Genomic DNA, 288358 nt, shown 5'->3' on the forward strand with positions numbered 1-288358 from the left:
TACATAAAATACTATTGACAACTGATACATCACATAATAGTGGAAGCTTTTGGAAGCACATTCTGCCACAAAAAAAAAATATATAGAAATATAGAAGCAGTACTAGTGTTTTTTTTTGTGCCAGATTGCGCTTCCAAAAGCTACCACTAGCCTTATTATGTGAAGGTCTCCAAAGGTGTTCACTGCCCATCAAAAAGGTTAACACTCATTGTTTTGGATTATTACTATACAGTATGTTTTCAATTAACTGAGCATTTCCTCCCCAAATTGTGCACAATTTGGCCATTTTTTATTTTGGACATTATTAGTGCTGATTTATTATTTTGAGGACACAGTAAATTTACACTTATATACTGGAGCTGTACACTGATGACAATATCAAGTGTCATATCTTTAGTGTTGTCACATTAAAAGATATAATACAATATTTACAAACATGAATATTATAAACACCCTGAAACTGAGCTGTAGCACAGTGGAAAAGATCATCCAGCGTTTTAAAAGAACCGACCTCACGTTGGTCGCCCAAAGAAGCCAAAAGAGTGCAAATGCTCAGCGTTACATCCAAATCCAAAGATGCTGTTACCCCACAAGGCAGCCTCTTCTGAAGTCTGTACACAAGAAAGCCTGCAAACAGTTTCCTGAAGACATGTCAATAAAGGACACGGATTACTGGAACCATGTCCTTTGATCTGACGAGACCAAGATTCATTTGTTTTGTTCAGATGGTCTCAAGCTTGTGTGCTGGCAATCAGATGGAGAGTAAAAGATAAGCATGTCAAGCATGGTGTTGGGAATGCCATGGTCTGGGACTGCATGGGTGCAGCAGGTGTTGGGGAGTTACTGACACATGAGCTCTAATATGTACTGTGTGAAATACTGAGGCAGAGCATGATGCCTCTCTCAGGAAACTGGGTCTCAGGGGCAGTGTTTCAGCATGATAATGACCCCAAACACACCTCTAAGACGAGCACTGCTTCACCGAAGAAGCTGAGGGTAAAGGTGATGGAATGGCCGAGCATGTCTCCAAATCTAAACCCAGTAGGACATCTTTGGGGCATCCTCAAGTGGAAGGTGGAGGAGCTCAAAGTCTGGAATATCCACAGCTCTGTAATGTCTTTTTAAACAATTGGAAAACCATTCCATTGGAACCAGTGAAGCTCTGGTAAACTCCATGCCCAGGAGAGGAGAGGACCGACTACTTTTCATCATGTCAAAGTGTAATTTTGTCAGTGTTTTCCTATGAAAAGATATACTTAAATATATATTATATAAATATATATAATAAAGTGATTTGCAGCAAATGAGAGGTAAAATGAGGTCTATAACATTAGCTGATTGGGAGGAGGGGCGAGAGACTGAGACACACAGTGAGACACAGAGAAAGAGAGAGAGAGAGACAGGCGTGATGTTCAGCCCAGCTGTGTATTTATAAAACAGCCGCAGGTGAGACAGGGAGAGAGAGCAGGCGAGCTGCAGAGCTGGGGGTCGGCCAGGTCGAGGAAGCGACACTGAAAAAACTACTGGTAGGAAGTACAGCGTGGTGGAGAACACGGCGTGACCGGGCGGCCGCGCTACAGGGCTAGGCTAACTCAGCGGAAGGTCAGAGCAGGACTGAGAAACACGGCCTAAATAAGAGAAAAGCACTTGCAGGGGGATGATCTCTGCTCTCCTTCAGCTTGTTATTCAGAGACAGATCTGCTCAGCGTATCGCGCTGCTATAGGGCACAGCTTAGCAAATATGAATTTAATAGAGAGCTGAGTAACTTAGAGGAGTTATTGCTGAGAGCTCAGCTCCCGCCGCATCGCTCCGGCTGCTGGAAGACCTTTGGAGAAACGGATGTATAAAAAACAGCCCGAGCACACGCCGGTCGAACCCTCGGAGACATGGGAGCTGTCCAGTGCGCTGTCCTTTAGAGAAATCACACATATAATAATCAGGATGTGGCCTAAGCCGCCGGTAATGCAGTGAAACACGAGATGTTTGTGGTGTGACTTAAATCCTATCTGGATGGGATTAGTTTCTCAGGGGGTTCTGGGGTAATTTTCTCTTTTATGGTGGATCCTCTGTGATTTTATTCCCGTCAAGAACGGCCATGTTCATGTTTTTTTAACTCAGACATCCTCTGAGAAAATTACAGGCTGAAATTTTTCTCTGTTTTCTCTGAACTCTTTTCGTGGTCCTCGGGTAATTTTAGTCCCGTCCGGACGCACATCTCATTGTTCACATTGTTCACTGCCACACATCGTAATTACTGTACACTTTTCCACGGAGATCCACGTAAACACAACAGCGAGTGGAAATGGAGGAGCTGCTGAACGTGATGTCATACTAGCAATTCTGAACCTGAGAATTTTAGCTTATTATGATCCAATCCAATAAAATTTCAGAGTGTATTGGTGTATATTGTGGTGTGTTCACTTTTATTTTTTTTTGCTTCAGAGTTTGGTTCATGTGTACAGTACCATACAAACATTATGATGGAACTGGCTCTCATCAGGACCGCCCCTGTAAAGGAATATGTCTCTTCACACCATCACTCATCATCAGTAAATTTTACATTTCATTTGTAAATCAAGGGAGCAGAGTCTGGAGGAAGAGTGGAGAGACACACAGTCCAAACTGCTCGAGGTCTAGTGTGAAGTTTCCACCAATCAGTGATGGTTTGGAGATACATGTCATCTGCTGGTGTTGATCCACTGTGTTTTATTATCAAGTCTAAAGTCAGTGCAGTTTTGTTTTCCCAAAAAAATCTTACAGCACTTCATATCTTACAGCTTTCCTCTGCTACTGACAACTTTTATAGAGATGTAGATTTCATTTTCCAGCAGGACTTGACACACTGCCCACACTACCAAAAGTACCAATTGGTCTTATATAATATTCTAATTTTCTGATATCCTGAAAATTGCTGTAAGCCATGGTTATCAACAATAAAAGAAATAAACAATTAAAATAGATCACTCTGTGTTTAATACATCTATATAATATATGAGTTTTGCATTTTGAAATGAATTACTGAAATAAAGTAGCTTTTAATTATATTATTCTATTTTTTGAGATGCACTAGTATATGGTTCCTACATTAATGTTCTTAAAATGTTCTCTGTAAGCTGGATTACTGCTTCACTACTTAAGAGTGAAGTAAAACTCTCACAGATGTAGAAGGTTGCCATGTACTCTATATATACCACTCAATCAGGTAGAAATCAGTCGGGTTTGATTTTATTGGGAAGGTGATGGATGGCAATTCCTTTGGGTCAAAAAAAGAGAAAAGTCATATTTCTTGTAAAACTAAAAACTGAATAAAACTGCAATGTCGTCTTTTTATTCTCTCTGGATTCATACTGTTATGACTGCTATGATATTTCTAGACATTTCAATGAATAAATAAATATTAAACAGCCGTAGCCTAAATGTTAGAAACAGGAGCAGGCGTGCGACTGAAAGGTCACCGGTTCAAGCCCCTGGGCATACAGGAAGTGGGGGCTGGGTGAGTGAAGGAACAGAGCTTTCTACTTCCTCATCCTTCATGGATGACTTACTCTTGAGGAAGCCACCTTAAGAGGTACTGTAAAAGGTGAGACACTGTAAAAAATCTAGGTGATGCTGGATTTAAAATATTGAGGAAAGTGAGGAAACCCCAATCTGTCTGCCTGATAAAACTACTAAACTACATCTTTGAATGCATCCCCAGCTAAAATAGAACGTCATAATGATGTTTAGCCATTTTTTGAAAAGCTTCCAGGATGGTTAGCATGTAATATTATAGAAATAATGTTCCAGGAACGCTCTATAAATGTGTGACATACAGTGGTTTGAAAAAGTTTGGGCACCGCTGATAATTTTCATGATTTTCCTTTATAAATCATTGTTTAAATCTTTGAAAATCACAGCAATTTCAGTTAAATACTGTATATCATATAGCAGATGAACACAGTGATATTTAAAAAGTAAAATGAAGTTTATAGGATTTACAGAAAGTGTGCAATAATTCTTTAATCAAAATTAGGTAGGTGCATAAATTTGGGCACCCAACAAAAAAATGACATCAATATTTATCAGATCCTCCTTTTGCAGAAAAAACAGCCTCTAAACTCTTCCTGTAGCTTCCAATGAGAGTGTGGCTTCTGGTTGAAGTTATTTTGTACCATTTTTATTACAAAACATTAAAATCATCTCTAGTTCAGTCAGGTTTGTTGGTTTCTGAGCATGGACAGCCCTGTTTAAAGAATTATTTCACACTTTCTCTGAATCCTATAAACTTTATTTCACAGTCCAAAAACATGGACGGTTGTTTCCGGTTGAGAGTAGGCTGTGCGTGATTGGCTGCTGCTTCTCACTGCTGTGTGTGGATGGGTGCAGAGTGTAGATGGTTGTGTGTAAAATGTGATTGAATTGGGTGAGTTTAAAGCACCAATGTTTCAATATTATGTCAATTTTTGACATCAACTATCGATAATATATCAATCAATCAGTCAACCTTTAGTTTGAATTTTATTTTTACCTTTTTAATTCAGCCGAGCATTTACAAAAACAGGGATTGACACAACAAAGAAAACAATGACTACATAAAAATAGATACAAATAAAACTTAAGGTTTAATTGATAAGAAATAAGATTTAAAGAGATGAGATTAATAAAATAAAAAGCAGTAACAATTAAGCTAAAACCAACTTACATAGTACAAGAAAAAAATATTAAAAGGTAATAATATAAAACTATTAATAAATAAATAAATAAATAAATAAAATAATGAACATAATAAAATAAAAAGCTAAGAGTAGAAATAAAACAAAAAATAAAAGCTAAGAATAAAAACAGGTACAAGCTTTCTGAAGATGGTAGGATATTAAAAGTTTAAAATGACTGAGTGACACGAGTGAGCTGAGTTTTAGTTTAGTTTCCTGTAGCTAAAATCAGATTTTCCCAGTTCAGTAAAACATCTTGGTACCTGACATTTGATTCAGTTACTAGAGCGAGTCTGATAATTACTGTTATTTATATAAATCAATAAAGTGATGTATTGTGGTATTCTGGCATATATTACAAATGAAAAGTGAAAAAAATAAAAGATTTATTGCGATATCAATATTTTGTCCTAATTCTAGTCCCTCGCTTTAGGTCCTACCTGAACCCAGTCTTAGTATTTAGCCACACAACACAAACTACTGTACAATACCCTGTATTAACAGGGAAGTAACACCTTTTTATAACAGCTGCCCACCCTGAAGACAGAGGCATTTCTATTAAGAGCATACTGTGGATATAAAGCTTAATAACAGGCGTATTTATCTGCATCAGCAGCAGCAGGGAGTCTGTTCTATCTCAGTTATTATGCTCCTATCATAAACAACCAGCAGCAGCAGCACTATCAACACTAAACATGAGGCCCAGTGGAACAATTACCCTCTTACCTCAGTGTTTGTCAAAGCATTAACCCAGTCTGTGGCACTAATGTGTCATTAAGTGGCTGCAGCTTCCTGTTTACCGAGAAAAGACTTGTCACCCTGTGAGTATCCCGCAATTAATATGGTTAATTAATACTACTACGTTAACTAGATACAGTATTTTGTTGGATGGTTGTTGTAGTTTTAGTTGTAATTGTGATGTTAACCATTTAACATTTTTGTCAATATTCTGCCTGATATTACTCACCTACAGCGGCGTGAGCAAATTTTATACCACAGTTAGTTCCGACCCTGCAATGTGATTGGCTGAGAGGCTGCGTTTTATGAGTGACGTTATCAGCTGGTAATGCACTGTAACCGAAGCTCTCTATGTATTACTCCACCACACACAGGTAACCTATAGCAATGATGCAGCGCTTACAAACCAAATACAAGCCAAATGCGATATCATTATACACCACTCTGTCACGTGGTCCCTGTCTGTTCTCGTGTTTCTGTGTTTATTTACCTTTTTCTGTGCCTGTCTCTGCTTGTGCCTGTGAGTGTGTCTCCCACGTGATCCGTGCTCCTCAGTGTTTCTTGCCCTCACCTGTGTATCATTTGTAACTCCGCCCCTTAGCCCCAGGTGTTCTCTGTTTCCCGTGTGTGTGTTACACTATTTATAGTCCGTGCTCCCTTTCCCTCGTGTCGGTTCTTGTGCTTTGTTAGCCTGTTGTGGTTGCGTCTCCGTGTCTCATGTTTCTTGTTTTCAGTTTAGTTTCCGTTTATTTGTTTATTTTTGTCTTTTGTTATCTGTATAATAAATACACTCGCATTTGCATCCGCTCTCCTCGTCCCTCCCTCACGCACCCTGACAGAAGAACCGACCGAACAATGGATGCAGCGAGTGGCGTCTACCTGGGATCCAGATTGGCGATCCGCCGCTCCTCCCTTTCTCGCGGCGTGCTGGAGGAGCAGCCCTCTCTTAACTCCTCCGCTGGCCGGCGCCGGAGGAGGAAAAGACGGCAGCGGCGTTCTCAGCGCTCCCGCTCGCCTGAGGAGGACCCTCTCAAGGGGGGAGCATTTTTTGGGGGGGCGCACCGTGTTGGCAGGGAAGCAGGTTGTGAGGAGTCTTATTTCTGGGACTATGTAGACTTCCTCACACCTGCGTCCAGCTCGGAGGAGGAGGAGGGAGATTACCTCCCAACACCAGCCCGTCGGCCGTTGCCTCCAGGGGCAGTTTTGCCTCCCGCATGCCTCTGTCCGCCCTGGTTCCTGACCGGCGACCCAGCGCCCTCCGAGCCGATCTTCACCGGCGACCCAGCGCCCTCCGAGCCGATCTTCACCGGCGACCCAGCGCCCTCCGAGCCGGACGTCAGCGGCGACCCAGCGCTCTCCGAGCCGGACGTCAGCGGCGACCCAGCGCTCTCCGAGCCGGACGTCAGCGGCGACCCAGCGCTCTCCGAGCCGGACGTCAGCGGCGACCCAGCGCTCTCCGAGCCGGACGTCAGCGGCGACCCAGCGCTCTCCGAGCCGGACGTCAGCGGCGACCCAGCGCTCTCCGAGCCGGACGTCAGCGGCGACCCAGCGCTCTCCGAGCCGGACGTCAGCGGCGACCCAGCGCTCTCCGAGCCGGACGTCAGCGGCGACCCAGCGCTCTCCGAGCCGGACTTCACCGGCGATCCAGCGCTCTCCGAGCCGGACTTCACCGGCGATCCAGCGCTCTCCGAGCCGGACTTCACCGGCAGACCTACGGTCAACTCACCTACTCCTGTGGCCGTGGCTCCCGTTACCACGCCCACTCCCAGGCCCCGCCTTTCCAGGCCTGCTCCGAGGCCACCTGAACTATTTTCAGGAGCTGTGCCCAGGCTGGTCCCACAGACATTTCCACAGACTTTTGCCAGTCCTGGGCACCCATCTATGTTTCTCGTGCCCCTGTCTCTTCCCGTTATGGTTCCTGTCTCTGTCTATGTTCCAGTCTCTGTCCCTGGTGGTTTTTCTGTTCCAGTCCCTGTCACCGTGTATGTTTCTGTCCCTCTTACTGTTTTCATCCCGGTCCCTTTGCCCAGTAATGTCCAGTCCCCGTTTTCTGTTCAGTCTCCTCTCAGGTGTCCTCTGTTCTAGTCTTGTGTTTTGTTTTGTTTTTCGGTTTCCACCCTCTCCTGACCGGCTCCTGGGGGTTTGTTTTTTCGCGCCCCAGGAGTTGCGCGTTAAGGGGTGGGTTCTGTCACGTGGTCCCTGTCTGTTCTCGTGTTTCTGTGTTTATTTACCTTTTTCTGTGCCTGTCTCTGCTTGTGCCTGTGAGTGTGTCTCCCACGTGATCCGTGCTCCTCAGTGTTTCTTGCCCTCACCTGTGTATCATTTGTAACTCCGCCCCTTAGCCCCAGGTGTTCTCTGTTTCCCGTGTGTGTGTTACACTATTTATAGTCCGTGCTCCCTTTCCCTCGTGTCGGTTCTTGTGCTTTGTTAGCCTGTTGTGGTTGCGTCTCCGTGTCTCATGTTTCTTGTTTTCAGTTTAGTTTCCGTTTATTTGTTTATTTTTGTCTTTTGTTATCTGTATAATAAATACACTCGCATTTGCATCCGCTCTCCTCGTCCCTCCCTCACGCACCCTGACACACTCGGAGCCGCTTGATCCCATAGAGGCACAGTTCCAAAACACCATGTCCCCAATAAGCATCGCAGGCAAAGTAGCATTCCCAACAAAAAAATGATTTAAAAATACACACATATTACACACATTATCAGCCACCATTATCAGTTTAAGAGTATATTGTACAGTTATTTTATGCTGAATAGAAGGTGGACTCTTGTAAAGGCTTAGTCATTTCTTCACCTACCTTTCCTATTTTTTTGCACAGATTGAAAAGTGAGAAATTAAACAATAATTTAATTAGTATGCCAATTTTCTGTTTTTTTGGAATGTTTGAATAGTGATAATAATGTTGTATCTGGTGTTATAATGTTAATTTACTGGTTTAGAAACAGAAATAGATGTTATTTAAGTAAATTATAATTTTTTTAACTTTCCTTTTGTATTTTATAACTATTTTGTGGGGCTATATGGTGGGCACAGTTGGGGAATAATAGGAAAAGTTTAAGAATCACTGTATTAAGGGGTTGAATAAATTAATATAAATTCTGCTTCAAGTTGGCTACTACACACTCTACACTGAAAAAATGATGAGTAAAATTTACTTTAAAAAAGTTTCGCAACTTTCTGCATTTGCTTTTTTTAAGTAAATTTAATTTCAGATCAATTTAAGTAACTTCAACTCGGTTTCAGGATTTAAATGTTACACAGAGTAAATAAGTGAACTGAACTTCAGTCAATCCTTTCTTTTAGTAAACTTCAATTAATTTCTGCATACAATATTACCTAATTACAATTACTACATTTATACAATATTACTCAAATAATTTATAATACATAATATATTATAATTTCTGAAATATAAATATATATTTCAAGTTAAAACACACATATTACACTGTCTCAACACATGGATGGCATGTAACGCATTCTTTATACTAGTCACATAAAAAGAATGTGTTACATGCCGTCCATGTGTTAAGACTGTGACACTTGGTCTGTCTCACAGTCTTTGAGATTATGTAAATCTTTGAGATTATGTTAATATTTGAATGTATGTTTTAACTAAAATTATATATATTTAATATTCTATAAATGAAGTAATTGTAATTAGGTAATATTGTATGCAGAAATTAAGCTTAAGTTTAACTAAGTAACTTGAACCGAGTTTGTCACGGAGACCCAGGCAGGGAGACGAGGAGGCGGACACAAGTGCAGGTAAGAACAAAAGGAAATATTTAATAAATAAATAACAAAGATAAACAAAGAAACAAGTAAACACGTAACAAAGATAATAAACCAAAATAAACGAGGGAGACTAGAGAACATAAACAAACTAGAAAATAAACACAAAGCAGGGTATATACAAGAGAATAACAAGGGAAACTAGAAATAAACAGGACTAGGAAGACTAAACTGAGCAGGGCAATAAACAGGGAAAATAACAAGGAACAGAGGCTATGAAAAACGGAGAAACTACGAAACACGGAGAGACAAAACAACAGGGGTTAGTGCAAAGACCGACAGAGACAAAGTGGTAGACGAGGGCTATTTAAAGAAACAGGAAACACTATAATTAGAAACACCTGGGGAAGGGGCGGAGCTACAAATGAGACACAGGTGGAAAAGTACTGAGACAGGAGACACAGGGGAGCACAGGTCACGTGGGGAAGACACACAGATACAAGACGAGACCAGGATGTGACAGAGTTCAAGTTACTTCTGAAATTAAATTTACTTATAAAAGCAAATGCAGAAAGTTGAATTTTTTTACGCATAGTACATTTTACGCATATTTTTTTTTTCAGTGTAGACTGAGAAGTTTATAGTGGGCTTCTCCCCCAAATCAATCCTGATTCACACTGACACCCAGATCTTCACCCAGAGAGAGGCAGGAGTCAGTGATTTTAATAATATTATTATAATTATTTTTATTATTTTTAATAATATTATTGCTTTTTAACTTATTTTGATTTTCTTTTATTGTAATTACTATTATTTTTATTATTAATATTGCTTTTTAGTTCATTTATTTATTTGTATTTTTATTGTATTATGTAAAAGTTATAGCTAATAAGCTAATAATAAATCATTTTATTCATTTCATTCATTAAATCGTTTTGTTGTATTAGTCTTATTTTCTATTGATCTTAATCTTTTATCAATTAAACCATTCTTTGTTGTAATCATTATTTTGTTTCTATTTTATTCTAATTCTATTTTAATTGTTTATCTATTTTTATATTTTATTTACTGCTTTTTTAGAACAATTAAATTTAGCTATTATTTTCTCTGTCATGTCAATCCCTGTATTTGTAAATGCTCAGCTACATTGGAAATGAGGGTTGCCTTCAATGTACATCCGAGTCAAAATAAAGGTGGATTGATTGATTGATTGATAGATTGATTAATTTTTGTATAACCCCTATAGACATCGGCTCAAGGCTTAACAAGCTGCCTGTAATAAATAACCGTGAACTGGGACTGAGGGACGTTGAAGATGCTGAAACTCTGGACCCTCTGAGCGGTTTGAATATTAACTCAGTTCAGCAGGGCAGCTGTGGAAAGCTGATTTGAGAATGGCCTGATTTCTTGACCTCCTCCGGGTTAATGTTCCACTTCTCCACTCGCTCTCAGGATACTCAGAATGCCTGATCACACTCGCTGCTCCATTCTGCAGAGTTACTCACTGATTCCAGAACAGCTGGAGAAACTTAAAGCTGTGTTTTTCTCATTTACATGCAGAACTTAAATCTTAAGCTTTCCCTCTTTCCCTCAGTTAACCCTTTAACTTTCACTCCACTGTTTAATAGAGCACATTTATTAATTATATCTAATTGATTGTGTCGTCTCTACCAATCAGCAGAGGATGGTAGTCAAATATTTGGACACACCCTCTCATGCAATGTTTTTTACTTTTGTATTTTTTTCTACATCGTAAAAGTACAGGGGTTGGACAATGAAACTGAAACACCTGTCATCATTTTAGTGTGGGATTTTAGGTTTTATGGCTAAATTGGAGCAGCCTGGTGGCCAATCTTCATTAATTGCACATTAATGCACCAGTAAGAGCAGAGTGTAAAGGTTCAATTAGCAGGGTAAGAGCACAGTTCTGCTCTAAATATCGCAATGCACACAACTTTATGGGAGACATACCAGAGTTCAAAAGAGGACAAATTGTTGGTGCACGTCTTGCTGGAGCATCTGTGACCAAGACAGCAAGTCTTTGTGATGCATCAAGAGCCACGGTATCCAGGGTAATGTCAGCATACCACCAAGAAGGACCAACCACATCCAACAGGATTAACTGTGGACGCTGTAAGAGGAAGCTGTCTGAAAGGGATGTTCGGGTGCTAACCCGGATTGTATCCAAAAAACATAAAACCACGGCTGATCAAATCACGCGGAATTCAATGTGCACCTCAACTCTCCTGTTTCCACCAGAACTGTCCGTCACCACAATCAATTATTTCAATTTCAATGTCCAACCCCTGTATACTAAATTGATCCAGGCTACACAGTAAAATCCTATTAAAAACTATTAGTATTTCTTTGGGGTTATTATGCAAGTGTGTGTGTGTGTGTGTGTGTGTGTGTGCCTTATATATATGTGTAGGTAAATGGGATTTAGTTGTGGTGGTTTTCCCTGATGAAGCGTTATTCACCTTCTTGGTGTTGGGTTGGATGGTGGATAGAGGGTCTCTTACTAGTCTCTCTTGTTCTAAATAAAGCTTAGATAGGATAAAAATGTAATTTATTTTGTGGTATATCTAACATTTTATAATGTTTTATAGATACACTGGTATACAGTTTCTGGTAAAGAATTTAACAATTAATTAACAATTTTGTACAGTTACATAGAGTTAATATATGACTCTAAATATAATACTCTAAAATTTTAATTTTTGTGAAAGAGTTATTTTAACACTATAATGAGTGGTTAAATTCAACTCTTAAATAGTTAATTTTGCTATGTATGAACGAACACATAAGGATTCAACTTCATTCTATCTATCTATCTATCTATCTATCTATCTATCTATCTATCTATCTAGCAATATAATCAAGAGTATAATGGATGATCACAAACCATCAAACCACCAAACTGAACTGCTTGAATTTTTGCACCAGGAGTAAAGCGGCATAAAGTTATCCAAAAGCAGTGTGTAAGACTGGTGGAGGAGAGAACATGATGCCAAGATGCATGAAAAAAACTGTGATTAAAAACCATCAGGGTTATTCCACCAAATATTGATTTCTGAACTCTTAAAACTCTTAAAAGCATCTTTTTCTACCTAACCTACCTGTTTTTATTCATATTTTGCATGACTTTAGTATTAAGTCGTATTCTGTCCAAAACCTTGACTGGTAACGTATTTTGTCAGGAACTCTCTACACACTTTACACAATGATCATTATTGCAGAAATGACAGAAAATACAGTATAAAAAAGCTACGTTTGTCTCTGTGGTGATGGTTATGGTCGCAGTTCCTCTGTTCCAGGTCTCTCATGTCACCCTGCTAAAAACAGGCCAGGCAATCAATTTCCGATCATAGCCCAGGAGTTGGTGTACGCAAGAACTCCTGAATTATTCATGCAGAGGAAGAGGGCGAGCAAGGAAAGTGGCCCCTAGGCACAAATCATGAATATTTAACACTGGTCCTCTCTCTCTCTCTTTCTCTCTCTTTCTCTCTCTCTCTCTCTCCGTTTCTGTATATCTGACCGTGATGATGAAACTAAATGCCGGGACTAAAGTCTCAGTCTTTCCAGAACCGAGTCCAGGCCAGGCCGGGCGTCTGCACTCCCACAGCGTGAGTGTGAACGAAGGGAAACGTGTAATCTTTTAGTTTTGCTTTGCACGGGTCAGCAGTGCGCCGGAGAAGAGACGTCAAGGCCTGCGCTTCGTCACTCGCTACCTGGGAGTGGATCAATAATAACAGAGCGGGTCTGAGTAATGCAGATGATTCTCCTCAGCCAGCTCATCTTCAGGGTGCTGGATTCAGACACACAAAAAACACACACACACACACACACACAAACACATTCTCTTCAATAAAACAGCTCACCTGCCTCCTCTTCACTCATCAAGTATTGATTTTCTTCACTTTTCTTTCAGTAATTGTGGAGTAAGAGTCGTTTTCTGATGAATACGCCTTTAAAAAAGAGAGAGAGAGCCTGGGTTACGACTGTATAACACACTGCTTGTTGACTTGTTATTGTCAACCGTGACGCTTTTAATACAGAGTCGTCACAAAATTAGGCTTAAAACAGAGCAATGAACAATTTTAGCACTTTACCAGCCCTAGTGAAAAAAGTAGATTAAAGTATACAAAGCATTATCATGCTATAGTGCACTAAAGTATATTTAAAGAGTCTTTTTTATACTTTTTTTGTACAAAAGTCTTAATTAAATTGTGCTAACTGTACTAAAACTATTTTAAATATACTTAAGTAACATTTAAACCTTTAAACTACTTCATGTACAGTATGTAACCCCATATATTTTAAATATGCTTACAGTAAAATTCTAATACATTTAATGAATATTACAATTGTATTACTATTACTATTATACACCAGGTATATTAGAAATGTACTAAGAATTGATGTTAAATATATGGGATCTATATTTACATTAGAGTGCAAATATATATGCTTCTTGTTCCTGTCTTTAGTAAGTAGCACATTTCTATATACTGTATTTTGCTGTGTATAAAAATATATTTTTAATATACCGTACTACAATTACTTTTTAGTGTGTCACACATTGATTTTACTTTTTTTTTTAATTAGTAGCAGTAATTTAATTTACTTTGTAAAAACTTACATGATACATTGTACTTTAAGTGAACTACTGTAGCATCTGTTTTTTACACACTTTGCTAAAAATGCACAAAAGTTTATTTGCAAATAAGAATTTTAGAAGTAAATTCCCTAGTAAAAAAAAGTAGATTAAAGTATACTAAGCATCATTATGCTATAGTGCACTAAAGTGTTCTTGTAGCCACTTTATTATTAATCAGTATATTTAAAGAGTGATAAAACAGAACAACTTTTTTTGTACTTATTATACTTTAATTATAGTATAAAAATAGTACAAAAGTCTTAATTAAATTGTGCTAAGTGTAATTAACTGTTCTAAAATGGAACTATTTTAAATATACTTAAGTAACATTTAAACATTTAAACTACTTCATGTATGTAACCCATATTTTAAATATGCTTACAGTAAAACTATAATACATTTAATTAATATTACAACTGTATCACTATTTATTATACACCAGGTATATTGGAAATATACTAAGAATTGATGTTAAATATATGTGATCTATATTTACATTAGAGTACAAATATATATGCTTCTTGTTCCTGTCTTTTGTAAGTAGCACACTCTAGTATACTGTATTTTGCTGTGTATAAAAATATATATTTTAATATACCGTACTACAATTTTTAGCATGTTACAAATTTACTTTTTTTATTGATAGTAGTAATTTTATTTAGTTTCTAAAAAGCTACATGATACATTGTACTTTAAGTGAACTACTGTAACAGCTGTTTTTAACACATTTTGCTATAAATGTACAAATGTATATTCGTAAATAAGTATTTTAGACATATTAAATACACTATATTGTACTTTTTAAAAGTATGATTAAACTTTACTTTCAAACATTTGATGAAAGCATAATATTAATGTACTTTTAATATATTTTAAGTAAGTATATAAGTCTGTTAGTATATTATCAGCATACTTAGACATTACTAAATAAGTTTTTAGTAGAATTAGGTATATTTTTTTTCACCAGGAAGGTCATGGAGTGCCACATGAGCACAGTGACCTTCCACAGATGTTCCTGACAGGTTCTGTAAAGGCTCTGGGGAATCACAGCCCTCAACAATCTGGAATTTTTTTAAATAATATTTTGTCAAACCCATGCAGACTTTAGACTTTAGACTTTAGATGTTAGATCTTAATTCACTAATTTGTTTTAAATAATATTAAACAAAGTGTCATAATTGAGCAGGTTTCAGACAAATAAAAGGATACTTTATTAAATAAAGTATAAGATAAAGGCGGGGTCAATAAAAAAGCAAGGTCAACACAGGTAAACAGCAGCAAAAAAGAGATAACATACCAAGGTTGATAAATAGTCCAGAAGTCAAAACATGGCAAGGCAATACAAAAAGAGGGCTGGCAAAAATCAAGATCAGTAATACAAAAGCAAAGTCAAAAACGAGAGACAAACAAAGGCAATAGGAAAATGCTTTGTATGAGGATAAACCATCAATACTCAGTAAAGACTAATGAGTCCCTTTTATAGGGCTAAACCATGTGGCTATAACTCAGGTGATCTGCTTCCTGGTCTGATGTCAGTGTGTTGTGCATCCTGGGCAATGTAGTCCGGAGGCAATGTAGATTCTTCAAAGTAGCACCTCATGCTTAGATGACAGTTTTGCACATCTCTGCTCTATTTTCTCAGTCAGTTTTATGAGGTAGAGTCACCTGGAATTCAGGCGTTCAGTTAACAGCTGTGCTGATCTCATCAAGAGTTAATTACTTGAATTTCTTGCCTCTTAATAATGTGTTTGAGAGCATCAGTTAAAGTAAAGTAGTGAAGAGGTAGAGTTACAGGTATACAGTGAATAGTGAACATTTGAGTAATGTTCTAATAAATATTGTAGTAAGAACTACTTGACTAAATAAAGAAAAAAATACTTTAAAAAGAAGTGAAGGTCAGTCTGTCCGAAGCATTTCAAGAACCAAACATTTTGAAAAGACCATACTGCAAAAACTAGACAAAATATATGTAAATTAAGTCGTATATGCTTGTATTAAGCATAAAAATCTGCCATTGGGTGAATAAACTTTACTTAAACTTTACTTAACTTTACATACACATTTTAAATGAGTGAACTAAAACTTTAATTAAGCAAAAATCACTGTTTTTTTTTTTTTTTTTGCTTAAATTCTGAAAACAGGAACCATAATAATTAAGATCCTATTTTTCTAAGTAAGACTGATTAAGATCATTGTTTTCTAAAATAAGCAAAAAAATTGCATGCATATAATGCTTAAAAAATGAAGAAAAAAAGATTTAACACCTTGATGAATGTCTTTATTGTCATTGTATAAAACAAGGAAATTGAAGTGATTTTTTTTTAAAGTGCAGAGTGCGAATACAATTAACACAAACTCTAGACACAACAATTATAGACACAAACACGTATGAAACATTATACACTACAGTACTTGACGCATTTAAATTGCATTGTTAAGTGCAGATATGGCTCTTGCATAGAAACGTTTTTGAGTTTTTGAGTTTCTCTTGCTAAGATTTTCATTTTGGCAGTGCACCAAAAATGTTATGATGATGAAACTGGCACTCATCAGAACCAATGAGCCAAACAAGCATTTCCTCTGTTGTACATGATAAGTTCATCAGAGTTACCAGCTTCAGAAACCACCAAGTTAACAAACAGCTCCCCAGATAAGAGCTCCTAAATGCTTCTTTACAGAGTATTTTTTACTTAACACTTTTTAAGTTACTACTATTTATGATTCCTTATGTGTTCCTCCATAGATCCCTTTATTATTCATTTATAATGTAGGAAAATAAATAAAACAATAAAAATATTGAATAAAAAGGTTCAAATGTTCAAACTTTTGGCTTCACATATTCAGCACATTTTTCTATGTAGAAGACTAATATACTCGAATATACTCTAACAGGATATTATGAATCCTCTGCTTTAATACAGTGGAAGATCAGGTGAGGTGTGTGAGGCGGTGAATATATTCAGTTTCTCATCTCTGCTGCTGAAACACTCCATCACCTTGACAACTCATTCTCTTGTGTACATTAATATTCATAAGCAGTTTTATTAAATATTAATCTATGATCACCTGTTTGCCTTGATTAATCGTGACTCTTCCTGCATCACCGCCTCTTTAGTCCCCCGCTGATTGATTTCCACAGTTTCCACACTGATGAGCCAAACATGTCATTATGTGTTATATCACTGTTATTATACACTCATATACACGACACAAACTGGAGAGTTACAGTTTTAGAGTTGATTTTTACTCTCAAAGTGTAATTTTTACTCATTTAGATTACATATTTCAGTGTTAACCAGTGATGGTATAGTCACTTTGAAAAAGTAATCCGATTACTGATTACTGATTACTCCTTTAAAAAGTAACTTAGTTACTTCATGGATTACTTGATTTTAAAAGTAATTAAGTTACTTTACAAGTTACTTTATTAGTTACTTTCAGCAGCTGCAGACACCACCTCCCGCCGCCTTAACATAAACATTATAACCAGTTTTACCAATACTCCCTTTATTGGAAAATATATATTTTTAACAGCAATGTATCTCTATTAAGTTAAACTATTTCCTAAAAAAAAATATTTTTTTTTTATAAAAAAAAAATGCTTAACATAAATATTTTTTTTTCATAAAAAAATAAAATATGGTCTTTCTTGATTTTACTTAATATAAATACTTGTTTTTATAAAAAATATATAAAATAAAGAAAGTCTTTCTTGACCTGACATATTTAACACTGTAAAACTGAACATTGAACTTGTTGTTCTCTGCAGGGCAGCAAGGAGTGGTTTTATAAAACAGAACCGTGTATATGGTCTAGACCAGGGATCACATATATGCGGACTGCGGTCCGGGTCCGGACCCAGACGTTGTCCAATCCGGACCCAAACTGATAAACTACTGAAAAGGGTTTAATTTTGACAGCGTTCATTTAAAGCGTCAGAAATTTTCTTATCTTTACGGTATACGCGCTCTGCGGCACAGGAAACTCACAGACCAATCACGTGTGGTGTAAAATCTTCAAACGCTCTCCTCAGCCAATCAGATCTGTGCAGACCGCTGCCCTGGCTAGTGAATTGGGACGCGGCCGGGAAAAAACTCCTTTATAAAGAGATAGGGAGCCCGAGAACTGGCGGAAAAACGAGAACGGGCGGAAACTAAAGACACGTCGAGCGCGAGAGAGAGAGACAGGGGAGAAAGCGAGACGCGTGTGTTTGGGGGAGAGCGGAGGGGGGTGGGGAAGGGAGCGCGGTGTGTGTGTGTGTGTGAGTGAGGTGGAGAGAGAGAGAGAGAGTAACGCACAGTGACTTGGATAAGTAACTTTAATCTGATTACTGGATTGGAAATAGTAACGTGTTAGATTACTCGTTACTGAAAAAAAGGGTCAGATTAGAGTTACTGACATCACTGGTGTTAACCCAAATAAACTCAATAAATACTGTCCAACTCCACACAGAGATTTCCTTAAACTCCGCCCAGTTAAACTCACTATTTGCATTATGGGCATGCCCCCTTATCCTAACTTACCATCAGTGTGTAGGTTTTCCCACCAGGGCGACCTTCCATTGGGTATTACATCATACAGTGGCTTGCAAAAGTATTAATACCCCTTGAACATTTCCATATTTTGTCACACTGCAAAAAACGAAATCTTAACAAGTGAAATGATCTAGTTTAAAAGCAATAAACCTTATTTCTTGCTCTGATAAGATAAATTTTTAGTCTTACTAGGCATTTTAAATGTAAGATTGTTTTAGGAACAATTATCTAATTTAGTATAATTTACTTAGTATTTTCGCCTTGTTTTAAGTCATTTTAATTCAAAATAAACACAAAAAGTCACCAGTCAAGTTATTCTGATACTAGTGTAAAGCTAGTGTTAAGCTAGAAAAAATATATATTTTTGCTTGATTTGAGTCGTACTTCACTCATTTTGAGGCTTTGTCTATTTCTTATTTTAAGAATACTTTATAATAAAATTTTGGCTGATTTTTTTTTGCTTAATTTAAGCATTTATGTCTTAATTTAAATAGATTTGATCTAGTTTTTGCTAGTGAATTTTTTTGTGAAGTGGAACAGAAATGATGCATGTTTTTTTTAAATGTTTATCAAATAAAAATCTGGAAAAAAGGGTGATGTGCAAAAGTATTCAGCTCAGTATATATCAATACTTAGTAGAGCCACCATTCACTGTAATTACAGCTGTAAGTGGTTTGGGCTTTGTCTCTACCAGATTTGCGCATCTAGAGACTGTAGAGATTTTTGCTCATTCTTCTTTACAAAACAGCTCAAGTTCAAACAGGTTTTCTTACAGGATTGCCCTTAATTTATCTCCGTCCATCTTTTTATCAACTCTCTCTCTAACAAGCTTACAAGCTTCCCTGTCTCTGCTGAAGAAAGGCATCCACACATCATGATGCTGCCACCACCATGTTTCACAGTGGGCATTATTTTTCTTCCCATATAGCGCTTTTCATTTAGGCCAGAAAGTTCAACATTGGTGTTTTCTGACCACAGAACCTTCTTTCCCATGTTTGCTGCATCTGAAAAAAGCTATTCATATGTTTTTTTAACAATGGATTTCTTCTTGACACTCTTCCATAAAGGCCATATTTGTAGAGCGCATGACTTGTGATAGTTTTCCTGTACATAGATTCTCCCACCTGAGCTGTGGATTTCTGCAGCTCCTCCAGAGTGACCATGGGCCTCTTGGCTGCTTCTCTGACCAATGCTCTCCTTGCTGGATCTGTCAGTTTGAGTGAACAGCCATGACTTGGTAGGGATGCTCAAAGCTCTGGCCTGTCTGGTGAGTTTCTTGGTCTTCGTGATGCTGTTTGTTCACTAGTGTTCACTAACAAACCACTGAGGCTGATACAGAACAGCTGTATTTATATTGAGACTAAATTACACACGGCTGGATTAACTCGATTAACTAATTGAGTGACTTCTGAAGGCAGTTAATTGCACTGAATTTTATTTAGGGGTTTTACAGTACTGAATACTTTTGCACGTCACACTTTTCAGATTTTTATTAGGTTTTTTCATTCCTCTTTACACTTATGCATTAGTTTTGTGTTTGTCTATCACTTAAAATCTCAATAAGATACATTTAGGTTTGTTTTAAGGTGACAAAATGTGGAAAAGATCAAAGGGTATGAATAATTTTGCAAGCTACTGTATATTATATAATAGCTGTTTGCCTAGCCAATGTGTTGTAGGCTATAAGAGCAAGTTACTTTTAATAAAACACATGAACTTTTTCAACTAACCTGGACCGTTTAAACCGTAAAAGTGTTGTAAGATAATGTGTTTTTATCAATGTAATTTCCCTTGTGAAAAAGAAGTATACTTAAATTATGCTGAAATAGGTCTGTACTTAAGTTATGTCAGGGATGGGCAACTTCCATGATGGAGAGGGCCACATTTTTTTCAGCATGACCATTGGAGGGCCACATGACCTCGCACTTCAAATAATTGAATATGAAAAACGCTACAAATGATTTTCAATAAGAACAAATTTTATATGAATTTATATCTGTATGTTTACAGCACCAACATTTATCAACAACTATTTTCTGCATATTAATGCATTTTAATACGGCAAAAGACAAACCGTTTGCTTAAAAAAAGTGCAAAAAGGAAGTCCTTCATATCAAAGAACAAAAAGTTTGCTTAAAAAACTGATTGCAAATACAGTAGTTCCTCTGTGTAAAATAAGTTCATTATAACAAGTCCTTCATAAGCAACAAGGACAAAACATTTGCTTATAAAAGAGCAAAAGGCATTTGAACTCATTTATAACAAAGAACAAAAAAGATTTAAAAACTGATTGCAAATAGCTCATTCAATAATAGCAGAAAACTAGACCACAGAGGCCCAACATTTATTGAAGCTAATGAGAGAGCTGTGGTTTGGCCTGCTGGCTCACAATGGACTGGATGTCAATGTCAATTTTCGTGGTTGTTTGGCAGCGCCAGTGGTTGTTTTTTTTTTTTTTGTTTTTTTTAATTATGAAATTATGAAATTATTTTTGATCTATTCGCGGGCCGCACTGAGTGATGACGAGGGCCGTGTGCGGCCCCCGGGCCGCCAGTTGCCCATCCCTGAGTTATGTTATTTTGGAACCAATAATTTGTACTTAATTACTACTTATTAGTAATTAAAATAATATATATTTGCACTAAATTCATATTGAGTATACTAGCCGTATGTTATTTTCGCCACTATTTAATATAATTTAAGTATATTTGTGTGAGCTGTCCGACTGAACATTAAAAATCTAATAAAAATGTGATTAAAATATAATAGATTTAACATCACATTCATTTTGAGGAGTGTACTGTATAAAAACTGGGAAAAACAAAAGCAATATATCTAATTGCTACAAGTTTTTTGTTAAGTTCTTTTACCGACACTAAAGTAACTAAAGTAAACTTTTTTTTAAGGTATAAATTTAACACATGAAAGTTCACTATAACAGTTTTAAATTTTTAAACACAGAATTATTGTTTTGTAGCAAATTTGACTGAAGTAGAGTTTTAATGCAGAAATATCGACTCCTTTAGACTCATTTAGTAAAAGTATAGTTTTATGATAAAAAGCACATATAAGCATATATTTTTACTAAGTACATCACCAGTATAATAAAATCAGCGCAGCCAAATAAAGTATACTTTTTTAAAGTGGACTGAAATACAGATTAAGTAGGTAAAATGTAAGTTTAAGTAGAAAAAAGTATACTTGAATTATTGCACTTATAGTTCAACTACACTATTATTGTATTTAAATACATAACTTTTTTACAGTGTTATTTTAAAAAATATATTTTAAATGTTTTAAAATATATATTTTTGCCCACCCCTGGTCGTTCTCAAAGTTCTCAAAGTGCAAAATAAAGTTGTGGGACGTGTTGTTGTGAACGCCGCTGCACTTTTTTCCATTACAGCCTACAGCAGAGGCATGACTAGCCCAATCAATGGCTATAAAATCAATGACCCACATAAGCTGTTATGTAAACAGGAAGCAGGTCACCCAAACCACAGCTGAGAGTAACACAGCAGTCATTTTCCAGGGCCATTTCATTTGAAGTGACAAATGGGGGGCATGCGTTTCATATAAGTCACTTCAGGGACAGAGTAATAAGCAGGAACCCGAAAAAATCAATACGGAGCAATAGACTCCAAAAATAAAGGCCTCCTCTGAAGCTCAGAGCACAGATTTATCAGAGAAAAACTCCATACTGAAGTAATCACCCGCAAAGCCTGCGGTGCACTGCAACAAAACTAAATATTAGCAAGTAAAATTATTTAATTTAAGGGAAATAAATCTTATTTTTTCTCTGATAAGACTTTGTGTCTTACTAAGCATTGTAAGTATATGATTGATTTACTTATTTTGGGAATAATGCTCTTATTAAGTCTTATTTAATGAATTTGAACTAATAATAAGCACAAAAAATCACCAGTCAAGTTATTCTGATTCTTGTGTACAAAGTTAAAGCACAAAACAAGGGATTTTTGCTTGATTTAAGTCTTACTTCACTAATTTCGAGACTTTGTGATTGCTTATTTTAAGAAATCTTACAAAGAAAAACTTGCTCACCTCATTGGCAGATTTGTTTGCTTAATTTAAACATTTACATCTCAGTGAGTAGGCATCCATAGATATTATTTTCTTTAATAAAAATGTTGATAACCATTATTGCATTCTCTTAGATTAATGTAGTATTTAACGTGCGTTAGTACTGTATTTAATACTGTGGCTATTTGCTAGCTAAATTTCCTGGTCCACCTTAAATAGTACAGCAACAGTTACTGAGGCAGCTGGATGATTTAAGGTGGAATGAAATGTTTTTACAAGAAGCTAGATACAATAGGTATTGTATATAACTTTAAATCAACTACTTTATTGGCAATAAGAATCTTTTTTTTTTTGCATTGATGTTTATTTAGTGTACAACAACCTTAGTTCACCAATTTAGTTTTCCTACGTATTTTTTTTTATTAATTTATTTTTCTATTTATGTATCTTCTTTTTTTTACACTTAATCTGTTCATTACAGCATTCATTCATGATTCCTGGTGAAATGTTGTGTAGAATTGCCCCATCTAGTGGCGGGAACATATTAAGCCTTTAAAGTATTTTATTGTGAGTGTTTCTCTCAAAAAACAGAGAAAAAGATTAGGTAGTTATCTGTGTTTTACATTTAACATTTCTTTTTATTTGTCATATTTCTTAATTTATTTTTTTCCCTTTTGCCTTTTTATATTTTTATTTTATTGTTATTTTACTTTTTAAAAAATAAATGTTTGTATTGTTTTAAGTTATTTGCTTATTATTATTATTATTTACAATACGGGTCAACGCGATAGTTTAGAAGTCTAGAAGCAGTGCTGTATGACCCAGACAAGCTTATTACTTTTTATGTAAAAGTAAAAAAGTACTGTTTTTTTAATTTTTAAAGTATAAAAGTGAGTTACAGAGTTGTCTGTGTTTCTGTGTCTTTTTTGTCATGATAAAAAAGTTTTTGCATTTCCAAAGGTCAGTTTAACTACAGACCAGCTCAAAATTTTTAACCAGTTATTTTAATAAATATTTTTTCCAGCTTTTAGTTCATTTTTCTTAAAAGCCCTTTTATACCATTTAAGTTCAATGGATGTTGTACCATTTCAGGTAAAAAAAAAATATATATATATATATATATATATATATATATATATATATTTAAACTACTTTAAAACTTACCTACTTATTATTTTATGATATTAAATTCCTTTAAATAATTTTGGTTTAATTTATCATACAAAAAAATGCACTATAAAACACTATACTGATAGGCCAGCTAAATCTTTCAGTTTTAGAGGATTGGCTAAAAAATGCTTTAAATGTATTGGATTTTAGGCCAGCAGGTGTAGCTCATTACCTCATTATTAAACTCTGAGATACAACACCTGAGCTAAACACGCCGTTTTAAAAGCCCATTTTCCTGCTGCGAAAGACCATTTTATATGCTTATCTCTAACGTGAAATTTAGCGTGAAATAACTCCATCAGAAAGTTGGAAATTGTGGCGGATTATGCGCTTTATTAGGCGCTATGTTGGTTCGTTATGCTTTTTTATTTGTATTATTATGAAAACCTGTTCATTCAAACAAACGCCTAATCAACCACCAATGCCGGAAAACAGGCGGAATGAAGAAAAGCAGCCGGAAACAGGTAGATTTATTGTATAATAATATATATTTTGTATATTATCTAGTCTGTATATTTTAAAGAGCTGGTTTATAGAGAGACTGTCCACTTCCTCTTATCTTTTCGTATTATATCAGAATATTATTGCACACCGCTAAAGGGAGTGATAAATGAATAGAGAGGTGAAAGGAGCTAAATGCTAAAAACACAAATTAAAAATAGTAATTAACAGCTAAAATAACAGCAGCAGCACAGCTCTGTGAAAGTTTATTTACTGTATTATCAGGGAAAAATGTTAAAACTGGAGAATGTGTGTTTTTATGGCTGTCCCTATTATATATTATATAGAGAGGACAAGAAGCTAATTGTGCTAATGCTGTTTTTAACTTTACTTTGGAGTTCTGATAAAATATATGTGAATCTTTTACATCTTTTACACTCTAAATGATAATTCCATCAATATCGTTATTTTATTGTAGGGCCATATCACCCTGACTTGACATCTATAGTGCTACATTTAAAAGTTTGGACAAAGTTGTTTTAAAATATTGATATTTTTTAATACATAGTAAATTAAAATTGAAGTGATTCAGACTATGAAGGAACACATAAGGAATCATGTAGTAACTTTAAAAGTGTTAAACAAACCAAAGTACATAATACAAAATAAGGGCTGGTAACTGAGGAAACTATTGCGCTTCCTTTCCTGGGGCGCTCCTAATAAGTGCCAGTTCCATCAGAACATTTTTGATTGTCTTTGCGACTAAACCTGAGGCAATTTTTTTAAAGTTCTTGAAATTTAGTTGAGTAGTTGTTGCTTTTCATAATCTGGAATCAAACATCACTTAAATATTCACTATTCACTGTACACCTGTAACTCTACCTCTTCACTACTTTACTTTAACTGATGCTCTCAAACACTTTATTAAGAGGCAAGAAATTCAAGTAATTAACTCTTGATGAGTTCAGCACAGCTGTTAACTGAAAGCCTGAATTCCAGGTGACTCTATCTCATATAGCTGACTGAGAAAACAGCTCAGAACCGTTTAAAATACTGAGAAATGAGAAAACACTGAATTTAAGGTGTGCACAAACTGTCAATGTTGTATCTGAATAGCTGTGAACTGTTCTCAGTTTCTGGTGATCTGGTGCAGTAAAGCCTATTACAGGCTTTTTGCATGTTTTGCAGTTCTGCACATTATTTGTTAGATTAGTCATTGTTCCTTATTCACCGCCAAGGTCTTTAATTCCTTTTGCAAAAGCTCAAAGTGCAGCTTTTTAAAGCCAAAGTTTCTCATAGACTCGGAATCCAAACCACGCACACATGTTGTCTCGCTCCTGTTCCTTTCAGATTTACACTGATTAATCACTATTAATAGCGTATCTGAAAGAATGCTGCTCTGGATGTTTCTGTTTATAGCAATTCAGAGTGTAAAAGAACTCAGAAGTACTCGAAAACATGTCAGATATTGATATTAATGGATATTTATAGCTATAACAATCCATTAATTTGTATATTTCTGTAAATTATAGCTCCGTTTTTAACATTTTTCTTAAAAATACTAATTATGAACTTCAAAAAACTGTTACTTATCTGTGTTCCTAAGGAGGGAAAGCACCGGCCACCCAGCTTTTATAGCTTCGAGAGGGCTGGGGGAAATCGATGGTATAGATGGGATCCAGTGGACTCGTAAATAAGACAATTTTGATTATTGCATTTTATTATGTAATTCTTTGTTTTTACATACCTGTGATAATATCTGTGAAAAGAAGGAAGAAAAAAATATATATATATAAAAAAAAAAAAAATATATATATATATATATATATATATATATATATATATATATATATATATATATATATATATATTAAATTTAAAATTTTGGTTTAATGAATATTGCACATTTTCTGTACAATAAACCTCATTTCAATCCTGAAATATTACTGTGTCCATCAGTTATTAGATATATCAAACTGAAATGTCTGTTGCAAACACCCAAATATTTACAACTAAAAATGATTAAGATTAATAGGGGTGCCCAAACTTTTTCATATGACTGTAACTGTGACTCCTATATATTTCACAATCTAGGCTAGGCTAATTTTTAGGCTATTCTATTATCATTATGTCAGTGGTATTTCATGGTCTTAAAATATTATTTATATCATTTATTGCAATAATATATTTGACGCTATATATTGTCCCAAAAAAGGCCTATAAACACTGCCTGGCCAAAAAAATAAAAGTCTCCACCTGGATGTAAGTAAGTAAATGATGTGTTGGTTGGTTGATGCTGCAATTGGTCTGCAGGTTTAGGTTCAGCAACAGTATGTGCTGAAAGAATGAGGTCAGCTGACTACCTGAATATACTGAATATAGACCAGGTTATTCCATCAATGGATTTTATATTTCTTTTCTAATGACTAGGGGTGGGCAATATTATATCGTATACAATATCGTGACACAGAAATATCATGATATTAAAAATCCATATGGTGATAATAGGGCTGTTCAGTCTTAAAAGTAGTCTATTATTTACTGTGAAGCTTTAGGTGTATTTATTGTATAATTGTTTTAGTTTGCAGTTTATATGCATGCACTAAATATTCTGCAATATTTTTTGCTGCATTATATTATTTTATGCTGTATTATTTATATTATTATTCTGTTATACTATTATACTATATTCCTGAAATGAATAAATTATTTTAGTTTTCCTATATCTCCAAGTATATCGTTATCGAAAAATACCCTGAAATATCATGATATTATTTTAGACCAATATCGCCCACAGCTACTGATGAACACGACCATATTCTAAGATTACAATGTCAGGATTCATGTTGCTGGAATTGTGAAAGAGTTCAGGGTTCAGGGAGCATGAGATCATCATTTAAACACATGATGGAGTCCAGATCTTAACCTCTCTATTCCTCTCTATACCATCATCAATGCTGCTGCAAGACCTTGGTGAAAAATTAATAAATTAATGCAACACTGGATTGAAATAAATATAGTGACGTTGCAGAAGCTTATTGAAACAATGCTACAGTAAATTAATATATTATTTTTTTATAAATAATGGAACTCCATGCATGTTTTCAGCTTCAGTATGAAACATTGGGTGGCACTGTTGTTCCAGGATGGATCAGATCCAGTCAGAAGGCGCTCCTCATGCGAAGTGTAAACAGGAGAGAGCAGGAGTGTGTATGTGTGTGTGTGTGTGTGTGTGCACCTTACACTCCAGCAGAGCTGCACCTCACTCCTGGCTAAACCGCTCGGACAGCACACACACTCGTCACCTGACTTCAGACCTGTGGAAGAATGGATTATGATAGTTTACAGAATCAGACAGCGCTGGATGAAGACTCTGAGTTTAGGGATGAGGATTACTGAGACACAGAGTGACGCTGGGTGAGTAAAATCATCAGATATCTGTAAAACACTTTATATAAGGGGTTATAATTAACAGTAATTACAGCTTTAATAAACAGTATTACATTCTTAAGTGATATCTCAACTAATTATCAATTAAAATGCTTAAATTTTAAACCTTACTACATTTAAATGCTTAATTTAATGTAACGTAATGATTAATAATATAGTCTTAGCTAGTGACATTATATTGTAAGCACTGTTAATTAATGTACCCTTATTTTAGAGTGTTAACATATTGTTTCTGTTACTACTTTACTACTTTTACAGGCTTAAGAATAACTGTGTAACTAAGGCAAAACTACTTTAATGCATTTGTCTATTAACTTTAATACACAGTGAGCAGCAATTCAATTCAAAGTGCTTTTTATGTGCAAGAGATTACAATATAAAGACATGAATGCAAAATGTTTGTGGAAAAATGCATACGGCAAATAGGCAAATGTAATATATGCACATATATGAGATGGTCATAACAAAATATATGTTCATATAAAGTAAAAACATAGTGTATGCACATTTATTTGAACACTAAAATACTCTTTAAATGAATTATTGACTTTATATATTTATATACCTGTTTAAAAAATATATATTGAGATATATGTCTGACCCATAAAAAATATGCATGGTTATAGATGTGAAAAACTATATGCTATAAAAAGATATGCTATAAAAAGATATACATGGCTATGGGTTTAAGGATAATATATAAACATGTGTGTCTATATAATTTGGATTAAATTATATATGTTCAATGTATGCAAGTGCAATATATATATATATATATATATAATTTAATAACATTTATAACATACAATATTGATATTTATAATTTATGTTTTAATATAGGTATTACTTTCATCTATATTATGAACTTATATCTATATATTCAGATCTATATATTCAGAGGATGTACAGTATAGAAAAAAAAATCTACATGTATGTATATTCCATTTCTGTGTAGTAAGATATATATAAAACACTAAAGGCAAAAAAGCATTTCAAAGTCAATAAAAAAAAACATTTAAAATGTCAGTCTAAAGAATAAGGATTAAGAAATTTGAATGATTTAAGAATGATTTAACTATTCCATACCTATTCTTTTTATTAAATAGGAAAATACATTATTATAATATTATATCATTATTATATTACTGTGATCTGTGATGAGTGCACTTGGACTACAGTCTAAATCAGGGCTTCTTTTCCATATATGTCCTGGGGTGAATAAGCCTTAAATAGTTGTTAAATTAATTTTTATTTCTAAATACTTCCAAAAAGTAGCCTTTTAGAACTTTTGCATAGGGCAGAGGAGGATGCATTTTTATATCATATTATGGTAAAACTGAGGGCCCTGTTTTAGTGAGCTATAGGCGAGCCATCAATGGTGTAGCTTGATTTAGGGCAGGGGTGTCCAAACTTTTTGTTGGGGGCCAGAAGGAGAAATATATTTGAAGTCACGGGCCAAAGACTCTGTAATAAAACAAATAATGAAATATACCACTTTAAATAATACTTTTCTCCTGATTATTTCATTTACACACCATTTTACTTGACTTACTATCTTTATCTTTGACAGTGTTGTGTAAACTAAGATTTTTCAAATTGATGTTTCATTTCATGATGTCTCTTAATATTAAACTCCTTAATTACGGCAACTTTTAGACTCTTTGGTCCGTTTTTCTGCGATAGAAATGCGCACCCTCTCCGCTTTTAGAATTTTGGCCCGATTTTCTGCGCTAGAAATGCGCACCCTCTCCGCTTTTAGACTCTTTGGCCTGTTTTTCTGCGCTAGAAATGTGCACCCTCTCCGCTTTTAGACACTTTGGCCTGTTTTTCTGCGCTAGAAATGCGCACCCTCTCCGCTTTTAAACTCTTTGGCCTGTTTTTCTGCGCTAGAAATGTGCACTCTCTCCGCTTTTAGACTCTTTTGCCCCGTTTTTCTGCGCTAGAAATGCGCACCCTCTCCGCTTTTAGACTCTTTGGCCCGTTTCTGACACCTAGCGTTCAAACTTTGAATCTCACATTATAAAAACCTGCTTAACAGCGGGCCAACTTTCATTGTATTTCTAAAATACCTTGCGGGCCGCTCCAAAAAAGGGAACGGGCCGCAAATGGCCCACGGGCCGTAGTTTGGACACCCCTGATATAGGGCGTTAGTGTGTCTTTGCTATCGTAACACTTTGTGCGCCTGGAAACTCACAAATGGCTGTGGGTAATTTTGGGCGTAACGTGAAATAAACCAATCAGAGTGTCACTTGCTCATCATTCCTTTTATTAAGAGTCAGGTGAGCTCTGACTTTGGTAGATTGCTATTTTAATGGCGCAGCTAACTCGACGTGTCCAACAAACACTTCTCAGCAGAGGAAACTGATCTGCTGGTTCACGCTGTGAAGATGCGTAAGTGGCTTGTTTACGGGAACAGCAATGAGTGGAGTGGAGTGGAGTTGTATGAGTGGTACACATGTGTTGCCAAGATAGCAATAAACATCTGACAGTCGATTTTTTTTGTCAGGGTTTAAACCAGTCAGTGGAACACCTGTGTTTTCTGTTGCCAAGAGATAGCAATAGGCCAGAAATTAACCTGAACACACCTCATTTCAGACCACCACGTCCATCAGTGTAGATTTATTCAGAAGCACTGTTGCTATTTAAATGATGCGGGGTGTAAGATTGCAATGAACATCGTCACAATTAGGTGTCTAATCAGAGTTTTGCTATGTTTTGCCAATTAATTCAAAATGAGCCCTAATAGTTAAGGAAACTAGTCTTTTTATCTGTATGTTTCTGTTAAAACTATTGTGAAAAATACTCCTACACAGCCGAATTAATCTGGTCAACATGGTTCAGAAAAGGTGTGTCCTGAGGTGAGATTTTATGAGATAAGGTTTTTCCAGTCAAGTCCCACAAGCCTTCCTCACTCCAGCCCTTTGAAAAGTGGATTTTATGTTTTTCCACACTCTACAGCACATTGCAAAATAGAACTTTTGAAGATGAGACGAAAGGGAACAGGCCCTCACCACAGGCTTATGGTCCATTTTTCTTTCATTTTTAGGAAGTGTGCTGTTTCTGACGTGGATTATTTGTTCCACGATTGGTCACAGTTAAAGGAGAACAACAAAAGAATATTATTTATCAAAAAAGTACATGTTTGGTGTCTGATATTGTTTTAAATAAATAAATATTGTTTTTTGGTGTCTGTGCTTGTTTTAGCCCACAGTTGAAGATGCCAGGCTTAGTATTGCTAATAAACACTGGAATTAAAACCGCCTCCAGTTTAATCCCAAAATATATATTTTTTCTCCTGTTATATTTGAAAGTTTGAAGATCTAGGAAAAATAGTTAAAAGTTTTTTTTAGTATGAAACTTCTGCCTGCCTAAATTAGAGTAATCAACATATAATATGAAAAAGGTTCATCTCAAATATTTGCAACCACTCCCTGCAAAAAACTAAAACTAAAACTAAATTGCAATGTTATGTTTCAATGTTATGTAAAACTATTGTTTTATGATATGTTGGTCTTTCAAAAGTAAAGTAATGAAACATTAAAAAAGTTGGAACATGTATTTTTTTTATGAAAAACGAGTGATTTATCCTAATTGAAGCTTTACCTGTTAGAGGTAATGAACACCATTGCACTAAATATTGAAATAATAATAAGCAATAGAGTTAGTAATAAAATATTTACACTGCTTGTTAGGATTTTTTGGGTTTTTAGACATATTTTAGATAATTAAACATGCACAGAGTCAAATTAACCCCGGAAACACCATTGCTGTTCCTGACAAATGAACCTAACAGGAGGGTTAATTCATTTCCTTTAGAAAACAATCAATTAAAAGGTTAAAACAAGTAAATTAAGGGGCCCTATGGTACACCCTGCACATGGTGCGTCTCAATGCTCATTGCTATCTTACACTCTCAGTCAATAGTCTATTTCCTTCAGCAGGACTAGGTTCTGTCTCTTCAAGGTTAGCTACAATCATTAGCCGCTGGACGATGTTAATTTCAGAAGTTTCTGAAGTCAAAATCATTATCATTGTGGGCGGAGTCTCTCTCTATACTTCATATAATAAAACCTTGTTTGCAAAATGTTAGATATTTTAGAGTTTGGCTGGTTGCATTGTTTTTTCAGGTGTTGTGCTGAATTCTAGCTATTTGTCAAAATCCCACTCAGCTGCCAGAGCCCCGAGAGAGCACCTTGCTCTCTCTGGGTGTGTACAGTAGATGGCACTCTTTCCCCTCATCACTCCTAGGGTGATGTGGATCAGCACAAGGCTGCGCCTGCGAGCTGATGTATCAGAACCGAGTCGTTGCGCTTTCCTCCAAGCGTTAGCACTGTGCTGCTACTCGGAAATGCTACAGCATCAGCAGCAGCTTAAAAAGAGGCGGAGTCTGACTTCACATGTATCAGAGGAGGCATGTGCTAGTCTTCACCCTCCTGGTGTGTTGGGGCATCACTAGTGATAGGGGAAGTCCTAATGAGTGGGTTGGGTAATTGGCCGTGTAAATTGGGGAGAAAATGTCAAGCTTCCTGTAATTATTAATCAGTATATTTAAAGAGTTTTAAGACTTTTTTTTCTACTTATTATACTTTTATTGTATAAAAATAGTACAAAAGTCGTACTTAAATTGTGCTAAGTGTATTTAACTGTACTAAAATGGAACTATTTGAAATATACTTAAGTAACATTTAAACATTTAAACTACTTCATGTATGTAACCCATATTTTAAATATGCTTACAGTAAAATTATAATACATTTAATTAATATTACAACTGTATCACTATTTATTATACACCAGGTATATTAGCAATGTACTAAGAATTGATGTCAAATATATGTGATCTATATTTACATTAGAGTACAAATATATATGCTTCTTGTTCCTGTCTTTTGTAAGTAGCACACTCTAGTATACTTCATTGGGTATAAAAATATATTTTAATATACTGTACTACAACTTTTAGCGTGTTACAAATTTACTTACATTTTAAAATTAGTAGTAGCAATTTAATTTACTTTCTGAAAAGTTACATGATACATTTCGCTTTAAAAGTTGTTTTTAACACACTTTGCCTAAAATGTACAAAAGTATATTTAAAAATAAGTTTTTTAGAAGTACATTGAATTATATTAAATTAAAAGTGTACTTTACAGTAATCTATTTTTTTATAAAAAAAAACACTATATTGTACTTTTTAAAAAGTATGATAAGTTTACTTATATTTATTTACATATATTTATGTACTTTTAATATATTTTAAGTAAGTACATATATCTATTCGTATATTTAGAGCATACTTAAACATTTCTCAATATGTTTTAAGTACAATTAAGTATATATTTTTTTCACCAGGGCTGGACCAAACAAGGCAGGTGTGAAAGCAGCCTAAATCCCAGCGTCTGATTAACTGTATTTTAATAAAGTGTTATTTTATTCACTGTGTTATTTCTTTTAACCTGTCATTTCTATAGCATATAATTTTATCTACATTAATTGATGCATATTATCCATATATGATAGTGGTGTTGAGTGCTGATATCAATGAGCCAAAATAGCATAGATTAATTGTCCTGCAAAAAAGCAGTTTTTTTTTTGTATTATAAAAAGTTGGAGATGTTTTGAGGAATTTTAGCAGGCAACACCCTCAGTGAGGAAGGCCGTTTCCGTGATAAGCTGATTGCTGCTTTTGTGTTCACTTTGTTTTAATTTCACTGTTACTTTATCTTATTTTTCTTCAGAAGTTGAGTTTAGATCTTAAGTGGTTCAGTGGAATTGTGTTGTGCACTTAGTGTCTTGTTTGTGTTTGTTTGCTGTATTAAAAATAGAACATCTCAACTTAGTGTACGATATTGTGCATCATCTCTGCATTTTAGAGTCAGAAATGCTATAAAATTACAAATTTTGGTTTCTCAACATATACAGTCCCATCTAAAAGTATTGGAACAATGAATTCAATCCATTCAATCCAATTTATTTCTACTGTACATTGAAAATATTTGGGTTTGATATTAAAAGATGAAAATATCAACATTTCAGCTTTTATTTACAGGTATTTGCATCAAGAGCTGATATACAGATGAGAAGATAGTTCTTTCTGTCTGAATCCACCCTTTTTTATTTAGTGAGCAAAAGTATTGGTTGATGCGACTTCTACATTAATTATTCCAACATATAAATAAATAGCGCTGAATGTCTATGCTCAGTTTCAGATTTGGGTTTTATCTTTACCTATGGCTAAAAAACAAGCAACTGTGGATCTGAGAAAAGATGAAAAATCAATCAGAGACATTAGAGCACAAATATTCATTCATAGCCAGTACAACTGATGGAATGTCCTGAAGAAGAAAGTCGTCACTGGTGTACTAAGTAACAAATGTCGAAGAAAGCCACAGCAGTTGATGAGCAAAAACCTTTAGTGGGCAAGAGTGAAGGTATCACAATCTACTGCTCATAGAAGACTTCATGAATAAAAGTAAAGTATAGTGGCTTCAGCAGAAAATGCAACAAGAATAGCAAGACCTCTAGAATTTTTTACATGAAGTTTTCTCATCAAAAAACTGATGAGACAAAGATTAACCTTTACCAGTGTGATGGAAATGCTGCAGTTTGGAGAAAGAAAGGATCTGCTCATGATCTAAAACATACCAGCTCATCTGTGAAACACAGTGGAGGTAGTGTCATGGGTTAAGCTACCTGCATGGCTTCTTCTGGAATGGGCTGCAACTAGATTCTTTCAGAGATTATTTTATTATCTGAGTCTCATCTATGTCCAGTTCCGCAAACATTGTTCATGTCATTATTTGCATGAGCCAGGTCTTAAGACTTACAAAAATGATTCTGACATGTCTTAAACGTATTCCCTCTTTTAGATGCATTGCTGGCTGTTTTCTCCTGTTGCGCTGTTGCTGAAGAACACCTGCACCGGTTCCAGACTGGACCACTTAAAAGGATGGGATGGTCTTGTTTAAAGGTAAAACACACACATACAGATTATGATCTATGCCAGGGGTCAGCAATTGGCGGCAGTAATGAATGATGATGAAAAAATGAAATAAATAAAATGCTTCTCTGGTGAGCTTTTGTTTACATTCCTCCCCTGTCTCTCTCTGTTGTGCTCTTTAGCGACTTTGGTTTCCGCCCGTTCTCATTTTTCCACAGTTTTCAGGCTCCCTATCTCCTTATAAATGTTTTTTTTTCCTGGCTGTGTCCCAATTCACTAGCTGGGGTGTGTAGCGATAATGTATTGAACCGCAACCCTGGCGACACGGCTTTGATCTCGCGTGAGGAGCAGTGTGTTTATTTATTTATGTTTTCCTTTTTTCTTGGGTTTACCTGCTTTAAGATCAACTGTTCTGCAATTGGGTTCAACAACCCTCTGGGCTGGAGAGCTACTAGTCTGTAGCACTCCATCCCATTACACTTCATTACATTTCATATTTTGTGGTCCGCCACGTAAGGGCTTGGAAAATATCCGACCCGCGGCCAAACTTAATTCCTGACCCCAGATCTATTCTTTTAAATATAAGCGTTCACCTGTGGCCTATACTACTCTAAGAGCAGAAGAGCATCCATAGATGGCCACTAAAGTAAAGTCCATGTAAAGACCTGGGGCCATATTTAAGCTATCTGCTATCTGCTTGATTTAGGGCACGTCAGTGTGTCTTTGCTATCATAACGTCGGGAAAAGTACACCTTGCATCGGCTCGAAATGAGCAAAAGGCATGTACTTATTCACTTAATTAATCATCTGTGTTGTTTTATGCGTAACATAAAATAGAAAAGAGCCAGGTGCACCAGGTGCACTCTGCTTTGGCGAATTGCTATTTTACTGGCGCAGCTACCTGGACGTGTCCAATGCATCTCAGCAGAGGAAACTGACCTGCTCCTTTACACTGTGTAGGTGTAGGTGAACAGCAATGTAATTTTATTTTATGTTGTGCTGTTGCTAAAGAACACCTTTACAGGATCCATGTGGTCTTGTTTAAAGGTAAAACACAAACATGCTGTTCCGCATGTTTCCTCCGTACTGTACAGATTGTGATATATGCCTTTAAATGTAACCGCAGCTGAAAACACTCAGTTAGTCTGATGGAGCGGAATTAAAAAAAGGCTTGTGTGGGAAGGTGTTGAAATTGATTATCAGAGCGTTTGTCACTGCAGGTTTTTTCCCTCCTGTGTTTGCATCACGTTAGCTGTGTATATTAGAGACAGCCGTGAAAAAATGATGGTTCTGCCCGTCTATATTGACGTGAGAGTGAAATCTGATGATTGGTGGTGGATTTATTGTTTTTTATCGAGCGTCCCTCAGCTAAAGAGTTCTGGGAGCCTGACTTTAGACTTGATCCCCTTAATTAGTTCCTTAAACAAATTGTGCAAGTATGTTATTTCTCACAACCAGCACTAGCGAGCTATTTTCCCATGAGGACGTTTGTTCTGGGGTCTGGAGTTTTTGGCGGAGCCTCCTCCTCTTTGACGGCACGGACGTGCCAGATTCTTATTAACTTGTCCCTCATTCTGGTGCTGATAAGTACAGCACGTAAAATAAAGATGCTTTAAAGGGTTCTTAACATGAAACATGAAAAAAATACATGAAGATACCTATAAAAGTTTGTTCCAATCCACACTTCTGTAGTACAGTCATGCTTTTTAGAGTGCAAAATTGTTTTTTCTGAGGCATTGCTAAAAGCAGTGTTTCACACTCTTGGTTCTGGAGGCCCTCTGTCCTGTACATTTGCCTTCCTGGACACTTTACACTTTACTGTACACCCTGTACATTTACACTCCTGGACACTTTACACTTTACTGCACTATACTGTACATCCTGTACATTTGCCCTCCTGGACACTTTATTGCACTTTACTGTACATCCTGTACATTCGCATTCCTGGATACTTTAAATTTTACTGTACATCCTGTACATTTGCACTCCTGGACACTTTACTGCACTTTACTGTACATCCTGTACATTTGCATTTACATAATCTGTAACAATGTGTACTTCATCAGTAGTTACACTGTAGTTACATGGATTGTTACCGTGTAACTACATAGTACTTAGGGACACTTATTATAAAGTGGGACCCTTTAAATTTTACTGTACTTCCTGTATATTTGCATTCCTGGATACTTTAAATTTTACTGTTTATCCTGTACATTTGCACTCCTGGACACTTTACACTCTACTGTACATCCTGTACATTTGCATTCCTGGACACTTTACACTTTACTGTACATCCTGTACTCCTGGGCACTACTCACACATAATTTAAATAATACAATTTCAACAATTAGTATTTGTCGTATCTGCTGATACCTGCTATTTCGTATATATACTATATACTCATTAATATACTTAATTTATTCTGTATTACTGCACCACTTCATATCTACGGCTGGTTACTTCCACACTTTGTATAGTTTTTGTGTTTATATATTCATTATTCATGCATATATTATGCTTTCAGCGTTTTGTTTATATTAATATTAAATATAATTGAAATATTAATATTTCAAATGTAAGATTAGAATATTCTATAGTCATATATTCTTTCTTTTGGGATCAATAAAGTATCTGTCTGTCTGTCTGTCTATCTATCTATCTATCTATCTAACAGATCTAACTATCTGTTAACACACTTTTGCAAAGGTGTGTAAAGTATCTCCATTCATTACTCAGTAGTTAGAAGTATAGATACTAGGGTTTAATTAAATTACTTTTGTAGTAGTTGAAGTATCAACTCAAGCTTTTAACTCTTTAAGTAAAAGTGTAAAAGTACTGTTTTTAGTATAAAAGTAAAGTAATGTAAGTGGAAATAAATTAAGCCATGAAGAACAAAAGCTTAGGTGGAGCTGGAATTGTGAAAGAGTTCAGGGTTCAGGGAGCATAAGATCAATCTACTTCCGGCGCCGACGCGAGTGGCTGCCTGTTCCAGTAGCTCCGTCTCTTTGTGTGTTTTTCTGAGTTTTTTTACGTTTATTTATCGTCTCTGTGCTACTACACACGTCTAGTGTGCATCTTATTTATATCCTAAGGATATTTTTAGTGTAAATATGCGGGGCAGCGAGGAATACCGTGTTTATTCCCGGGAAGAACTGCTAGCCCTCCGACCCGCGGGACGTGGGGGCATTGTCCACACAATACCGGATGATCTGAGAAGGAGGTACCGAGGTTGCAGGGCCGGCGCTATGCTAAAGGCTAAGCTAAAGGCTAATAAGTCGGAGCAGCGCTGGAGGTACAAACCCTCAGTTCCGTCGGTGGTTATGGGGAATGTTAACTCACTGACCAACAAAACCGACGAGCTAGCCTGTCTGGTGAAGAATCAGAAGCTCTACAGGGAGTGTAGCATGCTGTGTTTCACCGAGACCTGGCTCACCCCCGACACGCCGGATGCTAACGTGCAGCTACCCGGCTTTTCTTCAGTGAGGGCGGATCGGGACCCGGTGCTTTGCGGGAAGCGGAAAGGTGGAGGAATCGCGCTGTTTATTAACAACAGATGGTGCAACCCTGGACATGTGTACGTGAAGGAGGTGATCTGCTGTCGGGATATTGAACTGTTAGCGGTGAGTCTCCGACCTTATTACATGCCGCGGGAGCTCTCTCACGCGATCCTCGTGTGTGTTTACATCCAGCCGAGAGCGGACGTGCAGGCGGCGTGTGACGTCATCCACTCCACCGTCGCAGCGCTGCAGACACAGCACCCTGACGCCTTCTATGTGATCACTGGTGACTTTAATCACGTAACGCTGGACTCTACCCTGCCTGCCTTTTTCCAGTTTGTGGACTGTCCCACCAGGAAAAACAGGACCATAGACTTGCTGTATGCTAATGTGAAGGATGCATACAGGGCTATTCCACTACCACCGCTGGGGAAATCAGATCACAATCTGCTGTTCCTGCAGCCTCAGTACAAACCACTGGTACTGAGGCAGCCCACTACCACACGCTCATTCAGAGTCTGGTCTCCTGAAGCAGAAGAAGCCCTCAGGGACTGCTATGACACCACTGACTGGAGCGTGCTGCTGCACCCACATGGTGAGGACATTGAGGGGGTGACTCACTGTGTTACGGACTACTTGAATTTCTGTATGGATGTTGCTGTTCCCACAAAGACTGTACGCTGCTTTCCAAACAACAAACCCTGGATTACCAGCTCCGTCAAGGACCTCCTCAACCAAAAGAAGAGGGCGTTCAAAGACGGAAACTTGGTAGAGCCGAAGCGCGTACAGGGGGAACTCAAGGTACGTCTTAAAGAGACCAAGGAGTCTTACAGGAAGAAGGTGGAAAGAAAGCTGCAAGACAACAACATGAAGGAAGTCTGGGGTGCAATGAAAACCATCACTGGGTGCAAGAACAACAACGGCAACCCAGTAGATGGCGGTGTGGACAGAGCAAACCAGTTCAACAACTTTTACAACAGGTTTGACTGTCCTGCTCCTGCTGCCCCCTCCTCCTACCCTCCTGCAGCATCACCAACATCTTCTCCATCTCTACCATCATCACCACCACCATTACCTTCAACTCCAACTCCACCATCTTCATCACCACCACCATTACCCTCACCTCCATCTTCATCAACATCACCGTCATCATCATCACCACCACCACCACCACCCTCACCTCCATCATCATCTTCATCACCATCAGCACAATCACCCTCACCTCCACCATCTTCATCAGCACCATCATCACCCTCACCTCCACCATCTTCATCATCACCACCATCAAAACTATCAACTGGCAGACAAATCATCTCCTCCAGTCCACCAACCTTTACTGCTGACCAGGTCAGGAGACAGCTGAGGAGACTTCACCCCAGGAAGGCAGCTGGCCCGGACAGAGTGTGCCCCAGAATGCTCAAGGCATGTGCTGTTCAACTGGGTGAGCCCCTCCAACATGTTTTTAACCTGAGTCTGCGTATAGGGAGAGTTCCTGCCACGTGGAAGACAACCTGTCTCATTCCTGTTCCCAAGAAGGCACACCCGAAGGAGCTGAATGACCACAGGCCTGTTGCTTTGACATCTCATGTGATGAAGACCATGGAGCGACTGCTGCTGGACCAACTCAGACCTCAGGTCCACCATGCTGAGGACCCACTGCAGTTTGCGTACCGGGAAAAGGTGGGAGTGGAAGATGCCATCCTCTATCTCCTGCACAGAGCTCACTTTCATCTGGACAAGGGGGGAGGTGCTGTGAGGGTCATGTTCTTCGACTTCTCCAGTGCCTTCAACACCATCCAGCCCCTACTACTGAGAGACAAGCTGATGGAGATGGAGGTGGATATGCACCTGGTCACCTGGATCACTGACTACCTTACTGGGAGACCACAACATGTCAGGATCAGGGACTGCTCCTCTGATACAGTGATCAGCAGCACAGGAGCACCACAGGGGACTGTTCTCTCTCCAGTCCTGTTCACACTGTACACATCAGACTTCAAATACCACTCGGAGTCATGCCACATGCAGAAGTTCTCTGACGACACTGCAATCGTGGGGTGTGTGCGTAATGGTGATGAGAGGGAGTACAGAAGCCTGGTTGAGGAATTTGTGATGTGGTGCAAGATGAACCATCTGCAGCTGAACATCTCCAAAACCAAGGAGATGTGCATAGACTTCAGGAGGTCCAGGCCCTCTGCTCAGCGGCCAATCTCCATCGAGGGGGTCGACGTGGAGGTGGTCAAATCCTACAAATACCTTGGTGTGCACCTGGACGACAGGCTGGACTGGTCAGTGAACACTGACTCCCTCTACAGGAAGGCTCAGAGCAGACTGTACTTCCTCAGAAGGCTCAGGGCTTTCAACATCTGCCAGAAACTCCTCCTGATGTTCTACCAGTCTGTGGTAGCCAGCGTCCTCTTTTACACTATTGTGTGTTGGGGAGGCAGCATCAGCAAGAGGGATGCTGGACGACTGGACAGGCTGGTGAGGAAAGCTGGTTCTGTGCTGGGATTAGAGCTGGAGTCCTTAACACCACTGGCAGAGAGGAGAGCCCTCAGTAAGCTGCTGAACATCATGGACAATGTTCACCACCCTCTGCACCCACAGCACCATCACCAGGCAGAGGAGCTCATTCAGCGGCAGACTGCTGTCCCAGTCCTGCTCCACAGACAGACTCCGAAAGTCTTTTGTTCCTCAGGCCATAAGACTGTTCAACTCCTCTCAGCACAGCAAACTAAAGACTCTGTGAAACTTTTTCATTCCGGCCACTCTGGCCACACCATGGACACACCCCCAGCTATGGACACACTCTCAGACTTGCTGATGCCTAGAACACTTTTTATAGTTCTACCATATTTTGCACTAGTAGTTCATTCACTAGTTAATTCATCTACTGTTTACGTATCTTTTGCACTGTTTACGTATCTTTTGCACTGCTTAATTTAATTTAAGTTATTATATAACTGTGTATTTGCACTTTCTGTTTGGCTGACATCAGTTATCCTCACATTATGCACATCAACTGGTGTTCACTGTCTATTGTGTTCAACTGCACTACCTCCATTCTCCATCTCCATTACACACACACACACGAAGACTGTACATTTACACTGTATATTCTATTTCTTATTTGATTGTATTTATATGTATCTTTATATTTTATATTTTATCTTTTTAAACTTTGTGTATTGTGTAACCTGCTGCTGGATGCCAAGAATTTCCCCCCGGGGATCAATAAAGTATCTATCTATATCTATCTATCTATCTATCTATCTATCTATCTATCTATCTATCTATCTATCTATCTATCTATCTATCTATCTATCTATCTATCTATCTATCTATCTATCTATCTATCTATCTATCTATCTATCTATCTATCTATCTATCTATCTATCTATCTATCTATCTATCTATCTATCTATCTATCTATCTATCTATCTATCATTTTCACACATGGATTGAGAGAGTTCGCCACAGAGTTCAGATCTTAACCTCATTGAGAATCTTTGGGATGTGCTGGATGGAGAAGAGCTGCTTTGTGCAGTGGTCAGACTCTACCATCATCAATGCTGCTGCAAGATCTTGGTGAAAAATTAATGAATTACAGCAACACTGGATTGAAATAAATCTTGTAACATTGCAGAAGCTTATTGAAACAATACCACAGTGAATGTGTGCCCTTTTATTTTTGGTGGTGACTTTTTTTTGGTTCACAATAACATCCTGTTTACATTGAGAGATCATTAGTAACTAATTTGTAGTTTCTGTGGGAGTAATTTTCTCCCATTTGTTATGCAGTATAATAATATTCAGCTGATTAAACAAACCATGAACAGAACGTTCTGAAATCAGTTCGTTTTTTTACGGCCTGCCCAAGTTCTTGTGCTTTTAATCCAGTCTAAATCGTGTACTTTGGGTGTGCGCTCGGCTCTACACCTCCCAATAAAGTATTTTTACACCTGCGTGTGTTCTCCGATAGGTGGAAATGAAATGGTGGTTCGCTGCGGTTTGATGGATGCGTGCAGATTTGCACTTCGCCTCATGTGAGAAAGAAAAGGTCAGGGAGTAAAGTCGTGCTCGGAATTGGCAGCCTCGCTCCCGTCGCGTTTCTAAGGACAATTGATCTGGTTCCAGCAGCCCTGCAATTCTCCTCAAGTAGGACACATCTCTCTGCTTAAACCTCACCCTGTTATCCACGCTTCCAGTTCTGAGTGAACAGAGCGTCTGGGAAACGGTGGCCCCCTTTAAAACCCAGCTAACTGAGAACGTTAGAAGAATGTCTAGCAATGTTTTTAACAGGTTCCAGGAAGGTTAACCTGTAACATTTATAGAAATAATGCATTACCAGTCAAACCTTTGAACAAACCTTCTTATTTAATGTTTTTATAGTCATTCAGACTATGAAGGAGCACATAAGGAATCATATAGTAATTTAAAAGTGTTAAACAAACCTAAACAATACCATGCATTAAGCATTTAGGTGCTCTTATCTGTGGAGCTGTTAACTCATTGCCTTTCATTTCTGGGGCGGTCCTGATGAGAGCCAGTTTCATCATAATATAATGAGGATGCTTTTAAATTTTTGAAATGTTTTAGATTGACTAACTTTCAGTACTTAGTTCAGTAGTTCTTCCCATAAAAAGGATTAAAACACTCAAATACTCACATTCTGTTAATCCGTTTTTTTTTTCAGCTGGGTAGTGGTAGCCCAGCTAACGATTTTTGGTCAGTAGAACATTTTCTAAATGTTACAGTTAGGTTTCTTAAAATGTTAAGTATGTCAAGTTTTCTGCATGTTTTTTTTTAAGTTTTTAGTCTTTTTTTATTTAATTTTAATTAATTTTTAAATAATTTGTATTTTAAACTTAATACAGCACCAGGAGCCTCCTCCGATACATGTGAAGTCAGTCTCCGCCTCTTTTTTGAACTCTTTTTGAATACCGAGTAGCATCACAGCGCTAACGCTCGGAGGAAAGCGCAACGACTCGGTTCTGATACATCAGCTCACAGACGCAGCCTTGTGCTGATCCACATCACCCTAGGAGTGATGAGGGGAAAGAGCACCATCTACTGTACCCACCCAGAGAGAGCAAGACCAGTTGTGCTCTCTCAGGGCTCCAGCAGCTGATGGCAAGCTGAATGGCTGGGATTCAAACCAGTGATCTCCCGATCATAGTGGAATGTCTTAGCCCGCTGAACCAAGTTTAAAAGCAACGTCACTTGCATCAATGTTTCAATTTGTAGCTTTTGAGGAATGTTAGCTACTTTTAACATTTCTATAACATTGGTATTCGTCTAGCTGGGAACATTGTAATAATGATGTGATGCATTTGGATGTTTTCAAAGTGTTTCTGGAACATTTTTTCTCTATTGTGACAGGCTAACCTTCCTGAACCTTTTCAAAACGTTGCTAAACATTTTTAGAAAGTTAAAACTGTCAAGTTTTCTGGATGTTCTTAGATCGTTTTTATCGTTTTTAAAAGTGTAAAAGCAATGTCCTTGTATCAATATCTTCATTTTTAGTTTTTTAGGAATATTAGCTACCTTTAATGTTTTCATAATATTAGTATTAGTTTACCTGGGGACGTCCAGTTATGAGAGAAACTTTCTAAAAATGTTTTCAAAACGTTTCTGGAACATTATTTCTGTAATGTTACAGGTTAACCTTCCTGGAACCTTTTAAAAACATTGCTAAACATTCTTAGAAAGTTAATGTCAAGTTTAAAAGCAACATCACTTTAATCATTATTAGCTACTTTTAACATTTCTGTAATGTTAGTATTTGCTAGCTGGGAACATCCAGTTATGTCAGAAAGGTTCTAACAACATTGTGATGCAGTTAAATGTTTTCAAAACATTTCTGGAACATTATTTTTGTAATGTTACAGGCTAACTTTCCTGAAAGCAGGAAGTTTTTTGGATGTTCTTAGAACGTTTTTATTTATCGTTTTTAAAAGTTAATTAAAAATTTGTTTAGGAATATCAGCTACTTTTAACGTTTATGTAACGTTAAAAGTATGTAAGAAACGTTCTAATACATTTTTGATGCAAATAAACATTATTATGTCACATGTTTTGAGGACGTTCCTGGAAAATTGCTAAACATTCTTAGAACGTTCTCCATTAGCTGGGAGGACGCAGGCCACAGTTTTCACACTCAGCGGCGCTTCATTTAAACATCTTTCACGAGTGCGTTTAGAAAAGTGAAGAGTTTGAGGCGGTTGTGAAAATTTGCAATCTCCTGAGAGTGACCAGGCTCTTGGCAGTGAAGGCTTCGGTACAGCCGTGTAATCTCAGGGCTTATTTGAGAGAAGATGACAAGAAAATAGCCTCGATCAGGAAAAAGGAGGAGAAGAAGAAGAAGAAGAAGACGCAGAGCTGTTTGAGTAGCCACTTGAGTTTACCAGCTGGAAAAACACATTACACTTCTCTTCTGTTTACCCAGCAGGACCTCACTCCAGTCCTGAAGGACGCACCTCCAGAGTGCTTTCAGATCGGGGTGTGATCCGGCCGCTGTGGCCTGGACACAGTCACACATCATCACACAATAGTGTGATGATGAAGTGTCCCTGCTGTCTTGTCGTGTGCTTGAGCTTCGGGAACGATGTGGAATCTTCACTGCACATCCAGCTCGTGCTGTGTGATATGACGATAAATATCGTCCCTATCGTTTCTACAGTAATTTCATCAATTATTCATGCAAATATTTAAAGTAGGCTACGATGAAATGTATGGGCGTGGTCACTTTGCATAAACTCGGTTTATATAAGTGATAATAAAGTAATCTTCACAAAAAAAGCTTCATAATGTGGTTTTGCGACGTGGCGCTGCTTTACGTTATTTGACGGACACTTTAAAAAATGTTAATTGAGATTATTTTGAAAACTCAATTTAAATACCTGTATAATTTTGAACAAAAATTAGCTACTGCATCTACCTCATCTGTTTTCCTTTGATACATATATATGTGTATATATATATATATATATATATTGCTGCACTAAAAGGTAGTAATTCTCATTCGTGAAAGTTTGGTTTAATGTCACTTTGAAATAAAGTTGGAAAAAAGTAAGCAATGATTATTATTATTTTGTCATATTCTTCAAAGAATAACTGAAAACATACTCAAGTGTGGTATATCATGATATATATCGTTATCGTGATATAAAAAATTCGGTACCACTTTAAAAAAAGACTACCTTTATAAAGGGTTTATAAATGGTTTACAATTAGTTTATTAATGGTTAATAATTAGGTTGTAAATGCCTTAAAAAAAGCATTAATAATCAGTTATAACACATATAGATGGCTGTGGGTTCACTATTTAACAAGCAACAGGTCATTTTTGCCCTTTCTACATATGTGTTATAACTGATTATTAATGATTTTTAAGGCATTTACAACCTAATTAGTAACCCTTAATAAACTAATTGTAAACCATTTATAAACCCTTTATAAAGGTAGACTTATTTTAAAGTGGTACCAAAAATTCCATATCATGATATATGATTTTTCCCATATCGCCCAGCACTACATCCAGGCATGTGTTATAAATAGGGATCTGTGTGTTTAGAAATTTAATTAAATGCGATTTTGAGTCATTTTATGCCTTTAATCATATTTTAGAAGGTACGGTCTAAGACCTCCAGCCAATTCTGATTTTTGGCATATCTAGATATGAGAAACCAATCTAGATTCAGATTAAAGATAAAGATAAATCAAATTAAAATTAAATTCAATTTCTTTAAAATTTTTCCCAATTTTCTCCCAATTTATTTGGCCTATTGTCCCACCCATTCAGCTCCCACTCAGCTGTATGTTGATGTACTTTGTCGATACTATGCATTGTCGAGTAGCATCACAGCGCTAACGCTCGGAGGAAAGTGCAGCGACTCGGTTCTGACACATCAGCTCACAGACGCAGGCTTGTGCTGATCCACGTCACCCTAGGAGTGATGAGGGGAAAGAGCGTCATTTACTGTACTCACTCAGAGAGAGCAAGGACAATTGTGCTCTCTCAGGGCTCTGGCAGCTGATGGCAAGCTGCATGACTTGATCATTTCTGTGCATAACGAACAGAAGGAAAAAAGCGAATACTTTTACACTTTTATTTAAAAAGTAAAAAGCTTAAATTGATACCCTAGTATCTATACTTCTACCTATAGAGTAATAAATATAAATACTTTCACACCTTTGATCCAGAGTCACCGAAGTGCTGTCCAGAAACAGCATCAAAACTCAAGGATGCACACCTCAATACCACAGCAGCCCATACAAGAGGATAATATCGGATTTTGCTGCATTTTGAACACAGGCTAATATTTTGGAATAATTAAAGATAATTAAATTAAAGGAAGGAGAATGATCATATAAACTGAAATAAACGTAGGATAAAAGATGTGAAACGTAAGATATGGGTTTCTTAAGTATAATGAGCTGTAAAGTTTGTGGGTCTGGTTCTTGAATGCTTGTCGTCTCTGTTTTGTTTGAGAATGTAAGAGAATTTAAAGGGTCAGGGACATGTAAATATGGGTCACAGTCGTGTTTTTGTTCTCTTCTAAATGTGGATTTCTGTAAGAGACTCTTCAGTCATCGCCTCTTCATGTCTGTCTAGAGACGAGCAGTATTATATGCATCTGTTTAATTTACATAAATGCTCATATGGAGTTATTGATGGGTATTCAACTATATCTACATGTATATAGACACAGCAGGTCCCTTAATCCTGTAGCCAGTGTTATTTGTTATTGATAATTTATTGGCTGATTCCTATAAATATGTTTTATACCTTTTAATAATCTATTTGTGTTATTCTCTCTATCTACCTACCCATTTATACACCCACATACCTACCTACTCACCCACTTCTATTACCTATCTAAAAACCCACCCATTTATACACCCACCTATTTATACAAACACCAGTCTATACACACACCCATCTATACACCCAGCCATCGATACACACACCCATTTATCAATATATACCCATCTATACACACACACATTTATCAATATACACCCATCTATAAACACACCCACCCATCTATACACTTACCCATTTATCAATATACACCCACCCATCTATACACACACCCATCTATACACTTACCCACCCATCTATACACACACCCATCTATACACACACCCATTTATCAATATACACCCATGTATACACACACTCATCTACACGTACACCCATGTATACACACTCATTTATCAATATACGTACGCTCATCTATACACCCACCCATCTATACACACACCCATTAATACACACCTATTTATCTATATAAACTCATCTATAAACACACCTGTCTTTACACAATCCCATCGGGACACCATCTATATACTCACCCATCTATACACACACTCATCTATAAACACACCTATCTATACAAACACCCATCTATATAAACACCCATCTATATAAACACCCATCTAGACACACACCCATCTATACACACACTGACCTATACACACACCCATTTATCAATATACACCCATCTATAAACCCACCTATCTATACAAACACTGATCTATACACACCCATTTATCAATGTACACTATCTATCTATCCACCCACCCATTAATAAGTGTACACCCATCTATACACACACCCATTTTATCTATATACACTATCTATCTATCCACCCATCTTCCAATCTGTATACCCAGCCATCTATACACCTACCTAATAATCAGTATTCACGCATCTATACACCCACCCATTAATCAGTATACACACATCTATACACACACTGATCTATTCACCCACCCATCTCTACACACACATTTATCAATATACACCCATCAATACACTCGTCCATCTATACACACACACATTTATCAGTATACACCCATCTATTCTCTATCTGTCTGTCCGTCCATCCAAATGACTTTCTTCGTCTCTCTGTTAGTGTTATATAAGGAACCCGAGAGAGGTCGTATCTTTTCTGAAGGCCTGATGACAGACTCATCATTTATTTGGCAGATAAGATTTGGTCACACAGGAGTCGATGCTGCAGAAATATGATCGAGTTTGAGACGTGAGAAACTGAGCTGCTTATTTCTCTCCTGGCAGAGACGCTGCTGTGTCTAGTGTGGAGGAATCCCATCTGACCGTCTCCATGCAGATGACCAGTGATGGCCACAACATCAGACCCAACAGAAGAGTAAGGATATTACACTGACATGCCAAAAGTTATGGGATAATTCCATTTTAGTACAGTTAAGCACAATGAGTTATGAGATTAGATTTGATTTAAAGGAGAATTTGGTGTGAAATGGATATAAATTGTAGTGAAACATGATAACTAGCACATACAGCACTTTTACACGATGCTCTCAACAGGCTTACAATGCAAGTAATAGGGGCAAAGAGTTACCCATGCAAAAAATGGCTATTTTTACATCATTCCCTAGTGAAAAAAAAGTAGATTAAAGTATACTAAGTATTATTATGCTACAGTGCACTAAAGTGTTCTTGTAGCCACATTATTATTAATCAGTATATTTAAAGAGTGATAAAATAGAACAACTTTTTTGTACTTATTATACTTTAATTATAGTATAAAAATAGTACAAAAGTCTTATTTAAATTGTGCTAAGTGTATTTAACTGTACTAAAATGGAACTATTTTAAATATACTTAAGTAACATTTAAACATTTAAACTACTTCATGTATGTAACCCATATTTTAAATATGCTTACAGTAAAACTATAATACATTTAATTAATATTACAACTGTATCACTATTTATTATACACCAGGTATATTAGCAATGTACTCAGAATTGATGTTAAATATATGTGATCTATATTTACATTAGAGTACAAATATATATGCTTCTTGTTCCTGTCTTTTGTAAGTAGCACACTTCTAGTATACTTCCTTGGGTATAAAAATATATATATTTAATGTACTGTAATTTTTAGCGTGTTACAAGTTTACTTAATTTTTTTAATTAGTAGCAGTAATTTAATTAACTGTCTAAAAAGTTACATGACACATTGAATTTTAAGTGAACTTCTTTAACAGTTTGCTGAAATGTATAAAAGTATATTTGTAAATAAGTATTTTAGAAGTATATTGAATTACATTAAACTGAAAGTGTACTTTTTTAAAAACACTATATTGTACTTTTTTTTAAAAAAGTATGATTAAAGTTTACATTCAAACTTTTGATGAAAGCATAATATTAATGTTCTATTAATATGTTTTATATAAATACATAAATCTGTTAGTATATTTACAGCATACTTACACATTTTTATCTATATTTTTTAAGTACAATTAAGTATATATTTTATCACCAGAGTTAAAAAAGCTCAAAGTAGCTCCACACTTCATTGGTAGAATTCTGAGAGACTTGACATTTAAAACGAGGCACTGAAAACTTTAAAAATGAGTTTATCAAAAACAGTTTATACACACAGTATATTGGGTATTTGGGTAAGTGTGTATTATGTATTAACCCTTAGGACCCTACAGATGGAATTTCCATCCAAAATCGCACCTTGTGTTCTCAGCTTAATTACTCAGGTATTCCTTTACACATAATGTAACATGGAGGAGGCAGGATGTAAGCGTCAGGTTTATTCTCCATATTTACAAAATAAACTAACAAAACACTAAGGAAGAACTATAAAGAAAAAGGTTACTGAAACAAACACTATAAACCAGAAGATAAACTAAAAGACTGAAACAAACAGGCCAAAATAACAAAGAAACTATCTACATAAAGCAAACCTGGAAAACTGAAGACAAAAAACACAACAGGTCTGAGGCTAAACAAAACATTAAAACACGATCTGGAAAGATTAACAGGACACGGTCAAACAAAAAGCGCGACAGAGAACAATGGATCACATGAGGTATTTATACACAGGCACACACTAGGGAGACCTGTGGAAGTAATGAGGGGGCGGAGTTACAAATGAGACACAAGGTGACAACACTAATGGCTTGGGCAGGGCTAGGGCGGAGACAGAACAATAACAAAACAATGCCATGTGCTCAAAAATGCACATGGCTGGAAACACAAGACAGGAAAACAGGGCAGGAGCACAGAAAACCAAAAGAGGGAAAAACACAGGACAGACACAGGCTAATATGTGACACATAAACATAATCCATATATGGTTAGAAAGGGCGGAGCTTACTCTTATATATTACTCTTAAATAGTGATCACATCCCAGTGCGGTAAAGCTAAATCTACAAAAAACCACTGAGAAAACACCTAAAAAAGTGAAAAAATCTCCTTCCTCAACCGATATTATTATTTACCTTTAGTGCTTCAAACATATTTATATGATGTTTCAAACCAAATAATATCAGTAAATATCAGACTCAAAAGTGTCCCACAGAAAAAGTGTGAAACTACCTGCTTTACTCAAACTAAAGCTAGGTATGGTGTGCGCACTACTTTATATAGTTTTTATTATTTTACTTGCACATTTTTACTAAGTAGTTATTTTGCACTAAACATTTGTATTTATTTAGACTAAAAAGTTTACATTTTTGTATATTTTTGTATATAGTTTTCTTTGTGTGTCCTGATTAAAATACTGAAAGGTATAGGCTGCTCTGAGCGTCAGGTTTTTAGTATCTACATGTATCCTAGAGGTGTGATTATTGATTATCAAGAAAAATAAAAAATAAATCCACCTGATGCTGTTTTTCCATGTATTTTGTCAAAGTATTAATTAATAGACCATGTAATGAACTCAAATCATCAATATTCTTATGCTTTTTTGAAAAGATATTTTAGGTGTGAATATATTTAAAGTCTATACATTCAAAAATAAGTTAAAAAAAACAGGCGCTTGGTAAAATTTTGAGCAAAACATGATCAGTTCCAGGAAAATATAACAATTCTGCTTCCTTTTACATTTTAAATGATGATATTTTTGAGCAGCCGTATGTCTTCTGGAGTAAAAGAGATCAGGGCATGCGTCTGTCTGATATAATTACTGTGTTATAAGACCTGAAAGAGGAAAAAACACACCAAAACAACCTAGGGTTTAAAGGGTTAATTGAGACAATGAGACATTAATAAAACTCTTCCTGTGTAACTACTGCTCTTGTATTTGTTTCCAGTTCGGTTGATGAATTGGTGGCCGAGCACATCTTTAACCCCCTGGAGAGGATCGTTCTTACTTTTTTCTTGGCCACCATTATTATTATGACTGTTCTTGGTAACCTGCTGGTGATGGTGGCTCTATGTAAAGACAGACAACTAAGGTAAGACCCTTCCTGTATCAGATATCACCTAAAATAACACTAAAAAAGGGATCCAGACTATGACGGAACACATAAAGAATCATGTAGAAACTTAAAAATAACTCTGATTAACTCTTGCACTTCCTTTTCTGGAATGGTCCTGATGAGGGCCAGTTCCATCATCATAACATTTGTGCTAGAGCTATTCACTGTATACCTGTAACTCTACCTCTTCACAACTTTACAACTGATGCTCTCAAACACTTTATTAAGAGACAATAAATTAAAGTAATTAACTCTTGATGAGTTCAGCACAGCTGTTAACTGAAAGCCTGAAATCTTAGATGACTGTACCTCATAAAGCTGCCTTAGAAAATCCAGCAGAGATGTGCAAAACTGTCTAATCTTTTTAACTATTCACAGGTCCTGTACTACTCTCCCTCTGTTTTACAAAAACAGTGAATTTAACATCTATAATTGGACTGTATAGACTCTTAACAGTGTTTATAAATGCTATAAATACTATAAATTATACAATTCCTGAATGTTAAAAATATATATTGTCCCTGAAACAGGCCCTTTAATGCATCTATAATGCAAGAATGCATTTTTAAGCTCTTAGATTTCTTGTTTTCTAATTCATATTCAAGCTCAAATTTGTATTATTATTATTATGATTTTATTAGACATCATGTATTAAAAGCCCTTTTATAAATCTACTGTTTTAATGTTGTGTTTTTACAGTTTAGTGTTTTTGTGCATCATCCCAGGCTGACCTGAAATAGGCTTATAAATAAAACTCTATTTTTATTATCGTATCATTGTAATTAAGTCATGCTGAAGGGTGGAATTTCCCAGCACAAATTTACTAAAGCATAAATCACAGCTGTTTCAGGGGATCAGGGGATTTGGTGGAGCAGAGGTTGTTAAGCCAGTGGATTGAATAATGGTGTAACTGAGAAGTAATATGTCAGCTGGCTCAGCTGGGAATTTTTGTCTCATGAGTTCATCCTAATAATCATAAAATATCTGAAGTCTGGTTGCACAATTCAATTAAACATACGGTGCACAGGAGATAGAAGCTTCATGTTCAGATATAGGGCAGCTACATTATTGGCAGCAGTTCAGAATGTGAATGATGTGTCATGTTTACGGATATGGAGGACTTGATCTGACAAAATGAAAAAAAAATATATATATATATATTTCTCTCTGATGAAATACTGAGGATGAAATATATAAATAAATATATAAATGAATAAGTATAAATATATAAATATATTATATATAATATATAAAAAATATATAAATAAATAAATAAATAGGCATTATTAAAATAGTAAATAATAATGAATTAACTCAATAATGGAATATATAATGCATTAATAAAAAGTGTAAAATAAATAGTGTTAAAAAAAGTGTTAAAAATACAGTAGTTGTTTTATTTGTTAATTTAAGATTTATGTCCCGTATATATTCATTTATTTATTTATTTATTAGCAATTTTTTGTACTTTTTTTTAGGCATTATAATAACACAATATAGGTTTTTTTTTCAATAATTTTATTATTTGTATTGTTTTTTATTCACTTTATAAAAATAATATTGCAATAAAATAAATCTTGAAATTCTTCAGTTTCAAACATTCAGTAGCAACAAAAAAAACTGTTTTTGCAAAAAATTATAATAACAAAATAACACAGAAAATAATGTAATAATAATGATTTCATTTAACATTTTTAGATGTTCTGGTAATGGCCCCGCAATATCAATTGTGTTAATGTTTAATTTATATTATTTATTAATTAGCTGGAATTGTTATGTGAGAACGTTATAATAACATTGTGATGCAAACTATAATTATGTAACTTGTTTTTAGAACGTTCCTGAAAAATTATATCTGTAACCTTCTTGGAACCTTTTCAAAATGTATCCTAACGTTCTTATACACTGTAAAAATTACAAAGTTAAAAAAATTACTGCATTAGATTTTTTGAGTTTTGAGGCCAACTCAAACTTTTAGGTTTTAAAGAAAAACACAGCCAGTTATGCCAACTAGAAATCTTTAGTTCAGAAAATTCATTTTTTTATATAAATAAAAACTTCTAATCTTAGGTATCACCAATTTAAAATTTAAATTCATGTTTTAAGTTTTTAATTAAAGTTTTATGAAATGTATATTTTAAAAGTATGTTGTGTCTACAGCATGTTTTACATTAGTCATTAATTTATGTAGATGACCAAACACTATATATATATATATATATATATATAATTTAATTGAATCAATTAATAACCCTTATTTTCAGTGCAGCTGAGCCTTCGCAAAATTAAAGGGACTGAAAAATAAGTTTAAATTATAAATACAAGCAAAGCAATATACGATTTAATTAAGTATATTAAATAATATAACTGAATAAATAATAAAAATAAGTTTGAAAAAGGATAAAAAATAAAAGGAAAAAAATAAATGAAATAAAAAGGTAAAAGTAAAGACCAATAGTAAAACCAGTAGTAAAATAAATAAAAGGATGAAATGTTAGTTTCATAGTCATAAATCTATGACTATTCAGTAAGTGTTTTATTGTCAATCATAAGCGAATGTTAAATTTGACCAGCTGAAATTGGCCAGTGTACAGTCACACTCAGCAACACAGAACATCGTAACTTGCTCTTATAGCCTTCAACACTGAGGCCAGGTTCACTGTTATATAACACATGTATAAATCCCAACAGAAGGCAGCAGCAGCCTGTGGGGAATGACCACACACTGATGGTGAGTGAGAGGTGGGAGGACACGCCCAATATGCAAATAGTGTTACCAACATCAGGTGAAAACCCCTGCATAATCGCTCAGTAGACCCTGAAATTAAATACCTAGAAACTAAATAATGTAAGTTAAGGTAGTTTGTTAGTTTGCCACAGTTTACTGACTTAAAAACATATTAAGGAGAAAGTTTTAAGGTTTGTTTTTTACAGTGTAGCTTTCTCTGTTAGCAGGAATGGTACTCTAGTCATGTATAAATATAATGTTGCTAATGCTGACTTTAATGTTCCTCTTATGTTCTTTGTTACTGAACTGCAGGAAGAAGAAGACCAACTACTTCATAGTGTCTCTGGCCTTCGCTGATCTCCTGGTGGCTCTGTTAGTGATGCCGTTTGCAGCCATAGAGCTCACCACCGGCCACTGGAGTTACGGAGAGACATTCTGCCTGGTCCGAACTTCACTGGACGTTCTGCTGACCACCGCATCCATACTGCACCTGTGCTGTATCGCCCTGGACAGGTACAAGTAGGACTGAGCAATAATTTGATATCGATAATTATAACAATACAAAATGCACTACAAGCTTGGACAAACCTTCTTATTCAATATTTTTCTTTCTTTATATCTTTATTTATTTGTTTTTTTTTAATTCAACCTAAAAAATTGTAGGCAGCAAGCAATTTTACTAGATTTATTCTATTGAAATAGACTCAAACTCAAAACATATGTACTTTTATATGTACTGTATTTTCCACAATAGAAGGCGCACAGGATTATAATGCGTGTTATGCGACACTAGTAAGGAACAGGGGTGTCGTCATGTTTTCCTTCTAATTCAGCAGGTCTCACCGCTGGGTTGCTTGTAAAGCTAAGCTAAGTAAACAAAACTGTAATGCTTAAAACAAGCGCTGGATGTTAATTCACACAGATTTCTCTCCTGAAAACTGTTTATTCGGGTAAGTAAAGAACTTCCGTTTATTTACAATAAGCTTAGATTCCCAGATTTCCACTAAGGCTGGGTGCAGCAACATTAGCATTAATGGTTAGCAGCTAATGCTAATAATGCTCCAGCAGTGCCAGCTGGGTAGTAGCAGGATACAGGCTGATAATAATCACCTCTGAACAGCAAAAGAGCTAGCATTTAACGCTGTTAACGGCTAATGCTAATGCTGCTCCAGCAGTGCTAGCTAAGGTTAGTAGCAGTATACAGGCCAAAAATAATAACCTCTGTACGGCAAAAGAGCAAGCATTTAGCACAGTTGACAGCTCATCTATAGATTATCAAAATAGGGCTCTTTACCTTTACTCCTGAAAAGAGTTAAAAGATTAAATTTAACTAATATTTCTTCGTACTTTATAAAAAATACATAATTCATATTGGCTCTTGGCATGAATTATTTACACAATGGGTGTTTCCCTCCAACCGAAACGCACCATCAGTGTGTAGTCATTCCCACTTGGTTCCTTTAGACTCATCAGAAAGTTGATATCAGCTGTTCTAATAGTTTATTTATTAATAGTTTTATTTTATTTTAGCATTCGTTTTTTATAATGGTTCCAGAAATTAGTTGCGTAAAAGTTCATAAATATTACATAATTAGCTTGTTAGCCAAACCAGATCGTGCCGTTATTACCTGTGGCCTCATTATAGAGGCGGCGGAGAGCCCACTTTAGAGAGTTATTGAATTTAATGGGAGTGAGTAACACAATGGACCAAGGTTGCTGTATTTCAGTTTATTAATCAGTCATGGTTTATTTATGAAATATTCATACATATTCACTTTATGTTTTGTGCTGGACATTAGCATTTTTATTAAACCGGTTTCGGCATTGGGTTTATGTTGTATTGAGCACTGCTAGTACACTCGAGGAGGGGGCAGGGGGGGGCAACTGCCTCCTAAGTGCCTTCTAAAGTGGCAAAAAAGAGACATTGTGCCTTAATTGCTGCCCTTTTTGGGGAACAAAAAAGATTTCTGCACTTGCAGTAGTAAAGAGTGCTGTTATGAAGTGCCTTTGATGCCAACAGTAATAGATAGTGTCCCAAAAGGTGCTCTTTCCAGTAAAGTAAAGATGATATTATCACGATACTGAGATTCTGCGATACTCGATATATCGTAAGACAATTCTCTATGATACTTCACGGCATCTGTGCTACTGAAGAGGATAAAACAATCCTTAAAAAGCAAATATTAGGAATTATGGATTTATTGGTGTAAAGTTCACAGAATTTAAAACCAATATTCTTTACCGCATATTCTTTACTCCACCATGATTAAAAAAGCAGCGACTTTAGTCCTAATTTATGATAAGTGTGTGTAATAACTGTGTAGTTACACATTAACAACCATGTAATAGGAACTATTAGTGAAGTTTGCATTGTTACAGATTAATTACACACAAAAAAAGTCAAATTTGATGCTGATTTGATGCCCACAATAAGCTATATCGCATCGCATAATTGACATTTTGTCCCACCCTGAATCAGAATGTACAATTATTAATTCTTTTTCTGTCATGTTTTTTCTATCTACTGAGTCATACAGCTCTGAAAAAAATTAAAAAACCCATTCAAAATACTCAGTTGATTTGATTTAATTATTTATAGGGATATGTTTGAGTAAAATTACATTTCTCCCAAATTTCAAAATAATTTAGAGCATTTATTTGCAGAAAATGTGAAATGGTCAAATTAACAAAAAAGATGCAGAGCTTTCAGACCTCAAATAATGCAAAGAAAACTAATTTATATTCATTTAGAAACAACAACAATACTAATGTTTTATCTAAGGAAGAGTTCAGAATTAATAATTGTTAGAATAACCCAGCTTTTTAATCACAGCTTTTATGTGTCTCGGCATGCTCTCCACCAGTCTTTCACACTGCTTTTGGGTGACCTGATGCATGAAAGCAAATATTAATTTCTGAACTCTTAAAACATCAGAATTGTTGTCTCTAAATGAATATGAACTTGGTTTCTTTGAATTATTTAAGATTTTAAAAGCTCTAGACTTTTTTGTAATTTTAGCCATTTCTCATTTTCTACAAAAAAAAAATACTCTACATCAGGCGTCGGCAATTAAGTTTGGCTGCGAGCCTGACATTTTCCAAGCCATATAAATCTGTTTTTGGAAAATGAAGTGTAATGGGATGGAGCGCTACAGATTAGTAAAAGCTCTTCAGCCCAGAGGGTCGTTGAACCCAATTGCAGAACAGTTGATCTCAAAGCAGGTAAACCCAAGAAGAAAGAAAAAATACATCAATAATTAAATAAACACACTGCTCCAATACACTACCGCTACACGCCATGGCTAGTGAATTGGGACACAGCCATGAAAAAACACCCTTATAAGGAGATAGGGAGACCAAGAACTGGTGGAAAAACGAGAACTTGCGGAAACTAAAGTCACGGCAAGCGCGACAGAGAGAGAGACAGGGGAGTAATGTAAACAAAAGCTCACCAGAGAAGCATTTTATTCATTTATTTTTATTATTAATTTTTTTTTCATTATCGTTCATCATAGTTCAAACAAGCTCAGGGGCCAGATGTTTCATGCTTTTTGCCTATTGCTTATTGTCGACTCCTGCTCTAAATGACAATATTTTTATTTGCAATTTGGGAGAAATGTTGTCTGTAGTTTATAGAATAAATCAACAATATTCATTTTACTCAAACATAAACCTATAAATAGCAAAATCAGAGAAACTGATTCAGAAACTGTACATTTAGAAACATTTTCTCCAATTCTCTGCCATGTCCTGTATTTTTCAGCATGTACGATCGATACGATACTGAGCTGCTGAATAGAGGCTGGCGTATTCCGTATGTCCGACGGTCGTGTACTGTATATCTTCATTGGGGCGCGGGTTTTGTCAGGCTAATGATGTCTAATTTGCAGTGTTTCGCATGCACGATCTATTAGGATGATGCCACCTCCCATGGCTTTAGAGAGAGAGCAGCTGTGTCTCTTGTGCTGCACCTGGTCCATATGGCAACAACACTCATGCTTTTCTCTTTTTTTCTCTCTCTTTCTCTCTAACTAACACACACACACACTAACACACACTCACACAGATGCATGCACATTGTCGAGTTCTCGCCTCCTCCCCCTTCATAATTTTATTCATCCCACGATGTCATTCATTCTTCCCTGCACCCCGCAGAGCCATGACTCATGTTTTTTGCCTCCTGCAGGTCAAAAAAAAAGAAAGAAAAATCTGATTTCTGAAGTCACATCCTGCCCAAATCTGCTCAGATTTTATCTGGGTAAAATCAGCACGAAGTAAAGACGAAAAGACGTATCGGCGTGCGGTCGAGCCGTTTTTAGGGACGCGCTGGTTATGTAACGCGCCCCAGTTGCCCAACAGCGTCCATGAATCACACTCTCGAGATATATTCACTTCGGTTATCATTCACAGTTCTCCTCTTTGGCAGGTACTATGCAATCTGCTGCCAGCCGCTGGTCTACAGGAACAAGATGACACCCATCAGAGTGTCTCTGATGCTCGGGGGGTGTTGGGTTATCCCCTCATTCATCTCCTTCCTTCCCATCATGCAGAACTGGAACGCCATCGGCATAGAGGACATCGTAAGTACAGGACAGAACACTGACGCACAATAAATACGTGGTCAAAAGTAGTGTGACCCCTTATCATCAGTTATCCAAAAGCAGTGTGTAAGACTGGTGGAGGAGAACATGATGCCAACATGCATGAAAACTGTGATTAAAAACCAGAGTTATTCCACCAAATATTGACTTCTGAACTCTTAAAACTTTATTCTCATTTTCTGTAAATAAATGCTCTAAATGAAAATATTTTTATTTGGAATTTGGGAGAAATGTTGTCTGTAGTTTATAGAATAAAACAACAACGTTCATTTTACTCAAACATAAAACTATAAATAGCAAAATCAGAGAAACTGATTCAGAAACTGAAGTGCTTTCAATTTTTTTTCTAAAGCTGTATATGATCATATGAAGTAGAAAAAAAACTATATTTTAAGTTATATTGCAAAGTATAATTTAAGTTAGAAACGTATTAGTCTACATATATAACTGTCTCTACTGTCAAGAAAAGCATTTACTACTACTAGATTCTGGAGCATTGCTGTAAATATCTGATTGAATTCAGTTACACAGTGAGGCTTTAGTGATGTTGCTAATGCTCTTGATGCTGAAAGCAATTAAATAGATGCTGGATGATCACCAGCCCACCTCATCCACAACTAATCCATGGATGGAGGATGGTTGGATGGATGGAGCACCACCATTGTTCCCAAGAACACAGTTCCACAGTTCTCAGTTCTCAGTCATTATGAAGTCTTAATTTTCAGTTCAGGAAATGGTAACTTGCTCTTATGACCTACAACACTGGGGCCAGTGATGGTGAGTTTCGGTTGGAGGAATACCCCCATTGTGCAAATAATTGATGCCTGAAGCCAATATGAAAGTACTATCAAATATTAGGTCAACTTTTTACCTTTACACCTGAAAAGAGTTAAAAGTCTAAGGGCCCTATTTAGCAATCTATAGGTAAGCCGTCTATCAACCGTGCATCATGCAGCTTGATTTAGGGTGTGTCAGTGCGTCTTTGCTATCGTAACATCGGGAAAAGTATGCCTTGCGTGTCTTAAAACGTGCAAAAGGCATGCACTAATTGTCTTAATTAATCATAGGTGTGTTTAAATTTGGGCATAACATGAAATAAACCAATCAGAATGTCACTTGCTCATCAATCACTTTAAGAGCCAGACGTGCTCTGACTTTGATTGTTGGATTGCTATTTTAATGGCGCAGCTACATGGATGTGTCCAAAACTTCTCAGCGGAGGAAACTGACCTCATTTAACAATAGCTAAATTAATATGACAATTACCTATATTTTGCGTTTAGGTAGAATAATTGTATTTTATTTTGTATTCTGGCATGGACATTGTGCACGCAATTCACTGCCAAGATAGCAATGAACGTCTGACTGTTTTTGGCTGTCTAGGTTGTATTCAGTTAGTGGAGCAATACACCAGAAATGTATCTGAAAACACACATGAGTGAAAATTGACTGTTGGCGGGGTGTAAGATAGCAATGAGCATCAAAATGCGTGAATACAGAATACAGGCTCCTCTGGAGCTAAGCTGCTAAGCTGTGCTAGTTCCTACCATGGGCTAATATTTACTTAAGCGAAGGAGCTCTGTAAGTAATAAAATTGACCATGTTATAAAACAATTCCCTGCTGTGGAAAAGGCGATTAAAAATCACTCTTGTAGTGATTTTTTTAGTTTAAAATGTAATTTTTCTAAATGTTTGTAAAAGCTATATTAGATTGGCTAAGCTACATTAAATTGGCTAGTTATTGTGTTTTAACGTCTTTAGCATTTACCTGTTTAGAGTCTAAAGATCACAGGGTTTTATATGATTCCTGTAGTTTAGACTGAGTGCAATAAGATCTGGCTGTTACTGTAAATGGATATATATATATAGCAGCACTTGAATGAAAGAGTTTACTGTTCAGGTTTATTTACACAATCTAACAGATACCTGTGATTTCCTGTTGTTACACTAAACAATACAGAGCAATTTAACCATTTAACACTTTAACCCACCCTAAAGAGCAGCAGGGATAGCTATGCTTTGATACCTCACACAGAAATGCAATATATGACACATAATGTACAGTATGTCCCTACATCAAGAGCGAGAGTTCCATATATATGTTAAATAAAAAGTGATATACTATCATCACATACATACATTCTCTGGATATATGTAGATATAAGTTTATAACTATATACTAGTGCACTAGTGCATGAATATCATTAAAAAGTTACTTCTGTATTGATGTATTAAACACAGAGTGATCTATTTTAAGCATTTTTTTCTTTTATTGTTGATGATTGTGGCTAACAGCCAATGAAAAACACAAAAATCAGTGTCTCAGAAAATTATAATATTATATAAGACCAATCGGTACTTTTGGTAGCGTGGGCAATGTGCCAAGTCCTGCTGGAAAAGGAAATCCACATCTCCATAAAAGTTGTCAGTAGCAGAGGGAAGCTGTAAGATATGAAGTGCTGTAAGATTTTGTGGGAAAACAAAACTGCACTGACTTTAGACTTGATAATAAAACACAGTGGATCAACACCAGCAGATGACATGTCTCTCCAAACCATCACTGATTGGTGGAAACTTCCCACTAGACCTCGAGCAGTTTGGACTGTGTGTCTCTCCACTCTTCCTCCAGACTCTGATCCCTTGATTTACAAATGAAATGTAAAATTTACTGATGATCAGTGATGGTTTGGAGAGACATGTCTGTCATCTGCTGGTGTTGGTCCCGGAAAATCTTACAGCACTTCATGCTTCCCTCTGCTGCTGATAACTTTTATGGAGATGCGTATTTCATTTTCCAGCAGGACTTGGTGCACTGCCCACACTGCCAAAAGTACCAAATGGTCTTATATAATATTCTAATTTTCTAAGACACTTTTTTTTTATTTTTGGGTTTTCATTGGCTGTAAGCCATAATCAATAAATCTTTGAATGATTGAAACGATTAAAATGCTTGAAATAAATCTTGTTACAGAAGCTTATCGAAACAATGCCACAGTGAATGCATGCCACAGTCAAAGCTAAAGGAGGGCTAATGAAATATTAGAGTGTGTGACCTTTTTATAAACTATTTGTTTAACAAGTGGTACCTTTTATTTTCTAGATTTGCTTGATTTGTTTTAGTTTTTTGATGATATTTTGTAATATTTGTGTGATTTTTCAGATCGAGGAGAGGAAATTCAGCCACGGCTCCAACAAGACGTCCTGCGTGTTCCTGGTGAACCGTCCCTACGCCCTTATTTGCTCAGCGGTGGCCTTCTACGTTCCCCTGGGTCTGATGATTCTCGCCTACCAGCGCATCTACGTGACCGCCATGGAGCACGCCCGCCAGATCGGAACGCTGCAGCGGGCCGGATCCGCCCCGGCGTCCTACTACAGCCACGTCCACCAGAGCTCCAGCCGCATGAAGATCGAGACCAAGGCCGCCAAGACGCTGGCCGTCATCATGGGCTGCTTCTGCCTGTGCTGGGCTCCGTTCTTCATCACCAACATCGTGGACCCCTTCATCCAGTACAGCGTGCCCTGGCAGATGTGGACGACGTGGCTGTGGCTGGGCTACGTTAACTCGGGCCTGAATCCGTTCCTCTATGCCTTTCTGAACAGGGCTTTCCGCAGAGCCTTCCTCATGATCCTGTGTTGTGGGGATGAGCGCTATGCCCGGCAGGAGAGCTTTAGCCCCAGCAGACCTTACTCAGCGTCTGTCAACGGCACCTCCATCGCGCTCAGGTACAGTAAGCCCCCCCCTGAACACACTGTTCTTCCTGAAATGAGTTCTGAGAGAGAGGAGATGAAAGATTATCTGACATATGAAAGACATATCTAGGGTTAGGAGGGTCATCTTCACACACTGGCGGTCTCGGGGGAAGGAGGCAGGAGGGGGCCTACCTTGGCTGTGGTTGAAAAAACGTTGCTTAAATTCCCTATAGAGTGGCAAAAACGAGACAACGTGCCATCTATGGGGCACTTCCTTGAAATAAATTAAGATGAAGTGCCTTATAAAACAAGATTATTTAATATTGTGACTTAATGATATAGTAGGGCTTGGACAAAATATTGATATTGCGATATATTGTATGGTTTTCATTTGCAATATATTATCGATATGTGACATCAAATATAAATATTTTTATTGAAACACAGGCCCTCTAAACTCCCAAATCCCCACCCCTCATTTTGACTTACTAAAGTTTCTGCTTCAATCTTTCTTGTGGTGCCTTTATATGGTGGATTTTTCAAGTCAATAGAAAAGGCTGTTATATAAAGTGCCCTATTTTGCATCCCTTCCAGGGGTGGGACAATATATCGATATATTGTTTCGATCATATTGTTTTGTATTTATAAGCAGCATCAAATATAGATAGATGCATTACAACACAGGCACTCTAAGACTTGTAATGTGATATATTGATAATATATGTGTGTAACAGAATCACAGTATCGTGGTATCCTCATTATTGTGGGCAATGTATCATGATAATATATCGTATCGTAAGATACCTGTGATTCACTGTTACTTTCTACTGATTTTTCAGTAGAAAATGGTGTGTCCTAAAGTGTTCTATATTGTATCCCTTCTACGGGTTGGACGGTATATCGTTATTGCAGTATATCGTATCGTTCGATATATTGTTTCGATCATATTGTTTGTATCGGTACATAGCATCAAATTTACATAGATTTATCGAAACACAGGCACTCTAAGACTCGCCCCACCCCCCCAATCTGACTTACTAAAATTGCTGCCTCCTTTCTCCACATGGTGGCGCTACAATCAAATGAAGAGGGTTAATAAACCTGCGGTGAAGAATATTGGTTGGTAAATTCTGTGAAACTGACACCAATAAGTCCATAAATCCTGATATTTGATTATTTAGGAGTATTTTGTCTTCTTTAGTAACAGAGATGCTGTGAAGTATCATAGAGAATTGTCTTGTGACATATGAGTATATATGAGTATATGTGAGTATCGCAGAAACGCAGTATTGTGATATCACCATTATTGTGGACAATGTATTGTGATATATTAATATTGTATATCGTAAGATGCCTGTGATTCCGACCCCTATTAATGAGTGCCCTTATATGGTTAACTCTTCAGTAGAAAAGGGTGTATTATAAAGTGCCCTATATTACATCCCTTCTAGGGGTGGGACAGTATACCGATATTGCGATATATTGTATGGTTTTATTCAAACCACAACATAAAAAATACTGGTTGTTAAATTATGTGAAACTGACAGTGATAAATCCATAATTCCTGGTATTTGCTTATTTAGTAGTATTTTATCTCCCTCAGTAACATAATAATATTGTATCATGAAATGCCCTGTGATTCCTACCCCTATTAATGAATTCCCTTACAGTAAGAATATTGTGGATTTTTTGGCAAGAAAGAGAGCTATAGTAAACAGTCTTTGAGAGAATGCCCTTTCCCATAGAATAAATAGGATTCAGTGCTTTATATAGATTTATCCTACAGATGTAAATAATTAAATAGCTAGTTAGGTGTTCCTTTAATGGAGACGTGCCCTGGCAGTGGTTATAATGTGATGTATTGCTGTAAATGATGTTCCTACATGTATGGGAATGTTGGGATTCCTAATAGAAGCTCATACAGTAGAATAAATGTGATGTGGTGCCCTGTAGGTGCCCTCACAATCGGATAACATGGCATGACACGCCCTGTACAGACCATTTCTGATTAAAAAACGTCTTGGATGCCCTTGCAGTGCCCGTCTTGGGTATTTCTTTGGCTTTCCCAAGGCTGGTGCATTGTGGAACATATGTTAATAGTTTTGCTGGTGTGTGTAAAGTCAACATTTTAAAGGCATATAGATCCATTGGTAGTCAAGATTGCCTAAAGATGTAGTCTTAATCTTAAAGGAAAGTAAAGGATGCATCATAGGTCGTGTTTTAGATGCATTTTTGTATTTTTTTGGGGCTCCCGCTGTCGTCACATACCCCTGCGTTCGTTATGTATGACAGATACTAGCTCATTGTGGACAGTTTGCACTTCAAAGCCAAAAGTCAAAGTCAAAGTGTTTTTTATTGTTTATTATTATATACAGAGTACACAGTGAAACGAAACAACGTTCCTCCAGGGACCATGGTGCACATAAACACAGTGTAGACAGAACAATAGTGCAACAGTACAAAAGTGCAGACAGACAATACAACACAATACAGACAAAGAATAATAAATAACAAGACAGTGTGCAAATTATGCAGTGTAGTAACACAAAAGCACCATTTAATGGACCCGGAGCGGCCGCTGCGTGTTAACGCGCCGCCATCTTGGGTGGGTACCAAGCCACTTTTATTCATGTTCATTTCAACTTAGCCTATGGCAGTGCAGAATAAATGAATTTCCCTCTATTGCCCTGCTTTATGATAAGAGCCTCAAGATGCCTGAGATGTTTGTGCAGACCGACCGCCTGGCATGTAGAGAAATACTCCAAAAACTTCAAAAACTTCTAAATCATGGGGCAGAACAGGGCCAAAGCTAACATAAAAAAGTTTTAAAAAAATGCACAAACATAGGTACCAAAAGTCAAACGTTTGGACAGACCCTAAATTAAGTATTTCTTTATTTTTTTTTAATATGTCTGCATTGTAGATTAATACTAAAGCCATCAAATCTATGAAGAAAAACAAGGAATAAACAAACCAGAATGTGTTTTATATTTTAGATTCTTCAAAGTAGCACCTCTTGTTTAGCTGATCAGTTTTTCTCATCTCTGTTGGATTTTCTCAGTCAGCTTTATGAGGTAGAGTCACCTGGAATTCAGGCTTTCAGTTAACAGCTGTGCTGAACTCATCAAGAGTTAATTACTTGAATTTCTTGCCTCTTAATAATGTGTTTGAGAGCATCAGTTAAAGTAAAGTAGTGAAGAGGTAGAGTTACAGGTATACAGTGAATAGTGAATATTTGAATAATGTTCTAATCCAGATTATGAGAAGCAACAACTACTCAACTAAATAAAGAAAAAAAATACTTAAAGTTAAGGCCAGTTAATTTGAAAAGAACAATTTCAAGAGCTTTAAAAGTATCCTCAAGTGCAGTCAGTGCAACGACCATCAAAAACATTATAATGAAGAAACTGGCACTCATCAGTTCTCAACTCTGTTCCACAGGAATTCATCAGACAATCGTTTGCGATTATGAGTTATTGAGCATAGTATCGGGCAGATACCCCATACCAGTATTGGTATTCATGCATCTCTAGTTTTAACATACCTTATATACAGTAATTCACACAAAGTTGCTATTTAACTACCAGTTTAACTAAAGTACCTATTTACTACTTTAATTAAAATTGTGTACTGTTACGTTTCACCTCACAATTTTTTTTCTCTCTAAAAAAGAGAAAAATAGAGAGATAGATTTCCATTAATTTGACATGGCTCAAGTCTCTGTAGGTCACAGAACAGATCTCATAATTGTCCTGGATGAATCTGGGAATATTATCTGGGAATATTTTTTAAGGCGGGCACGGCTGCCTCAGAGGGACGGTGTCCTGAAACTAGTTTCCACAGTTTCCACATACCCAGCTCTGCCTTTTTCTACTCAGTGGTGTCATGAAACATTACTACAAGGCTTTGGAGAAGGAGAACTGGGCTAGATGACATCATGGCGGCTGGATTGTGATGGGTGGGACCGCGGAGCGTTCCTCAGCGCAGGACTTTATGTGCTGTGTAAAACGGCGCAGACGCTTTAAAAGCACGGCTGCTTATTTTCTCGCCTTTTTTATTTGCGAGTTTATTTTAGTTGTGTGTGGATTTTCCCTTCTAAACAAATGAATCTCTTGATTGATGTTGTGACCTTTAATTCTGCCGCGATTAGTCCCTCTGCTGCTGCAGCTGCGCCTCCCTCGCGGTTTCAGGCCTCCTCCTGACGGGTGGGTTTATGCGCCGCTGCAGTGGGTGGGTCTTTATGGATTGTTTTTGTATAATTATGGTCTGTGGGCATTCCCCACATTTTATTGCAATTAGGCAGTTCTTCAGATTCCGTTTGTCCTCTTTGTTTTTCCTTTTTTTTATGTTTATTGCGAAGGCTTTAAATCACGGCTGGCGAGTTTTTGCTGCATGTTGGTATTTATTGGGTACAGCGCAACTCTTAGAAGAGCGTAATTCAGGAAGTACAAAACAAATAATATAAAAAAACACCCTGTTGGCTGAGAGTGTAAGTGTGTTTAAAAGTATATAGAAACACAAAGCAGATGTGCTTATTTTTGGTAATTAAATATATAATCATTAAAACATTGAAACAAAAATACAAGAATAATAGTTAAATTGTTAGTACATCTGGAATGACGCTATTAATGTTTTTAACAGGAGAACAGCACTAATTTTACTCTGTTATTAATTTATAAATGAATATTGAAGTCACCCAGACTATGAAGGAACACAAAAGGAATCATGTAGTAACTTAAAAGTCTTAAAGAAACCAAAATACTCTGTAAAGAAGCATTTAGATTAACGTAAGCCCTATCTAGATGGGATTAGTTTCTCAGGTGGACGTCTCTGAAAAATATTTTACACTTCTGTTTAGTGATATTTTAGTGATAAAACTCTTGTATCCAGACTGCAGTTGAAAAAACAGGAGGACCCCTGAGTTTTGGGCTTTCCTGGTCACATGACATCTCATTCAGTAGCTCCTCCATTTCCACTCACTGTTGTGTTTATTACATAGATCTCCGTGGTAACGTGCGCCCATAGTGTAATTACGATGCGTGGCAGTAGATAAATAGCTATTTTATTAAAGGCGAGGAGATCAAACTCAGAGATGTGCGTCCGGACAGGACTAAAATTACCGGAGGACCACGAAAAAAGTTCAGCAATAAACAGTAGATAATTAACCCTGTAATTTTCTCAGAGGATGTCTGAGAAAAACATGTAAATGGTCATTCCAGATGTTAAATAAAATAACAGAGGACCCCTATAAAAGATAAAATTACCACAGAACCCCCTTAGAAACTAATTCTATCTGGATAGGGACATTTTTCAGTTTGACCGGAACTGAATTTTGTTTATTTAGTTGAGCAGATCTTGCTTCTCATAGTCTGGATTCGAACATTACTCAAATATTCACTATTCACTGTATACCTGTAACTCTACCTCTTCACTACTTTACTTTAACTGATGCTCTCAAACACTTTATTAAGAGACACGAAATTCAAGTAATTAACTCTTGATGAGTTCAGCACAGCTGTTAACTGAAAGCCTGAATTCCAGGTGACTCTACCTCATAAAGCTGACTGAGAAAATGTAAAATATAAAACATATTCTTGTTTATTTTTGTTTAGTTTAACTTTTTTGTGTGCTAATTAATTCCATATTTCCAATTTTAGTATTAATCTACGATGCAGAAGATTAATTGAATTTAAGGTGTGTCCAAACTTTTTTGACTGGTACTGTATGTTTAATGGTGATTTAATCATTTGATCTAATGTTGAAGTATATCTGTTCTTTGAAGCTCGCTGGGGAGAGTAGAGCGCTCACCAGAGAGCCAGTCTTCTCTTGAAATACATCACCTGGCATAATTATCATAATTAGCATTGATAAAATCTCTTGTCATTTGAATGAGAAATAGGCCAGCTTATAGTTAAAGGTGAATAATTATAATGGCGAGGACAGCAGACAGCATGTTCTTTTGTGTGGGTTTATATCAGATAATGCAGATTTGTTAATATAGTGATTAAAAAATGTCAGTATTCTCTTTTTGTTAAATTTTTTTTTCGGTGGCTAAACTACGAACACTTCAGATATGCATTTTAATGACTACACAACAACATACTTTGTGCAACAACCCAATGATTTTTTATATCCATTCAGATTTTTGGCAATGAACATAAGCATTGTTAGCATCTGTAGCTTCTTTATAGTAGTTTATGCTTCGTTCCATTTAAACTTGGATGTCATGTAGGAAATTTCAACTAGATCATTCCCATCCAAGTCTGATTACCTTTTAAGAGCATTTTTTTACACCTGTAGTTGGTTTCTATGGTCCGAATCAGTTGATAAGTTTGGTTACTTAGAGCATTTCCCTCTCGGTTTGGTTTGTTTTCACACAGGCACAAACCTAAACGTAGCAACAAAAAAACACATGAGCATGTTGTCTCCTCTGATTGGTCAGAGTCGTCACGTGTGGGAGCTAGAAAGTAAATACAAAAAGAAGGTTCTGTGTTCCAGATCAGCACATATACCCTGCCTGGCCGAAAAAAAAGATCACACACTCTAATATTTGGTTGGATGGCCTTTAGCTTTGATTGCAGCACAAATTCACTCTGGCATTGTTTTAATAAGCTACAGGATTTATTTTAATCCAGTGTTGCATATATTTTTCACCAAGATCTTGCAGCAGCATTGATGATGGTAGAGTCTGAACACTGCACAAAGCAGCTCTTCTCCATCCAGCACATCCCAAAGATTCTCAATGAGGTTAAGATCTGGACTCTGTGGTGAACTCTCTCTCAATCCATGTGTGAAAATGATGATCTCGTGCTCCCTGAACCCTGAACTCTTTCACAATTCCAGACCCATGAATCCTGGAATTATTCATCTTGGAATATGTCCGTGTTCATCAGGGAAGAATAAATCCATTGATGGAATAACCTGGTCTATATTCAGTATATTCAGTTAGAGTCAGCTGATCTCATTCTTTCAGCACTTACTGTTGCTGAACCCAAACCTGCAGACCAACTGCAGCATCAACCAACCCCACATCATTTACTTACTTAAATCCAGGTGGAGACTTTGTTATTTTGGTCAGACAGTGTATGTGTGCATTGTGAAGCTGCTTTAACACTGAATGCAGAAAATATTTCTGCTGCGCTTTCAAACACAATGTGTTTAATGGGATGTATTATATCCACCCAGGTGCGTTGGTAATTATCTGGGTAATAAACCAGGTTAAACTGCACCTGAACAGCAGTTTAGCTTAAACCTGGGAAGTATATTTGATAGTTTGGTCGGCTCGAGATCAAATCACTTTCTCACCACAAACAAACTGCTTTAGAGTTGGTTTGGGACCAAACCAAGACCACCTCCTCTCGCAGGTCAATAGATAATGCTAACAATGATAACCTGGGACATAAAGAGAGAGGGAAAAGTTTGGATTAGATTTGGCATTAAACATTGCTAAATAGTTGTCAAACCAGTGGAAAAGAGTGGGAAACTTGATAAAAGTCTTAAGCTAACTTAGTGCTGGGCGATTTTCACGATTAATTAGTTCATTTGAATTACAGTTTTAATGTGATTTTTAAAATGCAGTAATCATGATATTACATTTAATCTTTTTAATGTAAAATATCTAAAACCGCTCCTCATTTCTGAGGTGTTTATCCATTTTACCTTGGTTACCAGCGCCTCCAACAGACTAACCCGCGCATATTTTCTAAACATTGAGCTCAGTCCGAGGACTATATATAATAGTTTTTTTTACAGGTAAAACTACTTTTTAACCATTTCTTTGTCACCTGTAGCTTGATTGTTAGTAGGGGGGGGAAATCGATTAAAATCTGAGTTTATTTGAAAAAAAATCGAAGATTGTTTTTTTTTTGCCCGTAGTCGCCCAACACTAAGCTTACTGTTTTTTTGGGGTTGTTTTTGGAATTTTTTGTGCAGAAGTAGACATTTATCTGAACCAATTCCTAGCTCCTATATCCATTGTCCAAAGTAAAGGTTCTGCAGTATTAGAATTTGACCTGTAACAATTACAGTAGCTGCTGTGAGAATGTGAGTGTGAGTATATGAGTAATAATCTTCCATGAGTCTATCAGTCACTACCTGTGTTATAATTGTGTTACGTTCTATAGAGGGATAGAAAATCAAATAATGCTTCTTTAATGCTCCTGTAACCAGTCTACAGAATAAATACTGAATAATACACGTGTGAGAGGTTAAGTGTTTTTCTACTAAAGTGTTTTATACTGTTGCTGCTTCAGTCTTTAACAAAGTGTAGAAGAAGAGTAGCCCTTTGTACTGAGATGTACTGAAACAGTGCTGGTGAAACAGATGCAGAACCAAAGACAGAGGAAAGAGAGGAGGGCTCAGCCTTGATTAAAAAAATAAATAAATAAAAAGCTCCAGCAGGCCTTTTTCTCACCAGCTTTATTATCAGTGTGATGTGTGATGATTAAAGTGCTGCAGAGGTGGAATTAAAATACCCTCATGTGCCGCTTTACATGTCTGCTTCCATGCTGCAACCTTAGCCACCCACAACCCACCTTTTGTGTCAATCACAGGGCTTTTTTTAGAGAGAAAGTCTGTAGTTATGCATTATATGAGGGTTCATAAAGCATGTATGGAATACTATGGTATAGAACATTGGTGGCATGTTATATTTAATAGGTAATTATGCAGAAAATACTAAATAAAATAATGTCCAGTACAGTGAATGATAGAGATGCAGTTTTCCCACAATCCCACAGTCCAGTCTTCAGTATCCCATTGAGATAGATAGATAGATAGATAGATAGATAGATAGATAGATAGATAGATAGATAGATAGATAGATAGATAGATAGATAGGAAAGCACACTAAGAAATATAAAACTATAGAAGATGCTAACTGAGGCTATATAAGGCTTATAAGATATAAATGAAACAAAAAATGCTGCAACTTACATATCCTACCTACTAGAGTGGTCAAAAATATATAAATACAAACATAAAAAATATAAATACAACAAATACAACAATACTGAATATAAACCTAGGCAAGTATTGTATTTAGGTTAAGTGTAAGTAGGGTGAATGTACAGGAGGTACCGTAAAGTGTCAATTGTATCCAGGAGTGCAGATGTACATGTTTTAGCGAGTGATTATAGTACTGATGAAAATAGGCTGTGATTTAAAAAACATATGAGACTCGTTCCTCATCTTTCCTCCTCCCTCTTCCGGCTCCACTAGGAGGAGTTGAGGAGTCTGATGGCGCTGGGGACAAAAGATCTCCTGAGTCTGTCTGTAGAGCAGCTCTGTGACAGGAAACTGCCATAGAAACTGCTCCTATGATCCATAAAAATGGTGTGCTGTGGGTGACCATCATCATCCATAATGGAGAGCACTTTGTGCACCAACCATGCACCCCGCATGCCTGACCAGCTGAGGTCTGACCAATATCGATTTAATAAAAAAGTAGATAGAAGTATACTAAGCATTATTATGCTATAGTGCACTAAAGTGTTCTTGTAGCCACATTATTATTAATCAGTATATTTAAAGAGTGCTAAAACAAAACAACTTTTTTGTACTTATTATACTTTAATTGTATAAAAAAGTCTTATTTAAATTGTGCTAAGTGTACTTAACTGTACTAAATGGAACTATTTTAAATATACTTTAGTAACATTTAAACTACTTCATGTTTTTAACCCCATATTTTAAATATTTTTACAGTAAAATTATAATACATTTAAAGAGTATTACAACTGTATCACTACACTCTAAAAAACAGAGGTACGATACGAGTACTTTTTTGTACTCGAAGGTACACTCTTTATAATTGTACCCTCAAAGGTACAATATTGGTCTTTACAGGGTCAGATTTGTTCCCTCTGAAGTACAAAGTCATTTCTAACAGCAATAAGTACAAATTTGTACTATTTAACCAGACAAAGGGTACATTCAGTATTCTGCATCACTGTACTAATGAACAATATATATTTAAATTGCACATTTTTTTATTTGAAAGCCAGACAATTTTGTATCATCAAGTTTTTGAGCCATATTTAGTTGATGATAATGTTTATAATCTTTATGATCTTTACTGCCACAAAAACCATGGGTACTGTTACACCTTAGCCCATGTCTGTGTTATGTTTCTCCCTCATTTGTTCCCTAGTGCTCCTCCCCTCTGTTTTCCTGTCATGTGTTCACAGCCACGTGTTTCTGTTGTGTATCTGTCACGTCTTAGCCCTGCCCTAACCATCAGTGTTCTCACCTGTGTCTTATCTGTAGCCCTGCCCCCTCATCAGCCCTGCCCAGGTGTTCCTCCTGTATTTAAGCCCCTCTGTTTGTACGTGCTGTGTCGAGTCTTTTGTGTTTTCTAGTCTGTAAGCCTAACCGTGTTTCCCGTTTATAGTGTTTAGCCTCAGTATCCTAGCCTTGTATCCTAGTGTTTGTATCCCAGTCTTTACCCTAGTCTTCGCCTTAGTTTATGTATTCCGTTTTCGTTTCTGTGTTTGTTTTGTTTGTTTAATAAATAATTATCTTTGCACTTACGTCCTCCTCCTCCTTCACACCCCTCCGTCCCCATCGTGACATAAGACTCGACCTAGATATGGACGTAGCAAAGTGGAATGCCACGAGGAAGGCGGACCTGGAGTATCTCCGGTTCCTCGCGGAGCTAATTCGGGGGGATGAACCGCTCCCGGCGCCTCTCCGCGGGGTGGAGAGTGTCGGCCCAGCTCCAGCTAAGCTAACTAGCATGTTAGCTCCACCGCACTCTCCAGCCCGGCCGACTTCCAGCACTCCAGCGCGGCCGACTTCCAGCACTCCAGCGCGGCCGGCTTCCAGCTCTCCAGCGCGGCCGACTTCCAGCACTCCAGCGCGGCCGGCTTCCAGCTCTCCAGCGCGGCCGACTTCCAGCACTCCAGCGCGGCCGGCTTCCAACTCTCCAGCGCGGCCGACTTCCAGCACTCTAGCCCGACCGGCTTCCAGCTCACCAGCCCGGCTGGCTTCCAGATCTTCGACTCCGGCTCCGGAAGCAAGCTCCGGTCCGGTGTTGACAACCACGCCCACTGCTGAATCTGCAGCTCCTGTCCGGATCTTGGCGGCAGCCGCACTCTCGGCTCCCGCTGAAGCGGCTTCTTCGCCAGCGGTGCCAGCCGCCTCCAAGCTCGCGGTGGCAGCCGCCTTCACGTCAGCGGTGCCTGCCGCGCTCACGCCAGCAGGACCCACCGTCTCTGTTTCAGCGCTGCCCGCGGCTCCGGCCGCCTCTGGATCAGCGCTGCCCGCGGCTCCGGCCGCCTCTGACTCTGTGCCCGCGGCTCCGGCCGCCTCTGACTCTGTGCCCGCGGCTCCGGCCGCCTCTGACTCTGTGCCCGCGGCTCCGGCCGCCTCTGACTCTGTGCCCGCGGCTCCGGCCGCCTCTGACCCAGTTCCCGCGGCCCCGGCCGCCTCTGACCCAGTTCCCGCGGCCCCGGCCGCCTCTGACCCAGTTCCCGCGGCCCCGGCCGCCTCTGACCCTGTGCCCGCTGTTACCCCAGTTCATGTGCTTGGGGGTCCAGCCTCTGCTCCTGTGCCTACTCCCAGGTCACGAGCTCCTAGACCCGCCGCGCCTGCTCAAGCTGCACCCGCCGCGCCTGCTCAAGCTGCACCCGCCGCGCCTGCTCAAGCTGCACCCGCCGCGCCTGCTCAAGCTGCACCCGCCGCGCCTGCTCAAGCTGCACCCGCCGCGCCTGCTCAAGCACCAGCAGCACCCACTGCTCCAGCCTCAGCTCCAGCTCAAGCACCAGCAGCACCCACTGCTCCAGCCTCAGCTCCAGCTCAAGCACCAGCAGCAACCGCTGCTCCAGCCCCAGCTCCAGCTCAAGCACCAGCAGCTTCCGCTGCCACAGCTCCAGCTCCAGCACCTGCTGCCACAGCTCCAGCTCCAGCACCTGCTGCCACAGCTCCAGCTCCAGCACCTGCTGCCACAGCTCCAGCTCCAGCACCTGCTGCCACAGCTCCAGCTCCAGCACCTGCTGCCACAGCTCCAGCTCCAGCACCTGCTGCCACAGCTCCAGCTCCAGCACCTGCTGCCACAGCTCCAGCTCCAGCACCTGCTGCTACAGCTCCAGCTCCAGCACCTGCTGCCACAGCTCCAGCTCCAGCACCTGCTGCCACAGCTCCAGCTCCAGCACCAGCAGCACCCGCTGCTACAGCCTCAGCTCCAGCACCAGCAGCTCCCGCTGCTACAGCCTCAGCTCCAGCACCAGCAGCTCCCGCTGCTACAGCCTCAGCTCCAGCACCAGCAGCTCCCGCTGCTACAGCCTCAGCTCCAGCACCAGCAGCTCTCGCTGCTACAGCCTCAGCTCAAGCACCAGCAGTGCCTGCCACCCATGTGGTACCCACTGCCCCTGACCCGGTACCTGCTCCCAGAACTTTGTACACCCCCAAGCCTACTCCCAGAACAATGCTTGGTCCCAAGCCCCGTGATTCCCGGCCTGCCCCGAGGCCTTCTGACTTTGCCCCCAGTGCTGTGTTTGTACCCATGTCTCTCCCTGTCCTGGTCCCCGTGTCTGTGTTTGTTCCCGTTCCTGTCCCCGGTGGTTTTCCTGTTCCCGTCCCTGTCACTGTGTTTGTGTCTGTCCCTGTCCATGTATTTGTCCCAGTTCCCCTGCCCAGTCTTGTCCAGTCCCAGTTCCCGGCCACTGTCCAGTCTGTGTTTCAACCCTCTGTCCAGTCTAAGCCCCCTGTCCAGTCCTTGTCCCCTGTCCAGTCGTTTGTTCAGTCTGAGCCCCCTGTCCAGTCCCAGTCTCCGTCCCTGTCTATTGTCCAGCCCCCTGTCCAGTCTCTGTCTCCTGTCCAGTCCCCTGTTCAGCCATGTGTCCTGTCCCCGTCCCAGTCTACATTCCAGTCTCCGTCCCATGTCAAGTTCCCTGCCCGGTCTACGTCTCCTGTCCAGTTTCCATTCCCTGTCCAGTCCTCTGTCCAGTCTCCGTTCGTGTCCCCTGTCCAGTCCCTGTTCCCTCTCTCTCGGCGCCTCTGGAAGTGGCGCCGTTGAGGGGGGGTTATGTTACACCTTAGCCCATGTCTGTGTTATGTTTCTCCCTCATTTGTTCCCTAGTGCTCCTCCCCTCTGTTTTCCTGTCATGTGTTCACAGCCACGTGTTTCTGTTGTGTATCTGTCACGTCTTAGCCCTGCCCTAACCATCAGTGTTCTCACCTGTGTCTTATCTGTAGCCCTGCCCCCTCATCAGCCCTGCCCAGGTGTTCCTCCTGTATTTAAGCCCCTCTGTTTGTACGTGCTGTGTCGAGTCTTTTGTGTTTTCTAGTCTGTAAGCCTAACCGTGTTTCCCGTTTATAGTGTTTAGCCTCAGTATCCTAGCCTTGTATCCTAGTGTTTGTATCCCAGTCTTTACCCTAGTCTTTGCCTTAGTTTATGTATTCCGTTTTCGTTTCTGTGTTTGTTTTGTTTGTTTAATAAATAATTATCTTTGCACTTACGTCCTCCTCCTCCTTCACACCCCTCCGTCCCCATCGTGACAGGTACAAAAAAGGACTTTCACTGAAAGGTACTTTTTTGTGCCTCAATATAAGGTACAGCCCCAGCGACAAGCTTTGTACTCTTTTAAGTACAAATCTGTACTTATATTTCTTAGAGTGTATTATACATCAGGTTTATTAGAAATGTACTAAGAATTGATGATAGATATATGTAATCTATTTACATTAGATCATATATTGCTTTTTTCCTGTCTTTTGTAAGTAGCACACTTCTAGTGTACTTCAGTTCGGTATAAAAATATATTTTAATATACTGTACTACACTTTTTAGTGTGTTTAATTTTACTTTATTTTTTTAAATTACTAATAATTTTATTTACTTTCTAAAAAGTTACATGATACATTGTACTTTTACTGTAACAGTTGTTTTTAACACACTTTGTTTAAAATGTACAAAAGTATATATGGAAATAAGTATTTTAGAAGTATATTGAATTACATTAAACTAAAAGTGTACTGTACTGTACTGAAAGCCTGAATTCCAGGTGACTCTACCTCATAAAGCTGACTGAGAAAATCCAGCAAACATGTGCTAAGCTGTCTCTATCTAAGAGTGTGAGAGTGATCTTTTTTTGACTAGGCAGTGAATATTCAGAAATATGTTGCGTAATCTAATCTATTTCCAAGTTGAGTCCCCTTGGACAAGTAGGATGACCCCCTAACACTGGGGTAGAACATCTCCAAAACAGGGGGGGATTTTCTGGTATGCAGTGGTCAGTACCTGCCAAAAGTGCTCAGAGAAAGGGCAACCAGTGAACCGGCTGCAGGTTCATAAGTAGCGAGAGACTTAAAGGATCTGCTGCTAATATTAGTGTTGATGCCAGATACCATGTCTCCATGTCTCAAATGGTAAGACCTGTTGTGACGTCAAAAGGGGGACCTATGCAAAAATAAACTACAGATAACATTTCTTCTAAATTTCAAATTTTCAAAAAAAGAGCATTTATTTGCAGAAAATGAGAAATGGCTGAAATAACAAAAAAGATGCAGAGCTTTCAGACCTCAAATAATGCAGAGAAAACAAGTTCATAATTATAAAGTTTAAAGAGTTCAGAAATAATCAATATTTGGTGGAATAACCCTGGTTTTTAATTACAGTTTTCATGCATCTTGGCATCACGTTCTCCTCCACCAGTCTTACACGCTGCTTTTGGATAACTTTATGCTGATTTACTCCTGGTGCAAAAGTTCAAGCAGTTCAGTTTGGTGGTTTGATGGCTTGTGATCATCCATCTTCCTCTTGATTATATTCCAGAGGTTTTCAATTTGGTAAAATCAAGAAAAAACATCATCATTAAGTGGTCTCTTATTTTTTTCCTGATCTGTATACAGTAGAGCTTGGCAATATGGTAAAAATATTTGTAAAATATATTATAATTACTATACTATTATATATTCATATATATTAATATAACCTTTTTTTTTGTAATTAAATGTACAGTTGGGTTAGTGTTATTTAAGCACTGATTAAATCTTCAGTATGATTAAGAAAGCATATTGTGAATACAATAAGAAGATTTATGACAATACACTCATAAATTATCATCATATTGCCCAGCTCTACTTTATGGTCTTCTTCTTATCTCTTGTAGTTATAGCTCCTTATATTACACCCTGACAACAGGCTATTTTCACGCCTTCAACCTTCAAGCCTTGTTTAAATAGCAGCAGAGCTTCTAAATATATCTACACGTGGTGGTCGGCAAATAAAGTGTGTTCAGGTAAATTTCTGGTGTTTTGCTATCTTAGCAACAGAAAACACAGGAGCACCACTGACTGAATACAACCTAGACAGACATCAACAGTCAGATGTTCAATCAATCAATCTTTATTCTGTCTCGGAAGTACAGTACGGATAGACATGACAAAGAAAATAATAACTACATTTAATAATTTTAAAATAACAGTGAATAAAAGATACAAATAGATAACAATAAAAAGAAGAATAAAAATACTAAAAAAAATATAATAAAACATTGTTTAGTTAATCAGAAATAAAGATCAAAAGAAGATAAGTTTAATACAACAACAATTGTTAATATTAAGCTTAAACTAACTTTTACATAGTACAATAAAAAATAATACAAATAAATACGTAAAAAAATAAGGAGAATAAAAAATGATAAAGAATAAAAGAATAAAAATAATAAAAATCAAAGAAATAATACTGTAAGGTCCTGGCCCTGTTTCCTGTCTGTCATCGTGCCTGTGTTGTCCCACGTGACCCGTGCCCCTGTGTTCTGCCTGTGTTTTTCCACTTACCTGTGTTCTTTTGTAACTCCGCCCCTTCGTCCCAGGTGTTTCATGTTTCCTGTGTGTGTGCACCTCTATTTAAGGTCCGTGTTCCATTTCCCCGGTGTCGATCCTTGTACGTTCATCGTCTGTCAGTGCTCCGTGTTTTCCCGAGTTTCCCCAGTCCTGTTTGCAGTTAAATCCCTGTGTATTGTGTATCCTGTTTTCGTTAAATAAATCCCCTTTTTGTTTGCAATTGCGTCCGCCTCCTCGTCTCCCTGCACCCACCCTGACAAATACAAAGCTATTTAAAAAATAAAATAATAAAAAAAATAAAATGGAAATAGTTAACTAAGTGAAGAACTTAAATTAGAAATAATAGATTAAATAATATTAAATAAGATTAAGTAAAACTGGTACAGGCTGTCTGAAGGTGGTTAGATGTTAAAATGAATTAGATGTTTAGAATGATTTAGTGATATTGCGTTCATTGCTATCTTGGCAACATGCCTATATCCCCCACAATTAACTATTACACTAACAATTAAACAGAATATAAAATAAAATTTAATTGCTATTCCCATATGAGCAGGTCAGTTTCCTCTGCTGAGAAGCGTTTGTTGGACATGTCCAGGTAGCTGCACCGTTAAAATAGCAATCTGCCAAAGTCAGAGCTCAACTGGCTCTTAAAGGGAATGATGAGTAAGTGGCACTCCGATTGGTTTATTTCTCGCTAAGCCCAAAACTAACCGCAGCCATGATTATTTAAGACAATTCATACATTCCTTTTGTGTGTTTAGAGTCCTGCAAGGTGTACTTTTCCTGTCGTTACGACAGCAAAGACACACTGACACCCCCTAAATCAAGCTGCACAGTGCACGGTTAAGAGCTTGCTTAAATAGGGCCCATTAGTGTGTAGTTTTTTAAAAGTTTCTCAGATAGAAAAGGCTTTACTCGAGATTTGTGTGTGTGAATATTAGTGTGAGTTGATGGGATTAGTGAAAGTGAACGTGTGTTCACGTTTAGGTAGATGTGCCTGGCAAAGCTGTACATCAGCGAGAGGAACTTTGGACTTGGATCCACGTACAACCAGTATTCTTATTGGTTTAAGCAGAAGGCTGTGGGCTTTGTTTTTGCCAAGAATGAGTAATGAAAGACTGAGGCCAAATACTGTTGTTCTTGAGTTTGCTGAGGCTTTTTGTTTTGGTAAGATGAAAGATAGCGTTCAAGATCAAGATAACTTGTGGCAAAGCTGTAACTACATGAAACAGAGGCAGAACTGGACAATACACAGCAGATTCGCCAGTCTTAAATCAAACGTTTTAGTAACAATGTGACAATAGTGTTCATTTAACACTAATACACTTTTTAAATTTAACACTGCAGTGTAAAGAAATTGTCCTGTAAAATTACAGTAATTTGCAGCCGTTTCGCCATAATTTTACAGTTTTTGTGCAGTACATTTAATTTCAGCACTACTTATATATACTGTATATTAGATTTCAGCACATTACAGATATTTTTACAGTGCATCTACTGTATATTATACTGCAATTAACTGTTTTGTAGAATGCTGTAGAAACAACATATATGATCTAATAATAAATTTGAGGTAACAATTGACACTAACTTTATTAGGGGAAGAGTTCACCCCATATTGCGAGTAAATATATATATATATACATTTCAGAAAATAGAATATGATCAATTACTTTATTTTATTCATTCAGTTCAAAATGTGATACTCATATATTATAACGATGTATTAAACACAGAGTGATCTATTTTAAGCGTTTATTTATTTTATTGTTGATGATTATGAAGCTTAAAACCCCCAAAAATCAGTGTCTCAGAAAATTAGAATATTATATAAGACCAATTGGTACTTTTGGCAGCATGGGCAGTGTGCCAAGTCCTGCTGGAAAATGAAATCTGCATCTCTATAAAAGTTGTCAGTAGCAGAGGGAAGCTGTAAGAGATGAAGTGCTGTAAGATTTTGTGGGAAAACAAAACTGCACTGACTTTAGACTTGATAATAAAACACAGTGGATCAACACCAGCAGATGACATGTCTCTCCAAACCATCACTGATTGGTGGAAACTTCACACTAGACCTCGAGCAGTTTGGACTGTGCGTATCTCCACTCTTCCTCCAGACTCTGCTCCCTCGATTTACTTTAAATGAAATGTAAAATGTACTGATGATCAGTGATGGTTTGGAGAGACATGTCATCTGCTGGTGTTGATCCACTGTGTTTTATTATCAAGTCTAAAGTCAGTGCAGTGTTTTTCTTTTATGGAGATGCAGATTTCATTTTCCAGCAGGACTTCCAAACGTACCAATTGGTCTTCTAATATTCTATTTTTTGTGTTTTCATTGGCTTAAAACGCTTAAAATAGATCACTCTGTGTGTAATACATCTATATAACATATGAGTTTTAGTGTTTTTAACTAAATTACTAAAATTAAGTAACTTTTCAATGTTTCAAAGGTTTTTAGATGCACAAGTATAACAGAAACCCAAGGGAAGATACACACTGATGGTAAGTGAGCATTGGGGGAAAAATGCCTATTATGCAAACAATAATTGATACTTTGAGTCAATAGGAAAGATGGATTTTTTGTGGAGTAAAGTGATTTTAAATGAAAAATGACATCATTTTTTTACAGTGTGGCACATTTGCTGTGTAAGACGAGACCAGATCAGAGACTCTGCTTTATGTAGTCTTCGGTATGTCAAATATTCATGCAGATACTGATGTAGCTTAGCGAGAAGTGTACATAAAAATGATTGCATGACTCCAGCTATGGAGGCAGGTTGTGTGTGACATCATGTTGACATATGGCACCTCAAACAGGACACGGCCAAGTGCTAAAGTGTTTTACGATGCTCTTTAAGATTAGGGATGTTGTTATTATCGCTCCCATAAAGATGTCCTGTTAGGGCTGGTTTGTCCGGTTAATGGTTGAACTGCTGGAAGGTTATCTTGATTACAGAGCTTCCGCTTGGCTGCTGCGCCTTCAGCCTTCAGTCTTCAGCTTTACATTAATGTACAGCAGAATATGACCTTGAGTAAGATTTTTCCATGTTCAGTGTATTTTCTTTGATTTGACCAAATTTAAAACCTCTGAAATATAATTAAGAGGAAGATGGATGATCACAAGCCATCAAATCAAGCTGAACTGCTTGAATATTTGCACCAGAAGTAAAGGCATAAAGTTATCCAAAAGCAGTGTGTAAGACTGGTGGAGGAGAACATGATGCCAAGATGCAGGAAAACTGTAATTAAAAACGAGCGTGAGACAGCACAAATAAGAGCGAGAGAGAGAGAACTTAATGTAAATTAAGTTCGGAGGACAATTAATACTGTATCGTTTATTCATTTATTTGTTTAAGTAAATATTTAAGCATATACAGTTGGGAGGATTCAGAGTTGGATGGTCTGGGGAGTGAGATGCAAAAGGGGGTACAAGGAGAGAAAAAAAATAGGAAAGAAACAGAAACATATACATATATATATATACATATATACCAAAATATAGCTAAACAGAGAGCAGAATCCTGAACTTGTTTGCAATTTTACGTAATGATTTTGCTATGGTTTGCCTTGTGTTGGATTATTAAGTGATTTACTGTAATGTTTGAATTAGATGTGTCCAAACTGGGTCTGAATCTGTTTTTTATTTGGTGGGTTCTGAGTGTTTAGAGGGAGATATTCTGTTAATAGATTTATAGATTTTTCCAGTGGTTGATGTTATTTAATATTATTTTTTGTTTTCCAGTTCATGAGGATGATTTTCTTGGCAATGACCAGCAAGTCATCTAGCACCATCTAGAGTATTCTATTGTTTTGTGGTGTTGTATAAGTGGTTGATGTGTGTTCTAGTAGGCATGTTGGGTGATGCTGTTGGGTGGATGTGGGTGGCGGTAGCATGAAATATGAGGGTGATAACTTTTTTCCAGAACTGGTTAAATAGCTATAATTTAATGCGTAGACCATTTTAAAGTTTTGAGAGCTGATGATGATTTTTAATTGCAGAATTATGGGCTAGGTGTGATGGGCAGAGGCTCTGCTCAGTTAAAAAGGCGTGTAGGTGAGAACAGTGGAAGAGTGGAATGTGTGTAAAAGTGAGGGGAGCTTTAGATAACGGTCTGATCAGGTTTACTATAAACATTTTGTGAAGGAACTGAGGACGTCCAGTAGAGTTTGGACAGACTGTAAATACATTCCTCAGCAGTCTGACAATGTGAGACATTTAGAATGTGTTAACAGGGTCGTGAGAGTTGTGTAATATCGATTTTACAATGTGCTTTTACAAGCTGTCACTGCTGCTTGATGCAGTTATTACAGCTAAGACTGAACCAGGCCTCGGCAGTGTCTTGGCAGTCAGCGGCGGTACTCACAGAAACAGGACTGGAATCTTCAGTATCTCGATTAGAATTGAGTGGTGAAAAACATGATGAAAGGTATTTATGGGTAAGAGATTACTGTGAGAGAGAGAATGTCGCAGAACGACAGAATGAATATCTGAATGATTAATTGACTTGTAGCAGTACAGTTAGAGTGTTCTGCCTCTTAGAAAATTGTTTGTGGCATAAAGAACTAGGTTTCTTGGTTTCTTATGGAGTTATGGAATTTTCTCATTTTCCCCAGATCCTCAGAGACACAAGGACCACTGACCAAATCCAAACACTGGGGTGACTCCCAGTTTTAAATTGAGGTAAAATAAATAAATAAAATCCCAGACACAAACACATAAACACACAGACGGTCAAACTTGGCAGAACCAGACAAAATCAAAATCCAAGTTTCAGCAGGGGGCAGGATATTTCCCTAACAGTGAATTATGGATATTAAATAGTGAGAGAGACTGCAGCAGCTTGTTGTAATCCAGTTTAAAACTAATGTATGTGGTCACTGATAATGTTCCACATCATGTGTCTGTGTGGATATGATGTTATTCAGGGATTTGACTTGAATAGCAGACTCCAAGATAGGGATCCAAAAGGGCCAAACACAAAACACTAGACTCATTTCTATTTAAATAATAAAAAAAAAATATGAACTATTATAAAATTACAGAATAAACGTGCAAACACACTAGACAGTTCTGGGAAAGTGTACATACTTCAATATTTCAGATAAGAATTGGCAACTGATGAGAGAATCTCCATTGCTTTATACATATGGAAGTGAAGTATGTGGGAGTATGTGGTAAGAGTATATGGTAGTGTGGTGAGTATAGAATAATGTAGGTATGTATAGGTGAGTATAGGATAGTACAGCATAGTATAGGGTGTATAGGGTACTATCACATGATATAAGTAGTAAAGAAGAGTATAAGGTAGTGGTGGGGATTATGGAAGTGTATAGGATAGTATAGGAAGTAGAGGGTTGTATAAGGGATTATATGGACTATAGGGTTGTATAGTGTAGTATAGGACTATAGAGAAGTATAGAGATGTGTAGGGTAGTATAAAGACACATTTTCAAAATTCGCAAAAAAATATTGGATTGAAAACCTGCTTTATAACCTGTTTTTTTTTTTTTGAAAGGTTAACTGGGACGTGTTATGACACACATACTCACAGCATTATTTTGAGCTAGTCAGTTCGTGGCTCAGTCACAGGTTGTGATTTGTCAGCAGTGACTCTCTACCTTTGGCCTCTTTTGACTCAGCAGTGGGTCAAGCTTTAACTTTTAGCTTTTTTTTGACCACCACTCCTGGATAGATTCATTTATTCATTTTGGAGAAATGTATTGTATAATGTTCTGTTATTATATTATATTATATTCACCAGAATCCTGTCATCATATATGTCTTAAAGATTTATTTTTCTTATTTTTCTTATATAATTTAAATCGTTTTTTGTAGCAGTCAGTGTTTAACTCTTTATTGAATAAAAAGCTGTTCTTTTTTATTGTTATCCATTTTTCAGGACATGCTCTCTGCTTCCGAGAGGCATTACACGTGCAGTTGTACATTTTCATTAGCCGTTCCTCTAATTCTCTAACAGAACTCGCGGTAGGGAGTCTCAGGCGTAGCAGATGAACAGAATGAAGTGTCCCGGTGTGAGTATTGGCCTGATATGAAGCTTACAAGCACAATTGACTCATTTCTAAGCACATTTAATATGCCTTTACTTTTCTGAACCATGGGAACAGTTTCGGCTTTATGTGTTCACTTGGCAGCCATACAACATCCATCTCAGACAGGAATATTGTAATATTATATTAACATAGCTAGATCAATATTGTACACAGTTAGGCTGTATTTATTAATAATTTCTCCAGCGTTAGTGTTTTAAGCTCCTTCTGAAATGAACATATATGAGTTTTATTAACTTGGCTAGACTAGCAGGTATATCTACATATCTACCCTAACCTAATAAGATATTGTTACAGTTCACAAACAACAGAGCAAATCCTGATTAAAGTTATGATTTCTACACCAGTTTAGCGATGTTATATGACCATACTAGTGATATAAATCCCATATTTTCAGCTGAAAGTTTGAAAATGAATCAGCTCACCTGCTGCAGACCGGAGGGACTTCATTCGTACTCATAAGGAGAGAGACGTTGTATTCTCACAAAACACACACAACAATACAAATTCATGTTTCATGTGTGAAAACAAACTTTTGCATACACCCAAAATGTTTACACACGAAATTAGATGAGCATTTACAAGTTATTTCGACAGTGATCTTACTCCATATATATATTTATCTGTAATAGCACAGGCATGTGCAGCAAACAGGATCATTTAAAGCAGCGCTGCTATCACACGTTAACACGTTCACTGTAAGGGTGCAGTCGTAGGTTGGTGGGGGAGTGGGTGAGTGTGTGTGTGTGTGTGTGAAAGTGACACCATGCAGTGGGAGCTCGGAGCTCAGGCGGTCTGGACTAGTAGATAATGGACTGAGCTTAATAGCTTTGGTGTGAAAATAAACATCTGAATGAGCGTTTTGTTCTCTTGTTTGAGAACTCGAAGACTCTGTTATCAGTCCTTTATCAGTAACGTGATCGTTACTCTGTTCTAGTGATATTCATACCAAGATTCTCTTCTTTCGGCTCCATTCTGCTGCTTAAAAAAAAAAAAAATGACGAGTTTCTTTGATTTTACCAAATTGAAAACCTTTGGGATATAATCAAGAGGAAGATGGATGGTCACAAGTCATTAAACCACCAAACTGAACTGCTTGAATTTTTGCACCATGAGTGAAAGGCATAAAGTTATCCAAAAGCAATGTGTAAGACTGGTGGAGGAGAACATGATGCCAAAATGCATGAAAACTGTGATTAAAAAGCAGGGGTTATTCCACCAAATATTGATTTCTGAACTCTGCATCTTTTTTTTTATTTCAGACATTACTCATTTTCTGCAAATAAATGCTCTAAATGACAATATGTTTATTTGGAGAAATGTTGTCCCTAGTTTAAAGAAAAAAAACAGCAAAATCAGAGAAACTGAAGTGGTATTTATTTTTTTATAGAATATGTATGTATGTACTTATATAGAATAAGTTCATAACATATATGAAATACCAATAATAGCCATAATAAATTTGAATCCCGGTCATGCAGCGTGCTATCAGCTGCCAGAGCCCCGAGAGAGCACAATTGGCCTTGGTTGTTTAACAAATGAGAAGCTACTCACTGCATCAGTCAGTCAAAAGTCAAAAATGGTTGCCAGCTGAAATTATCCAATGGTTGGCTCTTATCTACAGTATGTGCTTAGTTAAATCCAGGTGGTGGCCTTTTTACGGTAATTCTGAATGTATTTCATATAAATACGTTTTTATATATATTTCTGGGACCGACATATACGTCAGTAAATGAATGTTTTTACTTTATATAGGCATATATTTCATATATTATACATATTTCATGACAATCTTATATTAAAATTGAGAAATTGATGTTATCTACTTCTTCAGGCTGCTCTGAAGGTCTGAATTTGATGAACTGTAGATATGAGAGATAGCTGAGCTTGGCAGCAGCATTGGAAAGGTATCCTCTTTAATCCACTGCTAAAGATGATGTTTCCATTTTTGGGCATAACTGGGACAGGTTTAATCTCTGGAGCAATAAATCCTGCTTTTCCAGGTTAATGCCATATCGAATAAATTCTGGTCATAACGTTAATTGATAGCGCTCAGAGTGAATGCCTCTTTTATCGGTTCCTTTGAGCGAACATGATTAGCATGTTTCGGGAAATTAGCGCTCGTTTTGATCGGATCAGAAGGAAACTTGACTCATCCTGTTTGGAATCTCTGTGATTTTTTTTATTACACACTCTGACACATTTTCAGCTCTTCAGTGTAATTTGTTCAAATTGACGCTATAATAGGAATCAGAGTTTTATAAACCGAGAACACAGAGCTGTAGCAGCGCTTCTTTACTGCGCAAATAGAGATTAGCCGAATGCCTTCACCTTTCTATGAACCACCTGAGCTCCATCAGTGTCTTTTACAAAATATAACCTAACACATGCTAATGATTCTGCTTGGGTTAATTACTCGGCTAAATTAAATTGCAATTGAGGAAAACTCTACTTTACGTATCAGTTCTGAACTGTGGATACAGATTTATTTAACAAACACCAAGCAACACTTTAACAACTAACAGCAATACCATAGTAACACCTTAGCAACCACCTTGCAATGCTGTGGTATCCAACATGTAAACCATAGCAAAACGTTAGCATCACTTTAGCAACTGACAGCTATACCATATCAACACCTATACTATAGCGATCACATGGCACCACCTTAGCAACTAACAGCTATACTATATCAACACCTAAGCAAACAACATCTGTACCATAGCAACCACAGAGCAACAGCTGTATAAGAACAACACATTAGCAACCACTTTGAAGCTCTAAACTAACAGCTATACCATATCAACAACTTAGCAAACTAAGAATAACTTAAGCAAATGACAGCTATACAAGAGCAACACATTAGCCACCACCTAGAAACACTTTAACAACGAATAACTATACCATAATAACACCTTAGCAACCACCTAGCAACACTTTAGCAACTACTATACTATAGCAACTGACAGCTAAACAAGAGAAACTAACAGCTATACCATATCAACAACTTAGCAAACAAAAGCTATAAAATAGCAATAGCAACCAACAGCTGTACCATAACAAAACATTAGCAAACACCTTGCAGTGCTGTAATATCCAATATGTAAACCTTAGCAATCACTTAGCAACACTTTAGCAACTACTATACTATAGCGTCACTTTAGCAACCACTGAACATCACTGTAGAAACTGATAACTATATAAGAACAACACATTAGCAACCACTTAGAAACACCTTAGCAACTACTATATTATAGCATCACTTTAGCAACTGACAGCTATACCATATCAACAGCGTAGCAAACAACACGTATAAAACAGCAATAGCAACCAACAGCTGTACCATAGCAAAACCTTAGCAACCACCTTGCAATGCTGTAACATCCAACTTGTAAACCTTAGCAACCACTTAGCAACACTTTAGCAACTACTATACTATAGCATCACTTTAGCAACCACTGAGCATCACTTTAAAAACTAACAACTATATAAGAGCAACACATTAGCAACCACCAAAAGCACTTTAGAGACTAACAGCTATACCATATCAACAACTTAGCAAACAACATATATACCATAGCAACCACAGATCAACACTTTAGCATCTAACAGCTATACAAGAGCAACACATTAGCAGCCACCAAAAGCACTTTAGAGACTAACAGCTATATCATATCAACAACTTAGCAAACAACATCACAACACTTTTGCATCTAGAGCAACGCATCAGCAAGCCCACAATAACACCTTAGCAACCATCTAGACAAGACAAGTGCAACACATTAACAACCACCTTGAAACACTTTAGTAACTAACATCTATACCATATCAGCACCTTAGCAACCAACACTTATACCATTGCAACCACCTTGCAACAATTTATCAACCAACACGTATACCATTTTAACACCCTTGCAACTACCTGGAAACACACTGGCAACCAACTCATATACCAAAGCAAGACATTAGCAATATGCTATGGTATTTGAATGGGTAAGCGAATACTTTTGGGAATATAAATGAACACGCAAAGCTTTGCAAGAACCCACTGCTGGTTCTGAGGAGTTTAAGAGGTTAATAAAGGTTCTTTATGTTTAATAATGATTTGCAATGAGATGACATATTGTTTTTTATTTAAAACTCTCAGATTTCTCCTACGTAGCTCAATAATCTGCGCTTTACTGCACTGCAAGCAAACGCAGACCTACGTATACCTGCCGTTTCCAATAGCACAGGGATTGAGCTGATCCCTGGTGCCGGGATGCATATGGATCCAATGTAAAAGCTCTGCCAAACCTGTCCGAGGCGATTATTAGAACATTTGGGTGCAGGAGGGATTTGGCTGAGCTGAACCGAGGCGCGGGCCAGTATTCCTTTCTGCTGTTCTATCACTACTTGTGTAATTCACAGTGCCAGTGGCTGAGAATGGGCCATTTTTGGTGCTGTTCTCGAGTGTGCACAGAATGTGTGCAGATTACACAAGCATGTGAGAACTCAGAAAAGGGTTCAGAAAGGGAATCCATATCCTCTGGAGATTAGATCTATTTAACACAGATGTTTGGGATGTTTTTAAATGGTCAAGCTATTTGACAGCGGCTTGATTTGATCTGTGCATCAAAATCAGATTTGCAATGGTTTATTTTGGTTTGATCTATCTGTGCAAATTTGTAAGGCCCCTGCATATTTTCAGCCACCCCTCTTCCCTGGTTCACACATTTATACGTCTTCGGGTCTGGAAAGCCTCGGCCTGTGTGGCCAAAAAAGTTGCCAAAGGATTCGTGATGCTAAAAATATTTTGTACGAATTCGCCAAGTTAACATTTTGTACAATTTTGTACGATTATACACGCTTTAAAAATTAGCCATCCCTCGACTAAGAGGCGTTGGAGGCTCCAGTTCCAGTAGCTGAACAGTAGGAGGCGCTGTATTGGCTTGTCTTTGCTGGATGTGTTGATTGGCATGGGGGCATATAAGACATGCAATGAACCAAGTTTTCCATAGACAGTGGAAAAACACACACACACACACACACACACACACACACACACACACACACACACAGCCCAACGTCTGCCAGCGTACAGGCCAGAGCACAGGGTAATGATTGTCGTCAATAGGAATAGTATTATTATAGTATGTTTATAATACGTTTACACTGATTAAACTTATTAATCTGATTAAACGTATTAAAATGCTTGTATACAGTATTGTCACGATCATCAAAAACTTGAATGTCAACCTGCTTCTTTTGCAGCATTTAAACTTTATGCTGATAATAAGTGACCTGACTAATAGAATTTTTTTGGGTCCTATCTTATAGCATGCACAAGAACTGTCACCATGGTCATTGATATCTAACACCCCGCCAACAGTCTATTTTCATGCCTTCAACCTGCATCAGTTAAAAAGCAAAAACGCTTGTGAATATATCTACGCTGATGGATGTGGTGGTCTGGAAATGAGGTGTGTTTAGGTATATTTCTGACGCATTGCTATCTTGGCAGCAGAAAACATAGGTGCGCCCCTGACTGATTAGAACTTAGGCAACAGTCAACCTTCAGACATTCGTTGCTATCTTGGCAACACAGGTACTTCACATGTGCTCAACTCACGTCCATCCCAGCTTATTACTCACTGATGAACACACAGCAGTGCACAAACCCAAATTTCACATCAACAATAAACAGAATACTAAATAAAATAACATTTCTGTTCCCGTAAATGAGCTGCTGGAGCTCCTTCACAGCGTCAACCAGCAGCTCAGTTTCCTCTGCTGAGAAGCGCTGAAGTGCTGCGCCATTAAGATAACAATACCAAAGTCAGAGCGCATATGGCTCTGAATGATGGGAATGATGAGCAAGTGACAGGCTGATTGGTTTGTTTCACATTGCGCTCAAAACCCATGATCAATTAAGAGAATATAAGTTCATGCTTTTTGCACATTTCGATTACAAGGTCTACTTTTCCCGTCGTTATGATAGCAAAGACACGTTGACGTGCCCTAAATCAAACTGCATTGTGCATAGTTTACGAATCATCTTTAGATTGCTTAGATAGAGCCCTTGCTGTGCTTAAGATGATAGTGTTTTTTGAGTAAACTCAACTTAGGGTGTTTCAACACTAGCAATATTTTAGCTCAGTGAAAATGGAATCTGGTTTGTTTGCACACTTGGTTCGGTTCACGTCAACAGGTGTTAAAACAATACACACTTGGGTGCGGACCAAAATAACCATGCTGGGAACTGTGAGATGAGGTAGTCTCGGTCTGGTCTCTAACAAACTCTGGAGACGTTAGTTTAAACTAATTTGTGATGAGCTAAACATTTTAGCTAAACGGCTGTTCAGGTGCAGTTTAACCTGATTTATTACCCAGATAATAATTACTACAGCTGTTAACTAATGCATCTCTGCTGCTGCTTCATGTTAAAATACACTAAAATGAAATTTGTGCAAGTCTGGAACAAAAAACCTACTTCCTGTATTTACTTTATTAACCCCACCCCAGACAGCTCTGACCAATAAGAGCAGAGAATGTGATCACGTGGTTTGTTGTGATGTATTTTGTTGCACTTGCGTTTTTTCTAACCAAACTAAACCAAACCAAAAGGGAAAACAGCTTAATTTAACAAATTTGTGATTTAATTTGAACCCAAAGAAACGAATTACAGGTTTTAAGCCAAAAGTTCGACAGACTCGCATTTTCAGTACTGCATCTCAGTTTGTTCAACAGTAAATATTAATGGAAGCTAATGAGTTGCAAGTAAAATATTCTGTAGGGTTTTTGTTCTGTGTTACATCAGTTAGCTTATTTATCTGTTTAACAAACTGCAGTAAGAACTCATCATATAAGGGCTTCCTTTTATCAGACTCACAAAATGAATGGGATACTACTAGTTTAATAGGATGAATTGCAGCATATTTTGAATAAAAATCACTATACCCAGTATGGAAAAGTAAGAAAATAGTGTTTAATTGATGTGTATCAAGATAAATATAGTGTATTTAAATAATGTGATATAATATTGAACCATATCTCCCAGTTCTAGTTTGATTTAAGTCATACTTCAACTCATTCTGAGCCAATCAGAAATAAATATTGCAAATATTGTCTCATTCCTTTCTCAATGTAAAAAAATAAGAAGCTATTTAAGGCACAGATTGTCTTTAAAATAAAAAGGATCTACGGGGAAGGTGACGAGTGTCACTTTTGTCAATGATACACAGACATGTATGGCTCTTAGAGACTAATTGCAGCTCTTAAGCCTAATGGTTTTAAAAGCCAGAGCTGGTCCTGATGTCAGCAGATGTTCGAGTCTCTGCTGGAGGCGGTACCTGTGGGAAGGCTAATTGATGGGAGGCCAGTCTGTAGTGGAGACACACGGACTTAGAAGTGCATTCAAGTGCTGCGCTGAAGTCATTAGACCTGTCTCCTGCTTCTCCACTCTGTACCTTTCTAGTCATCATTTCACACAGTGAGACATTTAAATTCCAATCAATATCCAATTCAGTTCCTGCTGTAATTAGAAATATTGTTGCTGTCGTGCAAAGTGTGAGAAAATCCAATTTAACAGGAATTAAATAACCTCTCTTACAATGGAAAATGTCATTTCAAGAAATTTTGGAGCATTTCTATTGGTCGATTCATCATGAAATGTTGACACAGTGTAAAGCACAACTGCCAGACTCACATTATGTAAAATTAGTATTGGTAACATTTTACTTTGATGGCCTATTTGATGGCCTCTTTGATGCTCAACTGACATTAAATTGACATTCAACTACATGTCTATTAAATGCAAATGAACTAAAAGGGTAAAGTAAATGATTTTCTATTAAATATAACTCTACATTCAACTCTAACCCAAACGCTTATCTTAACATTTTAGGATTGGGTTTAGGGTTAGATTTTAAGCTTAGGTTAGGGTTAGGTTTAGGTGTAGGGTTTGATTTTATGGTTGATTAAGGGTTAAGGTTAGGGTTAGGTGTAGGGTTTGATTTTAGGGTTGATTAAGGGTTAAGGTTAGGGTTAGGTGTAGGGTTTGATTTTATGGTTGATTAAGGGTTAAGGTTAGGGTTAGGTGTAGGGTTAGATTTTAGGGTTGATTAAGGGTTAAGGTTAGGTGTAGGGTTAGATTTTATGGTTGATTAAGGGTTAAGGTTAGGGTTAGGTGTAGGGTTTGATTTTAGGGTTGATTATGGGTTAAGGTTAGGGTTAGGTGTAGGGTTTGATTTTAAGCTTAGGTTAAGGTTAGGGTTAGGTGTAGGGTTAGATTTTATGGTTGATTAAGGGTTAAGGTTAGGGTTAGGTGTAGGGTTCAATTTTAAGCTTAGGTTAAGGTTAGGGTTAGGTGTAGGGTTAGATTTTATGGTTGATTATGGGTTAAGGTTAGGGTTAGGTGTAGGGTTAGATTTTAGGGTTGATTAAGGGTTAAGGTTAGGGTTAGGTGTAGGGTTAGATTTTATGGTTGATTATGGGTTAAGGTTAGGGTTAGGTGTAGGGTTAGATTTTAGGGTTGATTAAGGGTTAAGGTTAGGGTTAGGTGTAGGGTTAGATTTTAGGGTTGATTAAGGGTTAAGGTTAGGGTTAGGTGTAGGGTTTGATTTTATGGTTGATTAAGGGTTAAGGTTAGGGTTAGGTGTAGGGTTAGATTTTATGGTTGATTAAGGGTTAAGGTTAGGGTTAGGTGTAGGGTTAGATTTTAGGGTTGATTATGGGTTAAGGTTAGGGTTAGGTGTAGGGTTAGATTTTATGGTTGATTAAGGGTTAAGGTTAGGGTTAGGTGTAGGGTTTGATTTTAGGGTTGATTATGGGTTAAGGTTAGGGTTAGGTGTAGGGTTAGATTTTATGGTTGATTAAGGGTTAAGGTTAGGGTTAGGTGTAGGGTTAGATTTTAGGGTTGATTAAGGGTTAAGGTTAGGGTTAGGTGTAGGGTTAGATTTTAGGGTTGATTAAGGGTTAAGGTTAGGGTTAGGTGTAGGGTTAGATTTTATGGTTGATTAAGGGTTAAGGTTAGGGTTAGGTGTAGGGTTAGATTTTAGGGTTGATTAATGGTTAAGGTTAGGGTTAGGTGTAGGGTTTGATTTTATGGTTGATTAAGGGTTAAGGTTAGGGTTAGGTGTAGGGTTAGATTTTAGGGTTGATTAAGGGTTAAGGTTAGGGTTAGGTGTAGGGTTTGATTTTATGGTTGATTAAGGGTTAAGGTTAGGGTTAGGTGTAGGGTTTGATTCTATTTTGAATCATTTACATTCAACAACGTTAATTTAAATTTAATGGACATTCAATTCAGTGTTAGTTGAATGTCAGTTGAGCATCAACAAGGCCATAAACTGGACCATCCAAGTAAAGTGTTACCTTAGTAAATAAAAAAAATGGAAAAATAAGGAAATTCAAGTAATAATCTCTTTTTTTGTGTTTTTTACACAAAACACACTTAAACAACAGAGGGGTGGGGAGCAGAAAAAGTGTCCATATTCAATGCATACCTTGCAGAAAATCCAAAATACACAAAAGTCTGCCATGTTTCAACAGTTATAAGCTTAGCATGGTGAAGTCGAGCAGCGGTACATTCAAGCTTTGATATATTGAGTAAATTAACCTCTCAAAATGATTCCATGTGAAGTACAGATGTCATTTTCTTTACTTAGTTGAGTAGTTTTTTGCCATAACCTGGATTAGAACATTACTCAAATATTCACTATTCACTGTATACCTGTAACTCTACCTCTTCACTACTTTACTTTAACTGATGCTCTCAAACACTTTATTAAGAGGCAAGAAATTCAAGTAATTAACTCTTGATGAGTTCAGCACAGCTGTTAACTGAAAGCCTGAATTCCAGGTGACTCTACCTCATAAAACTGACTGAGAAAATCCAAAAAGCCAAGATCTGCAAAACTGTCTCTATCTAAGCAAGAGGCGCTACTTTTACTGAAGAATCTAAAATATTAAACCTATTCTTGTTCGTTTAACACTTTTTATATTTAATAAATATTTCATATGCTTTTTCTCAAAGTTTGGATGAGTTTAGTATTAATCTACAATACAGAACATTAGAATTTCAGGTGTTGCCAAACTTTTGACTGGTACTGTATTTGTTGCCAATATTTCAAGTTACATACATGAACAGTACTCTATAATATATCATGAATGTCCCTATATCCACTTAAAAAAATTGAGTTTCTTTGATTTTACCAAATTGAAAACCTCTGGAATATAATCAAGAGGAAGATGGATGATCACAAGCCATCAAACCACCAAACTGAACTGCTTGAATTTTTGCACCAGGAGTAAAGCAGCATAAAGTTATCCAAAAGCAGTGTGTAAGACTGGTGGAGGAGAACATGAAGCCAAGATGCATGAAGAAAATTGTGACTAAAAACCACCAGGGTTATTCCACCAAATATTGATTTCTGAACATGAAAAACTTTATGAATATGAACTTGTTTTCTTTGCATTATTTGAGGTCTGAAAGATTTGCGTATTTTTTGTTATTTCAGCCATTTCTCATTTTCTGTGAATAAATGCTCTAAAGTACAATATTTTTATTTGGAATTTGGGAGAAATGTTGTCTGTAGTTTATAGAATAAAACAACAATGTTCATTTTACTCAAACATAAACCTATAAATAGCAAAATCAGAGAAACTGATTCAGAAACTGAAATGCTCTCTTTATTTTTTTCAGAGCTGTATATCACCTCATAGGATCATGTATGGAAACACCACTCGCTCTATAGGGACACATTTGTAATATAAATGCTGCATTTCCTTCTGGGTTGTTTTTATAGTTTTATTAATAATACAGTGTTCTCATGAAGGGTGCTAAAGTTTGTTTTTAGATATTATATTTCTTTCTGCCGTCACAACTGGCTAATCAGACATGAAATCAGGACACATGACCCGGTTGTTGAAACACTTTGTTGGTATCAGGCGCAGGACAGGAGGCCTGAGACGAGCCGAGAGACGGCCTGTCTTTCTTATGGTATATTCATCTCACAACACACGAGCCGTGAGAATCTGTTTGGACATATGGGGAGTATTACTGGACATTATGAGTATAATGTACCTCATAAAAGAGGGAACGGAGCTGAACAGGATTACTGATCTTATCACACACAGTCTTATTATAGTAAAGGTTCATGTGAACGGCTTTTATAAATGCCTGCTGACCCGAGGGTTCCTCCAAAGTCTTTCATTTCTCTGCGACAGTTAAACTGAGCACTAAGCTATAATCTCTACATTCTTCTACTGCAGTTTGTTTTTTGCCTGTTCATGTATGTAGTATTTTAAATGACTGGTAATATGTCCTATAAATCCTTTTTTCATATGGCATTATGTGAGAAATATATACACAGCTCTGGAAAAAATGAAGAGAGCACTTCAGTTTCTGAATCAGTTTCTCTAATTTTCCAATTTATAGGTTTCTGTTTGAGTGAAATGAACATTGTTGTTTTATTCTATAAACTACAGACAACATTTCTCCCAAATTCCTAATAAAAATATTGTCTTAAGCTTTCAGACCTCAATTAATGCAAAGAAACAAGTTAATATTTATAAGGTTTTAAGAGTTCAGAAATCAATATTTGGTGGAATAACCCTGGTTTTTAATCACAGTTTTTTTCATGCATCTTGGCATCATGTTCTCCTCCACCAGTCTTACACACTGCTTTTGGATAACTTTATGCTGCTTTACTCCTGGTGCAAAAAATTCAAGCAGTTCAGTTTGGTGGTTTGATGGCTTGTGATCATCTCTTGATTATATTCCAGAGGTTTTCAAGTTGGTAAAATCAAAGAAACTCAATATATTTAAGTGGTATATTATTTATAATGTATTATAACTGTTTTATAACTCACAAATACATACAGGAACATTTATGATATATTATAGAATACTGTTCATGTATGTATTTTTAAATACTGGCAACGCCTACACTACCAGTTAAAGGTTTGGACACACCTTAAATTCAGTTTTCTGCATTGTAGATTAATACTAAACTCATAAGACATATGGAATTACTTAGTAAACAAAAAAAATGTTAAACTACAATATGTTTTATATTTTAGATTCTACAAAGTAGCTCCTTTTGCTTAGACAAACAATTTTGCACATCTCTGCTGGATTTTCTCAGTCAGTTTTATGAGGTAGAGTCACCTGAAATTCAGACTTTCAGTTAACAGCTGTGCTGAACTCATCAAGAGTTAATTACTTGAATTTCTTGCCTCTTAATAAAGTATTTGAGAGCTTCAGTTAAAGTAAAGTAGTGAAGAGGTAGAGTTACAGGTATACAGTGAATAGTGAATATTTGAGTAATGTTCGAATCCAGATTATGAGAAGCAACAACTACTCAACTAAGCAAAGAAAAAAATACTTAAAGAAAAAAAAAATCTACTTTAAAAGTATCGTCAAGTGCAGGCGCCTCAAAGACCATCAAAAAGGTTATGATGATGAAACTGGCCCTCATCAGGACCGCACCAGCATCAGAGTTAGTTCATTAGAGTTACCAGTGCTCTAGAGTCAACATATGCTTAACTATATGTTACATAATTATGATATAATTTAATATATACTATATATTATTATTACAACTTGTCTCTATACAGTCACATACATTTACTTTATTATATATTGTTTATATAATGGCTTATTTATAATGCATTATGAATACAGTATTGATTGTAAAAATGTTTTTAATATTTTACATACTTATTTTTCCTTTTCTTTACTATCAAGGTCTACACATCTACTGTAACTGTGTTTTTTAGATGAGATATTTCACGTATATCTTTTCTAAATCATATAAACTCCTGAACATCTGGTTTGTTAACTTTGTATTATAGAACACCTACTGCAGTATCTTTCATCTGGTGCCAGAAAGCAGCTCCTCTCTGAGCTCTAAACTTCACTGAGGAGATTTGTTCTGTCCGGGCTGTGCTAACTTAATCTGAGAACCCATAATTCCATTCCCCATACACTTCTGAGAATGTACACTATTAATATTCACTACACTTGACTGGGTGTGCCTATTGTGATACCATATACAGTATGTTACCTATAACGTGGTTGTTATCTCATATCCAGCAGATGTAAAATGTAACATTATGTAAAATGGCATGAAAAAGTAGTTTTTAAGCAATTTAGAGGTGGAGTGAGACCTGCAGTTCTTTAAACGATGTTCTTGGGTTCCTTGTGACCTCCTGGATGAGTTGTTCATGCCCTTTTGGAGTAATTTATTTACGTTGGCCGGTCACTCCTGGGAAGGTTCACCAGTGTTCCATCATGTTTTCCATCATGTTTTCCATTGTGTTCCACAATGTGCTGCTTTTTGAGATCTTTTATCTGTTTTATGTTGTTAAACAGGTTTAATTTAAAGGATTTCTTGATTCTGCAGGTCTGGCAGTAATCGGGCCTGGTTGTGTGATTAATCACAGTTAATTTATGCGGGCAAACACTTTTTTACACAGGGTTAAATTGGATATTTTATATTTTTTTCTCTTAATAAATGAAATCATCATTTAAAAAGTGCTTTTTATAGTTACTCAGGTTATATTTGTCTGATATTAAAATTTAGTTTGATAATCTGAAAAATATAATTATGACAAAAATGCAAAAACAAAAGAAATCTGTAGGGGGGCAAACCGTTTTTCACACCATTGTATATAATAGATATGATTTTATAACATATGTAAAATAAAAAGAATAAAAATTGTATATTTACATAAACTACCAGTCAAAAGTATTAGAACACCCCTTTTGTTTAGTAGTCCAGTAGCTGCAGTGCTGTATGAGCCAGACAAGCTGCTTTATTATTTTATCTTTATCTTATCAATGACTTTATTACTGCAGTTCTTTACCTGTCAGATTAACTCTAATTCTCTAATTATTCTCTTCTCTGCTGAAACTGAGACTCAGTCCTTAATCATGTTAATCTGAGCTAAAGGCTAAAGCTGCTGTTTCCATGTGGGTCAGCCAGACGTCTTCCTGTAGCAGTTTTTTTTCTCCAGTTTCTAAGAGTCTTTATTTGAAGGTGTAGGAAACAGTACTCACCGCTCTCTGACTTCATCTGTAATTTCTCTAAAGAAAAGAAAGACTTCTACTTTTAATAGTTACAGAGTTCTCTGTGTTTCTGTGTCTTTTTCTAGTTATTATGATGATGAAAGTGTGAATGTGCTGTGTGTAAGTGTGTAAATGCTGCAGTATTAACAGTTCCAGCACTGCTTTACTACAGACTAAGACTTTGTAACTTCTGATTTAAAAAAAAGTAAAATTCATTTCCAAAGCTCAGTTTATTTCCATTGCTATTTTCATCTGTTTTTTAGACGGATTTCAAGGCTTTTAGGCTGCGTAGAACCTAATTTAGCTGATGCTAAAACATCCCTGGCTGCAGCAAACTGTTGTTCTGCTATTGTTCTATACCTGGCAACACAGGGGGTGGAAATGGGACTAGGGAATAATGGCAGTGGGCACAGTTTAAGGCTAAAACCTGATAGTTTATCATTCCATAGCAGACAATTCAAATAAAAGATGTCAGTCTTTTAACTCAGCATTTTTTTTAATATCTGATGATATACCCTGATCATTTTATGAGTTTTAAAAGCTTAAAAAGTAAAATAAAATCATAAGTACTACTGCTTAAACAGGTGCAGGCCACTCTATAGATGGATTTTCCACTTATTATTCAAGCCTCCATCTGTCAGATTAGTCTGAGCTCTGTTTTGATGAGAATTTGATTCAGATCTTTCGAAGCTTCAGGCGCTGTCATCAGTGATTGATCGGAGTTGTATTTTGGAAAGCAGAAGAAGCATTTGGAAACAGATTCCAAAGCCGGCTTTTAACTACAGATTTAAGTCAAGGAGAACTTTCCCTGGCCTGTATTCAAATTACCGTTCTCTCATGAGAAAAGAGCGATAGCAGAGAGGATGATAAATAGCCGTGTTGTATCTGACATTGGCATGAGCTCTGATCCATGGAGAAAACTTCGGAGAGGCCTATTGCTCTTAAATCTTACAGAGTTTAATTTAACACTCTCCCAGTCCCAGATATTGAAGGGTCCCACTAGCTATCGCGTTTAAAAAATATATATATATATATTTCCAGGACCCCATTGGCTGTAGGGAGTCACTGCTATTGACTCCTAGTCACAGACTGGTCCAGATAATTATTAATCAATCAACCTTTATTTTAACTCAGATGTACATTGAGGGCAGGCCTCATTTTCAATGTAGCCGCGCATTTACAGAAACAGGGATTGACATGACAGAAAAAAATAAAAGCTAAATTTAAATATTGTAAAATAGCAGTAAATAAAATATAAAAATAGATAAAAAAAATAAAAGTAGAATTAGAATAGAAAAAAAAAATAATGATTATAATTAAGTATGGTTTAATTAACAAAACATTAAGATAAAAAGTAAGACTAATACAACAACAATGAGTTAAAATTAGCTCTAACTAACTTGTACATAATGCAATAAAAATTCAAATAAATAAACTAACAAAAAAAGCTATAATAATAATAAAAATAATAGTCATAATAAAAGAAAATTAAAATAAGTTAAAAAGCAATAATAAAAAACTATAAAAAAAAATAAATAACTATAAAATAATATATAAAATGAAAATAAAATAAGGAAACAAAATAAAAAAGGAAATAATAAAACTAAATGAAGAACTAAAATAAAAGTTAAGAATAAATAAGATTAAGTAAAACAGGTACAGGCTGTCTGAAGGTGGTTAGATATTAAATGTTTAAAATGATTTAGTGACACCAGTGAGCTTTAGTGAGTTTTAAAGTGTCCTGTAGTGAATTCCAGCTCACTGGTGCTGCTCTGTAGCTAAAAGCAGATTTTCCCGGTTCACTAAAAACTTTTGGAACCTGGCAGCTGATCCAATCACTAGAGAGAGTCTGATAATTACTGTTTTTTACATTTATCAATAAAGTGAGGTATTCTGGCAAATGACCGGAGAGTGTCTTATAAATAAAAATCATCCAGTGTGTTTCCCTTTGTACAGTTAAAGATGGCCAACCAGCTTTTGCTGCTAGAGGTCTGTGACTTGGAGAGTGTCATGCCTTCCAGTTCCTCTACAGACTTTTCCACCTTCACAAACTCTAGTTCCTGAGAGTGAGTCATGTGTCTCAGCCAGCCAATCGGCACTCGATTGGTAGATCAGCCTCACCTGAGTTTTGATTGCTTTCAGCTGTTTCCCCATGTATTTATACAGGTCTGTATGTTCTGCCTTTCGCAAAGTATTGGTCCTGTTGTTTTAGCTGCACACTGATCGCTATTTCTTTGATTGTCTATTTCTGTATATGACCTACTTTTGGCTTTTGTTTCTGATTTTGACTGGCCCCCTTTGCTAGTTTACCTTGGTATTTTTGCTCTTTTTCTCTACCTTTTATCCATTTTGGACAGTGCATTTGGCTCTGATGTTTTGGTTAGGCTTTTTGTGAATGTTTTTTAAAAAAGATGCTCTCTGAGACACAGTTTTTTTTAATTGTTGCTCCTAATTTTTACTGCCAGCATCTTACTTACTCCAGTCTGTGGCATCACAGAAAGCATCTTTTTTAAAAAACATTCACAAAAAATGGGTAAGATCGTTCATTGTGAGCTACACTTCAACAATATATAGCACTAATAATATATAGCATAAATGTATTTCAAACCGCCTCCTGCATGTCAGATTTGTGTCTGTTTTAGATATACAGAAGATACACAAAAACTCTGTGCTGTGAAGAAGTTAATGTTGAATATAACTAAAAAAAGATTTGTAATTTACTGTGAATTTCTTAGGTCCAATCCTATTTCACCCCTTGGTCTTACCACTTAACCCTACCCTTCTGTTTTGCATGTTCATGCCTAGGGGTAGATGTATGTTAGGGCTTTCTCTGATTTTGCTATTTATAGGTTTATGTTTGAGTAAAATGAACATTGTTGTTTTATTCTATAAACTACAGACAACATTTCTCCCAAATTCCAAATAAAAATATTGTACTTTAGAGCATTTATTTACAGAAAATGAGAAATGGCTGAAAAAAATAAAACAGATGCAGAGCTTTCAGACCTCAAATAATGCAAAGAAAACAAGTTCATATTCATAAAGTTTTAAGAGCTCAGAAATAATCAATATTTGGTGGAATAAACCTGGTTCTTAATCTCTAGGGTTAGTTTTTATGCATCTTGGCATCATGTTCTCCTCCACCAGTCTTACACACTGCTTTTGGATAACTTTATGCTGCTTTACTCCTGGTGCAAAAATTCAAGCAGTTCAGTTTGGTTTGATGCTTGTAATCATCCATCTACCTCTTGATTATATTCCAGATGTTTTTAATTTGGTAAAATCAACTTTCAAGAAACTCAGTTTTTAAGTGATCTCTTTTTTCCAGAGCTGTATACAAGAAAAACGAGTTGATTTAAACTCACAGGAAGTTTATTCCAGAAGTAGAATAGTATGCCGCCGCCACTTTTCTCTGAACGTTTGTAACAGGAAGGCGTTTAGGGACTTGGAGGGTTTGCACAGCAGAAAGAGAGGAAGAAGAGAAAGCGAGGATGAGAAATGTGAATGTCAGAGATGAACTCTTGCGGCTTCTTTAGCAGCCAGGCTGAAAATTCCACAGCCATGCACTACCAAAACTTAGCAAAGCTTTCTACAAGACAAATTCACACGAGTCAATCACTTCATACTCCTCCTGCCACAAGTACACTTCAGTCTATTAAACATTCACTACAGATTTAACACGGCCAGAGTGACATTATGGGGTCCTCTAATGAAACACAGTACCGAGCATGCAGGGAGGAGCTAAGGCATGCACTAATAACTGTTAATAACTGTTAATTTCATATAAGAGAGAAAGAGAGGACATTTCATGATGTGGGAAAAGCCAATGAAAGTATTCAACATATTTTTAAAAACACAAGTCCTGTGTACTGAGTGTTCCAGTTGTCGCTGGTTCGAATCCAGGTCATGCAGCTTGCCATCAGCTGCCGGATCCCTGAGAGAGCACAATTGGCCTTGCTCTCTCTGGGTGGGTACAGTAGATGGTGCTGTTTCCCCTCATTACTCCTAGGGTGATGTGGATCAGCACAAGGCTGCGTCTGTGAGCTGATGTATCAGAACCAAGTCGGGAGAAAATTAGAAATAAATAATATAAAAAAACGCTGGTTCTGGCTAAAACATGTATACTAGAAGTGTAAAAAAATATATTATATTCATTGTATCATATTGTAATACTTTGTTCTACAACACTGTATCGCTTTTTTAAAACACAAAAAAGTAACACGGGATCACCAATTACACACATTTTCACAGCTGGAAATGATCAACACATCAAGAACACGTTTTATTAAGAGGACATGTAATTCTTTCTCTCCTCAACCCCATTGGTTGGAGGTAGTTGCTAGGTAGTCGTGGACACACCTTAAATTCAGTGTTTTTTCATTATTTTCATCCATGAATTTATCCAAACTATGAAGAAAAACATGCAATTATTTGGTAAACAAAAGAAAAGTGTTAAACAAACCAGAATATTTTTTTTATATTTTAGATTCTTAGATGATTAGTTTTGCACATCTCTGCTGGATTTTCTCAGTCAGTTTTATGAGATGGAGTCACCTGGAATTCAGGCTTTCAGTTAACAGCTGTGCTGAACTCATCAAGAGTTAATTACTTGAATTTCTTGTCTCTTAATAAAGTGTTTGAGAGCATCAGTTAAAGTAAAGTAGTGAAGAGGTAGAGTTACAGGTATACAGTGAATAGTGAATATTTGAGTAATGCTATAATCCATATTATGAGAAGCAAGAACTACTCAACTAAGCAAAGAAAAACATAATTACTATCCTCAAGTACAGTCGCAGCAAAGACCCTCAAAAAAGTTATGATGATGGAACTGGCACTCATCAGGACCGGTGTTGTTTTTATAATGCTTTATGTGTTAAATGTAACACTAGGGATGCACTGATGTGGGAATTCTGTGCTGATGCCGATATATATATGTATAATTGTGTTTATGTATTAAAAAGAATATTCTTTCATATGTAATAGCATTACTAAAACACACTTCAAATCCAGTAAAGCGCACTTATAATGCTCTATAAGGCATTTTATAATACATTGAACTACTCAATTCTCAAGTTTAGTAGCAAAGACCCTCAAAAATGTTATTATGATGGAACTGGCACTCATCAGGCAACACAGTAAAGGAAGAGGAAGAGTTACCAGCCTCAGAAACCTAATCCTAGATAAGCTCACCTAAATGCTTCTTTACAGAGTATTTTTGGTTTGTTTAACACTTTAAAGTTACTACATGATTCCTTATGTGTTCCTTCATAGTCTGGATCACTTTACTATTTATTTAATATGCAGGTCTTGGTTTGGTCTTTTTGGATCCATTAATAAAGTATTGATACTATATATTTAGGACACATTAAGTGACCATGTTTTTTTTTTTTTTTTTTGTAGACGTTTATTGTGACTTTGTTGCATATTGTTGAGGTTTTTTTTTACATTTTGAAATATCTACACTCTCGTCTGCATTCTTACAGACGTGTTTTTCTTCTTATTCTTCCCAACAAAGCCTTTTCTGCACCTGCGCGTTAACGTGTTTTATGAGTGTAGCGTGGATAAACAGGGACGAGCTGTGGAGTGAGCTGAGATGAAGTTATTATAAGTTATTATAAGAACGAACGGAGCCAGGTTTGACCGGCTGAAGCTCTGCAGAGTGTGTCAAAGGTCTGCTGAGGTTCAGCAGCCGGGGCTGAGCTATTGCACACCAAGTGATACTTTTAGAGTTTCTGCAACACATTCTGCTGCTCTGTGACTGATGATGTTTTAGTATCGGGTTCCTTCAGTAATTCAACCGGGCTTAACTTCCAGACTGCCGAATGAAATTTAAGTCCATCATAAAGCTGTTACAATACTATAACTCTAAAGAAAGGCCCTGGAATTAACCTCGGCCTGCGAGGAGATAAAGCCAGAGCGGATCAAAAGCAGTGGAGAGAAGATTACTTTCAGGTGGAACGAAGAAATGATGAACTCCTGCTCAGAAGTTACGTAGTTTCATTGTTAATAATCCTGTAGAGATGTTGTGTAGACATGTAGATCTTATACAGTTGTGGTCAAAAGTTTACATACACTTGTAAAAAAACATAATGTTATGGCTGTCTTGAGTTTTCAATAAGTTCTACAACTCTTATTTTTCTGTGATAGAGTGATCGGAACACATACATGTTTGTCACAAAAAACAGTCATAAAATTTGGTTCTTTCATAAATTTATTATGGGTCTGCTGAAAATGTCACCAAATCTGCTGGGTCAAAAATATACATACAGCAACAAAATTTGTCAATTTTGGTGATGTAGCGAGTTGTGTCAATCAAATTAGCTTCATGTCATGGCCTCTTCACTTCTTGTAAGTGATTCTGATTGACTACAGCTGTTGACTTCTCATGAGCCCATTTAAATAGGGCTCATTTGACCCAGTGATTAGACTCAGCTACAAAAGCTACAATGGGAAAGTCAAAGGAACTCAGTGTGGATCTGAAAAAGCGAATTATTGACTTGAACAAGTCAGGGAAGTCACTTGGAGCCATTTCAAAGCAGCTACAGGTCCCAAGAGCAACTGTGCAGACAATTATACGCAAGTATAAAGTGCATGGAACAGTTGTGTCACTGCCACGATCAGGAAGAAAACGCAAGCTATCACATGCTGCCGAGAGGAGATTGGTCAGGATGGTCAAGAGTCAACCAAGAATCACCAAGAAGCAGGTCTGCAAGGATTTGGAAGCTGATGGAACACAGGTGTCAGTCTCCACAGTCAAGCGTGTTTTACATCGCCATGGACTGAGAGGCTGCCGTGCAAGAAAGAAGCCCTTGCTCCAGAAAAGGCACCTTAAGACTCGGCTGAAGTTTGCTGCTGATCACATGGACAAAGATAAAACCTTCTGGAGGAAAGTTCTCTGGTCAGACGAAACAAAAATTGAGCTGTTTGGCCACAACACCCAGCAATATGTTTGGAGGAGAAAAGGTGAGGCCTTTAATCCCAGGAACACCATGCCTACTGTCAAGCATGGTGGTGGTAGTATTATGCTCTGGGGATGTTTTGCTGCCAGTGGAACTGGTTCTTTGCAGAAAGTAAATGGGATAATGAAGAAGGAGGATTACCTCCAAATTCTGCAGGAAAACTTAAAACCATCAGCCCGAAGGTTGGGTCTTGGGCGCAGTTGGGTGTTCCAACAAGACAATGACCCAAAACACACATCAAAAGTGGTAAAGGAATGGCTAAACCAGGCTAGAATTAAGGTTTTAGTATGGCCTTCCCAAAGTCCTGACTTAAACCCCATTGAGAACATGTGGACAGTGCTAAAGAAACGGGTTCATGCAAGAAAACCATCACATTTAGCTGAACTGCACCAATTCTGTCAAGAAGAGTGGTCAAACATTCGACCTGAAGCTTGCCAGGAGCTTGTGGATGGCTACCAAAAGCGCCTAGTTGCCGTGAAAATGGCCAAGGGACATGTAACCAAATACTAATGTTGCTGTATGTATATTTTTGACCCAGCAGATTTGGTGACATTTTCAGCAGACCCATAATAAATTTATGAAAGAACCAAATTTTATGACTGTTTTTTGTGACAAACATGTATGTGTTCCGATCACTCTATCACAGAAAAATAAGAGTTGTAGAACTTATTGAAAACTCAAGACAGCCATAACATTATGTTTTTTTACAAGTGTATGTAAACTTTTGACCACAACTGTACTTTATAGATAGATAGATGGATGGATGGATAGATGGATGGGTGGATGAATAGATGGATATGTAGGTAGGTAGGTGGATAGATAGATAGATAGATAGATAGATAGATAGATAGATAGATAGATAGATAGATAGATAGATAGATAGATAGATAGATAGATGTGTGGATGGATGGATGGATGGATGGATGGATGGGTGGGTGGATGAATAGATGGATATGTAGGTAGGTAGGTGGATAGATAGATGGGTGGATGGATGGATGGATAGGTAGGTAGGTAGGTGGATAAATAGATGGATGGATGGATGGATGGATGGGTGGATGGATAGGTAGGTAGGTGGATAGATAGATGGGTGTGTGGATGGATGAATGGATAGGTGGATGGATGGATAGGTAGGTATGTACGTAGGTAGGTAGGTAGGTGGATGGATGGATGGATGGATGGATAAGTGAATGGATAGGTAGGTAGGTAGGTGGATAGACATAGATGGGTGGTTCGATGGATGGATGGATGGATGGATAAATAGGTAGGTAGGCGGGTAGGAAGGTATGTAGATAGATAGATGGGTGGATGGATGGATGGATGGATGGATAGGTAGGTAGGTAGGTGGATAAATAGATGGATGGATGGATGGATGGGTGGATGGATAGTTAGGTAGGTAGGTGGATAGATAGATGGGTGTGTGGATGGATGAATGGATAGGTGGATGGATGGATAGGTAGGTATGTACATAGGTAGGTAGGTAGGTGGATGGATGGATGGATGGATGGATGGATAAGTGAATGGATAGGTAGGTAGGTAGGTGGATAGACAGATAGATGGGTGTTTCGATGGATGGATGGATGGATGGATGGATGAATAGGTAGGTAGGCGGGTAGGAAGGTATGTAGATAGATGGATGGATGGATGGATGGGTAGGTAGGTAGGTGGATAGATAGACAGATGGGTGGATGGATGGATGGATCGGTAGGTAGGTATGTAGGTAGGTAGGTAGGTGGATAGATGGATGGATGGGTAGGTAAGTAGGTAGGTGGATAGATAGGTAGATGGGTGGGTGGATGGATGGATGGACGGGTGGATGGATGGATAGGTAGGTAGGTGGATAGATGGATGGATGGATGGATGGGTAGGTAGGCAGGTAGGTAGGTAGGTAGGTGCATAGATAGATGGGTGGGTTTGGATGGATGGATGGATGGATGTATGGATCGGTAGGTAGGTATGTAGGTAGGTAGGTAGGTGGATAGATGGATGGATGGGTAGGTAAGTAGGTAGGTGGATAGATAGGTAGATGGGTGGATGGATGGATGGTTGGATGGATGAATAGGTAGATACCAGAGCTCAAAAGAGGACAAATTGTTGGTGCACGTCTTGCTGGAGCATCTGTGACCAAGACAGCAAGTCTTTGTGATGCATCAAGAGCCACGGTATCCAGGGTAATGTCAGCATACCACCAAGAAGAACCAACCACATCCAACAGGATTAACTGTGGACGCTGTAAGAGGAAGCTGTCTGAAAGGGATGTTAGGGTGCTAACCCGGATTGTATCCAAAAAACATAAAACCACGGCTGATCAAATCACGCAGAATTCAATGTGCACCTCAACTCTCCTGCTTCCACCAGAACTGTCCGTCACCACAATCAATTATTGTGCTCTAAAACCAGGTGTTTCAGTTTCATTCTCCAACCCCTGTAGGTCACATTTTGGGCAAATTTAGGCATGTAGGAAGTGAAATAGAGTGAAATAGATGGAATATCAACGTAGCCAATAGAAAAAAGGAAAAATAGTAGTAATAATAACAATAATAATAATAAAAAGGAGCTTCCTTCGTGCGAGTCTGTGAACAGTCTTGCATAATGTTTTTCCTGAACAAGGATAAACTGTGTTTAATAGTTTTGGATCAAAGTCGTGAGCTGCAGTGGAGATGATTCCCTCTCGGAATGTTATCTCTCGCCGATCTGTTTTGATGTCTGCGTAACTTTATTACATATAGATACATTCAAATTAATTTGGTTTCCTTAAAAAACAAGGGAGAAGAGAGAAAGTTGAACTCGCTCCACACGAGGACACTGAATAAACCAGATCTATTTTCATAATCTGGCAGCTCTTTTCAGCTGCTGTCGGGTTACTGAGGGGAAAAAAAGGTTTCCATCCAAAAAGGCAGAGAAGTGGAGTAGAGCAAAGAAAAGCAGATGTGCTGATTGAACTGATAAGGAGCAGCGCATGCACCTCTCCGGCCAAATTTAGATGCCTCCTGCCTACAGTTCCTACTATTCATCCTTGTGTGTTTTTATGCTTTTTTCGAGCCAGATTAACACCTTCACCCTCAGTGTTTTTGTCTGCAGTAGATAAGACACAGCTGACGCATGTAGACTCATCGTCATCTTTAAAAAAAATGGAGATACTAGTGTTTAAAATACTTCTGTAGAAGTTGAAGTACCAACTCAAGCTTTTTACTATTTAACCCTTAGAACCCTAACTTAGAATCACCTTGAGTTCTCAGCTTAGTTACTCAGGAATCCCTTCACACATAAACATAATCCATATATGGTTAGAAAGGGCGGAGCTTACTCTTTCTAAAAATAGTGATCATCCCAGTGCGATAAAGCTAAATCTACAAGAAACCCATTGAGAAAAAAACACCCTAAAAAGTGAAAAATATCCTTCCCCAAACCAATATTATTTATTTCTGTGTCCACAGAAAAAAGTGTTAAACTACCTGCTTTACTCTAACTAAAGCTAGTTATGGTGTGCGCACTACTTTATATAGTTTTTATTTTAAGTGGTTATTTTGCACTAAACATTTTTATTTATTTAGACTAAAAAAAGTTTTTATTTTTGTATTTAGTTTTCTTTGTGTGTTCTGATTAAAATACTGAAAGGCATAGGCTGCTCTGAGTGTCAGGTTTTTAGTATCTACATGTATCCTAGAGGTGTGATTATTGATTATCAAGAAAAATCCAATAAATCCACCTGATGCTGTTTCTCCATGTATTTTATCAAAGTAATAATTAATAATCCATGTAATGAACTCAAATCATCAATATTCTTATGCTTTCTTATAACTCATAAACACTCTAGTCTAACCATTTTTAAAAATATATTTTAGGTGTGAATATTTAAAGTCTATACATTCAAAAATGAATAAAAAAAAAGGCTCTTGGTAAAATTTTGACCAAAACATGATCAGTTCCAGTAAAATATAACAATTCTGCTTCCTTTTACATTTTAAATGATTATATATTTGAGCAGCCGTATGTCTTCTGGAGTAAAAGAGATCAGGGCATGTGTCTGTCTGATATAATTACTGTGTTATACTGTTATACTGACAAAAACTGAGAAAAAACACACCAAAACAGAGTTCAAAGGGTTAATCCTTTCAGACCCTGCATCCATTACAATGGACATCATGTATTTTCTTTATTTTTAAATGTTTTGTTGCAGATAACACAATTTAAATAATTGAATAAACCATGAACCAGCCAATGAACTAGTTTATAAATCAATAAAACAGTAGCTTGGCCTCCAGCTGCCCACTGCAAAAACACTTGAAAAACAGTAGTACCAGAGCCATTGAGTCAAAGTAACAGCTAATTTTTACTCATTTAAGATAGATTCACTCTATCTGGATGGAGAGATTTATCTGGTTTTATTGAACGATGAGAAGCTGGAGTGAAAACGAGCTGAAATGAAATAGGAGTAAAAAGGAGTAAAAAGTTCAGATAATTGTGTGGAAATGTAAAATTAATTACTCCAGTTAAGTATACAGCTCTGGAAGAAAATAAGAGAGCACTTAAAAATGATGAGTTTCTTTGATTTTACTGAGGAGAAAAGCTCTGAAATATAATCAAGAGGAAGATGGATGATCACAAGCCATCAAACCACCAAACTGAACTGCTTGAATTTTTGCACCAGGAGTAAAGCAGCATAAAGTTATCCAAAAGCAGTGTGTAAGACTGGTGGAGGAGAACATGATGCCAAGATGCATGAAAAAAACTGTGATTTAAAACCACCAGGGTTATTCCACCAAATATTGATTTCTGAACTCTTAAAATGATTTGAGGTCTGACAGCTCTGCATCTTTTTTGTTATTCTGCAAATAAATGCTCTAAATGACGATATTTTAAATTGGGATTGGGGGAAATGTTGTCTGTAGTTCATAGAATAAAACAACAATGTTAATTTTACTCAAACATAAACCTATAAATAGCAAAATCAGAGAAACTGATTCAGAAACTGAAGTGATCTCTTATTTTTTCCAGAGCTGTATAATATAACTGGGCTTATCTGTTGTATTTCATGTTGTCGATCATCAGGAGCACTTGTATTGAGGTTCCCTCACCGGCTCTACAGGAGCTCCTGAGCCACAGATTCAATGGACAGGCCCATCAACCTAGGTACTGTGCAGAATAAACCACCATGCCTCGTCCATGTCGTAGTTATAGTCCACCATCCTGCTGATGTTCGATGTTTGTGATGTGTTTTATTAGCTGAAGAACAGACGAATGAATGAATGGACGTTCTGAGGAATCTTGCTTCATGAAAAGCCCCTCAAAGCCCCTCCCCCACCTTCCATTGACCACGTTGACCCTGTTTGAGCATGTTGACATTCCATAGAATGAGAGGTGACGTATTGTTATGTGGTAAAGGGGCCATATCTATCATACAACGTTCTTATATTTCATTTTTCCCCATCAAAATATATTTATATCAGCTGATTCACGTTTCGTGTGCACCAAAAAGGTCATAATTAATTTCTGAATGGCTGAGGTTAGGGTTTCCAAACTCCCTTTACTCCCTTAAGACGTTAGATAGATATCTGTGCAGTATAAATGGCCTTTCTTCTAATTGGCTAGCCTGTGTTGTGCCTCATTCTAAAAGCAGATATTTTCGAGACTAGTGCATCTCAAATATAAGAATATAATTTAAAAGTCACTTTATTTTAGTAATTCAGTTCAAAATGTGAAACTCATATATTTATATAGATGTATTTAACACTGAGTGAACCATGATTATGGTTCATAGCCAATGAAAGCACAAAAATTAGTGTCCCAGAAAATTCTATATTATATTATATAAGACCAATTGGTACTTTCAGCAGTGTGGGCAGTGTGCCAAGTCCTGCTGGAAAATGAAATCCACATCTCCATAAAAGTTGTCAGTAGCAGAGGGAAGCTGTAAGATATGAAGTGCTGTAAGATTTTGTGGGAAAACAAAACTGCACTGACTTTAGACTTGATAATAAAACACAGTGGATCAACACCAGCAGATGACAGACATGTCTCTCCAAACCATCACTGATCATCAGTAAATTTTACATTTCATTTAAAGTAAATCAAGGGAGCAGAGTCTGGAGGAAGAGTGGAGAGACACACAGTCCAAACTGCTCGAGGTCTAGTGTGAAGTTTCCACCAATCAGTGATGGTTTGGAGATGCGGATTTCATTTTCCAGCATTATTTTTTTATTTTATTTAAAATTATTCTAATTTTCTCAGACACTGATTTTTGGCTTTTCATTGGCTGTAAGTCATAAACACCAACAGTAATAAAATAAATAAAAGCTTAAAATAGATCACTCTGTATTTAATACATCTATATAATATATGAGTTTCACATTTTGAACTGAATTAGTGATATCAAGTAACTTTTTAAACGACATTTTAATTTTTTGAGATGCACTAGTATGTCTAGTATATCCTGGCGTGAGTTGAAAATAGACAGTTTTGCTGTACATTTCCATATATGGAGTGAGAAAGATGATTTAACAATGCTTACAATACATTAAATATAATTTATTGCAATGTCAGAAAATGGAGTTTTTCTGTGATATGGGCCCTTAAAAAGTTTTGTTCTGTAATATGTCTGTTATACTGTATGTTATGTCAGTTCACTGTCTGTGCATTTTACATTTTACAGGTTTCTTGCAAAACCCTGGTGTGCAAAAGCTTACAGTGCTTTGTGTGTCATTTTATCATTTTACCATGTTTACTGTATATCAGCTGTTTATCAAAAAAAGTCTGTTGAAGATATGGATTCTTCACATCATGTGTTTAATCATTTGTTCTCTATTATACAGTACCAGTTTGGACACACCTACTTTTTAAGTTTTAAAAATGTTCCTACATTATAACTAAGTATTGAATTCATCTAGACTACAAAGGAACACATAATGAATCAAGTAGTAACTTAAAAGTGTTAAACAAACCACAATACTGATGAGGGCCAGTTTCATCATAACGTTTTTGATTATCTTTATTTAGTTAAGTAGTTCCTGCTTTTTATAATCTGGATTAGAACATTCCTCAAATATTCACTATTCACTGTATACCTGTAACTCTACCTCTTCACTACTTTACTTTAACTGATGCTCTCAAACACTTTATTAAGAGGCAAGAAATTCAAGTAATTAACTCTTGATGAGTTCAGCACAGCTGTTAACTGAAATCCTGAATTCCAGGTGACTCTACCTCATAAAACTGACTGAGAAAACCCAGCAGAAATGAGCAAAAGCATCTAATGAAGAATGTTAACATATAGAGTAAAACATATTCTGGTTTGTTTAACATGTTTTTAGTTTGGGTGACTTTAGTATTAATCTACAGTGCAGATTAGTGCTGGGCGATATGGGAAAAATCATATATCACAATATGGATTTTTTTATATCACGATAACGATATATATCATGATATACCACATTTGAGTATGTTTTTAAATATTCTTCAAAAAATTTGACAAAATAATATCATTGCTTACTTTTTTCCAAACTTCATTTCAAAGTGACATTAAACCAAACTTTCACAAATGAGAATTACTACCTTTTAGTGCAGCAATATATATATATATATGTATCAAATGAAAACAGATGAGGTAGATGCAGAAGCAATTTTTTTTTTCAAAATTATACAGGTATTTAAATTGAGTTATCAAAATAAACTCAATTAACATTTTTTAAAGTGTCCGTCAAATAACGTAAAGCATCCTCATGTCGCAAAAAAAAATATATATATATATATTTTTTTTTTTTGGCGAAGATGACTTTATTATCACTCATATAAACCGAGTTTATGCAAAGTGACCACACCCATACATTTCATCATAGCCTACTTTATATATTTGCATGAATAATTGATTAAATTACTGTAGAAACGATAGAGACAATAGAAGTTAAGTAGCACGATAGACACTTTTCTGTCATCCTCACGATATTTATCGTCATATCGCACAGCACTAGTGCAGAACATTTTAAAAGAATGAAAAAAGACTGAATTTAAGGTGTGACCAAGCTTTTTACTGGTACTACTGTCTAGGAGTTTCACTTTTTGAACTGAATTATAGAAATTAATGAACTTTTCAATGATATTTAATCATTTTTTTACGTGTTCATGTGCATGCAGTTCACTAAATAGACAGTAAGAAGGTATTTGTAGAAAAGTTGGCCATGGAGCCCAGTGTTTTACACCTGCATTGTAACCTAGTTAACACTTTAAAATAAGACTACCTTTATAAAGGGTTTATGAATGGTTTATAAAGGAGTTGCAAATACTAATTATTACATAACATAAATAGAAATGGCAACAGTGAGCTAAAAAAAAAACAAAGTAGTGATTCCAAACTCATTTATACTGTCAAACCTCAGATAGTGATTTTAATTTGATAAATAATTAGATAAATTGCCACTGTTGCTTTTTTAATTAATGTGTTGTAACTGCTTATCGATGGTTTTTAAGGCATTTACAACCTAATCAATAATAAGTAAAAATCTAATTTACAAGCCATTTATAAACCCTTTATAAAGGTAGTCTTATTTTAAAGTGGTACCGTAACCTGTAATCTCTAATCCTGATGAAATGTCTGTTCTTTTTTCTGCACAGATTGTCGTTTCTTCCCAACCGAAGCTACAGCGACAACGGAAAGCGAATTCTATCCAGCGAACAGGAATCTCAAGAGTCCGCCGGCGTTTTATAGCAAAGAGAGGACAGACCTACAGACTTGCAGATAGCAACGAGCTGTTACAACCAATGAGCATCAAGCCATGGGAGGTATTCAGATGAGACACAAATGAATGCTGTAATGATGGTGTGGATTTCACCCATCGCTACAGTGAACCCTGTGAAGAGGCATTTCTCAGGCCTGCTGTACAGATGCAAAGGGCAGGCCAGGCACAATAGAGTGCGGGATGTAATTAGCCTCCAGGAACGCAGGTTAAGCTCGAAGCGGAGAGGAACAAAACCAAGTGGACAATGGAGTGAAGGCTCTAAAGAAACCTCTCTCGACAGAACAGATTTTCAAGAGGCCATGAGGTGCTTTCACCTCCTCATTTCTCATTTATATACAATATGTTGCCAAGTATTCACTCATCTACCTTTGCACACATATGTGAATTAATTTATCTTAACTTATAGAGTTTAATGTGATCTCAGCCCACCCTTTACAGCTATAACAGCTTCAAATCTTCTGGGAAGGGTTTTCAGCTTTACACGAGGTTTAGTAATGTGTTTATGGTCATTTCTAAATTCATCCTAAAGGTGTTCTATCAGGTTGAGGTCAGGACTCTGTGCAGGCCAGTCAAGTTCTTCCACACCAAAGTCACACAGTCATGTTGGAACAGGAAGGGGTCATCCCCAAACCTCTTGGTATAATGATCCCCGCTCTACCAAACTTTACAGTTGGTACAATACAGTGAGACAATTACAGTCCTCCTGGCAACCGCCAAATACAGACTTGTCTATTGGGTTGCCAGACAGAGAAGTGTGATTTGTCACTCAAGGATCTACACTGAAGTTCATGCTCTAGAGTCCATTGGCGCCATGCTTTACATCACTGCATCAGGAGCTTTGCATTGCATTGCTTGGTGATGAAAGGCTTGGATGCAGCTGCTCGGCCATAAAAACCCATTCACTGTTATTAAAGGAGAACTGCAGTGTAGAGCAGGCTTTGGGTGTAGTAAAACATGATAAAAAGTATTCATCTTTGATGAATAGCACACCTCTGCTCTCCTGCAGCGTTCTAAGATACAGTAATTTTGTGCTTTTTGCAAAGCACTCAGTGCAATGGCTACTTAAATCGCTTTTTACATAGTTATCCAGGCTCAAAGTAGCTTAATACTAGTATTACACAAAGTATTTCAGCATGAAAGCACATCTTTTTTATGTGCGACAGTGTCCTGAATCGTTACTACATCTCTACCCTTTGTAACAAACCAAACCGTGTGAAAATCAGGTAAAAATTTGATAGTGTTGTGATTATTATAGGTGTATTAAACACCTTCCTCAGTGTCAATAAATAAACGCACTGGGTGCCGGCTGCTACGCCAGGAGGCAGGCTATGCTGAGTCTATGTATATATATGTCTATGTCATTATCAGTACAGTGATGGTGGCGCCCGGAGCTGAAAGCTAACACTACGGGATGTAAACAGTGGTTTTTAACGAGCTTCTTGTGCACTTTTTTATTTTATAGTTATTAAAGGAGAACTCTGGTGTAAAATGGGCTTTTGTTGTAGTAAAACATGATAAAAAGTTCTAACCTTTGATGAATAGCACACCTCCGTTCTTCCACAGCATTCTGAGATCCAGATATTTGAACATTTAAAATCCAGACATTTAAAACGAGGCATTTATAACTTTAAAAGTGCACAAAAAGCTTATTAAAAAACACTGTTCACATTCTATAACGCTAGCTTCAGCTCCGAGCGCCGCCATCACTGTACTGATAATGACATAGACATATAACACATAGACACCGCAAAGTGTAGCAGCCGGTGCCTTTGAGGCAGGCTATGCTGAGTCTATGTATATGTGTGTATTAGAGGTGGGCAATACCAAGTAAATACAGGGCAAATATTGCGATATACTTTTTAATATTTAAGCTTCAAAAGACCTAGGACAGAATTTCGCCAATATATTTTATTATCAAAAGCAACAGTTTAGTTTAGAAACAATGGAAAAGTAACAAAAAGTTTGCCTTAACATTAGGAAAATAAAACTTTTTTGGCAATGCAAAAATTAAATAAAATTTCTCCCCTCACTAGACATTTTTTCTAATTCTTTTTTCTTTATTTCTTTTTCCAAATAGAATCATACTGAGGAAAAACAATAAAAAAAAAGATTTTTCTTCTCTTCCTTTTAGTGCAATTTTGTTTTTTTCTTAAATTATCATAGTGTAAAAAAGGAGAGCGCTGAGTGGGCGAGCCAGGCTGAGCCTACCTGCATGTCTGATTGGCTGAGGGGGGGTGCGTAGCGCAGTACTACTCTTTCAAAGAGTAGATTTGGATGAATCCGCGTGCGCAGCAGTCAGTGCGTCCGGAGAGAAAAAAAGCTTGAGTATCGATCTTATTACACGAGTATTGCTCAATATCAATACCAGCGTTGGTATCGATATTATCAATATTTGGATCGATCCGGCAACCTCTAATGTCTATGTCATTATCAGTACAGTAATGGCGGCGCTCGGAGCTAAAGCTGTAGAGTTATAGGATGTAAACAGTGTTTTTTAATAAGCTTCTTGTGCACTTTTTAAGTTATTAATGCCTCATTTTAAATGTCAGGGCTCTCCGGATTCTACCAAGGAGGTGTGGAGCTACTTTGAGCTGGAAAACGGTTTAAAAAGCAATTTGTCAGTGTAAATTATGTCCTGAAGCAGCTGCTGTAAAAATTACTATATTTCTGAAAGCTGTGGGAGAGCGGAGGTGTGCTATTTAACAAAGATAAGCACCTTTTTATCATGTTTTACTACAACAAAAGTCTATTTTACAGTGTGAGAGAGTTCTCCTTTAAGATAATCTCATTTGAAGGCCTGAAAGTGTTATGAAAGTAATTAAAACGCCTGAATTTATTGATTTGGATGGGTGAGTGAATACTTTTGGTAATATAGTGTAAGTGATAGTGTAATTTCCTCTAATCCCCTTCAGTTCAGCACAGTGCAGATCTGCACACGTGCCCCGGACTCTAAACCTGTCTCTCTCACCAGTTTCTTACTTTATTACAGTGTCTCAGCGGGTCGTCAGGCTTGCCTTATGACCAGCACATGCTAACAGTGTGTCCAAGTAATAAAACTATTATTATTATTTAAAGCTGCTGCTTAAAAGCCATTAAAGCAATGGTTTAATCGCAACATTAACTACCGGTCAGCGTACATCAGTCTGGGGTCCACGTCCCAGACGTTCTTTACTTCACTGCTCTATTTATTTTACGACGTGTAGTTTCGGCTTCAGAAACGGGGAGCAACAACGACGACTGTCACCATGTGACATTTCTTATTGTACCTTCTTATATTACGTTTGATTTTTCTGTGTTGAAATATTGTCTAAATGTTTTTTTTGTGGGACAGATCTTCTGGGAGATGTTGCCTATTATTTATTAAATAAATAATAATAATAAAAAAAAAAAATCAATTGAATCCAAACACATGATACATGGTATTACTCGGTCTCTGTTCACAGCACCAGTGAAAAAAGTACAGTACCGGTAATATTCATTATTCATACAAACCCCATGTTTGATTAATATCCCAATTCTCCTCATCGTTTCTTGCTCCCTAGACAGATAGACGGGATTTCACAGCAGACAGACGACCGTCGATCTGTTAATTACATAATGATCCATATTGCTCTGAAAGTGTGCAGGAGCCCAAGCCATTATAAATCACTGCGCTCAAATGAGCCAATTACAGATGATGCACCATTCAGAAAGAGGCTTACAGTCATCAAATGATCCAAATCACAATTAAACATGCAGAGTATACAGACCAGAGAACCTGTGAAGCGAAAGGTAGAAAGACTACAACACCACTGTCTGCATCTGAGTAAGATTGGTAGATACTAGGGTTGGGCGATATGGTCTTAAATTATATCATCACGATATTCCAGGGTATTTTCAAGATATCGATATTTCAGCAATGCACTACAGCAACAAAATTAAAATTAAATTCTTACACTTTTTAACCAACACATTTCCATGACTTTTCATGACCATACGATGTTTAATGGTCAATAAAACCAAAAATCAACGAAAACTATAATTGTGTGTCACATTCATTTTAGGCCTACTATAATCAATCTTTAATAATAAAACGTGTGTCAGATCCTGAGAGCTCCATTGTATAGGGTTAAGTTACTGAATTAACTCTGAGCTGTTGAATTTGTTAGCTGAAAATAGATTTTCTCCATCGATAAACGAAAACACAAGATTTGTAGACCAAATTCCCATGACTTTTCCAAAACTTTCTGGGTATTTTTATTTTTCCAAAACCTATCTAGGCCTGAAAATTACTTTTTTTTTTTTAATTCCAGGTTTTTCATGACCGTACGAACCCTAGATATGAAATGCCACACCCCAAACTGAGATATTATAAAATACAAGAATTTTATCAAAGTCCATGATCCAGAATGTCATTATACTAAAAATAAAGCACTCCATATATCTCCATATATCCAGGATTAAAGTAAAATAAATGATACTGGACAGATATAATCTGTCTCTATTAGATATAAAATGGGAAATGAGAACAGTGTGATTTTTTTTTTTGCTAAAAACAGTAAAAATGTAGCATCCTGATGTGATAATTAGGGGCGGCTGATACGGTACGATATTTCAGGGTATAATATCTATCGTTCACCATATTCAAAGATGTTGGCGCTATTATTGCGTATGATACGATATGGCACAACCCTAGTAGATACTAGGGATGCCCTTGATTGGTTTTTATCCTCTGTGAATTTATTCCCATCCAGGATGACCATGTATGTGTTTTTCTCAGACGTCCTCGGAGAAAATTACAGGCTGAATTATCTACTGTTTTTAGCTGAACTCTTTTTTTTTTTTGTGGTCCTCCGGTAATTTTAGTCCTGTCCAGACGCACATATCTGAGTCTCTTCTCCTCATGTTTAATAAAATATCTATTTGTCCACTGCCACTCACTGTAATTATACTTTGGGCGCACGTTTCCACTGAGATCCATGTTAAAAACAACAGCGAGTGGAAATGGAGGAGCTACTGAACACCGCAAAAAGCCAAAAAACTCCAAAAAAAACTCACTGGTCCTCCTGTTTTTTCAACGCCCCCCTGAGAAACTAATCCCGTCCGAAAAGGGCTTTAGATTATATGTTCTGATCAATAAGGGTCACACACACATATTGTCGATATTTATTTGGCTTTTAACAAAACAGACACAGCTTCAGAAGCACTCGGAACAAAATATTTTAAATGCATCACATTTGCATGCCCCTACAAAAGAATCAAGAATCATACTGTACAAAGAAGGGTTAAAAAAAAAGATTTAAAGAGATTTAAAACATAGATAAACTGCATAAACTGCAAAGGCAAAAGAAAGCTCTTTAAAAAGAAAAAAGACATCACTCAACAAACACACACACACACAATAAAAAAAACATGTAATATTTAAATGCTTCTCAAATCGGTAAATGCCCATGATATTGACCTTTTATAAAAATAATGACCTGAAATTCCAGACCACGAACCGTGGGAGGAAATTGTAGAATGATCTACGCTCTGGAGACAAAATCACAGCATGTCCTTAACGGTGGAGTTCAGAATGGCGTTGTGATTGGCTTTTTTGGAGAGCTCATTCTGGAGGAGGAAACCAAACGACAAAAGGTAAATATTAGCCTGTTTTAATATTTATAATTGTTGTGTTGAAAGTGTAAAATAAATGGTCTCCCCAATGTACAATGACATGCCAAAAATCATGAGATCACAGGGCATTTTCACCTGTAGCTGGGTTCTCTGGTCTGAATCATTTGTCAGGTGTGGGAGCAAGAAGGTAAATATAGCTAGAAAATTCTGTGTTCCAAACCAGCACCTATATCTATGTTGCGTGAAGCTGCCTAAACACTGAACGCAGAATATTTGCAGCTGTGCTTTTAAAACATTGTTTTCAATGGGATGCATGCTGTCCACTGGCATACATGTTCAGTGTAAAAACAGCTTATATAATACAGCAGCAGAAGAACCATTATTTGTTAAAAGCTGCATTAATTAATCAGGTTAAACTGCACCTGAACAACCGTTTATCACAAATATGAGGAGTATATTTGATAGTTTGTTGGGATTGAGACCGGACCATTATTTTGCACTAAAAAGGCGCACCAGATTATAAAGCGCACTTTCAAGGTACGTTTATTTTTAATTTTTAATTCAACAGGTCTCGCTAACTTAGCTAACTAAGTTAGGTGAAGAAAACTAATTTAAAAAGAAGAAGTTTTAAGAGAACCAGGGCGATATCAGCTGCCAGTTCGTCCTACATAGTTTGTTTTAACACGAAAAGCAAGCAGACTACAGTCCGATATACTCGCCTCTGAATGAAGAAAGAGCTAGCATGGTTAGCGGCTAATGCTAATACTGCTCCAGTCTTAGTGATGGAGAAACTTCACTGGAACAAAACCGTATAACGATGTACTTCAACAGAGTGGCTTCCGGCATGTACTTTGGGGCAGTGGTGGCTCAGCGGCTAGAGCACGTATTCTTATTCACTGCACGTGTCTTCTGAGTGTACTCACTAGATCAGGGGTGTCCACACTACGGCCCGCAGGACATTTGCGGCCAGTTTCCTTTTTTGGAGCGGCCCGCGAGGTATTTAAGAAATAGAATGAAAGTTGTCCCGCTGTTCAGCAGGTTTTTATAATGTGAGATTCAAAGTTTGAACGCTAGGTGTCAGAAACGGGCCAAAGAGTCTAAAAGCGGAGAGAGTGCGCAGTTGTAGCGCAGAAAACGGCCAAAGAGTCTAAAAGCTGAGAGGGTGCGCATTTCTAAAGCAAAAAACGGCCAAAGAGTCTAAAAGCTGAGAGGGTGCACATTTCTAAAGCAAAAAATGGCTAAAAGAGTCTAAAAGTGGAGAGGGTGCGCAGTTGTAGCGCAGAAAAACGGGTCAAAGAGTCTAATAGTTGCCGTAATTAAGGAGTTTAAATGTTAAGAGACATCATGAAATTAAACATCAATTTGAAAAATCTTAGTTTACACAACACTGTCAAAGATAAAGATAGTAAGTCAAGTAAAATGGTGTGTAAATGAAATAATCAGGAAAAAGTATTATTTAAAGTGGTATATTTCATTATTTGTTTTATTACAGAGTCTGTGGCCCGTGACTTCAAATATATTTCTCCTTCTGCCCCAACAAAAAAAGTTTGGACACCCCTGATCTAGAGTGTGCGTGTTCACAGAGTTGGTGGAGGCCAAATCCTATCTGTGCCCAGCACAAGTATGGTGCGTATGATTGTTCCATCATGCGGCAGGTCAGTGTAAAAGGCTGTGAAACGTTTTACTTACTGTAAAGTCTGCGTAACTGATGGAGCTGGGCTTCTTATCACTGTTGGACTCCTGCAGTGGAGTTCTGGGGTTCGGACAAGTCTCTATGGTCTTAGTTCTCTGCTGGATCAAACAAACAAGATCAAATAAATGAGCCTCGCTGAATCAAGAAAATCAGAATCTGGACAAACACAATGTCCTGGGCAATGGTGCTCTCTAGTGTTTGTCAAAGGAACTGTTTTGTGTACTCTCTCTCTTTCTCTCTCTCTCACTCTCCTTAAAAACATTTAAAATTAAAAATGTTAAATTATCCACAATAGTAACATGTTATTTTTGGGGTCAATTTGACCCAGCAATTTTAAACTATTTTATATTAATATAGTATATTATAAGTATAAGAATAAGTATATATAATATAATAATTATTCAAGTTTTTGTGTCACATGCTATATTTGTTTGTTGACTCCTTAAAACAACTAATAAAATAAATTAAATAAATACAAAAATAATTAAATAAAATTAATCTCCTTTATTTACCTAAAACTTAGAATAGAGATCGTATGGGTATTTTAATGGCTATAGATTTTAATGGCTATTATGTTTGGGGTCAGTTTGACCCCAGCAATTTAACCTCATAAAAATTATTATATAATAATTAAATTGTTACCCAAGTTTGTCACATGCTATATTTGTTGACTACTTAAATAGCCATTAAAAAAAAAAAAAAAAAAAAAAAAAAAAAAAAAAATCAGAATACATGATATGCGACTACCTAAATTTACCTAAAATTAAAATACAGATCTTATTGGTATTTTAATGTCTTTATATTATTTAAGTAAGTATTTTTTTTATCTAAAATATTTAGAATTAAAAATATTCTGTTATCAACAATAGTAACCTGTATAATGTTTTTGAAACGCAAAAAAATTATATTATAACTGAATTGTTAACCAAGTTTGTCACATGCGAAATATTTGTTTGTTAACTACTAAAACAGGGTATCTGCTAGTATGGGTAAATACACATTTTAACTACTCAAAAAAAAAAAAAAAAAAAAAAAAAAAAAAAAAAAAAATTCCACAATTTAACAAGAACAGACAGAACAAGACTGAATAAGATAATTTTTGCTTTTATGAATCCTTATCGCCAAAATAGAGGATTTTTTTCATCAAATCCAAGTATTTTCACTACACTGTACGACAGGGATGGGCAACTGGCGGCCCGGGGGCCGCACACGGCCCTCGTCATCACTCAGTGCGGCCCGCGAATAGATCAAAAATAATTTCATAATTTCATAATTAAAAAAAAAAAAAAAAAAAAAAAAACGTAATTCTACTTTTGACCGCTAGAGGGCGCTGCCAAACAACCACGAAAATTGACATTGACATCAAGTCCATTGTGAGCCAGCAGGCCAAACCACAGCTCTCTCATTAGCTTCAATAAATGTTGGGCCTCTGTGGTCTAGTTTTCTGCTATTATTGAATGAGCTATTTGCAATCAGTTTTTAAATCTTTTTTGTTCTTTGTTATAAATGAGTTCAAATGCCTTTTGCACTTTTATAAGCAAATGTTTTGTCCTTGTTGCTTATGAAGGACTTGTTATAATGAACTTATTTTACACAGAGGAACTACTGTATTTGCAATCAGTTTTTTAAGCAAACTTTTTGTTCTTTGATATGAAGGACTTCCTTTTTGCACTTTTTTTAAGCAAACGGTTTGTCTTTTGCCGTATTAAAATGCATTAATATGCAGAAAATAGTTGTTGATAAATGTTGGTGCTGTAAACATACAGATATAAATTCATATAAAATTTGTTCTTATTGAAAATCATTTGTAGCGTTTTTCATATTCAATTATTTGAAGTGCGAGGTCATGTGGCCCTCCAATGGTCATGCTGAAAAAAATGTGGCCCTCTCCATCATGGAAGTTGCCCATCCCTGCTGTACGATATGATATTGCATAAAACACCCCTATTATTTAGTATTTAATTTAAAAATACTGCATAAAAAAAAAAGATTTTTTTTGTGCAATTTAACCCCCGAATCAGCAGTTTCCACACTCCTACAGATAAATCAATACATTTTGATAACTGAAACTCTTATTCAAAATTTAACGTGTGAAAATAAAACAGTGCCATTTTTACAGACATTTTAAAAGACATTTAAAGACAGTTTAAGACAAATTAAGCCCTTTAATTTATTTGTCTAAACAAAAAAAAAAACTAAAGACCTTTTAAGACTTTATATCAGGGTTCATACACTTTTTAACCAACACATTTTCATGATTTTTTTAATGACTTTTCCATGCCTTCAAGTTCAATTTCCATGACCAGTGCAGACATAGAAAATAAAACCAAAAATCAACTAAAACTATAACTAGAATTGATCATAGTAGACCTAAAATGAATGAAACACAAACTTTAATAATAAAATGTGTGTCAGATCCTGAGAGCTCCATTGTTTAGGGCTAAATTGCTAAATTAACTCTGAGCTGATTTATGTATTTGTAGCTCAAAATAGATTTTCTCCATTGATAAATTGAAACACAAAGATTTGGAGACCAAATTTCTGTTACTTTTTCAAAACTTACTAGGTATTTCTATTTTTCCAAAACTTATCCAGGCCTGGAAATTGCTATTTTTAAAATTCCATGACTTTTCCAGGTTTTTCATGACTGTACGAACCCTGTTATATGGATCTGCAGAAACCCTGTTTATATTTCAGACTATTCTCACGCAGATCTTAAACACAACACAGATTAAACCAGGATAAATTTGAGCAGTGGTTTTACCTTTGCTGATAGTGGAGGCTTTCCAGGAACACAGAGGAAGGTGCTGGACACGTTGCTGGTGCTGACACTGCTGCTGATGCTGCTGCTGCTGCTCATGGTTGGGGTGCGAAGAGCAGCTTGACTAGGAGTCTAACAGGAAAAAAGAACAGGGAACTGAATGAGGACAGTGTCTGTGATTCAGCCTGAGCTTTTTATTTTTTTGGTCTGTTTATCTGCTGCACCTTCCTGATCTTGCTGGGGGTCACGCTGCTGTTGGCCTGTCCGTGGGGTCTCTTAGTGGGGGTTTTAAAATGAGAGCTGTCTGCTTTTTTGGACATCTGTAGAGCAGCGGAGAGGGAGTCTGTGATTATTAAAAGCTCCCCTGTGTAGCAGAGTTATAATCGATCAAAACAAACACAGAACTCACACGCTCGTTCTTCTCCTTGTCCTTCTGCATGCGATGCTCCTCCCACTGCTTAGAGATGTACTCCATCACCCTCTGGCCTTTTAACAGGAAGGGGGAGCCCTGAGTCTTTTCCCAAGCCTCCACGTGGGTCTTCAGCTCTTCTTCTAGCTGTGTGTGCACGAAGAGAGAGAGAGAGAGAGAGAGAGAGTGAAACAAAACACTAATGTGGACAAGAGGAGTGTGAGTAAAGAAAATAGACTTTTGTATCGTATAGTGTTGATTTTCAGACTAAGGAAACGTGTTAAAGTTAGACAATGAGACAGCAAGAGTGTTAAATGGCCACAGAAGTCCAATTTTAAAACACAGATGAGGGGAGGGCAGGGCAGATAACACACTACAGACACGCCCACCTTTCCACAGACCCCAAGCTCACTCGGGTTGCCATGCTAAGGACACCGAACCTACACAAACGAGCATAAGACGAGTTTAATAACTCCTACCAAGCAGGTATCTAGTGTTTTATTGACTGTATTTCACACAATAGACAGATACTGTATTTTCAAACAATAAAGCCATATCCGGTCAGGATTATTTTCTCAGGGGGACGTCTGTGATTTTTTTTTTTACACTTCTACTCAGTGATAAAACTCCTGCATCCGGACTGCAATTAAAAAAACAGGAGGATCAGTGATTTTTTAGGGTTTTTTCTCAGTCACATGACATTGCGGCGTTCAGTAGCTCCTCCATTTCCACTCGACGTTCTGTTTTTAACGTTGATCTCTGTGGAAACGCACTGCCAAAGTGTGAGACAAAACTCAGAGATGTGCGTCCTGACAAGACTAAAATTACCACAGGACCACGGAGTTCAGTGAAACACAGTAGATAATTCAACCTGTAATTTTCTCAGATGAACTAATTTCCCTTGAGAAACTAATCACGTCTGGTTAGGGCATAAGGTGCACCAGATTGTAAGGCACATTTTAAGCGACAACAGTAGAATCAGGAGTGTCGCCATGTTTTCCTTCTAATTCAGCAGGTCTAGACTATGCTGATCAATGCAGGGGGAACTCATTCTAGAGTTATACCTTGGGAAGCAACTTCTGCACTTTGGCCCGATCCTTGCTCTCCTTCAGTAAAGCTCCTCCTCTGTTGGAGAATCGGTTTGGATCTGCTGCCTTTCTCTGCATAAAAAAACAGAAAACAATCACTTATAATTGTCTACTCAATTTTATTGAAGACTTATTGAATGTTTAAACATTGAGAGTTTATTAAGAGAGTTTTATTTGAGCGTTTTCTCTGAGCACCTCAAAATCCTGGAAGAGAACCCAGTGACGTTCCCATTTCTCTACGCCCTCCAGTAACGGACGAGCCGCCTCATAAACACCCTTCATTTTCAGCAGCTCAGAATCGTGTAGGAGCAGCAGCTCCTCTGTGTAGTTATCTGTAGAACAGCAGAACAGAGGAACAAAACTATTAATATATGTTAGTTTAAGGGGATTTATTCAACTTTAGTTAAATCCCCTTAAATCTAGTTTTTCAAATGTAAATGTAAGATGCCTATTGTTTAAACTTTTAACTTATATTTAACCTTTTTTTTTTTTTACTTTTTTTGTCGTTTTAAGCAATTGCATCTACTGAAAATGTCTAATTCCTTAAATATAGATATTTCTGCTTGTTCTAAGTATTATTTCTTGACAAATAATGTAGAAAAAAAAATTAACCAGTCAAGTTATTATACGTCTGGTGCCCAAATTTAAGCCAAATAAAAATAATAATAAAAAAAGATAATTTGTGATCATTTTAAGAAATATAATAAACATTATTAACTTACCCCATTCTCAGATTTTTTGCTTGTTTAATATAAGTATATTGGTCTAAATTTACGTATCTTGTCTAGTTTTGGCCAATTAATATTTTGCAGTGTAGCCATGCTGGGTTATTTCCAGACCACCAGCGTAGATACATTCAGAAGCACTGTTGGTGAAGTGTAAGATAGCAATGAGCAGGGTATAAGATAGGGCCCTGAGCCATGTGCTCTTTTTAATCACAATAGAGAAAGTGGTCTGAGCTCCTATTGGTTAAAACGAAGTAACTTGCTAAGATGTATTTTTGCTGTGTTTTGCTCAGAAATGTAACTTACTATCACAGAAGTGTGCATTGAATGGTTCTCTCTGCTCTGGTCCAAACATGCATTTGTCCCACAGGACCACGAGCTCCTGCCGTACTTTATCAATCACTTCCTCCAGCCTGGCCCGCTGCAGAACCTCCAGACGCTCCACTGTGTTCCTCCACTGTAAAGACACAACATTTAGGTAAACTCTGTGAGCCATCATCCTGCTTTTCCTCTTTGACAGAAGCGTTGTTTTTTATTTTATCATTCTCTGATAGCAGATAGTACCAGAAACCCACTATAAAGCTCCTACCCTTCTAAGGTCATCAGACAGAGTGCTCAGTGCTTCCTGTTTAAATTCCTCCGCTTCCTCTTCCGGATAACTCAGGCGATGCCACAGGCTGGTAGCTCGATTCTTGAGTTTGTCCCGAGATGAAATAAGGGATTCCTTCTTTATTTCTAGCTACACAGGAAAGAGAACGGAAGTTTAGACAGATTATGTTGAGCAATTTTATTTCTACTGTAAACTTAAAACATTTGGGTTTCCAGGTATTTACATCTGAATCTGATACACAGTTCAAACGATACTGTAGCAGCACCTTCTGTCTGAAACCACCTATTTTTCCCATCAGCAAAAAGTATTGAAACATGTGACAGGGAGGTGTGCTTTACTGCCCAGGCGTGTCCTGATTTAATTATTATTTAATCAATAAATATATATAAATAAATGTTTCTACGCAGTTTCAGATTTGTGTTTTATCTGTGCAGACTGAGCATTTATAGTTAGAGGACTAAAAACATGAAAACTGAAACTATGAAGCTGAAAGAAGATGCAACATCAATCAGTTACTGCAAGCAATGGATTTGCAACTAAATACTAAGTCTTATTCACTTTAATCTATTTTAAGTGTATCTGTTCCAGCACTTTCTGCTGATGGGAAAAATGTGTGGGTTCAGACAGAAGGTGCTACAGTATCTTCTGAACTGTTTATCAGATTTAGATGTAAAGACCTGGAAATAAAAGTTAAAATGATGATCTTTTGGCTCATAATCATCTTTTAATGTCAACCCCAAATGTTTTAATTCTACAGTAGAAATAAAGGGATCGGCATCACTGTTCCAATACTTTTGGGGGGGAGGGGACTGTATATAGTTATAAGTGATCAAAATAAAGCCATTATTATACTTAAAACAAGATCAATTTTCAATGTTGTAATGGATTGTAATTCACTTATGTGAGGAGGGAGTGTGTTCCAAATTAAGCAGAGCATAGTTTCCTTTCTAAGCTGTAGAAGGCGGAATATGGAGCTAGTGTTCACATCACTCGCACTGTTAAAGCTCTCAATTATTTCTGTCCCTCTCCCAAAAATACAAGGAAGTACCAGCTCTCTCATTTTTTTTAATCATGATTTAATCCCTGAATATTTATCACAACAATATTAAAATACATCATGAACACACAGTCCTCACAGTGGAAACTGACAGGTTAAATCTCTGAGACAACTTTTTGTATCCTCCCCCTGAACAACTATGTTGAACAATCTTTGTTTTTAGATCATTTGAGAGTTGTTTTGATGAGCCCATGATGCCACTCTTCAGAGGAGATTCAAATAGGAGAACAACTTGCAATTGGCCACCTTAAATACCTTTTCTCATGATTGGATACACCTGGCTATGAAGTTCAAAGCTCAATGAGGTTACCAAACCAATTTAGTGCTTCAGTAAGTCAGTAAAAAGTAGTTAGGAGTAATCAAATCAATAAAATGATAAGGGTGCCCATACCCATAATGCATATTGCACATTTTCTGTTAGTACAATAAACCTCATTTCAATCCTGAAATATTACTGTGTCCATCAGTTATTAGATATATCAAACTGAAATGGCTGTTGCAAACACCCAAATTTTTAGAATTAAAAATTATTAAAACTAATAGGGGTGCCCAAACTTTTTCATATGACTGGCAAAATTATTCATGATGATACATTCTAAAATTATTTTTTTATTTACATTTAAATATCCGTTTTTAAAAGCTTTGTTTCAAGTAGAAGAAAAGGTGTGACTAATAAATGCAACAAAAATTAAAGTAATGCTCTAAAAACACAATAGCATTAAGCTTGAATACCTGGCTGAGGAGCAGCTTCAGGGCCTGGATGTTTTCGTGTGTGAGCAGGAAGATGTCTGTATCAGAACCCACAGAGTCCCTCTCCAGGCTGGTCTCAGGCTCGTGGCCCATCTCATCCATCAGGTTCTTGATGTCCTCCCGGAGGCCAGAGAACACCTTCACCCTGCTCTCCTGCGCCGACAGATGGGACGGAGCGACAGCGGTGATTAATAACAGACATCCTGTGGTGAGTGTTGATTACTCAAGCTCTAACTTTTCCCAAACTCCCAGAGGAGCAAGAGAGACACAGGAAAGAACTAAAGTAGCTAGAAGCTAGGGGTGTAACGGTACGTGTATTCTGTATGAACCGTCACGGTACAAGGGATCACGGTTAGGTTTGGGCAAACACACACAGAATACACGGTAAAGAGACTTGTGAAACCAATGAACATAAAGCGGAACTAGAGTGCAGAGAGCGCACGCAGATAATTCAAATCATACACCTTTTACAAGGTAAGATTCAAGCACTTTTTAAGCACTTTCAAGGCCCATTTTCAAGTTTTTCCAGCACCTTTTTCAGCTGTGGTAAATTAATGTTAAGTGATATCTCAAAACTGCGATTCAGCCATAATCAACATACCGCAAAACTATTCTCCACACTTCACACACTATTCTACTGAGAAAAAAAAAATACTTCTAAGTAAGTAACAAGAATTATGGATTTATTTGTGTCAGTTTCACACAATTTAAATACCAATGTTCTTCAATGTATGTTTACCCTATTCATTTGATTGAGCAGTAATTGTAGTATGTCAAATTCAGGAGGAGTTGAGAGCATTTATACATACATATACTCAACTCATACACTTTTTAATGCATTTTCCAGGATTTCAAGCACCTGTAGGAACCCTGGAACAGTCGCCTGTCGCTTTCCAGTGTAAATGCAAACGCTTGTACTGTCTCTCCCTCCCTCTCTCTCGTTTCATTTTGTTTCCTCTCTCTCTCTCTCTCTCTGTAATTATAATACAGCGCAAAATTATCTATTCTGTCAGACCTAAACCACTCTACACTTTTATAATCATCCCCTCAAAAAATAACACTGAGAAATTCCAGTATAAAAAAATTATGATTTTAATTCATTTTTTTGTGATTAATTTAATTTTGACAATATAATGCAGATTTTTCTTAAAAAGAACTAAAACTCTGAAATTCATCCAGTAATATAATTAGGAAAAAATATGTGTATTTTAAGCATTTGTTAAAGTAATGCTGTTGTTTTTGTTTTTAATAAAGCGCCACAATCAGGATCATTGTTTGTTAGTTGCCCCACGTATGTGAAATGCCCTCCCAGACTCACTGAGGGCGCCACAGGAGCATGGAGTCTTTTAAAAAACAAATAAAAACTTTCTTATTCAAAAAGGCCTTCTAGGACATTTTTATGCATATCTATCGATGTGTGTAATTTTGTTGTTTTTATCCACTTGTTTTAAAATATTTGCTTCTGATTTTATTGCCTTTTACGTTTGTAGCACTTTTAGATTTCTTTGAAATGTAAAGCGCATTACAAATAAAATGTATTTCCAATAAAAAGATGGAGCCTCTCATGATGACAGTAGGAGAGAACCCTGGTTTCAAGCATTTAATAGTAAAAGAGCTTGAGCCTCATTAAAACATTAAATTCCAAAAAACTAAACATCGTTATAATGAAGATTCATTGTTATTATGAAGTTAATAAAGGTGAGGCTATACACAATGCCCAGCCTCTTTATTTTTACCACCCCTAGTTACACCCCTAACTAGAAGCCACAGAGCCAGGGTCTCTCCCCTGCAGCCATTACCTTCTCCACACTAAGGTTCTTAATGTGCTCCTTGAGCTCCTGGAGCTGTGTTTGGGAAGGCAGGCTGCCGCTGGGAATGTAATACGGAGTGGAGCACAGGGTCACACACAGCTCCTCGTCCTGCTGCCTCAGGTCATTCAGCTCCCTCAGCCGCTCGTTCTTTTCCTTCTGGAGCGTCTCCAGCTGACAGCGGAGGTTCTTCTCCAGCTGCAGGACCGTCAGGTCCTCCTCTAACTGTGAATAAAAAGGAGAAAATACACAATAATTAGAGTAAATGAATAAAGAAGTGATCCAGACTATGAAGGAACACATAAGGAATCATGTAGTAACTTAAAAAGTGTTAAACAAACCAAACTATCACTACTTTGTCTTATTGTGCAGTGTGAAGTATGATAAATACACAATGCAAAAATATTGCATGAATTCTATCTAAAACAAAGGCAAATGTACAGTAATGAAACTATGATTCTTTGCTATACAAGGTTGTAGCAAAAAAGGGAAAAAAGAACACTGTTGAGTTGAACACAATATGGATTCTATAAAAAAATAAAGAAAAAAACAATGAGGCAGAAAATGAACTGATGGGGACAAATGTTAAGAGTATCTAATAAATCACAGTAAGATATTGATATACACATTATTTGTAGCTTTATATGGAATATGGAATATGTACTGTATTGTATGTAAACTCCAGAAGCATGATGGGAAATAATCTCAAAAAGAATCTAGTGATCCAGACTATGAAGGAACACATAAGGAATCATGTAGTAACTTAAAAAGTGTTAAACAAACCAAAATACAGCAACTAAAAAGTCACTGAGATGGTCCTGATGAGTGCCAGTTTCACCATCATAACATTTTTGATGATCTTTGCAGAGATGTGCAGAACTATCTCTATCTACTTTGAAGAATTTAAATATAAAACATATTCTGGTTTGTTCAACACTTTGTGTTTCTATATAATTCCATATATGTTTTTCCATCATAATTTGGATGACTTTAGTGTTAATTAACAATGCAGAACATTTTAAAAATAATAATAATAAAAAAACAGAATTAATGGTGTCCATAAACCATTTTGACTGGTAGTGTATAAAATTGTCCACAGATTTTTACTAATAGTCAATGAACCAACATGCCATGGCATTAAAGAATGCACTACGCGTATACAAAAATAAAAGGTAAATTCATTGTAATGGGCATACATAATCTGCCTCTGGTATTTTTTTCATGGGAAATAAAATAGAGTAAATTATGCTTTTGTTTTAAGTAGTAAAAGCCTGATTCGTTTGATTACATTTGCCTTATGTGACACTTATGCATGCACACCAGGCAACGACAATGCAGAAAAACAATATTATGCTGCACTAATAATAATGATAATAATAATAATAATAATAATAATGCTGGTTCAAGATCAAAAATGCACATAGCATACTCTGTATGGGTCCATAGACATCTCCAGACATAATGTCTCCAACTCCTTCTGTGTGGTAATGATACTGGTTCTAATGCGATGTCTCAGAGTCTCCTCTTCAGTGATCATGTCCCTTAAAAGGTCCTGTGCAGAAGATTAATGGAAAGTACAGTTAAGTTCAACAGGTGCAACAAATATCTATGTTACAATAAACAGCAAAATAACACAAAAATATGCTGCTGCTCACCTCAATGTGCTTCTTTACAGTCTGCATTCTTTCAATTCTCTGATCCTCCATGATGCCGATACTGTCCCATATGTCCACCAGCCTCGCCATGGCGTGGTTTATTCCAGAAACAAGGGAGAACGCCAGAGCTTCACTGAACACAGAAATATAACTTACAGTTAATTTAAAGCTGGTTCGAGCTCTTTTTAAAATCTTTTTAAGATTCTTGCTTACATCGAAAATGTAATTTTGAAGACTATATTAAAGCTATACAGGAACACATGCAGAATTATTTTTAATAATGACACAGAATAGGCTTTGTTTTTTACTGTAGTTTCTTCTACGTAGCACATTTATCTTTGAGGACAGATCTGCACACGCTTGGTATTTTAATCTCAGTGTCTTTATGATGTAAAGCCACCTGGAATAGATTTCTAAGCATCATGAAGAAGTTCCTGGAGGTGCTAAACTTGGCTCACGCAAAAGCGACGTGAACAATGTCAAAAACCAATCGGAGATGAGCTATGCGAAGCTGCAAGGCAAGAATATTTCATGTGACTGTTTACTAACAATTTGGAAGAAAGAAATTGATTCTTACTTTAATATGCACAGTATTTTAAACACAGGTAGCACTAAATTATATTATTATTATTATTATTATTATTTTAAAAATCACTACTTTGTCTTATTGTGCAGTGTGAAGTATGATAAATACACACTGCAAAAATTATGTTTTTTATAGCATGAATTCTATCTAAAACAAAGGCAAATGTACAGTAATGAAACTATGATTCTTTGCTATACAAGGTTGTAGCAAAAAAAGGGAAAAAAGAACACTGTTGAGTTGAACACAATATGGATTCTATAAAAAAAATAAAGAAAAAACAATGAGGCAGAAAATGAACTGATGGGGACAAATGTTAAGAGTATCTAATAAATCACAGTAAGATATTGATATACACATTATTTGTAGCTTTATATGGAATATGGAATATGTACTGTATTGTATGTAAACTCCAGAAGCACGATGGGAAATAATCTCAAAAAGAATCTAGTTGCAGTCTTGCAAATAATGAGCATTAAAATAGTTTATAATAGTTAAAAAATAGTTCAAAATATTATTATTTCAGTCTCTTTAAATCGTGTAGTCTAGTGTATGGACAGCTTTAGTTATTTAAAATCAGTGATGTCTCGTCTGCGCATGCGCCCGCGGCAGTAAACGTTACTGGTAACAGTTAGCTTCGCTAGCTAACAGCTGAAAATAAGGAAAAACAGTAGTTAGCTAAGTAACTGACATAACTAAATAAACGTTTCCACTACAGGAGGAGATGAACGTCATATCTACACAACAACACAGCATCAAGGTACCGTCAGACATGCTGAAAATACAGTTATTTATCCAAGTAATAAAGATAATTCGGTAAAAGCGAGCTAAAGACTTAGCTACTAAGCTAACGTTAAAGTTAAAGCTAAAGCTAACTGTTAGCTCCTTTCTCTGACCGCGGGTTAATTTATATCACTAATTCCAGATCTCCCGGGGAAGAACTCACCTTTTTCGGCTCCCCATCGCGCTGGTTTGGGTGTAAACTGCCCGGATACGCCGCAGTCTGACCCGCAGGACGAACAGCGCTCACTGAGCCAAACCCGCCGCTAAAATTTAAATTCTGCCTCTTCCTGAGAGCTTCCTCACAGCCCGGCCCCAGTACCGCCTCCTACCGCCGGGGCCCTGCACCCAGCACCCAGCCCTGCACCCGGTACTGGAACTCAGCTCTGGAACTCATTATACTCCTGTAGATTTAGCATTTTAGTATTTAAGTACAGTAATGAAGTGAAAATAACACTCTAGTAGATACATATACAGCATTTTAGTACTTAAGTACAGTAGTGAAGTAAAAAAAAATACTCCAGTAGATACAGATACAGCATTTTAGTAACCTTACTTAAGTACAGTTGTGAAGTAGTAAAAATAATACTCTTATAGATGCAGATGCAGTATTTTAGTACTTAAGCACAATAGTGAAGTAAAAATAATACTCCTGTATATACAGATACAGCATTTTAGTACTTAAGTACAGTAGTGAAGTAAAAATAATACTCCAGTAGATACAGACATAGCATTTTAGTACTTGAGTACAGTAGTGAAGTAAAAATAATACTCCAGTAGATACAGACATAGCATTTTAGTACTTGAGTACAGTAGTGAAGTAAAAATAATACTCCAGTAGATACAGATACAGCATTTTAGTACTTAAGCACAGTAGTGAAGTTAAAACAATACTCCAGTAGATACAGATACAGCATTTTAGTACTTAAGTATAGTAGTGAAGTAGTAAAAATAATACTCTTGTAGATACAGATACAACATTTTAGTACTTAAGTGCAGTAGTGGAGTAAAAATAATACTCCAGTAGATACAGATACAGCATTTTAGTATTTAAGCACAGTAGTAAAGATTAAAATAATACTCCAGTAGATACAGATACAGTATTTTAGTACTTGAGTACAGTAGTGAAGTAGTAAAAATAATACTCCAGTAGATACAGATGGAGCATTTTTGTAACTTACTGTAGTGAAGTAAACATAATACTTCAGTAGATATAGATACAGCATTTTAGTATTTAAGTACAGTAGTGAAGTAGTAAAAATAATACTCTTGTAGATACAGATACAGCATTTTAGTACTTGAGTACAGTAGTGTAGTAAAATAATACTCCAGTAGATACAGATACAGTATTTTAGTACTTAAGTACAGTAGTGAAGTAAACGTAATACTTCAGTAGATATAGACGTAGCATTTTAGTACTTAAGTACAGTAGTGAAGTAAACGTAATACTTCAGTAGATATAGACGTAGCATTTTAGTACTTAAGTACAGTAGTGAAGTAGTAAAATAATACTCCAGTTCATCATCATTATTTGGAGTATTATTTTTTACTTCACTTCTGTACTTAAGTACTAAATGCTGTTTCAGTACTTGACTGGAGTAATATTTTTACTTTACTACTTTACTGTACTTAAGTACTAAATGTTCTTTCTGTACTATACTGGAGTAGATATTGCAAAACAAAAAAGTTGACAGGGAGAATCAGCCATTTCAAAAGCTATTGGAAACCTTTTTCTGACATAAATAGTTATTCAATATAGTTAAATATTAGTGTGCCAAAAAATCGATTCACATAAGAATCTTGATTCTCATTTACTACGATTCAGAATCGATTTAAAATGTCCCAAAATCGATTCTAAGGTCCAATCCCATTTCTTCCCTTGGCCCTACCCCTCACGGTAAGTTCACACTGCAGCGGCACGAAGCGTTTTTCGCTCCGCCTCCCACTGCCCAAAGCGACCGTGGCCGCTGCAGTTTGAACTTACCGTCAGACCCACACAGAGCGTAGGTGTATGAGAATCACCGGTAAGATGGCAGAACAAGCACTATATTACCTTAGATTAACGTGTAGTTTTAATGTTTTATGGCAGAATGCTTCATAACAAGCATAAAAAAGATCGCTAGTAGTTTCAGTTTCTGTTAGCTAGCTAACTAGCTAACTTTCCAGTTCCACCTTAAATAACGCTACAGGTGGCAGCGGGCTGCAGCATTTAAGGCGGAACGGAAAAATAACAATAAGCTAATCAGAGCTAATTTCAGCTCCCCATCACAGAGGAATTAAGGAATGGACAATATGAATTAATTTCTCCACCTCCTGCCCCCTTTCTGAAGAAATACAACGGCCTAAAATTAACTAGTTAATCAGCAGCTGCTCCTGAACTTTAGCGCTCCACTGCTATCATCACATCAGCCCAGCAGCGTCACCTACACACCACCGCTAGTAGCCTTATAATAAAGCAGTGTTATTTATTATTTATTTATTGTTCATTAACGTCATTGTGATATCCCAGTGATTCCTCTGTCACTGAAGACCCACATTCCTGCACATTTTATTGTTTTTGTAACACATTACCTTCTCCAGGACCAGTGTATATTTTGGAGGCTTTTTTTTCAATAAGTTTTCAATAAATTTTTATAAATCAAATCGTTTTGAATCAAAAATCGATTTTGAATCGAATCGTGGCCCCCAAAATCGGAATCGAATCGAATCGTGAGATAGTAAAAGATTCCCACCCCTATTAAATATATTATAATATTATTATATAATATTATTTGCAGTTATTTATAGATATGAATTGTTCTGAACGTATTTAACATTTGAAATATAATGTTTTGACTAATTTATGATTCATATTTCTGGAAACCCTTATATATTTAGCTTTGGTCAAATCTGGTTCAAAGTGCAAACTCCATTTCCAGTCTGAAGAGGGAGCCCAGGATAAAGAAATGCCACTTCTTGCATAATGGTGCTTAAAGTCTATAAATATAATTTTTCTAGCTTGGTGCATAAGGGACTATGCAGAATGACCTGGCTAATAATGGGTGTAACTCTTCTGTGGTTTTCCCTGTTTCCTGACTGCTTATTATTATTTGTCTTATTACCTGTCACAATATTAATTTAGTTGTTATGATGGATGAACTTACCAAAGTTTAACCATGTCTCTTATGGACAAGGATGTGGAACATGTGATAAGAATAAAGTACACTACTTTATTCTAATCACTAAAGTCTTTAAACACAAGTTAAGTAAGTTTAACAAAACTGCTCCAAATTATCTTTCTCTTATGGCTGAATTAACTCAACTTTACTTAGTTTGTCTTTTTTCTATGTTCTGTACCTTAAATGTCTTTATATTCCTTATGTTTTTATGTGATAATTACGTATATAACAGTAACAAATTTAGATAAAAACAAGCTGAAGACAGGAATGTACAAAATGAAAAATTAATGCAGTAAATGTTAATAATTTGTCATTATTTAATAATAAAAAATATATAAACTACTGTCTGTGTTTCTTCACAGCTTTTTATACAAGAAGATTCCACTGAGAAAATGATAGTCACTCGTCTGCTCTGTCCTCAGCTCCACTTCTCCTGGGGATATGTTGTTGTGAGTATTATGAAGTAAACTAAAACTCAGTTCCCACACTCACTCCTCAGTCCTCTGAGTAGTTTTAAAGTTTAGTGTCTTTCTACTTTAGCCAGCTTTATCTTGGCCTCTCTCCTCCATCACACTGGAGAGATATTAATCATAATACTGCTATGGGTTGACTGCAAGAATACTGGTAAAATACACTGATATAATCCATATTTTTGTGTTTAATTCCTTTTTTTTGCTAATATATAAAAATTTTGTAAAATAATATATAATTTCAACCATAAGGTTGAATTTGTCCATATTTCTTCCTGCTTTAGTTCACTGCTGCTGCTTCTTTAAACACTGATACACTAATACATGAATCTTTCCATAAACATATTGACCAGTTTTGAATGGAAACACAGCTTGTTTAGCGTAGCTTACAAATTACCACCAGTTTTTTTCAGTATAAAAGGTACATATCAAATTCTTTTTGCTTTCAGCCAGATGACAGTTTTTAATTTCAAATGCTTCTGAGTTTTTCGGAGGCTGAAAGCTCTACTATTAAGCTCTACTATTCTACTATTAACTGTAGGTTAAATAAGGTCAGCAACATGCAGTCACCATCTGACATTGATTATTTATTTATCTGAATAATATATCTTAGTTTTATTCCAGAACTAGGCTTTAGGACTTTACAGTCTTTGTTTTTACAGCCAAACTGTCTAATATATTAGTAAAATCTTGGTTTAATGGGAGGAAAATGTAATACAGGTGACATCTGCTTTTCTAAGCACACATTTCTGGATGTCCTAACCTCTAAAAACTCTCTTATAGAAGGTTATTACACCAAATGATTATGTATACACTGCTTAGCGTCCGAGACGCAGTTTTACCTGAGAAGAGTTCTGAGAAGATTTCGAATCTGAAACCTGTTCATTGAAATAAATGACAAATTTTGCTTTTAGACTCTTTGGCCCGTTTTCCTGCGCTATAAGTGCGCATTCTCTCTGCTCTTAGACTCTTTTGCCCTTTTTCTGCGCTACAACTGCGCAAACTCTCTGCTTTTAGACTCCTTGGCCATGTTTTTCTGCGCTACAACTGCGCAACTTCTCCGCTTTTAGACTCTTTGGCCCGTTTTCCTGCGCTATAAGTGCGCATTCTCTCTGCTCTTAGACTCTTTTGCCCTTTTTCTGTGCTACAACTGCGCAACTTCTCCGCCTTTAGACTCCTTGGCCATGTTTTTCTGCGCTACAACTGCGCAACTTCTCCGCTTTTAGACTCTTTGGCCCGTTTTTCTGCGCTACAACTGTGCACCCTCTCCGCATTTAGACTCTTTGGCCCGTTTTTCTGCGCTATAAGTGCGCTACTTCTCCGCTTTTAGACTCTTTGGCTTGTTTTCCTGCGCTATAAGTGCGCACTCTTTCCGCTTTTAGACTCTTTAGCCCGTTTTTCTGCGCTATAAGTGCGCACTCTCTTTGCTTTTAGACTCTTTGGCTCGTTTTTCTGCGCTACAACTTCACTCTCGCCGCTTTTAGACTCTTTGGCCCGTTTCTGACACCTAGTGTTCAAACTTTAAATCTCACATTATAAAAAGCTGCTTAACAGCGGGCCAACTTTCATTCTATTTCTAAAATACCTCGCGGGCCGCTCCAAAACAGGACACAGGCCGCAAATTATTTATTTAAATTCTTTAAAGATTCTAAAAGAAAATTTGTTTCTAGTACTTCTACTGCACGTCTCACAGTTACTATACCTTAAATATGGCTCTAAACACACATGGCTGACAACAACTGAAACTAGAACATGGTGATCACAACAATGAAAATCCTGTTGCTAAAATAATATAGGCTAGATATAGCCTACAATATGCTACTCAACAAACAAAATGTTAGCAGACCACGATTGTCATGTATTCATATTTTATTATCAATGTAAAAACAAGAGCAGAAACATTTATGCACTGTGTAGTCCAACAAACAAACTATACAGGCACAATTTAATTATATCAAATTATGCTTGTATTAGATTTGGATTTACTGAAAAGTGATGAATTGTTATGCTGAATTATAAAAGATAAAATGTACAAATATTATTTGTTATTTGTGTCATTAAATCTATGTCAGCTAATGCAACAAAAACAATACAAAAAGAAAAAATGATCCTTTTCTTTAATACAAACATACATTATGTTCAAATATTCAGGAATATTTATAAGTGTTAGCTGCACTATAAGGACAAAAGTAATGGGATACCTGCTCATTCATTGTTATGTCTGAAATCAGGGTATTAAAAAGAGATTTTGGAACATTGACAAGAGCTTTAGTGAGGTCAGGATGTTGGATGGTCAACTCCACAAATAATCCCATATAAAAGTATTGATTGCTCAACTGGCGCTCCATCATTCCTCTGCTCCACAGCTCAATTTTCAATGCACTTTATACCTCCTATATCCTCCTGAGACCCAGACTTTAGCTTAGGGTGTATTTTTAATTTATCATAGCTATTTGAGATTAGCAGGACCTACCAATTCTAAAAACTAAACTTCGTCTTTGTACCGGAATTGATTTTGCAAAAAAAAACAATGTCCTAATATAGGGACAGTAGTAAAACAAATAAACATTATCCTTGCCATTTGGGATCAGAAGGACCCCACTCTGCAGCAAGTAAATTAACTACTTTTAAACATAAAACCCAATGAGAATTGTTACCTGGACCATTTATCTGCCTGGACTGGCTGTAAAAACTTTTGATTGGGATTCCCGCCATCTTTTTTTAATCAATTAAGTATAATGTTGTTATGTGAAAGGGACAACGTTTAAAAAAATATATTATAATATTTAATATAATATTATAATAATCTATTATCATGGTGCAGAGAGGCAGAAATTTAATGTCCACTTATGAGGACGTAGGGTCTCAAAAGTATATAGCCTACGCTGGCATTAGCTTCAGCATGGTGCCAATAGGTCCTATTCTATTGGCAATAGTTTTCTACATTAATTAGTCAAGCTGTGTGTGTTTGTGTGCTTTTGCTGCAGCTCTGTCAACATATAATATAATAAAGTACAAACAGTAACAATAGTTTCTTCTTCTCCTTCTTTTGCAGTAAAAGTAAGAAAAAATCTAATTATTAGTAATTGTTGTGGCAGTGTTTTGATATAAGCATAGTGTAATAGTGTTTTATAGGTTGTGAAGTTTCCCTTCTGCTTCAGTAAAGCTGTTATGTATAAAATATTGATTTTTTTTAAGGCATATAGGCATATTAAGTCAGTTTTATGTTATGAAGCATTATAAAGGTGTTAATATGTTGTGAGAAGTTTGGGTACACCTTCTCAATAAATGTTTTTTTTTCTATTTTTTTATTATTTGAAGATAATCTATTCTATATAGGGGCACATATGGAGTTATGTAGTAAACTAAAACACTGTAACTGCAGCCTCCGGACTACATTGCCCAGGATGCACCACACACCGAAATCACACCTATTCCCAATCACATGACACAGCACATGGCACTTCCAGGGAGTAGATCACCTGAGTACTAGCCACATGGTTTATCCTTATGAAAGTGGCTAATTTGCTCTCAGTCTTTACTGAGTGTTGATGGTTTATCCTTGTACAACGTGTTTTTTTCCATTGCCTGTGTTACTCTCTCGTTTTTGACCTTGCTTTGTATTACCGACCTTGACTTTTGCCAGCCCCCTGATACTGCCTTGCCGTTTTTTGACCTCTGTACTGTTTATCTACTTATGGTATTGGTATGTTATCTCCTTGTTGCTGCTGTTTACCGGTATTGCCCTTGCTTTGTTTGAGCAGCCTTTTGTCTCATTATTTATTTAATAAAGTATATTTTGATTTGCATCATGACAGTAACCAATCACTGTATTTATGCAGTAAAATGATATCGTAAATAACTGTTTAACAACATTCTATTAGAAAACTGTAGAACGCAGTGCACTAACATTTCTTAGTACATTACATAAAAAGTGCATCTTTCCTATTGGTTTCTTCAAATTTAGTTGCATAATGGAGCAAGTAAAGAAGGAATGATTGTGTTGTGCTGCCCACCATGGCCACCTTCCTTTGGGTTTTGAGTTATATTTTATATATTGTCTTACAGAGTTGTAAACCATAAGAGCAAGTTACCACTTTCTTTATGGCAAAGTGTGACTTCATTCAGCTGAGAACTGCAATACACTAACTCTGTTCTGGATTTAATATACAGTAAAATACTGTTATAATGTTTCAATTATAGCTGGTTATTGTATTTATTTAGGTATTTATACAGTTTTATACTGAAACCTACTCTAAAAACTGCATTGCTTTCTAATTCATTCATGAATTTTGAATTTTTATTGCAACTTTTTGCAGCTAATGTATTGTAAATAACATTTTCACAGTGAAGTGTGACTTCATGCAGCTGAGAACTGCAATACACTAACTCTGTTCTGGATTTATTATATAGTACAACACTGTTATTATATTGAAAAAACCCTGGTTTTTAATCACAATTTTAATACATCATGGCGTGTTCTTCTCCACCAGTCTTACACACTGCTTTTGGATAACTTTATGCCTTTACTCCTGGTACAAAATTATTATTTTTTTTCCAGAGCTGTATATTTATACCAAAATCTACTCTAAAAAGTGCAATGATTTCTAATTCGTTTATGAATCCAATTTTTATTGCAACTTTTTTGAAGATGATTTATTGTAAGTAATAAATTGAAGTGTTAAACAAACCAGAATATTGTTTATGCTTTCAATTCCTCAAAGCAGCAGCTTTTGCTTTAATGACAGGTTGCTTTAGTGTTAGCATTGGCCTAAAAGTCGAGTTTCCAGCTTAGATCATTTGAATATGAAAGCCAAATAAACACTGTGAAGAATCTAAAAAATAAAATATACTCTGGTTTGTTTAACAGTAATTTTGTTTTTCTACATAATTCCATATGTTCATTCATAATGTTGATATTTTCAGTGTAGTTTTAACAATAAGTGAAAACTCTTTGGGAATATAGATGGGCAGGATGGCTGCTTACGTGGCAAAAAAACAAATATAGTATTTTCTTTGTTAATAATTACGATAACCATTGCATTTCCTTGTAGTTTCAATGTATTATGGCCTTTTTCTTTATAACAGGCATAAAAATCACTCTCTGACTTTCCAATTCCACCTTAAATGGTGAAACAGCAGTTAATGATGCTTCTGCGTTTAAGGTGGAAAGAAATTTACAATGCAGCTTGGGATGCCCTATAAATATAACTTCCACCTGTATATAGAGTGGGCAATATGAATATGATATTTTATCAAATCATAATAAAATGTTCTTTTCATATTGATTATATGCTCTTTTTAAGCATATTGTGTATTAATATTATTATTGCTTAAAAACACTGATATGAGTGTAAAAAAAGTCCAGCTTAATTGGATTAATCTGCTTATTTTTCAGCAATGATCAGTGCACCCTGATTGAGGTAATATTATCTTAATAAAAAAAATTATACATACTAAAATGAATTTCCAGTAGCTCCTTAAATAATGCAACATCAGTTACTGAGGCTGTATTTAAGGTGGAATGGGACAATCCAAAAAATAAGCTGGAAAAGACTGAAAAACTGAGCTCCTTATTACTGAGGAATTAGGGATAGAATTGATATGGATGATAATAAATAATTGTCGCATCAATCCCCAACCTCCCTTTTTGCAAAAATACAATGCCCTCAATGTAACTAGAAGTCACAAAAGTCATAAAAGTCCTAGGTAGTGGTAGTGGCAGTGGCAGCAGGGGTAGTACAATTGAATTGAGAAGTGGGATTTGGCCTATATTACATTACATTACATTACATTACATTACATTACATTACATTTGGCAGACGCTTTTGTCCAAAGCGACTTACAATAGTCAAGTACAATGTAAAATAAGTTTAAAGGTAAAAACAACTTTGGATAGGGATAAAAGGAGGTCAAAGGGGAATAATAGGATAGAGGAGTGAAGGAGGGGAAGAAGGAAATGAGGTTAGAAGTAGTTAGTGTGTTAGAGGTGTTAAGAGAGTAAGTGCTCTTTGAAGAGTTGTGTCTTCAGGAGTTTCTTAAAGATAGCGAGAGATTCTCCTGATCTGGTAGTGGAAGGTAGTTTGTTTCACCATTGGGGAACTCTGTATGAGAACAGTCTGGATTGCTTTGTGTGAATGTTTGGCAAAGCGAGGCGACGTTCATTGGAGGAGCGCAGCGGCCGGGAGGTAGCGTAAGCCTTCAGGAGTGATCAGTGCAGGTAGGAAGGAGCTGTTCTGTCATCACCTTGTAGGCGATTGTAAGAGTTTTGAATTTGATGCGAGCACCAACTGGTAGCCAATGGAGCTCAATGAGCAGTGGGGTGACATGTGCCCATTGGTTTTGGCTGGTTGAAGACCAGACGTGCTGCTGCATTCTGGATCATTTGGAGTGGTTTTACTACACAGGCCGGGAGGCCAGTTAGCAGGGCATTGCAGTAGTCGAGGCGTGAGATGACGACCGCTTGCACCAGGAGTTGGGTGGCCTGTTGCGTCAAGAACGGTCTAATTTTTCGGATGTTATAGAGCGCAAAGCGGCAGGACCGAGCAACTGAGGCCACATGGTGCGTATTCAACAACTGCTCCAGATTTGTGGATTTTAATAGCCATCCTGTAAATCAGGTTAATAAAATTTTACAGGTTAAACTGATGAAGAATTAACTGATGCTGCAGTGGCATCTGTAGCAAAAGAAACAGCACTCTGAATCGTGTGGAATGACAAAGTATACATTTCTTTATCGTCTGGTCCGAAGAAAGATCCTTTTCTAAGGGAATCTATGACATTTGTGTTGCAGCAAGCTAGAATTATGCTCACACCGATTTCTTTGTAGTCTTTCAGCAGTCCTTTAAAGGTGGTAATTCCTGTGGTGTCGATGAAAGACATGGAGGAACAGTCCAGGATTATGGTGTGGAAATCCAGCTCAGGAGCTATTAGGCCTATACTCACATCACCGTTGTCATTGTCCCCCATTGTCTTCTTCGCCGCCCTTTCTTTCGCTTTTTTCTCCATCTTTTTCCTTCTGGTCTTTTCAAGGAATGGCTCGAGTCCAACTGCTTTGTATAAGGACTTTAAGAAAAATTCCTTGTTGGCATAGTAAAGGGGGGCCTGAAAGCGGAAGATTTTTATTTTAGGAACGCTCACGAGGTGGCTATAGTCGTCCATGTCCTCGTAGTGATTGGTGTTCTCGATTTGGCCCAGCAGAGAAGCCTTGGGGAATTGGGTTTGAACCACCACACATATCATGGAAACGACAACTCCAATCACCAGTCCAATCTCCACGCTAATCAGGGCAGCTGAGAACATGGTCACAATCCAGACCGCTGCATCAATCTTGCTGAGACGCCAAAGCGTGGGAACGTCTCTGAATTTACGCAGGGCACCTCTCAGGCTGACGATAATGATGCAGGCCAGGACGCACTTCTGCAGGGAGTAGAAGAACGGGGCTAAAAATAAAAGGACCAGGAGCACAACTAAGGCACTCACAACACTGGAAACTTGGGTCTGGCAACCCGTAGAGTCTTTCACCATTGTTTTGGCCAGAGCAGCACTTGTGGTGAAGCAGTGAAAGAAGGACGGAATGATGTTACAGAAACCAATCGCCAGCATCTCCTGGTTGGGTTTAACTGTGTATCCATTCTTTTTAGCGAACATCTCTGACAAGGAAACAGTGAAAGCGAAACTGATCACAGCCAGAGGAATGGCATCAAGAGCTATCCTGGGCATCAGATCAAATTTGGGCACCTGTGGGGGAATGAAACCAGTTGGGATGGCACCTGAGATGCTAGAGCTGTACTGTCCATTGAGGTCAGCGAAATGGGACACTACAGTAGCTAACCCTACTACTACAAGTTCTGTGGGGAGCGGCATCTTCAGGCGATTCTTGTACCGGTCCTGGAGCTCCTTCCCTGCCACTAGCACAGCAATACAAATAGCACTTGTGATCATATCACAGAAGTTGGTCTTGTGAATGTTCTTAAAAATGTTGATCCAGGTCACCACGACCGTACCGTAGCCCTGGTGGCGAGGGATCTTCAGGCCTAGTAGATATTTAGCCTGAACAGTTAGGATGGTGCATGAGGCACCAGTGGCAAAACCATCCAGCATTGGAGCAGAGAGGTAAATGGAGACAAAACCCAGTCGAAATACAGCCATCATGACCTGGAAAGGAAATGTGACATATTAGAGTTATATGTAAAGTGTTAGATTTATACATACAGTACCAGTAAAACGTTTGGACACACCTCTTCTCATTCAATGTGTTAAACAAGTATCGCATTTATCTTTGAGTTCAGATCTGCAGACTCTTGGTGAGATTTTAATCTCCGTGTCTTCATGAGGGAGAGTCACCTGGAATAGTTTTCTCAGTGTCTTGAAGGAAGGAGTTTCTGGAGGTGCTGAACAATAGTTGCTGCTTTTCCTTCACGCTGTGAAGCTCCAGCTCATCCCAATTAAATCACCTCAAATCACCATCTCAGTTTATCAGGTTTAGATCAGGGGATTAATGTGGAGGACTAACACTCTTTTTTACTGTTTACTACATACTTTCCTTAATTAAGTGTGCCTTAACTGTTTTCATGCCATTAATATTAATCTACAATGTAGAAAATACTTTAAATAAAGAAATAAAGTAAAACTTTGAATGAGAAAATGTGTCCAAAGTTTTGACTGACACTGTATATCATCAACAATAGCTGCACCCAGTCCTGCATTGGTGGAGACGTCAAAAGAATTGATGTGTGGAGTCCCTCGAAATGCACAAAAGGCATGTACTAATTCTCTTATTTAATCATGGGTGTGGATAATTTTGGGCGTAACGTGAAATAGACCAATCAGCGTATCACTTGCTCATCATTCCCTTTAAGAGCCAGGTGTGCTCTGACTTTGGCGGATTGTTATTTTAGTGATGCAGCTACCTAGACATGTCCAACCCTTCTCAGCACAGGAAACTGACCTGCTCATTTACGCTGTGAAGGTGCGCCAGCAGCTCTTGTTTTGATGTTAAACTCAGAAAATAACCAGTTCAGGGTTAATCAAGTCATAGCCAGACAACCAGGTTTAGCCAGCTTGCTGTCTCTCTGCTAACCTTCATCTGGCTAGATTGGCTGGCTGGGTAATATTAAAATGGCTAGCTTTAGCTAGCTAGCTAGCACAGTAACATACACACATACAACATCTTAAATTGAAATGACGATCTTTACTGATTTTGTAAATTCATTCACAGTTATGTACGGGATCTTTGGGGAAACTATGGAAGGTTTCCAAAAGATTTCTTTCTTTTTGAAAAAGAAGTATATTTGGGAACACAGCAGTCTGGTGGCATTGCTAGTACCAAGCAGTCCAGCGCTACTTTCAACCCCCACAACCTCGTTTTGTTAGACGATGGTAATATAGGTTAATAAAGCTTATAACATTGCAATCTGATGCTTCTATCTGATGTACATCTATTTTTGCAGCTATTTCTATATATCAATGAGTGTATTTAAAATTCTGTAAAGGTGTTAATAAAGCAGAAAGTACCTGGTAAATCCCAGCAAGGAATGTCAACGCTGTGGCAATGCTAATAGCATAGCATTCCTTTCCACACTCCATATTAAAGGCCTTTATTGTGAGATTAAGTGCAGTGTTGCTGTAGTCTTCACTCGCGTTCCATCCGCCGTCCAAGGAGCTCTGCTTACTCTCATCACCCAAATCAAAACCAGCCAGATAGACCTCTCTGTCCACAACCTGCCCAACCATCAAACTCATGAGACTGAAGATCCCCACGGACACATGCCTGGACGTGCCTAGGATGAAGTAGATGATATTCCCGAAGAAGGACGTGTACAAACCGTAAATAGGCTCCAAACCTGCCAGTAGGCAGTAAGCAATGGCTTGAGGCACCAAGATGATCCCAACTATGAGTCCTGACATCAGATCACCCCACACATATTCGTTGATCTTGTACTTTGGCAGCCAGACCACCACAGGGAAGAAGCCTGTTAGCATGCGCTTCACTTTTGGCACTGAACAGGAAAGCTGATTTCGCAGTTTGCTCTTCAGGGTCTCCAGCGCTCCTTTTCTCTTTCGGGCCTTGCGTTCCAAGGAGCCCATGGGTAGAGGTTTTACGTCCTCCATGTCTTCTGCTGATGAACTTCCCATAGAATTTTACTGCTGATGCTCTTATTCTGTATCCTAGAAGATGAAAGGAGAGAGAAGAGTCAGCAATCAACCAAAACCACCAAATATAGACAGCTAATTTCTGGAGTTGGATAATCTTTAGTAAGAGTAAGTATCGTATGGAAAGTGGGTATTTATAGGGCCCTGTTTAATTGATCTATAGACCGTGCACTGTGCAGCTGGATTTAGAGCATGTCAGTGTGTCTTTGCTATCATAACGACGAGAAAAGTACACTTTGCTTGTCTTAAAACATGCAAAAGTCATGTATGCATGTCGTGAGAAAAGAATGAGCCAGTTCTTTGAGTGTTTCCCAAAGAACTTCGCAAAGTAAAACCTCTTGAAACACAAACATTGATTCAACACTCCAATTCAATACAGTATTTATTCACTATTATGCCAAAAAAACATTCATATTATAAAATTTAAATAACAAAGTTCTTGTGAAGCATATGACTAAATAAATAAACAAAAATATATATCTACAAGCATTATATTTCTCATACAATATACAGGAATAATATATAAATCTATAAAGACACTACTTTGTAAATAGAAAGTGTTAAACAAACCAGAATATGTTTTATATTTTAGATACTTTAAAAGCACATTTTGCTTTGACTATAGATTTGCATATTTTTTGGTATTTGACCCACAAGAAGTAGATGACAAGAGATGTGATTTGCGATAAGAGTGAGTGAGAGGAAAGATGTTTAATACAATATAATGCATAGTCAACCGAGGAAATAATAAACCTCTGGTGTTTAAGGTGCTGAACAGCAAGCGGAATCCAGTTAACTTTTAGAATAACGAGTGGGTCGTGGGTCAGGTTACTCGTTAATTTGTGAGCCAGGTCTCACAGTACTTTAGTTTCGTAAGGGTTTGGGAAACACTCTTTATTTAATGATCCACAAAGTTCTCAGCCTTACAAAGCTTTTTGGGAAGCACACCTCTAGGAAATTGTAAATAAAACTATTTGTGTACATAATATAATCAAACACAGCTGCCTGAAGATAGCTTATCTTCTAAATAAGCATTTCTGACATACTGCTCTGTACATTACAGCATTTAATCTTCTTCACACACACCTGATCTTGAACTCTGATGGTATAATCCAATATTTATTTTTTGCAAAAATTGAATAATATGAAATTCCAGTAAATATTTTTCAATTTCTAATTTGCATAACGTGTCAGGACATACATTGGCATGTAAAAGTTTCATCAGATATGAGCAAACAGCCCTAGGATCATCCAGGTAGTTCTTTCCTGTGTTATTTGTGCAAATAACACATCAGTGTTTTATATATATGCTTTACCCAGTAATTCAGAGCTGAGGAACAATTGGTTAGAATTTGTATATGGAAAAAACACCAGCCAAGTACTATTGAGATAGGTAGGTGTATGTTTAGAACAGTTCTGTTTAAACACTAGTTAAAAATAAAAATCCAGTTGTTCCAACAAAACCCCGGGGTGGATTTTTACTTTCTGGACCTGGATTATCCATCTCTGTGAGTAAGTAACTATAGGTTTGAATAGGATTTCTGGTGGATTTGGTGTTTTACAGAGACTCCAAGACTAGGTCAGTGGCTGAACTGCACTTAGCAGGGCATTATTACACATGTTTTAAAGTAACATATGACATTGCAAAGACTGTTATTAGTGTAAAAATGTCTTTATTTTAAAACGTTTCTAACGAGGCGATATGTTTGCACGTGTGATTATTAATAAGCAAGAGCTTAAATCCTATTGTCCCACTCCTCCACCGGACTAAAGCAGCTTTATACCGGATCCCCGGAGCATTTTTTTTTTTTTTTAAACGGCTCACATGGCATTTATTCATTCTAGAGACACAACTAGACTTTTTAAAATGAATGAAAAAACGATGAAATTATACCTTTAATATCAGACAAATATAAAATTAGTAAATATAAAAACCTCCAGATTCATATTCGCATGCAATATTAATAATATGTACAGATACAGCACGAGGTTAAAAGTGCATGATCTGGAATAAAGCTGAGTCTATATTTGCAGACAGGAAGTGAAATCAGAACCCAGGATCTGTTTGTTTTAATGACATAAAGATAGGTTAACGTGATACGACATCACACAGTGTTTACTCTTCTTCCACGTTTGAAGGTGTTTTTCAGGAAACTAACAGAGCTGCTTTTGTAACTGTGTAATTACATGATGTAACTACAGCGCCTTACTTTAGTTACTTTATTTGTGCAAATATAAAAAACGTCTGGTGAAATACTGTATTTGTTTAAGGATTCATTTAAATGAATGTATTTTCAGAGGCAAAGGTGAAAGAGTAAATATTTATCTTGTGTTTTCTGTTGTTATACCTCGCCATCATAAAAAGGGATTATTAATTAATGCTAACTGCTATAAATGCCTACAATTCCTTAGATACAAAGTAATGTCCATAAAACTTACAACCCAGTAATCAGTAATAAATGAAAGGATGAGGTGTTAGTTTAGGACTTTGTTGCCTTGACCACATTAATATCTCCCCATCGTAAAAAAAATTAACGTCACATCTGTCGCAGTCAAGAGCCTGAGAGGTCAGTGTTATGTTTATCAGTTCAATTCTCTGACTGTATAACGTCAATTCTGAGAAAAAATAATGGGTGCAACAGAGGTAACTTTTATGGTCCTGATGAATGCCAGTTTCATCCTTGCCAATGTCACCACAATAATTGGCATCTCTGTGGTGCTGCTCAAAAGAGGCGAGGACCTGTTTTTCTCTGTAAAGCTGCTTTGTGACATTTGTTGTAAAAAGCGCTATATAAATAAAATTGAATTGAATCCTAACACTTTTGATGGTCTTTGCAACAGAACTTGACGATACTTTCAAAGTTCTTGAAATGTTTCATATGAGTAATATAAGGCTTATTCTGAGGTAAAAATACTTTTTTTCCTTAATTTAGGTTTTTCACATGTCTGTCCCTCAGAATTAGAATTTTAACATAGTCTTTTCCTACAGGTCAGTTTACTTTACGTAAAACTACTTAACTATAAGAATTTCTATGCACATATTTCCTGACATGTTGTGAAAATGGCAAAACAACACATGAAACATGGTAACAAAATCAGTATACTAGATACAGCCCCACTATTTTTTTATTTTTTATTTAAGGTGCAATATGTAGTATTTTCCTACAGGTCGGTTTACTTTAAGTTACTTAAAAAAAATCCTGGCATGCTATTTAAAAATGGCAAATAAATACTGAAAAAAAAATAATTTATAAAATTAAGGGTGCAATATGTAATATTTTACTACAGATTAGTTTACTTTATAAGTCAGTTTATATATGACTTTGTCTAGATTTTAAAAGATGCCTGACTGTTTAAAGTTAGAACTTTAAAGTTACTGTTTGATTAATTGTATTTTATACAACTCTGGGAGAAAAAGAGAGCACTTAAAATGATGGGTTTCTTTGATTTTACCAAATTAAAAACCTCTGGAATATAAGCAAGAGGAAGATGGATGATCACAAGCCATCAAACCACCAAACTGAACTGCTTGAATTTTTGCACCAGGAGTAAAGCAGCATAAAGTTATCCAAAAGAAGTGTGTAAGACTGGTGGAGGAGAACATGATGCCAAGATGCAACCAGGGTTATTCCACCAAATATTGATTTCTGAACTTTTAAAACATTATGACTATGAACTTGTTTTCTTTGCACTATTTGAAGCTCTGCATCTTTTTTGTTATTTCTACCATTTCTCATTTTCTGCAATATTTTTATTTGGAATTTGGGAGAAATGTTGTCTGTAGTTTATAGAATAAAACAACAATGTTCATTTTACTCAAACCTAAACCTATAAATAGTTGAATCACTGATTATTTTGAAGTGGTCTCTTAATTATTTCCCAGAGCTGTATTTTTATTTAAGAACCTCTTGAAATTTCAGGAAATATCAGATTAAGATATCCTTATCCCTGTTGTCAATGGGAGCAGTAAGTTTTGCTTTGCTTTGCACAAACACACACACACACACAAACACACAAACCCACGGTATTGAACCAAGGCAGCTGATTACTTAGTTACTGGACTTGTTGACATCAATATAAAACATCAATATGGGAAAAATGAGTCATTTCAACATCAGTGCAGTTTCTTTTTCGTATATGAGCTTCCTTAAGCTTGCATTGGCCAATCACTGTCCTTTTGCTGTTGATTTTACATAAAGTAGGTATGCTGCAGTGAAACAGATCAGATACGTTTGCATGTAAAAACGAATGGATAGTTTTTTCCAATGTAATTAAATTATTGATAATAATATTCATATATATATATATATATATATATATATATATATATATATATATATATATATATATATATATATATATATATATATATTAAAAAAAAATATTAATTTAGCAGTTTATATACATGCACTAAATATTCTGTACTTTATTGTTGCTGCACAGGTTTTTACTATATTATTTTACTATACTCTTACTATATTTTACTAAATATTATGATCTTATTTTAGGGCCATATTACTTGGATAGTTTAAAAATGACAAATATAAGAGACAAATATAAGATATCTAGACTATATTTAAAAGGATTTCACTTGATTATATATTATTTAGTGATAATGTGATAAAAGCAGCATTCTCTGCTGAAAGCAGTTATTATATATTATATTTTTATATTTAGTTGCATTATTATTATATAATCAAGTGAATTACTTTGTATGCTATGACTGAATGTTAGATATGCACTTATTTATGTATTAATAACTTGTATATAATTACAAATTATAAAAAAAAAATCAGTGTTTTGTCATATCACCAAGAATATCTGTATCGCAAAAAGTATCCTGAGTTATTGTTATATAATTTTTGGGCTATATCGCCAACCCCTAATATTAGGTGCTGTATGTTTGTGTAACCATGCTATAGAGTTATTATCTCATTTCTAAGCATGTAATGTTGTGATATGTTGTGATATGCTGTACAAATGGCAAATAAACAGTGAAACATTGAAATTTTAAAACAAAATATTATATAATTATATAAAGAGTATTATATAATATTAATTCTTGAAGAAAATGAAAGAAACGTCACTCACCCAGATGATCAGCTCAGTAGCTCAGATGGATGTCCTCGCAATGTTTAAACAACTTCATTAAACAAAAATTAATTAAAAATGCTGCAGCCTTCCTCTCTGTGTGTGTGTCTCAAACACACACACACATATACACACATACATACATATACACATACACACATGTGCTTCTTCTTGCCCAGCCTCTGTCTCAGAGAGCTTAAGAGGTCAAGTCTGCTGGCACATGATATAAAAACATAAAGGCAGTCGCCCTGCCAGACAGTGCCAGTTTTTATAGGCTGAGAACTGAAAGGGGCGGGGCTGTTGTCTCCCAACATGGTTGAACATGGTGATAGTAGGTTGTCAAGTCCTCCATTGAGCAACATCAGCAGGATCAGGGCAAAGGGTGCAGTCCATGTTCAGGGCGTCCTTTCAGCCTGTGTTCTTTCCGCTGCGTAAGTCACCTGAAAGAGACACCAAATGTCAGCGTCTGGCAGGCGTCTCACGTATTACTCCCATAACCCGCTGTTTAAACTCACCCAACCATCTATTTAGGATTAGATACGCTCAGGTTCTAACTACATATTAACCCCTCGGTTTTCTCGAAACAGCATTATTTAGGTCAGGGCCTTGTAATCAAGAAGCATCACTCTTTCTTAATATCTACGTCCAGGCAGCAGGTAAAAGTAGCCCAAATCGTATTTTTTTACGTCATGTTTGATAGGGGCGGAACGTCACGATGCTCATTGCTATCTTCACCCCGTCAACAGTTTATACTTTTATGTTCATGCCCTGCACCTGTGACGTTAAAATAGCGTCAGAGTTTGAGAATAAATCTACACTGATAGGTGTGGTGTGGTGATCTGTAAGTGAGGTATGTTCAGGTAAATTTATGGCTTATTGCTATCTTGGCAACAAAAAAACACAGGAGCTCAGCTGACTGAAATAAACCTACACTGGAAAAAAATATGCGTAAAATTTACTTTTAAAAAGTTTTGCAACTTTCTGCATTCACTTTTTTTAAGTAAATTTAATTTCAGATAAATTTAAGTAACTCGAATTCAAGACTACATATATTTTCTATCAACACAGCGTGTAATTTAAAGCATATTGCTTAAAAATGCATTTTATGGAAATACATAAACAAGAGAAAGTATATTTATGTGTATTTTCATAAAGTATGTTAAATTGAAAACAGACTTTTATTATTCTTTACCTAATTTTAATTACTCGCCACTTTTGCCTGCTGTGTTTTTGCTATTGGTTACAACACTAGTAATTAAAAAAATTGTATTAAGGTCAATGATATAAGCATCTCAAGGACACAGTGCATGCGTTTCTAATAGGCTGTGTCACATCAGAGACCAAAGCAAATTGAAACTGCGTCTTGTGATCAGTGGTGTGATTTAAGTCAGCAGTACTATTCCAGTGTAAAAACAGATTTACATGCATATTTTATGCAATAATGGAGGCCTGTGAGTTTTTTCATAGTAGTAGTAGCTTTCTGCAAAAGGCCTTTTCAAAGCTATAGTTGCATTCACAACTATTATCTTCAGTGCTGTTTATTAGGAAGATAAAGATTGCCAGGAACAATAAATGATTTAAAAAAATACTGATGTGACTTAATAACTGTAGCAACACATAGAGAAGTAGCATTAAGTGCATGTTTAAAATATACCTTATGGTCTTCTGTGATAATCCATCCCATGCAGATATCCATCAATATTCTCACAAAGTTGATGCATATTTTACAGTAGGGGTGGAGTGTTGATACAGCATCCATTTCAATTAAGGATATGTCAAGTTCTTGAAACAACAGCAGTATGTGGACAAGCATTGTCTTGTTGGAAGTGTGCACCAGAGTGTGCATTCAGAATAAAAGGTATGGCCACTGGTGGCAGGACCTCATTAATGCCTGCAATGAACACCAAAGTTGATCTGGCATCGTACAAAGATGCACCACACACCATAGCACCTTTAATTTTGGCTCTGACCACAGTGCATTTACACACAGGGCCCTATTTTAGTGATCTGTAGGCGAGCAGTCAACCATGCACCATGCAGCTTGACTTAGGGCAGTGATTCAGTGTGTCTTTGCTGTCATAACATCTGGAAATGTACACCTTGAACGATTAAATAATTATCTTAATTAATCAGGGGTGTGTTTTGGAGGTGTTTTTAGTCAGTGTGTCACTTGCCTTACCTTTTAAGAACCAGGTTCTTTCTGACTTTGGCAGATTGCTATTTTACCGGAACAGCTACCTGGACATGTCCAATGCTTCTCAGCAGTAGAATCTGAACTGCTCGTTCACGCTCGTTCATTCTGTTAATTGTTGATGTAAACGTTTACATAGCTGCCAAGAGGCACACGCTAAGGCTGTGCCTATGTGTTGACAATTCATTGCCAAGATAGCAATGAACATCTGACTGTTGATGTCTGTCTAGGTTGAATTCAGTCAGTGGTGCGCCTGTGTTGCTAAGATAGCTTAACCCTTTGTATTTTTATTTAGCTGTTTCGGTATTGGTATTTGGCTATATTTTTTGCTTTGCCCTTTTAACTCTGTTGTGGATATCATATGTATGATCTCAATTGCCTGAGCAATCTGATATGTTGTTTGTTTATGCTGCCATTTTGTTATTGACCCTGCCTGTCCCTGACCATTCTTACAAGCCTGACCCCTAAACTTAATAAATTATATATTTTCTATCTGCACTTGTCTGTCCTGTGCTTGGCTCCCGTGACACAAGGCAAGGTGGGCGTGGTTATGAATCGTATTTTACGGGTTGACATCAGACCGGGGGCTTTTCCTGATTCACTCGTTTTTCTTTCTATTTTCTTTTATCTTCTAATACAGATGATGGGGGTATCAGAACAGTTTCACGCTTTGCATGCATTCGCAACTCAGACTGACCTATTGTTTTTAAAAAGAACTAAAGTACTAATTGCTTTCTAGACAAATTACACATTTAAAACCATTGAAGTAGTTATACAGAAGCAAAATGAATGAAGAAAATATGTCCTTTTTCTCAAGTACTTTGAAATAATGGACCAGACTGTTTGATTCTTGGGAAAATGATGAACTTGATCTACTCTGTGAGCCACGTGTTGGGGCACTTTGCCTCAGTTTGGATTGGATGTGTGGGAACTGGTATAATGCTCCTTGTGATTTCTCACAAATCACACAGGGTTTTGTAAATCGTAAACAGCGTAATATTAACAAACTATGAATAGACACAACAGATGTAAAGTGCAAAGATTAGACTGAGCGAGAGATTCGTTCTTCCATCCAAACAGCTAATCTGTGATGTGAGTGCAGCCTCTGCAGATACGTGGGAATCCCTCCACTCTTCACAAAGCCTGCGGGGTGATGTCGGGGGATGGGATGTGATGAGACAGAAAGAGTAACTCACCCTGCCGGGTAAAGGAGTGAGTGAGGACAGTGGTGGATACATGTGCCATGCCTCGCTCGCTGGGTTTCCTGGTGTCTCTCAGCTCGATTAGCTTGCTTTGAATGGGGCAAAGGATGATGGGAAGAAAACGTCACTCCTTTCTGAGCTCTTTTCACCTCGCTAGCCAATCCGGGACAGATGGAGCGAGACACCGGGGGAGGGGGCTATAGGCTTCCAGTTTTGTTACCATGGGAACAGTGCCTCCCACAGCCGTGGCTGAGTATATCTGAATATAATAGATGCATATCTTTGTAGTATATGAATGAATGTGTTCTTTGAGAAGGAGGCGATGGTGGACTCGGGCTGTTTGTGCATAATATGGTGGCAGTATTTTCTAAAGGGGTGTGGCTAAAAATTCAAACTTAAATAGATGTATTTAATATAGGTTTTTTAAGTTTGTGCATTGTCCACCATGTACTCTGTCGTATATAGTTTATCCTATTGTGAGTGCAGATATTTTCAAAAGTAGATGAATCTGGCACAACTTTATTGTACAACAAGGTGCTTGGCAATAAAATAAAGTGACCTTAAAGTGACCATAAAAGATTTCGAGTTAAACGACAAGAGAAAGCACCATCCCAATTTAAACATGTCCTTATACAACCAATAAAAACTCTCCAAACACAATCCAATATGACAGCTCAGTTCCATTGAAGAGCCACGTCTTCCTAAAAGTCCTTTGAAAATTTACAAACACAGTCAGTCATCAACATTTAACGTTAACAATGGGTGTTATCTACAGTTTTAATTACAGGTTTGTTTACTTAACAAAGACCTGCTGAATTAGAAGAAACTCATTGCCACACCCCTGTTCCTTACTAGTGTTGCATAAAATGAGCCTTATAATCCAGTGCACCTTACGTATGAAAATAGACCAGAAAATAGACGTTTATTGATTGTGTGCCTTTTAATCCAGTGCGCATTATATTTAAAAAAAAAAAAAGGTACATGTGGAAGAAAACCCATGCAGAAACGAGAAGAACATGGAAACACCACCTAGATAGAGACTTGAACCCAGGACCCCAGTGCTGGAAGGTGAACGTGCTAAGCGAATGTGTATGGCTTGTCTCGGCTTGTCTTTTACCCATGATGAAGGCCTGAATGCCGGAATGCGTTAATAATATTTTGCATCTTTTATAAAACAGCAAATCTCTAGTCTACAAGTGTTGCTGTTTTTTTTATTTTTAGGGCACTTTTTTTGTCATGTTTTTCTTTTTTTTTTTACATGTATGAAGACTTTATACAGTACCACATCCAATTGCATTCACTGTACTGGAAAAGGCACTATTTGGGATACTGACTAGTAGTCTAGTAGTAGGGTTGGAAAAGAAGACACTTTATAATGGCACCTAATTCTCCTGGAAGGTCAAAAGGACATCCCTAGATGGCATTTATTATCAACATTTTCTGATCTAGAGAAACATTATTGTAATTTATTATAGGAGAGGAACCCTAGTAGGCACCTTTCCCCAATTTAGTGACCTTTTTACATCCGTGGGGGCACCATGGGGTGATTGCCCACCAGTGGATTAAGGGTTCACTTCAGTATAGCTGAATGAAATTCATTTGCAATTGAAAAGAGTGGTACTGCCCTGCTCAGCTGTGCTGGAATCGTAGTAAAAAGTTCTTTGTTTATAGCCTCTTTAAGGGAGACTGCCCTGTGCCAGTGTGCGAATAAGCAGAATGCAGTGGTCATAAATGTCAATGACTATATTGACATAATGACAATATTATGTATCATCCTTTTCCTCACTCCGATAAATTACCTGACAAGCATGATAAGAATTTCAATTCAATTTCTTTCACTGATTTAGCAATAAAGTCATTTTAGTGGGTTTCTTTAAACTGTTAACAACAAAAAAAACAACAAAAAACATTTGGCCTTAATCCCAACCCCTTCTTACAAACAATTATTTCAATAACACTTTCTATAAACTTTATAACTGCTTTATGAACACATTCAAAACACATTATGATGCATTCATAAGGTGACACACATGACAGCCATGTTTATATTGCGTTATGGATTGTGATAGTAATGCACCACAAGCATAAGCATCTCTTCCCATGATAGAATTCTGTCACTAGAAGTGTACAAGCACATGTTATAAAACATTAAAAATGAGTTTAAGCTGTCATATTGTTCAAGCTAAGTATACAGCAATTCACGAGTGGTTAAAAGTAATTATAGCATGTCTCAGTGTGTGTTTATAAGTGCAGCAGCAGTTTCTTGAAACTGACGTATAGTATATTCTAAACACAGCTTATGAGGCATTGTGACCACAATGCATCATGCATAATGAACATGCCTGTAACGTGTTATGAATAAAACCAGTTACACTTATGTAGCTCATTTCTAGACATCCAAAGAAGAAGCTTTACAGAACTAACTTACACACACTGGTGAGAAGTAACACAGCATACTCTCAACCAGAAACCACTATCCACCTTGAGGTGTTGAGCCAGCACAGTTTTAATCCATACCTGTGCGTACACTCATTCACTCATATTCATACTTACACCTGCATACACACCAGGAGAACTTAGAGTATACAATTTACCTGATCTCCATGTTTTTGAACTGTTCATGGAAACAAGAATCCCTGGAGGAAACCCACACGGACACAAAGAGAATGTTAAAAAAATACCCAGATAAGGATTTGAACCCAAGACCCCAGCACTGGGAGGTGAACGTGCTAAGCACGAAGTCACCCTGCTCTTAAAGATGTTATAAATGACTATAGCCAAGTTTCTAATGCCTCACATTATAATGCATAATATTGTGTTAGAAATGTGTTAATAGGTCTTATAGGTTAATAGTCTTATAGGCTTTATTAGAAGGTGTTACTGAAATTAAAACCTGCTTATGGAGTTATCATGAAGATTCCTAAACTCTGGAAAGTTTTAAGATTTGTTCCAAGGGCAGGGTCAGGGTGGGCAACTGCCCCTTCAGGTGCCCCTATGGTTATAACGCACTGCTAAAGTGCCCCCTAGAGCTGCAAAAATGTGACAAAATAGTGGCTGGTTTTATTATGGGAGAAAAGTGCTTAAATGTCGGCTAGGGTGACCTAGACTTCAACTTCGACCTAGCTTTAACTTTTTAAATAAATAATAATTATGATTATTATTATAATTATAATTATGATGTGCCTCTAGATTGAGAATATTGAAATATTGATAATGTGTCTTAACAAGTGCACGTCTATGGGTGCTACACATCTGACATGAATCTGATGTAGACTTTTTTCCAGGATATATTCTAAAAGGAAATTATTTAAAAGATACTAGGAGTGGGACAAAATACACCATTTTGCAGTACTTGGTTTCAAATATGGTTCTTGTTATTGAAACATAGACACTCTAAACTTTTTAAGACTCGTCCTCAACTTGGACTTAAAGTGGATAAAATTAATGCTTAATTACTTCCCATGTAATTGGTGGCGCTAAATTTAAAAGAATAGGATTTATAAACTTGCGAAACTGTGAAACTGACACCAACAAATCCATAATTCCTGGTATTATTTTTATGATTATTTAGAAGTAATTTGTCCTCTTCAGTAACACAGATACTGCAAAATGTTGTACAGAATCAGGGTATTGTGATAATATTGTTATCCTGAGCAAGGTATTGTGATAATATCACACTGTGAGATGCCCTGTGATCCCTCCCCCTTAAAGTTATTGATGAATGAAGCCCATTGTTCTTTCTCAGATCTGTGAACACATAGATCACGTAGTAATTTATATATTAACCTCAGCACAGCTCAGGACCATCCTATTTATATGTAAATGTTTACATTCTGCGTTCTTAGACCAGTAAAGGACCAAGTCAATTATTGCAGTGATGTTCCCGAGAACAGCGAAGAGAGGAGTGTCACGTCTCTCAAGACTTTGTAGTTAATATGTGAAGATTTAGCGTCCCTCTCCTCAGCTCATGCCTTTTAGCGTAATTAACATTTTATTATGATTATAAATATTAACAATTATTTTAAACAAGAATACGTATATCTCTCCTGAACTTAGTCGACCTTTTGAAGCTTGGGTTAAAGTTTGCGAGTCTTCATTGTCATGTATTTACTGACCAAAACAAGATTGTTAATGTTTTATTTTCTTAATGGAAATTTCCCCCCTACAGCAAGCATGGTTACTTATTATTTTATGATGAGCTGGCGAATTTGTGCCTGTGTGCAAGGGTTAGATGACAACAATCAGTGACTTCAAGCATGTCAAGGATGGATCAAGGATGGATCAATGTCTGCCACTCATTACTTATTGGCCTTTCTATTTTGAGTTCATGGCCAGGAATAGTGTGGCACTTGAAAGTTTGTGAACCCTTTAGAATTTTCTATATATGTCCACATAAATATGTCCTAAAACTGTGCGCAAGCCAGACGCGAGACAAATGCTGATACTTTACACAAAGTTTATTAACCATGTGGCTAAGCTTATAAGAGTTATGAGGGACAGGCATGGTCAATATCAATAGGGCAGTGAGTAAATAAATATACCAGGGAAGTACCAGTAGCGAAGCAAGCAAGGGTCATACACAGAAAAATCAAAAACAGCAAAAGGGGAAGGCAAAAGAGGAGTCAGAAATACAGATACATACACAATAAACTAGGCAAGGCAAAAAAAATTAATGTCCAGAAGAGAGTCGGCTACCAACAAAATGGTAGTAACACAAAAGAATTGTATTGTAGAAGATTTAGGAAACTAGATTTAATACTCTGAAACCAGGAGAGCAAACAGAGGGGTATATATACACAGGAGGTCAGCTGGGAACAACCAGAAGCCTGGAGAGCAGGAACGCCATAGCGTCGTATGATCTGTCCAGTCCAGTGTGATTGCATGCTGGGAAGTGGAGTTTTGTGTAACCAGTTCGAAGTCCGGAAAAGGCAGACCCGACAGCGCCAGGACTATCAAAAACATTATCAGAACTTCCTAAAAAAGTCCTAAAAGTAGATAAAGAGAACCTAGTTACAAAAATTGTATATATGGTAATTTATTTATTCAGGAAAATGATCCAATACTACATATATTTAAATGACAAAAGTATGTAAAACTTTCCTTTCAGTAATTTTATCCCATTCCTCTGTACCCAACAGCTTAAACTCTGGGATGTTGGGGGATTTTCTCACATTAACTGCTTGTTTCATGACCTTCTACAACATTTCCACTGAATTAAGGTCAAGTGTTTGAGTTTCCAACCATTCCAACTAGTTTGAACCATTCTTTGGTAGACTTGTGTTCTTAGGGTCATTGTCCTGCTGCATGACCCACCTTCTCTTGTGATAGATGTGATAAGGTTCTTATGCTTATGAGAGCTGTAACTTTCTCCTTGCAACCCTGCCATGCACACCGTTTATTGTTTAGTGTTCTCCTGATGGTGAACTCATGAACATTAAGGGCGTTTTCACACCAGCTCTATTTGGTCCAGTTAAAACGGACTCTGGTTCATTTGTATGGTATGAAAACAGTAATTGCACTTGGGTATGGATCAAAACTAACTCTGGAGCGGTACACTTGTGGTGAGAATGTGATCCAGTCTCAATATGACTATAGTCTCTGCTGCTCCATGCTGTTTACACACTGAGTGCAGTATGTGCTGCGTTCACTGCTCGCAGCGACGCAACTCTGCTTACTACGTGTACATCTGCACTGCATGTCCCATTAAAACACAGCATTTGAAAGCACAGAGTTTCAGTGTCTCTGTTCAGAGAAGAACAGAGAACGTTCTCGCTATACTTACGTTCTTGCTCCCGCGCCAGACAGCTCTGACCAATCACAGGAGACGATGCGCTTGCACGGTTTATTGGTCCACATTTTGGTGTGTTTAGGTTTATGCCTGTGTGAAACCAAACCAAACACAGGGAGAAAAGCTCCAGGTAAACAAACTTATCAACTGATCCGGACCATAGAAACCACATAGAAACTACAGGTGTAAAAATGCTCTAACATCATTTTTTAATATCTGATGATACATACTGATCATGTTTTACGTTACTACAAAAAAAATAGAATCTTTAAAGGTCATTTAAGTCTATACTTGTATGTATTGCTTTTTAATAAGTGTGTCAGAAAAGTGTGTCAGGCTATGTGTCTGTTGTTCCCTTACGTTAGCAGCCAACACTAACTGAACCTTAAAGCCACTTAAATCATTAACCCTGGCTTCCCTAAAACAGATTTCTGCAGCGAAGACTCTCAACTGTCCTAAACAAGCAATCTGGTGTCTGCAGAAAAGATCAGCTCGCAGCTGCCGAGAGAATCCGCACTGGCTGTAGAATTGTAAAACTCTTTATTGTATTTATGTCTTTTTATATTTAATGCTTGTTGTTTTTTCTGTATTTCTTTATTTAATTGACTTTCTACATTGTAGACTAATATTAAAGACATTCTAAAAATAATTAAGGGACAAACAGAATGGAATCACGTAGAAAACAGTAAAAAAATGAAGATTAAAATACCAAGAGTGTGCAAATCTGTACTCAAAGAGAAATGTGCTACTTAGAAGTATCTAAATCTAAAGTATAAAACACATTCTGGTGCATGTGTTCGTGTATAGCTTTAATACAGTCTTCAAATTTTGATTTACTATGTAAAAAAAATCATAAAAAGAAAGAAAACACATTGAATAAGAAGATGAGAGGTGTGTCCAAACTTTTGACTGGTACTGTATGTTTGCTTGTCTGTTTTCAGTAATTAAGGTAATTTGACTGTGCAGTGTGGTTTACCAGGCCACACGTAATCTGCTTTTCAGACAGTGTTAGCATCATGAGGCACGACCATTGGCTAGACCCTGTGTCTGTGTGAGAATACGATACGTAAGTTATAGGATTTAGAAAGATCCTTAAAGAACCCTCAAATAGAGGTTGCTTTCCTCAACCACAGAGATGGTGTTTCTGTTTTCTCATCTACAATGGCCACAGAAGTGTGTATGGACACAGATAACGAGCTCTGATTGGCTACTCAATGGCATGTAAAAATCTGATATATGATTATATAAGATGTATGCAAACCACTCTTATATATGGTATATAATATTCACCAAAAAGATCAATTTAAGGCTATGGAAATTGCATACTTACCTAGACGTAAAATGTGGCTTACAGAAGTTGAAAATACATGGGGCTTTTATTATGAAGCCCAAAATGTTGGACTGCCTTAGCTGCTAACATCTGGCAACTGGCAATGCTAACTGTTTCCGAGCTGAATTAATGGCTAAAAAAGTTTGATAACAGATGTATGGTACTGTGCTGGTTAGATTAGTGATATGTTATATATAATATGATATGGGGATTCTTATTATATGGATAGTAATTTTTTATTATTAAGTAAACTTATATCTAATTAATTTGAGATAGCAAGTCATAATTTTAAGTGTCATTATTTTTAGATAGCATTTTTTTATTTTGAGATACTAATTCATTATTAGATATACTACGTCATTATTTTACCTTACATTTGTGTCTTACTGTCACAAAATAATTTGATTAGCAGTTTACTTAATAATAAGAAAAATATGCTTCTATAGATATGTGTTGTCTGTTAGTCTATTTTTTTTTTTTTTGGTGCTGTTTTTTTGGTTCTGATCCTCATAACCATCCATAAAAATAATAAAAATCACCATATCATATCAAACCTGAGAACTTACTACTCTAACCAGCACAGTGCCGTACATTTGTTATCAAACTTTAGCCATTAATCTTATCAGCTCAAAAAACAGTTAACATCGCCAGTTGCCAGCTGTTAGCAATTAAGCCTAATCTGACATTTTGAGCTTCATAATAAAAGCCCCATGGCATATAGTATAAGCAAAAAGATGTATACTAAGATCATAATCTGTGTTGACTAAAATAAATAAAAGAACATCATTTTTTTGTATTTTATTTGGACTATTTTATTTTAAATAAATCAAAATAAAAATAATTGTAAAATATCTAAAATCTACCTTGAAGTTGTATAATCACCAGGTGTATTAACATGGATAAACACATCTAACGTTGCATTATAACAGTATTCATAATGGATAATTAACCTTGGCTATAGTGTGTTATGCATTTTAATATTTTTATAGCCATGTTTATAATGTCTTATGAATGCACTATAATATGTTATAAATGTGTTTATAGAGCTTTATAGACATGATATTAAGTCATAAAATGTAGCTTTATGCTTTGTGAGCATAATATGTTGTCTGGTGAATTGTTAAAAAGTGCAGTGCTAAATAAATACTTTTAAACTGTATTTTCATAGCTGAGTCAAAATACTATTTGGTTATTTTTTTGGTTGCAAAAAAATGGCATTTGCCATTTTTGTCTCATGGTGGATCTCTAATATTAGTAATTTCTACAGTATCATTGGTTAAATACCCACATATTTCAGCAGATAGCAGATATTAATGCTACAAGGACAGGCTAGTAAATAAACACTTTCAGACAGAACTTCTTTTTTTTGTTTAAAAAATATTTATTTTCACAGACACAAGTTTCCCTTGAGACAGTGAGTATTGAACAGTTTCTCCCTGATAAATGTTTTGTTTTTTAGAATCTCTATAATGCTGATTTAAGACACGTCCCCTGTCCTCCCTCAGCCTCCCCAGTGTGATGATGAAACCTCTCCCAGAGAGTTTAGCACGCTCCTGTGGAGAAAAGAGGAGAAAATAACAGGATTAATAAGTTTATATTTCTCTAAATTCACATATTATACTAGAAATGCTGGTTACACTTCATATGAATCATGCATTTATAATACATACATGTATATACTTTAAAAATATACAGCTCAGGAAAAAAGTAAGAGACCACTTAAGTTTCTGAATCAGTTTCTCTGATTTTGCTATTTCTAGGTTTATGTTTGAGTAAAATTAACATTGTTAGATTATTCTATAAACTACGGACAACATTTCTCCTAAATTCCAAATTAAAATATTGTAATTTAGAGCATTTATTTGCAGAAAATGAGAAATGGCTGAAATAACAAAAAGGATGAAGAGCTTTCAGACCTCAAATAATGTTGATATTCACGAAGTTTTAAGAGTTCAGAAATCAATATTTGGTGGAATAACCCACAGTTTTTATGCATCTTGGCATGTTCTCCTCCACCAGTCTTACACACTGCTTTTGGATAACTTTATGCCTTTATAACTTTAAAACTTTTTAACTTATATGGCCATAAAATCTTTTATGTATATAAAATACATTTGCGTACAGCATTTATCCATTCTCACCTGATTGGAGCACAGGCTGGAACTGGCCGGCCATGCAGATTTCGTCCTGTTTCTGGCGGACGATGCGCTGGATGGCGGGGGGCAGGCCGCGGGGGTTACGGGAGAAAATCAGAGCGTATCCGTCGTCGCAGGTCCCGTCGTCCTTCAGCGTGCGGCAGGCGTAGGTGATGGCGTAGTTATCGTAATCGGTATCGATGACCCAGTAGTTGTCACCTGTGTGAATACACTGCACTGTGATACTGAACAATTTTGATGCGATGGGTTCTGATATTAATAAGCATTAATAAGCTGAATAAAAGCTGAGCAGAGCTGTGCTAAACTCACCTCCGCTGGACAGGTAGCTCGCCAGGCCCTGATAGGTCATGAACATCTTGCCAGGGGTGGTGGGGTCAGGCACTGTGTACTGAGCAGCCATATCAGCACAGACAACCCAGAATCTAAACACAGAATAGACAGTTTTATATCAGTTTTTTCAGATTTTTATTAGATTTTATAAAGTTTCATTAAGTGTTAAGATTTATCAAGTTCTACTACATTTAATTAATTTTATCAGGTTTTTATTAGTTCTAATGTACGTTTTTGTTAAATTTCATTAAGTGTTACACTTTATCAAGTTGTATCACATTTAACTGAGTTTGTTCAGTTTTTATCAAATTGTATCAAGTTTTTAAAATATTTTTTATCCAATTTTATTACATTTTATCAAGTTTTATCATTTGTATCAAGTTTTCATCAAGTTTTATTCATTCTGTCAAGTTTTATTAGCTTTTATCAAGTTGTAGCACATTTTATCCAATTTATAAATGTTTATCATGTTTTAGCAGTTATTATAAAGTTTTAGCAATCTTTCTGTATTTTTATATTTAGTTTTATCAAGTCTAATCAGTTTTAAATAAGGTTTATCACATTGTATGAAGTTTCATCAGTTTTAACAAACGTTATTATCAAGGTGTTTCATAAGTTTGTATCAGGTTTTATCAGGTTTTCTTTAGTTTTATCAGTTTTTGTAATTTTATATCAGTTTTCATCATGTTTTATCAGTTTTTAGCAGCTATTAAAATTTGTTTATCAAGCTTTATGATTTTGTATCACTTTTAATGAGGTTTTATCAGGTTTTCTTTAGTTTTATTACGTTGTATTAAGTTTTATCATGTTTTCCTTAGTTTTATCAGGTTTTATTAAGTTTTATCAGTAGTTATCAAGTTTTATCAATTTTTATCCATTTTTATCAGGTTTTATCAAGTGTTTTATCAAGTTTTGTCAGTTTTTAGAGTTTCATCATTTTTCTATTCAGTTTTAATTCATAAATATATCTGCATCTTTTTTAACCTATCGCTTATATAATTTCTGTTTTTTACTCACCCGAACAGTGTAACACGGCCCTTGGAGGAAGCAGTCATGGTTCCATCTTCATCAATGGTGTACTCTGCAGAAATGTTGTCCTGGAGGAAGAGTCCCTCTGGGTCTTTCTTCTGCTGGGCGTACCATTTACCTGCATACTGTGAGTGGAAAGCTCAGATTAGAGGCTTTTATTCAAGATAACAATGGAAATAAAGCTAAATCTGTGTTTATAATTTATTCTGTAATTAGTTTTATCAGTTTTAACTTTATTTATTGAAGTGGCTACTTATATAGAGACTTCAAAATTGATCAGCATTGATTAATATATTCATAAAGCAGTATTTGGATTTTTTTTTAAATAGCCTATGCTATTACTCATAGCATAGGTTAGACATATGTTGTATGAATGATTTCGAGGCTCTCAAACTAAAGTAAAAAAAACACATTTTCTATTCGTAACACCTTAATTAAGCAGAATTCAGAAGACATTTGTATGTTATGTATTGAATGTAAGCATATAGATAAACTATACAGGTATAATATTTAATAATCATACATGTTATAGCAATATAATCTAATTTTTTTCTCATGTATTAATTTGAGTCTTGTGTTCAATTGTGAGTACTTGCATTAGCTGTTCTTGAATGTATAAATAATGCTTTATAAATGCATTATTATTGAGTGTTTATGGATCTGTTCATTATTTGTCTTTTTTACTTATTGTTTTCTAGACTCACCTTTTTTGGGTCGAAGTCCTGCTTAACTGTGAAGCTGTCCACCACACAGGAAGCAGACCAGCAGCGCTCGATGTAGGACAAGAAGACCACCAGCAGGGCAAACTTGTAGTACTCCATTCTGTACAACAAGAGAAAGAGAGAGATAGCACAGGTGATCTAGTCATTCTATTGTATTCAAATACAAATGCTGCTTCTTCTACTACTGTTTAGTACCAGTATTTAGCCTTGAAATGTATTTTAGATTGTTTAGATTGTCATTAGAAAGCAGTACAGTTGATTCCAAACCTAAAGCTTCAGTGCTTTAGAATCGTTTATCGTGAAATCTCCAGATCTTACCTGTTTGTTCTGAGGTTGCTGTGGTTGCTAAGGTTGCTAAGGTTGCTGAGGTTGTCTCCGGTTTTGGTTCAGGAGTAGTGAGAAGAAAGCAGCGGTGTAGGACCTCTCTCTCTCTGTGGTTCTCCACCAGGCTCTGAAGTCTCCGCAGAACAGGGCCGTCTTTATACCAACTCTACAGACGGGCTTATTGATTATTTTCACTTCTTGTAACTAAATAAGGTGCTTAAATCTAGGGTTAATCCGTTTGTAGAAATCCTCGGTGTAATCTGGCTTCTTGCTTGAACCCTCCCATGCTTGCTGTAAAAACAATTAAGGCTTTATATAACACGAGGAGTAGTGTTGGCTAAACCCGGGCAAAAAGCTCTGATGAAAACTGCAGATAAACAGGGATCATCTCCTTGCCATTGTAAGAGGAATGCATTTCTGGGTCAGAATGTACTGTGCATATGTTTCGGAGGGATGTAACACATGGCAGCACATGGGTAGTTATTATTGGTGAAGAACCCAGCCCTGTGTGTGTGTGTGTGTATTTTGTACGGTGTGTATGTGTGTGTGCTTTTCTTTCTTTGTGAATGTTGGGTAATCACTGCAACCATATCCGAAGAAAGCTGATTAATACAGAGAAAACAATTCATGTTCAATTTTAAATTTTAACCGCTTTAAAATAAGACTACCTTTATAAAGGGTTTATAAAGGGTTTACAATTAGTTTATCAATGGTTACTAATTAGGTTGTAAATGCCTTAAAATCATTAATAATCAGTTATAACACGTACGTAGAAAGGGCAACTATGACCTGTTGTTTGCCAAATACTGAACCCACAGCCATCTATACTGTTGCCATTTCTACGTTTGTGTTATAACTGATTATTAATGATTTTAAGGCATTTACAACCTAATTAGTAACAGTATTGACTGCAGTATCAGGTTAGGAAACGCTGATTGTGTGAGCTTTATCTGAGATTGTTTTCTGTACACTGAAAAAAGGATGCATAAAATTTACTTAAAAAGAGTTTCGCAACTTTCTGCATTTGCTTTTTTTAAGTAAATTTAATTTCATGTAAATTTAAGTAACTTCAACTTGGTTTCAAGACTTTAATGTTACACAGAGTAAAAAAGTGAACTGAACTTCAGTCAATCCTTTCTTTTAGTAAACTTTACTCAATTTATTTTTACTGAATCAATCCTTTCTTTTAGTAAACTTTACTTAATTTATTTTTACTGAATCAATCCTTTCTTTTAGTAAACTTTACTTAATTTATTTTTGCTGAATCAATCCTTTCTTTGTAGATTAAATAAAATGTTAATGTTTGTTTTGTTGCAGTAGTGTATTCTTGGATTTAATCAAATATTGTTCAGTGTTATATATTATATTGTGATGTTAATTCAGGGCTATATCAACCAGACCTAATGCACACATATGTTTTCTGTTCTGGAGTTTGCTCTATAGTGTCAGATCAGTCACATATCCTAATGTCTAATCCAGCATCTCTGCTTGATTAAGGCACTGTGTTGTTGTTGGTTTTGGTTTTAGAGTCTCTGTGTTTGCTCAGTATTGACTGCAGTATCAGGTTAGGAAACGCTGATTGTTTGAGTTTTATCTGAGATTGTTTTCTGTACACTGAAAGAAAGGATGCATGCATTTTACTTAAAAAAAGTTCCGCAACTTTCTGCATTTGCTTTTTTTAAGTAAATTTAATTTCAGATAAATTTAAGTAACTTCAACTAGGTTTCAAGACTTTTCTTTTAGTAAACTTTACTTCAATCCTTTCTTTTAGTACTTTACTTTATTTATTTTTGCTGAATCAATCCTTTCTTTTAGTACTTTACTTTATTTATTTTTGCTGAATCAATCCTTTCTTTTAGTACTTTACTTTATTTATTTTTGCTGAATCAATCCTTTCTTTTAGAAAACTTTACTTCATTTATTTTTACTGAATCAATCCTTTCTTTTTAAATTTTACTGAAATTCTGCATACAGTATAATTACAATTACTTAATTTATAATATATTATTATATATAATTTTAGTTAAATACACATTAAAATATTTAAATAATCTCAAAGATGTATTCTGTAAACAGACCAAGTCTCACAGTCTCAACAAATGGATGGCATGTAACACATTATTTTTAGTATACTAGTATAAAGAATGTGTTACATGCCAACCATGTGTTGAGACAGTGTAATATGTGTGTTTTAACTAAAAATATTTATATTTCAGGAATTATATTTTGTCTCAAAACTATTTGAGTAATATAAATGAAGTAATTGTAATTAGGTAATATTGTAGGCAGAAATTCAGTAAAGTTTACTAAAAGAAAGGATTGACTGAAGTTCAGTTCACTTATTTACTCTGTGTAACATTTAAGTCTTGAAACCGAGTTGAAGTTACTTAAATTAACATGAAATTAAATTTACTTAAAACAAACAAATGCAGAAAGTTGCGAAACTTTTTAAAAGTAAATTTTACGCATAATTTTTTTCAGTGTAGGTCTGAAGGTGCTGTGCCAGTTTGGTAGAGGAAGTGTGGTGTGGTTAGTGTTGTGTTGGTCGGTTACAGTGTGGAAGTGCCTGTGCCAATGTTTAGTCTATTAGCATTAGCTCCTGCTGGCTGTGGGCCAGACTGATGACATGTGCATCGTTACCGAAGCAGATTTAGTCCTTATGAAAACCTCTTGTGTAATTATGAGCCATTATTAGAAATTATACAAACATGGAAAAAATAAGAGGCCGCTTTAAAATGATGAGTTTCTTTGATTTTACCAAATTGAAAACCTCTGGAATATAATCAAGAGGAAGATGGAGGATCACAAACCATCAAACCACCAAACTGAACTGCTTGATTTTTTTGCACCAGGAGTAAAGACATAAAATTATCCAAAAGCAGTGTGTAAGACTGGTGGAGGAGAACATGATGCCAAGAGATGCATGAAAAAAAATGTGATTAAAAACCAGGTTTATTCCACCAAATATTGATTTCTGAACTCAATAGAAACTTGTTTGCAAATAAATGCTCTAAATGTAAATATTTTTATTTGGAATTCGGGAGAAATGTTGTCTGTAGTTTATAGAATAAAACAGAAATGTTCATTTTACTCAAACATAAACCTATAAATAGCAAAATTGTATATGAATGAGACAATAGCAGATATATTAATTATCACATTAATGATCTCATGTCTGTGATTACTGAGCTCATCATAAGCCAGCTTAAAGCAGCTTAGCATCAAGTATTTTTCAAAGTGCATTACAAAACACTCAGCCATGCGTATAATATTTTTGTCATAATTTTTTAAATGATAAAAAATATATATATTTAGTATTTTTAAAAGCTAAAAGTGCGTTATGTAAATTATTGCTTATTACTGTAAAGCCTTAAGGTTTTTTTTTTTGTATCTATATTTTGCACTTGGTAGATTTTAATTTTGCTACATTGCATTATTATTATTTCTTTTTTGTTTGTTTGTTACATTGTTATTATATAAGTTTGTTTTTTCGTTTTTACAAAATAGACAAAAGTTAATAGCATTTTTAACAGTTTCTACAGAATGTTGAAAACTATTATATCTATACAAAATGAAGCCAAAGCTGGAGAATTCTTGAATTTAATCATTTTTTCGATGTTTTTTCAAATTACCAAGAATATCACCAACGCAAATCTGCCCTGAAATATTGTGATTTTTTTTTTCAATGCAATATCGCCGGAATCTCTTATTAAAACACACACATTGAACTCAGAAGACTTTTCTAGATGCTCCTGTTAGGCAACATGACCCACGATGAACTCCTCAGGTGACTGCTTCCCACGAGGCTCTGTAATCTCCTGCTGAGTGACCAACTTTCTATCAACACACCTGAGCAGCATTAGGTTTGGATAGGGATTCTCTGTGTCCTTAGAAGCCCAAAAGCTTCTGCCCCCTTAGATCAATAAATACCTGAATAAATAATGATATACCCTAAGAAAATAAGGAACAGGAAGCACAGATAAGATGATAAGATGAAGCAGTCCTGAGCATTATTGCCCTTTCAGACAGAGCTATAAAACTGTACAGGCGATGTTGTCCTTCTCATTAAAGCCAGCCTGAGCTTCTGGCAGGAACTATAGACACACGGTTCAGTGATATTGTCTATTTACAGATGAGCTTTTAAAGGATTAGCACAGTTCTTTTTAAAGCACGTTTCTTTCTTTGGCTTCTGTTCCTCAAACTCTCTCCTGCTATATTTATACATGTAAACAGAAGTGACGGGATGCACATGTTCTCAGTTTGGTAAGCGCTACAGTTTTAGCAGTTATAGCTGCGGTATATCACGTTGCACAAGCATGTGCAGGGTGTTTCTATAGACACTAGAATCTAATACATGTAGTCCAAACATTCCTATTGTCTTACCAAAATATATATATATATATATATATATATATATATATATATATATATATACACAGAGGTGGAAAGTAATTAATTACATTTACTCAAGTTACTGTGATTGAGTATATTTTAAGAGTAATTTGTAATTTTTAAAGTAGTTTTTAAAATAGGTAATTTTACTTTTACTGAAGTACATTTTGACACAAGTAATTTACTTTGCTACATTGGAAAACTCCCAATTACTGAGTAAAAAATAAAATGCTGGGAAAATAAAACAACTGTCTGAATACAAAATACAGGACAGCCGGACAGAGCTGTCAGCTTTCAAAACTTCCACATCAAACCTGTGAAAGCATGTGGTGGTAAATATTTTTGTTATTAAACAATCTGATTAAATGTAAAAAAAAGCATGTAAATAGCAGTTAAAGCACAGCAATGGCAAGTTAAAAAATAGTAATGAACTGTAAAACTATAAAAGTACGGTTTATAGTCACATATATTACCATAACTTTTTAATAGTAAAGAAAAAAAATGGATAATAGAAACCTATACCACTTGTTTTATTGGGTGGTCTGAACAAATACTGCCTGAAAGATCCAAATTATTATGTGGAATAATAGTTCATTAAAAACAATTTAATTTATGATTTGTACTTTTTTACATTAAATAATTAAAAGTAACTATGTAACTTTTACTCAAAGTACATTTTAAATTGAGTACTTTTTACTTTTACTTGAGTAGATTTTTAGATGGGTACTTTTACTTTTACTTGAGTAGAATTTTAGCAAAGTAAAGGTACTTTTACTTAATTACAATTTTTCAGTACTTTTTCCACCTCTGTGTATATATATATATATATATATATATATATATATATATATATATATATATATATAATAGCAGTCAACATTTTGGACACACCTTCTTATTCAATATTTTTCCTTTATTTCTACATAGTAAATGAATGGTGAAGTGATCCAAATTATAAAGGAACACATAAGGAATCATGTAGTAACTTAAAAGTGTTTAAAACAAAGCAAAATACTCTGTGAAGAAACATTTAGCTTCTCTTATCTGGGCTTAAGCTGTTAACATTTCTGAGGTTTCTGAGGCTGGTAACTTTGATTATCTTATCCTGTACAACAGTGAAAATTCTTGCTTTTCCTTTCCCGGGCGGTCCTGATTAGCACCAGTTCCATCATACCCTTTTTACTGGTCTTTGCGACTGCACTTGAGGATACTTTCAAATTTTTTGAAATTGTTCAGATTGATTGTCCTTTATTTCTTACACATGGGCATACAGCAAAACACAAACTCAACTTTAACCGTCAACCATGCACCACGCAGCTTGATTAGGGGCGTGTCAGTGTGTCTTTGCTATCATAATGACGGGATAAGTACTCCTTTTGCGTCTCAAACTGATAAATAGGCATGTACAAATTATTATTTATTTTAATCATCTGTGTGTTTTTTTTGGGCCTAAATTAAAATAATCCAATCAGTGCCTTACATACTCATCATTCCCTTTAAGAGCTAGGTGAGCTCTGACTTTGGCAGATTGCTATTTTAATGGCGCAGCTACCTGGACATGTTCAATGCTTTTCAGCAGAGGAAACATTGGGCAAACCCAATTTAAGCAATCTGTATAGGAGAGCTGTCAACCGTGTACCATACAGCTTGATTTTGGGCGTGTCAGTGTGTCTTTGCTATCATAACGACAGGAAAAGTACTTCTTGCACGGCTTGAAATGCACAAAAGGCATGTACTAATTCTTTAAATTAATTATCAGTGTGTTTGTTTGGGGGTAAAGTGAAATAAACCTATAAACAATATGCTCATCATTTTTGCTATTTTAACAGCACAGCTACCAGAACGTGTCCAACTCTTCTCAGCAGAAGAAACTGACCTGCTTGTTTGCGCTGTAAAGGAGCTCCAGCAGCTCATTTATTGTTATTTGTTGATATAAAAGTTGGGTGTTTGCTGCTGCGTGTCCCTGTGTGTGTAACGAGCATAGGAATACACGTGTTACCAATGTAGCAATGAACGTCTGACTGTTGACATCTGTCTAGGTTGTATTCAGTCAGTGGAGCACCTGTGTTTTCCGTTGCTAAGATAGCAATACTCCTAAAATTTACCTGAACACACCTAATGGTGTGAACAGCATGAAACTAGACTGTTGAGTCTATTGGGGTGTATGATTGGGCCCTGTATGTCCAAATATTACTATTAAGCTGTGGAGCAGTGGCCAGTGAGGCGATTTGGTAATTATCCAACACTCTGACCTCACTAATGCTCTTTTCTCTAAGTGCAATCAAATCCTCATAGCAATGCTCCAAAACCGTTCAAAACATCTTTCGAGGATTGTAGAGACTGTTGTTTTAGCAGCAGTAGGATAATCTATTTTTAATACTCTTTATTTCAGAGGAAACAATGAAGAAACAGGTGTCCCATCAGGCTCAGTGTCTTCTGTAGAAATGCATCAGTGGCTGTTGTGTTCAGCTTGTGCTCCACATGGTCCCTCTCTCCTAAACTTGTAGCCTAATCTCCCACATCCCCCATGTGATCAGGCCTGGCCTGCAGCCACCCTGCCCAGGCCTGCAGTGCTCAGACAAAAGCAGAGCTGAGTTCAGGCTCAGAGCCCAGGACTTTGATGCTGCTGCTGACTGAGCACATGTTCCCACAGGCTGGCACACTGGACACGGCCTGGAACTGCTGCTGCGTCTCAGCAATGCTTGTTCGCTACACAAGTAGTGTTTTTGTCGGCAATCAACGGAAAACTTCCGGCGACTAGGCTAAAATCCTGTAGTGTGAACCTGCTATAAATGTTTATAAGTATTTCCCCTGTCTTGCTTCAATCCCTTATTTTCTATTTGTTTTTACTATGGGTGAATGAGCTTCTGAGGTCTGAGTTTCCCCTTCTGAAGTCTCCAATGCTCCACCAGACGCTTGCGTTCAGTAAAACTGAGCCAGATCCTCTTTTAGAGGCTGTACGTGTGACGTAAGTACATAAAGACTCGTGACGTGGACTAGGGGTGTGCTATATCACATCATGCACGATAATATCGCCAAAAATTTTAAATATCGTGAACGATATTATACCCTGAAATACCGTTACATATCTCCCACCCCTAATTATCACATCAGGGTTCTACTTTTTTGCCGTTTTTAGCAAAAGAAAAATTCACACTGTTCTCATTTCCCATTATATATCTACTAAAGACATTATATCTGTCTGGTATAGTTTATTTTACTTTAATCCTGGATATATGGAGATATTTGTGCATTACTAGTATCATGACATTCTAAATCATTGACTTCTGTTACAAAATTATAATATTGATGAATGATAAAATTATTATTTTTTTTATATCTCAGTTAGCCATATAATATTGCATGCAATGATAAAATTCTAAATAATTTTTCAAATTCAGTGTTGTCATATCGCCAAAAGTATCGTTATCGTGAAAATACCATGAAATATCGTGATATTATTTAAGAGCCATATCGCCTGCCCCTAACGTGGACAGAAGAAGAACTCCCGTGTATTAGGCTTAGCAGGGATGATCATTCCAGCACAGTGATACCATTAAAAACAATATTTTATCCATATTCTTCTCCACTCAGAAATGATTCTGCTTTCAGTTTAGAAACAAAATAATATGCCACATACTGCCACATAAATATACATATTATAAGAACAGTTTATAGTGTATTATGATCACAAGTCATAATTTAGCAATAATACCTGAGAGGGAGTGCTATAGCACGAACCTCAAATGTATTATTGTGATTATACCCCAGTTTCATTATCACTGTTTATTGAAAGAGGAGAAAATATAATCTGTTTGGTTATAAAAACTCTGCAAGTTAAAATAGTTCCATTGCTGCTCTGTTTGTAGCTGCGCTGTTTGGCTTGTAAGCGCTGCATCGTTGCTAGGTTACCTGTATGTGGCGGACTAATACATGGAGAGCTTTGGTTACAGTGCATTACCAGCTGATAAGAGTACTCATAGAACACCTCTCAGCCAATCACATTGTAGGGTCGGAAGTAACTGTGGTATAATGCCTAATAAACATGGCTATAATGGGTTATTGTCACACCTTAGCCTGTGTCTGTCCAGTGTCTTTCTTTTTTTGGGTCCTTCCTGCTCCTGTCCTCTGTTCTCTTGTTTTGTTTACCTGTCATGTTTCCCAGCTGCTGTGTTTTGGTCCTGTCTCTGCCTTAGCCCCGCCTTGTCATCTGTAACTCCTCCTGTCTCATTTGTAACTCCTCCCCCCTCATTACCTCCTCAGGTGTCCCTAGTGTGTGCCTGTGTATAAATACCCCATGTGCTCCTTTGTTGTTTGTTGTGCTTTTTGTTTGAACTCGTCTTGTTACTCTGTTTGGATCTGCTGTGTTTTTTTGTCTACAGTGTTCTGGTTTGTTTTCTTGAGTTTGTTTCTTTGTTTGCTTATTTTGCTTGTTTAAGTCTTTTAGTTTATCCTTTGTTTTTTAGTGTTTGTTTCAGTAACCTTTTTTCTTTATAGTTTTTTGTTGTTTGTTTATTTTGTAATAATGGAAAATAAACCTGACTTGCGTTTACATCCTGCCTCCTCCGTGTTACAGTTATGCATTTTTAAAAATATTCATAGACATGTTTATAATGCCCTATGAAGGCATTATAATGTTATTAATGTGTTTATAGTGTCTAATAGAGATGACATTCATAGAAAGTGTTACCGTATTTTTTTCTCATCTGGAAAAAAAAAAACTTTCAAATTACAAGAAAATACTTTTTTTGTCATATGGTTTTACTGTTTTACAAAAATACAGTTTTGAACTGCAAAAAATATGTAATCATATTGTAGAACTTTACAATAAGGGTCGCAATTAACAGTAATTACATAAGTAACAAACTTTGTTAAATGAATAAATAATGAATTATAATATCAACGTATTATTCATTGACACTAATTAATAAACATTGCAATTTTTAATACTTAAGAATGAATGAATATTGTCTTAACTACTGTCAATTAATAGTTAGTTTAGACATTATATTGTAAGTACTGTAAATGAATGTAGCTTTATTGTAATGTGCTACCAATTATCTTTTACTCTTATCCCAGGAAGTTTTGTTTTGGGTTAATTTGTGCACAGAACATTTTTCCATTAGGCCTCTGGATTATGTGATCTTGACTGACTTCAGTGAGGCAACGGTGTTGTTTTTGGCTTCCTTCCTTCCTTCATGTTTGCTTGGTAGATGACGATTAACATGAACATGCTCATAACTCAGTGAAAGAGCGGCCTTGTTAGTATTTACACTATTAACACTAGTATACTAGTATTACACAATTATTAAAATACTTTATATTCTTAATTACAAAAGGAAGCTGATGTCCTTCTTGGGTACCACTTTAAAATAAGACTACCTTTATAAAGGGTTTATAGATTTATAGATGATTTACAATTAGTTATTAATGGTTACTAATTAGGTTGTAAATGCCTTAAAAATCATTAATAATCAGTTATAACACATACGTAGAGAGGCAACAATGACCTGTTGTTTGGCGAATAGTGAACCCACAGCCATCTGTACTGTTGCCCTTTCTAATTATGTGTTATAACTTATTATTAATGATTTTTAAGGTATTTACAACCCAATTAGTAACCATTAATAAACTAATTGTAAACCATTTATAAACCCTTTATAAAGGTAGTCTTATTTTAAAGTGGTACCCCTTCTTGTATAAACAGTGGCATGCAAAAAATATTTTTCCCTTTTCAGATTTCTTTTGTTTTTGCTTACATTTAGAGTTTTTTAGATTGAAAAACAAACTTTAATATCAGACAAAGCAAGGCAAGTTTATTTGTATAGCACCTTTTTTGTACACAGAGGCAATTTAAATTGCTTTTTAAAAAAGAATTATGACTCAGTGTAGAACTGGTTTAAATAAAAAAGTTATAAAGAATTTTTTGATTACAGGGAAAAAAACATACATTTATACAGAGGTGGAAAAAGTACTGAAAATTGTAATGAAGTAAAAGTACCTTTTTTTGCTAAAATTCTACTCAAGTAAAAGTAAAAGTACCCATCTAAAAATCTACTCGAGTAAAAGTAAAAAGTACTCAATTTAAAATGTACTTTGAGTAAAAATTACATAGTTACTTTTAATTAGTTGATGTAAAAAAGTAAAAACAAATCATAAATTATAAATATTGTTTTTAATTAACTATTATTCCACATAATAATTTGGACCTTTCAGGCAGTATTTGTTCAGACCACCCCATAAAACATTTTTAAGAACAAGTGGTATAAATTTCTATGATACATTTTTTTCTTTACTACTAAAAGGTTAAGGTCATATATGTGACTATAAACTGTATTTTTATAGTTATACAGGCCATTATTATTTTTTAACTTGCCATTGCTGTGCTTTAACTGATATTTACATGTTTTATTTTTAACATTTAAGCAGATTGTTTAATGATAAAAGTACATACACCACATGCTTTCACAGGTTTGATGTGGAAGTTTTGAAAGCTGATAGCTCTGCCCGGCGGGGCACAATTTGTTTTGCATTATTATTTTTTTATTCAGACAATTGTTTTTTTTTCCCCAGCATTTTATTTTTTACTCAGTAACAGGGAGTTTTCCAATGTAGTAAAGTAAATTACTTGTGTCAAAATGTACTTGAGTAAAAGTAAAATGACCTATTTTAAAAACTACTTAAAAAATTACAAATGACTCATAAAATATACTCAATTACAGTAATTTGAGTAAATTTAATTCATTACTTTCCACCTCTGCTTTTTTAACAGGATTAAAATGAATACAATTTAAATATAAGAAACAAATTTAAGACATGATACAGAACAGTGTTAAAAAAGAAAACTGTAACACATTATAATTAAATGAATATACAATAAACAAAAAAAAAGTACTAATGTGCAAATAAGACCAAGTTAATCAGTGTGGAAAACACAGGAAAATTTAAATTCTTGCCTTAATGTGTTTGAGAGCATCAGTTAAAGTAAAGTAGTGAAGAGGTAGAGTTACAGGTATACAGTGAATAGTGAATATTTGAGTAATGTTCTAATCCAGATTATGAGAAGCAACAACTACTCAACTAAGTAAAGAAAAAAGTAACTTTAAGGAATGAAGGTCAGTCAGTCTGAAACATTTTGCAAACTTTGAAAGTATCCTCAAGTGCAGTCACCGCAAAGACCATAAAAAAAATTATAATGATGAAACTGGCTCTCATCAGGACCGCCCCAGGAAAGGAAGAGCAAGAGGTTCCTCTGTCGTACAGGATAAGTTCATCAGAATTACCAGCCTCAGAAACCGCAAGTTAACAAACAGCTCCCCAGATAAGAGCTCCTAAATGCTTCTTCACAGAGTATTTTTTTGGTTTGTTTAACACTTTTAAGTTACTACATGATTCCTTATGTGTTCCTTCATAGTGGTACAATATATAGTGCAAACGATTTTTAGCACATTACTCAAAACTGTTTATTTCAGTAACAATAACAATGTTTTTACCTGAAATAAAACACTTACTGCCCAGATAAGAAGATTTAACGTTGGAAATACAGTATATTGGAATTAAATTGAATTTATTTTATCTCATTACTTTTAAATACTGATTAATTATTTTGACGCTGTATGTATAGCAGCTTTATTAAGCTTTATTACATGCTTCTTGCATGGTCTGACACGTTCCACATAATAATCCTACACTATGCTGTGCTGTATGGGGTTTTGGAAAATGTTCTGCTGCTCCCTTGTGGTTATTTTATTTAAACACTGCCCATGTCTGACCGACACAGCAGACCCACTAGGTGGTATTGTAGCTTTCAGGGTATCCTGAGCAAGTGCGCTTTAACAGAGATTAGATGCCCAGTATATACAGCCCTGCAAAAAAAATAAGAAAGCACTTAAAAATGATGAGTTTCTTTGATTAAAAACCTCTGGAATATAATCAAGAGGAAGATGGATGATCACAAGCCATCAAACCACCAAACTGAACTGCTTGAATTTTTGCACCAGGAGTAAAGCAGCATAAAGTTATCCAAAAGCAGTGTGTAAGACTGGTGGAGGAGAACATGATGCCAAGATGCACGAAAACTGTGATTTAAAACCACCAGGGTTATTCCACCAAATATTGATTTCTGAACTCTTAAAACTTTATGAATATGAACTTGTTTTCTTTTTTTCTAATTTTCTGCAAATAAGATAGATAGATGGATGGATGGATGGATGGATGGATAGATAGATTCTATCTATATAAGACTCTCTAAACTATACAATTCTAAACTGAGACTTAAAAATATATACATAAATATATAAATATAAAAACTATAGAAAGTGTGGAGGTAATCAGTCGTAGATATGAGGTAGTGCAGTAAAAGAATAAATTAACTATAGGAGGTATCAGCAGATATAACAATATTAAACATAAACCTGTGCAAGTATTGTATTTAAGTTAGGTGCGTAGTGTAGTGTCCAGGGGTGCAAATAATAATAAATGCTCCAAATGACAATATTTTTATTTACAATTTGGGAGAAATGTTGTTTGTAGTTTATAGAATAAAACAGCAATGTTAATTTTACTCAAACATAAACCTATAAATAGCAAATTCAGAGAAACTGATTCAGAAACTGAAATGGTCTCTTAGCTGGCAGAGCCGGCCCATGTTTTCAGATCTGACACACTCGCTCGCTCACACATCTGCTGGACGGATTTGTCCTCGGTGTACATTAATACGCGCAGGTATCGAGCTAATAATGTTGTGATAATCCTCCTGACCTTTTGCCTAAGATGGCTATTGGGTCTTTAAATATATGTGTGCTATATATTTAATTTAGCATTATTTAATTTAATTTCTTATTTAGGCTCACCTACGAGAAACCACTGAACAAAAAGTGTTAGACAAACTAGAATATGTTTTATATTTAGATTCTTCAAAGTATCGCCTCTTGCTTAGATTAGACAATTTTGCACATCTCTGCTGGATTTTCTCAGTCAGACTTATGAGGTAGAGTCACCTGGATTTCAGGCGTTCAGTTAACAGCTGTGCTGAACTCATCAAGAGTTAATTACTTGTCTCTTAATGTGTTTGAGAGCTTCAGTTAAAGTAAAGTAGTGAAGAGGTAGAGTTACAGGTATACAGTGAATAGGGGATATTCGAGTAATGTTCTAATACAGATTATGGCAAGAACTGCTCAACTAATTAAGGATAAAAAATACTTTAAAAAATGAAGGTTAGTCAATGCTATGTTGATAAAACTGTCTCTCATCAGGACCGCCCAAGCAAAGGAAGATAAAGGTCCCTATTTTAGCAATCTATAGCTGAGCTGTTAATTGTGCACTGTGTAGCTTTATTTAGGGTGTTTCAGTGTGTCGTTGCTGTTGTAACAACAGGAAAAGTACACACAAAAAAGGCATGTACTAATTATCTGAATTAATCATGGGTGTGGTTAATTTTGGGCGTAACATGAAATAAACCAATCAGAGTGTCTCTTGCTCATCCTTCTCTTTAAGAGCCAGGTGAGCTCTGACTTTGGCAGATTGCTATTTTGACGGTGCAGCTACCTGGACGTGTCCAACAAACGCTTCTCAGCAGAGGGAACTGAGCTGCTGGTTGACGCTGTGAAGGAGCTCCAGCAGCTCATTTACGGGAACAGCAATGTTATTTTATTTAGTGTTATTTAGTGCCAAGATAGCAACGAACATTTGACTGTTGACATCTGTGTAGGTTGTTTTCAGTCAGTGGTGCATCTGTATATTCTGTTGCCAAGAAAACAATACACCATAAATTTACCAGAACGTACCTCATTTTAAGATTACCATGCCCATCAGCGTAGACATATTCAGAATCACTGCTGCTATTTAAACAATACAGGTCAAAGGTGTCAAAATAGACTGTTTGCGGAGTGTAAGATAGCAATGAGCATCGTTTCGCACCTTGCACAGGGTTTAACATATTGTTTAAAAACTCCTAGGACAGGGGTCGGCAAAGGTGTGGCCCACAAGCATGAAACATCTGACTCGTGAGGTTGTTTGAACTATAATGAACGATAGTTAAATAAATAAATAAATAAAATACTTCTCTGGCGAGCTTTTGTTTACTTCCCTATCTCTCTCTTAGTTTCCGCCTGTTTTCGTTTTTCCGCCCGTTCTCGGGCTCCCTATCTCCTTATAAGGGCTTTTTTTACTGGTCGTGTCCCAATTCACTATCCAGGGCAGTGGTAGTGTATTAGACTGTGACCCTGACGACACGGGTGCTTTGAATTCAACTGTTCTGCAATTGGGTTCAACAACCCTCTGGGCTTTTTTGGCCCGCAACATAACGGCTTGGACAATATCTGGCCCGCGGCCAAAATTATTGCCGACCCCTCTCCTAGGACCTGGCGTCCACATGTGTGGACATTACATTTTGTGTTGTCTAGACCACAGCACAATAAATTTTGCTCTACAAGGGCCTGGTGTCCTCTTATGAGGCCATTATACTGTCACCTAGTGGTGGAAAAGGAGATTAACATGTTAGATTTCTAAATAAACAGTAAATACAGTAAATTTTGATTTTTTACTTTCTTATGTCTTCATAATGAAGCAGCACCTTACGTGAACCATATTGCTCAAAGGGACCCACTTTTTTTTCTACTTTTGTTTTGCACTCAGGAAAGAAAATGCTTCATTGATTTTTATCAGAATATAAAACTAAAGTCCTCATATGTGGAAATCATGTGTAAAAAGATAATTCTTTGATTTTACACTAATCAGGTGCCAATTATCCCAAATAGCAAAGAGAAATAAAAAATGCACGCAAAGCAAGAGTTCTTAGGAGGGTCTTAGAAGGTTAATTATTCTTCTTTCCTTTCTTTTTTTAATCTTGCAGGATGGATCACTTTATTATTGCTCTATCAGAGTGAGAGAGAGGAGAAGACCAGGGTGCTGAGATAATCAGCTAGTGGCTTGACTAAATAGGGCTTAGGAATGAGCAGTGTGTTTGTAATAAGAACATAAAGAGCTTGTGACACAAAGGCCCGGGATAGGAGACAAAGTGAACGAAGAAAACACGTACGCATCTTCAAAAAGCACCTGTCTCGCACCTGTTGCACCTTTTAACTCGAGCGTTCTTGGAGAAAATGCGTATTTTCTGGTGATTCGGAGAAGAGTGAGTGAAGAGGCGTCGGTGCTGTACTGTGGCTGTGGACCCCGGCTTTGCTGCTCGTCACCTGATCAGTTTTGCATGAGCTGAGGATCCTGGTTCACCTTCAACACTATTAGCGCTATTAGGGAAACACCTTGCTGATGACAGTCGGATTGGACTCAGGTCGCCCCTGCTGCTGCAGGTGCTTCTCTGCACAGTTTGCTGCCGTTCTGCTTTGGTCCTCCCTTTTCTCCACAGTTTCTGGATCATGTGCTGCAAATATATTTCTGCTCTTTTCTAGCTAAAAACAGGCTTAAATCTTGTTCAGATTTCCGAAGGTGATTGCAGTTCAGCGCATTCGGGACAAGGCCGGAATTTCCCAAACCTAAGATGAGCGTCCAAAGCGAAGATGTGGCGAAGTTCCTGGACGCAAACCCGAGCTTTGCCAAGACCTACTTCCAGAAAAAGCTCAAACCCGGAGCCGTGGCCTCCGTGATGGGCATCCCAGAGTCCAAGGTGGACCTGGACACGTTTGAGCAGATGTCTCAGGTAGAGGAAAGTGCGATATTCTTCGATTTGATCAAAGACATGCAGGAGAACGTCAACATGGAGAAGGTGATCTTCAAGATCCTGAAGAGGCTCAGCGCTTTGATCCACGCTGACCGGTGCAGCCTGTTCATGTACCGGCAGAGGAACGGCATCGCCGAGCTGGCCACTCGTCTGTTCGACGTCAACACGGAGGCCAAGATGGAAGAGTGCGTGATTCCTCCAGACTCCGAGATCGTCTTCCCTCTCGATATCGGCATCGTCGGACATGTCGCCCATACCAAAAAACCCATCAACGTCAAGGATGTTAATGAGGTAAGACATGCAGTTCATTTTTTTCTGATATTTCAGGGTATTTTCTTACATTTACATTTGTAAAATTAATTTAATGAATATGCTACTGAAACAAAATAAATATTAAGGTGTTGTTTTTGTTCTCAAACACAAACACTATCTATTAATAGTAGATTAAAACTGATCCAATATACACTCTAAAAAGCAGAGGTACGATATGAGTACTTTTTTTGTACTCAAAGGTACACTCTTCATAATTGTACCCTTAAAGGTACAATATTGGTCTTTACAGGGTCAGATTTGTTCCCTCTGAAGTACAAAGTCATTTCTAACAGCAATAAGTACAAATTTGTACCATTTAACCAGACAAAGGGTACATTCAGTATTCTGTATCACTGTACTAATAAACAATATATATTTAAATTGCACATTTTTTATTTGAAAGCCAGACAATTTTGGATCATCAAGTTTTTGAGCCATATTTAGTTACTGGCACAAAAATAATGGGTACAAAAAAGGACTTTCACTGAAAGGTACTTTTTGTAGCACAATATAAGGTACAGCCCCAGCGACAAGCTCTGTACTCTTTTAAGTACAAATCTGTACTTATATTTCTTAGTGTGTAATTGGCTAATGAGAACGTATATAACTCCTAAAAAAAAACTCAATAAATTTGTCTTTATTCATTTTAATCTTAAAAAAATGATAGTTCAATGAAATACAGAACAGAGAAGAGAACCCTGAGAGCAAGCTGCTCAACCTCTGCTTATTACATGCGAAACGTCTTATTGCTAAACACTGGAAAAGTGTTAGTTGTCCTTCTTGGAATATGTGGAGAACTTAGCTTTTCTTCCAAATGTGTAAATCTATGTACCAAAACAAATAAATAAATAATGTGTTGTTTAGTATAAATGTTTTATTTAGTATAAATGTTTCATAAGAGTTGTACAAGTTCATGCATATTCATTTTGTTGCAAGAGTATCGTTATCATGAAAATACCATGAAATATCGTGATATTATTTTAGGGCAATAAAGCCCATCCCTAATCTGCAGCATAAATAAGTGCATTCAGTGATGTACAGATATTGGATGAAACTGACGTTTGGATATTTTGTAGTTCTGTTATACACCGTATAACAGATATAACAGATATATATTGCGATATTACAAAATACAGGAATTTCCTCAAAGATCAATTATCCAACATATAACAATATTAATAATATACTGTGTGTCAAGATTGGAGAAAAAAAAATAAAAAAAGTTTTAGGCACACACAATCTGCTTATGGTAGAATAAATTGAAGCTTAAATTGAAGACAGAAAATTGAATATAAAACTTAATATTTTTTCCATTCAGTGTAGTGAAGATGAAATGGTTTTTAATTCTATTTTTCAATTATTTCGTTTTTTATTTCAACCTTTCGCAAACAGAATTTGTCCATTTTTGTGTCTTGTACCACAAATCTGATCGTATAATCCTTGCAAAATGCAAAAATGGAAAATTAAAATAAGGCAAACCATTTTTTCTTAATTTTTTGTGAGAAAATTGTGAGGGACAGAGATGACAAAACTAAAACTGGAAAAAAAAAAATTATTAAAAAAAAAAAATCTTGTACACTGCACTACATAAAAAGATGAGTTTTACATCCAATTGTCTAATTTTGCATTTAATCTCAAACGATCAGAAAATTACACTGCTAAATGTTACACTGACCAAATGTTCCTTTTGTGTTAAACTACTAAAATGTGCTTGAACTTAATTAAATGTGTCTTATATGACATTGCACATCCAGGCGTTGTGACTATTGCACATGTGAACATGATGATGATGATGATGATGATGATGATGATGATGATGATACTGCAGCTCTATTGTACAGTAAAATATGTACAAACGGTCTATACAATATTACAGTAGCACAATATTACAGTAGTACAAGTAGATGCAGGTAAATCCTATTGACATAATCCATTTATTCCAAGAGCCACACACACACACACACACACATACAAACACACACACACACACACAAAACAACTGAGGATTATTACTTATTACTTAAACCAGGGCATTTTGTGTCAGCAACATTGCCCACTTATTATCAATCTTTTCATTATTATTCATTTTGTGTATTTACGTATTTATAATTTATGTCCTTTTTTTATTTGCATTTTTTACACACAAAATACAGCACTACAAAAATAAAGACTCATAGTATGACCCTATAGCTATGAATGGAGTTTATTAATTGATATTAATTGTTGTAAAAATAACCATTATTAAGCAGTTACTACTCATAACACATAAAAAGACTATTTGCCATTTGCCAAATAATAAACAGTGACTAATATAGAACATCAAATTAGTCGTTTTCTATGTTAATACGTACTACAATAGTTACTTAGTAGTTATTAAATAGTTAAACGTATTTAATAATATGTTAATTTGACAGGTTTGACAGTATAAATTAATGTGGAATCACTATTTGTGAAACAACAGGTCATAGTTGCCCTTTCTATGTATGTGTGCTGCTTATTAATGTCTTTTAATGCATTTGCAACCTAATTAATAACCATTAATACACTTCTTTATAAACAATTTATAAAGGTAGACTTATTTTAAAGTGTTACCCAAAAGACTGCTACTGCCTCCCTCAGTCGATTTAGGGTTATGGTTCATCTAAGGTTTTTTTTTTAGATAAACTGCTGAATTTCACATCAGTTTAAGTTCATAGAATTTAAATGTGTTCAATAAAATAGAAAAGTGTCAAAATGTAATACTGTCACTGCAAAAATTCTAATTTTAGGAAGCTAAATCCTCCTAAATCTAGTTTAAATATCTGAAATCTCTCATATTTTCTCTTATATAAGAGTATTTCACTTATTTTTGGTTTATTTTCCATTGTTTAAAGCAGTTTAATGCTATGAAAGTGTTTTATCTTAGATAAACTGCTAAATTTCACATTAGTTCAAGCTCATAGAATTGAAATCTTTTCCATAAAATAGAAAAGTACCAAACCTTAATACTATCACTGCAAAAATTATAGCTAGTTAAATTCTCTTAGATCTAGTTTAAATATCTAAAATTTCTAACTTATTTCTGGTTTATTTTCCTTTGTGTAAAGCAAATTGATCTAATGAAAGTGTTTTTATTCCTTTAGCAGATATTTGTGCTTGTTTAAAGCATCAGTCCTTGACTAAAACTAAATTATCAGCTATTTTCTGAATTTAAAAAAACACTATCTGCCAATACAATTAGTCACCTTTAGTAGATTAAGCCAAAACAAGTACAAGAAAGTTAGTTACAAGGAATATGTTATTAATTCTTGTAATAATACTTTATTAATCTCAAAATGAGAAATATCACATATATTCTGCTAAAATATACTTAACTACTAGGTTGAGACACTAGTAGTATTTCAGTAGTTATTGATGTGTTGCTAAGCTATATATTTGTAAATACACCCACAGTTTCACATAATTTCTAATATTTAAAACCCTTTTAATCGTTCCAGTGCAGCCACTTCAGCTCGTTTGTGGACGAGCTGACGGAGTACACCACACGTAACGTCTTGGCTACACCCATCATGAACGGCAAGGATGTAGTGGGAGTAATTATGGCCATCAACAAGACCACTGGACCCTATTTCACAGATGCAGATGAAGACGTAAGTCATGCTGCACCATCCTGACATACACCTTTCAGTAGGGCTGCAACGATTAGTCCATATAATCGATAATCAAGCAGTAATGCATGAGAGGGAGTTCTATAAGGGCTTGCAGCCTCGTGCCTACGACCGCAGCATTGCAAGTGCCAGTATTACACGTTATAGCATGAACCTCGAATGTATTATTGCGATTATTATACCACAGTTCCATTATCGCTGTTTATTGAAAGATTTTAAAGAGTTAAAGAGGAGCGTTTGGTTATAAAAACTCTGCCACTTAAAATTGTTCCATTGGTGCTCTGTTCTGTTTGTAGCTGCGCTGTTTGGTTTGTAAGCGCTGCATCATTGCTAGGTTACCTGTATGTGGCGGAGTTATACATTGAGAGCTTCGTTACAGTGCATTACTGGCTGATAATGGTACTCACAGAACATCACTCAGCCAATCACATTGCAGGGTCGGAACTAACTGTGATATAATATTGATTACAAAAAATTGTCGACTTGTTCATTGGATTTTAAAAGAAGAGGTCTAGATCAGAAATATATCGTGGCTGTCCAATGAAAAACAAGTATCTCCATTTTTGTCGATTTTTAGTTTGCTACGTAATTTACACACACCAGCTGTCCATTACACTGTGCCAACATTTTTTGAAGAACGGACCAAGAGAAACACTTCAAAATGACCTGAAATAAACTCTTTTTACATTGACTTCCATTGAAAGTTTAGAAGTTTTTTCTCTGTCCTGTAAAGTTTATGTTTTAGAGACACTTGTTTTTCATTGGACAGCGATATTGGACGATATATAACACATACATATACATAAATACATATACACACACTATATTTGATATCTTTTAACAAGGCAACAACACCCAAGGAAAAAAAGACAACAGCCACGTATACATAGCTCAAAATCTAAAGAAATGGAAAGAGAAAAAGAAAGAGAGGGAAGAAGAAAAATTTTGAGCATTTAAAAGGCATTTAAATCCAACATTCAATGCAGATGAACCCCTTGAATATTGTTCATATGAGAAATGGCTGAAAAAACAAAAAAATATGTAGAACTTTTAGACCTCAAGTAATGCAAAGAAAAAAAACAAGTTCATATTCATATTATAAGTTTTAAGAGTTCAGAAATCAATATTGGGTGGAATAACCCTGGTTTTTAATCACAGTATTCATGCATCTGGGCATGTTCTCCTCCACCAGTCTTACACACTGCTTTTGGATAACTTCATGCTGCTTTACTCCTGGTGCAAAAATTCAAGCAGTTCAGTTTGGTTTTATGGCTTGTGATCATCCATCTTCCTCTTGATTATATTTCAGAGGTTTTTAATTTGGTAAAATGATTATTTTTCATTTTTAAGTGCTCTCTTATTTTTTTACAGAGCACTGCAAAGTGCTGATGTGGCTTCATAGTGGTTTTCCTTCCAACCAATAGGAAAAAAACCCTATAATACCAGTAATACAAAAGACAAAATGAGGAGTAGCAAAATAATATCTAAATATTTCAGGATATTTTTAAGATAATTACTGTAACTACTAATATACTATTGCACCAAAATACTAAAATTTGTACCACATAAATAATGTATCAAAATAAACAAACAATGGACATAAAAATGGTAACATTTTACAATACGGGTACATTAATTAACAGTTCTTACAACACAATGTTGCTAATAATTATTAATTGACATTAGTTAAACATTATTAATCATTTCAAAATTTTTATCTAATGCCTCAATTCTTTAAAAAAAAATTAAGAAATGTTTAATAAATCATTAACTAATGTCAATTAATAATTAGTTGTGACATTACTTTTTTTTTTACCACAATTTAACAATGTTTATTACTGGGTAAGCACTGTTATTTTGTGCACCTTTACTAAAAGGTGTTACTTTTTAATAATGTTGTAAATATTGTACTTTTAATTAATAGTTGAGACATTTTAAATAGTTTGCATGCTGTGATGATTAATAATCTCTTAAATAGTGCAAAATGAATAATTAGCTGAGATATTCTGTCATGAGTACCATTAATTAATGTACTCTTATTGTACCAAGTGTTACCAAACTATTTTAGTCATTTCAAGAACATACTACTCCAACCAAATACCAAGAGTCTGATTTTGTATATTATAATAATAATAATAGTTTACCAAAATATTTAATGTGACAAAAGTCATTGTAAGTACCAAAAAGCTGCGACAAAACTAAAAAGCAGAATATTTGATAAAAATGAATATGCATGGCAGCTCATAAACAGCATACACCACTATGTATATAAGATTAATTGATTTATATTGTTGGGTAATTCTCATTTTGGTTAATTAATGTTAATAAATGTACTTTTACTGGTGTTACTGCCTAAAAAATGACAGGAGCTTCATTATTACAGCCTGGTGCTCATTTAAAGGGGGTTGTTAAGTCTGTGGTGAATTAGAGTCTGGGAGTCGGTACAGTAGGTTTTGGGTGGTGGCATTACCCCACTGCCCTTCTTAATCCTCAATACGAGCGAAGGCTTACACATCTCTGAGTTAGATAAGATATCTGTGAGTTAAATCTGTTATAAAGGTCAGACGCATAAATATGTTGTTGTCCAGAAGAGCTTCGGCCTTTCCATATGTTCCTCATCGCTTATCCACTACACCTTCCACACGCGCTGTACACGCCTAGATTACCTAAATCACTCCCGGCCTGTTACACAAGCCTGTTCCTTTACGCAGTTCATAACTCATCACTGAACACGGGGTCATTTAGAATCTGGGGCTCACCACTATAATTTTGGTGCTCACCACTTAGTATTTGGTGCTCACCACTTTGTTTGTGGTGTTCACCACTGTCAGAGGTGGAAAAAGTACTGAAAATTTGTAATTAAGTAAAAGTACCTTTACTTTGCTAAAATTCTACTCAAGTAAAAGTAAAAGTATCCACCTAAAAATCTACTCAAGTAAAAGTAAAAAAGTACTCAATTTAAAATGTACTTTGAGTAAAAGCTACATAGTTACTTTTAATTATTTGATGTAAAAAGTACAACAAATCATAAATTAATTTTCAAGAACAAGTGGCATAGGTTTCTATGATCCATTTTTGTTCTTTACTGTTAAAAGGTTATGGTCATATATGTGTCTATAAACTGTATTTTTATAGTTTTACAGTTCATTATTATTTTTTCTTTGCTTTAACTGATATTTACATGGTTTTTTAACATTTAAGCAGATTGTTTAATTTTTCAAATTTTTTTTTTTACCAATTATTTCCAATTATTTTTTACTCAGTAACGGGGAGTTTTCCAATGTAGCAAAGTAAATTACTTGTGTCAAAATGTACTTGAGTAAAAGTGAAATTACCCAATTTAAAAACTACTTTAAAAATTACTCATAAAATCTACTCAATTACAGTAATGTAAGTAAATGTAATTCGTTGCTTTCCACCTCTGACCACTGTGTATTAGATGGTCAACATTTAGTAGTATGTGGTGCTCACCAGTTCGTATCTGGTGCTCACCACTGTGTTTGAGGCGCTCTCCACTTTGTTTGAAGTGCTCACCACATGGTATGTAGTGTTCACCACTATGTTTTAGGTGGTCACCACTTAGTAGGTGGTGCTCACCAATTCGTATCTGGTGCTCACCACTGTGTTTGAGGCGCTCTCCACTTTGTTTGAAGTGCTCACCGCATGGTATGTAGTGTTCACCACTATGTTTTAGGTGCTCACCACTTAGGTGGTGCTCACCACTATATATCTGGTGTTCACTGCTACACATGAGGTGGTCACCACTAGGTATTTGGTGCTTACTACCATGTTTGAGGTATTCACCACTGTGTATTATGTGGTTAATACTTAGTATGTGGTTCTCACCAATTATTATCTGGAGCCCACAGTTAATATCTGGTGTTCACTGCTATGTTTGAGGTGCTCACCAATTAGTGCCACTTAATATCTGGTGCTCAAGACTATGTATAAGGAGGCCCCCAGTTAGTATGAGGTGAACACCACTTATTATCTGGTGCGCAAGACTATGTATGAGGTGGTCACCTCTTTGTATGTGGTGCTCACCACTTATTATGTAATGCTTAGAATGTGGTGCAGACCAAATAAATCTGGTGCTTATCACATTGTATCTGAAGCTTACCACTTATATGTAATGCTTAGTATGTTGCACTCACTACATAATATTTTGTGCTCCTTACTTCCTATGTGGTGTTCACCATATAGTATCCAGTGATTACCACTTAGTATGTTTTTTACCTAAAAACTACCACAGGCTCTGTACTCTGTTGTAAACGTGCTGTATTTTGTGTTGAATATTTAGAGTAGTTGAATGTAAAATGCAAAAATTGCAATGAACAAACTGTCTGTTTTTTTTTCTTCACAGCTTTTTTTAAAGTATCTGAAAGTTGGCACTTTGAACCTGAAGATTTATCACCTGAGCTACCTGCACAGCTGCGAGACACGTAAAGGACAGGTTAGTGTCTGCATATAGGGGGATGTATCCTTATCTAATACACAATCTCTGGATATATGTAGATATGTTATAACATATATGAAATACCCATAGTTTAGAGACTACTTAAACAGATTCATATTCATAAAGTTTAAAAAAAAATCAATATTTGGTGGACTCTGGTCTGGCATCATGTTCTCCTCCACCAGTCTTACACACTGCTTTTGGATAACTTTATGCTGCTTTACACTACTGGTGCAAAAATTCAAGCAGTTCAGTTTGGTGGTTTGATGGCTTGTGATCATCCATCTAACTCTTGATTATATTCCAGAGGTTTTCAATTTGGTAAAATCAAAGAAACTCATTATTTTTAAGTGGTCTAATTGTTTTTTTCCAGAGCTGTATATGTTTTATTTGAAATACATACATATATTTATATTATGTATATAAATATATTTACATGCGTTACAATGGCTCTTTAAATGAGAATTGATGTTTGTTGAGAATGAAAGACTGTAACCCTGTTCTGTCTATTCTTTCTGTGAATAGATGCTCTTGTGGTCGGCTAACAAAGTGTTTGAAGAGCTGACAGACATCGAGCGTCAGTTCCACAAAGCTCTGTACACAGTGCGCGCCTACCTCAACTGTGACCGCTACTCTGTGGGCCTGCTGGATATGACCAAGGAGAAGGTGGGTCTGAAAACAGACACTTTCCATTAGTTATTAAAGCAGCAGTCCCTGTTATACGGACATACATGGCATTAGGCCAGCATTGAACAAAATATACAGTAGCTCCATTACAACATAGTATATTATCAACACAACATATAAGACACAAACATTAGCAGAGAAAAAAAACATAACTTTGGTTAATATTCTTGACAATATAACAAATTATTTAACAAATTAACATAGTATATTATTAATAGTATACACTGCAGTGTTCTTCTGAATTGGTAGAGGACAAAATATTAATAATAACAATTAATCACACTGTCAGTATTACACATTATAGCATTCCCTCTTGTGTATAATTGCATAATTAATTTAAACCTTTCACAATAACTATTTGTTCCTGAACAATATGCACTATATTGGCAAAAGTATCCAGGTGTTCCTGAATCTCATCCGTGTCCACAGGTATATAATAATAAAAGCAGCAGCTAGGCATGCTGGGACTGCTTCTACAAATAGTCTATTAGTGAAAGAATGGGTCTCAGGATCTCAGTGATCTCCAGCACTGTGGTACCGTGATAATAATATATAATAATAATAATAATATTTTATTTATATAGCGCCTTTCCTGAAAACTCAAAATATAAACAAGCATGCATACAAGCACCTACACGTAACAGTGCAAGTATTTATATATAAAAAAAGACAATAAAAAATAAAAAATAAAATTATGCAAGTATGCAAGTAAAGATATATTAACAGCAGTAAGCTTCCCTAAAAAGATAACTTTTGAGTAAAGATTTAAAAGAGTTTAGGCTGTCTGCAGCACGAATATTTCTGGGAATAGGATGGTGATAGGATGCAGCACCTGTGCAACAACAAGTCCAGTCGTGAAATTTCACTACTCACTACTAAATATTCCACAGCCAACTGTCAGTGATATTATAACACCGTGGAAGAGACTGGGAACGACAGCAATGAAGCCCTTTCCATAGCAAGCACATAGGAACACCTCAGCAACCAACAGCTAAACTACTGCAACACCGAGCAACAACTTAGCAACAGCCTAGCAACCTATAGCCACCTATAACCAAAAACTGTACCATAGCAACGTCTTTGCAACCACCTAGCTCTCAGTGTAAAATAACAGAGTAGGTGTCACAATAACTGTTTGTATTTGGATGATATATATATATATATATATATATATATATATATATATATATATATATATATATATATATATATATATATATATATATATATTAGCCCAGACATAATTGCAATAAACAATTGTATTGTCATTTTAAGATGATTCTGTGCCACTGATATAATATTATAGAGTTTAACAATAGTTGAATATCATAAGGTAATAAAATAATTGATATAAAAGGTTTTAATATCAGTCATATTGTTTCTAAATACATACAATACCTGCAAAATTTTATTACCATATATATTATACAGTTATTATCTGCAGCATCCTTCACTGACTGACATTAATTCCAGGACACAATACATACATTTGGCAAATATTTTTTTTTTTGGCAGTAAGACCTTTCTAGACCATTTTGGCAGTGTTTTGTGTCTTTTTTATTGTTCATATAGATAAACTCTTTGCTTCTTCTTTTCTACAGGAGTTCTTTGATATCTGGCCTGTGCTGATGGGAGAGCAGCCTCCGTACTCTGGCCCTGTAACTCCAGATGGTAGGGTATGTGTCTTCAGCACCTTATGATCTGTATGATTTACTTTTCACCAAGGCATATCAGATTATTTGAATTCTTATTTATTTTTATACAGGAAATCATCTTCTACAAAGTCATTGACTACATTCTGCACGGGAAAGAGGAAATCAAAGTCATACCGTAAGTTTCTGCATGGTTTATTACTGAAATAAGTTTGAAATGAGTTTTCAGACCTCAAATAATGCAAAAAAAAATAAAAAGTTCAGAAATCAATATTTAATCACAGTTTTTTTCATGCATCTTGGCATCATGTTCTCCTCCACCAGTCTTACACACTGCTTTTGGATAACTTTATGCTGCTTTACTCCTGGTGCAAAAATTCAAGCAGTTCAGTTTGGTGGTTTGATGGCTTGTGATCATCCATCTTCCTCTTGATTATATTCCAGAGGTTTTTAATTTGGTAAAATCAAAGATACTCATCCATTTTAACTTGTCTCTTATTTTTTTTCCAAAGCTGTAAATCACACATATTGTCTGTAGTTTATAGAATAAAACAACAATTTTGCCCAAACATATACCTATAAATAGCACAATCAGATTGATTTGGAAATTGATTCAGAAACTGAAATGCTCTCTTAATTTTTTCCAGAGCTGTAAATATATATATATATATATATGTTTTTTCTAATTTATTTATCATTTTTATATATATATATTTTTTATGTCCATTAATTAGAAATCCAACTCCAGACCACTGGGCACTGGTCAGTGGGCTTCCCACCTATGTAGCAGAGAGCGGTTTTGTAAGTAGCATTTTTCCTCTTTATTTTAGCAGGAATATACAGTATGTTTATTATTTTTATTACAGAACATTTATTGAGCATTAAAGTCACTTTGTTGCACTGTGTAAGCTTTTCTCTCTTTTTCTATTTCTTTTTTAAGATTTGCAATATCATGAACGCAGCAGCAGAGGAGATGTTCACCTTCCAGGTAAAAGAAAAATCCACAATTTCTTTGTACACATTTATATTCTGTATTTTATTTATCGTTTTTAGTGGTAAAATCCGATATCCGAAGTATGTACAAGGCTCTCTAAACTCATTCCGAACATTTTTCTCGTTGTGACGTAGACGGAACCTCTCGATGTAAAAGGATGGACCATTAAAAACGTGCTGTCTCTGCCAATCGTCAACAAAAAGGAAGAAATTGTGGGAGTGGCGACTTTCTATAACAGGAAAGATGGCAAGCCATTTGATGAACAAGATGAAAATCTGATGGAGGTATTTTTATTTCACTTGAGTTTAACCCTTTCATGCATGAATTATTATTCACACCATGTAGCAGAAATGAACCTTTCAGGCTGATAAAACTATCAACTATCAACTTTCTTTATTGTAAGTGTACACTACCCATCAGAAGTTTTAGAACACACCAGTAGCAGTGCTTTATTACTGCAGTCAGATTAACTTTAATTCTTCTCTTCTCTGCTAAAAACTGAGACTCAGTCTTTAATCATGTTAATCTGAGCTAAAGACTAAAGCTGCTGTTTCCATGTGGGTCAGCCAGACGTCTTCCTGTAGCAGTTTTTTTTCTCCAGTTTCTAAGAGTCTTTATTTGAAGGTGTAGGAAACAGTACTCACCGCTCTCTGACTTCATCTGTAATTTCTCTAAAGAAAGAAAGAACTTCTACTTTTAATAGTTACAGAGTTTTCTGTGTTTATGTGTTTCTTTTTCTAGTGATTACACTCTAAGAAATATAAGTACAGATTTGTACTTAAAAGAGTACAAAGCTTGTCGCTGGGGCTGTACCTTATATTGAGGCACAAAAAAGTACCTTTCAGTGAAAGAAAACATTATCATCAACTAAATATGGCTCAAAAACTTGATGATACAAAATTGTCTGGCTTTCAAATAAAAAATGTGCAATGTAAATATATATTGTTCATTAGTACAGTGATGCAGAATACTGAATGTACCCTTTGGCTGGTTAAATGGTACAAATTTGTACTTATTGCTGTTAGAATTTACTTTGTACTTCAGAGGGAACAAATCTGACCCCGTAAAGACCAATATTGTACCTTTGAGGGTACAATTATAAAGAGTGTACCTTCGAGTACAAAAAAGTACTCATATCGTACCTCTGTTTTTTAGAGTGTAGGGTAAAAGTGTGAATGTGCTGTGTGAAAGTGTGTAAAAGTAGAGAGAGTGCAGTAACTCCATTTGTTCCAGAACTGCATTACTACAGACTAAGGATTTAGAAATTGACATTTTTTTGCATCCATTTTTTATAAAGTTATTTTTTTTCCCACTGATTCAGACCAGCTGTAAGTTGTTAAGCCAATAATTTGTTTCCTAAAAACAATTATTTACTGCTAAACTCAGCACCATTTCAGGGTATTTACTGAACTTGTAAAGTTTATAAATAATAGCTAACTTTAACCAACAGAAGCTGGGGATGTTATAAAACATTTGTTGGGTAGTGTATATTTATTCATTTATTCACTCAGGTGGACAGCAATCAAACAATTGATATTGTACAAATATATGACGTAAAGTTGATTCTTTAGTGCTGTATAACAAATATATATAAGATTATATGTTTTTCCATTGCTTATTAAATTTAAAACATAGAATGATTAATCAAATGTAATGTAATGTTACTGTTTATTACTATATGCTCATCTATAAAGACATTGACTCATGGAACACTGTTGATTTTAAAGGCTTTGACGCAGTTCCTGGGCTGGTCAGCACTCAACCCCGACACCTACGATAAGATGAATAAATTGGAGAACAGGAAGGACATTGCTCAGGATATGGTCTTGTACCACGTCAAGTGTCGAGACGATGAGATTCAGAATGTTCTTGTGAGTTTTTGAGTCTTTGTGTCTTTCTATTGGTTTACAAATACAGACATCCCAAATTTCCCAGAAGTTTCGGGAATCTACCGCATATCAATTACCCAATATTGCCCACAAGCCAAATACAGTGCATATTCATGAAGCACATGCAAAACATAGAGGGTTCTTTTTGGCCTCTTCTCTGCAAAGAGTCTGTGAGTCAGCCAATCAGTTTTTAGTGTGGGCGGGCAGTGTTTTTTAGTCCTAAGAAAAAGAGCATCATGGCAGAGGCAAGGAAAGCAGAGGATGTGCCTTCTAAAAAGAGGAAATAAAAAACTAAATTCAACTCAGACTACTCTAAAGTATATCCATGTCTGATAAAAGTAAAAAAACGAATGAAATCTTGCCCACTGTACAGTTTGTAATAGTGATTTCAGCATTGAGTACAGGGGATTAAATGATTGCAAAATGCATGTTGAGGTGAGTTAATATATATATATACGTATATATATATACGTATATATATATATATATATATATATATATATATATATATATATATATATATATATATATATATATATATATATATATATATGTGTGTGTAAAAAATGCGTTCAGTGACTAAGAGACAGAACATCATGTGTATATATAGGTTTGGGGGGGATAAATTTTTGCAACTTGGGATGTTTGCAAAGATATAAAAATCTGAATTTGATTGTTTGTTTTGTGTTTTAGAAAACCAGGGAGGTTTATGGGAGAGAACCGAGAGACTGTGAAGAGGATGAACTTTGGCAGATCCTGGTAAAATCTTGCATAAATCTTGTGAACACATGAACACATTATTAAAGTGCATAAATTATGTCCATAAATTTAAAGGCAGTACTATTCCTGAGTGGTTAGTAAGGCTGGGACAATATATCAATATCATGATATCGTATTATTTTCATCTGTGATACATTATTGATACGTGGCATTAAATATGGCACTCTAAATTTTCTAAAACATGCCCCCTCTATTAGACTTACTAAAGATCCTGCTTCATTACTCCACATGGTGACAAAAATAAACCCATAATTCCATTTTTTTTATTATTTAGGAGTATTTTATCCTCTTCAGTCACACAGATCATAGAGAATTGTGATATCATTGAGTATTGCAGAATTAAAGTATAGTGATATCATCATTATCGTGGCCAATGTATTTTAATAATATCGTATTGTGATTATAATATGGCATTAGTGAGGCATTATCCTCCATGCAAAGTCAAATATTTATTAAGTTTAAAAACAGAGTGGTCTGGTAGGTTTTCCCAGGAGTTCTTTGGTTATCTGACTGAGGTGCTGCTAATGGTGCTGATACAAGAGCTACTGAAAACATGGAGATGCCAGGGCTGCAAACACGAGAAGATTAGTGAAAGCTACAAACAGAAGCCGAACACTAGGGGTGGGCGAATTTTGCCCTAAAATAATATCATGATATTTCATGAAATTTTCACGATAATGATACTCTTGGTGAATTTTAGCAGATTTGTAACAGAAGTCAATGATATAGGATGTCATGATACTTGTCACGGTCTCGCTCTGTTCCCCTGTGTTTCTCCTGTAATTTTCCGTCACGTGTGTCTAATTTGTAGCTCCGCCCCTCGTTACCTGTCTCCCCAGGTGTTCATTGTTTCTTGTTTAGTATATATAGTACCTGTTAATCTACGTTTGCGGTCGGTCTTTGCACCTTCCTCTGTCTTTTGTCTCGCCACGTTTGCTATTGTTTGTTCACTGTTTCGTTACGCTCTATTTATTTCTTGTATATTTCTAGTTACGTTTCTTGCCTGTTTGTTTCTTTGTTTATTTTGTATATATTTACGTATTTATCCTTTGTATGTATTCCCTTACCTTGTTTTGGTCTTATCTGTTTAGCTTAGCTCTGTGTTGGTTTTCCCTGTTTGTTTATGTATATATATTTATTCGTTATTCCCCTGTTTGTTTATTTGTTTATTAGTTATTTATTAAAGTATTATTCTTACCCGCTTATAAATCCGCCTCCCGTCTCATCCCAGCGTTACAATACTAATAATAATTCACTCGAAAATAATTGTCCTTTTATTTTTCACATCTTTCCTTATAGAAAAAAGAACTTCCCGGACCCACTAAATTTGAGATCTACGAGTTTCGGTTTTCTGACTTTGACTGCACTGAAATGGACCTGGTGAGGTGTGGGATCCAGATGTACTACGAAGTTGGAGTTGTTAAAAAATTCCAGGTCCCTCAGGAGGTCAGTGTTCTCACTGATTAGTGGAATCATATTAACAATTGTGTAGTGTTCATATTTTTGTTACTCGTTTACTTTGTTACTTGTATTTAATTCAGCAAAATTAAGCAATTTTACATTAAAATGCTTTACACATGCTTGCTTCACCTAAATTGCAAGCAATATAAACAGCTTACATGGTTAATATTTACCCTTTACCTTTCTTATGTTACATTTCTTTTAAAAAGTGCTACTCTTTTTTTTATTAGTTTTTTTAATAAAATGTAAAAGAAAATGAATTAAACTCAAGATATGAGTAGAAAATTTGTTTAGTTTCAAATTTACAAATGAAGCAATGTTTATTAGCCCTTGGCCAAACATACTGTATGTAATATAAATGTGTGTGTGTGTGGGGGGGGGGGGGGGGGTGTACAGTGTGTGTTTATTGAAAATGTGTTTTGATATATGTTTTTCACAAAAATGAGCCAATGCCAATGAGTTTGACTTAGAAAAAATATTTTTTTAGTATCATTTGATGAAAAATGAAAACAGGTCCCACAGACCCGAACACCACACAAGGGTTAAACTAAACACAGAAACACAGATTATTATTATTATTATGTCATAATTCAATGATGACTGGCCAATAGAAATGCTGTAAAATGGCTTAATATAAAATGATCATTGATATGATGAAGTAATGCAGTTTATTCTTCCTCTGCTAGGTTCTAGTGAGATTTATGTACTCACTCAGTAAAGGCTACAGGAGGATCACCTATCACAACTGGCGCCACGGCTTCAACGTTGGACAAACCATGTTCACACTGCTAACGGTACAAACACAGAGATAGCAACACTGCTTTTACTGCATTTACTCAAAACTGTAAAGAAGAAGCAAAAGAAATTTTAAACTAGATTTAAGTGAATGAATGATTCTTAGTAGTTACCTAGTAGCTACTGAATATTTTATATTAGACACAAAATAATTATTAATAGATTCTGAATCAATTATAGCACTTATTACATAATTTGTAGGTGTAACTGTAAAAAAGATCACACTAAGCACTAAATAATATACAGTAGATTTAAAATTATGTTCAACAATTACTGAATGATTCATACTAGTTACTGAAACATTTATAGTAGATTATGAATAGTAGAGTCTGATTTATCTATACCAATTACTGATTAATTTATAGTAGATTATGAATCATTCATAGTAGAGTCTGAACCATTTATAGCAATTACCTAATAATAAATATTAGGCACTGAATAATTTATATTAGAGTCTGAATCATTTATAGTAATTAACAAATAATTCCTAGTAGTCACTGAATCATTTATAATAGAGTCTTAATTATCTATAGCAATTACTGAATAATTCCTAGTTATTACTTAAACATTTATAGTAGATTATGGATTATTTCTAGTAGAGTCTGAATCTTTTATAACAATTACTCAATATTTCTAGCAGTTACTAAATCATTTATAGTAGATTATGAGTCATTTATAGTATATTATGAATCATCCATAGTAGATTATGAGTCATTTATAGTAAATTATGAATCATTTATAGTAGATTATAAATCATTTATAGTAGATTATGAATCATCTGTAGTAGATTATGAATCATTTGTAGTAGATTATGAATCATTTGTAGTAGATTATGAATCATTTGTAGTAGATTATGAATCATTTGTAGTAAATTATGAATCATTTATAGTAGATTATGAATCATTTATAGTAGATTATGAATCATTTATAGTAGATTATGAATCATTTGTAGTAGATTATGAATCATCCATAGTAGATTATGAGTCATTTATAGTAGATTATGAATTATTTATAGTAGATTATGAATCATTTATAGTAGATTATGAATCATCCATAGTAGATTATGAGTCATTTATAGTAGATTATGAATCATTTATAGTAGATTATGAATCATTTATAGTAGATTATGAATCATCCATAGTAGATTATGAGTCATTTATAGTAGATTATGAATTATTTATAGTAGATTATAAATCATTTATAGTAGATTATGAATCATCTGTAGTAGATTATGAATCATTTATAGTATATTATGAATTATTTATAGTAGATTATGAATCATTTGTAGTAGATTATGAATCATTTGTAGTAAATTATGAATAATTTATAGTAGATTATGAATCATTTATAGTAGATTATGAATCATTTATAGTAGATTATAAATCATTTATAGTAGATTATGAATCATTCGTAGTAAATTACGAATCATTTATAGTAGATTATGAATCATTTATAGTAGATTATAAATAATTTATAGTAGATTATGAATCATTTATAGTAGATTATGAATCATTTATAGTAGATTATGAATCATTTATAGTAGATTATGAATCATTTATAGTAGATTATAAATAATTTATAGTAGATTATGAATCATTTATAGTAAATTATGAATCATTTATAGTAGATTATGAATCATTTATAGTAAATTATGAATCATTTATAGTAGATTATGAATCATTTATAGTAGATTATGAATCATTTATAGTAGATTATAAATAATTTATAGTAGATTATGAATCATTTATAGTAGATTATAAATAATTTATAGTAGATTATGAATCATTTATAGTAGATTATGAATAATTTATAGTAGATTATGAATCATTTATAGTAGCTTATAAATAATTTATAGTAGATTATGAATCATTTATAGTAAATTATGAATAATTTATAGTAGATTATGAATCATTTGTAGTAAATTATGAATCATTTGTAGTAGATTCTGAATCATTTATAGTTGATTATGAATCATTTGTAGTAAATTATGTATCATTTATAGTAGATTATGAATAATTTGTAGTAGATTATGAATCATTTATAATAGATTATGAATCATTTGTAGTAGATTATGAATCATTTATAGTTGATTATGAATCATTTGTAGTAAATTATGAATCATTTATAGTAGATTATAAATCATTTATAGTAGATTATGAATCATTTGTAGTAAATTATGAATCATTTATAGTAGATTATAAATAATTTATAGTAGATTATGAATCATTTATAGTAAATTATGAATCATTTATAGTAGATTATGAATCATTTGTAGTAGATTATGAATCATTTGTAGTAGATTATGAATCATCTGTAGTAGATTATGAATCATTTATAGTAGATTATGAATCATTTATAGTAAATTATGAATCATTTATAGTAGATTATGAATCATTTGTAGTAGATTATGAATAATTTGTAGTAGATTATGAATCATCTGTAGTAGATTATGAATCATTTATAGTAGATTATGAATCATTTATAGTAGCTTATAAATAATTTATAGTAGATTATGAATCATTTATAGTAAATTATGAATCATTTGTAGTAAATTATGAATCATTTGTAGTAGATAATGAATCATTTATAGTTGATTATGAATCATTTGTAGTAAATTATGAATCATTTATAGTAGATTATGAATAATTTGTAGTAGATTATGAATCATTTATAGTAGATTATGAATCATTTGTAGTAGATTATGAATCATTTATAGTAGATTATGAATCATTTGTAGTAGATTATGAATCATTTATAGTAGATTATGAATCATTTATAGTAGATTATGAATCATTTGTAGTAGATTATGAATCATTTATAGTAGATTATGAATCATCTGTAGTAAATTATGAATCATTTATAGTAGATTATGAATAATTTGTAGTAGATTATGAATCATTTATAGTAGATTATGAATCATTATAGTAAATTATGAATCATTTATAGTAGATTATGAATCATTTGTAGTAGATTATGAATCATTTATAGTAGATTATGAATCATTTATAGTAGATTATGAATCATTTATAGTAGATTATGAATCATTTATAGTAGATTATGAATCATTTGTAGTAGATTATGAATCATTTATAGTAGATTATGAATCATCTGTAGTAAATTATGAATCATTTATAGTAGATTATGAATCATTTGTAGTAGATTATGAATCATTTATAGTAGATTATGAATCATTTATAGTAGATTATGAATCATTTGTAGTAGATTATGAATCATTTATAGTAGATTATGAATCATCTGTAGTAAATTATGAATCATTTATAGTAGATTATGAATAATTTGTAGTAGATTATGAATCATTTATAGTAGATTATGAATCATTATAGTAAATTATGAATCATTTATAGTAGATTATGAATCATTTGTAGTAGATTATGAATCATTTATAGTAGATTATGAATCATTTATAGTAGATTATGAATCATTTATAGTAGATTATGAATCATTTGTAGTAGATTATGAATCATTTATAGTAGATTATGAATCATCTGTAGTAGATTATGAATCATGTATAGTAGATTATGAATCATTTATAGTAAATTATGAATCATTTATAGTAGATTATGAATCATTTGTAGTAAATTATGAATCATTTGTAGTAGATTATGAATCATTTATAGTTGATTATGAATCATTTGTAGTAAATTATGAATCATTTATAGTAGATTATAAATCATTTATAGTAGATTATGAATCATCTGTAGTAGATTATGAATCATGTATAGTAGATTATGAATCATTTATAGTAAATTATGAATCATTTATAGTAGATTATGAATCATTTGTAGTAAATTATGAATCATTTGTAGTAGATTATGAATCATTTATAGTTGATTATGAATCATTTGTAGTAAATTATGAATCATTTATAGTAGATTATAAATCATTTATAGTAGATTATGAATCATTTGTAGTAAATTATGAATAATTTATAGTAGATTATGAATCATTTGTAGTAAATTATGAATCATTTATAGTATATTATGAATCATGTATAGTAGATTATGAATCATTTATAGTAAATTATGAATCATTTATAGTAGATTGTGAATCATTTGTAGTAAATTATGAATCATTTGTAGTAGATTATGAATCATTTATAGTTTATTATGAATCATTTGTAGTAAATTATGAATCATTTATAGTAGATTATAAATCATTTATAGTAGATTATGAATCATTTGTAGTAAATTATGAATCATTTATAGTAGATTATGAATCATTTGTAGTAAATTATGAATCATTTATAGTATATTATGAATCATTTGTAGTAGATTGTGAATCATTTGTAGTAGAGTCTGAATCATCTATAGCCATTACTGAATCATTTATAGTAGATTATGAATCATCTATAGCCATTACTGAATCATTTATAGTAGATTATGAATCATTTATAGTAGATTATGAATCATTTATAGTAGATTATGAATCATTTGTAGTAGATTGTGAATCATTTATAGTAGATTATAAATAATTTATAGTAGATTATGAATCATTTGTAGTAGAGTCTGAATCATCTATAGCCATTACTGAATCATTTATAGTAGATTATGAATCATTTATAGTAGATTATGAATCATTTATAGTAGAGTCTGAATCATCTAAAGCCATTACTGAATCATTTATAGTAGATTATGAATCATTTATAGTAGATTATGAGTCATTCAGAGTAAATTATAAATAATTTATAGTATATTATGAATCACTTGTAGTAGATTATGAATCATTTATAGTAGATTATGAATCATTAATAGTAGAGTCTGAGTCATTTATTACAATTACTGAATAATTCTTAGTATGCACTGTAGTAATTCCTGTTTGTATAATAAAAAAAAAACATGTATCTCCATTTCTGTAATTTTTCAGACAGGGAAGCTGAAGCGGTACTACACTGATTTGGAGGTGATGGCCATGATCACAGCCGGCTTCCTGCACGATATTGATCACAGAGGCACCAATAATCTCTACCAAGTGAAGTAAGTTGATCACAGATAATACTATTGACTACCATTTCTGTGGATAAATGATGTAACGTGTAACAGTAATCTATTGGTATTGGTATCTATTGGTTATGTATTTGAATCTTTGTCAGATTTATTATTATTATTTTATTTTTTTTTTTTTTAAATCAGATCTGGAAATCCACTAGCGAAGCTGCACGGATCCTCCATTCTAGAGAGGCATCATTTAGAATTCGGCAAGTTTCTGCTTGCAGACGAGGTAAGAGTTCGGATTTGGATACATACTGCTGACGTACACTGCCACTATGATCCCATATAGATCATGCTGCTCTCCATCAGCAGCCGGAGTCCGAGAGAGCGTACAATTGGCAACGCTCTCTCTCTGGGTGCGTAAAATAGGTGGCGCTCTCTCCCCTCATCACTCCCAGTGTAATGTTGGTCAGCACAGAAGTCTGTTAGTGGATATATTAGAGCTGGGGATCCGGCGCTTTTCTTTTGAGTTTGCCAAATGAGTGGATTGAGTAAATAAATTAATCAATCAATCAATCAATCAACCTTTATTTTAACTCAGAAATACCTTAGGAGCAACCATCATTTTTAATGCAGCTTAGTATTTAGAACTTAAAAGGACTGAAAAAAATAAATTTAAACTTAAAATCAAATATTTAATCAGGTTAAGCTAAAATAACTAATTTCATAAACAAAACAATAAAAAATAAAATGGCAAAATAAAAAAAATGGCAACATTAGAAAAACAAAAAACAATTAATATTTAATTAGGAAGAAGTTACATAATTCAAAAATTAAAGCAGTCAAAAAAATAAAATAATTATAATATATAATTAAAAAATAACCAACACAAATAAAAAATAATAGAAGACAAAAACATAATTAGCTAAAAATAACACTAAGATTATAAAGAAAGTAAACTGTACACATAAAACAAAAAGGTAAAACAGAAAATAAGTAAAAAGACAAAATAAATAAAAAAGTAAAACAGAAAATAAAATAAATAAAATGACAAAATAAATAAAATAAATACAAGGGTACAACAAAAAGAAATAATAAATAAAATAATAAGATAAAAAGATAAAAATCTAAAATAATAAATAATAAATAAATGAATAAAAAGACAAAATAAATAAAATAAATTAAATGGTAAAACAGAAAATAAAATATACAAAAGGACAAAATAAATAAAATAAATAAAAAGGTAGAAGAAAAACTCAGTAAATCAGTTACAGGCTGTCTAAAGTTTGTTAGAAATTAAAAGTTTAAAATGATTTAGCGTTTTAGAGTTTTCTTTAGTGAATTTTAGCTTGGTGCTGCTGCTCTTTAGCTAAAAGCAGATTCTCCCAGTTCAGTAAAAACTCTCGGAATAGAACTGAAATGATGCCGTCAGTAGAGCAGATCTGATAATTACTGCGGTTTATAGGAATCATGAAGGAGATATAAAAGGGCATATGGCCGGAGAGCGAGTTATAAATGTTTTTTTTTCCAAATTGGGAAAAAATGTGATAAAAGAAAAAAAATAAATAAATATTAGAAAGACTGATCTTCCTTTTTATCATTCGCTCTGTTTCCAGACTTTAAACATTTTCCAGAACCTGAACAGAAGACAGACGGAGCACGTTTTCCACCTGATCGATATCGCCATTATCGCTACTGACCTCGCCTTGTACTTCAAGTGAGTCATTATTATTTATTGAGTTTATTAAACCTCCTTTCTCTCATTCCTGCCCTTTACGCCCTGTATTTGCATATAAATAAAATAAATGCGCTCTTTGGTCTCTTTGTTTCTGACAGGAAGAGAACGATGTTCCAGAAAATCGTGGATCTGTCAGAGACGTATGAGGACGAAAAGAAGTGGGTGGACTTCATGTCTCTGGAAACAACAAGGAAGGAGATTGTAATGTGAGAGCGATCAATTTCTGTCTGCATTAATATTAATATGGAGCTAAGAGACATCAGTATATGAGTCTGTGTTTTGTATATTTTAATTAAATTAAATTAAATTCAATTCAATTCAATTCAATTCAATTCAACCTGACTTTTAGATTAAATTTCGGCATTAAAGGCATAATTCATACATTTGTATTTTAACAATGCATTTTTTGTGTTTTGAACTTGTCAGTTGGTGAAATTTGCTATACAAATGTATTTTAAAATAATGTAACTTTTTTTTTTTTTTGGAATTTTCAAAAATCCATTTCTAAATGGTTTCTGAAAAACTGATCTATAAATTTAAATCTATCTATTTAATATGCAGAAATACAAATTATTGCTAGATAGTAGATAGATTTTAATTTATGGATCTGATTTTTTTAAAATCTGAACATGGAAAAGCAAAACACTGTAAATTACACTATAAAATATTTTAAGTTTATCTAACAGGTAAATGTAAGTCAAATATACAAAAAGCTGATTCATAAAAACGGCTTATAAAAAAAAATAATATGTTTAAATAGTATTATTTGAAAAAATAAAAAATTAAATGTATCAAAACAAAAATATGAATTATGTCTATAGGTAAAACATCTGATTTTAGATAGATTTTATTAAAATATATACATTTAAAAAAATAAATAAATATAAATATAATTATAAATATTTTTTTTAACAGCACATTTCTTCACCTTACAAGTTAAAAAGTTTAAATGCATAAATTACCCCATTAAATATTTAGAACTTTATTTAAAAATCTGGTGAATTCAAGTCAAAAATATACAAAATGCAGATTAAAAAGTACATCTTACAATTCTTATATATACATTCTTAGATTAAAAAATCAGATCCATAAATTCAAATCTATTGGATTCACAACTTAGAAAGGTTAAAGATAGATTTTAATGCATGGATTTGATTTTTTTATTTGAATATCTTATTTTATTTTATTTTTTTCAACAGTAAATTTGACTTCCTCACAATTTTAAAACACAAAAAAAGTTTTTTTTAATATTTCAATTAAATATTTTCGGTTTATCAAAATGTATATATTCTATATTTATTCAAATATAGAAAATACAGATTTATATACTGATGTCAGTCCTCTGGGACAAATTGCACAGAATGCAGTAATCTTGTGTAACTGATAATAAAGGCGTGTTTATGAGAATATATTTTTGTTACTCTGATCGTAAAGGGCCATGATGATGACAGCTTGTGATCTGTCTGCCATCACCAAGCCATGGGAAGTTCAGAGCAAGGTGAGCTTCAGCAGGCTTTATTATCAAATACAGAGCAAAGTAAAATACACAGTCCTGACCTTTAGCCAAATGTGATATATTACAGATGAGAAAAAAATGTTTTATATACAGCTCTGAAATTTTGCTATTTATAGGTTTATGTTTGAGTAAAAAAACATTGTTGTTTTATTCTATAAACTACAGACAACATTTCTTCCAAATTCCAAATAAAAATATTCTCATTTAGAGCATTTATTTGCAGAAAATGAGAAATGTCTATAATAACAATGCAGAGCTTTCAGACCCTTAAATAATGCAAAGAAAACAAGTTCATATTCAAAAAGTTTTAAGAGTTCAGAAATCAATATTTGGTGGAATAACCCTGGTGGTTTTTAATCACAGTTTTTTTCATGCATCTTGGCATCATGTTCTCCTCCACCAGTCTTGCACACTGCTTTTGGATAACTTCATGCTGCTTTACTCCTGGTGCAAAAATTCAAGCAGTTCAGTTTGGTGGTTTGATGGTTTGTGATCATCCATCTTCCTCTTGATTATATTCCAGAGGTTTTTAATTTGGTAAAATCAAAGAGCTGTATATGGCTAATAAAATATGTGTATATATATATATATATATATATATATATATATATATATATATATATATATATATATATATATATATATATATATATATATATATATATATCGTCGTTATCCAATTTTTATCTCCATTTTGGTCGAATTTTAATTTACTACATAATTTGAACAGGCAAACCATCCCATACACTGTGTCATAATTTCTTGATGAATGGACCAATAGAAATACTTCAAAATGGCCTAAAATTAACTATTTTTACATTGACAATCGAAAGTTCAGAAGGTTTTTTCTCTCTCCTGTAAAGTTGCTGTTTTGGAGATACTTGTTTTTCATTGGACAGTGACAACATGTATAGATGAATTTTATTTATATATCATATGTTAGAGAATCAGAGAATGTATGTATGAGAATAATATGTCACCTTATAGGTAACATTTATGGAAAAAACTCATCTTATTGGGACATAACCACGGTTCTGTGATTTCCTCTAGGTGGCGCTTTCTGTCGCAGCAGAATTTTGGGAGCAGGGTGACTTAGAGAGGACTGTTCTTGAACAGCAACCGATTGTGAGTATTTAATCACTATAATGTGTGTGTGTGTGTGTGTGTGTGTTAGTGATGGGCAATATGAACATGAACTGTTTCATTTGTATTCAGGATTTGTAATGACTTCAAAATGAAATTCAGAAAAAAAAGAGCCAATTTTATGATTTTACTCATTATATTTTGACACTTGCAGATTGACTTGACTATATTTCTATCTTTAATATAATATCTTTAATATTATTATTAGTGATTTAAGGTCAGGCAAAAATTAGACAAAAATCTTGGCCTGTTAAGGGGTTAAAGCCCCTGCGAACACATTTATATACTGATGATTTTATTCATATAATACTAAACATGGGTATTAAAAAAAAAAACTCTCCTCAAAAGTCGCCATAATGCACTCTTCAGATCTCTCTGAGAACTGTGTAGGCGTGGTCACAATATTCTAATATATGTGCATGAATGACAGCTTTCTGTCACTGGCGAACAAACTTTTGTTGGCATCACCATGAAATGTGATGTTGATTAGCAAAAGGCTGCATCTGTGAGCTGATGTATCAGAACCGAGTCGCTTCGCTTTCCTCCGAGCGTTAGCGCTGTGATGCTACTCGGCAATGCTAAAGCATCAGCAGCAGCTCAAAAAGAGGCGGAGTCTGACTTCACATGTATCAGAGGAGGCGTGTGCTGGTCTTCTTCACCCTCCTGGTGTGTTGGGGCATCACTAGTGATAGGGGGAGTCCTAATGAGTGGGTTGGAAAATTGGATAAAAATTTAATAGGAATAAAATGATTTTTAAAGACTGTGCACTCTTGTTGATGCGTGTTTGTTGGTGTATTTCTCCAGCCCATGATGGACCGAAACAAAGCAGCAGACCTTCCCAAGCTTCAGTGCGGTTTCATAGACTTCGTCTGCACTTTCGTCTACAAGGTATTTCTCAGCGTTTTTCTATATTGATGGTTTTAAAACTCCTAAAGCCAGCATAATATGAACCTTATATTAAACTGTTCCTGTGCAGGAGTTCTCTCGCTTCCACCCGTCCATCCAGCCCATGTATGACGGCATCCTCAACAACAGGAAGGAGTGGAAGGCGAAGCAGGAGGAGTATGAGGCAAAGCTGAAGGAAGCTGAAGAAGCAGCCAAAGCGAAGCAAGAAGCTGCAGGAGCCAAAAATGGTCTGAATTATACATTTTTTCATCATACCTTTTTGCTGTAAAAATCTCCAGCCTAGTCATTCAGGACAGTGCCATGTATAAAATACCATTAAAAACTTTTAGAATACACCTATGGTTTCTAATCCAGCTGCAGTGCTGTATGACCCAGACAAGCTGCTTTATTATTTTATATTTATCTTAGCACTGACGTTATTACTGCAGTTCTTCACCTGTCTGACTAACTCTAATTCTTCTCTTCGCTGCTGAAATTTGCTGAGATTTAGTCCAATTTTGCTAATCTGAGCTAAATTCTAGAAGCTAAAAGCTGTTTCCATGTGGGTCAGCCAGACGTCTTCCTGTAGCAGTTTTTTTTCTCCAGTTTCCAAGAGTCTTTTGAAGGTGTAGGAAACAGTACTCACCGCTCTCTGGCTTCATCTGGCTACCATTTAAAAGAGAACTCTGGTGTGAAATGGATTTTTGTTGTAGTAAAACATGATAAAAAGTACTTACCTTTGTTGAATAGCACACCTCCGCTCTCCTGCAGCTTTCAGAGATCCAGTAATATTTTTGCAGTGTGTCTAAACATGCTTTAGAATGGACGATATGGGGCATATTTTGCAATTTATATGCAGCGGAAAAATATGCCCCATATCATCCATTCTAAAGCATGTTTGGACAAAACTGAACAAAATATTGTATCTCAGAAAACTGCAGGAGAGCGGAGGTGGGCTATTCAACAAAGGTTAGTACTCTTTATCATGTTTTACTGCTATTCAGTTCACACTGGAGTTCTCCTTTAAAATCCATCTTTATGAACAAATTAATAGTAAATCTCCTTTCATTTTCCTTATATGTTTTTAATAAACAAATAAAGGTTGTTGAAAAGTGTTTTAATTGTAATTTTAATCTATTTTAAATGTTTGCCATATGAAGGCGATGTTACTGGTTTTGTTACATGTTTCTATTCTTTTTTTTTTGTATAGCCAATGCCAACAGCGTCAACGGAGGTTCAGCCGGATCCAAAACCTGCTCCATCTGCTAGAACCGAGGAGCTGCACAGCCACGAACGACACAGGCAGAAGTAACCTTCATCTGAACTTACTGACAGAGGAGAAAGAAAGATAAAGAAATGTGATATACACTTATCAAGCAATTTATTCAGAAGATCTGTATACCTGCAGTATTTATTAATGCAATTATCTAATCAGCCAATCATTGAATCGCGTAGAAAGAGGCCAGTGGCTTCAGATAATGTCCACATCAATCAATCATCAGAATGGAAATGGGATTAGGCTGGGATTTTTTAGCTAAATTAGGCCCTAATCAGTATTATATTAATCTATAGTCTTCCTTATAAATTAATCAATGAGTGTACAGTGTTCAGTGTTCAGTGCATGACACTGAAATATATCAGTAAGTCTCGAAACTCTAAACTAAATTTTTATGGATGAAGACTGGCAATCAAGTTTGCTTCTGGGTTGTATCACTGTTTTATCTTAACTACTTGTTCATATGTTTTGGCTCATAGTTAATTCGTTGAATATTAGGGCGTTTTCACACTAGCCCTTTTTATCGAACCTGGGTGTGCTTATTCTGTGGATTTGGTGCGCTTGTTTTAAGTGTGAAAGCTGCTTTTAAGCTCAAGAGTGGTCCAGAATACTGACCTCTGGTCCTCCTAAAATCAGCTGTAGAAAAGTGTCCACTTCCAGTGCTGTGTGTGGGGTCAAGTGATGGGTTCATTTTGCTACGTGACACTTCCACTTATCGTGTTATAGCAGCAAACATTCGAAGCATGCAGAAAAGTGATGTATGAAATTGTACAAAGTTATTGTGTGTGAAAACAAACCAGCGATAATGAGCCCCTCCCCAAAATTTAATCAGGACAGGTGTGAAAACGCCCTAAATGACTTTTTGTGATGTCCAGAAGTGGAATGTGCACAGGTGGTCACACTTATTCTACATCACAATGCAATGGTAGACCTTTTATGTAATTTTGTTCGTAGGCTGGTTTGATATTTCGATCAGCTGTGAAATCCTTGGTTTGTAACTTATTTTGTATTGTTCACTGTAATTGGCTACTTTATTCCAGTAAATACAACAGTACAGTAACCAGTAGCACTTTTATGTAAACAAGTGTGCCCTTGTCCAAAATACGGATAGGATTTTTGGAGTTAATATTTGAAACAAGAAGTGTATATTGGAAATTAATAACAGTGATTAAAACAGCATTGCGGTTCTTTTTCTGAGGACTTTCCTCTACATTTTGGCTATACTGTCTTTTACATAATGTATTTGCTGTGTTTGAAATACTCAAAACTGTTATTTTGGAAGTGCTAACCAAAAATGTAAATTACCAAAAATTGGGTAATGGCTAATTTGTGAAGATAAAGAAATGCATTAGCAGCATCAGGTTCAGTGGCAATTGTGAACATTTATTTTTACATCAAGTGCTACTTTTGCTGTGTTCCATTTGACTTGTATGTCAGAGTTCCGAATAGGAGCTTACAACCTGAGACAATTCTAACAATGTTAGCAGTGCTAACCCAGGACAATGCTAACAATGCTAAACTAGGACAATACTAAGAATAATAATGTGGGACAATAATAACCTGGGACCATTCTAACTTGGAACACTGCTAACAATGCTAACCTGGGACTATTCTAACCAGGGTTATTGCTAACAATGCTAACCTGGGACACTGCTAACAATGCTTATCTGGGAGAGTGCTAATAATGCTATTTTGGAACACTGCTAACAGTGCTAACCTGGGAAAATACTAACCTGGGACACCACTAACAATGCTAGCAGTGCTAACCCAGGACAGTGCTAACAATGCTAATCTAGGGCAATACTAACAATGCTGACCTGGGATAATGCTAACAGTGCTATCAAGGCTAAATTGGAACAATACTAACGATGATAACCTGGGACAGTTCTAACAATGCTATCAGGGCTAACTTGGGACAATAGTAACAATGATAACCCGGGACAATGTTTACCTGGGACAGTGATACCAATGCTAACCTGGAACAAAGCTAACTGGGGCAATGCTAACCTGTGATAATGATACCCATGCTAACCTGGGGCATTGATAATAAAGCTAACCCAAGACATTGCTAATAATGCTTAGATAATGCTAAGAATGCTAACCTGGGGCATTTTTTGCTAAGATTCCCCCTGAAACACTGGTAAATGTGTTTTAAATCAGTTGTGGGGAACTCCTTTATTTAGGAGACTTTATTTAGCTGTTTTTTAATGATAATAATAATCAGTATGATTTACTGAGGTAAATGGAACACAGCATATGTAAGAGCTTTGAGAAATGCAATTGGCGAGAATACTGATGCCTGTGGCCTTGATACTTTACATCTAATGAATCTACTCAGATTTGGTGGCACAAAACCGAGTGATGTTCCAGCTATCTATGTGATATCAAGAGTTCAGACAGGGGAACGACTTGTCTTCTTTTCTTGTGTTTCTAAAGGAGGAAAGTGTCTTTCTTCCAGTAGCTGTCTATGAGGCGATCTCAGAAAAGCAGTATACAGCAACTGTACATTTATTTTGTCTTTATTCTGTAAATAAACACGTAGGACAGATCAGCGGCAGGACAAGGGCATGTGGCTGGAGTAAGTATACTTTAAAGCACCTAAAATATGGTTTATTTTTGCTATTAATTCTTTAAACATTGCTGCTTTAATAATAATGTGTGCATATACAAAACCAATAGTTTTTGTGTCTAAACATAAATATAAAAAAAAAATCAAACATTTGTCAAGATATACAGTAAATCGTAGAGGTGATCTCTTTAAATGTGAATATTCTGATATTGTACTGCTTTTAAGAACCCCTAACCCCAACCAACATGTTTGATAAATATCCCTGTAAAGCTCTCACTCTGTTTCTCTATATGCTCTCTTCACAAAGACAATTAAAGTATGTATTTTTATGAAATTGATTGTTATGGTTTGTAACAGATCCTTAGGAGGTACCCTATATCTAGATTCAAGATTTTTATCATCACATCACAGAGTACAGGTGTACAGGTGAGTGGAATAGTTGAGTGCAGGTTTCCACTAGTATGCAAAAAACAATATTTACATCATAGTAAAATAATAAAATAAAATAGAAATATTCAGTGTAACAATATACACACATAAAAATATATCACAGATTAATTTAATATATACTGTATTTCTAACATATCTAAATGCAACATATATTACCATATGCATTTGACAAATATTTATAATACAGGGCTCCAGACGTACTGTCCCAGAACCATCCCAAAATATTTATTTATATATACATTTTGTTTTACAATACAGTTGTGTCTATTTTGTGTGTTTTGAACAGTTTTTCCTCAAGTGTCACCTATTTTTCTGCCCTGTCCGGCACGGTAACTTCAATCCAGGTCTACTCGTCATAAAAACGCAATTCCACCATTCCCCACTTACCATTGCCATTTTTGAAGCTCCACAGTTGACTAATATGGTGATTTATTTTAGGGTCTTTCCCCATTAGCGCCATGTTGACTCTACTCTTCTTGCCGAGTTTCCACCAAGCTGATTGGCTGTATATTGGAAGGCAAGACTTTGTCAGTAAAGAAAGAGCTTTAGTCCTGTTCTATGTGCTACTTTTATAGTCCCTGGGGAAGTGGGACAGTGTTAGTCTGGAGCCCTGTAATTTACATACATGCATGTATACATGTATATGTTTCGTGTTTATGTGTTATAAACTAATAAATCAATTTATAGGTAATATACATATATAAATATGAACAAAACCCCTTTATATTCATAAATACTAGTCAAATATTGCATTTCAGTCTGGGTTGTTTGGATTTATGGATTTGAGATTCAGTTCAGTCCAAGCTGAGAATTCACTGCACTATTTTTGATGGTCTATTTCCATCAGGCCTTTAATTAGCTTTCCAGTCACAGCCGTTTATGAGCAGTGACTCACTCTCTAATAAAGCCTCTTATCTTATACAAACTATCAGCAGTTTCCAGCCCTCCAGCTCAGTGTGCGCCTGCATGTTACCTGCTGAGGTTAGTTAGGTAACTGCAGGCCCAGCCCTGCTTCCTCTGGAAATTCATTATAATAAAATAAAATCCTTATAATAAAATACATTTCTTAAAATAACAGAAATTTAAGAGCAAATCTCAATAGTGAGCAGAAGTTTGTTGCTTCCATAATTTAAGCGACTGGTTTTCTGTGTTTGTCTTGATTTATTAAATGACATAAATGAAACAGAAAAGCATAATTTCTCTATATTGTAGTTTATGCCGTTTGATTTTATTTTATTTAAAGTAAAACAGAACGACTGTATCTGAAACGTCCCTCCAGGAGCTCTTCACATTCAGTTGGGTAAAACCTGCAGTAAGTGGTGTTGCACAAACTCAGCACTTTCTTGTATTGGACTGTGACCTGAATCCCAGGATTTATGCTAAACCGCATGTGGCTTACACAACCGCTCTCCCGCTTTAAACCTCTGAAGGTGGTGCAATGACGAGCCATGCTATACAATTTCTATTATTTCTGTTTCACTATTTAAATGTTTTTTTTCTATGATTCTAATCATTTATGCTCAAGAACTACCCAAAGAATTTACCCTTATACAAGTGCAATATATACACATATACAATACCAGTCAAAAACCTGGACACACCTTCTCATTAATTTTTTTAATTATTTAATTTGTACATAGTAAATGAATAATGAAGGGATCCAGACTATAAAGGAACACATAAGGAATCATGTAGTAACTTAAAAGTGTTGGTTTAGGTGCTCTTATCTGGGGAGCTGTTAACTTGCCGTTTCTGAGGCTGGTAACTGTGATAAACTTATTCCTGTACAACAGAGAAAACTCTCATTTGTCTGTCCTGGGGTGGTCCTGATGAGAGCCAGTTCTATCATTATATTATTATATGTTTTTCATGGTCTTTGCGGTGACTGCACTTGAGGATACTTTCAAAGTCCCTAAAATTCTTCTTTTCCAAATCACTGATCTTCATTTTTTCTTGGTGTTTTTTTTTCTTTACTTATTTGAGTAATTCTTGTCATAATATGGATTATTAGAGACAAGAAATTCAAGTTATTAATTATTATTATTATATAAATTCAGCTAAACGAGAGCTGCTGCAATAAAGAATCTAAAATATAAAACATATTTTGGCCTGTTTAACACTTTTGTTTAAAATTTTTGTTTATAATTTGTTTACAAAATATATTTTTTTTATTTGGATGACTTTAGTATTAATCTACAATGAATGTAAGGTGTGTCCAAACTTTTGACAGGTACTATGGTCAGTAAAAACATACAGCTTTGGAAAAAATAAAGAGACCAATTTAGTTTCTGAATCAGTTTCTCTGATTTTGCTATTTATTGGTATATGTTTAAATAAAATGAACATTGTTGTTTTATTCTATAAACTACGGACAACATTTCTCCCAAATCCCAAATAAAAATATTGTCATTTAGAGCATTTATTTGCAGAAAATTAGAAATGGCTGAAATAACAAAAAAGAGGCAGAGCTTTCAGACCTCAAATAATGCAAATAAAACAAGTTCATATTCATAAAGTTTTAAGAGTTTAGAAATCAATATATGGTATTTTGTGCATCTTGGCAGGTTCTCATCCACCAGTCTTACACACTGCTTTTGGATAACTTTATGCCTTTACTCCTGGTGCAAAAATTCAAGCAGTTCAGCTTGGTTTGATTATATTCCAGAGGTTTTCAATTTGGTAAAATCAAAGAAACTCATCATTTTAAGTGGTTTCTTATTTTTTTCCAGAGCTATATATATATATATATATATATATATATATATATATATATATATATATATATATATATATATATATATATATGCATCCTTTGAAATATATTTCTAATATATGTAAATATATATGTAAATTCCACTCTTGATATAAGGGTATGTATGGTATGTGTCATATACTGCATTTCCCATGTGGGTATAACAGTGACTTAGCCATGTGATATATAAGTCTATGTTGAACAAATACATTTAAATATATACATTTTGTTTGACCAAATGATTACTTCCAAACATCACAGCTATAAACTAATTAGCTTTTTTATTACATGTATACTAGATGTTTAGGTGTTAACCTAATGTGAACTGTTTTGAAACTGAGGTCTTTATCTTCATTTTGGCTTCCTATTCACATGAAAACACTTGCTTCAGTCAATAAAACGAGCAAGCTCAGAAATATTCCAAACAGAGAAACAGCATGTATTTTTCCATGTTTTTATTGAAAACTAAAAATAATACATTTACATGCTTATACTTCACTTTGGAGTAGTGCAGGGTGTCACTGAAGAGACTGAAGGGGTCATTTACTGCAGAATACTGTCGGAATTCGCTGTGGAGAAAAAAAAAATACAGTTATAGTTATAGTTTACTAGTTATAGTTTACAGCTAAGGCTTTACAATCTGACAGATACCATCCACCTACTCCCACAAGGTGGCACTGTCTGCACAAGGTCTGTGTCTGTGAATTATATTCATGTCCATTTAATATATATTTATTTAGGTTTATTGTCACTACACGTAAGCAAGTGTGTAAAATTGTACAGGTAAGTGAAAAACGCATTATGCAGAAAGAACATAAATAAAACTGCATATGTGTTCCATCATAGGTTTTAAGTATTTAATATTAATCTACAATGTAGTAAATATAGAAATAAAGAACACATATGAATGGCAAAGTGTCCAAATTTTTGACTGATACAGTATACACTTACATTACACTATAAACATACAGTATTCAGCACTGCTGAATGTACTAGGTATGACACAGCTCTGGACAAAAATAAGAGACCACTTAAAAATGATGAGTTTCTTTGATCTCTGGAATATAATCAAGAGGAAGATGGATGATCACAAACCATCAAACCACCAAACTGAACTGATTGAATTTTTGCATCAGGAGTAAAGCAGCATAAAGTTATCCAAAAGCAGTGTGTAAGACTGGTGGAGGAGAACATGATGCCAAGATGCATGAAAACTGTGATTAAAAACCACCAGGGTTATTCCACCAAATATTGATTTCTGAACTCTTAAAACTTTATAAATATGAACTTTTTTGCATTATTTGAGGTCTGAAAGCTCTGCAATCTTTTTTGTTATTTCAGTCATTTCTCATTTTCTGCAAATAAATGCTCTAAATGACAATATTTTTGTTTAGAATTTGGGAGAAATGTTGTCTGTAGTTTATAGAATAAAACAACAATGTTCATTTTACTCAAACATAAACCTATAAATAGCAAAATCAGAGAAACTGATTCAGAAACTGAAGTGATCTCTTACTTTTTTCCAGAGCTGTATATACTGTGACACAGTACCAGTCAAAAGTTTGGACACACCTTCTCATTCAGTTTTTTTCTTCATGTAACATTTTTTCTATATTGTAGATTATTATTAAAGACATGAAAATGATTAAGGCACACATATGGAACTATGTAGTACACAGGGTATTACAACTTCTGTTGTAAAAAGCGCTATAGAAATAAAATTAAATTGCACTGAATTGAATTAAAAGAATTACCCTCAGCCAGCTGTTTATAGATCCTCTCTTGCTCCTCCCTCAGCTTCTTCTCAGCCTCTTCAACGCGCCTCTCCTCCGCAGCAATGGGCTTCAGGTAATCTGCAAATAATGAGACGATTAATTAAGCAGGATAAAGGATTCCATTAAATGACTCAACAGGACTGGACCACAGTCACAATTAGAGAGGTGGGCAATAAAATGCTTTTTTTATCTCTTTGTTATAGGACTGCAAATAGATTAAGATAATGGCATCATTTGTAGTATCAAGAAGTGTTACAATTAAATTTACTCTTTAGTAAATAGATTAAATATAGTGTATACCAATACCATTTATATTACTCCAATCATTGATACACAGATTGCATTGTTAATATCATGGCATGCTGACTTCTACTGTCCATTTTCCCCTCAATACAGTGCATTGTATTTAATTTGGGAATCTTACCATATCTTTGCTTCCCATAGATGATTCCCACCAGCAGGGCTGACCATCTTGCGGTCTGAAATTAGCAAAAGAGAGCATGATCCATGATTTATCACTGAGATCTCTGTAAATATCACCGGTCCCACTGTCTACAATATAACATTTACACATTTAGCTGTCCACAAAGAAGAAGATCAAGTTGCTTTTGGGTAATAGCATAATTTCTAACCCAGATAGTAAAAGTTGAATCAACATGCACTATTCCATCGCTGATGCATTAAAACTAAGTTGATATATGACATCAAGTGATATATGACATCAAGCACCCTAAACTGCTGGATTCACTGCTTGAATATACAGCTCTGGAAAAAAAAAAACATTAAGAGACCACTTCAGTTTCTGAATCAGTTTCTCTGATTTTGCTATTTATAGGTTTATGTTTGAGTGAAATGAACATTGTTGTTTTATTCTATAAACTACAGAAAACATTTATCCCAAAATACATATTGTCATTTAGAGCATTTATTTGCATGAAGTGAGAAATGGCTGAAATAACAAAAAAAGATGCAGAAATTTCAGACCTTAAATCATACAAAGAAAACAAGTTCATATTCATAAAGTTTTAAGAGTTTAGAAATCAATATTTGGTAAAAAAAAAAAAATAAATAATCACAGTTTCATGCATCTTGACATTATGTTCTCCTCCACTAGTCTTACACACTGCTTTTGGATAACTTTATGCCAATCCTGTCGCAAAAAAATAAGCAGTTCAGCTTGGTTTGATGGCTTGTGATCAATTCGTTTTCAATTTGGTGAAATCAAAGAAACTGGGCCTCCATACATTTAACTTAGAAATTAGAAATAATGTATTATATATTTTTTTTATTTATCCTCATATGTTTAGAAAATTGTTCTGATAAAACTTTACACTGATATTACAGTTTTTATATTTTTATCAAACATAAAAGCCACAATGTAGAAAATAAATTAAATTACGAAAAAAGAAAAAAACATTGAATGAGAAAGTAGAGTATAAACATGGTGAGAGTATATAAACATGGTGACGTTTGCTTGTAATATTTTTCTTACTTATACCTTATGTTATTAGTAGTAGAGATGGAAATGTCCTTATTTTATCTATTTCCATCATTTTTGTACTTCTTCATCAGTAAAAAAATAAGGGTTATACTCTAAACCCAATCTTTAAAATGCAGATTATCCCATAAAACAGTCTTGCAGTGCAAAATGGGACAATTAAATAATAAGTATTAATTTTAGTTATATGTAATACTTTTTTAATACTTAAATATTGTTATTTGTGGGGAAGCACATTTTACCTGAAAGCATTACTGTGAGTGTGAATATTTAAATGAACGTTGATTCAATGTCAGAATTTATACATGAACTGATGCCTATGAGGCAGTCATACATAAAGGTTGTTTTAAGGTTGTTTCATAGAAAACAACCTTAAAAACCCAAAGGACATCAGTGAAAATCTTATTAAAAGGTAATTACATTAGCTAACTAGCCAGCCTAGCTTAACCGACTGCTGTCAGGTGTGGACTGCAGCCTAGCACTTAGCAATTAGCCTAGCACTATCTGGCTAAGCTAACTGATTAGCTTGTCATTTAATCACATACAAATAAAGGCAATACAACCATGACAAGCTAAGCTAAAAGTTAATTCATTAGAACTCTTTTATCTTAACGTTGCTGTCAAACAAGACGTGTTGAGCTTATTTACCAGTTCAGGTTATAAAAGTACAGCTAGCCTAGCTTAGCTAGGTTGACTAGATTTTACTCATCTGCTGACCTTCTAATACACTGCATTAGCGGCTAGTTAGCTAGGCTAGCTAAGCTAACGTTATCAACACAGCAGTGTATGTATTTACGGGGCTCGGTGTATACAGTACAGTTAGCATTGGCATAGGCTAGGCTAAGCTAACCGTTAGCAATGCAATGTAGCAGCACCGCAGTGTATGTAAGCTATGTACGGGGCTCAGTGTATACAGTACAGTTAGCACTAGCACAGGCTAGGCTAGGCTAACCATTATCAGAGTGTGAACGGGGCTCGGTATATACAGTACAATTAGCATTAGCTAGCTTCTCTCTCTGTCTGTATGAATGAATGAAGGTCGATGGAGGACCGGCGGTTAAACAGGTAACGTTACTGTACAGCTACTGTAACAGCGCTCAGTTAAACACAGCCATGATTTGTAAAGCTACTGAATTTACTGTAGAACTAAAAAATACTCAACAATTACCTTAATAAGCGGGGAGACCTGCACAGGAGGAACCATAGTGATCTGCTGGGCTGCTGAAGCTCTGTGTGTGTGTGTGTGTGTGTGTGTGTGTGTGTGTGTGTAGCAGTCACGGACAGCAGGGGCGCAGTAAGGTCAGCCAGTAATCTTCATCAGTGTCTGCATGTGAGGTAAAGATCAACCACTGACTGTCAAACTTTCACATTACTAAATGTTTGGGGGGCATTTAAACATAATTGCTGATATTTCTCAAAACCATTTGTTCATCCTGCACATCATCTAGTCACTTGTGCACATCACAGAAGACTTTTCTCCTTTATTTTATACAAACAGCTAAATATTTCGTACAACTGTCTGCTGTTTCTTAAATTATGAATTGCATCTGTCTTGCATATCACAATATTTTATACGTTATGCTGTCCATACACTACATGGACTTTGAAAAAAAAAAAAAACTCTAAAAAGACTTTATACAGACTAAAGTCTGGCACCCTCTTACATCTAAATACTTTTTACTCACAGACTAAGATTTTGCAAAGACTGGAGATCACTAATTGCAAGAGTGCAACTGGATTCTTTCTGAGATTATTTCCCATTATGTTTCGGGTGGAGTTTACATACAATACATATTAAGTTACAAATAACGTATATAGCAATACTGTGATTTATCACAGCTCACAACTTTTGTCCCCATCATCAGTTTATTTTCTGCCACACTGTTGGTTCTAGATATTTCTTTAATAGAATACAATTTGTTTTCAGCTCTGCCTATAAGCTTCTTTTACCCCCTTTTTTGTTACAACCTTGTAAAGCAAAGAATCACAGTTTCACTGCTATACGTTTACCTTTGTTTTAGATAGAATTAATGCAATAAAGAAGGTAATTCTGGCAAAATGTTTAGTTATGAAACTTGTTTATATCAAAAATAACACTGCACAAATAACTAACTGGTAAATATCTCCTGAATTAATAACAAAAAAAGTGCTCCTATATGATCAGTGGAGCTGAAAAATGGATAATGGATATAGAAACAAGCAGGCGGTCATAATGTTATGCTTGATCGGTGTATAATGATCAACAGTACAGTATCTGTATTGTGATCTGGCATAATGGAACTGGAATTAAGTAAAACATAACCCCGGATAAAGCTTTAACCTGATGTACTAACAATCGTCTCTGTCTGTTCTGTAGTACGACGATAGATAGATAGATAGATAGATAGATAGATAGATAGATAGATAGATAGATAGATAGATAGATAGATAGATAGATAGATAGATAGATAGATAGATAGATAGATAGATAGATAGATAGATAGATAGATATTAATGGTGTCAATAATAATAATATTAGTATAGTGTGATGTGTGATGTCTGGCAAACAGACTAGAGCTTTTTCTTTATTATAATACTGTATCTCATGGTACTTTTTATTGTTTTTAAAGTAGAATATTTAAATTTTCTGAATAAACATTTAAAAGAGAGCTTTAGCATCAAACAGGAGCAGATGTTTAATTCATATTTCAGCATAAATACATTTTTAAAGAGTTTCTGAACATGACAGTAGCAGTAAATCTGTGTTTACAACACTACATAAAACCAGTAATTCGTCATAAGTCTTCGTTTGTCACAGGGTTTGACAAACAGGAAGAGACTGGTGCCAAACTATTGCCAAGTTAAAGTTTCCAGATTAATTGTGCATTAAATTCATTGATTCAATATTGACAGAACTATTTATTTCACACAGGATGAAGCTGCTTTATCAAAAAAAAAAAATCAATAAATATGTTTATAGAAAAGGCGAAGTTGGAGTGAATTCTCTGTGATAAGCTCAGCTGTAGCCTAAACTCATTCATAGATTCTGAGATTCTGACCAGAATGAAACAGAAACTTTACGTGAAGCGCTGCTGTTTTGCCCATATGTGTCAGTTACACAGTTAGGAAGACTATAAAGACCAGTATCAGTTATGGGTCAGATTAAAAATATTGTATGAACAGCCTTAAATAAACATTTTAATTTGATATGAGACACTTTTACCTGCTGGGTGAATGTAGCCTAAATATACAATAAGCCATCATTCATAAACTACACAAACACTCCACTACCCTACAGGGGTACAAAATGACGTCACACAGTGTGGGTGCTATTTCAGGATATTGTTCCACAATGGTATTCTTTCTATTTCCCATCTAAAATATCTGATCTAACAATCTGATCTGATGAAAACACTACTGATAAGCCATCTATACAGTCTTATTGAAGTTCAGGGTGCTATATTACAGTAGCAATAATGTAGATCAACACCCTGATCAGACTGTACGTCATGTCCAATCATAATATTTGTCATATGTATAAAATTAGCAAGAGGGCACACCAACAGTCACATACTGTCCTTCATCCCACGCTCATACCAGATATCTTATCCCTGCTTTATAAATAACTGTCAGAACGCCATCCAAACTATTTACTGTTTCAGAATGCAGTCACTGTACATAATGAATTAATGACTTTTATTTATACACATATAAATATTTCCAATTTTATACTAATAATAAATGGTACAAAGGTTAAAAGTAAAAACTGCCATGGCTTTTTTTTATCTATCTATCTATCTATCTATCTATCTATCTATCTATCTATCTATCTATCTATCTATCTATCTATCTATCTATCTATCTATCTATCTATCTATCTATAGTACCTACAGTATCTATCTATCTATCTATCTATCTATCTATCTATCTATCTATCTATCTATCTATAGTACCTACAGTATCTATCTATCTATCTATCTATCTATCTATCTATCTATCTATCTATCTATCTATAGTACCTACAGTATCTATCTATCTATCTATCTATCTATCTATCTATCTATCTATCTATCTATCTATCTATCTATTTATAGTACCTACAGTATCTATCTATCTATCTATCTATCTATCTATCTATCTATCTATCTAGATAGATACGTATTTATATCAGTGAAGTATTAAATTAATAATTTAATTAATAAGCCTCATGAAGAAAAATGTATTTGTAAGAAAGTACTGCGCTGTAAGTAAGTAAGATTTATATATGAATCACTCCTTATACAGCTTGCATTGACCAAGATTCCATAAGAACAAAATAAAAGTATACATGAGATAAAACAAACAAACAAAAACACATTAAGCTCAACAGCAAGAAATAAAACACACACTAACATAAGTTACATTTATTTGATTACATTTTGTAATCGATTGTATCTCTTAATGTACTGTATATCTAAATTATTATAAATACACTACATAAATACTTTTATATTTAACTGTAAGGTTGAAACAACAACAGAGCTAAACCAGTGTGTCTGAGTGGTGGCCCGTGAGCGCAGAGCTGTAGCCGTGTCTGTAAATAGGACAATGATGTGTGCTGCACTGGCATGTGGCAGCCAGACTACAAAAATACTACCGTCTTGTTTTGGAGCATGACGGCACCTGCGTAGTCATACTGACACTCTGGAGTGAAGATGACACACTGTGTGGATCTGGAACGCTGCTGGAACTTTCCAGCCCAGGGTATAAAAGCAGAGCGGTGGGTCTTACAAGCCAGACTCAGACAGAGAGACCACCCACTACTGCAAAGCACAGCAGCCACCGAAGAGTAGCAGCAGCCACTGAAGACCAACAGCAGCCACTGAAGAGCAGTAGCAGCAGCCACTGAAGACCAACAGCAGCCACCGAAGAGTAGCAGCAGCCACCGAAGTGTAGCAGCAGCCACCAAAGACCAGCCCTTCAAGATGCTTTGCCCCAGCACATTTCAGTCTCCACTCAGCCCCTTCATGGACTTCCACTGGCCAGTACGTAGCCTCTGGCCCGAGACCAGGCCTCTCTTCTTCCAGATCGAGCAGGAAATGATCAGACACATGCAAGAGATGAGGCACAACCTGGAGTTCATGGACCGCCTCCACAGGAGGATCTTCGACGAGATCGACCACGTCGCCCCTTCCGTAACCTTCAAACCAATCTCATTCCAGCTGGGAGGAGAAGGCGACCGCTTTGCACTGAATCTGGACACCAAAGACTTCCACCCAGAGGAGCTGTCCGTCAAGCAAGTGGGCAGAAAGCTGCGAGTGAGCGGCAAGACGGAGAAAAAGCAGGACGACGGAAAGGGATCGTACTCTTACAGATGCCAGGAGTTCCGTCAGGAGTTCGACCTTCCCGAGGGTGTGAATCCCGAGGCGGTGACCTGCTCTTTAAATAACGGCCAGCTGCAGATACAGGCGCCCAAAGAGAGCTCTGCTGGTGAAAAGGAGAGAGTGGTACCCATCACATACACTGCTGCGGTGAAAAGCCCACCGCCGGCTGTGAAGAGCCCACCAATACCCGAGGTCCAGGAGGTCCCAGAAGATTCCTCCCCAAAAAACTGACCTGACCTGACCCCAGTATCCTCAGCCCGTGCTGAGAAATGACCATGAGGTTCTGCTGAACGTGCACATATAATTTATTATGATTTATTGTTGTAGCCATGTGTTCCTGACTGTTGTCTACTTCTTGTTCCTTCCCGATTGTTTTAATTGTCTAAAATGTTGAGTTTAAAAGTTGAGCTAACCTCTAAACCTCTGCTACATAACAGTTTAATGGTTGGACTGTGAAATATATTACTGAAAGTTGGAATTTTTACTGGAATTTAACTGGTTTATTAACTTTGTACAATAAAGTATGAAGTTTAGGTTTAATCCTAAAAGATTTTTGAGCATTTTTTGATCGATTAATAGCCAAATACAAGCTCTTGCTTTTACTGTAAATGACAATGCTTTTCTCAAAACTCTGCTTTGACATGTTACAATATTTAGTATTATAGCAGTTATAAGTAGTTATAGCACTTTTCCACTACATGTTACCTACACGCCTCTTTTTGTACTGCTGCTAATGCAGCATTTCTGAGTAGCATCACAGCGCTAACGCTCGGAGGAAAGTGCAGTGACTCGGTTCTGATACATCAGCTCACATACGCAGCCTTGTGCTGATCAACATCACCCTTTGGAGTGATTAGGGGAAAGAGCGCCATCTATGGTACCCACCCAGACAGAGCAAGGCCAATTGTGCTCCCTCAGGGCTTCGGCAGCTGATGGCAAGCTGCATGACCAGGATTTGAAGCAGTGACAGCATTTATCATAGTGGCGCCCGGCACCACATCCTATTTAATTCAATGGTCATACTTCTCCATTAGAGGAGAAAGTACCTAACCAGCACTTTATCATGTTCTCTCACTTGTAGGAGAACATTAACCCTATAAATAACCCTATACATCCCTCTGCATTTACTTTACTGAAAAGGGCATTCTGACTGTTGACCTCTGCCTAGGTTGTATTCAGTCAATGGTGCACCTGTGTTTTCTGTTGCCAAGATAGTAATATGCCTGAAATGTACCTAAATGCACACATGAGCGTAGATATATTCACAAGCATGCAGGTGGAAAGTCGGAAAATAGACTTATATGAGGTGTAAGATAGCAATGAGCATACCCGTCAATACATGTGGATGAATAAATGTCCTTGTAAATGTGGATGAAGCCCATGGCAAAATGGTAACTGTGAAGTTTCTATTTTAAAAGCAATCTAATTGCATCTCTGTGGTCTGACACCCAAGTGAGGCCTTCCAGTTCTTACATGGCTTTGGTGCTGCATTGCATCACTCTGTGACTGTATTAGCTAAGATTTTAGCCTTCAGCATTTTATATCTAAAAGAGCTAAAAAAAACAAAGACTAAACCGCAGTTCATGATCATGACAAAACTGTTAAATAAAAAGATTTTTGTCTTTTCCCTTTTTGTGGATAAAACTGTAGCAGCGAATTGTTAAAATGATGTCAGTCTCTTGGGTGTTGACCGCACTTGAGGAAACTTTCAAAGTTCCTAAAAGTTTGCATATTGTCTGACCTTCATTTCTTAAAGTATTTTTTCTTTATTTAGTTGAGTAGTTCTTGCTTATCATAATCTGGATTAGAACATTACTCAATATTCACTATTCACTGTATAACTCTAACTCTACCTCTTCACTACTTTACAACTGATGCTCTCAAACACTTTAAGAGCCTGAATTCCAGGTGACTCTACCTCATAAAGTTAAGAAAATGTCATCTAAGCAAGGGGTGCTTTGAAGAATCTAAAATATAAAACATATTCTGTTTTTTACATTATAGATTAATATTAAAGACATGAAAACAGTTAAGTGACACTTAATTAAGTGAATTACGTAATACACAGTAAAAAAATACTCCTCCACATTAATCCCCTGATCTAAACCTGATGAACTGAGATGGTGATTTGAAGTAATTTAATTGGGATGAGCTGGAGCTTCACGGCGTAAAGGAAAAGCAGCAACTATTGTTCAGCACCTCCAGAAACTCCTTCCTGCTGAGAAAACTATTCCAGGTGACTCTCCCTCATGAAGACACTGAGATTAAAATTCTCACCAAGAGTGTGCAGATCTATCTTCAAATAGAAATGTGGTACAGAACATATTCTTGTTTAATTCCACATGTGTTCCTGCATAGCTTTAATCCTTTTAGACCGTGCTTCCATTACAATGAACATCATGTATTTTCTTTCATTTTTTAATGTTTTGTTGTATTTAGCACTATTTGAGAGCTGTGGTCCATCAGAATAGACCGTAAACAAGCCAATGAATGAGTTTATTAAAAAAACAATGAAACAGTAACTTGGCCCCTTAGCTGCCCACTGCACTGAAAAAACAGTAGTTCTAGAGTAATCCATCCAAAGTAACAGCTAGTTTTTACTAATTTAATGTGATTTAGAATACTTTGTCATGTTTTCTTTTTTACTGTTTAGGGATGGTTAATAAAACAAAAAAAAGGAAATTACAAAAAATATAAAATATTGCACACAGGCTTCCAACTAAAAATATGATCTAATGCAAATAATAAAAATAAAAAATGAACTAGTTTAGTTAATTGGAGTTATGTGCTATATATGTTTTCTAGTAGAATATTAGAGTCTTCTTTTCTGTGCATTACAGACAGAAAACCGCATTCTTCCTTTTTTTCTCACTGGAGATAATTCAGGTCTGAAAGGGTTAAAATTTTCTTTAATATAAAACTTTCATTAAAAGAATGTAAACTGAATATTAGAACAGAAAGTAACGTTTATTTAATGTTCTTTGCGACCAGAAAGGATTAATATATTCATTAATAATAAATGTTTTTGTTTAAGCAAAAAATATACTATTGTTCAAAAAGTTGTCATTAATAATGTTTATTATTTTATTAATATATTTTTTACGTTCTTATAAGGTCTTGTGAGGTCTTCTAGACTACTATAAAAATTTATTAACGTTTAGCCAACGTTTGATAATAAATAAGGACTATTTTAATTTAGGTTCGAAGCTTCCCATTTTGATTGGTAGCTAACAGCTTTAATCATCTCGTTCGTCCAATCGTCGCAGCTGAGGGCGGAGCTTTGCTGCTCATAAATTTACCGCCGTTTGGTTTGAGCTGTCTGTAATGAGGCTGAGTGATTTATCCACCCGCCGGCGAAGTTCTGCTGCTCTGGGAAAAACTTCTCCAGTGATGATTCCTGCTCGATTCTGATCCTCTGAATCTACAGGACTTCTCCACACCTTCTCCATCATCTCCACACCTTCTCCACACCTGTGTCACTACCCCTCCATGCCCCGCGGTGCTGCATGAGTCCCGTACCGGCCACTGTTGGGATGAAGGAGCTGCTGGAGGAGATGCCTGACTCCGGGTTCGGGTGCGCCGTGGCGAACCGCTTCGGGAAGCTTCTGGATGATGAGTCGGATCCGTTCGACCTGCTGTACCAGGCCCAGGCGCAGCAGGAGCGGAAAAAGAAGAAAGAGGAGCTGAAGAAGCCCCAAGCTGCTCCCAGCAGAGCCGGGAAGAAGGAGTCTCAGCGGGAGAGGAAGGCTCCGACTCCGACTCCGGCTTCGGCTCCGGCCCGACCTGCTGCCGGGGAGAGGGAGAGCGCCGCCGGGGCGCGGAGTGTAGCAGGTAGGGGCAGCGCTAGAGTACCTCCTCAGTCCACACCTCTCTAAACTAGCTCACTAACTAACTAGCGGTTACTAGCTGAATTCATTTCTTAACATTTGTTTTTAAGTTACTCTTGATTAAATCACGGTAAATTAACGTGGTTATTAACAACATATGAATGTTTTCTATAAGTAAAATATTAAACTCATATGTTGGATTAAAATATATATATTTTTTAATACGTGGCTAACTAACTAAGCTAGCTAACCTACTATTTTTTGACTGAACAACTCCATATTGTCTAGTTAGCAAGTAGGCTAAGCTATCTAATTTACTAAACCGTTAAATATCTCGTTTATTAACTAAACCTAAATTTCCTTCGGGATAAATAAAGTATCTCTCTAGCTCTCTATCTCTATCTATCTATCTCTCTCTATCTATCTCTATCTATCCTCTATCTATCCTCTATCTATCTATCTCTATCTATCTCTCTCTCTCTATCTCTCTCTCTCTATCTCTCTCTCTCTCTATCTCTCTCTATCTCTCTCTATCTCTATCTATCTCTCTCTATCTATCTATACCATTCTTAAACTGGATAAGTTACTTGATTAGCAATTAGCCAAGCTATGTTCAAGTTTAATTCGTTAAGGTTAAGTTGGTTAATTAAGCTTAGCTAGCTTGCTAACAAAATAACTATTTTATGAGTTTTATTCAGCCACAAATTAGCTTTGTTAGTTAGCCACATATTTAAAAAAACTCTTTAATCCAGTTCTGAAGTATTTTACTAATAGAATACTTTGTTGTGGGTGAATTTAACGTGATTTAACATTTGTCATCTCTAAAACCTCATACTAACCTAATTAAATTAATTAACTTAACTAGCTAGCTAGCTAGTTAGCTAGCTAGCTAGCTGAGGCCTTAAATAACTAGTTAATCTAAATGTAGCTTGTCTTTTAGTAAAATATTTCAGGACTCTATATTTGTTGGTTTTAAAATGTTTTTATAATACGTGGCTGGCTAGCTAGCTAACCTGCTAATAATGCTGATGCTAGCTAACTTGATATTTTTGGCTAAATAAGTCCATATAATCTATCTACGCTAGTTAGCATGCTAGCTAAGCTTAATTAACTAGCTAGCTAACTAGCAGTTTTCTGAACTAATTAGACTTTTTAATTAATGTTTTTAGATTAATTTTGTTTAAGCCATGTTAAATTTACGTGATTTATTCCCAACAGGTAAATGTAGTCTTAGTAAAATATTTTGGGACTTAAATTTGTTGGAATAAAGTGTTTAAAAAGTAACTTACGTGGGTAGATTAGGGTTAACTAAATAAACTAGCTAATCTGCTATTTGTTTGTGGAATAACTATCTACTTTATCTACTTTTTATCTACTTTAGTTAAAAAGCCAAAATAGTTAAATTAACTAACATTACTTAATTAGTGGTTTGCTAAACATTTGTTTTTAGGTTAATTTTGAATAAAAAAACGTTAAATTATGTTTGTTATTCCTAGCTCATAAATGTAACTGTTAGTTATTAGTAAAATATTTTAGGACTCATATTTTTCATATTTTTTTTAGTGTTTTTAAAATATATGGTTAACTAAGTTAGCTTTTCAATTTTAGCTTCACACAGTCAGAATGGAACTGAAACCTTATTGACCTTCCTTACTTTAAATATTTTTGTTTGTTTTTAGTTTTTGTAAAAATTGGATTACACATTGGTTACTAGATGTAAAAAAAATGGAGGATAACCCGTTTCTTTTTTTTTTCCTTTTTTTTTAAACTGTACCTAAAATAAAATTGGGTATTATTTTTTTAGATTTAGCCAGTCAGTCATAAAATGTAAGTGAGGGCACTTGCGTTCACCATGTTTTGAGGACCCATTTTTGTTTCCCTGTATTTTTTATTATTTTTTTAAACGAATGTGTCAATTGTTCGGGGTAATAATGGCAATGGCTTGATTAATAGCTTAAGAAAGGTGGTCATCTAGTCCTTAACTATTTGGGCTGGACATCTTGGCTGACTAGCTAATATTGGACTTACTTCGTGAATGTACTGTAAAATATGCTTCTTTGTGAATGCTAATGTTGAGCTAACTTGCTTTTTTTTGTGAACTTTCACAGGTCAGAAGCGTACAGTTCGTGGTCCAGCTGAAGAGAGGGTGGAGAGACGCGTGGCCTTCAATGAACCCAGGTTCAACGAGGGCAACGATTCCCTCGGGTACTCCATTGAGAGGCATGTTCTGTGCTCTGCAGTTTAAATGTTCTACATAGTAGACTGTGTAGGCTCTAACCATATCTGAAGTTCAGGGTGTCTGCAGCTCTTAATGGCTTAATTTCCCAAATTTGGTGTCTCGTATTTCACTTAAAACTAACACATAGACACTAAAGAAGAAATGACTAAATACCATCTTGTCAACCATGCAACAACCCGATTAACCACATCCTCATTGACTGTCCTGCCTGTAACCTTTTTATAAGACAATGTTACTACCAACAAAAAACACAAAATACCTCTTTTTTGGGGAAAAAAGAGAAAATCTGCAAGTTCTTATTGCATCTTAAACCCAAACACCTAATTTAATACGTATGTAGCGAGATATATTTTTCCTTATCGTGGTAGAACCTTTGAACATCTGTACTGTCTGGATGTGTAACACCAAAAATAGTCAAATATGTGCTAAAGTGGCAATAAAACACCAACCAACCATCCCCAAATTTAGTTTTTTTTTTTTTTTATAATTGTTTTAAACAGTAAGGGTCACAAATAACTGTGACTAACTTTTTTTTTATTATTGCCCCCTGTTAAGATGTCGTGCTCAGGAGTGTTGTAAATTATGATTTGAGACAATAAGATTTGATTGATTTGCTTCAGAATTTCTCCTAGTTTCTCCTTTTAAAACCATCATTACATTAAATGTAATGTAATTGTTTTAAAATGTATTAAAACTGTCAAATTACTAGGAGGAATTCTGAAGCACTGAGTGCTGTGTCTTATTTATTACAGAAAATTATATCAAAATAATATATTTTTTCAACCTTCTTGGGCTACCTAATATTTAAATGGTAGTTAATATAAATGTATTAATTCGTGTGAATATAATAACTAAACATTAAATGCGATAAAACTACCTTTCTTATTCGTAACTAATGAAGTAACTTGTAATCTAACTTATTATTTTTAAAATCAAGCAATCCATAGAGTATATAAGTTACTTTTTAAAGGAGTAATTGGTAATCTGACTACTTTTTCAAGGTAACCATACAATCACTGCTGATGGCCGTGAAATATACCCAAAATAAACAATATTTAAAATTTTGTGATATGTACAATACGATATGCCACACCTGTACTTTGAATAAAGTTGGTTGAAGGGTAAACTGTAAGGTGTAGAACACTCGTTACATTTGTTTCTAAACTTTTACCATGTGCGTAATCTCCGTTATAAATGTGAATATCTGTATTGCCATTGGCAGATATACACATTTTTTGCCCAGTGTGAACCCAAACTGTTAAGCTTTGCTCCCTGTGATTACTGTAAGTTGTCATTTATGCATAGAAATGTTGAATCTTTCCCTAATCCTGTTGCAGTTCTGCTTCTGATTCCAATCTGAACCCTTTCATAGGCCCTCAGAGCCGTATGACAGAGCTTATCGAGGGAGAGGAGGTGGAAGGGGGCGTGGTGCTCGAGGTGGTGTATATTCCAGGTCTGCTGATGGCTTCGATCCAAGGGGGAAGAGGGAGTTTGAGCGCCACAGTGGCAGTGACCGAGCGTAAGATCAGAGCGTCTTTACATTTAATTATTTATTTACCGTATTTATCACACTAAGGCGCAATGGATTATAAGGCACATTATGCAACACTAGTGAGGAACAGGGGTGTCTTTGTGTTTTCCTAATTCAGCTGTAAAGCTAAGTGAACAAAACCATAATTCTAACCTTTTCTTTTAAAGTCAGACGAGCACTGATACAGTTTATTTGGGTGACCTTCCATTAATTTAAAGTAAGCTTAGATGTCCAGATTTCTACTAAGGCTGGGTGCAGCAGCCTTAGCAGCTAGTTGCTAGCGACAGCCATCCAACATCAGTACACTGGGGAACCCGAGTGTTCTGGTAAGCCAGAGCAATATTAGCTAGAGGTTTGTCCCACGTTGCTTGTTTAAACATGGTATACACGCAGGCTACGGTCAGCTAGTGCTTAGTATGGTTAGCAGCTAATGTTAATACTGCTCCAGCCCCTGTGCTAGAGAACTAAACTGAAACTCCTGTATAACTCTGTACTTCAGCGGAGTGTCTTTACTGCTCCTTTAATACCCGACTGGTAGAATTCATACATAAGGCATGCTGATTTTTGGGAAAATGGAAGGAAGGACATTAGCCTTAGTGTGAAAAAATATGGTATTAGTTTTGTTTTTACTCTCCAAGCCAATGACTAGAGCTGAATTTCTGATCTTTTAACCAAACTCAATTTTATTGCTTTCTGTGAAGAGATGTAAATGTAGCCTAGCTTTGTTTTCTATTGCTGAGTTAAAGTTAAAATTTGAATTGTCTTTCTACCAGGAATGTTCGTCCTGAGGAGAAGAGGGGAGGCAGTGGCCCTCGCAACTGGGGGTCCATGAGAGACCATGTGAAGTAAGCCTCATGCTTTTAAGTCATTTGCTGTAAAGGAGAAATCCAGTGTGAGACTTGGGTTGCTGGAATATAATCAAGAGGAAGATGGATGATCACAGGCCATCCAACCAAACTGAACTGCTTGAATTTTTGCACCAGGAGTAAAGGCATAAATTTATCCAAAAGCAGTGTGTAAGACTGGTGGAGGAGAACATGATGCCAAGATGCATGAAGAAAACTGATTAAAAACCAGGGTTATTCTACCAAATATGAATTTCTGAACTCAAACTTTGAATATGAACTTGTTTTCTTTGCATTATTTGAGGTCTGAAAGCTCTGCATCTCTTTTGTTATTTTAGACATTTTTCATTTTCTGCAAACAAATGCTCTAAATGACAATATTTTTGTTTAGAATTTGGGAGAAATGTTGTCTGAGTAAAATGAACATTGTTGTTTTATTCTATAAACTACAAACACATACCTATGAATAGAAAAATCAGAGAAAGATGCTCATGCTTGCGCCACTGCTTGTTTCTTTTGGTCCAACAGTGCAGTGGCTGACGTGACTCCTGATGTGACTGAGGAAGTTGGTGAAGGCGAAGAAGCAGCAGATGCAGCAGATACTGATGCAGAAAACCAGTAAGACTGAAATATATCTGTGGAAATTGTTTAAATGAGAATCCATCTCAACCCTGGATGACTTAATAAATGGGTGGATGGGTACAAAAGAGGTCTGAGATGAGCTGTATCTCTGTAGGCCTCTTGAAACTGAAGAAGTAATTGAGGTTGCCATAGAGATGTCTCTGGATGAATGGAAGGCTCTGCAGGAACAAAGTCGACCCAAGGCGGAGTTCAACATCCGGAAGGCAGAGACCAAGGTCCCCTCAAAGGCTGTGGTGATCCACAAGTCTAAGCGTGCTAAGGCAGGTTGCTTGATGATTATATTGTTTAAGGTTTTATTAGCTTTTATTGGAAAATCTTCATTTAAAATGCTGTGTAATCCAAGACTAGGCTTGATCACTGTGTCTGTGAATCTGCTCCCATAATTATTTCAGAGTGGGTTAGTGTAATCTCTCTAATACAGGTGTTTCTGTTATTCCTTTTTTTTTTCAGGAGAATGCAAATGATTTGAGCGAGGATGATGCGAGCTTTCGGCGCCCTGCTAACGACATCACCTTCCAATTAGAGATCAACTTTGGCAGTCTGGGACGGCCGGCTCGAGGGGGTAGAGGAGGAGCGCGAGGGGGCCGGGGTCGTGGGGCGGCTGCTCCTCCCCAAAGATCACCTGAAAAGTTGCTTGGCACGGTAATTATTATATAAAGTTTCTCCCTATTTATTTGAATTGATTTACTTTTTAGTCTCAACATGTATAGGAGCAGTTTACCATATGGGGATTCTACTAATGCCAGGTTCACACTATATACGATTTTAGTCCAGTCGCAGATTGTTTTTTATTGATTGCCGACAAGAACTCTGCTCAGAGGCAATTTGGAGAACTACTGAAAGACTCTTGCTAGGCCGTTGCTGACTGATCACAAACCAGTCGTAGACGTCTGGCCAAATATTTGGCATGCTAGATATCTGACCCAGTCGGTGACTGGGAATCAAGAGCAGCAACCCACAGCCAATGGGATCACAGAGAAAGAGAACCACAGGACTAAAACACATCCCCTGCATTACTAGAGCTGTTAATGGCTCTTTTGGTCAGTATAATGTAAGCCTGGATTGCTAGTCCATGGTGAAGCTTATTTATTTCCGGCCTGGCGAAACTAACCCTGAAGCTGGCGTTACATGACATTTTTTTTTTACTTTTAGCCTCACTTTAGTCCTGATTTACAGTTATTGAGAGTCTGCTTGTTGGCTCTCTCCTCATCGACTGTCCAGCCCATAACCATATAAGAGAACTTTACTATCAAGAAAATAACATGAAGGACCTTTTTGGAAAAAACACCAGGGAAGATTTAAAAAAAATTATCGGATCTTAATCTTAAACATCAAATTTAACACATGTAGTGACTTCTGTAATCTTTGAATCAGCTGTACTAAGTCTACACATATAAAACCAAGTGTATGCCACAAATAGCCTAATCTTGTGCCGGAGTGGCGATAAAACCCAAACAACCAACTAACTAACTAGTTCTGTACAGTTCTAGAGTTCTATATTACCAGAGGAGAGTGGACTTAAACAGGATTCATGCATTTGTTAACATTAGCTACACTAACTTTAGCTGGATGAGTGTTGGAGAGATACTGTACTCTGTCCACAGAATTTAAGATTTAGTTATGTTATAGTAACTTCAGACAAAAACCTTTTTTTTTTCTTAGTCATTTTATGGATATCATCTTGGAAAAAGTAAGAAAAAATAAGATATACAAGTATCCCAAGATCTACTGACAATATCCATATCGTGTAAATGTTTCTTATAATATAATATACTTTTTGTAATATTTTGTTTAATATAAGTTTATCAAACTATTAAAATGTACTGCAAAATTGGTCTTGGGCCTACATTTTTAGCTGTCCTCACAAGTAGGAAATACAAATGAAGGGCATGACAAAGTAATCAATTTTTAATTTAATCAACCACTAAAATAGTCATTAGTTGCAGCCCTATTGTCTTTGTATGCATCTTGTTTTTAGTTTTGCTGTAGTTTTCCTGCTTTAGCTTTCTAGCTTAAGAGTGTTCTGTATTGTTTAACTACAATCCAGCTTGACCTGCTAGCTCAGTCTACCCAGTACTGAAATCCCAGTCTGATTCTGTTTAACAGACATGCAATGATGTAGAAGTCCTGCATCAGCTGCTCTAGTGAATTGATTTTAGGCTCACTCAGTTGGTGCTAATGTGACCTTTTAGCTGTGCAGTGTTACATTTTGATAAATTAAAACGTACATTGCAGAGAGTTGAATAGTGGAGTGTGAGGACAGGGTGTGTGAGCGTTTACAAAGTGCAGCTGAATGATCATTACGCGTAGACTTGCTGCATTGCACCATCGCTGAATGAGACTTTTATTCCCTCAGGCTCCAAACCCAGATGACCCTGAGGATTTCCCTGCGCTGGCCTAATGCAGCTGCTGCAGAAAGGGCCCCCTGGATCTAAGCTATGGTGCCAAACCGGCAGAAGTACTGATTGCCTTGCTCTGTTCTGGGTGAATCAAACTGCACTTGATGTAAAAAGAAGAATGTAAGATTTAAGCTGTTTGTTCGCTTATTCTCTGTGGGCTGCCTTTTTTTCAGACGCAACTGCAATTGTTACCTTTTGGGTAGGCCCCTTTTTCAGTGTGACTCTTCGTGTAGTTTTCACATGAAAATAAATCAAGCAAATACATGCTGACTTTGTTTTATTTGGTATAAACTGGGGAAAAAAAACTATTGTATGTCTGACCATGGTTCCATCAAAGCAGCAGTAAATGTAGTCTATAAAGGCACCCATCAATGGTCAGTGTGCTCAGGCTGCCACTAGAGGGTGCATTAGCACCATGTTTGGGTGTTTTAGTAAGCAGAAAATGCCAAAGAATTTTAAATAACTACCAAAAATATAAATGAACTGAGGATAAACTATTTAATTTCTATAAGGGTATTAGTATTTGGACTTGCCTGTTGCTTGTGCTGCTTCTAGGAGTGGTCTGTTGCACATATTGGGATTTTTAAACATTAGTTTTGAGGTTTTTGTACGCTGCATACTTTCAAAACTAAGAACACTCGCTCTTCTATTTATTGTCTTATATATATATATATATATATATATATATATATATAATATATATATATATATACACACACACACACACACACACACACACACACACACACACACACACACACACACACACACACACACACACACTTTAATACTAAATGGTTTATTAATTGTGTGGCTTTAGCAGGTAGTACACACATGGTAACTTACAAGTTTTGTCCAGTCATTTAAGCATTGTTCAATATTTTTTTTTCTACTAATTCATTTTCCCCTTCATATATCAAGACCTTCCTACATTGTTTAGGAGCAACAAACATGACTGGTATTATGACTAATTGGAAAAATAGCTCATCAGAAGTTTAACAGGGTATTTTATCATACAATTGAACTGTAAAACCAACCAAACAAAGTCCTATTTTAACATATTAGAAAATATTGGTTGAAAATACAAGCGTAATTGTCAGCCTCAAACTGTGGAGCATTTATTATTTATTTATTTAAGTTTGATTTTATTTGTTTAGCTATGGAGCTGACTAAAATGCAATACTGTTATAGTAAATACCACATTCTGACTCATGGAGATTAGTTCAGTGAAGATAGCCTAGTCTTCGAAAGCTGTTAGTCAATATTTATTTATTTATTTTATTTATTTATTTATTTATTTTTTTTGTGGATTAGGAATAAAGGAAACTGTTTTATAAACTTTAAGTTGGCTCGGAAACACGGGCTGATAATGTTAAGCTTATAAACGGTTAGAAAACTGTGAAGGTAAACACAAACACCTAATCCGGTGCTCTTTCCTCCTCTATCTGCTGCCTCTATCCTTCTCCCCCTTCTAAAGTGTCCAAATGACGACCAGACCAGACGACCAGGTACATGTAAAAAAAATATAATACTCTGATTTCTACGCATAACTAACAGAAGGAAAACAATGAATCAATCAGTAAGATTTATATTAATGCATATTCATTCATTTAATTGAATTAAAAAAAAAATATATATATATATATATATATCCCTTTATTCAGTGGACAGGCCTAAATCAAGCTCTACTTCAATATTCTTGATTTGGCTGCGATCAATGCATTCAGCACTGAGAATAACTCGGAAATGTTACGCTGAAAATCTTCAAATGACTGGATCTCAAAAAAAAAAAAAAAAAGCAGAGAAAAGTGGAAGCAGTTTCAAGTTAACAGCCAATGCAAACAACAAAAATAAACCCTTAATATATTACTGATAAAAATCAAAGTGAGAATACACACACACACACACCTCTCTTTTCTGACACGCCCCCAACTGGGAAAGTCTGGGCTTATCTAAAAATCAGAATTTTCTCACTGTTTAATACAGTAAAATGTGTTGCCTTGCCATATAAATGAAAATTATGTTATATTGTGATATATTAATATTTTGTCTTGCCCCCAGTATAGAGAAGTCTTTTCACGCTTCCCAATACCTGCAGACACTCTTCTGCAGGATGTGAGAGTGAGGAGGTGTGAGCAGGTTCAGAGGATGAGCGAGGGTCAGTGGTATCTTGTCCTGTGGAATCAGAGACGTGCTTTTGGCCGTACCTGTAGATCTGTTTGTTCTTTCAGGTGTTTTTATTATTCAAATTTCTTTACAGATCCACATGATTCATACATTAGGAGTCTGGTTTGTTGGTTTGTTCTTCTTTCAGGCGAGACCTCTGCTTTTGAATGTGTGTAAGTGTATTTGTTTACCACATTATGCAAGTGAGCAACTGCTGGGCTTGTGTTTTCTGTGTGTTTTTGTTCTGAAAGTGTTTGTGATTAGTGCAGGGAGTGATTATGCTCAGATGGACTTTTTTTTTTTATTCTCTAGTTTTTAGTCTTTATTCCTGTTTTTGTATTTTTTTTTTATCGAGTTGATTGCTGCTGTAGGTGAGCAGAACAGTGCCACTGGCTGTGTCTGAAACACAGGAAAAGCTGGGGAAATAGGACAGCTAATCCCTTTTTAATATGATGTTGACTACTGATCCAACTGAGCCAATCACAATGCTCGCTTTCAGCTCTCCAAAACTTGCCCAGCCAATCACAGCTGCTGCAAAGTGTCAGCAAATATATGTTCATCCTGTTAAATGTGGATGTTTGTTTAAACTCCTGTTCATTGCAGAGAAAACACTACATTTCTAAAATGATAAATATTTGCCATTTTATTGTTAATGTTTCTTTTATATTTGTTTGTTATAATGGAAATATGTATTATTTGTTTTATAAACAGAAATAAAAGGAATCTAAGGAACATCTGTTACACTGTAACTTTGGGGGTTAGAACCTGGCAAAGAGCGTAACACTTGGAAATGCAACATCATTCTAATAACCAGTTAATGTGAAGTATAGGGAGACTTCTCCTACGTATGATGACTACGAGGTGTAGTATCCAAGTTCTTATCCATTGTGTGTTCATTGTTATTTTATTTAAAAAAACAACACTGGATTGGTGAGAAACAGTCGCAAAGCTGAGCTTATTTTAGTACCCTCACTCTAGTCCACCCTACACACAGCACAGGGAGCGGATAGCTTTCATACCTGCAGGTGACCGACCATGCCAGAGTCTCCTTTAAGACCACTGATTTCAGGAGGACCTGAGATTGGTACGGAAGACCATTAAATAATCTCAGTAGACTCTGTGAGTAAAAAGTCTGTGACTGGTCTTTAGATGTGAGAGGGTGCCAGACTTTAAAAGTCTAATATATATGCCTTTTCAGAGTCTTTTCAAAGTCGTCTAGTGTATAGTTGGCATTGAACATGACTGACTACATTCCTGCCCAATCACAATCCTGCCTGAATATAGGCAGCATTTCCTACGATTGAGACGCAGCCACAATCTCCACTTTTTAACCCTAGAACACTAACGTTAAAATAGGTAACACCACCACTAACAAGTATTTGGAACCCATCTTTAATTTTACAACTAACAACATCACATAAAATAAAAATTATTAGAAAATCAGGTAATCCTTAACAGGTAATGTCCTAACAAAAAAATGCTTCTTGGTCTTTGGTCCACCCATTCCTGGTACACGTGAGCGCCTGATTTAAACACACAAACACTAACATTAGGTAAAAAAAAATTACATCCATAAAATATCTTACCCTGTATCGCTAGCGTTGAATGAAAATCACCCTAACGCATGCCTCTTAAAAAAACATAGATGGGAGGAGGGAATCAACCGTAACATTAATGACATCAATGACGAGCGCCTAACCCTGAAGCTCCCCAAAGACCCATGCAGCTCAGACAGCATCAACACAATGAGAATCACACAAAAAAATTGTGTGGGTGAAAATCACCCGGCTTTTAGCATTCTAGGGTTAAAACAACTGTTGGGATTTATATTAATATTGGAATTGGAGCTGCAGCTGAAATACTACTCAGTTCTTAGGTAAACGTCTTTCACTGCAGCAGTGCTGGAATGCAATATGAGCACTTGTGAAGCCGCTTGGTTTTTAGTTTAATTGCTGTCCGTATCCATGCTTTCTGTAGAACATTGATCGGCCGAATGCCCTCAGTGCCCTTGTCCCTTTATACAGTATACACATACGGTAAATGAGTCGACGAGGCTGCAGTTTCTAACTGACTCACAGGGCTGTAACGATGCCAGTTTTAAGGAGGTTTAATATGATTTTCTGTGCAGAATTCCTTATTTGTGTAAACTTTGGTTTGGCTCGGATGAAGAATGTCCTGAGAAAGGAATGAGAAATGAGAAATTGTCATTTTGCAACAGAACATTTTAGTTAAACCCTTAGAAAAAGTGTAGTGTGCCCAGTTTCACTCTGCAGCATCCATAGAGATGACATAAGATAAGATAAGCGCCTCGGAAGATAAAGGGACTTCTTAATATATATTTTTTTTTTCTTTATGTAACTTGTTTTCTACATTTGAGTAAACTTAAAAAAAGTGTTATTCCTCCACATTAATCCCCTGATCTAAACCTGATGAACTGAGATGGTGATTTGAGGTGATTTAATTGAGATGAGCTGGAGCTTCACAGCATTAAGGAAAAGCAGCAACTATTGTTCAGCACCTCCAGGAACTCCTTCTTTCAAGAAGCTGAGAAAACTATTCTAGGTGACTCTCCCTCATGAAGACGCTGAGATTAAAATACCAAGAGTCTGAAGATCTGTCCTTAAAGATAAATTATTCAGCATGTGTTTCTGTATAACTTTAATATAGTCTTCAATATTAAATTTACAGTGTAAAAAAAAAGCATCAATAAGAGAAAGAAAACACACTAAATGTGTGTCCAAACTTTTGACTGGTGCTGTATATCAGAGGTGTCAATAGATTAGGAAAGAAAATCTGATTAATCATAACATAATTTTGTAAATTTTAATGAATCACCTTTTTTAGGTTGCCTAAAACTACAATAGTTATTAAATAACCATAAGTCTACCTAAAATAAACATTTTTTTATTTAACAACATTAAAACATTTTCAGCTACAGACTCAAAACATGTGGTGAGTAAGAGCAAATCAATGAGGCTGATTACTATTTTAACTTAAATTAAAATAGTAACGATCCACTTGTCCAGGATGTTCATTTAATTTAGGAAAATAGAATAACATTTTTTCCTACAGAATGTACAGCGCCCCTTAGGTGACATCATGTTAAAAACGTATTAAGGCATTTTTTTTATTAAGGCATTTTTACAAATGTAGTGTAATTATTTAAAACTAATTTTTTTTTTTTTTTACTGTTTAGGGATGGTTTATGAAATAAAAAGATCAATATGAAATAAAAAATACTACTCTTCTATTACAGTGCAATACAAAAAAAATGATTAAATTCAGGTCTTAAAGGGTTAATTATCTCATTCCCATGCATTAAGTTCTCGTTTGCACACCTTAATAAGATGTGGCCATGCATTATTTATGTTTAACATGATGTCACCTTAGAGGTTAGATACTTATTCTCTTGTCCAGGATATTTATTTCATTTCATTACATTTTTAAATACAATAACGTATTTTCCTACAAAATGTAAGAAACCATATATATTTACTATATATATATTTCCTATATATTTTAATTTTTCTATAACAAATGGTTTTAAGTAGTAAAGATGCTGCATTTTTGCTATTGGTCAGAGTGACCCGGAAGTGAATTTTAAAGTGGGCGGTCTCTCTGTTACAGAATCTCTGGCCTAATTGGTTCATCCAGGTGCTGCTAATTAGCTGCTAATTTACCTGTTTGCTGGATTGTTTGGGCAACGTGGGCTTTGCTACACAAACACAACCAAAAACACTCATTATTAATGTTCTAATGTTGTTTTTTTCTGTAATAATCCTACAGAAAACTGCAGTGAGTCTGATAAAGTGTTTATATTCAGTTGAATAATCAGAAAATGGGAATTATTCAGTCAGTAATTTCTCAGGAGCGTCTGATCGTGTAAACTTCAAACTTCCTGCATCAGCTTCTTAGAAAATATTGAGCCACTTCACAGGTAAATATGGATTTATTTATTTTTTGGTTTGTTTTCTCTGTGATTTTAATAGTTGCAGCTTTTTTGGTATTGCTATAATGATACTACTACTACTACTACTAATAATAATAATAATAATACATCAAATTGCTCTTTATTTACTATTGCTAATGCATGAAAACAACGTTGAATGACGTCCGATTTTATTCGTGTAAGGTTACAATTTTGTTAATTCAGTGTTGTGGTTTTGAGTTTTGTTTTACATTAAATTACACTGAATTGTATTTACATGACTTATTGTATATCTTGTTTAATACTCTGTTCTTGGTTTATACAGTGGAAATAAAGGGACGTTGGTTCAGACGGTGTGTCAGAATTTCAACACTAAGTGATGCTTATTAGGTAATGTTAAAATGTAAAAATGACGTTATTTAAAGGATTTTATATCAACATTTATAGATGTAATGTATGGAGGACTATAACTGCCAACATAAATAAATAAATGTAGTACAAAAATTATTTGTGTAACTAAATAAAATAAATTAATAGTTTGTGTTTTTTTTATACAGCACATTCTCTTAATTTCTGTATTGATGTTCCTGTTTGGATTTATTTCTGATTTTTGTTATAATTTTTTATTGTGTAAACGTGCCCCTTCATTACCATTATTACCTTTATTACCAAATTAATGTATTAATTTGTGTTTTTATGCTCTATTTCCTTTTTTTCTTAATTTTCACCTTTATTAATTCATTATTTTATATATTTTTTTATTATTATTGTTATTTTTTTTTTTTTACAGTTCTTGTTTTAGTCCATATCTGTGAGGGTAAATATCAGGAAACTAAGTTCAGGTCTGAGATTCTTTATTAAAGAAGGAGCTCTGAGAGCCAGAGTGCAGTTATATGATATGTGCTGTTGGTCTTTGAAGAGGGTGTGTTGATGTTTTAGTGGATTGGGACGGAGCCCTGTGGCTGGGTTAACAGTGAGGTGATTGTAAATGTTGGGATTAAGTGTTCTCTGTGCTTCTCAGGGATGTTTTCTGGAGGTGTGTGTGTGTGTGTTCTCTCAGTGTAATACACACAGGGGTGAGCTCACCAGGGCTGACAGAGTGAATCCAGATGGAGAACGTCAGGAGAAAAACTGCAGGTACTGAAGTTATACAGACATATCCTACAGCATAAAGTGTACACTCAGAAACAGGGCCTGAAATACACGTGTGCTCATCTCACCCAGAAACTTGTAAAGAAATACTGTACATTATAGCATTTAGAGCCATACTACTAAAATACAGAGGACAAAAAAATATATAAATAGTGTAAATAAATAAATGCACATATAAATAAATAATTATACAGAAAAAAAGTGCATGCATAAATAATGTATAGATATATAAGTAAATTAATAAATACATTTTGTCAAAGTACACTCTTAAAATTATATCAGGGATCTATTTCAATACCCATGCATTAATCTTTATTTGGGGCTATTTATTTATTTATTTATTTATTTATTTATTTATTTATTTATTTATTGTGTTTCTACATTTTTTTTTATTTATTAATTGATTTACTTTAACATTTCTTTATTTATTTATTTATTCACATTTCTTTATTTATTTATTTACTTATTTCTTTCAAGAGTCCTACATTTATTTTTGTAGATAATTATTGATTTGTATTTTACATGTTTTTATCTATTTATCAATGTATTTATTTCTACATTTATTTGTTTAATTATTTATTTACATATTTAATTGTATTTCTACATTTATTTAATTATTTATTTGTTGATTGTATTTACATTTATTTATTTATTAATTTGCTTATTTGAACTTTTTTACATTTATTTATTCATTTTATGTGCATATATTTATTTATTTATAATTATTATTTTTCCTTCTCCTAATTTCGTCCTCCTATCTGATACCTTTTTTTTTTTTTTTTTTTTTTTGATGTCAACATATGAGGACTTTAGTTTTATATTTTGACAGAACACAATGAAGTCACAATTAGTAACAATGTGAAAACTTTTATTTTGTGCCTGAACATTGCAGCATTTTGCAGTAGAAACAACACTTGTTGCCCTGTGAGCAGTATGGCTCATCTGAAGAGCTGCTTTAACACAGCCATAATAAAGTAAAATACAAACATTAACTGTATTTACTGTTCATTTAAATCTGTGGACGAAACTATGTTTTGTAGAGCAACAGTTGTGTGTTGTGGTCTAGATAACCCAAAATGTGATGTCCACACATGTGGACACCAGGTTTTTATCAATCTGAATGGAACCAGTTCTGGAAGCAGAAGAGTTCTTCTGGTGGTAAAGGGTTACTCAAGCCCAGAGTTTTATAAATGAGCCCCCCAATTTCTTCCACTCTTTCATATCTTGACTGTATCCTTCTTTTACTCCTCTTAAACATGTCTTTCATTCATCCCCCCCTCCTCCTCTTTTATTCAGACGTAATTGGAGAGATCTCCTGAATTATGTACGTAACCGACTGTTTGCTGTATTGAATTCACGGAGGCTCAAAAGGCCGTGACGAGTTTAGAGATTGATTTACTCTGTGAATGTGTGTATACTCCTCCTGCTCGTGCCTCAGAGAGCGATAAAGCAGTGTATAAAACTGTGTGAACCGAATGAGCTCTGGCAGGTTCGGGAGCGAGGGGGGGGGGGGGCTGAATGCTAAAGGGGAAAGTAAAAGTAAAGCTGAAGATTTACTATTCTTTACTCCACTGAATTCCAGCTTCAGCACAATCAGCACTGGAAAATGCTCTTAATCGGCTTATTTGATGTGGAAAAAGTGTGATTTAGATCACATCATGGTTCACATGATTCTAGTTTGATTTCCGATTTAAATATGAATCAATTTACAACTTACTACATTCGATTTTTGAGTTTTGAGGCAAACTCAAACCTTAAAGTTTTGGGAAAACTTGAAATCTTTACTAAGGTTCAACTACAATTTGTAAATTTTGCCAACACAACTGATTTGGTTAGACCAACTTTTAACAAAAAATTTAGTAAAGTTAATTGACGCACTTAGTTTGCTATTGCTTGTGGTGCAGTTCAATATTTCCAGTTCAGCTGACTATAAAATCACGTTAAATATAATATATTCATAAAATATACATATTTGACACCTTGTATCAATAACTGTAGAAGTTAGTATATTTCAGTAATCCAGTTCAAAATGTGAAGCTCATTATATAGATGTATTAAAGACAGAGTGATCCATTTTATGTGTTTATTTCTTTTATTGTTGATATAGAAAATGAAAACCCAAAAATCAGGGTCTTCGAAAATGTGAATATTATTAGAATAGAAGACCAATTGGTACTTTTTGCAGTGTGGGCAGTGTGCCAAGTCCTGCTGGAAAATGAAATCCACATCTCCATAAAAGTTGTCAGTAGCAGAGGGAAGCTGTAAGATATGAAGTGCTGTAAGATTTTGTGGGAAAACAAAACTGCACTGACTTTAGACTTGATAATAAAACACAGTGGATCAACACCAGCAGATGACAGACATGACTCTCCACACCATCACTGATCATCAGTAGATTGGGTTGGTGTTGATCCACTGTGTTTTATTATCAAGTCTAAAGTCAGTGCAGTTTTGTTTTCCCACAAAATCTTACAGCACTTCGTATCTTACAGCTTCCCTCTGCTACTGACAACTTTTATGGAGATGCGGATTTCATTTTCCAGCAGGACTTGGCACACTGCCCACACTGCTGAAAGTACCAATTGGTCTTATATAATCTTAAAATTTTCGGAAACACTGTTTTTTGGGTTTTCATTGGCTGTAAGCCATAATCATCAACAATAAAAGAAAAAACGCTTAAAATAGATCACTCTGTGTTTAATAACTCTGTATAGAAGGAACTTTTAATGCTGTTCAGATTTTTTTTGAGATGCATTAGTATAGTACTTTGTAACAAGTTGCCTTTTTTTTTACAGTGCATTGCTTTAAGCTCCTGGAAGACGAGGTGCTGGTGGGTACTGAGATGTATGATGCGTAAATCCAGGAGATCCTGACCCCTGACCTGCAGAACTGTCTTCAGACGGAGGTTAGTTGCAGTATAGGATATTTTCTGTTGCTCTGGTGCAGAACTGTCTAAGCTTCAGACGGTTTTGATCGACTAGTGACCTGTCCACTGTATTGATCACCGATTCAATAGCCTATCATTGTCTGCTCACTCAGTGCTGACTCCTGCTCTACTGTATTTTGCACTGATTCGTGGTCAGTGTGCACTATTACCTACTAAAGCTGCAACAATTAAAATGAATTGTCTAATTGTTAATGTTTAAAAGCACTGCAGTATATTTAAAGGCTGGGGATCGAAACACAGAAGGAGAAGGGGTCATGGGTAATGTGTGACATCCTATTCCTAATTCAACTCTTTGGGAAAGGCTTTCCACAAGGTTTAGGAGTGTGTTTATGGGAATTTTTACAGGCTGTAATTCATCCCAAAGGTCCACTATCAGGTTGAGTTACTATCAGGTTGCCAGATAGTGAAGTGTGGCAAGAGCATGTTGATGTTCTATTCAGTGTGTAGTAAGGAAATTTCACGACTGGACTTGTTGCACCGGTGGCATCTAGTGCTGAGCGATTTTCACGATTAATTAGATTAATACGAATTGCAGTTTTAATGTGATTTTTACAATGGAAATCACGATTTTTCATCTTTTACATACAGACTTTTTTTTATCTAAAATATGCAAAATCGCTGCTCAATTCTTAAATGTTTTTCCGTCTTACCCTGTTAACCAGCACCTCCCAAAGACAAGCGCACACATTTTCTAAACAAAGCAACAAACCAAACACTCCAAACACAGCCAAACACAAACGTACCGAGCATGTAGCGAAAAACAGTGGAAATATTACTTCAGCGGTGTGGAATTCCTAATCCTACCAGTTCTAAAAACTGCATCATAATACACGTAATAATGCACGCTCCTGTTTTTTCACATTTTAACTATAGAGTCTTTATTTCAGTCAGAAACTCTCGTTCTGAAGTTTGATCCACTGTCTGAGTTTCTCTGCGGAATCTCCTCCTGAGACCTAAACCTTTGCTTGGTGTGCATTTTTAATGGATCATATCTATGTGAGATCAGTAGGACTGAACAAGTTTAAAAACTAAATTTTGTCTTTGTACAGAAAGTCTACAGTAAGTAAATAAACTAGTTTCAAACGTAAAATTGGATGAGAATTTTTACCTGGCCCATGTTTCTGTCTGGACTGGCTGTAGAAACCTGTGACTGGGATTCCCGCCGTCTTATCTTTAATCAAATGAGAGTAATGTTGTCATGCAACCACCAGATGCTACAGGCAGTGTCTCCATATGAGAACAAAGGGTTAACGTTTTTTTTAAAATGCAGAATCATGATGCGGAAATGTAATATATATATATATATGTGTGTCTGTGTGTGTGTGTGTGTGTGTGTGTGTGTGTGTGTGTGTGTGTGTGTGTGTGTGTGTGTGTGTGTGTGTGTGTGTGTGTGTGAAAAAAATCGAATCAAAAATCGTTTTTTTTTTTTTTTTCTTCTAGCCCTAGTGGCATCCTAACACTACCACGATGAAATTCATGGAGCTATGAGAGCGATAAAGTAATTAGAACCAGTGTTAATTTTGACAACAAATTTTGATTCAGTTTTAGTCATAGTCTTGTGACGAAAATAGCATTTATTTTTAGTCATAATTTAGTCATCTGAAATGTTTTTAGTTTTAGTCTAGTTTTAGTCGACTAAATATCATAAGAATATAGTCGACTAAAATTACAGTCAATTTAGTTGACTAAAATGTAAAGTGTGTAAATGTAAATGCTTTTTCATTAGTTCCCTTAAATTATTAACTATACATTTATAAAAAAAAATAAACATTTATTAACCACTTGTGTAATATTGTTAATGTTTGAATGTAAAATACATTTATATTTTTATATGATTTTAATGTATTTTATTATTGTAGGTATGTGACTATAAATATTTTATGTTTAAAAATGTGTTGTAAAAATCAGGTCATAAAACATTTGAATAGTTAAATTATACTTTGAACAGAGCAGTAGGTGTAAAAATACAGCTTTTAAAGGATCTAGTTTTATCTCCAACACTAACCCAGCACACCTACTGTAGCTACGTTCTATACATAAGCTCAAAAAACATACATTCTGTCTTGTTTTTATTTTTTAATACTGTTATACTGTTTAGTTATCGTCTCGTTTTTTGTCTTGAAAAAAGCTTCGTGCTTCGTTGACGAAAACTATGACAAATTATTATATAAATATTATTATAGGACTTTCGTAAGCTGGAGAGGAAGAGCAGGGAGTGAAGCTCCTCTCGTTTTTCTCTCTTCTCTCTGCCCAAGGTTAGCGTCCATGGCAGGTAGGTGGGAACCTCAAAGAGACAAACGCGGCTTATTGATTTGAGCTCCAGGGCTAGCGCTGTTAGCAACCTTGAATCCTGAAGAGCATGTACCGCTGAGACCCGTCTGGAAAGGAAATGGAGTCTGATTTACGGGTTATGGGTTTTCTTTTGGAGATTCGTCTTGTACGCTGTACAAGGCTCGAGAAAATCACTATTCTCTACAGAATTTTCGTTTATTGATCTTCAGATCACCGATATTGGCATCTACTTAGCCTGGACTGTCAGTAGTGGGCTGAACCATTTTTGCTTAAAGCTTTTGGCTCAAGAATGATCTTCACTCTGTAATCTTTGTATTTGCTTTACTGTACACCTTTTTTGAAACAGCAAATCACTTTTGTGCTCATTAAACTATCACGAAATTAGTACAGCATTAGTGAGCCATAGGGGCTTTCCCACCTACATACATACAGATCTGTAAAAAAGAAGAGAGCACTTCAGTTTCTGAATCAGTTTCTCTGATTTTGCTATTTATAGGTTTGTTTGAGTGAAATGAAAATTGTTGTTTTATCTATTGTTTTATAAATCACAGACAACATTTCCTCCAAATTCCAAATAAAAATATTGTCATTTAGAGCATTTATTTGCAGAAAATGCAAATAATGCAAAGAAAACAAGTTCATATTCATAAAGATTTAAGAGTTCAGAAATAATCAATATTTGGTGGAATAACCCTGGTGGTTTTTAATCACAGTTTTTTTTTTCATGCATCTTGGCATCATGTTCTCCTCCACCAGTCTTACACACTGCTTTTCGAGAACTTTATGCTGCTTTACTCCTGATGCAAAAATTCAAGCAGTTCAGTTTGGTGGTTTGATGGCTTGTGATCATCCATCTTCCTCTTGATTATGTTCCAGAGGTTTTCATTTTGGTAAAATCAAAGAAATTCAAATTTTTTAAGAGCTGTATAATTTTTTCCTGAGCTGTATACTGTAGTACTTTTTTTAAAGTTTTCTTTTGGAGATTTACATTTTTACTTCTACATTGTTTAAGGCTTTAAAAATTCACCATTCTCACCAGAATTCTCATCTATTGGTCTTTGGATCACAGCTATTGGCATCTACATTGCATGTACTCCAGCTGTCAAGAGTAGGCCGAAGCATTTGTGCTTGAATCTTAAAATTGGCGTTTTCACTGATTCTACACACTGTAGTGCAGTCTGTGGGGCGGGCTGGCTGGGTCGAGTTGGGTCGGGTCGCTCCGTGTTTTTTGCGCGTACAAAGCAAGGGGCCATATCAAAGTCTTAAACCTTATCTATTAATAATGGGCGGTCAATCAATCACGACTGTAGGGCTATCGAGACCCAGCGTGCTTCAGCGCTCTGGTGGAAGTGTGAGCCAATCAGTAAAGCCCATGTTCATTATTAATGCAGCAGCTCGGGGCCCTCGGAGCCCACCACCCCACAGGGTTTAGAGCAGTGTCAGCTCCGCGCTCCTCTGCTGCTCTTCTGACTCCTTTTTTTTTAATTTAGTTTAACTACAAACGGCTTTACCATGTCGAGCCTTTCACCTGTACGGCTTTACGGATGTTTCTGTGGAGTTGTATCTTGTAGGCTCCTATGATTTCTGCGATGTGGAGAACATGGACCGATGCACAGAATTGAGGAATAAAAGGAGAATTAACATGTACATATAAAAACATGGAATGCAGACAGAAATACACAATTACGAAACATCTGTACTTACTACAAGTCATAATGCTTCTGTTTTTCAGTATGTATACATATAGCTGGCTTTGCAGATGTGGAAATGTCCAAGCGACTATATTCCAGTAGCCAAAAGCATTGAAAATCATAAAAACAGTCTTTATTACAAAAATTAAGAGTGAATTAATGGTACTGATGTCCAAAAAAGTATTTATTTAATAATAAAAAGCATATTGTTATATTGTGTACGCTTCATGTTAAAATGGTAAGCACTATAAGTACTGAGTGCTACTTTTGATGCCTTGTGAAGAAACTATTAAACTAAACTACAGATGTACAGTTGAATGGAATCATGTATTTAAAGGATCTTTGTTTGAAAAAGAGATCAGACAGTTTAATTTATGGTTATGCAATATGTGCGCTTAATATTTTTACAACATTAAGTTGTGTTATGCTGTTGCTAAATGTTTCAGTATATATACAAAGTTGCCATTTGCTTTAATTTTGGTTTTATTTAATTTATTTTCTTTAAAACTTTACAAAACCTAAAAATCTTAAGTGTGATTAAAAAAAAACGGAAACACCTGTAAATATTCATTGGTTTTTATATTTGGACTAAATTACTGTTTTTAAAATGTTAACTTTTTGACAGCCACATAGTCTTCATAATGACTGTATGTCACTGTATAGGACTAGGTATCTACTGACTTGCAGAAAAGAGGAGCTGCGTCTGTGGTTGAATAACCTAAATGTTTACACACTCACTCAAAAGCTCATACATCTGCTCTTTTTATTCTGTGGGGGGAGGGGAACACATTTACAAGACCTCAGTGACCGTTCCTATTGAACAAATATGGTTACGAGATTTTAATATGACATTAACCGTATGAATGGCCTTAATTGCTATAATTCTGTTGGGTTTTTGTTGATACGAGGCATTACAGCTTGTTGATTCTCTGGCTGGGAAACATCAACACTGGGGTAATAATAGGGGAAATTGGGTGACTGAATGATGGAAGACGTTTCAATCTTGGTGTAGAAATGATTTTTGTTAGAAATGAAAAGGCTGCGTGTGTTATAGGGTGTATGTAAATGAAGGTGAATGTGCCGAGGTAGTTGGCGTCTCTTCACTTTGAGCCTAATGTGACCCCAGCTCCCATTTCCATCAGTGCATTTGAATGTGAAATATTTGAATGCGACTTCTCTCGGTTCGGCCTAGTTCTTATCATTTCTCATTTCCAGTCATTGTGGTAAAAATGACTACCTTGTCTGGAACATTTTGTTCCCTTGGGGACTAATCAAAACATTAATATTCCCACACTACAGATTTGGGGAGCCATTTGGTCCTGCATGGTGGATCTGAGGCCAATTTCGGAGTATTAGCAGTGGAGCACATGTTTGAAAGATGAGGGCTGGAAAATGATTGGATTTGGATGCAATTTAACAGAATATCTAATGGAGTCCTTTTTAATATGTAGGTGACTTGAGGAGGTATTCCTGTAGAGACAGACGTGATGGATGGGCTAAAATTATATATATTTATAACTGAATACAAGAATAACATACAGACATCACACACATACAGCTCTGGAAAAAAAAAAAGAGAACACTTAAATTTATTGAGTTTCTTTTTTATTTTAACAAATTGAAAACCTCTGGAATATAATCAAGAGGAAGATGGATGATCACAAGCCATCAAACCACCAAACTGAACTGCTTGAATTTTTGTACCAGGAGTAAAGCAGCATAAAGTTATCCAAAAGCAGTGTGTAAGACTGGTGGAGGAGAACATGATGCCAAGATGCATGAAAACTGTGATTAAAAACCACCAGGGTTATTCCACCAAATATTGATTTCTGAACTCTTAAAAACTTTATGGATATTAACTTGTTTTATTTGCATTATTTGAGGTCTGAAAGCTCTGAATCTTTTTTGTTATTTCAGCCAATTCTCATTTTCTGCACTTAAATGCTCTAAATGACAATATTTGTATTTGGAATTTGGGAGAAATGTTGTCTGTAGTTTATAGAATAAAACAACAATGTTCATTTTACTCAAATATAAACCTATAATCCACCAAAATAATAAAAATAAAAAAGGTCTCACGCTAATATTCGCTGTGGTATTGTTTCAGTAATCTTCTGCAACGTCACAAGATTTATTTCAATCCAGTGTTGCAGTAATTTATTCATTTTTCACCAAGATCTTGCAGCAAAGTCAAAAGTCAAAGTCAAAGTGGTTTTTATTGTCATTTCAGCTATATACAGAGTACACAGTGAAACAAAACAACGTTCCTCCAGGGACCATGGTGCACAAACACAGTGTAGACAGAACAATAGTGCAACAGTACAAAAGTGCAGACAGACAATACAACACAATACAGACAAAGAATAATAAATAACAAGACAGTGTGCAAATTTTGCAGTGCCAAAAAAAAAACAGGTGAGGTAGTAATTACTCTATTACACAGTGTGCAATAGAGTCCAGTGAGGTAGTAGGGTTTTTAGTGCTTTCCATTTTCTGGGGTAAGTGGGGTAAGAGTGTGTGTGCATGTACAGAAAAACCATCAGTTCAGTCTCTGCAGTTAAGGAGTCTGATGGCTTGGGGGTAGAAGCTGTTGCAGAATCTGGTCGTGCTGGACCGGATGCTGCGGTACCTTCTTCCCGAAGGCAGGAGGGAGAACAGTTCGTGTGAGGGATGGGTGGGGTCATTCACAATGCTGGTTGCTTTGCGGATGCTCCGGGTGGTGTAAATGTCCGTGATGATCCTCTCAGCTGTCCTCACAATACGCTGGAGGGTCTTGCGGTCAGAGACGGTGCAGGTCCCAAACCAGGCAGTGATGCAGCTGCTCAGGATGCTCTCAATGGTCCCTCTATAGAAGAGTGTGAGGATGGGTGGAGGGAGACGGGCCTTTCTCAGCTTCCGGAGGAAGTAGAGACGCTGCTGGGCTTTCTTGGCTGTAGAGCTGGTGTTCAGGGTCCAGGTGAGGTTATCTGCTAAGTGGACACCAAGGAACTTGGTGCTCTTAACAATCTCCACAGAGGACCCGTCGATGTTGAGTGGAGAGTGGGTGTGTTGTGCTCTCCTGAAGTCAACAACCATTTCCTTTGTCTTGTCCACATTCAGGTGAAGGTTGTTGACTGTACACCAGTCTGTCAGCCGCTGCACCTCCTCTCTGTATGCTGACTTGTCGCCTTTGGTGATGAGACCCAGCACGGTTGTATCATCGGCGAACTTGATAAAGCTGTTAGAACTGTGTTTTGCAGCACAGTCATGAGTCAGCAGGGTGAACAGCAGAGGACTCAGGACACTGCCCTGGGGGCCCCCGTGTTCAGTGTGATGGTGCTGGAGGTGCTGCCCCCGAACCGGACTGACTGGGGTCTCCCCGTCAGAAAGTCCAGGATCCAGTTGCAGAGGGGGGTGTTGAGGCCGAGCGAGCTTAGCTTCCTGGTGAGGTTCTGTGGGATGATGGTGTTGAATGCTGAACTGAAGTCTATAAACAGCATTCTGACGTAAGTGTCCTTCTCCAGGTGGGTGAGGGAGAGATGAAGGGTGGTGGTGATGGCATCGTCCGTGGAGCGATTGGGACGATACGCAAACTGCAGGGGGTCCAGTGAAGAGGGCAGTTGTGTCTTGATGTTCCTCATGACTAGCCTCTCGAAGCACTTCATGATGATTGGTGTAAGTGCAACGGGACGGTAGTCATTGAGGCAGGACACTGTGGACTTCTTCGGCACGGGGACGATGGTGGTGGACTTGAGGCACGTTGGGACAGTGGCGCTGCACAGGGAGATGTTGAAGATGTCCGTGAGAACATCTGTCAGCTGGTCTGCGCACTCCCTGAGCACTCTGCCGGGGATGTTGTCTGGTCCTGCAGCTTTTTGTGGGTTGACTCTGCGCAGAGTGTTCCTCACATCCACTGCAGTTAGGCACAACACCTGCTCGTCCGGCTTGGGCATGGTCTTTCTCGCCATCGTGTTGTTTTGTGCCTCAAACCGTGCATAAAAGTTGTTTAGGGCATCAGGGAGGGAGGCATCACGTTCACAGGATGGTGGCATTGTCCTGTAGTTGGTGATTGCCTGGATGCCCTGCCACATGCGCCGCGCGTCACCCGTGTCCTTGAAGTGGCTGTGGATTCTCTGGGCGTGTGCGCGCTTTGCCACTCTGATAGCTCTTGACAGGTCGGCTCTCGCTTTCCTCAGGGCCACCTTGTCACCCACTCTGAAGGCGGAGTCGCGGGTCCTCAGCAGCGCACGTACCTCAGCAGTCATCCAAGGCTTCTGGTTTGGGCGTGTGGTGATGGTCTTGGAGACAGTGACATCATCAATACACTTGCTGATGTAGCCGGTGACTGATGCTGCATACTCCTCCAAATCAACAGAATCGCCTTCAGTAGCAGCCTCCCTAAACATGTCCCATGCAGTGCACTCAAAACAGTCCTGAAGGGCAGAGATGGAGCCTGCCGGCCAGGTTTTCACCTGCTTCTGAACTGGTCTGGAGCGTCTGATGAGTGGTGTGTATGTTGGAGTCAGCCACACACACATGTGATCCGAGAAAGCGAGGTGGGGGCGGGGCTCCGCCCGGTACGCGCTGGGGATGTTTGTGTAAACAAGATCCAACGCGCTCGCTCCTCTCGTTGCAAAGTTCACATGTTGGTGGAATTTAGGGAGCACTGACTTGAGATTTGCGTGGTTGAAATCTCCGGCGATAATAAACAGTCCGTCTGGGTGTTTGTTTTGCAGATCGCTGATAGTCCGATAGAGTTCACACAGAGCCTCTTTAGCATTAGCACCAATGCTAGCGCTGGGTGGGATGTAGACAGCAGCTATTAGCACGGCGGAGAACTCCCGTACTAAATAAAAAGGTCTGCACTTGACTATCAGGAACTCCACCAGCGGAGAGCAGTGTTTGGCGACAGTCACAGCGTTGTTACACCATTCCGTGTTGATGTAAACACACACGCCTCCACCGCGGGTCTTGCCGGATAGAGCCGCGCTTCTATCGGCTCTGAACGCGGTTAGCCCGGCTAGCTGAATGGCGCTGTCCGGAATGTTGTCGTTAAGCCACGATTCCACAAAAACCAAAACACAGCAGTCTCTGAACTCACGCTGGGTAGTTCGCTGGAGTCGGATGTAGTCCAGTTTATTGTCAAGGGAACAGACGTTTGCAAGAAAGAGCGATGGTATAGCCGGCCGGCTAGGACTAGCCTTTAGGATCCCGGCTCTCTTTCCGCGCTTCTGCTTACGCTCGCACCGCTTGCGATGGCACTTCCGCTGGGCTCCGGCGTCAGGAAACACCGCGGGCTGGCAGCCTGGGTCTCTTAGCAGGCTAAGCTCAAGTAGCGTCTGCAGAACCTCGTCCGGTAGCGTGTTTTCTGGCTGGTTTCTCCACTGTAGCAGGGTCTGGCGGTGGTAGAACATGTGCACGGGTGTTCCGATGCACATATTTGCAGGAAATAAACGGAAAAAACGACAAATAGTAACACAAAAGCACCATTTAACGGACCCGGAGCGGCCGCTGCGTGTTAACGCGCCGCCATCTTGGGTGGGTCACAGCATAGATGATGGTAGAGTCTGACCACTGCACAAAGCAGCTCTTCTCCATCCAGCACATCCCAAAGATTCTCAATGAGGTTAAGATCTGCACTCTGTGGTGAACTCTCTCTCAATCCATGTGTGAAAATGATGATCTCATGCTCCCTGAATCACTCTTTTTCCTAAAGTTTTAAGAGTTCAGTAATCAAAATTTGGTGGAATAACCAAATAACCTGTTTTTTAATCGCAGTTTTCATGCATCTTGGCATCATGTTCTCCTCCACCAGTCTTACACACTGCTTTTGGATAACTTTATGCCTTTATTACTGGTGCAAAACTTCAAGCAGTTCAGTTTGATGGTTTGATGGCTTGTGATCATCTATCTTCCTCTTGATTATATTCCAGAGGATTTCAATTTGGTAAAATCAAAGAAACTCAAATTTTTAAGTGGTCTTTTTTTCAGAGCTGTATATATCTACACAGTGGAATTGATCTGTTACCAAATATTGGGCAATTAATACAGTTTATAAAGCAGTTTTCATCGCTAGCTACTATGGCTAATCTGCTGTTTTGGACTTCATAATAAACAAATAGCAGGTGACTCGTTTATTGGTTTATTATGCCCGAAACACACTCATTATTATTATTATTATTATTATTATTATTATTATTAAGAGAAATAGTACATGCTTTTTGCGTGTTTTGGGCAACGATATGCTGACATTGGCACCCTAAATCAAGCTGAAGGTGTGTGGTTGATGGCTCGACTAAAGATGGCTAAAATAGGGCCTAGTGATAGTTATTCATTTTTTTTTATTTGCTCCTTTTGTACGACTTAAAATACTTTCTAAGCAATAAGTCATAAGTGAACAGAGCAATATTCATATACACTGATCTCTGATTTTGCTATTTATAGGTTTATGTTTGAATAAAATTTTTTTTTTTTATTCTATAAACTATGGACAACATTTCTCCCAAATTCCAAATAATAATATTGTCATTTAGAGCATTTATTTGCAGAAAATGAGTTCAGAAATCAGTATTTGGTGGAATAACCCTGGTGGTTTTTAATCACAGTTTTCATGCATCTTGGCATCATGTTCTCCTCCTCCACCAGTCTTACACACTGCTTTTGGATAACTTTATGCCTTTACTCCTAGTGCAAAAAAATATATATATTCCAGAGGTTTTCAATTTGGAAAAATCAAGGAAACTCATCATTGTTAAGTGGTTATATATGTAAAATACGTGTGTGTGTGTGTGTGTGTGTGTGTGGCCTGGACCTGCAGTATTACCCTACATCGTCTTGTCTGTTGGATGTGGTTAATATACAGCCCTGGTTGATCCTCTGTAGTTCTGCTGTTCTTCTCCCAGTGGTATCGTTGCAGCTCTGGCCTGACAGGTTATAGCAGTGCAATCCAAACAGCCTGCTGTGAAAGGCTCTAATTAGTTCCCACTGTTTGCACGGTGGACACCCAGAGGACCCTCAGGCGCACAGTTACTTTGTCTTAATGTGTTTACGCACAGATGTAACTAAGTCACATTAATCACCCAGCATCTACCTCCCGGGTGCTCCAGAGAGTGTGGGCTGCAGAAGGTGGAGGCTGGAGATTATGTGCATATACTCAACCCAGCGAGCCATCATGAGATGAAGTGTGTGTGTATGTGTGTGTGTATGTGTGTGCGTGCATGCCTCACCAAACTAAACAAGAAAGCACTTTGCCCGGCTGCTTCATATTTCTCTTATGTTGAAATCACGCGGCCTCTCTTTACATATGCAAACAAATCCATACCTAATTCGGTACTCAAGGGCTTGCCGAACACACACACACTCACACACACACGCACACACACACTGCTGTCATATAGCTCATTCTGTGTGGGCATGCAGCATCTCCTGTGTCCTCAGAGGTAATGATGTGATTCAGGGTGCTCTGGGTCAAGGGCTGCGCAGTCTCTGAGCTGGTGTGTTTTACCCTGAGGTAAATGCAGACGTGCAGCCTGTAGAGTGTTCAGCCTGCACTAAAGACAACAAGAGCCCACGGCTCTCTAATAGCTTCATATACTGAGGAGTCAGGGTTATAATGAGGGTCAGTGTAGGTGGTTAGATTAGAGCCTTCGCTAAAGACCTGCTCTGGAAGCATCACTGACGTGTTTACGGCAGTCATACCAAGATACTGGGCTGCATCTAGGGCTGGGCGATGTGGTACATTTATTGTGAATAATATTAGTCACAATATCAAAAAAATTTTCATGACATGCTGTATCTATCGTATTTATTCATTTTTTTACACTATAAAGTGCACCAGATTATATGGCGCACTATTGGTGAATGTATATTTGTATACATAATGTGCATTATGCAACACTAGTAAGGAACAGGAATGTCTAATTCAGCAGGTCTCGCCACTAGGGGGTGGTGGTGAGGGGCAGGGTGTAACTAAGTTAAGTAATGCTAATCTTAGATAAAACTAAAATTTTCAGTCAAACGAATGCTGGGTTTTAATGTACACAGATTCTCTCCTAAAAACTGTTTACTTGGGTGTGTAAAGCGCTTCCATTTATTTACAGTAAGCTTAGATTTCCAGATTTCTCCAGCACTAAGCCTGGGTGCAGCAGCATTAGCATTAGCATTAACGGCTATCCTTTCTAGCCGAGGTTAGCACTTCTAAATGCCAGTAAGCCAGGGTGATATTAGCTAGCGGTTCATCACGCATCAAAGCTTGTTTTAACATGGTAAAAGTGCAGAATACACTCTGATATACTCACTTTTAAGTGGTGAAAGTGGTAGCGCTTATCGTGGCTAGCACGGCTAGCGGTCAGGGTGGTTCTATGTTAGTGTTCCTTACTGTGATGTCACGATAAGGGAGCAGCATCCAAATGGCTCATAGACGCATATTATTTATGACACCAAACTCTTTCAGCTAATTTACAGAAAATGGATGGATTTTTTTATTTTTTTATTTTTTGGTAGTTTTTTGGAGTGTTTATGGGGGCAGTCGAGACCAAAGTGGAAAAAAAAAATAAATAAAAATGAGGCAAATGTGAGTTTTGCATAATATGCAGCCTTTAAGCCTTATTTTAAAATGAAGCGATCTACTGCAAGGCACAGTGACATCCTCTAGTTAATTCTATTAGGCTAACGCACTGTGATAACATTGAATACCATGAATAATACTGTCCCTTACTATTATAAATGTGCTTTGCTTGTTACTGTGCTTGTTCGTATGGCTGTGTCAGTGTAACTCCCTTAAACAGCGGTCACAGAGCGGCTGTGTAATGGTGCTGACTGTGCTGACTGTGCTCGCTGTGGGCCGACAGTAGGAACGCTGTTAATCCTCTGTAATTGAAATTGTAATAGACAGTAAGGTGATGCGGGATGTGAATATAACGTCCTGGCCTTAGCCGAGTATTATCCAATATGGAGGCTGTTTATTTTAGAGCGTGTGAGTTAGATCTTAGTGTAGTAAAAATCCAATTACTGCAGCATAATATTGAAGTAATCCTCAGATTATCCCAATATCAAAGCAGTCTGGAGAGAACTATTAATAAGCAGCAGCATTCTTTATTGTTTTTCTCTGTCTTTGGAGTTATGGAGGCTATGGAAAGTGCAGCTGCAGAGATTGCTTGTTGATTCTGCCCCACAGGAGGCGACAGGCTGTGGATGGTGATGGGTCCAGCGGTGTCCCTCATAGTGCTTTTCCACTGATGTGGAACCAGCACCGCTTTGGTTCACGAACATAATTTTGAACCGTTTGCTGCGTTTCCACCAACAAAAGTAGATTCCAGAACCAAGAACGTTCGTTCGCAGCGGGAACCAAAGAAGACTAGGTTCCTCAGCGTGAACCGTGACTACATCTGTGGGCGTGTCTGAAAATGCACAGTTCGCGCTGGGGGTGTGGCGAGATCTCGTGGCACGGGATCTCACGAGACTAAAACGTGACTATATTTCTCGTCAAGCTTAAACCTGTCTAGTGGGAAAAAAGCGTGGACTTTTTAAGAGGGATCTGGCAACCCATTAGCGATAGCTGCGAGTGTGGTGGCTGAGCAGTGAGAGCAGCTCTCAGCAGAAGAGGAAAATTCAGGTATTTGCATAGAAGATGCTTCTGCTACTTTTAAGTTGTATATCTGGCTGCATTTTGGCTCCAGTGGAAACAATAAACGGTAACTGAGTGACCAACAAGATACAAACCATATATAAATACTGTAAGTAAATCCTACACGTGACTGTTTCATAGACAGCTGTACTAATCTCTTAGCTCTGTACTGTATTTAAAACATGTTCTGTCTCTGTTTGTACTTGAAGCATAGTCTTAATATGACTGGTTATGGTTATGCATAGTTAAATTACAAGAGATTTAGGAGAAAAAAACACAAACCATAGGTTTAATATGACTGGTTGTGGTTTGCACTTATTGTTTGCACTATATAAGACCTAGAAACCAGTCTGTTAAGTGTGCGTTATATGATTTTGTCAAATAAAGCTCTAGTTTATAAGCCATTTTTAAATTTTTTTGACGTTTTCTTTAAAATGTTATTTTTAAATCTTGTCTCGTCTCGTTCTCGTGAACTTAGTATTGTCTCGTCTCGTGATATTAGTGTCTCGTCACACCCCTAGTTCGCACTAAAGAGCAAGTGATAAACAAGCTGAAAAAAGGAGTGGAGCTGGGCGGTATGGAAGCCCATTTCCACCACCTGAAGAAAAAAAAACGTCCTCAACTAATTCATAATTATGAGATAGAAAAGTCATAATTATGAGATAGTAAGTCATAATTATGAGATAAAGTCATAATTATGAGATAAAGTCATAATTATGAGAAAGTAAGTCATATTTATGAGATAAAGTCATAATTATGAGATGACTTTTTATCATAAATATGACTTACTATCTCATAATTATGACTTACTATCTCATAATTATGACTTACTATCTCATAATTATGACTTACTATCCCGTAATTATGACTTACTATCTCATAATTATGACTTACTATCGCGTAATTATGACTTTTCTATCTCATAATCATGACTTAGTTGAAGACGTTTTTTTTTCTTCAGGTGGCGGAAATGGGCTTCCATAGGGCGGGGAGTGTACCTGTGTTTTATGATGTGCTGGACAGCATGCTGGGCAGTAGGTCAGCTAACCAGATGACTGGGGTCTGAAAATCGGCCACAGCAGTGAACCAATGCAACCCTGACTCTCTGACTCCGTCCACATCAGCCAATAGTGCTGTACGTTTACTGGTGTGACGTTTTGACGGTTTCACTAAAATTGGATCGCTGAAAAGCACCACGGTTCTTATAAGTCCGAAAGGGAAGGGAGTTCTTTTGGTGGAAGAGCTCTATCAGTAAGCAGGGCTGCAGGTGATGTTAGTAACTGGTGTAGAAGAGCGAGGTCTGTCTGATTCAGATTTGTAGATTTGTCTGGGTCTGTATATTTGTTATGCTGAGCAGTCAGAGCGGTCACACTGATCTCCTGATCGCAGTCGGACGCATTGGCCCGGCGCTTCAGGCGCCGTGTACTGGGGCGCCTCCCCGGTGTTTCCAAAATGAGAGATGCGAAGGCTCTTTTGCCTCTCGATAAAATAAGAATGTGCAGCATATTGCAGGGGTTAGATAAGCTTGTTGACCTGAAAAGGCTGAAAAGGCTGAGGAGGGAATTGCAGAGAGAACGAAAAGGTGAATCCTGATCCTGTCAGCTGCAGTATACCTTCCTGTGATCCAGTGCCATGTCTATATAATACACATGAAGTAAAGCTTTACAAAGTGTGTGTGTGTGTGTGTGTGTTTGTGTGGTGTGTTTGGGGGAAAAGAAGGGCTCTACAAAACAGGTTCATAAGGTTCTTTCCACAAAGTCACTCACTTAATGATAAAGATCTCACCAGCTCTATTCTTACCAGTTTTGGTCCTTTTCAGAGTGAATCGTTTAAGGGCTCTGTCACTTTTATGGAAATAAGCTGTTGCTTTTCACTAAGGAGCTAGTTCATGCTTAATTGTGATAGAAGGCCAAACTCATTGTTTGAAAGTTCTTACATCTCCCTCATCTGCTGACTTCCCACAGACAGTAGGTACAGATCCCTCCCCTTAGAGAAGATCTGCTGCCTAATCCTGCTATATACTGTCCGAGGTTCTTAACTAGCAGACTGAAATGGTGTTTCATCAACTCAATAAAGCACAAAAGTGTTCGGCTTGAACACTAAATCATTCACAAGGTTTTTGTAATATATTATCAGTAATTTAAAAATGTTTCAGCTTGCTGTTTGGGTGGAATATCAATATGTTAACAATAACCTGCTACTCTATACATTGAGCAGCCACTTTTAACTAAGTATATTTATATATCCTTGCTGAGAGAATCAGGGTCAGAGTCACTGCTGGAGCAAAGTGGCTTAAAGACATAATCCAAGGGCCCAACAATGGCAGCTTAGAAGTACTGGGTATAAAATTCAGCTAGATAAGAGTTCACTTACTTTTTCTAGCCTGCTCTTTGTGTGTTTACTCAATGTGCTCTCCGATCTGTTGATTTCAATTCATATTGTGAGTGTGGGAATGCTCTTACTTTCAGTATTAAACGTGTCCGTAAGTTTAGTGTTGTTTTTATACTGTGTGTAGCAGAAAGTGGCTAATAAATGCAGCTGCACATACTGCATACCTTGGTATACATGGTTTTAAATACTTAAGTTTTTAATAGAAGCATCAGCAGAGTGTACAGCTTTAAGGAACAGGCGCAGAGTTCAGGCAGGTGTTGAACATCATAAAGCTCATTGCAAATTATGATAAACACTGGCGAGAGAAACGATGGCCGACTATTCATTAAAACCTCGGCAACGTCCAGGTGCAGCTTTTTTATAACGCAGCAGGACGGCGGTGAGTGGCACATGCAAATGGATCCAAAATGGTCAATCAGACCCAGAGGGCAGGAGGGACCACAGCGGGGAAACAGCGTCAGCATCCTGCACAAGCAGCATATCAGCGCTCACAGGCCTTCCAGCTCCGCAGCAGCAGAGCCTCTGTGGGATTCGCTGGTTTGTTTGTAATCTGGTTTTGTGTGAGGACGTGCAGTGTGCAACCAAACAGAGCAAAATAAAATGGATTTGAAAAATAGGATGAGAGAACACTGCAGTTCAATTAGTTTACGTACAGTCCCCTCTAAAAGTATTGGAACAGTGAAGCTGATTTCATTTTATTTCTACTGTAGACTAAAAACAACATTTGGGTTTAACCTTAAAAGATGAATATGAGACGAAAAAATCAACATTTTAGATTTTATTTCCAGGTATTTACATCTGCGTCTGATACACAGTTCAGAAGATCATTTGATTTTAAATAAATTATAACAAATCCATAATATTTAAGTTAATACACATTTTAGTTACCGTAACACATTAACACTGAATCTGAAACATCTGAACATTCTACAACAAGTCACATCTACAACAGGAAGTGACATCAGTGTTTTTTTTTTATATCATGGAAAGACCAAAATTAAGTTCCCTCATTAGTTTTTTTGTTTGTTATCTCAAAATAGCTTTTCTCAGTTGATAAATGAAAACACATTTCTATGAATTTCCCAAACTTTCTGGGTATTATTTTCTTAAAACTTATTCAGCCCTGGAAATTTCTATTTTCAAATTCTATGACTTTTTTCCAGATTTTTTATGAACATACAAACCCTGTTTCTGTCATTAACTGCTATGGTTTCCTTTGGTCTACCTGTCCGACATCTGTTACTTAGTACACCAGTGACGACTTTCTTCTTTAGGACATTCCAAACTAATGTACAGGCTGTGATTCTCAACTAGGGTTCAACTTCAAATTGTATTTTTTTGCAAACATGTATATATATATTTTTGAGTTAGACCAACTTTTAACAAGAAACGTAATAATGTTTGTTATTTTATGGTGCAATCCAATATTTTTTGTTCAGCTGACTTTAAAAAACTGCCAACCACCACTCTAACTCAATCTCTTCTCACACCTTTCTCTTTGTCGTTCGTCTTCCATTTCTTGTTCACCCACTCAATCACAATCTCTCTCTCTCTCTCTCTCTCTCTCTCTCTCTCTCTCTCTCTCTCTCTCTCTCTCTCTCTCTCTCTCTCTCTCTCTCTCTCTCTCTCATTATTCTGCTGCTGCTGCTGTGGCTTATTGACTCTTTGGGAAGTTTTCGTGTTAAAGCACACCCAACAAGTCTGTGCGAGAACAAAGCGCCTGCTCGCCTCTGTCAATATCCCCAGTCAAACGCCGGCTGTTTGCTCGTATATGCTCGGCATATCCACAAACATCTTTAACGGGGAACTATGGAAATTATATTCATTGATTTTTTTTTCTTCTCCTCTCTGGCTGAGCCAATCGTTTCAGCTGTGGTTGTGGCTGATGAAATTACTCTCACTTAGAACGATATAAACACACTAAACGACCAGTCCGGCACAAGGGTTTTTCTCATGTAGCAAACCAATTACTTGTCACTGGCAATTTATTCACCAATAGAAAATCATTTACTGAGCGTATGAACCAGTGCAGCTCAGTCATCATGTGTGATACTGTCTTTTTTACAGATATATCCCACATCAATGTTATAATGGTGTTTCTATTTGACATTGTGTTGCTAATATAGAGAAGTTGCATCTAGGAGAGACCAGTAATAACTCAGATTAGATGTCCATATGGAGCATTTATAGGTATCCAATAGGGGTGTCACGATTCTCTAAATCCTCAATTCGATTTTATATCCGATTTTAGGGTCACGATTCGATTCTCGATTTTCTTTTTTTTCTTTTTTTACAGCAGAGAGGCCTATGCCAGTTTTAGATTAGTCTATGGTCAGTCATTGGTTTGATTCATCAAATTTACAATATCTTATTTCAAAAGGTGGGCTTGATATAAGTGATGCAAAGTGATACAAGTGATATGTAATACACCACATTAGGCACTAATGGTCAAATTTAAATAATTTAAGATATATTTGTAATGCCATCTAGTGGCTTTTTTGGTAGCAGCAGTGTGCACTATTAAAACAGCAATGTGCAACATAACAAAATAAATAATAATAAAATACATGAACAGGCATGTACAAAATAATAGAACAGTTAGAGCCTTAACAAACTGAACTCTATCCTACTATAACAGTTAAACATGAAAAATAAGACTTTAAGACTTTTTCGGTCCCTGAGAATGACAAGTTTATTTCTTTAACAAAGATATATTATTAACTTTATCTGAGAGAAAGATGCTCCTTAAGATACCAAAACTATTAACATATTTGAGGCTAGACAAAATAACTGTTAGATTTATGTTTTCAAGTTTTTCTTTAAGGAAATGAGAATCTCCACATTCTCTGGAGAAAGAGCTGCTCTTTGAGCTACAGTGTGCTGCACCATTTGCGTAGTGTGAGCGTGCTTGCGTAGCTTAGAGAGAGGGATCGCCGATCCTCTTTTTGACTTTGAGGCTCGAGACCATGACATAATTTTGATTAAATATCGAAATTGACACCCCTAGTATCCAAACTGGGAACCAGAACATTTTGTCCATGGGTTGGGTCCATATGGGCCCTATATATGGATGTATGTCAGTGATGGAACCAGGAGGGGATAAAGGCCAAGTTATACTTCTGCATTTAACCTATGCCTTTGCCTATGCGTATTCAGCAAGAGTGTGCTACGTTTATACTTCTGCATGCGTGTATCACCGGCTCTGATGGCTCTGTATCAATGGTTTTTTGTAAGGCATCACATGTCCAGAAGAACTTTAGCCATGTTGTAAGGTGCAATTTCATATAGTTCCACAAGCTTCTGCAATGTCCAGATCTGCATTAATTTCACCCCAAGATATTGTATTAACTATGGGAGATTATTAATGATGCACAAAGCCTTCTCATGCACATCCCAAAGATTCTCAGTGGGGTTCAGGTCTGGAGAACCCATGTGTGAAGATGATGATCTCATGCTCCCTGAACCCTGCACTTTTTAACAATTTTCACGTGACCTTCTTCCATAGATCCAGGGTTCTATCTTTACGCTCTCTAGCAAACTGAAGCTGTTTTTGCTGGTTAACCTCACTGATAAATGCTTTTCTTAAGGCTATGTTTAGTTCCAATTCTTTGAGTTCACTTCACTGCATTGTGAGTGTGGTAAAGCTCTTACTTTCACTATTAAACATCATTTATCTGAGCTCTAGTGCTGTTTTTCTACTATTTGATTTATTTCACCAAACTCTTAAGGGATCGCTGAAGAATGATGATGTTCCTGGAAGATGATGTTTCCCCCACTGTCCTTCCACTGTTTAATAATGTGTTGGGCAGTTCTTAACCTGATTTTTGTAGTTGTAGCTTCTCCTTAAATGCATGCCAATAATTTGACTATTCTGAAACAGTTGAACGTCTGTTCCATGACCACAGGAGATGAGACCTTCCACATGGTTGTTTAACAAATGAGAAGCTACTCCCTGCATCAGTTTGGGTTAAATTTTTTAACTTGTTGCCAGATGGAGCATAATCACCCATGAAGTAATTGCTATCTAATGAGAAGCTTAATCTTACCTATTTGCTTAGTTAAAGTGTTTTTTTTTTTTTTTTGGTCATATAGATTATATCTGCCCAAATTCATTTATTTTACTAAAGTTGTGATGCACAGAGTCCAGACATGTTAGATAATTGGTTTCTAAGGAAAACTGGTGCAATTGAACTATTGTACTATTTTTAATATTGCAATATGCAATGATATTTCCACATTTTTAGCAACTATTTTATTGATTTATAAGTGTTATTCCAACATGGTCATTCAGTAAAAAAAAAAAAGCTTTTTCTGTGGTTTTGCTTTAAAATTTATATCACACTGCATCATGTGCAGATCATTAATGACTCGTTAGGCTGGATGTTTTCTTGTAACTCTGCCGTTTTGATGGATAATAAATGTCCATACCAGCCTGTTCATCACACCACATCTAACACACAACTCTACTACTGCTACTACTACTTACTGAATACTTTCCTGCATTATCATAGCTGTGTGGTGTGTGATGGAGGCGCTGTGTGAAGTGGTTACATTGGGAGAAGCCAGAACCGCAGTGTTTCTATGAGAACTCGTCAAAGCACTCATTTATAGCCCCAGACAGAAACCGCTAAAACAGAGCCGCAGCAGAGTTCACGTCCACACTGTTAAACCTACAGAGCACATGTTTCACTACGCTCTGTCTCAGTGTTGTTGCTAGGAAGCCTCTATTATTCCTGTGTTTAAGAATTTGGACAGTGATTTCACTTTGGGAAAGATTCAACACAAACTGATGAATTTTACATTATGTTACAGTACCAGTCAAGCAGTTGGACACATCTTCTCATTCAGTGTTTTTCTTTATTTAATTTATTTTCTACACTGTAGATTTGCCATATTTTTGCACTGTAAGGAACACTTAAAATTCTTAAATTTTCCCAGAAACCATCAGTGCGCCTAATAATCCAGTGCTCCTTATGTATGAATTCTATCAGTCAGGTATTAAGCAGCAGTAAAGCCTCTCCGCTAGAAGTACAGAGTTATACAGGAGTTTCAGTTTAGTTCTCCAGCATCAAGACTGAAGCAGCAGCAGCATTAGCATTAGCATTAGCTACTAGGGAGTTTTTGTCTTGCCTCCGCGCTCACTGGGGGTGTTCTGTACTGTGTATTTTCTCTGTTTAATGTTTTGCCTGATTCTTTGTCCGGTGATCATGTTTCTGTAGAGCTGCTTTGTGCCAACACCAGTTGTAAAAAGTGCTATACAAATAAATTGGATTTGATTTGATTTGATACTAACCACGCTAAGTGCACTTAATGCCATTCCGAGGTGATAATTATCAGCCTGCAGCCTGCTGCTAACCCTGGCTAGCACTGCTGGAGCAGCATTAGCATTAGCCACTAAGTGTGCTAAGTAATTGCTCTTTTGCCATTCAGAGGTGAGTAGCAGGCTACAGGCTGATAATAGTGGTTAGAGGCTAATGCTGGCCAACAGTGCTACACTCAGTGCTACACTACAACCCTGAGCGTTCCGGTAAGCCAGGGCGATATTAACTAGCGGTTCGTCCCACTTATATATATATATACTCAGCCTGCTCCTAACCCCGGCTAGCACTGCTGGAGCAGCATTAGCATTGAGTATATATTTATAGGCACACTGATGATTTGGGGGAAAATTAAAGGATTTTAAGTGCACCTTATTGTGTGAAAAATATGATAAAAGAAAAGTGGATGAGGATAAAATCCGTGTATCATTCGTTCATTTGATATTCAATTGAGAATCAAAATCGGAAAATTAAAAAACCAATTGGTTTTTTCGTTTTTTCGTTTTTGAATATAATACCAAAAAACGAATAACGGCTTGTATTTTGTATTTTTATTTGGTTATCCAAACAAAAATTGGAAATTTAAAAAACGGACCAGGAGCCGAATTTGATTTTGATTTTGAACTTGACCCATTTGTGTGCCCGGAAGTTACTGATTTGTTTATTCTTGGTGGGTTTCTGTTGCGCGGGAGTTCACTGCAGTGTTATCTACACAGTCTGTATTGCTGTAGGCTTTGGATGGAGTTGAGGATGGAGAGTTTTATCTTGTTCAGAGGAACTAAACGCGTTGCAGTGAAAGAAGACGATATGACAACAGAAAATACATGTCTTTTTCGCTTAAGGTCGTGTTGAACACAGAACCTTCTAACACTCATTGCAGAACATCGCTGGATCCCCATTTGCTGCAACGTGCACGAAATCTCTTCATGCGTCTTACCACCTTCAAAAAGATCTTTAATTAGGCCAGAATGTGGTTCCAGTCCGGCCATGCTGCCTACAGCAATACAGACTGTGTAGATAACACTGCAGTGAACTCCCGCGCAACAGAAACCCACCAAGAATAAACAAATCAGTAACTTCCGGGGCACACAAATGGGTCAAGTTCAAAATCAAAATCAAATTCGGCTCCTGGTCCGTTTTTTAAATTTCCAATTTTTGTTTGGATAACCAAATAAAAATACAAAATACAAGCCGTTATTCGTTTTTTGGTATTATATTCAAAAACGAAAAAACGAAAAAACGAATTGGTTTTTTAATTTTCCGATTTTGATTCTCAATTGAATATCAAATGAACGAATGATACACGGATTGGATAACAACAGAGTTAACCACAGTCAACCACTTCTGACACCAATCTTTACATGTAACCTAATTAAAATTGGTACTGTATATTTAAATATACAATATAAATACATTATTGCCAAACAACATATTATGGTATGATGCAATATTAATATTTTCTTACACCACTTTTTGTTAGACCACTGTCTCTTCTTATGACCACTTTTTGATTTTTTTAAATACAAAATGTTAAAGAAGCTTTAAATAATTTATGTACTTGTATTGAACTAGTATTTCTTTTTTTTTTTAGAGTGTAGAGCATTTGACTGCTGTTTTTCATGCATACTGTCTCTTCTGCTTCCCTGCCCAGACTCTATACAGCTATCTAGAACTTCTATTATTGTTTCCCCCGGCTTTGCGCTGTGTAATTTGATCTCGTTATTCATAGCATCTCTTAAAATTTAAAATATCTCGCCACCAACATACCGTGACATTATTATTTGCTGGGGATAAATGCATTAAAAGATAGCCCACTGCTGGGAAATTGAGCGTTTATATTTGCTCTGGATGCGATAAACAGCGGCGCTCAGGCTCAGGGTTTTTTTTTTCTTTCTGCTGTTTGTCCTGAGTTTGCAGTCGGCTCACAGCGCTGCTCGGGTGTGTGCTGCCAGCGCTGTGCTCGGCGTGGAAAACGCAGCTTTTATCCAGCCCGAGGAGAACGCGGGAGGGCCTGGCCGAGGACGGGGAGAGGTGAGGCGGCCTGGCGTCAGCGGCGGGCGCCAGTCCAGCGTAGCCGTCGCACGTCCAGCTAATTTTCTAATTTCACTCCAACAGAGTCCGGAATTCATCCAGAACGGAAATCCAGAGGAAAGTCAACTGTTAAAACAACACCATAGCTCAATCCTCAGCCTGCAGCCCCGAGCGGAATGGAAATGAAAGGCCTGTTTTATGGAGCTCCAAATGGTGGGAAATCATGCGATTTCTGTACGGAATGAATCCTGCCCTGCCTCTGTTAAGCTATTCAATTTCACAATATTATAAATAAACCAGCTCAGCTCAGAGCCGTGAGCCAGCACAAGCAGAGAGGAAATAGAGCGAGGAGAGAAAACTGAGAGAAAAGATAAGAAGGAAGAAAACGTGTCAATCATTAGATTCTGGAGAGCGTAATACTATTGTCTGACTGATTCAGTCAGGATACTTTGTGCCTCTCAATCCGTGCAGCTTAATTTAGGGGGTATCAGTTTGTCTTTGCTATCATAACGACTGGAAAAGTACACCTTGCGTGGCTCGAAACGCACAAAAGGCATGTACTAATTATCTTAATTAATGATGGGTGTGGTTAATTTTGGGCGTAACATGAAATAAATCAGCGTGTCACTTGCTCACTCTGACTTTGGTGGATTGCTATTTTAATGGCGCATAGACTATACTAATTCGTGTAAAAATAGGTGTGTAATATGTCAACTTTAAGAAGCACATTTAAGAAGATATGCAAAAACCGACAAAAGTCTCTTAAAATTAGCCTGTTTTTGGTGAGTTTAAATGTTCTTTGTACAATTTTAACATTTAGTTTTCTGAAAATCTTTTTTTTTTTTTTTTAAACAAACCCTGTAATTGTAGGTAAAGTATTTTTAACCCTTTCAGACCTGAATTACCTCCAGTCCTGTTATCTTGAAAAAGAATGCTCTAGTACTTTACTATAAAATCGTTTTATCAAATAAATTCAATTAAAATTAAAATATATATTTTTGTTCCATTGCATTGGACATCTGTGTGTACTATAAGTTTTTTAATAAAACATCCCTAAACATTACAAAAATAACAATTAAAAACGGTTCTAAATCACATTAAATTAGTATAAATGAGCTGTTACTTTACCTCAATGGCTTTAGGACTACTGTTTTTCCAGTGCAGTTGGCGGGACCAACTTGTTTATTGGCTGGTTCATGGAGAGAGCACTTCAGTTTCTGAATCAGTTTCTCTAATTTTACTATTTATAGGTTTATGTTTGAGTAAAATGAACATTGATGTTTTATTCTATAAACTAAGGACAACATTTCCCAAATCTCTCAAATACCAAATAAAAATTTTGTCGTTTAGAGCATTTATTTGCAGAAAATAAGAAATGTCTGAAATAACAAAAAAAGATGCAGAGCTTTCAGACCTCAAATAATGCAAAGAAAACAAGTTCATATTCATAATCTAGTTTTAAGAGTTCAGAAATCAATATTTGGTGGAATAACCCTGGTTGGTTTTTATTCACAGTTTTCGTGCATCTTGGCATCATGTTCTCCTCCACCAGTCTTACACACTGCTTTTGGATAACTTTATGCTGCTTTACTCCTGGTGCAAAAAAATCAAGCAGTTCAGTTTGGTGGTTTGATGGCTTGTGATCATCCATCTTCCTCTTGATTATATTTCAGAGGTTTTCAATTTGGTAAAATCAAAGAAACTCATCATTTTTAAGTGCTCTCTTGTATTTTTTATAGAGCTGTACTCATGTAGCTGAGGTTACTCCAGGAACATGTTAAACACCTCCAGTCTCCACACACTGTAAGAGAAGAGTGATGAAAGCTGAGTAATGGTTTGTATAAACGGTGGACCTGCTCCGTTCCCAGAGACCCTGTCTATCCAGTGACAGACTGAGAAAATCTCATTTCCCCTCCACACGTCCCCCCGATGCCTGTTTCCATAATGTCATGAGTCTCAGCTCAGACCAGGCTGAACCCGGCGCTTGCTCACCTCCTCACGAGGACGGACTGAGTCTAATCTTCTCCTGGATGATCCATTTACCAGCGTAAAGGCCTGGAGCTAGCCTGAGAAATGAGCTTAACTACATCATTAATTCATGATCATCCTTAGTAATGATCTGAGATCACGCCGAGCAGCTATTTAACAACTGTCAGCTACAACTACAGAACTAATGGTGTATAAAACAATACCCAGGCATTTCTCAACCTGCCGCACTGCTGTTATATCAGTGTATGATTTCAGAACGTTCCTCAGTACGGAGAACCTGCTGACGTGAAAATGACTTATAATAGAGGCTGGTGGCATTTGCTGAATTCCATGAATGAATCTGAAACTACAGCTGTTACACTAAAAAAAAACAGTTTAGACCTGAGAAAAAGGCTTAGCAAAGTTGTTTATATTGGTATTTAGAGTAACTCTTTGGTGTGATTGATGTATGAATGTATGAATGAATGAATCCGCAATGAAACATCTGGCCTGTGAGGTTGTTTGAACCATAATGAACGATAATGAGAGAGAAAAAAAAAAAGGAAAATTCTTCTCTGGTAAGCTTTTGTTTATATTCCTCCCCTGTCTCTCTCCCTGTCGTGCTCGGCCTGACTTTAGTTTCCGCCCGTTTTTGTTTTTACACCAGTTCTTGGGCTTTCCATCTCCTTATAAGGGCATTTTTCCCCGGCTGTGTCCCAATTCACTAGCCGAGGCAGTGGTAGTGTATTGGACGTGACCCTGATGACACGGGTTGTATCTCGCGTGAGGAGCAGTGTTTTTTATTTTTTTATTCCTTTCTTCTTGGGTTTACCTGCTTTTGAGATCAGCTGTTTTGCAACAATTGGGTTCAGCAACCCTCTGGACTGGAGAGCTACTAGTCTGTAGCACTCCATCCCATTATACTTTATTTTACAAAACAGAATTTTGATTTAGGTGATGTCTAAAGTACAGTCATTTTAAGTAATGAAGTCTCAAAGTGACACACAGTGAACATCGTAACAGCATCACAGGACAAGATGTGAATTTGTGTTTGTTCATCTCTTCATTTACAGAATATAGAAGTGCTGGGTTAGTGCTGGAGATAAAAGCAGCTCCTTTTAAAAATGTATTTATTATTTGTGTGTTTGCGTAATTAAAAAAAAAAATGTTTTATGTTCCAAAGAACTAATTCTGGCCTGATTTCTACAACAAAATGCTAAACTATGTTAAAAGTTATAAATTGCTCACTAAATGTACCATATTTTCCGCACTATAAGGTGCACTTCCTAAACATTGTCAGTGCGGTTTGTATATAAATTCTACTGTCTGGTATTAAGGAGCAGTAAAGCCACTCCACTGAAGTACAGAGTTATACAGTTTCAGTGAAGTTTCTCCTGCAGTGTTAGCATTTGCCGCTAACCAAGAGGTGAGTATTATCCCAAATAAACAGTTTATGTGAGAGAAATCTGTGTAGATTAACATCCAGCACTTGTTTGACTTTAAAAGAAAACATTTTTTTCAAGAATTACAGTTTTGTTTACTTAGCTTAGCTTTACAGGTGTGGAAGCATGGACACACCTCTGTTACTTACTAGTGTCGCTTAAAATTTGCCTCATAATCTGGTGCCTCAAGTATGAAAATAGACCAGAAAAATGGTTGTTTATTGATGGTGCGCCTTATTTGGTTTAACTTGTACCGCAAAAAAATGCGATATTTTTATTCAACTTTGAGCCTGGAATGGGTTAAATGGTTATTAAATGGTTTTAATTGCCTTGTAGAGCGAGCAAATTCTGAATTTTCATTACAATCATTCATTGAACAAATTATTTGAGTTTAAATGTGTATAACTTAACTAAAATTTCAGGGACAGAGCTGTTTACACATTTTGAAAACTGTAAAATTCCCTTTTAAATTTCAAAAATATTCTTACTATTCTTCAGCTGCATTTGCGTCACAGACCTCGGCCCTGTGTGCCCTCTGAACCTCTACACCTCTCTGAATACGGTACTCTTCTGCTCTCTAAAGGCTTTTGTGGTGTTGACATGGTGGCTGCTTGTTGCAGCCTTGTTTCCTTGTTGACCCTGTGACCTCGTGTCGGGCTTTCACGTAGTTAGGCCAGACTCGTTTCACGTAATGGGCTCTTATTCTGCCACAGCCTCGTGGAGGTCTCATAATTGTCTCATTATTTACACACTGTGTAACTCCCTAATTCACTTCACTTACTGCCAGCGCTGTAGCTGACCACTGCTGGACTTCACCCTGCACTGCTACCTTTATAAATTCTATATATACTGAATGACAAATTCCTCTACTTGCTAAAAAGTTCAGTTTACTCTGTATTAAAGAAGAAATCTGGTGTGAAATGGACTTAGATTATAGCAAAACATACCAATGCTACCAACAGGCTAACAATGCTAGTGATGAGGATAGGCATATGGTTATTCAAGCTCAAAGTAGCTCCCACTTTAGTGGTAGAATTTGGTGGCCTTGATATTTAAAACGAGTCACTGAGAACTTTGAAAGTGCACAGATAGTTTATTAAAAACATGGTTTAGTAATAAAATGTTGTAAAAATAATAATCCAGTACTTCGCTACTGTACTTAAGTACAGTAGCAAAGTATAAACTAAACTCCAGTAGATACAGATACAGCATTTTAGCACTTAAGTACTCAAAAGCCAGAGCGTCGATGCTCACCGGGTTTTTCTTTATTTTTTATAAATTTATTTCAGATTCCCCCCCCCCCCATTTTCCCCTAATTTGGCTTTCCATTTGTCCCACCCCTTTGTTTGTCTCCATCACCAGTGGAGAGGGGGTTACAGCCTTCATTGTACTGTGCTGTGACGTTTTACGTGACAGTGCCGCGAGACAGTGTCACGTGCACCCCCTAGTGGTGCAGGCCAGTTACTGCAGTGGCATGCTGTGTCACGGGACAGTGTACTGTGCTGTGACGTTTTACATGACAGTGCCGCGAGACAGTGTCACGTGCACCCCCTAGTGGTGCACGCCAGTTACTGCAGTGGCATACTTTACATGGATGTGACGGTGCTACGTGTAAATAAAGAAATAGAGAGCATTAATTTTGCAGTAGAATGATAACACATACTTTATATTAACCCTTTTTATTCTGCAATGGTGTTATACAATTTTAATAATGTAATAATAATTGTCCTGTACATTTCATTCGGATGTATTACATGCTCTGATTTTTTTTTTTTTTCTAAAATAATAACTTAATAATATCTTATAAACTTATGACAATGACATAATGATGTAGCACATGTGAGTTTACATGTAAATATACATGATACATATATAAGTGTGTCAGTTCATAAAAAAAAAAAAAATACTATTATTACATGCTCTCTGATTAATTAATGCTGTCATGTGCCAGAAACGGCAGACATGCTTTTATCTTAAAAGTCCTCTAGTGGCGCATGTCCGTTGTGACTGGAACGCCACAGCAGGCAATGTCTGCAGGATGGCAGGGTCTCAAAGCTTTGAGTTTACGTGCTCTGATGAAATTATATCAGAAGAAGATTGCACCAACAGAAGCAACACGGCAACACATTGAGCAAAAGCACTTAAAATATGCCATCTATTACACTGACCAAAGTACTGGTAAGTTTTTAAGAAGAGTACGGAGCCCGGGAGGGGCCGTGGATAAAAAATAAATAAATGAGTGAACAATATAGCAGTTCGTGCTTACGTGTTCTTTAATTCGAGTGAACGATTTGCAATTCCTGTTCACGATTTCTGTAATTCGAATGAACGATTTCGCACTAAGAAGCTCGGAGGGAAAGGAGCATTTTTCTCTCTTGATCTGTTTCAGGGGTGCTGTCGTGATAATCATTTATCTACATTTATAACCTGCTGATAATAATGCACTAGTGTTACAGTTGGATAACACAGGGTGCAGATTTTGCCGTGGTGGTGGAATCTCATACAATTAAATACAAGTAGTTAATAAATAATGAGTAGTGATTAGTAGTTTAAATAGCACAATAATGTAATAGTATACTATAAATGAATAAGATACTTTTGAACTTTTAGAACTCTTAAGAGCAAATGGTCAAGTACAGCTGCTATTATAGTATGACTGTCTGAATGAATATCCTATGAACTTCACATATTGTCATGCGATTTAAGCAGCTGATTTAACTCGCAATATTAACAGTCAAAAGCACAGCAGCCGTCCTTGATTTGAAATCAGAAGTAACAGCCTGGCTCAGCTAGGTAAAGAGCCGTTTCCCCTTCACAACACTTTTTTTACGCGCTGCAAGTGTAAATAACGCTGTCAGGTCCCACTGTCACTGTCTAACTGCTATGTAAAGTATGCCACTGCAGTAACTGGCGTGCACCACTAGGGGGTGCACGTGACACTGTCTCGCGGCACTGTCACGTAAAACGTCACAGCACAGTACACTGTCCCGTGACACAGCATGCCACTGCAGTAACTGGCCTGCACCACTAGGGGGTGCACGTGACACTGTCTCGCGGCACTGTCACGTAAAACGTCACGGTACAGTACAATGAAGGCTGTAACTGCTGCTCCACCAGTGGTGCCTGCCACCCTAGGAGGGCTCCTCCGACTAGCTCACTCGGAGGAATGCACAGCGGCTAGGTTCCGATACATCAGCTCACAGACACCTCGTGCCACCCAGCTCCACCTTTTAAGCGTGATGGGGAGAGAGCGCCATCTACCCACCCAGAGGTAGCAGGGACAATTGTGCTCCCTCTGGGCACTGGCAGCTGAAGGCAAAGCTACATGAACAGGATTCGAACCTGCGACCTCCCATTCATAATGGCAGTGCATTAGACCACTGGATCACTCGGCGCCCTGGTGCCCCTGTGAATCTGAAACGTCTCACCTGCACACACTGATACCTGTATAAACGTCTCCTTCACCAACAGCTAAAAAAATCATATTAGAGAGACGAGAGACTCGTAGCTTTATAAAGGGAAATGGATGAGCTAGCAGCTCATATGTGGAGCATCTTTTGCTGGAGTGGAGAGTAAACAGCTGCTCTCAAGATCATGCTCAGGTCGAAGAGGAGAAAAAAGGCCAGGTGGTTTGCTTTTGCTGTTTTTTTTTTGCAGCTATAGCTGCACAGCTGCACCAAGAGGTGTGGTTACGAGAGAGAAGCACGCAGCGCTAATGCCAACGCGTAAAAGTATAAAAAAAGACACATGAATTCAGATCCTTCACAATTATGTTGCATGTCTATGGATCAGATACGTATCCGTTTTAAGACCACATATGAAAGTGACTCACTTCAGCCTGGTAATGTGAATGTAGTCTAAAAGCGCTGTATTTGGAAATGGACATAGTGAATGTTGGAGAAGGATGGGGAGAAGGAGAGGAGGATGAAATGAAGGAGGAAGGAGAGGAGAGGTGATTAGCTGGTGATTCATCAACTCTTCCTGCAGAGTGTCCGCACTGATGGAGCTTTAATAAGAGCACAGTATGCAGGCCGCGGGACCAGAGCCAGCTCTAATGCAGCAATTTGCCGAGTCTGGCTTTTTCGGAGGGCGAGGAGCAATAAAGCATGCTGACGATAAAAATTACGCAATTACCGCGGCACTCCTGATGCCTAATTGCGTCTGGTCACATTTTATCCCCTGCTTGACGTTCCCCGGTGAACTCCTCGCCGCTAATGAAAGCCGATCAGGAGACGAGTCGTCCCCGCGCGGCTGCAGTGGTCAGTGTCCTCGCGGAGAGCGCGACGGCGGGGGAAAGCCTGCGCGAGTGATTCAGCGCCGGCCCTCGCGCTCTGAAGCACGCCGGCTGCTGCGTCCTTTATAGCAGGCTATTAGTGCTCTGACATTTTGTCCATCATCATAACACAGCCAAGTGATTTAATAGAGCTTTGAATATATGAGCTAAAAGCTTTGATCCATTACGAGCCTGCACCAGAAATCGGCTGCCGCTTTATCATCCTCCAGCCCTGTTTCCATCCCCCTCATGAGAACAGTATTTTCATCCCTTTCTTCTGATTAATACGGTCTTTTATATGTTCTAATGCAATAATTTTAGTAGCTTTTCATTAATTTAATACGTGTGCATTTTATTACTATACATTTAATGTCCTTTAACTTTCTACACTGTAAAATGTGATAGGTTGATCTAAAAAAAAATGAGGAAACCGGTTGGCTTGAAAAAGTTAAGCAATTATAACTGTTATTTTCAAGTTAAGTTCACTTTATGCTTGCTATTTAAGTGTACTCAAATCATAGTTAAATCTACACAGTTTACTTGAGTTGTTTCTACTTTAAATAGCCTGTAAATGCAAGTTGTTTTTTTAAGTGTGTAAAACCTGATAAGTTGACTAAATTCAAAACTTTTGTTGTAACCGACAAAATGACAAAATTACCTAATAAATTTTAAGTTCATGTAATATCATTTTTAAATACACTGAACTTAACAAATACATATACATATATGTTTAAAATGAATATTTTCCTGAACTTCTTTTTAGTCTTCTTTCTGGATTTATTCAACTATTTTTTAAAATACTCATAGAAAAGTTGATGAAAGAAAACAGTAAAGAATTTAAAGTACTGAGAGCACAGCGAGAACACAGAGTTACTGCAGCTCAGGAAATGATGCTTGTTCTTACAGCCTACAACACAGAGAACAAGCATTTAATCATAATAGGTGTTCAACAAGTTTACCTCACCTAGCCTGGGAGGAATCACTACACACTGATGGTGAGTGCCAGAAATGGGGGGGCACACCCAGTATGCAAATCGATTGTGACAGAAGCCAATGGAAAAGAGGCTGCCAATGGCAACAGACTAAACTCAGTTATTATAAGTTGATTCAGATTAAAAATATTAGTTTAAGTGTATATGTGCCCACGTATGTTCAACTAACTCAAAATAGTTGAGTAATGTTTAGAAATGTCCAATTTTATGTAAAACAGACTTAATTTATTTGAGTTCAAACAACTTCTGGGTTTACAGTGTACACACATACTCTAGATATATTACATTACATTACATTACATTACATTACATTTCATTTGGCAGACGCTTTTGTCCAAAGCGACTTACAATAATGAAGTACAAAAGTAATAGGAATTTAGATAACCCATTTTTAGATAGGGCTTAAAGGAGGTCGAAGGGAAATAAAGGGATAGAGAAGTGAAGGAGGGGAAGAAGGAAATGAGGTTAGAAGTAGTTAGTGTGTTAGAGGTGTTAGGAGAGTAAGTGCTCTTTGAAGAGCTCTGTCTTCAGGAGTTTATTAAAGATAGTGAGAGATTCTCCTGATCTGGTAGTAGAAGGTAGTTAGTTAGAGGTGTTAGGAGAGTAAGTGCTCTTTGAAGAGCTCTGTCTTCAGGAGTTTATTAAAGATAGCGAGAGATTCTCCTGATCTGGTAGTGGAAGGTAGTTTGTTCCACCATTGGGGAACTCTGTATGAGAACAGTCTGGATTGCTTTGTGTGAGTGTTTGGTAAAGCGAGGCGACGTTCATTGGAGGAGCGCAGCGGCTGGGAGGTAGCGTAAGCCTTCAGGAGTGATCAGTGCAGGTAGGAAGGAGCCTGTTCTGTCATCACCTTGTAGGCGATTGTAAGAGTTTTGAATTTGATGCGAGCATCAACTGGTAGCCAGTGGAGCTCAATGAGCAGCGGGGTGACATGTGCCCGTTTTGGTTGGTTGAACCGGGAGGCCAGTTAGCAGGGCATTGCAGTAGTCGAGGCGTGAGATGACGACTGCTTGTACCAGGAGTTGGGTGGCCTGTTGCGTCAGAAACTGTCTAATTTTCCTGATGTTATAAAGCGCGAAGCGGCAGGATCGAGCAACCGAGGCCACATGGTGCGTGAAGGAGAGAAATATGCACATTTATATAGCATTGTATATTTATATATTCAGTCATACTTAACATTTCTCTATGCAATACCATATGTCTATGGTGCGAGTTACTGTGTGTATTATTATTAGTATTGTGTATATTGTAAAGTTATCTGTATATTTCTATTACATTTATTATTTTACTCTGTTGTAAATACTGCTCTCTGCATACTAGTGGGAACCTGCACCCAAGTTTTTCGCTCACTTGTTCTCAACAAAAATCTTGAATATTTCAGCAAAATGAAGTTGTAAAAGTAATTATCAGTAAAGGTCAGTGTAATGTTTCAGTTAATTTTTTTTATTATTAATTTTGATAAATAGAATTTTTAGTTTAAAACCTTATTCTTTTATTTTGTCCAATTAGTAAATAAGAAAGACGTTGGTCTCATAATTCTTTTCAATTTTCCAGTTTGGTTTCTGCCCCTCACAATCTGAATTTTAGGGGGAAAAATCTAATTTTCTCCGTTTTTGCTTGTTGGAACCAAAATAAGATGGTATAATCTTTAGTGTAGTTTTGTTACAAGGTGTAAAAATGGAAAACTTAAATGGAAAATCAAGTAAAGATTTTTTTTTTTTCATGTTTCCAAACATTCAGATTGTGACGAGCAGAAACAGAAAACCACACAGTTGGAGAAATGGATGAACCCATGAATCCTGTTTATTTTATTGCTATATCAAATGCTCAAAATAAAATAAAAATAAAAAGTAACATTACACTGACCTTGATTTGTTTCACCAAGGTCATTTGTAGATTTAGGTCGTTCAAACAATCTTTTAATGTGATTTGAATGTGAAAATTTGTGTTAAGAACAAGTGCGATTAATCGCGGTTAATCACGTTATTGTCATGATTAATCTTATTACATTTGTCAATTGATTGACACCACTAGTTTTATGTGATGTATACATCACAACTTATTTTATATATTTTAGATTTTGGGCAAGTTACAAACCAAAGTTTTGATTACTGACCTGCTTAAATAAAGAGTTTGCTCATCATCTGATTACCAAGGGAAAACCATATAAACCCATATAAAAAATCAATTTTTGTTCGATTCACACGATGTAGTCATGCATTAATTGTTTTATTTTTATTTTTTTACCTTTATGGCATTGATTTGAACAAAAGCTTTCATAAAAAAACTAAAACAGGTGAAATTCTCCTTTAACACAGTACTGGTTCACCGCTGGACCTCTCCATATGTAACATGAATGATGATCATCATTACAGCACAGGCCATTAGATAGCCTTCACTCCATCAAAATTGTTTACCCATCTGAGTGAACACTGTCTGCTGTTATTGCGGTGATGGATTTCTGCATAAAAGCCGCCTGCAGTCCGATCCGACTCATCCTTCGTCCTCATTATGTTGCAGTTTTGGCTGTTAAGAAGTTAATGAGCTGCAGGGGAGCGGTTAAGACCAGCATCAGGCCTGCGCTGGACCTCTGCAGGGATATTTATGGGTTTTACATGCTGCTCTTCTGTTCAATTAGAGCGATGAAGAAGCCCCGGAGAGATAGAGAGAAAGAGAGAGAGTAAATGGGAATTGACTGATAGCAGAAGTAATTAGACTTTACCTTTGACAGGATGAGTCTCGGGTTAGTGCCACAGAGCGGCGGGAACAGTGTGGGGACCTGTTATAATGCACAGCATATTTATACATACAGCTCTGGGGGGGGAAAAAAATAAGAAACCCCTTAAAAATGATGATTTTCTTTGATTTTACCAAATTGAAAACCTCTGGATTATAATGATCAAGAGGAAGATTGATGATCACAAGCCATCAAACCACCAAACTGAACTGCTTGAAGTTTTGCATCAGGAGTGAAGCAGCATAAAGTTATCCAAAAGCAGTGTGTAAGACTAGTGGAGGAGAACATGACGAGATGCATAAAAAAAACCCCAAATATTCCACCAAATATTAATTTCTGAACTCTTATGAATATGAAAACTTTATGCATATGGGTTTATAAATGGTTCACAATTAGTTTATTAATGCTTACTAATTAGGCTGTAAATGCCTTAAAAATCATTAATAACACGTACGTAGAAAGGGCGACAATGACCTGTTGTTTGCCAAATAGTGAACCCACAGCCATCTATATTGTTGCCCTTTCTACGTATGTGTTATAACTGATTATTAATGGTTTTTAAGGCATTTACAACCTAATTAGTAACTATTAATACACTAATTGTAAATCATTTATAAACCCTTTATTAATGTAGTCTTATTTTAAAGTGGTGCCTGTATAATATAAGTATAATATGTCAGTAGTCTGATTTAACTAATTTACATGATCTTAATGAGAGAATAAGTTAAATTAGGGTCAATATTCACATCTTTGCTTTGCAACCAGCCAGTTAATATACAGTAGCAATCAAGTTTGGAATCGCCTTAATTTCAGTGTTTTTTTTTTTTTTTCCTCCATTTACATTCGTAGATTAATACTAAACTTATGAAGAAAAACTGTTATACAGCTTTATGAGCTAGTCACCATATTATGACAAGAACTACTTAACTAAGTAAAGAAAAAACATGATTTTAAGAAAAAAATATTAAGGTCAGTCAATATTTTAAAAACTTTAAAATAATCCGCAAGTGCAGTCACTGCAAAGACCATTAAAAATGTTATGATTAAACTGGCACTCATCAGGACCACCCCAGGAAAGGAAGAGCAAGAGTTTTCTCTGTTGTACAGGATAAGATCATCAGAGTTAACAGCCTTAGAAACCACAAGTTAACCAACAGCTCCCCAGATAAGAGCTCCTTAATTTAAGTTACTACATGATTCCTTATGTGTTTCTTCATAGTCTGGATCACGTCACTATTTATTTACTATATAGGAAAAAAAACATTTAATGAGAAGGTGTGTCCAAACTTTTGACTGATACTGTAGATAACCAGAGACATGCAGTGAAAATGCACTTTACATTCACACATAAAGGCTGCTTTATTATTGAGTCATTATTTTAGTGTTTTATTTATTTATTTTTTTTTTTAAGGATTTTTTAGAAAATATTTAGTGTTAGTAATCTGTTATGTTTGTTTAATCCTGTTCTCCGTGATCTTTCCATAAATGTCAGGTCAGCAGCAGAAATACACAGTTTCAGAATGTCATCTCTCTTACGTTAATCTTCAGGAAGCTGATTTTACGCTTACAGAGGCTGTGCATGATGTGTTTGAATAGTCCAGCCTGTGATGCTTTAATGTGAATTCAAATATACTGTACAGCTTTGGAAAGAATGAAGAGAGCACTTCAGTTTCTGAATCAGTTTCTCTGATTTTGCTATTTATAGGTTTATGTTTGAGTATAATTAACCTTGTTGTTTTATTCTATAAACTACAGACAACATTTCTCCCAAATAAAAATATTGTCATTTAGAGCATTTATTTACAAAAAACTCAAATAATGCAAAGAAAACAAGTTCATATTCATAAAGTTTTAAGAGATCAGAAATCAATATTTGGTGGAATAACTCTGGTTTTTAATCACAGATTTTTTATGCATCTTGGCATCATGTTCCCCTCCACCAGTCTTACACACTGCTTTTGGATAACTTTATGCCTTTACTCCTGGTGCAAAAATTCAAGCAGTTCAGTTTGGTGGTTTGATGGCTTGTGATCATCCATCTTCCTCTTGATTATATTCCAGAGGTTTTAAATTTGGTAAAATTAAAGAAACTCATCATTTTTAAGTGGTCTTATTCTTTTTTCAGAGCTACGTGTTTAAATAACCTGGGGCTAGCTAAATCTGAACTAAATCAGCTGGAAATATTAGATCAAAAATACCTTAAATACCATAAATATGAAACAAAACAACATCCAGTACAGTAAGAATGAATATACATCAAATTTACCAGTGTTAATTCTACACTTTTACACTTGTTTATTCAATACTAAAGGCACTATTTTAGCAATATTTTGCTTTTGAGCCAATAACCCCACAGCTTGCTTTAGGGTGTGAAATATATGGTCATATAATATGTAATCAAAATGAGTAAAACAAAACAGAATATGTCAGATTTCTCTTTTTATTTGGGTGAGTAAAGTGCTCCTGACAGTTAACCGTAAGCTTAGCTAGCGGTTCATCCCACGTAGCTTGGTACAGTCTGATATGTTCTTGCCTCTCAATGGCAAAAGCGCTGACTAGCACTTAGCGCAGAAAGCGTGTAATGCTAATGCTGCTCCAGCAGTGCTAGGCCGGGGTTAGCAGCAGACTACAGTCTGATTAATACTCACCTCTGAATGGCAAAAGGGCTAGTGCTTAGCAAAGTTAGCGGCTAATGCTAATACTGCTCCAGTCTGGGTGCTGGAGAACTAAACTGAAACTCCTGTATAACTCTGTACTTTAGCAGAGTGAATTCTACCTGACTGGTAGAATTCAGACATAAGGCGCACTAGATAATAAGATGCACTGGTGATTTTTGGGAAAATGAAAGGTTTTAAATGCGCCTAATAGTACGAAAAATACAGTACAGTACATAAGACCAGAGGGCATAGGCATCTGCACTTGGTCAGAACAAAAAAATAAATAACTATGTAAATAATGTGTTTGACTCATTTGCATATTGCAACCTTCAGTGAACCCTCAGTTTGCGAAGGCCAGAATCATGATCATGACGGCGCCTGGCTGAGATTGGATTGTGCTGTTCTGTGTTAGAGGAGTTTATCCGGAGGTGCGAGTTGCTAAAATGCGTTTGAACGCTGGTCTGGCTGAGAGGAAGCAGACAGCGGTGCGGTAAATGGAATCAAATGTGAAACAAGCCTCCAGGGAGCCTTCAGCCCGGCTGAGCGAAAGGCCTCGCAGCAACTTCCCTCAACTGTGCACTGTAACAGCAGCCGACATTTGCATTAGAAAGTGAGAGAGAATGGCCTCTGAACGGTGTCAGTGCTGCTGTTGTTGCTTTTTGTTGTTTCTGAATAGTTTTGCTTGTTCAACTGATGCAACGAGGAAACAGATGAGATGATTAGCTTTGGCTTTACCTTGTAAAGTCGTCATGAACATGCGGAATATTTACAGACAGCCTGTTATCCTTTAAAGGTCTCATTCCATCGTTTTTAAATTAATTTTATAATATCTAGTTGTGGTCTCTAGTATGAACAAATGCCATGTGAGCTGTTTTATAGTAAAAAAAAGTGCTCAGGTGTTTCTATTTAGCCCTGCTTTAGATCACTGAGTTAGTGGTCTCTGAAGAAAGACAGGCTTTGGTTCTTGCTCATGAATATTCATACATGCAAATATATGTCAATTTTACATATATTAATTTTACAGCTCTGAAACTCAAACGACAAAATGTTTTTAAAAAAAAACGGGTAAAGTTAACCTTTAAACTTCAACGTCACTCAGAGGTGGGTGAGGCTATGAACTCACTGGTTGACATTGACACTTTACTTTTCTGAGGATTTGCTTTTACTAGCGACTGCAGACAATGGAGGTTAAGGAAGAGTTTTATATGCAACATGTATATACAACTTAGAGAGACCTACAGTATTTCACAAAGAACAAGAGGAAGGAGACCTTTAAAATGTGGTGCCCTGTCAAATTGTCCTAGGGCACCTTTATAGAGATGCACTCAGTCATTGCACCCAGAGGTACGTGACTCATTGCAATTCTATCCATATTAGAGGAAGTTTTGAATAAGATGTTTTAGACATTTCTAGTAATGTCCTGCGATGATTCATCCCATGCAGCTTCAATTGATGAAGAGGACAAATCATACTTTTTTTTTTTTTTCCCCAAGAAGGGGCACCAATCACATTTTCCCTACAAGATGGACAGCCAATAGGGCGTTATTGGCACTGGTTGTTAAAGTGTTGCTAAGAGGCTGTTAAGATGTTGCTAGGATTCTGTAAAGTGGTTTCTAGGTAGTTGGGAAGTGGTTGCTAATGTATTGCTAAGAGGCTGCTAAGCTGTTGTTTGGTATACATAGTGGTTGCTATGGTATTGCTAGGTGATTGATAATGTGTTATATGTTGCTATGATTCTGCTAATTGGTTGCTTGATTGTTGCTTAGTGGTTGCTAATGTATTGCTAAGAGGCTGCTAAGGTGTTGCTACGGTATTGCTAGGTGGTTGCTAAGGTGTTGCTTTGGTATCCATGGTGGTTTCTATGGTGTTGCTAAGTGGTTGCTATGGTGTTGCTAGGTGATCGATAATGTGTTATATGTGGCTATAATTCTGCTAAGTGGTTGCTTGATGGTTGCTAAGTGGTTGCTAATGTATTGCTAAGAGGCTGCTAAGGTGTTGCTACTGTATTGCTAGGTGGTTGCTAAGGTGTTGCTATGGTAGCCATGGTGGTTGATATGGTGTTGCTAAGTGGTTGTTAAGATGTTGCTATGATTCTGCTAATTGGTTGCTTGATTGTTGCTTAGTGGTTGCTAATGTATTGCTAAGAGGCTGCTAAGGTGTTGCTACGGTATTGCTAGGTGGGTGCTAAGGTGTTGCTTTGGTATCCATGGTGGTTTCTATGGTGTTGCTAAGTGGTTGCTATGGTGTTGCTAGGTGATTGATAATGTGTTGCAATGGTATCCATGGTGGTTGATATGGTGTTGCTAAGTGGTTGTTAAGATGTTGCTATGATTCTGCTGAGTGGTCGCTTGATGGTTGCTAATGTATTGCTAAGAGGCTGCTAAGGTGTTGCTACCGTATTGCTAGGTGGTTGCTAAAATGTTGCTATGGTAGCCATGGTGGTTGATTATGGTGTTGCTAAGTGGTTACTGGAAAAGAGTTGCATCCTACCTCTAGGCGTGCATGTGCAAAATAGAGGGGTAGGGCTAAGTGATAGGCCAATAGGTGAAAAGTGATTGGGCCTTTGTCTCTAAAATCTCCTCTGTAGTGTCAAAATAGAGAATTTTTCAACCATGGGGCACCAAGGGCGGCAGTTGTCCCCCCCCCCCCCCTGAGTTGGCCAGTAGTCTCCCAAGAAAAAGTCTTACCCAGGACCCATCTGACACTTTGGCTGCAGCCTAGGCTTTGGAACGCAGATCATATCATGTATCATATTTTTTCTGTGAGCAGCCAATCATCCCAGAGGGCTAGTTTCCGGTTGGACAGGCAGGAAGAAGCTGCTGATACAGTATGAAGGCTGTGTGAATGTGTGGTGTTGAACTCTGTCTCAGTATTCCTGTAGAAGAACACTTCAGGTTGAGGTAAAGTGATGTGTTTTGAGAGCTAATCTGGCGCGGCTGCGTCTGTCCTCAGATTAGCGGGATGAAGTCTGATTAGATCACAGTGCGCTGGAGCGTTGTTATGACAGAGGCTCTCCGGGGCGGTGAGAGCGCGGCGGCGTCTCCGGACTGATCTGTATGGTGAGGTGATGGTGAGTAATGTGATGTTTGGGCTGTTCGCTGGCTGACTCCCCCGGCCCCGCAGCTCCGGCTCGGTTCAGGTTTGCCGGCATTCAGACGGCTGAACCGGCCTGTCGGAGAGGAGAGCGCAGAGAGATCTTCTGCCTCGCTGACTTTATATGATAAGAAAACACAACATGAAGCGTTTGTGCTGAAAGGGAATAATAGCAGTGGACAGATTCTTCATGCCTCCTGCTCTTCTCTGTTGATACGTGACTCGTGACGTAAAGAGAGGGAGCAGGACAGGAAGTCAGATTCAGTTTGTGTTAAACTGAGGCTGGATGAAACTGAAAAGCA

The 288358-nt window shown here is 36.3% G+C and overlaps 7 protein-coding genes and 2 long non-coding RNA genes across 11 annotated transcripts; 5 read left to right on the forward strand and 4 right to left on the reverse strand.

Annotated features, from left to right (window-relative positions):
- Nucleotides 1-23781: 23781 nt before the first annotated feature.
- On the forward strand, nt 23782-117192 carry si:dkey-247m21.3 (5-hydroxytryptamine receptor 4). Its single transcript, XM_049466381.1, has 10 exons — nt 23782-24039; nt 27162-27433; nt 34336-34436; nt 47991-48081; nt 51011-51154; nt 54219-54419; nt 58333-58486; nt 61668-62230; nt 110117-110197; nt 113672-117192. Exons 4-10 carry the CDS (start codon nt 48053-48055, stop codon nt 113763-113765), a joined length of 1266 nt encoding a protein of 421 aa, XP_049322338.1. The 5' UTR covers nt 23782-24039; nt 27162-27433; nt 34336-34436; nt 47991-48052; the 3' UTR covers nt 113766-117192.
- A 1737-nt stretch (nt 117193-118929) lies between these two features.
- On the reverse strand, nt 118930-133601 carry zgc:86764 (uncharacterized protein LOC797431 homolog). Of its 2 annotated transcripts, none has more exons than XM_007240856.4 (14): nt 133477-133601; nt 131948-132080; nt 131722-131844; nt 130284-130517; nt 128467-128637; nt 126657-126806; nt 126374-126524; nt 125538-125674; nt 125319-125414; nt 124255-124401; nt 124070-124165; nt 123849-123977; nt 121081-121179; nt 118930-119385 (listed from the first exon to the last, which is right to left on the reverse strand). In XM_007240856.4, exons 1-14 carry the CDS (start codon nt 133491-133493, stop codon nt 119320-119322), a joined length of 1749 nt encoding a protein of 582 aa, XP_007240918.3. In that variant the 5' UTR covers nt 133494-133601; the 3' UTR covers nt 118930-119319. The 2 variants fall into 2 exon arrangements, with proteins under 2 accessions (XP_007240918.3, XP_007240917.3); XM_007240855.4 differs by having other exon boundaries at nt 121081-121182.
- Nucleotides 133131-136965, forward strand: LOC111193849 (uncharacterized). The gene is made up of 3 exons (XR_002650747.2): nt 133131-133290; nt 133456-133680; nt 136831-136965. It is a non-coding gene; the product is annotated as an uncharacterized LOC111193849 (long non-coding RNA).
- A 4544-nt stretch (nt 136966-141509) lies between these two features.
- Nucleotides 141510-155652, reverse strand: slc26a1 (solute carrier family 26 member 1). Its single transcript, XM_049466379.1, has 4 exons — nt 155572-155652; nt 152185-152624; nt 146455-147108; nt 141510-145095 (listed from the first exon to the last, which is right to left on the reverse strand). The coding sequence occupies exons 3-4, from the start codon at nt 147073-147075 to the stop codon at nt 143578-143580; spliced, it is 2139 nt and encodes a 712-aa protein (XP_049322336.1). The 5' UTR covers nt 147076-147108; nt 152185-152624; nt 155572-155652; the 3' UTR covers nt 141510-143577.
- Nucleotides 155653-164052: 8400 nt separating this feature from the next.
- Nucleotides 164053-167031, reverse strand: rbp4l (retinol binding protein 4, like). The gene is made up of 5 exons (XM_015603546.3): nt 166915-167031; nt 166199-166335; nt 165161-165273; nt 164837-165049; nt 164053-164248 (listed from the first exon to the last, which is right to left on the reverse strand). Exons 1-5 carry the CDS (start codon nt 167029-167031, stop codon nt 164238-164240), a joined length of 591 nt encoding a protein of 196 aa, XP_015459032.1. The 3' UTR covers nt 164053-164237.
- A 15658-nt stretch (nt 167032-182689) lies between these two features.
- Nucleotides 182690-214408, forward strand: pde6b (phosphodiesterase 6B, cGMP-specific, rod, beta). Its single transcript, XM_049466377.1, has 22 exons — nt 182690-183616; nt 187114-187266; nt 191648-191737; nt 192266-192406; nt 194029-194103; nt 194193-194257; nt 194814-194880; nt 195020-195067; nt 195208-195357; nt 196801-196944; nt 197656-197721; nt 199042-199188; nt 199890-199997; nt 204883-204992; nt 205149-205236; nt 206564-206664; nt 206784-206891; nt 208120-208183; nt 209252-209326; nt 210149-210232; nt 210321-210477; nt 211440-214408. Exons 1-22 carry the CDS (start codon nt 183146-183148, stop codon nt 211496-211498), a joined length of 2571 nt encoding a protein of 856 aa, XP_049322334.1. The 5' UTR covers nt 182690-183145; the 3' UTR covers nt 211499-214408.
- Nucleotides 214409-217716: 3308 nt separating this feature from the next.
- Nucleotides 217717-221828, reverse strand: LOC103036731 (uncharacterized). Its single transcript, XR_453872.4, has 4 exons — nt 221718-221828; nt 219476-219530; nt 219031-219129; nt 217717-217845 (listed from the first exon to the last, which is right to left on the reverse strand). It is a non-coding gene; the product is annotated as an uncharacterized LOC103036731 (long non-coding RNA).
- A 3305-nt stretch (nt 221829-225133) lies between these two features.
- On the forward strand, nt 225134-226439 carry hspb9l (heat shock protein, alpha-crystallin-related, b9-like). The gene has a single exon (XM_015603547.3). It carries the CDS (start codon nt 225493-225495, stop codon nt 226120-226122), a length of 630 nt encoding a protein of 209 aa, XP_015459033.3. The 5' UTR covers nt 225134-225492; the 3' UTR covers nt 226123-226439.
- A 2757-nt stretch (nt 226440-229196) lies between these two features.
- zgc:103482 (IHABP4_N and HABP4_PAI-RBP1 domain-containing protein) lies at nt 229197-237638 on the forward strand. 2 transcript variants are annotated; one of them, XM_007240859.4, is made up of 8 exons: nt 229197-229722; nt 231827-231938; nt 233330-233476; nt 234262-234333; nt 234862-234951; nt 235070-235235; nt 235426-235617; nt 237332-237638. In XM_007240859.4, exons 1-8 carry the CDS (start codon nt 229398-229400, stop codon nt 237374-237376), a joined length of 1149 nt encoding a protein of 382 aa, XP_007240921.3. In that variant the 5' UTR covers nt 229197-229397; the 3' UTR covers nt 237377-237638. The 2 variants fall into 2 exon arrangements, with proteins under 2 accessions (XP_007240921.3, XP_022531644.2); XM_022675923.2 differs by having other exon boundaries at nt 231827-231923.
- Nucleotides 237639-288358: the final 50720 nt, after the last annotated feature.

Source organism: Astyanax mexicanus, chromosome 17 (assembly GCF_023375975.1).
Source record: "Astyanax mexicanus isolate ESR-SI-001 chromosome 17, AstMex3_surface, whole genome shotgun sequence".
Classification (NCBI taxonomy): domain Eukaryota; kingdom Metazoa; phylum Chordata; class Actinopteri; order Characiformes; family Acestrorhamphidae; genus Astyanax; species Astyanax mexicanus.

Coding starts and splice junctions, on each gene's coding strand:
- si:dkey-247m21.3 (XM_049466381.1), top strand. CDS start 48,053: ATGGCCACAACATCAGACCCAACAGAAGA. Junction 58,487..61,667: donor CCATCGGCATAGAGGACATC/GTAAGTACAGGA, acceptor GTGATTTTTCAG/ATCGAGGAGAGGAAATTCAG. Junction 110,198..113,671: donor GGACAGGCCCATCAACCTAG/GTACTGTGCAGA, acceptor TTTTCTGCACAG/ATTGTCGTTTCTTCCCAACC.
- zgc:86764 (XM_007240855.4), bottom strand. Junction 125,415..125,537: donor TTCTCTTCCAGGATTTTGAG/GTGCTCAGAGAA, acceptor TTTTTTATGCAG/AGAAAGGCAGCAGATCCAAA. Junction 119,386..121,080: donor TCAGTTACGCAGACTTTACA/GTAAGTAAAACG, acceptor TTCCTCCTCCAG/AATGAGCTCTCCAAAAAAGC.
- slc26a1 (XM_049466379.1), bottom strand. CDS start 147,075: ATGGGAAGTTCATCAGCAGAAGACATGGAGGACGTAAAACCTCTACCC. Junction 145,096..146,454: donor TCCTTGCTGGGATTTACCAG/GTACTTTCTGCT, acceptor TTTCCTTTCCAG/GTCATGATGGCTGTATTTCG.
- rbp4l (XM_015603546.3), bottom strand. CDS start 167,031: ATGGAGTACTACAAGTTTGCCCTGCTGGTGGTCTTCTTGTCCTACATC. Junction 166,336..166,914: donor AGGACTTCGACCCAAAAAAG/GTGAGTCTAGAA, acceptor TTCCACTCACAG/TATGCAGGTAAATGGTACGC. Junction 165,050..165,160: donor GAGCTACCTGTCCAGCGGAG/GTGAGTTTAGCA, acceptor GTATTCACACAG/GTGACAACTACTGGGTCATC.
- pde6b (XM_049466377.1), top strand. CDS start 183,146: ATGAGCGTCCAAAGCGAAGATGTGGCGAAGTTCCTGGACGCAAACCCG. Junction 206,665..206,783: donor GACCTCGCCTTGTACTTCAA/GTGAGTCATTAT, acceptor TGTTTCTGACAG/GAAGAGAACGATGTTCCAGA. Junction 209,327..210,148: donor TTCTTGAACAGCAACCGATT/GTGAGTATTTAA, acceptor GTATTTCTCCAG/CCCATGATGGACCGAAACAA.
- hspb9l (XM_015603547.3), top strand. CDS start 225,493: ATGCTTTGCCCCAGCACATTTCAGTCTCCACTCAGCCCCTTCATGGAC.
- zgc:103482 (XM_007240859.4), top strand. CDS start 229,398: ATGAGTCCCGTACCGGCCACTGTTGGGATGAAGGAGCTGCTGGAGGAG. Junction 231,939..233,329: donor CTCGGGTACTCCATTGAGAG/GCATGTTCTGTG, acceptor ACCCTTTCATAG/GCCCTCAGAGCCGTATGACA. Junction 233,477..234,261: donor CACAGTGGCAGTGACCGAGC/GTAAGATCAGAG, acceptor TCTTTCTACCAG/GAATGTTCGTCCTGAGGAGA.